The following is a 288,358-nucleotide window of genomic DNA, read 5'->3' on the forward strand; positions in this document are numbered from 1 at the left end:
TCAGCTTCCATTTCTGTGGCCTCTCTACTGGACCACTTCCTTGCCTGTGTCCTATGATCACCACCTTGGCAGTATTTGAAATATGAACACTACTATTTCCTCTCTCTTAAAAAAATATCTAGTTGTTTGTTTAAAAATTCCCCTTTAAAGGCCTATAGCATGGTGAAGAACAGTTAAGCAAAAACAAATAAGTTGCACTTAACCCAGTGTCAAAGAATATATAGAAAACAAAGATATTTGTAAATTTTTATATATTTATACATTTATTTATTACAATTTATTCACTTTGTATCCCTGCAGCTACCTACCTCCTCTCCTCCCAGCCCCACTCACCTTCCCTCTTCTCCCCCATGCCCTTTACCTAGTTCCCTGATAGGGGAGGACCTCCACACTTCTATCTGACCCTAGCCTATTGGATCTCACCAGGTCTGGCTGCAACATCTTCCTCTGTGACCTGGCAAGCCTGCACTCCCCAGGGAGAGGTGATTAAAGAGCCAGCCACTGAGTTCATTTGAAGGACAGCCCCTGTATCTCTTACTAGGAAATTGAACGGCCAAGGAGCTTCCTTTGAACAGGGGGTCTAGGTCCTCTCCATGCTTAGTCCTTGGTTGGAATATCAGCCCCTGCAGGCCCCTCTGGGCCCATGAATTTTGGCTCTGTTGTTCTTGTGGAGTTTCTGACCCCCTCCAGGTCTTTCTATCTCCCTCTTCTTCCATAAAGATTCCTGTACTCTGGCCAGGAATGTTGGGCTATGAGTCTCAGTATCTTCTTTGATATCCCGGTGGGTAGAGTTTTTCAGAAGCCATCTGTGGAAGGTTTGTGTCCTGTTCCTGTCTTCTACTTCTGAGGTCTATCCTGTTTGCCATTCTGAATGAGGTTTAAGCATCTTCCCCAGGGTCCTCGTTTTTTAGCTTCTTTAGGATTATAGATTTTATAATCCTATACAATAAAAGATCTTCTGGAGGTATCTCCACCCCAGATCTCAAGCTGTACTATACAGCAACAGTAATAAAAATGGCATGGTACTGTCATAGAAACAGATGGGTGGATCAATGGAATTGAATTGAAGAAATAAACCCACATACCTATGGAAGCTTAAATTTGACAAAGAAGCCAAAACCATAAAATGGAAAAAAAGACATCTTCAAAAAATTGGTGCTGGCCTACCTGGATTGTCTACATGTAGAAAAATGCAAATAAACCCATATCTATCACCCCGCACAAAGTTAAAGTCCAAGTGAATCAAGACCTCAACATAAAGCCTTCTTCTAACACACTGAATTTGTTAGAAGAAAAAGTGGGGAAGAACCTTGACCTCATTGGCACAGGAAACAACTTCCTGAACAGAACACCAACAGCACAAGCTGTAAGATCAACAATCAATAAATGGGACCTCATGAAACTGAAAATCTTCTGTAAAGCAAAGGACACTGTCATCAGAACAAAACGACAGCCCACAGACTGGGAAAGGATCTTCACCAACCCTATATTTGACAGAGGGCTAATATCCAGACTATATAAAAAAGCTGACCAGACTAAACACCAACAAACCAAGTAATCCACTTTAAAAAATGGGGTACAGAATTAAATGGAGAATTCTCTGTAGAGGAATATTGAATGGCAGAGAAACACTTAAAAGAAATGCTCACCATCCTTAGTCATTGGGGAAATGAAAATAAAAACGACCTGAGATTTCACATTACTTCCATCAGAATGGCTAAGATAAAAAACTCAAGGGATGATTCATTCTGTAGATTTTTAAACACTGAATAAATGTAAAATGTGTGTTTGAATGACTGCTGAGAACTTTAAACCATGAAAGACAATAGGGTTTTCTGTAGCAATTCATGGTGCCCATTTTAGAACCCCTTAACATTTTGCTCTAGTGATTCAATACTGATGTAAAAACAGGATCATTTTATTACTTGCACCCTAAGTTCTCCATGTTAAGTTCTTTTTTCATGAAGAAATTCAAATCAAAGCTGAGCTGTTTTTTTTTTGAAACTTTCAAATTAACATTACAGTATCTTCCCACATTGACCTGTAAAATGTAAAAAGGAATAATCTCTGCTGGGTGAAGGATAAAAGTGAGGAATGGCTTGATGACATATTCATAAGAAGTGCTACACTACTGCCATCTATCACTGCTAATATTTGTCGTTAGATATTATACAACATAGTTTATAACAACAAAAGCAGATGTTGTAACTTCTTTGTAACTTTCAAGTAATTTTATGCAAGTGCATATATCCTGTAATATTTTAATTAAAAATCTTCTATGGTTCTGAATCTTATTAAGAAATACGAGTCTGTTGAATGTCATTCATTAGAATTACCAAATAATATTATTCTTTCTAAAGGTGTTTCTTTAAGTATAAATGTAGGTTCATGTATAAATGGATTTCAGATAAAAATTAATAATTATTAAATGAAATTAAATTATGTTTATCTTTTCAAATTTTACATTTTAAAAATATTTAACTTTATGGCTTATATACAATATTTACTTATCATATTCATTTCTCTAATTTCTCTCTTTTATTCTACCACATACCTTCACTGCCTTCTTCCCAATCAACCCTGCACCTACTTCAGTATCTCTGTGTTGTGTTTGCTCAAGTCATAGAAGGTGTTGTGGTGTCTATGTGTTCATGATTTGCAATGGCCACCATCAAGCTACTCCAGTTCTGCCAGCCTTTTCTTCACTGTCCTCTTAGGTTCAGAGTGGGTGATATAGATATCCAATCAGTAAGTATTAGGTTTCTCTGATACATCTCTGTGTCTATGACATCTGTGGTCATATTTCAGCTGACAAGTCAATATTGCAGTGTACAGCTTCAAAGATGTTAGATTTTTGATGACTTTTGTCCACAATAGCTTGCACATTACTTTCCAGCATTATAAATATGAGCAGTAGAATTCCAGTTTCAGCTGGAAGTTCCAGCTTAATTTCTCTGTGTCTTGTTAAGTTTGTAACTTTGAAGATACATCAGAAAAAAGTTTCAATGCTATTTTTCAATCTGGAATATAGAACATACTGTGTTTCAATAAAAAACATTGATATATTTTTATTGAATTTGATTATACTAATAAAATATGTTATTCTAACAAGTATGAGTTTTAGAAACTGGAATATATTAATGCTTGATTTATTCTTTGTTTCTTCATAATCAAAGAGACAAAACATCATGGTTGGGGAAATGATTCAAGCAGTCAACCTAGAAAGTAAATCAATGAAGAGAAAAATACAAAGAAGGGATAATTGTCTAGATGTACTCATTGCATAAATAAGTAATTATTTATTTATCATTTATTCTTTTCTCACACAATACATCCTGATGAGAGCCTTCTTAGGCTATCATCCTTCCACCCAGCTCCCCAAACAATTTCCCACTCCCTCAAATCCATTGCTCCCCAGTTTGCCTTCAAAAAATATCAGGTCTCCCAGAAATATCAACTGAATTTGGCATAAAAACATGCTTTAAGATTAGGCATATATCCTCTTATCAAAACAGATCAGATGCAACCCAGTAGGAGGTAAGAGTTTCCCCAGGCAAGCTAAAGAGTCTGAGACACTCCCACTCTGCTTGTTAGGAGTCCAACAAAAACCCCAACCTAAGGAAGCAGAGCAAGTGTCCAGGGGGACAGATGTGAGACACAGGAAGGCTCCATGATTGTCAGTTCAGTCTCTGTGAGCCACTATGAGCCCTGCTTAGGTGATGCACTAACCCTGATAGAAAAGAAAGTAGGGAATAGCCTTGAATACATCAGCACAAGAGATAATTTCCTAAACTAAGTGCTGTTTGCGATGATACTAAGATCAACAATTAAGATAAGGGACCTTCTCCTCTGTGGCCTGATAAGGCTGATCCTCTCTCAGGAGGAGGTGGTGAAAGAGCCAGCCACTGAGTTCATGTCAGAGACAGTCCCTGTTCCCCTTACTAGGTCACCCACTTGGATACTGAGCTGCCATGGGCTACATCTGTGCAGGGGTTCTAGGTTATATCCATTCATGGTCCTTGGTTGGAGTATCAGTCTCAGAAAAGACCCCTGTGCCCATATATTTTGGTTCTGTTGCTCTCCCTGTGGAGCTCCTGTCCACTTCAGGTCTTACTATCTCCCCCTTCTTTCATAAGATTCCCTGCACTCTGCCCAAAGTTTGGCTATGAACCTCAGCATCTGCTTTGATACCCTGCTGGGTAGAGTCTCTTAGAGGCCTTGTGTGGTGGGCTCCTGTCCTATTCAATGTCTTCTCCTGCTTCCTATGTCTATCGCAGCGTTTGTCCTTCTGAATGAGGGTTGATAACCTAACCAAGGACAGTGCATGGAGAAGATGTAACACCCAGGCTCAGATGTAGCCCAGAGACTCATTCTCCAAGAGGGGTCCCTAATAAGGGTAGCAGAGACCTTCTCTGGCATGAACTCAGTGACAGGTTCTCTAATTACCTCTCCCTGGGGGGTGCAACCTTACCAGTCCACAGAGGAAGACAATGCAACCAGTCCTGATGAGACCTAATAGGCTAGGGTCAAAAAGAAGGGTAGGAAGATCTTCCTTTTCAGTGGACTAGGGAAGGGGATTAGGGAGAGAAAAGGAGCAAAGGTGGGATTGGGAGGAAATGACTGAGGAGGCCATATCTGGAATACAAGTTAAATAAATTATAGTAAATGATAATAATAAAAAGAAAAGAAATGGGACCTCATGAAACTGAAAAGTTTCATTAAGGCAAAGCAATCAGTGTTTCAATTACAAGTATGTGGTTTTGCCATTTTTCAGAAGGCATTCCAAGTTTTTTCATGCTTACTATCATTCACCTCTATATAAGCAATACAATTCTGAAAATTTAAGATTAAACAACAAAACTTCCCATTAGGATAAATAAACAGATGTAAAATTTTTATATTACATTTTGTTTATTATAAATCTCTTAAGAGGTATGGATTAATTATGGAAGGTCCACTTGGTAATCAGCTTTCTCACTACTACTGTGACCTCTAGAGACCTCAAACATTATGTAGCTCATCTTGTCTCCTTCTGGCTTCCAAACAGCAGCACTTTATGCTACTTACTTCATCACTTATATACACATTAACTTTATAAGATGGGTATACAGCATTTGCTGCCATCTGGAAGCTAAATGAATTACCATAAAATTGAGAAGGAAAGAAAAGAGAAAGGAAGGAAAGAAGGAGGGATGACAGAAGGAAGAAAAGGAAAAAAATAATAAAATTTAAATGTTAGTATTAAAATGTTTTGTATAGTTGAAATTAGAAAAACAATTTATTAATGCATGATAAAAGCAAAACTTTCAAACAGCAAAAGTAAAATTTAAAAATTTGATGATGGAGAGATGGTTTAATAGTTAAGAATGCTTGCTGCTTTTACAAAAGACTTTTTCTTTTCCAGAAACCATATCAGATAGCCATGTAAATGCCTGTGACTCCAGCTCTAGGGGATCCAGTACCTTTTTGGAGCCTCTTCAGGTACTTGCACACAAGTTACCTGTACAGAAACACAGAAACAGATATACACTTAAATAAAAAAAATTTGAAGTAAATTGATTTTGGCAAGTATAACACTAACATTGAATATTCTGATTTTAGTATCTCAAAGCTTTGCACTTTAGTTAACTGTTATTTTTTTTCTTGTTACATGAATAAATCAACATCAAGAAAATTAAGGTTTTACATTAAATACAAAAGCTACTAGTATAACATTGGAACAAGTTAAGTGAAAATGAAAATAAATACCATAGGCCATCATCATCCACCTTTAGAAATAAAGACCATGTGATGTGAACAAAAAGCAGAACAACAAAAGCACACTATTTAGAACTTTACAAGCTTCTGTTGTTTTTGTCATTTTTTTATTTTAAATTCCACACGTGTACATGTATCATGGTCACATCCACTTCCACTTTCTTTCTCCAGATCTTCCTTCCCCCTCAAAATATAGTCTATTTCCTGCCTAACTTAGTGTTTATGTGTGCATGTATTTACATGTATATTTACAGTTTGCAGTATAATTTATTTGTGTGTGTTCTATATATATATTTGTAATTACATGTTAAAATATATGTGTATCCTACTTATTTATAATGTTTAATTGCTATTAGAGCTATATCAAGCATGTATTTCTTTATGTAGACCGGGCATCAAATCCACTAAAAAGAGTGGTTGGTTACCGTAAATAGCACAAGTTGGCACAAATCACCTAGCAATTAATTACAACAACATTCAGAGCCCAGGTCTGTGAGAAGGTCTGTGAGAAGCTGTTAACGCTGCCTCCCAGACTGTGACTCGCACTTCCCAGCACTCTGCTAGGGGACAGAAAGACAGTCCCCTGGTCAGCTCAAGACTGGAGTGCACTCTCTTCAGCAATAGAGACTGAATATCTGGTTATAATGGACAACTACAAATTGGAAATGGAAATAGCCTTTTTTTTTTTTTGGAGGCCTCCCTAACAAATAACTGGTAAGGGAGTAACCTGTACTTATACAGATATTTTCATCTAAAATCTATGTCTTTGGGTATCAGCATTATTCACACATACTTTTTCATTTTTTTCTGTGCAGTCTTGCAGTGGCCTAAATTCACTAAGCATCATCTAATCACAGGTATTTTCAGTTCATATATACAATACAATTTTCTGTTCAATACATAATAAGTTTTCACTTTACCTGACTCTAACAAGGTTTCTGTGCAAAATACTAACAAACGTAAATAACAGTTGATATGTTCTCATGTGTGCTCACTTTTATTCTTGAAAGTAGGTTTTAGTTTTGTTTTGTTTTTAAATTCTGCCAGCTCAAGACTACATCATCTCTCATGATCAACACAACGACACCAACTGTGAGGCTCTGCTGTAGAAATAAAACTTCTTTTTAGAAGGATAAAATAAATACTGTGGTTATACAATAGGACCAAAAGCACAGTCAGTGTGTGGATAGAGTCTTTGTGTGAAGAAAAGTTCACTTTTCTCTGTCTGCAGCCTATATTCCTACATGTTCAGAGTAGATGAAGATAAATTTTACTTTTGATGTGGTTTATCTCCTTCCTTGTGACTCCTTACAGTGTATGGCTCAAATACATGCACTGGAAGGGACTCCACTGCATTAAGGTTATCTGAAACAATAACTCAGAATGATTAAGGAATGTTTCTAATGTGTCATTTCCAAGTGAACATGCTTTCAAACTACAGAGGAGGGGAAGGGGAATATATTGAAGACAGACTTAATTACTGACCTCACTAACCGTACAGAATAGAGCCAAATTTTCAATGACATAAGTTATTCTCTAGTATGCTATTGTTAAACAGGAAATATTTGTCATTTTTTTTAGTACTTTCTACTCAAATATCACCCTTTCTTTGTCTTTCTTACAAAGAATCTATGAGGACTTTTTTTTTTTTTAAACTTTCTCTTCTCTCTCTTTTTTTTTTTTTTTTTCAATGCAGTTTATTCAGGAACATTGAACAATCCTCGGACCCTGGGGAAAGCCAGCACACAGCTTAAATAACCTCTGGGTAGCCAACCCAGGCATGCCACGGGGGCAATGCAGATAGGTCCACATACATGGAAGCAAGCCAGATCCTCGGCCTTAGCCAAATGTGGAGTTGTTCATGACAGAGAGCACTCACCATCGGGAAGGTGGAAGGCAGAAACCAGCTCCATCTTTAAGGCACAGCATTCCGCAGCTCTCTACAGTTCCCCCTTTTTGTTTTAGACGCATCAGGCAAGAGTAGAGGTCTGATCTCTGATATTAGCAATAAATTGGGACTTTGTACAGATGTTCATTTAGGTGTCATCCACCCAAAGAGCATCAGACCCGTCCGACACCTTTTTCTCAGAGTGGACGCAGGACTAGCCACAGGATTATCAACATGGATTGCTGCAGCCATGAATCATCTGAAGGAATTGGGCGGGCATGGGAGCGTTAGCAGGCCTTCTGGTGTTGGTCTCCTTGGTTTACCTGTGGTATATATGCAAGATTAGAGTCTCACAACAGTGTGATGCAGCCATGATCATTCAGGCCTTTACAGCCATTGAAGCAGGACATTCTCCCCAAGCATGGTTGGATACCATAAAAAGCTAAAATGATAAGCTCAGGATGCGAGGCTAAGCACTGCACTCAGGGTCAGCCGCTTTGGACCCAGAGAAGAGCATGTCTGATTGCATGCGGGTTGATGCCCCAGGTCCCGCCTATGAGGACTTTTTAACTATGAGTTAACTGGCTATTTTTGCTCAGCCCACTTTCTGTTCTACTAGGGCAAGTACATTTTTCTGGATGGTTTTTGTCCAATATTTTCCCATGTTTTCTTTTTTTTTTTATTCACACATCAGACAATTTGAAAAAAAGACAGGAAAAACCCAGAAACTTAACAAGGTTTTTAAAAATAGTCCTTAAAAAAAAATAAAAAATAAATAAAAAATAAAAAATAGTCCTTATACAAGAGACACGATATTTGCGCAAAGGTAAATACTGAAACTTGATATACTGTCAGGAAGAAAGAAAATCAGCAAAACTTGGTTGAAGCTAATCAATATGCATACTATATCCCATAAATGGGAATGAGAACACATCTTTCTTCCATGTAAGCATTTGTTTATTTCTAAGAGTATCTGTTACTACTAAGGCACACAGATTTGATTGTAGCAAGGGCCTGTATCAGTTGAACAATAATTTAAGTTTTTAAAGAAAAATTTAAAAAAGTATAAAAGTCAAATATAAAATATTCAAAAAAATATTACTTTAAGACTTCACTTGAAATAAATGAAATGACATGTTTATGACTGACATCATGTAGAATTTTTTTTCTTAAATCTACAATCCCCTCTGTATCTTTCCCTCTGAGAGATAATTACCTGATTAATGTTCCAGAAATTCGAAGTTGTTATTATGTGTGATTAGGGTTATGACAAGAAAATATATAGGCACAATTATAGCTAACATATTAACAACTAATTATCATCTGCTATAATTGAATGCAAGATTAAGAAAACATTATGAAGTTCATGCTAGAATAAATAATTTATTCTTTCTTATAAACAAATTTATGAATAAAATAGCCAGTATACCACATAGTTAATCCACAAGTAATTATTGCAACCGTTTGACCAATACAAAACAAATTTCAGACACCTTGAATTACAAAATTCTAAACGACTAGGTCTTAGCATATCAGAAGATGTTATATAAGCCGTGAAGGCAGTCAGTAGGTAAAGCCAATGAACCCTGACAATTAATGGAAAGCAAGAAAGCTACAACGGAGCAATAGTGGCTTTTTATAGTGCCACCAATAGTCATCTAATCAGACCCACGCAACATGAGGGAAATAACAGTTGGTTCTGTAAGCATAGTCAACTACTTGTGGCTGCACAGACCAGAAAGAACCTCCTATGGACATTTTCCTAAGGCAATATTATTTATAACAGTGTCCTAAACACCTGTCTAAATATAAGCAGGGGCATGTAGCCCTCAGTGCCATCTGGGAGATGACAGTTTTTTAAATATATATATGATAGGGAATCTAGCTCTCAAAAGTAGGGCTACTGAGTAAGATAAGCATAAAGACAACACCAGTTGATACACCATTGTAGACAAGAAAATTTCACATGCTGCCAAAACCTGGATGAAGAGTTAGAGGTTGTCTTCCTCTGATGACAGAGAGAGGCAGTAAGTCTCTTCTGTGAACACTCCCCACATAGGTTGGCCAATTCCAAGTAATCAGCCCTGGATATATTCAGATGAGCAGGGCTGAATGGAGACAGTATTATTTATACGTATCTGCATATACGTACATATTTATTTACATGAAAATAATAAAAAGAAGTCATGAATTAAAGAGGGGGCAATCAATGGAAGTATGAGGAAAGAAAGGCAGGAGGAAAAGTAATGAAGATGCACTGCTCATGAATGATAGTCTCAAAAAATAAACCTATTAAAGAATTCTAATTTTTTGTTTATTACAATAAAATAGTCTTAAAATAATTTATAGATGATTAGATGATTTCCTTTCACATATAATAAATATCTACATAACAATGGTAACTTACAAATTTAGAAATTATCAATTTCATGGGGTAGGTGTGGGATAAAACAGGGTGGAAAACATTGTTAATTTATATAGCAAAAACCACTTAATGATACACTTTCCTCTATTAATCATAAGCATATAATTATAGGTTTGACTTAAAATTTCAGTCTCATAAGTTTAGTGCTACAGAAATAAAATCAAATTATATGAGTAAATATTGAGTTCTTTTGTATAATAATTTTGATTGTTGTTCTTTATATGAAGACTATATTAAAGATATATATTTTGTTTCGAGATATAAATATTATAAGTCTTGATTTTGTCCTTTTTGGAAAGTGTATATTTTCAGAGTGAAGTTCTATAAGTACCTTGATAAGTGTCTTAATTTTTTTTATCAGTTAAAATAATACATTATTTTGTGTTACTGCCGTTGAATTCAGTTTCCCTCCAGTGTTTTGACTCTCTTATGTATTTGATGAACCATACACTGGGTTTTGTTTGGATGGATGATTGCCAGCTAAAAATGTATAATTTAGTTTTTATTATCAAAATAGTTTTATTTCCTGGTAATTTGAGAAATGATAACACAACTTTAAGTCAAAGGCGGATGTGTTAACTGAGTCAAAACGAGTTTTAAATTACTTGGATTCTATAGATTTAAATGTCACAAACTCAAGCTAACTATCTTAACATAAACACTTCCAGAGCCAGCAATTTGTTTACTTTCCGTTTATTCTCTCCTCCTCTCAACACTTGTTTGCTTACTGTCTACAATGATGAAACAAACCAAACCAGTTAGCTTAGAAATTGGAAATACATTAAGCATGAAGACACTGACACCACTCCAATACCAAAGCGTGATGTTCAAATATTCTCCATGTCCTAAGATCTAAAATTAAGCAAAAGATAAGACTGTGGACACTCCAATTAAAGATTATACAGATTATGTCAGTTGACTGAGAAAGATTCACCTTAATTGTAAATGGGACTGTTCAGCCTTTGGGATTCTATAATAAATTAAAGGGACAAGGTAAGCACGAATGAAAGTATCATTCTCCATTCTCCTGCTTCACATGGTGGTACATGTATGTAATCACAGCATTGGCTGAACTAAGCAAGATGATTATAGTATGATGCAAGCTTGGGCTGCATCTTAAATTTAAGGAGAGAAAAAGAGTGTACACATGAACTATGCTAATCTGTAATATATGAGACTTTATCACAAAACTAACAAACAAAATGTAGACCTAACCCTTCACTTGAATATATAAATATTGAAGTTCACTTTTATGTCCTTTGTCTCTAAATTTTCATAAACTTGATCTAATTCTTGCTAAAGAAAGTGCACTATGTGGCCACTACTTGTTTTTCTTTAACAAGATTCCACATAAAAAGAAGTAAAGGTTTATTTTGACTCACATTTTGGAGCTACAGTCTTTCTTAGGGAGGTCAGGAGGAGATTAATTCAGCTGACCACTCTGGACCACAAGACTTAATTTTAATTAACTATTTTATTTAATATTGATAATATGCATAATATATTTGGGGGCAATACAAATCCCATTACCTACCCTCCAATTTATTCTCCACTTTCCACTGTTTGCTCCCAAGTTCATGTGCACACTGAGTCTGTTTAATGTGCATATGTGTGTATGGATGTGGGGCTACATATTGGAGTATGAGTATCCTACAAAAGTTTGAATCACTACACAGAGACTCTCTCCAATTAATAATTAACTTGGAACATACACTCAGGGGAGAAAATTCAAGAGCCCCTCCCACATCTGTGCTGGGATTTTTGCTTGGCTTGATTTTGTGCAAGGCTTTTGCATTCAGTGTCAGCCACTGTGAGCGCCTGCATTCAGCTCTGCTCTTCTGTCTGGCAAACACTGTTTAACTGCATGCATCCTTACACCCTTTGCTCTTAAAAACTTTTTACATTGGCTTCCAATGACAAGCCTGGACACTTGGGTAGTAGTGTGTAATGCAGATATTCCATTTAGAACTGAGTATTCCAGTTTAAAAGGTGCTCTGAAATTCATGAATTGTGGATTTCTGTATCAATCTTTGTGCACTGTAAAAAGAAGTGTCTGTAATGAGAGTTGAAAGATAAATCAATCTATGTGTATAAAGATAAGGACTTAGTAGACAGTTGATTACTATGTCCATTTTGCATATTAATAGTACTAGGTTTCCATATAGTTCCTATGATCCAGCCAGATACATATTTTGGGCCCAGTTATTGTTAGCAGATGTAGAGTTCATCTTGTGAAGTGGTCCATAAATACAAACAGAAAGTAGTTGATTATTCAACTGGCTAGTTTTTTAGCTCAGCTTAACACAAGCTATCTTCATTTTCAAAGGGGGAACTTCAATTGAAAAAAAAAAAAATGTACTTAGCAGATTTGCCCTATGGCCAAGCCTGTAGTATATTTTCTTGACTGAGAATTGTTGTGGGATTAAATGGCATTTTTCTTTTCTTTTCTTCTTTTAAGAAAGAAAAACAACATGAACTAGAGTTGGTATTGAGGAAGGAGACTCTATGAAAAGTTGGGGAATAGAAAATAATGCAGTAAAATATAATGCATTAAATTATCAAAACATGAGATAAATTTTCTGAGAAAGAGCTGGATTGATTTCCACTAGCAATGGAGGAGGGTTCCTCTTTCTCCACATCCTCTCCAGCATGTGTTGTCACTTGAGCTTTTTTTTTATTATTATTATTTAATATTAGTTACAGTTTATTAACTTTGCATCCCAGCTGTATCCCACTCTCTCATTCCTTCCCAATCTCACCCTCCCTCCCTCGTTTCCTCCTTACCCCTCTCTAAGTCCACTTATAGGGGAGGTCCTCCTCCCCTTTCATCTGACCCTAGCTCATCAGGTATCTTCAGGCCTGGTTGCAAATTCCTCCTCTGTGGCCTACCAGGGCTACACCTCCCTTGGGTGTGTGTGTTGGGGGGAGGTCAAAGAGCCAGCCATTGAGTTCATATCAGAAATAGTCCCTGTTTTCCTTACTAGAGTATCCACTTGGTTACTGAGCTACCATGGACTATATACGAGCAGGGGTTCTAGGTTATATCCATACACAGTCTTTGGATAGAGATACAGTCTCACAAAGGCCCCTGTGCCCTTATGGAGGTCTTTACGGAGCTCCTGTCCTCTCCTGGTCATACTAACTCTCCCTTCTTTCATGATTCCCTGTACTCTGCCGAAGGTTTGGTTATGAGTCTCAATATCTGCTTTGATACACTGCTAGGTAGAGACTTTCAGAGGCTCTCTGTGGTAGGCTTCTGTCCTGTTACTTGTTTTCTCCTACATTCAATGTGCATCCCATTTGTCTTTCTAAGTGAAGGTTGATCATATTATTCAGGGTCCTCCTTCTTGTTTATCTTCTTTAGGTGTACAGATTTCAGTATGTTTATCCTATCTTATAGGTCTAGTACCCACTTATAAGTGAGTATATGCCATGTGTGTCTTTCTCCTAGGATACCTCACTCAGAATGATCTTTTCTAGATCCCACCATTTGCCTGCAAAAATCATGATTTATTTGTTTTTAATTACTGAGTAATAGTCTATTGTGTAAAAGTACCACAATTTCTGTATTTATTCCTCTGTTGATGGACATCTAGGTTGTTTCCAGGTTCTGGCTGTTATGAATAAAGGTGCTACAAGATGTTGAGTAGATGTCCTTCTTGAATACTTGAGCCTCTTTTGTATATGTGCCTAGGAGTGGTATAGCTGGGTCTTGAGGAAGCACTATTCCTAATTGTCTGAGTAAGCACCAGATTGATTTTTTTTAATTTTTTTTTCATTTTTTTAATTTTATTATAATTTTTTTTATCAGTTACATTTTATTAACTCTGTATCCCAGCCGTGTCCCCATCGCTCATTCCCTCCCAGTCCCTCCCTCCCTCCCTCCCTCATCTCCACCGTGCCCCTTTCCAAGTCCACTGATAGGAGGGACCTCCTCCCCATTCATCTGATCCTGTTTTATCGGGTATCTTCAGGACTGGCTGCAAAGCCCTCCTCTGTGGCCTAACAGGACTGCTCCTCCCTTCGGGGGTGGGGAGACCAAAGAGCCAGTCATTGAGTTCCTGTTAGAAATAGTCCTTGTTCCCTTCACTTTGGGAAACCAATTGGTTACTGAGCTACCACAGGCTACATCTGAGTGGAGGTTCTAGGTTATATCCATACATGGTCCTTGGTTTGGTGGGATCTAGAAAAGATCATTCTGAGTGAAATATCCCAGAAGGAGAAAGACAAACATGGGATATACTCACTTATATAGACCTATAAGATATGATAAACATAATGAAATCTATACACCTAAAAAAGATAATCAATTGAGCGGACATGGGGTAAGATGATCAATCTTCGTTTAGAAAGACAGATGGGATGTGCATTGAACGTATGACAGGAGTCTACTGAGCGCATCTGAAAGACTCTAACTAGCAGTGTGTTCAAAGCAAAGACTCATGACCAAACCTTTGGCAGAGTACAGGGAATCATAAGAAAGAAGGGGAGTTAGTCTGATGGGGAAAGGATAGGAGCTCCACAAGGACCAAATATATCTGGGCACAGGGTTTTTTCCAGGACTGACATTCAACCAGATTGATTTTTAAAGTGGTTTACAATTTTACGTTCCCACCAGTAATGGGGGAGTGTTCCCCTTTCTTCACAACCTCTTCAGCATGTGTTGTCGCTTGAGTTTTTGATCTTAGCCATTCTGGTGGGTGTAAGGTGAAATCTCAGGGTTGTTTTGATTTGCATCTGTCTGATGGCTAAGGACACTAAACATCTCTTTAAGTGTTTCTCTGCCATTCTATATTCCTCTACAGAAAATTCTCTGTTTAGCTTCCAACCCATTTTTTTTAACTGGATTGCTTGATTTATTGCTTTTTAACTTCTTTAGTTCTTTATATATTCTGGATATCAGCTCTCTGTCAGATACAGGGTTGGTGAAGATCTTTTCCCAGTCTGTACGCTGTAGTTTTGTTCTGACAACAGTGTATTTTACTTTACAGAATCTTTTCAGTTTCATGAGGTCCCATTTATTGATTGTTGCTCTTAGAGCTTGTGCTGTTGGTGTTCTGTTTAGGAAGTTGTCTACTGTGCCAATGAGTTCCACTTTTTCTTCTAACCGATTTATTGTATCTGGTTTTATGTTGAGGTCTTTGTCTACCTGGACTTTAGTTTTGTGCAGGGTGATAAGTATGGATCTATTTTCATTGTTCTGCATGTAGACATCCAGTTGGACCAGCACCATTTGTTTATGATGCTATCTTTTTTCCATTGATGGTTTTGGCTTCTTTGTCAAAATCTTTCTTTTTTTTTTTTGAAAGCAAAATTTTTAATAAAAGACATAAAAATGTCTTTTATTGAAACTGCATTTCCAGAAATGTGTTGAGAAAAGGTCATCCAGGTAGATCATTTTAAAGAGAAACTTTCATTTACAAAAGATATTTTACAAAGACAAACTTTAAGCTGATTACATAAAATTTAAAGAGAATACTTGGTGATTTAATGGTGATTCCGGCTAAAATATTTTGCTAAGAGATGATGTTTACATCAACATTTAAGTAAAATTTTATAGTTTCTTAGAAATTAATTTTATAGTGCCTGCTTACATAAAAATTAATCAATAACTTTTCACCAGAAACCACATGAATTATATTCATAATAAACATCTTTTATGAATTAAATTTGTTTTGAAAGCCTCATATAGGTATATAATGAATTCAGATTACTTTCATACTGTATACTCTTTTATACCATACACTATTATTAATACTCTCCTGTCTATAAATCATGTTTTGAGTTTTTTTTCTTAGCTATTCTGATGGGTGTAAAGAATCTCAGGGTTGTTTTGTTTTGCATTTCGCTGATGACTAAGTACTTTGAGCATTTCTTTAAGTGTTTCTCTGCCATTTGACATTCCTAAGAACTAACTTTCATAATACCAGTATTCCATTGTGTAAATGTACCTACCACAATTTCTGTATCCATTCTTCTGTTTAGGGACACATAGGTTAAATAGCTCACTGGTCACAGGAGGTAATTTCTTTAGGAAAGGTCTTTGTCAGCATCTTTAAATGAGGAAATCAGAAACATCCATTGTAGATATTGTTGAAGGCTCATAAGTGTGAAAACTCCATGCATCATAACTGAAATAATGGAAAGTTATTAAGAAATGTCATCAACTTAAATGAGCTGTCTGAGGCACCTTACTCCTGAGTAAGCAAAAGAAAGGCAACAGAGTTTTATAAAATCTGTCACAACAGTTTATGGTAATTTATGTTACGCAGTGAAAATCATCTAATTTTCAATTAATGCACATTTAGAAACATGGGTTATTTTATCTGACTATAGAATGATGTTCCACCATTTACCTTATAAGATTTTTAGTTATCTTCTTCTAAAATATGAATGAATAATAGGAAATCTAAATTGACAATAACAATGTTTAGATCAAATATATCAAATGCCTCTCTAAGTATTACAAGAGAAATAAAACACAGGATTACTATAAAACCAAAATCCCAACTAGTATATCCTTCTTCTATAAAAAGGAAAGAAAATAAAGAAATGGAGAGAATGAAGGCAATGACTATTTGAGGCTCCAAATCTCAAGGATAATTGCTTACATAATTTCAAATGCTTGCCTTGGTATACATGATGGTCCCATCTGTGGCTAAGAAGCTATTTACAATTGATAGGTTCTGGGAGAGGAAAAATCAGTTTTCTTCAATTAAGTGACAATCAACCACACTCCATGGCTGACCCAAGTGTTATAAAGACAGAAGTGTAAGTGGAGTGGAGAGGCTGAGGGTAAAGAAAGGAGTAGAGGGATGGGTATAAGTAAGAGCAGGTCCTTTGAAGATGTAACATTGGAACCTATCACAGTAAGAAGCATCCTAAAATATGTAGACATTTATACATCTAAAAGAATTTTAATTGAGATACTGTACAATAGAGGGTGAATACTTCCCCTTAAACACTACAGACTATCACACCAAAAGTTTAATTCTAGTTAAGGATTATCTAATTTTATTTTTATACATCTGTATGTGCATACATTCAGAAAGTTTCTATGGTAGTAGGTTATCCTAAAACTTCTTGATCATGTATACCCCTACTAGACACCAGGTGTTAAAAATAAAAAGCCCAGTGGCAGCAATTGGTTTCCTCTTTTAGAATCATTACCAGTGAGGTCCTATAGATTTCCAAACATTGTAGGCTATTGCTAGTACAGTCTCTTTAATTCCCCAAAGATTATAGGCTATTGTGAGTATTCTTAGAGTTGCCCTCTACAACTTGACAATAAGACCCTATTTCAGAAGACACCTCATACCTGAGTTTTATAATATGGAAAAATCAAGCTGATAGTTATACAAAAGCTTCGTACTGACTAACTTCCATCATCCTGGAAACTACTATGTATGCTAGTAGAAAAGAAAAAAATACTTACCAGTTATTACACTGACCCGCCTATCAAGACATGCTTCTTTGTGGTGTTCTGATTCAGCTCCACCCTGGGAAGCATCATGTCAATCACAGCAACAACATCAAAAATAGTTAGCAATTCAAATTGAACATGCAGATATGCACGTTACCTGTTAAAAAACTTTTTTATTTTTTTTCCCTTGAGTAGTTCTTGAGTTTCAGCATCACCTGTAAGACCCTTCCTACCCTCAGAGGGTTTAACTTTATCAGCATTTGTAGAGCCAAGAATATGGACATTCCTGGTGATGTTCCTATAAATTCATGGAGCTCTGCCACAAGGCATAGATAATACTTTGCCTCTTGATTTAGTACAGAGCTGGGGAATAAATAATCATCACCTATGCCTTATTGTAAGAAAAACAAATATTACTTATTTCAGAGAATCAAACTGTTTTAATCTTTTATTCAGAACCCCAATGTTATAATGAATTTAATGTTTGTAATAAATCTGTTTCTGAAATACTGTTTTTCTATTATACTGTTTCACCTGGAAATAGGACACTTTCCCAGTGAAAATACAGTTCCATTGACTTCATTTTCTTAATGAAATATTTTAATTAAGACTATCATTGGCATAGTTTGAAGTTTTTTTAATTATTTTCTACATATTTAAAAGAATAGAGATAAATTTCATCACAGAAATACATCCAACAAAGAACTTACAAACAACCCTATTCTAGGGACACATGTGTCCTCATATACACTCACACACACATACACACAAAGAAACCCAAATTGCTTGGCCTGCTCTTTAATCACCTCCCCCTGAGGGAGAAGCAGCATTTCCAGGCCATAGAAGAAGACAATGCAGCCACCCCTGATTTGTTCTAATTGAGTAGGATCAGAAGGAAGGAAAAGAAGTCCTCCCCTATCAGTGGACTTGGGGAGGGGCATGCATGCAGAGGGTGGAGGAGAGGAGGGATTGGGATGGGAGGAGGGAGGGAACCACAGGGGGGGATACAAAGTGAATAAAGTGTAATTAATAAAGAATTAAAAAAAAGAGTTGTTAGGGTAGAAAAATAATGATGAATACTAATGAAAGCTCGAGTTTTCCTAAATAACTTTTATATATGGAGATTCTAATCATTATTAGTTCATATGGAAAAGAAATATGCTATATATTGAAAATGCAGAGTTGTTATGACAGGAAACATTAAGTAAATATTATATTAAATTCAATTAAGTTGATGTTTCATTTAAGACTCTAAGGTTGCATAGAAGAAAGGGAAAACTTTCAACTTTCTTCAAAAACATTCTTAGTTTTTAAAATATGCAAATCAGTATGATTCCCTAGAATTTAATGGAAAGAGGCACATGTGTTCTACTGCTTCTTGCCCAACAAACTAATGATTTTGTTGGTACAGACAGGCTATCTAAAAGGAAAAATTTAGGCTGAGATACAAGCTTCCTCCCTTAGTGCTTTCATGTTACTTTGCTTCTTTCGATCTGTGGATTGTAGCATGGTTCTTTAGGGTTAATATCCACTTATAAATGAGCATGAATGTCTTTCTGAGTCTGGGTACCTCACTCAGGATATTTTCCAGTTTCATCCATTTGTTTGTAAATTTCACGATGTTTTTGTTTTTAATCCAAGAACTTTCTGTTTACTGTAAACAGGTGATTAAAGTACACACCTTGAATACAAAAGCTTTCTACACACAGGATGTAATAAAATCAACCCTAGGTCAAGAGTCAAAGCAAGAAACCAGCTGACAGGGAGTAAGTAGAAAGGAGGGACTATGAGAGAAGAGTATTTAAGACAGTGTAGGGAAGACTAAGTAGCTCTTTGGCTCTAACAAGCTTTTGGCTTTTTCCTCCTGGGCTGTCAGGTAAGTTAGCAGCTCTTTTCCTCCCAGGCTGTTAGCTGAGCTAGAAAGCATTTTGGGCTTTTAGCTTTTTTTAGCTTTTGAGCTTTTTGGCTTTTAGCTTTTTTGCTTTTTCCTCCTGGGCTTTTGGGTATGCTAGCAAACCTTTTCCAACTTGGATGTGAGCTGAGTAAGAAAGGCTTCTTCCATCTGGGACTAGAGCTGAGTACGAAATTATTTTTCCTCTGTGACTTGAGCTGAGTAGGAAAATAAGCTGGTTGCTTTCCCTCCCTCTTTGAGCTAACAGGCTTTCACCCCAGCATCTAGCGCCTTAGTCTTTATTGATAAAAATCAAACAGTTGGGATTTTATTTCTTTAAAACAACACTAGGTTGTTTCCAGCTATTACAAATAAAACTGCTATGAACACAGTTGAGCAAGTATCCTTGTGGTAGGGTAGAGCATCTTTTGAATACCTGCCCAGGAGTGGTGTAGCTCGGTTTTGAAGTAGAACTATTCCCAGTTTTCAGGGAAACAGCCAGATTGATTTTTCAGTGGGTTGTACAAGATAGCACACCCACCAGCAATGGCGGAGTGTTTCCCTTTCTCCACACCCTTGCCAGAATATGATGTCACTTGAGTTTTTGATTGTAGCCATTTTGATGGGTGTAAGATGGAATCTCAGAGATGGTTTGATTTGCATTTCCCTGATGACTAAGGATGCTGATCGTTTCTTTAAGTGCTTTGGCCATTGGAGATTTCTTTGTTGAAAATTCTCTGTTTAGAACTGCATCTTATATTTTTTAAGAGTCTGTGAGCAACATGATTCTGCATCCCTAGAGCTCAGGACTTATGCCTCCTTCCATCTAGAATTGCCCTTAGTTCTCTATTATTGTTATTACAATTTTTTCACTTTGTATCATGGTTGTAGCCACCTCCCTCATCTCTTTCTGGTCCCATCCTCCCTCCCTCTTCCCCCACTCTCCCCTAGGCCACAGAAACTTGCTTCTCTCAAGTGTTGTTTTGAGAGTATTTCCATTCTTTTTACCATTAACCAACCCTACAAATTAGGAGCCCCCAAAGCTTCTTCCTCACTTCATTAGATTCACTGGAGTATCTTTCATAGTAATACAGAATATTGGCGACTGAGAAATAGGGTTGTTTTGGAGTTCATTGACATTAATGTATTTTTACGCCTTTGAAACTACTTTGTGATAGAAATGCAGAGGAGTTCGGAGCTTTAAGCATGGGAAACCATAACATGCTGTCAGTGTAGCATAATAGGCCATTGTTGTCAGAATTTAAAAAAACAGAAAAACTGTTGAAAGCTTATTTACAAGGTTTGAGAGGAAAATAAAGATGGTTCTAGAGGCCCTTCATGCTGCATTCTAGGGAAAAAAATACATCTGGTATATGTGAATATAATAAAAAAGAGTACATAATAAGTGTCTTGAGTGAAGAGAGCTTGTAGGGTGCTTCTCTAGGAAATGAATTATTTAGCAAATATATTCTGAGGTTCAGGGAAAAAAAGAGAGAAAGAAAACACTTAAGTTAACTAAGCATAGTGACAGAGTGGGAGTCCTGGGCTGGCGGCAGAAATGACATCATTTACATGGTTTAAATGTTGTATATTTATGTTTGATGATTTAGAGTTCTGGCGTGTTATGGGCTTGCAACAGATGTTTCAGGGGAAAATGTGAATGAGATTATACAAGGCATAGCAAGATCAAATTCCTGGCAAGAAGGTGTCTAGAGACCAGTACTTATAGAGGTGAAAGTAGAGCCTGTTTGGAGATGGAGACTGTAAATGTCAATATCAGGATATCTATTTAAGAACGCTGCAGTCACTGAGTAGATCCTTCACAAGAGAAAGGTAATATGAGCTTCAAATACATAGAAGTAGTGTTGCCCACAACTGTTGAAGGTATGATGATGCTATCAACCTAGCTGCTGGATTAGGAGCTATAAACATGGAATGCTTAGTACGCTAGATTTTTCTGTGGCTTCAGCGCAATAATAATTTCTTATTATCCTCCTCCTTCTCCTTTTAGATTGCACATTTTTTTCTCTTTGCTCATGAATAAGGCTTGCCTCTGGGTTTTTTGGGCGTCACAAATGACACTTTGTATTGAGTAGTAGAAGAGAGTTTGGGCTTTTGAACAATGTTGAGACTTAGATAGTGCAAAGTTTTGAAGCTGAACTGAAAGCAACTTGTCTTTGGGGAGTTAGGAGAAAGTGTTTGGTTTAAATCTAAACTATCACCTACTTAACCACATTTGTGAATAGCTAGACACAAAATGATAGCATTTTTAGGAGGTTGATTAACATTTGACATGCATAGCAGCACATGATGATGAAGCACACAGCGAGGCACAGATGTGTGGAGGTTGGATTATTATGATTTCCATGCTTGCATGTTGTTTTGAAAACAAGGTAATAGCACATTCATACTCCTATACTCCCACAGACTCACCCACTCTCTGGCCTGTTTGCCAGGATGGAATAGGACCTTTTCAAATTGTAAACTAAAATCAACTTTTACCACATTTGTTTGCAAACCAGGTAGCCATAATTATCCTTTAGTTTGTTTGATTGCTTTGCTCTTAAAAGTAACATATGAGTCAACTAGTATTACCCTTACTGTTAAATAACATAAAGTCAAAATATGGTTAAACAAGTGATATAATATCATCTAGATGTTGGATATGTCTCCAAGTTGTGTGATTCAAGTTTATTTCAACATTATGCTAAATTAATGCTACTTCAACATAACATATATGTATTTTCATTTCCATACATATGGAATTATCATAAATTTGCATTATAATCTATGGTTTTAGTTGAATCAATTTATGCTCACGATACATATGTTCATAGAAGTAAGAATATGCAGAATTACATAGAATAGAGAATGCAATTGCACATATGCAAGCCATTATTCTGGGAATTATTCAACATTATTGCATTTTGACTTTGTAGATGGCTACTGTAACCTCTTAATTGTATTTTCTATTAAATATACTTCAAAACAGAAAGATTTCACCCCTTTCACTAATGACGAAACTATAAAATTAACATTTATTCCTGAATAATAATTTATACATATTTTCTCTTTGATAAATTGCTTTAAATTTTATTGTTAATTTTACCACTAACACAATTTGAATTTGAAATAAGTAGCTTTTATTATGTGAAAAAATGTTTTAATTTATCTTTCAATATCATTTGTGTATTTTAAATTGAAAACAAATTTTAAATAAAATATAATCTGATTAGAGTTTCCCCTTCCCCAACTTTCTCACACATGTAAGTCCACACCCTTGCTTTTTCTCTCTCATTAGGATTCAAAACATTATCTAAATAATAACAAATAAAATTAGAAAAATAAAAAAACAAATAAAACCAAATAGGAGATAAGAAACAAACAGAAGAAAAAGAACCAAAGAAAAGAGCAAACAAAACAAAACAAAACAAAAATCCCCAACTCATGTGTGTAGTTTTTATTCATATTAATCCCACATCAATAAACATGAAAAAAAGAATAATAAAAATCTACATGCAAATTTTACCAAGTAATCACACATTATTATTTGCTCTTTACATCTCTCTACAATATTGGGAAGGGTTTAGGTATGAAGTCCTACTGGATAACTATGTGATTTAAAACATTTGAAAGTGAATTCTTGATTAGTTTTTATTTCTAAGACAGGAAAATGACTTTTATTATAGGTTGACTATCTTAGCAACTGTATGTCTTCAGGAATACATGGCAACAATGAAGTACATGTAAAAATTCACTAACCATGGACATTTAAGGTTGAAGGTTTATCTGAATCTCTGCTTCTCATTTGTGTCTTCATTTGCATTCTGTGAATATATGTATTTTATGAATAGATTCAAGCAGATGCAATGATTGTAATGTAACCTTATCAGTGTATGTGAGTCTAAACGAATGAATAACACTATATAAGTAATCTGAATAACGAACAAACTGCAGTAAATGGCTTGAAGGCTCTTTTTGTGGTAGGTGGGTTCTTTCTTCCACAAGATCAGTAAAAGTGACAACCTTTGTGTGCCACACTACCCAAAGAAAAGACAAAAATAACTAACATCAGAAACCAAAAATGAAGTCATCATTGCAACTCTTCAAGATATTGACAGTTAATTAGGAGTATATGAAGTATTGTATGTTCCCAAAGTTGGCAGCGTTTATGAAATGAAGCATTTCTTGGTAATTCATAATGTTATAATACTTTTCAGTAGAAAAACTATCTGAAAAGGCCTGTATCCACTAAAAATAAAATCAATAAATAATTCCCTGATAAACACCAAGTCAAGTTGAGTTCAAAGGTACATTGCAACAATTTCTGGGGAAGAAATTGTACATTTTTTTCAGTTATTCTTTCATAAAATAGAAGCAGAGTGTTTAGTAAACCCTAATACATTCTATCATAGCAAACTAGTCCTAATGCCACCATCAGTAAAAGAGAAAAAAAAACAGAGACCACTATTTTTCAGGAACCAGGATAAAATTTATCTGAAAAATAATAATTAACAAGTAAAAGTATATTAATATTTTATTACATTATTAAGAGCATATTGTATTTGATATCTTTAAGGGGATTTTCATTGCAGAAATAAATACCTGTAAATAGAGGGAAATATAAAAAGCCATGTAGAGTTAAATTATAATAAGGATTTCAGATTCCCCACTATGTGTAAACAGTAGAGATGTCCAACTATATACAAATCATAAACATAAACGCAGTATTTTCCCTTGGTATAACTATATGATTATGGAATTACCGATATAAAATTATGTTGTTTAATTTTGTGAAGCAAGGAATGTTGTCTTGCTGTTTTGATTTAGATTTGTTCATTCTAATTGAGTTTTCTTCAACAATCTTTCAGGATCCTCGGTATTGTTATTCACTAATTTCTATCCATAAAAGTAACAAATAAGTGCTAATTAGTAAAAATAAGAATTGCATACTGGTCATGTCCATATCAGACCTTTTCTCTTCTTGGTGAGATCTTAACTTCTCTCAATCAAAGTGTTTTAATCTGGCTCCAAATCTGGCAGAAAAAAAGGAACAAATTATAAAAGTTGTGAGTAATTGTAGTGGTGATCTGGTTATGGCTATGATTGGTTAAAGAAATTATATAACATTGGGTTGGATAACAAAACATTTTCTTACCTTCACAAGTACCTATATTCTGAAATGTCATCAGTTTTAGTAATCATCATATCTTTTGTTAACTCATGAGTTGAGTAGTGTAAAATCTCATTAAATGAAAGTATGCTGGACTTTGAGTCACTAGCATACAACATGAGAATTTTCCCTGTGCTGCAAATCTGTCTAAACAATTGTCGAGCTATATTTTAGGTAATTGGACTGGAGAATTCGATACTACGATGGAGCAGCTGAGAGTGGCCATTGTCACGGTAAATTCTACCAGAGTGGACGCAGGACTAGCCACAGGATTATCATCATGGATTGCTGCAGCCATGAATCATCTGAAGGAATGGGCGGGCATGGGAGCGTTAGCAGGCCTTCTGGGGTTGGTCTCCTTGGTTTGCCTGTGGTATATATGCAAGATTAGAGTCTCACAACAGTGTGATGCAGCCATGACCATTCAGGCTTTACAGCCATTGAAGCAGGACAGTCTCCCCAAGCATGGTTGGCTACCATAAAAAGCTAAAATGCTATGCTCAGGATGCGAGGCTAAGCACTGCACTCAGGGTCAGCCACTTTGGACCCAGAGAAGAGCATGTCTGATTGCATGCGGGTTGATGCCCCAGGTCCTGCCTCTGAGAAAAAGGTATCAGACGGGTCTGATGCTCTTTGGGTGGATGACACCTAAATGAACATCAGTACAAAGTCCCAATTTGTTTCTAATATCAGAGATCAGACCTCTACTCTTGCCTGATGCGTCTAAAACAAAAAGGGGGAACTGTAGAGAGCTGCGTAATGCTGTGCCTTAAAGATGGAGCTGGTTTCTGCCTTCCACCTTCCCGATGGTGAGTGCTCTCTGTCATGAACAACTCCACATTTGGCTAAGGCTGAGGATCTGGCCTGCTTCCATGTATGTGGACCTATCTGCATTGCCCACATGGCATGCTGGGGTTGGCTACCCAGAGGCTATTTAAGCTGTGGGCTGGCTTTCCCCAGGGTCAGATGATTGTTCCTGAGTAAACTGCATTGAAAACAAAAACAAAAACAAAAAAACTGAAGATAGGCAATCTTCAGTTTTCACTATATCTACTTACATACAGCCACAATTGAATATATATCTATCTAAACTCTAAGTAATAATAAATGGCTAATACAACTTAAAAAAAAAAGAATCATTGTATAAGCACTTTACATTTTAAGTTTGACATATACTATTATAAGAATATATTTGGGGGGAAGAAGAAGCTTATAAAGGCCTGAATAAACTGCTTGAGGAAGAGCTGGTGGTTGCGTCTTCCTTGCTGGTTGAGACAGGCACAACAACTGTGGATTTGATATAAATGTCTTATGAGGAAAATAACCAAAAGCTAATTGATAATGAAATCAGTTAACTGCACATTTCACTTTTTTAATAGAATTACTCTCAATTTTAGTTGGAAATTTGCTGTCACAGATTTTTTTTCATATATGTACATAAATAAATTTCATACAGTTCTGCAAAAGACTGTCAACTTCAGTTTAATGAATTATAGGGACCATTTTTTTAAGAGCAGTAAGAATATAGTTATGGTTATTCCAAAGTTGCCATTGTTATTGTCAGATGCTTAATTTTTATCTTAAGTTTAAAACAGAAGTAAATATGACAGACTAGATAATGTATATTATTGCCTTCCAACTGTTCCAGATATCCAGACATGTTTGATTTGATTCCAAACTGACAGATCCCAGAATTCTGTGTCTAGGTTGTTTCCAGATTCTGGATATTGTGAATAAAGCTGATGTGAACATAGTTGAGCAAGTGTCCTTATTGAATGGTAGAGTATCTTTTGGGTCTATACACAGGAGAGGTATAGTTGGGTCTTGAGGTAGAGCTATCCCCTATTTTCTGAAAAAGTGCCAGATTGATTTCCAGAGTGGTTGTACAAGTTTACACTCCCACCAGCAATGGAAGAGTGTTCATTCCCTTTCTTCCACATCCTCACCAGTATATGCTGTCTCTTGAGATTTTAATCTTAGCCATTTTGACTCAATGTGAGATGGAATCTCAGAGTCATTTTCATTTGTGTTTTTCTGATTATTAAGGAAGCTGAGCAATTCTTTAAGTGCTTCTCAGCCATTCAAGATTCCTCTGTTGAGAACTCTTTGTTTAGTTCTGTGCCCCCATTTTTAATTGGGTTATTCTGTTTATTGGCCCAACCAAAAGCCCACCCTATAGAGAGTGCCAACCCCTGACACCACTATGAAAGATATTCTGGTAAACTTGCAGACAGGAGTCTGACAGAGTTGTCCTCTGAGGGGCTCTACCCAGCAGTACCTCAAAACAGATGTTGGGACTCACAGCCAAGCATCATGCTAAGCATGCTAAGCATGGGAGTTTTGTGGAAAAGTGGAAGGAAAGAGAAAAGGACATGGAGGTGACAAGAGCTGCACAAGAAGACCAAGAACCCAGAGGGACTTGATGAGACTGAAGCATCAAGTTCATGCATGAACTAGACCTAGGCCCCCTGCAAAGATGTAGCAGATGGGTGGGCAGCTTAGGCCTCATGTGGGTCCCCTAGGAAGGGAAGTAGAGACTGAATTGGACAAAAGGACTGGCTTGGCAGTTTTTGATCATTTTTCTCTGGCTGGATGGCCAGGCCAGGCCACAGGGGAAGAGGACATGCTCAGTCTTTTTTTTTTTTTTTCAATGCAGTTTATTCAGAAACCTTGAACAATCCTCGGACCCTGGGGAAAGCCAGCCCACAGCTTAAATAGCCTCTGGGTAGCCAACCCAGGCGTGCCACGTGGGCAATGCAGATAGGTCCACATACATGGAAGCAGGCCAGATCCTCAGCCTTAGCCAAATGTGGAATTGTTCATGACAGAGAGCACTCACCATCGGGAAGGTGGAAGGCAGAAACCAGCTCCATCTTTAAGGCATAGCATTCCGCAGCTCTCTACAGTTCCCCCTTTTTGTTTTAGATGCATCAGGCAAGAGTAGAGGTCTGATCTCTGATATTAGAAATAAATTGGGACTTTGTACCGATGTTCGTTTAGGTGTCTTCCACCCACAGAGCATCAGACCCGTGCTCAGTCTTGATGCAACTTGATAACCTGGGCTAGATGGGAAAGGGAGCTTCCCCTTTCTGAGGAAAAAAAAAAAAGGGTGTGTGTGCTGGAGGCAGGCTAGGACTGGGAGGAGAGGAAGGATGGGGATATAACCAGGATGTAAAGTGAATAAAAAAAACAAACAACTACCTCTATTATTCTCTGTTATAAAATATTAGTATATTAGTAGAGGAACATTTCAGAAATAACCACAATAGATCCACTCACAAAAGCAATAAAAGTAGTAATAGCCAAAATCAATGTGTTCAAAGCTGAAGAAATTCAACAAGTGTTTACAAAAATCAAAAGAATATACTTTTTAAAACCACTAAGAACAGCAAGGCTTATAGTATTTACATTTTATATGTTCTAATCCTCACTCCCATACTGCCTTTATTGCACAGCTTTTGACACACAGCAGCATAGATGCAAATTAGGGAGACAGAACAGATTTGCAATTCCTTCCAAAGCACCATGCCCACAGCACTACAGCTATTTGAACTGCCTGATGGCTTCCTGTGTGTTTCCATTGAAGAACTCTGACATTTTTCTCCTTGAAACATTGTTCAGACATTTTTTTTAATTGTAAATATTTGCTTATACTTACTTCTATCCCTATCATTTTGGTACTGCATTCTGCCTGGAAAGCTAAATAAGATATCCAATGGCTTCATTACTTATTTGTTTGCATTTTCAACAGTTCAATATAATTCCATCACCACCAGCATTCTAACATCTGCTTTATCTCTTTACAATAATAAAACAAAAAATCAAAGGCTATCTTTTTATTTTTCAGTTAAGCCATTTTTGCATTTAAATGGAAAGGGCAGCCCCTCCATACTCTACAAGCCTCAATATGGAAATCAACACATTCCTGCATCCTTTTGGTGAAAGCCTATAATGTAACCTCTATTGACAGTTAAAGCAAAACTTTGGTGTCTATATAGTCTGAATAAGAAAGAAAAATATTCTGAAAGACTCTAACTAGCAGTGTTTTCAAAGCAAAGACTCACGACCAAACCTTTGGCAGAGTACAGGGAATCATAAGAAAGAAGGGGAGTTAGTCTGATGGGGAAAGGATAGGAGCTCCACAAGGACCAAATATATCTGGGCACAGGGTCTTTTCTGAGACTGACATTCAACCAAGGACCATGTATGGATATAACCTAGAACCTCCACTCAGATGTAGCCTGTGGTAGCTCAGTAACCAATTGGTTTCCCAAAGTGAGGGGAACAGGGACTATTTCTAACAGGAACTCAATGACTGGCTCTTTGGTCTCCCCACCCCCGAAGGGAGGAGCAGTCCTGTTAGGCCACAGAGGAGGGCTTTGCAGCCAGTCCTGAAGATACCTGATAAAACAGGATCAGATGAATGGGGAGGAGGTCCCCCCTATCAGTGGACTTGGAAAGGGGCACGGTGGAGATGAGGGAGGGAGGGAGGGACTGGGAGGGAATGAGGGATGGGGACACAGCTGGGATACAGAGTTAATAAAATGTAATTGATAAAAAAAATAAAATAAAATAAAAAAACCATTTCATTCAAACATTAAAAAAAAAGAAAGAAAAATAAATCTTGTGTGTAGAATGTCTAAATTGGGTCCTTGATAATGGGCTTTTTAAAAATTTATTTAATAAATATTCAATAAATTATTTATTTATTATTTATTTATTTTGTATCCCTGCTGTAGCCCCTCCCTCATCTCCTCCCAGTCTCACCTACCCTCTGACCTCTCCCCCTATGACCCTTCCCTAGCCCACTGATAGGGATAGTGGGCTTTTTTCTCCCATTTGGTGTCATTTTGTTGTTGACTACAGGTTTTTATAGCTGCTATATGCAGAATATGTTACAGTTTAAGCTGTGTTTCACTTACTGAATTAAATATTCTAAATCAGAAGTTTCAGTAATTGGCATTTAAGGTTAAGAATATAATACTTAGATCGCTTTTAAATGGCCCTGTACTGTGTGTTTTACCTTTCCGGTGGTGTACCTTAGGATGGACTGGTTGTCTCTTTTCTAGTGTAAGACATGGCTAACATTAGGTTCCTTAGAGAAACAGTGTCCATAGAGAGATATTATGTGTCCACAGAGAGACACTGTGTGTTCACTTACGTGGAAAACCAACAGTAGAACAATGAGAACTGCCATTACTTAAAGATTTGAGGAACTAAGTTTTGTGTTCTTAAAGTATGGTGGTTTACAAGATTCTACACATTGCTCATGCAGTTTTTCTTGTCTCTGTCAAAACAAAGTTCATGAACCTCAGGACTAAGCGAGAAAAACCCTTGGTAGCTCTGTGAACAGCCACTTAAACTTGATCAATCCTTCATTTTTCTGGGTTAGCCTATAAATATGTCAATACTTACTTGAGGCTCTCTGAAAGAAAAAAATTTAGAAAGTGAACAGTGTAGAATATCAATTCCATAAAATATATCAAGTATCCATATAACCAGAAAGAAGAGATTATAGGAAGAAAATGGATACAGGAAAAAGAACAAAATCAGTTAAACAGAGGTACAATTTAATAAGTAGGAAATCCAGAACTTAAAGAACTGTGTTCAGCACCTATGCAAACAGACTTGATTAATTTTAACACTTGATGATATAAAATAATTGTAAACCTTTCATGACTATAAGATGGGCATTTGCTATTAAAGTAACCTTAAAAAGTGGGGGATGTCTCTGTCATGGACTGCATTGCCTGCTTTCGGATTACCTCGCCCTAGCAAGGTTATCTTGCTTGGACTGAGTGGAAGAGGATGCACTCAGTCCTCATGTGACTTGATTTGCTGAGGTGGATTGAAACAGGCAGGCTCCACATTCCTGAGGGGGAAAAAAAAAAGGAAAGGGGAAAGAGGGGGTGGGAGGGCTTGATGGGAGGAAAGAAGGGCTGGGGAGAGAGCTGGTGTTTGAGGTATAGAGGAAATAAGTAAATTTTTTGAAAAAGTAACATTGAGCAATATTAACATAAAAACAACCATTTCGCCTCAACACAGAAACATCTATACTGTTCAAATTTCCCTATGGTCACAATATCCATGGCTCACAACCATCATAGTGGGCATAGTTAATTCTTTATAATAGACTGGAATTAAATTAAAACTCTGCACCTTACAAGTTGCAAAATAGAATCTCAAGGATGAATTTCAACATCTCAATTTCCCAGTTAAATGGTAAGTATGGTACAGCGTTAATTTAAATAGGATCCTTAAGAACTGAAACATCTTTTATAAGATCAATTGATTGTCACTAAGTGTGTTTTTCCTAGTAATGCAATTTTGGCCTTTCCTAATTTGAAAAAAAAAAAGTCACATGAAAGGAGACATAATCAATTTTTAAAACTCAGTGTTGTGCTCATTTCACTGGGCTCCATGCATATGATTATACAAATTATTACTCTAGTTCAGAAAAATAAGAACCTTCCAACTATATTGGAAGAGTGTGTTCTGATCATTTATTGTTTCAATATCCTTATACCTGCACTTTTCTCACACCAAATGAGCAAGATATTTTAAGGCCCTTGAAATCAGTCTCAGTCCTTCTTTCAGGCAAGAACTTGATTATCTCAAACTGTCTCCAATAATGAAACTACAAAAATGTATTCAAGGAATATTGAGGATCCTGCAGTCTAGAGTTGCAATCCACCATGTCCTGATTGCTCTCCTAGTTTGCATGAAATGACATTCACCCTCCCCTGAGCAGGGCCTCCTGCTTTCTGCCTGACCTTGTCTGCAGAGCATCTCTAGGCAAAGATGCCTAAAAATATCTTGAGTATAACGTTTGACACAGTTCCCTGTAAATGCTCTCCTCTTGCCACCCACATGATAATTAGGCATTGTGTTCCCATTCATACCACTGAATTGTGCTCTGGACATGAAAATAAAACACACTGTGGGCATCTATTAGGTAATGGTCCAACCACTGCCCTTGTCATATACATTCTCTTCATTTCCCTTGAATAAAGTTAAGCTGCCTCATTGAAGCTGTTCATAGAAGTCATACTGTCATGCTCTTGGCAGTCTTAACCCTTCTTACCACTTCTGCTTCCTTTGTCCTCACAGGTGGTGGCCAAGAAAATCAAGGAAGGGGAGACCCACAAAGGAATTTTCTTTCAGGAAAACTCATTTCACAAGGTCATTTAGAACATGTGGACACTCATTAATGAAGGTTGTTTGAAGCAGAGGTCATTGCTTCATATATAGTGCACCTTCTTACCACCACATTTTTAATTAAATTTTTATCTTTATATTAATTGCAGTTTATTTACTTTGTATCCCAACTGTAGCCCCCTCCCTCATTCCCTCCCAATCTCATCCTCCCTCATTCATCTCCATGCCCCTATCTAAATCCACTTCCATCTGACCCTAGTTTATCAGGTCTCATCAGAACTGGATGCAATGTCCTCCTCTGTGGTCTGGCAAGGCTGCTTCTCCCTCGGGGTGGGGGGGGATGTAAAAGAGCCAGCTACTGAGTTCATTTCAGAGACAGTCCCTGTTCCTCTTACTAGGACACCCACTTGGATTCTGAGCTGCCATGGGCTACATCTGAACAGGAATTCTAGGTTATATCCATGTATGGTCCTTGGTTGGAGAATCAGTCTCAGAAAAGACCCCTGTGCCCAGATATGTTTGGTCCTTGTGGAGCTCCTGTACTCTCCAGGTCTTACTAAAACCACATTTACAACGATAAAATATCCTATCTTTGGGGTTTTGGAGGGCTATGCGTATAAAATACTACTCATTTAAAAATCTTACTAAGAGGAATTTGTGTTATTTATACATTTGGTTACCATTACAACATAAGTGTCTAGAATGTGTCCAAGTTGTACTACAGAAGGCATTCCTATTGCAACAGATATGCATTTATAGTCTTCCTGACGACCTTCAATGTAGAATCCTATAAAATTTGCAACCTTATTCTCTTCTTTCTGGAGAGTCTGGGTCATCTGGGAAGATCTTGAGAAACTAAGCCTTTAGAACCTGTGCTGTATGACCTTAGAGAAGAAATTGCTTGTCATACCCTAGGAATCTGTGGAAAGAAGAGTCCACTAAATCTGTAACTGTTCATTCACAAACATCGAGCTGTTTCTTTTGTTTGTTTGTTTTTTAATTGTAACAGCACTGCATGCACTCAGTACAGCCATTGGGAATTCTACAATGGCTTGGGAAGAAATTGGTAAATGTCATAGGCAGAAGAGTACATGTATCAACAGTTCCTAACAGATGCCTTGGTATGTAGAGAATATAACCCTTCATTCCAATCTACAGGCTGCCTGAGCAGAAACTTCAGACTAATATATGAAGAAAGTAGAAATCTATAACCTTTGTACTTGACATCATTGTTATCCATGATGAAACCAGTTAAGGAATTAACTGCTGGTTTTCACTCTTTAACTCAAACATTTCTGTTTAGCCAAATTTTAGGTAACTCTTGAACTAGATATCCTAAACAAAAACAAACAAGCAAAACAATATAAAACAAAACCAAAAACTTCTCTGTAAAGTCATAAATTTGGGGCCATAAGCCTGTTTTATCATGCTCCTGGCAGTAATTATTTTTTATCTATTATTAGAAACCTGCTTCCTCACAGATTCTCCAAATATAAATAATGGTGAAGCATGTCTATATGGACACAGAGCCTTGTAGGTCAGGGTCTCACCTCCTAACTCACCAGAGACTGCTAAGTAGTAAACTTGTTGGACAAATGAATTGCTTCAAAGAGTTTTTGCTAATTGTGAGTTATCCTATAACACTACCTTCCTCACATTGTCAATCATTTTTTATTACTTTCAACGAACATACTGAATAAAATCACTCAACATTCTAATAAATGTTATAGAACATGAGCTATTGTTACATCCAATGCAAAACCTGACATAGGCAAAAATATTCAGCTTAACTGTTTGAGTGATATAAAATATTAATTAAGAAATGAAATGAAGTTATTGTTAATGACAATTGTGAGACTGTGTGCACATGTGGGCATGTGTATGTCTGTGTGTGTGTGTGTGCCCATAGATACCAGAGAACATCCATAAATGCTATTATTCAGGAAGCCAATGCTGTTTTTGATCAAAGGATATCTCATTGGACTGGAGCTTGGTAAATTATCTTGACTAGCTGACTCCAGAATTTTTCTGTATTTGCCTCCACAACAGTAGAACAATTACTATGTACTACTTTGCCCATATGTTCTATTGTTTATATTAATTTTTTTAAATCTTTTTTATAGTGTGTATTCTAGGAGATGCAACACAGGTCTGCATTGTTGAAAAAAAAGTGATCTTTACTGACTATGCTATCACCAACTCATCTAATCTTTCAATTTTGTGCACCACATAACTTTACTATATTTTAAATCCGCAAAATCAAGAAGCTTAACAAAATTATATTTATCTATGTTTAGTGTGTATTGATAAATGAAAGAACATAGTTTATATTTTAAAGTGTAAAACATATTAGAGATATGTTAGAGTAAATCTGTCATTATGACAACTTTTCTTCATGACATACTGCATATTCAGCAACTAATCATTTTATTTAAATTTGAGATTGTATAATTTAATATATATGCATTAATACTATATATAGTTCACATATGTAAATTTTATGCAAGCAAAAATTCCATTTTTAATAGGTAACTTTAAATTTAAGTGAAAATTTGGAGGTTCATTTACATATACACTGATTTATAGACTTCATCCACAAATGAATCCAAACAGCACTATATATAGACTTAAACATACATTTGTATATATACTAAATGAAGAGAAGGCAGCAGTCCTCTATTACAGATTTCTGTATGTATTTTTATCATTCCTAACCAAGTAAGCAAAATTCTGTAAAAGAAAGTTCATTCTTCTTTGTATTGCAGCTTGATTAAGCATTTCATTTTTAACATATCTAGATGAAACCACAGGTCACCTAAATTATAGTAAGCAAATTAAATTAATTGACGTAGGTAGACTGGGTATTTTGGTACAATTAAGAACCAGACACTGACCCTTTGTTGGATTAACAGACCAGTGTAGGCATTCATAGCTAATACAGTAGCCAGCCGCCCAGGTAACATTTGTGATTACTCCACAGATCAACATCACTAACCCTCAACCAACCAGCAGTAAAGACTAATGACTTCAAAGCCTGAGGACAAGAGCATTATTTTAAAGTTTTGTAAAGTTCTCTGAGAAAGACATTAAGCTTTTGCTGCTTCACAAATATTACACTTTTAAGATGAAGTATATAGTCATAATTTTCCAATCTGCTAATTATTGAAAAAATACTTTTGAAGAAGCAGATTATGAATACATTAATATTCACAAATTTAAGAGTATAATTTTTGTTTTTGTTATTCTTTGTGATGAATTAAGTTCTCTAAATTCTTTTCCAACATAAAATTTGTATTGATTATTTGCGAATTTCACAGCAGTCATCCTGATCATTCTCAGTTCCCAGCCCTCTCAGGTCTGTCTGCTGCTACACTGCCACTGTGATCTTCTCCAGCAAAAGGAGGAGGAAGAAGAGGAGGAGGAGGAGGAGGAGGAGGAAGAGGAGGAGGAAGAAGAGGAAGAGGAGAAAGAGGAAAAGAAGGAGGAGGAGGAGGAGGAGGAGGAGGAGGAGGAGGAGGAGGAGGAGGAGGAGGAGGAGGAGGAGGAAGAATTATAATTAGAAGAAGAAGTAGAAGAAGTGCAATATATGTTGCCCATCTACAACTCCCTCTAGCATGGTCAAACTCCCAGTGGCCAGGCCCTTAAAGAAAACTGAGTGCCCTCCAGGTCTTTTTATCTTCCCCTTCTTTCATAAGATTCCCTGCTCCACAAGGAGAGCAACAGAACCAAAAAATCTGGGCACAGGAGTCTTTTCTGAGACTGATACTCCAAGCAAGGACCATGCATGGAGATAACTTGGGACCCCTGCTCAGACGTAGCCCATGGCAGCTCAGTGTCCAAGTGGATACCCTAGTAAGAGGAACAGGGACTGTCTCTGATATGAACTCAGTGGCTGGCTCTTTGATTACTTTCCCCTGATGGGGAAGCAGCCTTATCACACCACAGAGGAAGACAATGCAGCCAGTCCTGATTAGACCTGATAGGCTAGGGTCAGATGGAAGGGGAGGAGGATCTCCCTGATCAGTGACTTGGGGAGGGGAATGGGATGTGATGTGGGAGGGAGGGTGGAATTGGGAGGGAATGAGGGAGGGGGCTACAGCTGGCATACAAAGTGAATAAACTGTCATATAAAAAATAATAAATTTTAAAAAAGCTGAGTCCTTTCCCATATGCCCCTCCCCCCGACCAGAAACCATCATTTATGTACATTTCAGCATCTTTATCACTGTTTTCATGAGACTCTTCAATGGCTTCCTGTCTTAGCTGGGGTGCATGGGTGGGGTTAGTGTTGTCACAAAATCCATCTATGTCCCTTTTTCTGAATTGTGAGTCTGCAGTCATACTCTTACATTGCTCTATTTAAAAGTATAAAACTTAGACATTACCATTTAAAGACTAAAGAACAGATATTAAGTCTTTTTTAAGTAACAATGATACCAAGTTATTTTTGGCAGTGTGTGTTTGTGGGGGGGGGGTGTAATTACTTCCAAGCAGAAATAATTGCTTCATAATTACTATGGACTTAATGTGTGTATTATGTGTCTTTCTGAAATCTATAAATTATTTGATGGTAGCCAATATGATGGCATTTAAAAGTAAAATCTTTGAGAGGTACTTATGGGTATAGATAATCTCAAATGAGTGAAGTCATCAGGATAGCATATTCTAAACCATGATCATGGTGGGAAATGCTTAAAATCACATCTATTTTTCTGAGACCAATATTCAAAGATATGTCACACTCTGTACTGAAATCTTCATACCCTGAATTGATGTTCCTTTACAAATGGGTCTGTTTCTCATAACAGGGGTAACTTTGATATGTGATAAGAACCACCTAAAATGTACTCAGCAACCATTACTTTGAGCTTTCCCTTTACCCTAAAGCAGTAAATCCCTTTTATTGAGAATAGGGTTTCAAGTAACTGACAGACTGATAGTGATCCAAAGCTGACAGTATTATTCTATAAGGTTACAAAGGGCTAGTACTTTCCAGAAAACCTTATGTTTTCAAGATTTGCCTCATTTCAGATGACATTAATATGACAACTACAAATGTTTATATAATTAAGGTGAAAAAGATTCACATAAAGAAAAGCATTTTGTTTATGTATGAGAGAATAAATGGAAAGGATGCTGCCTCTCTCCACATGACTACAGTTTTGTCAGAATAAAGGAGATCTTAGTAAAGATTTCTTCCTTATTATAAAGCAACTAAAATGCAATTAAAATTTTATCAAAATACAATAAAAAACCTTTTGCTCTGTTCTCTTATAAACTAGTAATCTATCAAAGAATAAATGATTCTGGGCATGGTGGTGAGCGCCTGTAATTTCAGTACTCAGGGATTACAGGAGGCAGATCTTTGTGACTTCAAGGACAGCTTCGTCTACAACTTGAGTCTAGGACAGCTAAGGCTGCAAAGAGAGACCCTGTCTCAGAAAAAACAAACAAACAAAACGACTAAGTGACAAATATAACCAGATATTGCTGCATAATAATTGTTTAATATGCCATGTTTCCTAAAATCATATTTTCTTATCCTAAGATATATATTATCTATAAAGTTCTACCTTTTAAATGTGTTGTTGCCTTTTATATTACACAAATATTAAAATTTGGTTTAAACACACTTATTAATATTGAATATTGTTGCTGTACTACTCAAAAAACAGGACATCTAAAAATGCGCCCTGTCTTTCATCTCCAGTTCTCTTCTGACTTACCTACTGTATTTGAAATGCCAAACTCCACACAGCAGCACCAAATCTTATTTTTCTTTCTTTATATTAATTTATTTTACATCCTGACCGCAGTTTTCATCCTTTTATTTTCCCGGTCCCTCCCTCTACCTCACCTGTCCCCCCTTTCTCCTCAGAAAAGTCTCAGAAAGCGGGGCCCTCCCATGGATATCAAGTTGTAGTAGGAAGAAGAGCATCTTTTCCTTTTGTGACTAGGCAAGGCAGCATGCTTAGAGCACAGGGATCCAAAGGTGGGCAGTAGAGTCAGATGCAGCTCCTTCTTGCTCCAGCTGTTGGACCACATGATGACCCAGCTGCACCTCTATTACAAATGTGCAACAGGCCTATGTCCATCCCAAGCATGTTTTCTGTTTAGTGGTTAAGTCTCTGTGGGCCCCTATGAGTTAGTTGGTTCTAAATATTGTTTGTTTGTTTGTTTGTTTGTTTGTTTGTTTGTTTTGGGGTGGCAGGGAGGTGTCATTGATCTCTCTGGCTCCTTCAGTCCTTATCCCCCTTCAAAGTAATCCTGAGCTCCGCCTGATGTTTGGCGTTGGGTCTCTGAATCCGTTTCCTTCAGTTGTTGTTTGAAACCCCGCAGAAGACAGTTAGGGAGGCACCTGTCTGGATGCAGAGCAGACTCATGGCACAGGTTTCAAGCTGAGCCAGCCACCGGCTGGTCATTTCCTCAGTGTGTGCTCAGTCTTTTTCTCCTGCGTAGCTTCTTGTCAGTAGAAATTGTGGAGCCAAGATTTTGTGAATGGGTTGATGTTCCAGTTCCTCCATTGGAGATATTTTCTGATTACAGGAGAGAGCCATCTCAGGCTATGTACCCCCATTGATAGAAGTCTTAGCTAGGATCACCCTCATAGCTTTCCAGGAGTTTCCATTGTCCTACATCTGTAGCTCGTCCCAGCAATACCACACACACACAACAATTCCAGTTCCCTTTCCCTGGGCACTCTCCCTCCATCCCTCCTTCCCCAACTGGATTTCTCCTGATAACCTCTCCACCCTCTCCCAACACTCAGTTCCCTCCCCCCACTACTTGATGTCTGTTCTATTTCCCCTTCTCAGAGAGATTCAAGCATCCTCTCTTGGACCCTCTTTTTTACTTAGATGCTTTGTGTCTGAGGATTGTACAATGGTTGTCCTATGCTTTATGGCTACAATCCGCTTGTAAGTGAGTACACACCATGTTTATCTTTTTGGGTCTGGGTTACTTCACTCAGATTGATGTCTTCTAGTTCCAGCCATTTGCCTGAAAATTTCATGATGTCATTGTTTTTATTAGTTTTAATATCCCATAGTGTAAATGTATCACATTTTCTTCACCCATTCTTTGGTGGAGAGACATCTAGGTTGTTTGCAGTTTCTAGTTATCACATAGATGCTACTATTAACATAATTGAGCAATTGTACTGTGGTATGGTGGAACATCTTTAAAATTTGAAGATATGCCCAGGAGTCGTAGTATAGCTGGGCCTTGGGGTAGAATAATTCCCAATAATCTGAGAAACCACCAAATTGATTTCCACAGTGGTTTATAAGATCTTTATTTCATAATGGTAAAATTACCTGTGCTTTGATATCAAATAAAAGTCCCAGAGGGCCCATTCTTTATTTTGACTCTATTTTTAATTGAATTAATTTGGTGCTTTATAATTAGATAAACCAACATTTATCTTAAGTCACAATTTCTTTTTTTTTCTTAAGTTACAATTTCTTAATTCTCTAAAATTTGAAGATGTTCTTTAACTTGGGTTATACTAAGATAAAGGCAGTAAAACAGGGAGCTGCAATGAGGCCTGAGAAAAGGTGAGCTTATGTTGTATGTGCTTCGTCACCCTTCCATGCTACATTCTTTATTCATCTTGGTTTGTCATTTTTAAATCTAGACTTATGTTTGTTTACCTACTTATTTTGGAAGCATATTCAAGTGTTTCTTTAAGATGCCACATCTTAAGCTTAGTTCTTTCTCTGACTAGATAATCAGCTATACAGATATTTACTTAACCAAAGATTGTTCTAAGTTGTTCTTTAAGAGTACTTTGAGAAAGTTAACAATAAAAAAAAAAAAAAGAAAGTTTGGGTGGAAGTATTCACCAGATAATTGAAGGCTTAAATAAAACAAAAGGTATGAGGAGGAGGCTAAACTACTGTCAATATGGATTACCAGCCTTTGTTTTCATTTCACCTTAGACAGAAACACATCTTAGTGCCTCCTGGGTCATGACAGTTCACCTTTCAGGTCTCTGTGATCCTTGGCTTCTCTAGCCAAGTAAGCTAATACCTTCTAAAAAGGCATCACTATCTACCTGCTTGTGGATAATGTGTCTATTTTCTATTTGTGTAGCACTTACTAACTCCCTTTAGCCCTTCCGTATGCAATAAAAAAGTGTATGTCACAAAGTATAGAATAACTTGAACTATATCTACAGTCCCACTTTAAAAGAAAGAGCTTTAAATACATCATTATGTTATGGAAATATTGCCCATTAAAATTAGCTTTTTAATTTTGTCCCTGATAATTACATAAATATACATAATACATTTTGGTCAAGCTCATGTTGTAATCTATATTCTTATCCTTCCATCTCCTAAGGATATAGTCCTCTCTTCAAACAAGTCTCCCTCCTACCATAATGTCCTTTAGGGTTTTATGTGATTTCCTGTGGGTAACCCTAGTTAAACTCAGTGAACCACAAAAATTAAAAAAAAAAAGTTTTAATTAAAATTTTTCTAACAATTTTATAGTCCTTAAGCATTCTTCAATGACAATGAATCTGTCATGACTAATGAAAGCCATATTAGAGCAGATGAATTTACAGTCTTCAGACAAAAAGCATGTACTCTTGTAGTATATTGCCTTATAGACTCAAAAGTTTGAGTTGAAGCTTAACATTCTAATACTACATTATTATAAATTTATTTAGAAACATGGCATGTGTATGTGTCTAAAGGCACTAAATCTTGTATGACCATGACTATGGGTTTAGAGAGGGTACATGATGTTAAGGCCAACAAAGGAGTAGATAATTGTGTGTTACTCTAGTATACTGTTAAGAGTGAATTGCTGCAGCTGTCAATAAGGGATGGCTCAGCATTTCCAGCAAACTAACATCAGCTATCAGCAGAGCAGGGAGCACTGACCTGAAGCTTTCCAGGGCAGTATAATACTGAGAGCACATTTGGGCTTGTCGCACCCAGATCTATGAAAGAATATCTGCTACTGAAAACAAAAACAAAAACAAAAAAACCCAGGAAACTAATTATTGCTCAAGGGATAGTTATTCGTTCCACAGTTTTGGTTTTACATCTGAAATTGCTCTCACAAGAAAAAGAATTTGAGACTTATTTTCAAGTGATAGTTTATATTTCAGAATAATGTTTACTAATATGATAAAAACACTTTAAATAAAAGTAAAGGTAATTTAAGGTAAAAATGTCAGTAGAGACTATGTTTGTGGTTTAACACATTCATATCTCCTACTGTTTTAATTCATGCATGCTGTTTTAAAAATTTAGAGGTGAACTTAGTCATCCACTGTTTTGTCTTTTCAGTTAAATTTCCTCTTTATAAATAACATAAGCAAGCCCATAGCTTTTACCTTCATAATGAGTTTCATAAAAAAAGAGAGATATAAATCAATGAGGAATGTCTCATTTTCCCGAATGAAATTTCTAGAAAGAGCTTGAGTATGTACTCTGTGGGTAAGTTCTACATGACTCAATATTGAACAGTACTGTAAATGTTTAAAAAATGGCCTATTTATGACTTAAAACGGCTTATATAGGACACAAAAATGTCCTTATATATGAGGACTCATGTGGAGCAAACACATGTGGAGGGAAAGAAGGAAGGAATTGTATGTTCACACGTGTAAGCAATATTTCCTAAAAAAGTAAAAGGACAATTAATTAATTTGTAGCTGGAGAGGCCTACCACCTCCTCAGGTGCTGGGCATGCATGAGGTTCACTGATGTACATTCAAGCAAAGCACACATACACACAGGATAAAAATAAATCTAAATATATTTTAAAAATTAATTATGATGTTATTCCTCATGCAGGAAAAAAATTGTTCCAAAAGTTTGGGAGGGACTACCATTCATTTCTTTCCTTTATTTTTTCCTTCTCCCTCCCTTTCTTTCTATCTTTCTTTCTTCTTTTTCTTCTTCATTTTCAGGGGGAGATATTTCTCATTTTGATTGCTTTTTGTTTGTCTGTTTATTTGTTTGTTTGTTTTTTCCTTGGTATATTTGAAACAAACTTCACCTCCCAGTTTATCTGGTTGCCTTAGTTATATATATATGTGTGTGTGTGTGTGCAATTCTTCCTCTTTTTCTCTGCAGTCACCTTTCCCAGAGCTATCCGCACCAGCAGTACCTCTCTAAATGTTATGGCACTTAGATTGTGGCAGTCAGTTATACAAGTACGGACTTGTACAGCATAATAGAATTTTCCCTGACTCTTTCATTTTAAAATGCCTGAATCATCAATTTCCAACTCACATTGACCCTCCTCACACTCATATATTTTTCCACGGCCTACATTTTTATGTTGTTTAGCATTTATTTTAATCCATGCTAAATATAAATTTCATAAGGGCAGATTACGATGTTCCATTTACAGATAAACAACAAGTACTTGGAATATATATCTAAATTGTATTTAATTACTATTAAGTGAGTGAACTGTTATAAGCCAAAAGATTACAATTCTGTGTAAATAGGTAACGTTATGAGGTATTTCATTACAGTAGTAGACAAAGGGATGGTATCTTGAAACTTTAATACTTTGAAAATTATCATAGAATGCTTTTGTGTAGGAATATTTAAAACAATAAGTTGAGAAAGAACTTTAATAAAATTGAAGCTATAAAATTCTCACATACAAATAATAATGGTGGAATTCCTGACAGGCGATTAAGTAACTGAAATACATTACTATCCAGAAACAACTAGCAAGCAGTAATTAAACTCCTTTTAAAATTAGCCAATGCTGCTGTAAAATTTGAAAGGATAATTATAACATTGAACCATGGTCTCTGGACCCACATGCTTCTTGAGCAGCCTTAGAGAAAACAGCTTACAATAAAGCAAATTATAGTGTGGACATATCTGTGATAGAAGGTGCCAGAAGAGTTGAAACAAATGCATTAACATGGTTCAAAACTGGAATAAGTCATTATTAAGGGAGTGAAACTTTAAAATGCATCCTGAAAAAATAAAGTCTAAAAGCTTTGACAAAGCAGGCTTGAAGAATTTTCTTAGAATACTGTTTCTTCCATTGTATGAACTCAGGGTCATTCATATCAAAGTTATATTGAACAACTAAGATAGATCATATAAATGTCAGATTTAAGCTAAAGGATTGAAATTAGAGCAAAGCAAACTTTGAAAAATGTATAATTGTAGCTCACCAACTCACAAAACAAAAAAGTGTACTAAAGCAAATTTTACATATCATATGTATATTGTGATCTTGATGCGTCAATGGAAAAAATGCAACATATAACTTTGGATCCACATAACTACATGTTCAACATCTCTATTAGTTTAATTTAGTGATCTTATCATATTTTATGTCTTTTACATTTTGAAAATATATTTGTACTTTTCCATTCTGATCTTAGTTTAGTTTGATGTGTTCGGAGTACATGGGATGCCCCTGAGCTTTTCTGAGCAATCAAAACACTTGATTTATGGTTTTGTATTTACATACAAGTGATCATGGAGAGTCACTTAACCTCTTCTATCGCCCAGTTTTATAAGTTAAATAGCTATATAAAGTTTATACTGAAGAGTTATTCTAAGAAATAAGTACATAAAATCTTCATACTAAAATTTGGTAGAACAATTGGTATTTTGTAAGCATACTGATATTTAAATAAAGATGGAAATGAATAGGCAGCTAAAAAAAATAAAAAGAATCCATAGTCTATACTCTGTCTTCCACACTGGTCAGAATCCTCCTGTGAAAAGGGAGACACTGATAGCTTTCTAAACATAACACCCCAAGAAGACACACTTAAAAGATTCAAACAAAGCACCTAACAATGGAAGAAATTGTGACCCTCAAACTTTTTTTCTGCTCTTTATTTCCTTCCTTCCTTCCTTCCTTCCTTCCTTCCTTCCTTCCTTCCTTCCTTCCTTCCTCCCTCCCTCCCTGCCTTCCTTCTTTCCTTACTTCCTTCTTTTTTTCCTTTTTGACTTAGCAATACACATATCTAGGATAACTTGAAATAGCATGATGTGGGTACAACTTCCAAGAAATCTCAATGTATGTGTTTAAAGGACCAAGAATGAAATCAAAGGGAGAGTGAGAACATTTGAACTTCCAAGTTTCTCCTCACACTTTCCCCCACATTCTGTATGGTAATGGACTCATTTATACACCTTTAATACAGTATCAGTTTTTATCCCCTGCCACCTACTTCATAACACCTTTGTCACTACTTAATATATATTATTTTGGGAAAACCAGGGAGCCAAAGCCAGGAATGCATCTTTCACTAAATACTATTCATTATCCTCCCTCTCCAGTCCCAACAACAAGTGCCTGAGGTGTGTGCAAAGCAGTTTATGATCTTATCTCTGACCAGTTTTGTAGTCCTTCCTAACAAAGTCTCCATTCCTGATTTCCACAGAAGACTGGTGTGTGTGTGCATTTCATGTATGTGTGTTTGTACATGTGATCATGTTCCACAGACACTGACACAGACTTTCATTTCAACTTCCACATATATGTAAACTTTCTCTCAGGTGCTCACCACCTCGGGATCTTTAATAAACTTTCTTCTTGATGTATGCTCTATTCTGGACCCTAGGGTAAGAAGGACTTTAAAAAATGTGATTTAACCCTCTGTTATATGAAGTGTCTAAAGTAGTTTATGATATATAATGACACCTGTAGGATAAAAGTGTAAAGGAGAAACACCCTAACTCAGACTTGACCCAAAGCCCAAGATCAGAAACAAGAATCAGACACCCACCAATCCCTGAACAGGAACCAATTCCTGAGCTAGCTCAAACTCAGCAATTGAAATTCTACCAATCCTCACCCTGGAAAGCTCCAACAACCCAAGAAATCCTATAGAAGCCTTACCTTCTGCTCAGTTCTCTGCTGCTTTTCACCTACCAGAGGCAACCACCCTCCTGGGTTTTTTCACTCCCAATAAATCTCTCAAGTGAGGTTTGTTGTGTGGTGTGACTTTGTGGTTTTCCTTGGCTCTTAACTTCGAGGATACCTCTCTGAGAAGACCTGTATTTTGCTGGATCCTAACATCTGCTGGGGAAAGCCTTTCCATGCTGGAGCAGAGCTATTAACACATAGATGGGAAACTGTCCCCTACTGGAGCACAACTGTTACACTTATGTTGGGGAAACCTTCCCTTCAGCAGCTGGAGCAGAGCTATAACACTTCTGTAGGAGGAATCTTCCCCTTCAGAGCTGTAACATGAATAAATAAGAACAGAATCAGGTATAAGGTTGATTATTGTGTAAGAGTAATTAATAAGAATAAGCTGCAAGATAAATAAAAAAGGAAGAATCAAGTATTGCATTTTATCTTGATTTGATAACTAGATGAAAGTCCTATGAACTTGGAACCTACAACAGAATAAAAACCAGTGCCACTAGGCTGCACATGCCCTGCCTTGGGCCTTTTGGATGGCTGTGACCCATGTTACCTCCAAGGATCATGTGGACGTGCTGCCACCAGAAGCCATGTTGTTATCTACGGAACGTACTGCCACCAAAGACAGTATTGACTGAATATCCTGCCCTGCCATCTGAGGCCATGTCCAGGTCTGAGGTCCTATTGCATCTTCAGTCTGTGCTGTTATCTGTGGCCCATCTTCCCACCAAAGGCCATGTAGATGTCCATGATCTGTGCTTCATTCTGAACCCATGTTGATGCCTGTGGGCTCTGCTACCACGGGGGTCCTATTGAGCTGGGCGGCTGTGCTCTCTGGGAGGGCAGGTTGCTATCTGTAATCCAGACTGCCTTTGGGGACTTTGTCTGGGTCTGTGCTCACACTGTACCCAGGAGTCATGTTCGGGGTCTATGCTGTGCCCATGACTGATGTTCCTGCTGACTATGAAGAATGAAGAGGCTACTTTTGCTGTAATATCAATGACTGCAGCAGATGCACAGTTGAGAAGGAGGACATGGAAGGCATTTATGACAAGCCCTATACCCCCAAAACAGCACTAAAAATAAGAGCCTAAACAGGAAACTAAGAAAGAGAACTATTTTTAAAAAATGTGATAGAGATGCTCTCCACAATTGATGGCTTCTGGATGAGATGCAAGAGAGGAAGGATTCACTTCTATTTGCTGGTCAGGCCACTGAGAGTTGTCCTTGTTCCAGTGAGTACAGGGATAACACAAATTGGAGATTTTTGGCAGGGGTGAAGCAAAAGGATGGAGAAGCTAATATGAAGGGACTAGGAAGTGCGTGTGATCAGGATGCAAGCTGTGAAACTGCTAGAGAAATAATAAAATGTTACGTTGAAAAACTCAAAATAAAATTTGCTGACATAAAAATGTTCTATAAACTCAATGTGTTAACGATTATCTGGAGGGAAGGCCACGTCTTTCTTTCTTTTCTTTCTTTTTTTTTTTCTTAAGTGAATCCTATTATCAAGTTTCTAGTTTTGATGCAACAAATTCTGCTGATATGTACTTGCAGAAATTAGAAAAACTAATTTGTAACACTAATATCTGGCATTCAATATGTACTTTAGATTCTCATAGCTAATGAAAAGAGGATAATGTAAATATTCTATGTAAAAGCTAGTAAAGGGTTTTGTAGAGTACTAATGGAAACAAAAGTGGTTAATTATAAACTGATGGCCACTGCGATGTATATTCATGCCCTTTCATTTTAGGAAATGTGATTGCTGTCATCCTACACATTCTCAAGGGGTAAAGCAATTACAAAATGTTTCTCATTAACTTACTGATTATGAAATTGTCTATTAACACTAGGATATCCACTAACTACACATTTGTTTTCTCAGAGCCATTCTCAAATGACTATCTTCTTGTTTACTGGGCATCTAATAAGACTTTGCTTTTTCTTCTTGTGGATAAACATCCCTCCGTTTTATAAATGTGTGTTCACATATACATGTATGAGAACATGTGTGATGGACACACATGTGTATTGAGGTGTGAGCATTCATGGTTGAATGTGCAAAGAGCAGAGGAGATGCTAGGTGTCCTGGTCTCTCAGCATCTGCCTTATTTCCTTGAAGCATAGTATCTCGATGAACTTAGAGATAGCTTGGAAACCAGCAAGAGCCAGATATCCACGTCTTTTGGTCTTTCACAGTTCTAGAGGAATATGTATGCACGGCTATGGCTTGTTCTTTTTGTTAATTCTGGGGACTGGAACTCAGGTCGTCATTGTATGACAGGTAGTCTAACCCATAGAGTGAACTATCAAGTTTCTCTGTTGTCCACGCTGAGATTTTGGCTTGCTTGATACTCCACATGCTTTATGAATGCAATCATAAATGAGTTTATATTATACTGGACATGCAATTTCCAGAAAATGTTTTTACAGCAGACATCCACTAATTCTGGCTCCTACATTCTTTACTGTTACCTCCTTCATAAGGATCCATAAATTTTATGGAGAGAGGATGAGATATAGATATTAGTTTAGAGCTTAGCAATCCATAGTATCTTATTATCTGTACATGGACCAGATGTGGGTTCTGTATTAATTATCAACTCCAACTTCTGCAAAAAAAAAAAAAAAAAAAAAAAAAAAAAAGGATCTGGATGAGAATTGAGAAAGTCACTAATCTCTGGTTAGAAACATAAATATTCAAGAGGAAGATTAGCATCACCAACCCTTTATCGGACAGAGGACTCATATCCAGTTTATATAAAGAACTAAAAAAGCTGAAAAGCAGCAAACCAAGTAATCCACTTAAAAAATGGGGAACAGAGCTAAACAGAGAATTCTCTGTAGAGGAATACCGAATGGCAGAGAAGCACTTAAAGAAATGCTCAACCTCACTAGCCATTAGGGAAATGCAAATCAAAACAACCCTGAGATTTCACCTTACACCCATGAGAATGGCCAAGATCAAAAACTCAAGTGACAACACATGCTGGAGAGGTTGTGGAGAAAGGGGAACCCTTCTCCACTGCTGGTGGGAATGTAAACTTGTACAACCACTCTGGAAATCAATCTGGCACTTTCTCAGACAACTAGGAATAGCGCTTCCTCAAGATCCAGCCATACCACTACTGGGCATATATCCAAAAGAAGCTCAAGTACACAAAAAGGACATTTGCTCAACCATGTTTGTAGCAGCTTTATTTGTAATAGCCAGAAGCTGGAAACAACCCAGATGCCCCTCAACTGAAGAATGGATGCAGAAATTGTGGTACATCTACACAATGGAATATTACTCAGCAATGAAAAATAAGGAAATCATGAAATTTGCAGGTAAATGGTGGGATCTGGAAAGGATCATCCTGAGTGAGTTGTCCCAGAAGCAAAAAGACACACATGGTATATACTCACTCATATAGACATACAACATAGGACAAACCCACTAAAACCTGTGCATCTAAAGAAACTAAGCAAGAGAGAGGACCCTAACTAAAACGTCCAATCCCCATTCTGAAAGGCAAAGAGGATGGACATCAGAAGAAGAAGAAAACAGGAAACAACCTAGGAATCTACCACAGAGGGCCTCTGAAAGCCTCTGCCCTTCAGACTATCAAAGCAGATGCTGAGCCGGATGGGCAACTGTTGGGCAGGTGAACGGAATTTTAGGTAAGAACTGGGAAATAGTAAGAGCTGGAGAGGACAGGGTCTCCACAAGGAGAGCAACAGAACAAGAAAATTTGAACACAGGGAACTTCCCAGAGACTCATACTCCAACCAAGGACTATTCATGGAGATAACCTAGAACCGCTGCACAGATATAGCCCAGGGCAGTTCAGAGTCCAATTGGATTACATAGTAATGTGAAGAGGGACTGCCTCTGACATAATCTGATTGGCCTGCTCTTTGATCACCTCCCTCTGGGGAGGGAGCAGCCTTACCAGGCCACAGTAGAGGACAATACAGCCACTTTTGATGTGAACTGACAGACTAAGATCAGAAAGGAGAGGAGAACCTCCCCTATTAGTGGACTTGGGGAGTGGCATGCAAGCAGAGGGAGGAGGGAGGGTGGGATTGGGAGGGGAGGGAGGGGCTTATGGGGGGATGCAGAATGAATAAAGTGTAATTGATGAAAAATTTAAGAAAAAAGGGAAAAAATAATTTAAGAACCTTAAATGACTTTCAAAATTGGAGGAAAACATGGAGTTAGTCAATTGGCATGGAGCACGTCTCGCCCCTGGGGGCAATGGTCTCCTGAACCTACTCAGACCTCAGACACCACCACTGCTAGTTCTAGAACTGACGCAGGATGTTCCAACGAGAGATTAAGGCTTCTCATAACATTTCCTATAAGCCCACACCTGTTTGTCTATATCCCCCATTTTTATTCATTATTAGCCAGATAGAGCCAAGTAATTGTGGTAATGATACTTGCTTTTTTGCCCAATGCTGGAATGCTAGTAAATTTAGGTATGCCCTGGTTACTCGCATGCCTCACTGGGTGCCTGTGCCCATTGTTGCCCCTCACGCTATGACTCTCTTCAGACAGAAAAGGGATCTTGGAACTACAGCCACCATTCTTACTACCATCTCATTGACGGCTGTTGGAGCTACCACCAGGGCATTAGCCATGAGTCATACTGGGCAGACTGCTCAGACCCTGAATAATCATTTAGCCAATGTAGCTCATGCCTTAGTTGTACATAAAGGAATTAATGCTCAACTAAAAGGAAGCTTGATGGTGTTCAATCAGAGGATTGACCTCGTGCAGGAGCAAATTGATACCCTATGGCAAATCGCTCAACCTGACTGTCAATGAAAGTATGCTGGACTTTGTGTCACTAGCATACAACATGAGAATTTTTCCTGTGCTGCAAATCTGTCTAAACAATTGTCGAGCTATATTTTAGGTAATTGGACTGGAGAATTCGATACTATGATGGAGCAGCTGAGAGTGGCCATTGTCACAGTAAATTCTACCGGAGTGGACGCAGGACTAGCCACAGGATTATCAACATGGATTGCTGCAGCCATGAATCATCTGAAGGAATGGGTGGGCATGGGAGTGTTAGCAGGCCTTCTGGTGTTGGTCTCCTTGGTTTGCCTGTGGTATATATGCAAGATTAGAGTCTCACAACAGTGTGATGCAGCCATGATCATTCAGGCCTTTACAGCCATTGAAGCAGGACATTCTCCCCAAGCATTGCCCCCATGGCACGCCTGGGTTGGCTACCCAGAGGCTATTTAAGCTGTGGGCTGGCTTTCCCCGGGGTCCGAGGATTGTTCAATGTTCCTGAATAAACTGCATTGAAAAAAAAAAAAAGAAAAACAAGGAAATCATGAAATTTGCAGGTAAATGGTGGGATCTGTAAAAGATCATCCTGAGTGAGCTATCCCAGAAGCAGAAAGATGCACACGGTATATACTCACTCATATAGACATATAATATAGGATAAACCTACTAAAAGCTGTACACCTAAAAAAACTAATGAAGAGGGAGGACTCTGGCTAAAATGTTATATCCCCACTCTGAAAGGCAAAGAGGATGGACACCAGAAGAAGAAGAAAACAGGAAACAAGTTAGGAGCTTCCCACAGAGGGCCTCTGAAAGGTTCTGCCCTGCAGACTATGAAAGCAGATGTTGAGACTTATGGCCAAACTTTGGGCAGAATGCAGGGAATCTTATAAAAGAAGTGGAAAATAATAGTAAGAGCTGGAGAGGACAGGAGGTCCACAAGGAGAGCAACAGAACCAATTTTTTGAGCACAGGGGTCTTTCCTGAGACTCATACTCCAACCAGGTACCATGTATGGAGATAACCTAGAACCCCTGCACAGATGTAGCTCATGGCAGTTCAGTGTCCAAGTGGGTTCCACAGCAATGGGAACAGGGACTATTCTTCTGATCTTGGCACACTTCTGTTAGTTCTTTGCTTAGAGGTATGGCCCCTTTTATTTCCCCCTTCCAGATTATATCTACTGGTGTTCTCTTTGTTCAGACCTTGTTTAGAAAATCTTATTGTTAAATGTATTCTAAATACTTATACACACAGATGAGTGTCACTCCAACTCCAAATCAAAGAATCTCTGTACAAGACAGAGACAATTACAAAAAATTACAACTGTTTAAAATGCAGAGAACAGGTGATCCTAGAGTGCCCAGCTCCAATGCATACATCTACAGGACAACTCCTGTACAAAAGGCTTAGGGAACATTGCAAAACATGGAAGAGAATAATTGTAAAGCCAGAGAGGACCAGGAAATCTGCTGTAGGCTTGTGTGTCCTAGAAATGACAGAAAGGCTTCATTCACAACCCTTAGAGAATTCTTAAATGAAGAAGCACAGATGGCTGATAAATGTTTAAAACAATGTTGAACATCCTTAGCTATCAGGGACATGTCAACTAAAACATGTCAAGATTTCACCATATTCCAATCTCAATGGCTAAGATTTTTAAAAATAAAACATGGGGGGGGGGTGGAGATGATTATCCAATGCCAACCCCATCCCAGAAGCTATTAACAATTGATGGCTGTTGGGAACGAGTTCTTTGGAGAGAGAACCTGTTCTCCAAAGAGATGTAGTCCCAGAAAGGCATCCACTCTACCAAAGAAGATACTACACCCAAATACATAAAAGAAACAGTAGTTAGAATCAATTACTATGACTTAAAATATAAAGAGGCACATGAAGTTGTGGGGAATAGAATTGGAAATAGAGGTGATGGAATATGGCATGGATTTGATCAAAATGTGTTCTATATATGTATAAAATTCTCGAAGAATACTAATGGAAAGTGAATTTTTAATAACACTAATAATATCAACAGTTACATTAGAGTTCTGAGCAAACTTGATGATACTTCAAGTGGAATGATTTTATAATGTGTTTTAAAGACAATGCTAATTATGATCAGTTATGTTTTCTTCCATGCTTTAATGAAAGATAAAGCTGTCTGCAATAAAGCAAGCCATCCTTCCCTGAGATAAGGTAGAATTCTATAGAGAGTTATAAACTATCTTCATACACAAAAAAATCACATCCTTTAAATCTGGACCTTAGTAAATACAGTAGTTTTTTTAATACATAAAACAATTTTAATAACATTTAATTCTTTTTACGTTAAAGAATTTTATTAGTAGTACTAGTATTATTTATTACAATTTATTTTTTGTCATGGAATATACTCGCTTATACAGACCTAAAAGATAGGATAAACATAATGAAATCTATACAGTTAAAGAAGATAATCAAGAAAGCAGACACAGGGTATGATGATCAATCCTCATTTAGAAAGACAAATGGGATATGCATTGAACGTATGACAGGAGTCTACTGCAGAAAGCATCTGAAAGACTTTACCAGCAGTGTTCCAAAGTAGATTCTAATACTCATAACCAAACCTTTGGCAGAGTGCAGGAATTCATATGAAAGAAGGGGAGTTTGATGTAGAAAGGATAGGAGCTCCACAAGGACCAAACATATCTGGGCACAGGGTCTTTTCTGAGATGGACACTCAACCAAAGACTATGAGAGGATAAAACTTAGAACCTCTGCTCAGATGTCACCCGTGATAGCTCAGTAATCAATTGGTTTCCCATAGTAAGGGGAACAAGGACTATTTCTAACAGGAACTCAATGACTGGCTCTTTGACCTCCCCACCTCCCAAGAGAGGAGCAGTCCTGTTGGGCCACAGAGGAGGACTTTGCAGCCTGTCCTGAAAATACCTGACAAAACGGAGTCATATGAAAGGGGAGGAGGTCCTTCCCTATCAGTGGACTTGGAAAAGGGGCATGGAGGAGATGAGGGATGGAGGGTGGGATTGGGGAGGGAATGAGGGATACAGCTGGGATACAGAATTAACAAAATGTAACTAATGAGAAAAATAAAATTAAAAAAAAAAGAAAAAAAAACAATTTATTGTATCTCGGCTGTAACCCCACCCTCATCTCCTCCCTGTCCCACCCTCTACCCTCTTCCCCACCTATGCCCCTTCCCTAGTCCACTGATAGGGGAGGTCCCCTTCCCTTACTATCTGACCCTAGCCTATCAGGTCTCATCAGGACTGGCTGCATCCTCTTCCTCTGTGACCTAGTAAGGCTACCTCTCCAGAAGGACAAGAACAAAGAGCAAACAACCAAGTTCATGCCGGAGACTGCCTGGGCTCCCCTTACTAGGGAACCCATATGGAGACTGAGTTTCCCATGAGCTACATCTGAGCAGGGGGTCTATGTCCTCTCCGTGCATGGTCCTTAGTTGATTTATCAGTATCTGCAGGTTCCACATACACCCCTGGGCCCAGAACTTTTAGGAATTATTTCTGACAGGAACTCAATGGCAGGCTCTTTGACTTCCCCACCTCCCAGGGGAGGAGCAGTCCTAATAGGCCACAGAGGAGGATTTTGCAGCCAGTCGTGAAGATACCTGATAAAACAGAGTCAGATGAAAGGGGAGGAGGTCCTCCCCTATCAGTGGACTTGGAAAGGGACAGGGAGGAAATGAGGGAGGAAGGGTGGGATTGGGAGGGAATAAGGGAGCGGGATACAGCTGAGATACAGAGTTAATAAAATGTAACTAGTAATAAAAATAAAATAAATAAATAAAATACAGTAGTTTGTTTTGAATGATCAGTAAATGAACTTCCATCCAAACAAAACGTTAATATTTATCTTTCAATACTATCACCCAATACAAAACTATTTAAAAAATAAAAACAAAGTTTAATTTAAAGATTAAAAACATTGTATATGAAAATTAAATTTTAAAAAGATTTATTGGAATTCTTTCTCAATATTTAATAATTAGGTTTTGCTACAAAAATGCGTTATATAGAAGTGTACAAAAATTTTCAGAAAATGGGCAATAAAGGATACATTTCCATTTTACAGACTGTATTGCTTAATAGTATCTCTTGAAGATCTAATTTTATAATGATTTATCTAATTATTTAGGTTGTCTGGGTAAAACTGAAGATAAACAAGTTGTATCTTCTATTATAACTTATAGCAAAACATTATTTTGAAAACACATTCGTAAATAAATGCGGAGCACCTCAGTCAAATTAATGTTGCTCTGATAATTTTGACATAATAAAAACATATCAAGAATAAATTTTTAAAAACCACATCTTTAAAAATATTTTAACTAGATCTACCATTTTATTAAAAGCATTAATACACTGTTTTAGCTTCTCACATAAATAGTGATAAAAACAAAATAATTAAAAATAAAATGTTGGTTCCATTATTAAATTCTATTATATGTTTCAAAGTATATGACTCCAAGATCCACAAGAAGTCATAGACAATAATTGAAATTGTATACACATTCACAATTAAATTATTCTTTTTAAAAATTATTTTTATATTAATTATAGTGTATTCATTTTGTATCCCAGCTGTAGCCGCCTCCTTTACTCCCTCCAAATCCCTCCCATTTTCCCTCATCTCCTTCCATGCCCCATCTCAAGTCCACTGATAGGAGAGGTCCTCCTGCCTTTCCATGTGACCCTAGCCTACCAGGTCTCATCAGGACTGGCTGCATTGTCTTCCTCTGTGGCCTGGAAAGGCTGCATCCCCTCAGCAGGAGGTGATCAAAGAGCAGGCCACTGAGTTCATGTCAGAGACAGCCCCTGTTCCCCTTACTAAGCAGTCTATTTGAAGATTGAGCTGCCATGGGTACATCTGTGCAGGAATACAAAATGAATAAATTTTAATAAATTAAAAAAAATTAAAAATATATATTTAAAAAATGAATCCTTGACATTACCAAATAATACGATTTATAAGCAACTGATATCTCACACAAAAACATAAAGAACACTAACTTGGAGTGTGGCACATTCCTTTAGTTACTAGATCTTTGAGGTAGTGGCAAGAGAATATCCATGTGTTAGAGGCTAGCCTGGTCTATAGAGTAAGTTATGGAGAGCCAGGGCTACGTAGAGACAGCTGTTTTGTTTTTATTTAAAAACAAAGTAAGACATGTAGAGATGGCTCAGTGGCAAAGAGCACTACTGGTTCTTCCAAAGGACTGGGATTCAAATCCCAGGACCCACATGGAATCTTGCAACTGTCTCTAACTCTAGTTTCAAGGGATTTGATACCCTCTTCTCACCTCTGAAGGTATTAGGTATGCATATGGCACACAGACATACATATAGACAAAGCACCATGCAAACAAAGTAAAAACTACAATAATGAATGTTTGTTAAGATCTATAAATAGCTTTAAAGGATATAATCATAGCAATCAATTCTCTGTTGTAACAAATGACCATTAAGGATGAAATTTTTTCCAATGCTCTTGATTTTTGGTGTAATGAACTGTCATTTTCAGTTCCTACTATTCCCTAATAGTCTCTATCCAAGTCATATGTCAAACCGATATTACTAGACATCTTCATGTTCATGCTATTGATAGTAGGATTATCACTTTTACAATAGGTCTATCTTTCTGTCATAATTCCTCAAACTACTACATGTTTCTTAATCCCATTTTTTTAATTCTAGTTTTAAAACTGTAATAAATAGATCATGAAAGTTCAACAGAAACTATTTAATGGGAAGAGACAGATTAAAAAATGAAATAAGAAAAAAGTAGGACCCTTTTAATGCCAAAGACAATATCAAGAGGTATGACACACATGGATTTTACTTCACAGGAAAAAAGTGTGGAAAGACAAGGAATGCATCAACTTAAATACTGAAATTCAGTAAAACACAAACAAAATTACAGAGAGATTAATCATAAGGATGCAAACTTTAAAAGTAACATGAACTCTTAAAAACAAATCATCATGTTTTATGAAACAGTAGGAGTAATAGGAATAATCTCATTACATCAATAACCAACAAAAGCAATGAATGACGAGGTTCATTGCTTCTTGCTTTTCCTTTTACTGTAATATGCCCTTACAAAAGAGGATAAAGGGTTTATTTTGGCTCACAGTTCCAAAGAGTAGTTCATCCCAGTGGGTAAGTCAAGGCAGTAGTAGCTTGAAGCATTTGGTCTTATTACATTCACAGCCAGGAAGAGCTTTAACTACAGCAGTACAGCAGCTCAGCTTTCTCTCTCTCCCTCCCTCCCTCTTCCTCTCTCTCACTTTTTTCTTTTACATACACACACATCCTTTTTATTATGCTTAATTGATTTTTTATTTCATATATATGACTATTATATTGATCTCATATCTTGATTTCCTTTCTTCCCTCCAATCCCTCCCATGCCTCCACCCACTGCCCTGTAACCCCTCAGTTCTGTAACCTCTTTTGCTTTGATTATTATTTTTTCTTTGTGAATCAATATATACAACCAGTTATGTTTACCAAATATATATATATTTGTTTAGGGCTGACCATTTGGTATTGAGTGACAAGTTAAGGGGTTAATTTTCCTTTTGTCAGCAGCCATGGATAGGGCCCAGGAAAATTTCCCACATCCATGTTAGTATGTTAACTTGTGTCATTGTTCAAGTCTTGTTTAGGCAGGCACATTGTTGAAATTTCATGAATGCAGCTTCCCTGTCCTATAGATAAGACAGTCTTTCAGAAAGTTCTTTGGCTCCTTTCCATTCTTGGTAATATTCTTGGGGACCGAGATGTCAGGATTATCTTACAAATAAATCACTTGGGGCTGGGAACTTATTGTCAGATTACTTGTATTCTGGATTTAGAGCAGTTTGTGTTTGTGACTGTTGTTGTTGTTAATAGTCTTCTACTGCTAAAATAAGCTTTCTGGATGAGCAATGAGCACTACACTTATTTGCTATGAGAATAAATTTTTAGATCCAAATAAATTCTTGGACCCCAAACAAGGAATGGTGCTGCCCACTATTTGGTGTTTTTCCAACTCTAATTAACCTCTTCACAATAATCCTTTAGAGATATGCTCAAAGCTTGATGTAATTAATACAAGTTCTCATAGGTCATGCTGGAATGCTTTTAAACTATGTAACTCTAGACCTTCTCAAGTTGAAAATTAGCACTACCCATCAAAGACTTGTAAAAATATCTTTGATTAGTGGAGTTTCTTGATTTAATTTATTATTTGTTTCTGGGTTTTGGTAGAAGGCTCCAGTTTTCTATGCACAACAATATCCTTTACAATAAATGACAAGAAAGAATTTTGTATATCCAAAGAAAACTAAATTCTCACTAAAATTACATTGTGAAAATGCCAAAGAAATGACTTCAAAGTCACAAAATAAGAAGATGAAAACCAAGTCTGAGACTTACATAAACCGTAAAATTACTTCAGAAACTTTGTGAATTAAGGTTATATACATTTCCTCCATTCTTATTAGAAGGACTTGAAATTAAAAATTAATATTAACAACAATAGTTTATAAGGCATAATTTATACATGTTTAAATGAATTTAATTATAACCAACTGCATTAATCTAAAATTAATCAGAAGAAAGCAGTTTTTTAGTCCTATTAACATATAGGATAATAAAATATATATTCATGCTTAATACCCACTCTCACATCATCAAGGTAATTTATAACTTTAATGAATTCAATGCTAATTTGAAAACCAATTCATTTTTAAAACAGTCTTTTGTTACTCAGGTTGCATATTAAAAATCTCACACAAAATCTAATACCTGCAAAAGTGGCAACTGTTCTTTGAGAAATGAAGAAAGAATTTATTTTTTTATATTTTTTGTTTTTCTATAAGTATTCAGAGTTTCTTTTCAGAATGACACATCTAATACTACTGGGAAAAGACTGCTAATCATTGTGTAGAAACAAAACATGGTCTATAAGATGCACACTCATGTCTTCTTTGCTTCTGATATAATTTCTGTTTGCACAAATCATTCATTATATATGTTGAATGAGTAGAAATCAATTCGTCAACAAGACATGCAATTACATTGGTAGGTTTTCATCATGTTACCAATGAAATAACAAGAAGGTATATATTTGCCTGGCTGAAACATGTATCCAGTTCCTGCAACATGGTCCTCATGGTGATTTTTACATCTCACACTTCTCTTTACTTATGGTTCACTAAAGCTGTTAGGAAATGTCATTATTCACAGGAACATGGTTCATATTCTCATAAGAAGAATGTTGATGTTACATTATAGAAAAAATTTGTAGGGTCTTTGTCTTTGAAAGTTTGGTAGCTTGTTCCTAAGTTTGAATACCTGAGTTCTCTCCGCAGGACCTACATGGTAGAAGGAGTGAACTTATTCCTCCAGGTTGTCCTCTGACCACCACACAAATGCAGTGGTTTGCATGTCTACACACACACACAAACACACAAGTAAATGAAATTTAACACTTTATTATGTTCAAAATAAAAACATGTTATATGTAAAATACATTTTACATAACGGAGTGGTTGTCTCTCGGGAGAAAACAAAGCATTCTGCCAAAGTAGCCAATAATACTTGCAACCCAGAAAAGCATTGCTAAGATACTTGAAGTAAATTGTTCAACTGGACATAAAGAGACTGTTACTAATGAAACTTTAAAGAAATGTTTATGCCATTGCAAAATATATGGCAAATTAAGCCAGACATGGTAGTGCAAGCCTCTAATTCCAGCACTCAGGGAGTCAGAGGCAGGCAGATCTCTGTGAGTGCAAGGCCAGCCTGTCTAGAAAGCAAGTCCAAGATAGCCAAGGCTACACAAAGAAACCATGTATCATATGAAAAATATATGGCTAATTAAAAAAAGAATGCAGATTATGTATGTGAAGAAGATAATATTGAGAACAATGTATTGTATGAACATTAAGTGTAAACAAGTGTCTAATTCCTCAGTTTGAAAAATCAGCAACAAAACAAGAGAGAAAGATAATTTTATCCAATGAGTTTTATTTGTGTTACATGAATATGGGTGACAGGTTATTTACCAGGACATAGCTAACTATGGGCTACACTCCTGAAGAAAAAATCCTCTTGCTTCCCTACCTAATAACAACTAACTATCTCTGAATCCTTGGAGACACATGGCTTCCTGCCAGGTCTCTCCTTCCTATCTTGCCTTTAAATCTTGAGGAGGCATAAGATCTTCTGACAATCTCAGTTCCTTAGGACACAAAGTTAGTGAACTCAATCTTGTACAGGTCTTTTTCAGGTAATCAAAGCTGCTGACAGTTCCCCGAGGGCAATGGCTTTGGAGGACAGTGTCCTATTTTATACTCAGTTACATAACAATTCAAAGACTATCAGAACTCTGAAATACTGCTTGAGGAAAACAAAACAAGAAGAGATTGTGTCCAACAAAATGCATTGTTTGCCTATGATTTAAGAAGTATCTTTTAGTCTAAAAGAAAGTGTAGGACTTGCAAGCTTATAGAATTAGAATCGAGGCAGTAACAGAAGGTAGTGATTAATATCTAATTTTGACTTGCCTTTACTGTGATGAAGGATATCCTATTAGTCCAAACATTCAACTCCATACAATCTCTCCTTAGCCATGTAACAAACTGTCAGGTTCAGTATTTTAATATACATATGAAATACTTAGGTATATGTACATTTAAATCTTCATAAGAATCAGGCAACTTAAACATAAACTGAAAATAAATCCCTAGGTTTTTATTTTCAATTTATTATTACAAAACAACAAACCCGGGTACTCACTAACATTAGGTATATGTACTATCATGGATCCATAGCCTCATCTAAATCTTGATATCATGACATTTGCAGGTAAATCCATGGATCTAGAAGATTCTCCTGAGTGAGGTAACCCAGACCCAGAAAGATAAGTATGGTATATATTCACTTATAAGCAGATATTAACCATACAATACAGGAGAACCATACTCTAATCCACAGACCTAAAGATGCTAAGTATCAAGGAGGATGCTAGGTAGAATGTTTAATTCTCATTCAGAAGAGCAAATACAATAGCCATGGGAAGTGACTGAAGAAAGGGAATAGAAAAGGAGCCTTTCCTTCTGTAGATGTCCTCTGAAAAATTCCACCCAGCAGGGGATTGAATATAGATGCTGAAACTCATAGCTGAACTTTAGGGAGAGTGCCGGGAGTCTTATGGAAAAGAGTGTGTGTCCGGGTGGGGAGGTATGAGGGAGGAGAATAGAAGGACCCAGAGAGGACAGGAGGAACTCCACAAGAAGATTAACATAGCCAACAAATCTCTGCCTGGAGGAGGGGAGGCCTGCGGAGACTGATGCAACAACCAAGGACCATGCATGGAGAGGACACAGGCCCTCTGCTCCAGATGTAGAAAATAGACAACTCAGTCTCTATGTGGATCACCTAGTAAAGGGACCAGAGGCTGTCTCTAACATAGACTCTGTTGTCAGCTCTTTGATCACTTCCTGAGGAAGGCAGCCTTGCTAGCCCACAGAGGAAGAGCATGCAGGCAGGCAGTTCTGAAGAGAGTTGAGAGTCTGCTGTTGGTTGGGAAGGGAGGTGGGTTCCTGCTTTCCTAGGGGGACAGAGATAGGAGGAAGAGGGAGGGAGGGAAAGACTAAAAGAAAACAAGGAAAGGGGCTGTGATTAAGATGTAAAATTAATGAATTAATTAAAAATAAGAAAAATTAAGTTCAAGAGAAAGTGAAGTCTATTCATTCATTCATTTATTACAATTTATTCACTTTTATACCGGCTGTAGGCCCCTCATTCGTTGCTTCCCAGTTCCACCCCCTTCTCTCTTCTCTCCCTATGCCCCTTCCCTAGTCCAGCAATAGAGGAGGACATCATCCCCCTTTTATCTGACTCTACCCTATCAGGTCTCATGGAGAGATGATCATCTTCTTCTGTGGCCTGGCAAGGCTGCACCCTCCAGAGGGAGGAGATCAAAGAGCTGGCCACTGAGTTCATGTCAGAGTGAAGTCTTTCTTACTGATTAGTGTTTTTCCTGTCTCCAGGCACAAATCTGAATCATCAAGCTATATCCAAAGAATGAGCCTCCTCCTCTCAGTGCATTTTACTGGTGAACTGTTATAGAGGATTATGAAAACCAGTATACCACCACAACTGGCATGGGGGGCACAGGAGCCCCACAAAAAGGCCAACAAAGCTAAAGGATCTGAGCCCAGGGGGTCCTACAGAGACTGAGGCACCAACCTAGGACCATGCATGGAGAGGATGTGTTCAGATGTGGTCCATTGGCAGCTCAGTCTACCCATGGATCTCTGAGTGAGGGGAGAAGGGGCTGCTTCTGTCATGAACTCCATTGCCTGCTGTTTGATCCCTTGCTCCTGGTGAGGTGGCCTTGCTAGCCTACACAAGAAGAGGATCCATGCAGTCCTGATGAGACTTTATAATCTATGGGCAGATGGCAGAGGAAGAGATCTCCCCTTTTTAGTGGACTACAGGAAGCTGATAGGGGAAAGAGGGAGTGAAGGTGGACCAAGGAAGAGTTGAGGGAGGGGGCTTCAATCGGGATATAGAGTGAATACATTGTGAAAAAATAAAAATAATTAATAAAAAATAATAAAAAAGAAAATTAGAATGCACAAGTAGTCAATGATCTTTGCATTTTAACTGTGAAAATATATTTGTAGTATGAAATACAATATCACAGCAATGTGTTTACTCTTTCTGCATCTCTTGTCTTTTTAGTTTTCTGTCTAGTGGTGACATTTGCTGCCTTCTACATCAACCCAGAGAATACTCTTGTGCAATTATTCAGATTTGATGATGGCTGAATCGAGTTTGAATATGCCTATTGTGGCTACCTTCTCCTGTCTATGCACTAGACAATAAAGATTGGCTATATTGTTAAAGTTTGCTGTAAAATTTCACTGTATGGAGCAATTAAACTGAGACATATTGTTCAACCTATAGTATCACAGGTATGTTCATATGCATCATATCCACATGTGTATCGTGTATGGTGTATCATATCCAAGCTATGTATTAGCAAACATATTACTTCACTTTTATTTATACAAGTCTCTACAGCTAGATGACTTTTTAGTAGGGGAGACAGAAGAAATTATAATCCATCGTTTGACACCTGGTTTCTCTGAAACTCAGTGACCTAATTTCTCTCTGGCCTTTATTTCACCATGGCATTTTTGAGCCGCATTTTTCTTTCTGTTAAGCTTCTATTCTCCAGTAATCACTGCCCCAGTTGTTCAACTCTCTTGGGAAGGTCAGTTCAGTTACAGAAGATATGGCTATCTCAATTCACCCTGTAGGTCAAACGTTAGAGCTCTAAATGGGTAAGGGTAAAAAGACATAATTAGCCTGATTATTTCATCAGATGCTAATAAGGCTAAGTGATATAAAGGGATCCTGAAAATTATTTAAGAAAATTCAGCCTGCTGGGAACCCTTATCTTTGAAATCATATAAAGGTTAGAGAACAAATGATTTAAAAGCTTTGCAAAAGAAATGGTTTCTTAAATACAGTGATATTTTTTTTTTACATTTATCTTCTAAATCAACTCAGTCTCTAAATAATTTTAAAGGTTTCATTATCTCATTTTCTTTGAAGGTTGTAGATTTTTGGCACTGTGGCTAAGTTCAGGACCTCCATATTGTAGAAAAGGATACTTATGCTGAGCTATAACACCAGCCCAAGCTATCATCTGGTCTCTGACATGGCTCATATGTTACAGATCTCCAGTGACAACTTTGAATGCACCCACCATATATCCATGATCTTAGTCGCAAAATATTTTCCAAAACATGACAAATTAATAAATCCTTGAATTTCTTAAAATATTGGTTTTGCTGAAATATATTATCCTACTTCCTCAACCACAGGGTGGTTTAATTAATTAACTCATTCATTAATACCCACCTCAAGGTTCTGTTTCTCTATGAAGTCTTTTACTTTGAATATGGGAGAATTTTAGTACAAAGCTTCAGTCTATAGTACTGCCAGGTCTTTGGCAGATAGTTCATACAGTACACCATCAAGAGCTTGAAATTCAACCTTAGAGTTAAATTTTATCTCCCTGTGAGTTTGAACACTTTTTCTAAGAGTCATAGTTTTCTCCACAGGAAACAGTTCCTCTTTCCTGCAAGAGTTATGTGATATAGCATTATCCAGGACAGTGTCTACTGATAGGTAGAAATTCAAGAGGAAGAATAATTGCAGACGCTTGTAATTATCTTGACATGTATTCAGCTCCCTTAATAATTTAGCTAAACGAATGAAAACATAAGGTACTCTTTATTTGTGAAGTGGTGTTACCAATCAAGATTATGATTTCTGTTTTAACACATGTAATGCACTTCATGAAACTGACACAGATTTTTCTAGCTCAAGTAAGAAACACTGAAAATAAAGGAGGTGCTTCTTAAGTCATTCTAACCCATCTTTCTAGTAGCATATAGTTCCTAAGAACTCACAGCTATATCAACTTGTAGCAACACCAAAGCCCAATGCCCAAAGTAAAGTAATTACCTAGTGTTATAAGCAGGTTATGGGTATGTGTTTTTGTTTGTGCAAATAAGTTATTTGCTTACATATCTCCTAATCTACCACTCTTTCGAAGTTAGAAACATTGTAATTCATAAGCAAGCCAATTAAGTGGGTATAATACCCTGGGACTTCTGTCATTTCATTTATTATGATTTAGTAATACACTTGAAGCTACTATAATTTTCTCCTACAATGGTCATTAGTCAGGCAAAATTAAGTTATGTATCATATAAAAGTTTTATTTGCCTTTCAGCAAGGATGGACACATATATGAGATCCTGATAATAGCAAAAACTATACAACCAGAGGAATGGGACATTAAAGAGTTTCTATTTCTTCAGTGACTGTAACTAAATGTCAGGGGAAATATAACAATAGAAGAATAAACAATGACAACTTGGGGAGGAAGGTAAATTGTTTATAAATAAAGGAAGTCAAGAAGGGCCGACTTTTACAGGTCTTCTGGCATTCAAAACAACCAAACTTTGTTCTGTTGGTTTCTAGCAGTGTTCTTTCATAACAGATTATTTAGGATTTTATTTCTGTAATATAACTTCTGTAGAAAAATCTGTAAATCTCTGTATGTTACTTAGAGTGTAAAAGGATTTGGCTACTAAAATATAAACATGCTAAACACTCTTATCAAGGCCATGAGAAATTTTAAAAATATTTCCAGCAATTTGATTAATTTCCTAGATGACTAACATTAATAAGTTACAAGGTTCTTTATACTTAAAAAATTTCAAATAGTATTTCAATTTTCATCATACAATGTATCAATTCCTGAGCATGTACAAATATTTAAAGAGCTAGATCTCCATATCTTGATGAATAATTAAGGCATAGTAGTTAACAGCATTTCTATCTACTAATGATACTAAGTGCTTTTCCAAGGTTAATGAATTCCAATATGAATGTCATTATGTTACTCTCTTTGCTTCTCACTATTAGCTGCACAGAAAAATCCCATCTATTAAAACTCGATGTGAGGCAAAGCCATAATGACCTCCTGGTAATTGCTAGTTGACAATACTGCACAATAGTTGGTCCAAAAGAAATCTGGCTTTGCTGGTACAGCAGAGTATTGTAGTTAAATACAACAGAGGTAACTGAAGAACAGGATTCAGAATCTGAAGAGCAGTAGAAGCCCAAATGTTAGAACCCCAAGGTCATATTGATTAAAGTGGAGCAGTGTAGTCATGGAACCACATGCAGCATTAATTGCAGACAAATTAATTACCTCAGAGTTCTCAAGTGCCTTGTCTCAAAGATGCAAATTACTAGAGAAACAAATTAAATTCAAACTTTCAGGATGATCAATTTGACCAAGTATAAAATAATAGAACACCACATCCCCAAAGCAGCATTCTTTCATGATCTACATACCCACAGTAACGTCTTCTTTTTTCCAGAATTGAAAGAAGGGCACAAGATGTAGATGATTTATAAAATTTAAGATGTTTATGTTTGGAAATGGTGGGTACAGTACAATGCTGAAATTTGTCACTGTGCATGGGGAATGATTTGGATTTCTCTCATAAGTTTCATGTACATGCATAACTATTTCAAAATATATACTTTTAAAAGCAAGAAACCCCCCAAAAAAGCATTTAAGCCTAAAGAGGGAAAATAGTAATAGTATTAATAATTGTCACAAGTAAACCAAAAGAACCTACCATAATTGACATCTTAATTTCATAATCAGAAAGTAGGCAGAAAGATATTGCTGGCCAGTTAATGCCCAGTGAATGCAGTGCCTACTGAACACAAATACCCAAAGTGATCATAGAGTTAGAACATTTATGAAACACACCTTAGGTGGATATGTTAGTAAATACTGAAAACTCTACACTTGGGACTCAGGCAAAATATTATTCATCAGTGGATAATCCAAGCTGCATATCTAGGTTCTGCTTAGAAATACATTAACTAAGTAATAAATTAAAGTATCAATTCATGTCTTAATATGATTTTATTTTAATTGCATGTGTTTCTTGGGTCTGAAGAAATGGCTCAGCTGTTAAGAGCATTAGTTTCTCTTGCTGAAAAGCTGGGTTCAATTACCAATACCCATATGGTGGTTTGTAACTCTAGGTCTAACTTATGTACCCACTTCTGGCCTATACAGGAACCAGGCACATACATAATACATAGACATTAATGCAAGTAAAACATCCAGAAATATTGAAGAAAAAGAAAATAAAAACAAATGATTTTAATTACCTATTTTGTATCTTTAGGACCAAGTAGAACTTAAGGTGACATTTAAGGGTAAAATAGAAATAGCCACAGAGGGACCATCTTCTGAGCTATTTGGAAATGCTCTATAACAACGCATACTCTCCAATCACAGGGAACTTCCAAAACAGACCTAATTTTTTTTAAACTTGGAATTTTCTTCCATAACTACTTCAGAACATTGAACTCTTTATTAAAGAAAAAAGTCTTTCAAATAGGTGGTAAATTCTCATCACCAAGTCTCTTCTCATTATTTTGACTAATTTTATATCTCTGCATTGGCTTCTTCCCTTTGCAAGTAGAAGCTTTTCTGACCAGGGTTGAGAGCATCTCAGAGCTGTGGGTATAAACAAAGGTTTAGAAAGTAATTTACTAGGATGACCATCCTGCAAGACACTAGCAAAAAGCAGGTTTTAATCTAGGTCTAAGGATTCCCCAGTTGGGAGCTTTTGATCCATTTTACAACACCAAGAAAGATGTTTCTCCCTGTGGAGAAGCCTGGAACTGAATCAGAAAATCAGTATTTGCCCTGTAACAGTCATGCTGCTCTTACACCAGTGGTCCATCAGTGAATGTCCAACTGAAGTAAATGATTTCCTCTTCCTCTTATGTATGTATCAATAGCAATTAGTTCAAAGGTTTTCCAAAGACAGTGAAAGTCACTTTGGTCCAGAGTTACCTGATTTTGATGTGGAAAAATATTAATTAAGCTATATGGACATTAAGCCAATAAATAATTTTGAAATATATAATTATATATTTATTATGTAGGTGTGTAATTTTGAAATATGTATATATCATATAATGGAAAAACCAAGTTGGCTAGCATATGCACAAACTTCACGTTTATACTTCCGCATTTAGAACACAAAATCTACTTTCTGAGCACATTTGAAGAAAATGTTATTGAGGTTGGAGAAATGACTTAGTGATTAATAACAGTAGCTGCTCTTCCAGAGAGCCTAGCATGATTATCAGGACACACATGGAGGTTTACTACTCTCTGAAACTCTAGTTCCAGATCATCTGATGCCCTTTTCTTGTCCTCTGTGGGGACAAGGAACACAACATGAATGTATCAGACCGAGCAGGAGTGTGGAGAGATGATACTGGAAAACAAAACAGGCAGTGAAAAGAACTTCAGCTGAATACCCAGGGCTCCAGTTTCCCCCTCAAGACAGAGGTGACAAGAACAGGTCTGCTTTCTAAACAGCTGCTGCTCAGCCTTTCCTTGTTCCCGCTGTGTCCTTTCTTCCCTTGGGTTGGTCATGCTTCTCACTTGAATATCTTTATTTTCTGTAGAGAGCCTTTATGTCATTATTGTTCACAGCATTGCCATAAATTTTAATTCTCATATTAATTAAACAGTCTTATTTAATAAATGTAATTAAGACAACTAAACCCTCCCAAAAGTAATTTTGACAGATCATCTAAAATGCAGATACTAGTTGATAACTAACAATACTCTATGATAATTTGATAAATAATCTAACAAGTTTTAATTATTGCCATTTTAATAAAAATAATTGAGTTCTCATTCCTGAAAAAGCCTTCCTTTTTCCCCTTTGGACAATGTTAAAATGTCTTTCTCATTGTATTGCTACTCTTGTTTGACGTTCCTAAAGTTAAATGCCATTTTTTTTTTATAAGATCCTCAGGAACAGGTATTTCTTAATCTTATAATTAACGTGCTTTGTAATTAAAAAAAAAGCCTGCTCAAGTTTTCTGGATAGTACACGACAACACATTTGCTCTATTGCTTTCTTCTAGAAAGCAAACTAAAAATAGAATTGATTATACTGGTTTATCCCCAGGATTCCTTAATTTTTATTTTCTTTCTTATTTTTTACTTTATGTGTACAGAAGGAATATAATAATCCTACATGTGTTTTCCAGACTGACTAGTTACCTTTTCTGTTGGATAAATAACCTAACAAATATACAATCTGTCATGGGTCATGATTCATATATATTTGGTAGGAATTTCAGTTATACAATTAATAAACCCTACAGGTTCATTTTGATATATCACCTTGATAATGTTTCTTAAGTTTTTGATTAGTTTCTTTATAAAACAAATAGTATTTGTTTTTAAATTTCATGGATACTTGATGTTTTTCTATGTTCTCCTGACTCCTGCTTTGGGGATGAATTTCTTCTGTTTGAAACGTTGGGTGTACTGACAGTCAGGCATATTTTAGAGGATGTTACTAGAAAGAAAGTTTTTCTTGTTCTACTCAACACACTGTAAACCCAATTATTTTACTTAGAATTAATAAATATATGCTTAGAATCTCTCTATATGCTAATAATTCAATAATAAGCATTGCACATCATTTTAACTTAAGATTGTCTCACTTTCTTTAAAGTCAAGCTCTTGTTTATTTATACAAAATGGAAAAGGATTTTGAGTCATTTTGAAGTTTTGTTTAATATATATATATGCAAACAGTTATTGAGCCAAAACTATGTATCATGTATAGTATATAAGTCTTGCATATCGTGTTGACACTTTTTCTTTATACTTCACAGGTATTTTTAGCTGTGTTTATTTACTTTTTGAAAAAAAAATTTACAAAAATAACATATAGAACTCAGTATATACAAAATGATATTCCTTGAATTTACATTAAACATGGTTATGCTGGCTATCAATAATCTAATCATTTTGTTTATGTCAACATTATGAGGCAGCAGTATAGAAAACATGTAATATTTAACTGAATACATTTAGCTAGATCTAACTAGAAGTACAGAAGTTAATATATTTATATATACATATCTTTATTTTAAAGACATATATATATGTATGTATTAATTTTTTAAAGATTATTTTCCTGAAGAATGATTACCTCCCTCCTCTATCAGCCATCAACTGCCGACAACTCTTTAGCTTGGAAGTATTATTTCATACTCTCCCTGTCCATGTTGGAAATTTTTGCTGGTCTGATCTCTTCCAGATCTTGTATATGAACAGCCACTATGGATTCTTGTGTGCAACGAACAACCCACGTCAAGTTAATAACTTTTTCTTCTGTCCTGTAAATCTTTCTTCCATACTTTCTGCCATGCACAAACAGGCAGAATTAAGTTTACTCAGCCATTTGAATGTATATATTACATAAAGTTGTGAGAGAAAGTTGGTCAGGAAAGTAGGGGAAAAAATTGGAAGAGAGAAAAATGCTGTATGGATATGACCTAAACATATGTACGTGGTGCCCTGAAAGTCAGACAATGGTGTGGAATTCCATTGGCTGCCCTTACAGGCAGCTGTAAGCTGACAGGAGTGGGTGCTGAGAAACAAACTCAGGTCCCGTACAAGAGCATCAAGCACCCTAGTAAGCCCAAAGACAAATGGTTGGACACTCATCAGAAACACATATATATGCAGCAGTGAGAAGATGGCTCAATTGGTGAAGTGTTCGCTCTGCTGCATGAAGACCTAAGTTTGGAAACTGAGCACCATGCACAGGATGAGAACACCTGGCTTCTGTGTGTGCTGCAGCACTGGCGGGGTAAATGTGGATGAGAACAGGCATAGCACTGGAGCTCAGTGACTAGCAGGCTAGCCAAATTGTTCAGTTTCAGATTCAGTGTCAGATCTTGTCTCAGAATACAAGTGAAGAAAAAGAATTTACTGTTGGCCTTTGCCTTCAGTATTCATGCCGCCACCCATATCCACATCCACATATGCTTATCTACCTGATCATGAATAGATTGCCAAATCCAATAATGTATACATTGCCAAATCATATGTGTACACACATATACACATACATATGTAAGAACCTGGAAAGATACAAATATGACTTGCATAATTTAAAATGTATCAGTTCTATATAATTAAGCTAAAAGCTGCCTACATGAAATACTAACATTGAAATGTAATCATTAAAGTTTAGCAATTTCACTGTTAATATCCCCTCCAGCTCAAATTTAATTGTATCCTCCTCGATATAAAACTTTTATTTTCAACGAAAAAGAATAGCCTTCTACATCATTTGAACATAATATCTGTGCAAGAATTACTCATTTATGTAGTTTATTCATCCTTAATACAATATTAACAGTTATTATTCGATATATTGACTTCCAAGTACTTCCTTAGTCATATAGTGACATGAATCTGTGTTTTGTTTTAAAACACCAAACACATTTTAGAATTCTCTGAATCCATTAGCCTTCTATCTCGCAACAGGTACACAATTTGCACAAAGTCATGGTTTAAACACAATTTATATGCAATCTAAGTAATGCCCAGAGTGAATCGATTATCCCAGTTAGTTATCTACCTTGATTAAACTCACCTTCAAGTTGCTCTCTCACTCAAAGTATGTGATAAACATGCACAGGTAAAGAACTCAGTTAAAATTATAATTCTAGTCATGCCTAGGTAATGCTTGGCTTCCTTCATGGAAACAACTCACCTGACAGATAACTGAGAATGACGTATAGTATGCCAATCACAAAGAAACTGAGGTTTGAATTTTAGTTTCCATGAGAAACACAGGTAGAGTCTATTTTGAAAGATGATTCTAATATCCCAAATCTGAAAATATTGATCTAACAGAAGAGTAAAGATGCCATTCCTAGAGGAGGTCTTGCATGAAAGCATTTGGAGGATGTGGTCATTTGAATGGGTTGTCTGCTGTAGTCTCAGACATTTGATGCTTGGAGCCTGCTTACAGAGGTGTCACTCGGTGGGTGGGAAGAAGCATATCATTGTAGGTGAGATTCATGGTTCAAAGACTCATGCCTTTCTCACTTTGCTCTATCTGTGTGCTGCTTAAATTTCCAGATGAGAATGCTCAGTTTGCTCTCCAGTTGTCATCTCTGCTTGCTGCCATGCTTTCTTGCTGTAGGGGTGATAGACTCTTATTCCTTTCAAATCATAACCCCAGACTTTTCCTTCCACATGCTGCCTTTTCATGGTGTTTTATCACAGCAATAGAGATGTAACTAATATAGGGTGTACTGAACAGTAGATGAACAGTAGCAGTTATACAGGACGGTATATGCTCATTCATATAGACATGCAATGTAGGACGGACCCACTGGAATTTGTGCATCTAGAGAGGCCGAGCAGGAGAGAGGACCCTGGCTAGAGTTTTCGATCCCCATCCTGAGGGGTGGGGAGGATGGACATCAGAGGAAGAAGAAAATAGGAAACAACCTAGAAACCTGCCACAGAGGGCCTCTGAAAGCCAGAAGAAGAAATCAGGAAACAAACTAGGAACATACCACAGAGGGCCTCTGAAAGCCTCTGCCCTGCAGACTATCAAAGCAGATGCTGAGCCTTCCACCTTCCCGATGGTGAGTGCTCTCTGTCAAGAACAACTCCACATTTGGCTAAGGCAGAGGATCTGGCTTGCTTCCATGTATGTGAACCTATCTGCATTGCCCCCGTGGCATGCCTGGGTTGGCTACCCAGAGGCTATTTAAGCTGTGGGCTGGCTTTCCCCAGGGTCAGATGATTGTTCAAGGTTCCTGAATAAACTGCATTGAAAAAAAAAAAAAAAGGAAACCCAAAGAATGGCATCAGGATGGTTAGTGCTCAATGAATCTTTTTTTCTTTAATATTAAAAAATAAAATTTAATTAAAAAATTAAAAAAACAAAATTAATAATGTGTAATTAATAAAAAATATTAATATAATTTAAAAAACAGATTTCAAATTATACTGAGCATTTCAAACTGAATGGGATACAATATTCTTAATGTTCTCATTATTAACAACTGATAAATATACGAAAAGATGTATATAAGAACCCCCACTCAATATTGTGTAAGGTACAGATGCATTGCTATATCACAATCTCATCTATAATTGTTTTAAAATATTTGCCAATTATTAAAACAGGACCGAGTTCCACTTGTGGTATCCGTCATTCAGAAGATGTAGTACAGGACCTGAAAAATTGTATTCTCTAGTGTCCCCAAGTTAAGCAATGATGCTTTTCTCAGTATCAAACGTAAAGGGTTATTAGCTCAATCTACTATTAAGGATATACTAAAATTTGCAGATAATTACAGAGTAGTTACATAATTTCTACCACTGAAGGCCAAGAGGATGTCTGTGGTCTGGGCTGGTGCCTAAAGCCATGCTAATATCTCTGGGATCCTGGCGCTATGCTGATGTGAGTGGCCTGCCACCTGAGACCATGTTGGAGTCTAATGGTCCTGCTGCAGCTGGGGTCATGTTGATGTCCAGGGTCCATGTTACCACCAAATGCCAAGTTGATGTCTGTGATCTGCACTACAGTCTGAAGCCACGTCCATGCCAATGGAATAGGTTGCTGCCAAAGACTATGTGGATGTTCATGGTTTGCGTTGCTTCTTGAAGGCATGTGATATTCTTGTCCTGTGCTGCCACCAAGGGCTATGATGATGTCCTTGGCTCATGCAGAGCTAGAGGGCCATGTTAATGTCTGTAGTCTGTACTGCCACTGGAGACTATGATGAGGTCCTACATCATGCCCTGATACCAGAAACTGTGTGGATGTAAATAATCAATGCTGTCACCAGAAATCATCTGAAAGCCTGTGACTGGTGCTTTCACTCACCATAAAGGTCAAGGAAGCCACCTTTGAAGTGATAACAATGACTGCAGACACAGAGCTAAGAAAGAGGAGCATAAAAGGCTTCTGTGACAACCCCTAGCCCCAGTCCCCACACCCTCAAAAGTAACAGCCTAGACAGAAAGCCCTCAAAGAGAACTTGTAGAAATTGTGATAAGGAGGCTGGAGTGTAGCTCTCCACAATTGATGGCTTCTGAAGGGGGCAGATGAAGCACTCAGTCTTCTTTAAGTGATTGCCTACTGGGAGTTTGACCATGCTCCAGTGAAAAGAGAGGCAACACAATACGGCCTTTTCTTTTTCATTCTTTTTTTGCTGCTGTTGTTGGGAAGAGGTTGGGGTATCACAGGACTCAGTGGGCAAAGCTGGGAGGACTGGGAAGTACATAAGATCAGGGTGCATGACATGACTTTCTCTAATAATCAATAAAAATAATCAATAAAAATATTATGTTGGGAGAAAGAAATAACTAACTGATTTACATACACGAATTGGTATTTATATATTAAGTGACCAATTCTAATTCTTTCTGTAAAACATATGTGTTATAGATTTAACTTTCACATTTGTGAAATAAAAAGTGACTAAAATATTCACTTGCCTAAAGTTAAGGGCTGTCATTATAAAACGAATGTTTGTGAATATAAATTCACATCCTCAAAACACTCTAAAGAACATGGATTTAAAAAAAAAAACTGATGTCTCAAATACTTACATACTTTTTTAAATAAATTGAAGTAAAACAGACAAAAAGAGAAATGTGATACATTTGTTTGAATACTAGTAATGAAATCTGAAAGCCACATATATCCAGCCAACTTATAAAGAAAGTGAAGAGAAGGTAATGCCATTCATGGAGCCCTTGCCTCTCTGTCTTCATGAGTTACTCTATGGTGCCAGTGATATTGTCCTAGGTGGGTTCATAAATATTCACAGGACAGAACAGAAAGTCAAATGTAAAAATGTCATTGGAAAGACTTAAGGGTCATTCTTACCTATTCTGTAACCTAAGCCATTTGAACGATGTTCTCTACAGATGGTCCGCAATTCAATTTGTAAGTTGACTTTATTGTGCTGTGAAAACTGTTCATTCCTCCACTTGGATGCAGCCCATGGTAGCTCAGTATCCAAGTAGGTACTCTATTAAGGGGAACAGAGACTATTTCTGACAGGAACTCAATGGCAGGCTCTTTGACCCCCCTCCCCCGCAAAGGAGAAGCACCCTGCTAGGCCACAGAGGAGGACTTTGCAGCCATCCTGAAGATACCTGATAAGCCAGGGTCAGATGGAAGGGGAGGAGGTCCTCCTTAATCAGGGGACTTGGAAAGGGGCAGGGAGGAGATGCAGGAGGGAGGGTGGGATTGGGAGGAAATGAGGGAGAGGGATACAGCTGAGATACAAAGTTAATAAACTGTAAAAAAATATTGAAAAAATAAAGAAATAGACAAAAAGGACAACTGTTTGTTCTTGAGATGGTATGCTTTGAATATTTTTCTGGGGCTAGAGATGTATGGTTTAATACTCTGATGCTAAGAGGCAAGAGTGAACCTACCCTAGAGTCATGATGGTGAACAACTATGACCCTAGTGTGGACTGTCACTAAGCTGTGGTGTGTCCAAAGGTTTGGTAGATGAAACACATGTTCAGCTCATAATAGTGTAAACTTGGGTGGATTTTTCAATTTATTTTTATAATTTTTTCACTTTACATCCTGATTGTAGCCATGCTTGGGTAGATTTATCAGAATGTGGCATCATATTAATCAAGACTTATATTGCTTACATTTATTCAGCTGTTATAACCTAAATATTATAGCTTGTGTAACAAAGCAGCAAAGGTGTGGTGTTCAGCATTCTCAATGCTAGGAAGCAAAGGATCTATCTATTTGGAGCTCTAGCAACTGATGGAGTCCTTTTGATTGCGAATGACTGTCTTCTATGACATCTTCCTCACATGGTATAGAAGTGGACAAAAGCAAGCAACTTTCTTCTTCTAAAGCAGTAATTGCACTCAGGGATTTTCACGCATACTTTTAGTACCTTCCAAATGGCCTGCCGCCAGCCTCCATTATACTAAGAGTGATGATTTCAGCAAATGATTCTTTTTGAGGCATGGGGTACTCGGTTTATAACATTTCTTGTACCACTTTTCTTTCTAGACACTGTGTTAAGTTGCTGAATCCTAACACTGAGACTTATGGAAGCAATAGTTGTCTTGTCTATGTTTACAATCACTAGTGTTTCCTTGTTTCAGTAAGAACTGGGAAATAGTAAGAGCTGGAGAGGACAGGGTCTCCACAAGGAGAGCAACAGAACAAGAAAATTTGAACACAGGGAACTTCCCAGAGACTCATACTCCAACCAAGGACTATTCATGGAGATAACCCAGAACCCCTGCACAGATGTAGCCCAGGGCAGTTCAGAGTCCAATTGGGTTACATAGTAATGTGAAGAGGGACTGCCTCTGACATAATCTGATTGGCCTGCTCTTTGATCACCTCCCTCTGGGGGGGAGCAGCCTTACCAGGCCATAGTAGAGGACAATGCAGCCACTTTTGATGTGAACTGATGGACTAAGATCAGAAAGGAGAGGAGAACCTCCCCTATTGGTGGACTTGGGGAGTGGCATGCAAGCAGAGGGAAGAGGGAGGGTGGGACTGGGAGGGGAGGAGGGAGGGGCTTATGGGGGGATGCAGAATGAATAAAGTGTAATTGATGAAAAATTTAAAAAAAAATCTGAAAGGAAGTTATAAAAGTAAAATAAATGGCAAAATAAAGTTCCTTGGTTGGGTTCCTGAAAGAGCTATTTAGAGTATTGTTTCTTTGTTGTACTTTCTTCACCCATACTTTATTTTAAAGCAAGATTAAAAAACTCTAAGTATTTGTAATTAAGCAGGAATAATTAATCAATATTGACTGAGCCATCAATCTTTAATATACTTTCACTGTTTCAATATGCATACACATAGATGTACTCAAAATAATTCCACTATTCACTGAGTTAAAAATCAGTTTCTAGAACATATTTTATAAGGTCTGATGATATACATAAATTTAGAAATGTTTGTTATTAATTTTATGTCCATTTATAAAAATAACTAATTAGTCTTTATTAGTATTGCTTATGAATACTTTTTGAAAAAGCAATTAGGTAACAAGTTACTCCTGAAATAAATAGAGGTCATAAGAGGAGGAGTGCATAGTCTCCACCTACAGTGCTTACTGTGGAAAATATTTTGAGTCTTTTACCTCAGATTGAATGTTATATGACAATACTAGGCTAATATTGAACAAGGTTCTCTTATCTGTGAAGTTTGGGTATTGATCACAGCCATGATAGAAATTATGGTTACTAGAAAAATAAAAAGATTAAATCTAGGAAATTAAGATTTGCCTGGTAGAAATATACATAACAATACATTAGTTCTAATTCATATTTGTCTGAAATAGGAAGTGCATGCTGTAACGTGTAGGGGAGATTACCCTATAATGATATATGCGTGGCAGGATTTCAGTGTGAGTGATCTCCAGGGAAGCAAGAAGGCAGAGGACAGTGAGGTAGAAAAATAAATAATGTATGTTAGCCCCTTGGCCATAACATTTTAATAAGATATCTAAGTTCTACATGTCATATATTATCTAAAGAGAAGATTGACTAATGAGTGTATCTCTAAGCCATCTTATGTCATACAGAAGGGTAAACTGAAAGATTTCTCAGTGGATTGTAGATCTTGTTGGTCATATTTCATTCTCAGGACATGAACTTATGTAATCCAGATGCACAAGACAAAGGCAGAGGTCTCCGCACCCAAGGCATTTAGTCAAATATAGATGGACATAATAGAAGTCCTTAGAAATAAAATTAAGATTATCTTCATTAGAAATAGAATCAGATAAAATAATTTCAATCTTACAAAACGTATTTCAAAACACAAAGCATAAAGAAAATTTAAAACTTCTCTTTTCTCAAAGCTAACATGAAGATTCAGTTGCCTGAAACTCTGAAATTATCATTTCTGTGACTATTTACTGAGACAAACACAAGTACAATCAACTGAAATGATACCGTACTTTTAGTTAGGCTGTCACAAATGCTAAATGTGTTAAGCTGCACTGGCTTTTTCATTTCAAACACGCTGAAAGCTTCTCTCAAGACAACTGCTATATTCATGTTTCACTTTTAGTTTAGTGAGTATTCAGTTAAATAATCAGATTTTGAAAAAAACTTGTACCTATACTTAATAGATGAAATTTTACAGAAGGAATTTACTTTCACTTCAAAATAATTATTGTACTATAAATATTGGCTCATGGATTCAAATGATAACAACAATAACTTTCAATTATTAGAGTCCCACAGTCTCAGAATTTCCAATAGTAAACAGATAAAATACTGAAGAATTTACTACTTAAATATTGACATGTAAAGCTATTTCTCTAGAAATATCACTACATACAGCCAGCATCAGGACCTGAGGGCGTGATAAGTAATTAAAACCATTGTTTTCATTTCATAAGTTGCTTTGTGTTTTCAGGGCTAGTCATAGTGCATGATAATTTGTTTATCTAGTTTTAGATTTAGTTATTTGGACTACACTGTTATCTTTTCATGTTATGTTTTTGACCTTAAAAATTGTTTTTGGTTGATCATTCAGGCCTTTACAGCCATTGAAGCAGGACATTCTCCCCAAGCCTGGTTGGATACCATAAAAAGCTAAAATGATACGCTCAGGATGCGAGGCTAAGCACTGCACTCAGGGTCAGCCGCTTTGGACCCAGAGAAGAGCATGTCTGATTGCATGCGGGTTGATGCCCCAGGTCCCGCCTCTGAGAAAAAGGTATCGGACGGGTCTGATGCTCTTTGGGTGGATGACACCTAAATGAACATCTGTACAAAGTCCCAATTTATTTCTAATATCAGAGATCAGACCTCTACTCTTGCCTGATGCGTCTAAAACAAAAAGGGGGAACTGTAGAGAGCTGCGGAATGCTATGCCTTAAAGATGGAGCTGGTTTCCGCCTTCCACCTTCCCGATGGTGAGTGCTCTCTGTCACGAACAACTCCACATTTGGCTAAGGCCGAGGATCTGGCTTGCTTCCATGTATGTGGACCTATCTGCATTGCCCCCGTGGCACGCCTGGGTTGGCTACCCAGAGGCTATTTAAGCTGTGGGCTGGCTTTCCCCGGGGTCCGAGGATTGTTCAATGTTCCTGAATAAACTGCATTGAAAAAAAAAATTGTTTTTGGATAACAGTTAGCCTTTCTAATTTCAATTTCGTAGAACATTCATTTCTATTTTTTAAATGTGAAATTCATTACTTTATTTTTTTTCAAATATCAATTTGGCTAAAATTCAAAGCCTACAGATAAATTTTTTTGTATAGATACTTTTAATGTGGACATAAGCTAAATTACTATTTTACTAAACATTGGTTTGCAGTTTATATAAATATACAGAGGTTAATATTTTCAGTGGCTTACAGATTTCAAAAACCAGTCCCATGAAGACATATGTAATAATTAAAGATGTGTAGGAAGGGCTACAGCCAGAACACAAAGTGAATACATTTTAATTAATAATAATAATAATGAAAAAGAAAAATATAAATGATTTCATATTAGGGTAAATATATTATGATGTCTGATAATGCGGTAAGGAGGCACAATGACTTTCTTAGGTCAAAAGAGCAGTAAAGTCATGGCTTTAAATCTACCATGTTCATTCTGCGAGATACTGTGATATCAGAATATGTGTGAACATATTCTGTGATACTGCATTTAAATTGGTAGCAAAATACATTTTAAACATTCATGTACATAATTCTTACAATCAATTTCTAATGGCTTAAACTATTACTATTTACATGGCACAAGTGATATTCAATGCTACAATAGAAAATAATAAAAATGTTATATTTCTTTGTAAAACTACTTGATGACAGCATTGTAAAATATGCAAAATAACATTCCATTAACCAAATGAAACCCTAAGAATCATCAAAGACAAAAATGTTAAATTAAAAGAATTGAAAGAAAAATACTATGATGACAGGGTTGTTTATAGTTGATATGGAGAGCTTGTTAACCCTGGCTTTTATTGAAGACCTAGATGTGAGTGTATATACTACTTCAAGTATAGAAAGAACATAATTCATTTTTTTGGAGGTAAAAATTATAAATTGTACAATGTGTACTTTTTGGGTCAATTGAGTTGAAAGCAATAAGGAAGCACTAAATTCAAGAAAGACTCTCTTCTGTCACCTATTCCTGTAGAAGTAAGGTTTAAGTTGTTCTTTACCTTGAGCACTTTGGTTCTTACCCACACAGACAGGGTACCAATGCTTCTGAAGTCAATTCAGATTGAATTTTAATCCTCAAAAAATCTTTGCTTTGAAGTTTCCCACCCATTGAATACAAAGGACTTCTCATTGGTGCTCCATTTTCTCAATTTGCATTCTTTAATAATGATGACAGGCAAGTTGGAATTCTATAACACAGTTTTAAGTTACTTTTTTCTGTGATTTCTCTATGGTGATAAGATATTAATCGAAAACTCTATTGATGCTCAACTCTGCTGTTCCAACAGCACAGGCTCTAAGCACAGGCTCTAAGACAAAAAATCAATACATGAGACCTCATGAAACTGAAAAGCTTCTGTAAAGCAATGGACACTGTCATCATACAAAATGAGAGCCTACAAGCTGGGAAAAGATCTTCACCAATCCTATATTGGACAGAGGACTAATCTCGAGAATATATAAAGAACTAAAGAAGTTAAACACCAACAAACTAAGTAATCCAATTAAAAAATGGCATACAAAGTTAAACAGAGAATTCTTAATAAAGGAATATCGAATGGCAGAGAAACATTTAAAGAAATGTTTAATGTCCTTAGTCATTCTGGAAATGTAAATAAAAACAATCCTGAGATTTCACTTTACACCCATTAGAAAGGCTAAGATCCGAAACTCAAGTGACAACACATTCTAGAGAGGTTGTAGAGAAAGGGAAACCGTCCTCTATTGCTAGTGGGAATGTAATCTTTTACAGTCACTTTGGAAATCAATCTGGCACTATCTCAGAAAATTAGGAATATTTCTACCTCAAGATCTAGTTATACAACTCCTAGGCATATACCCAAAAGATGCCCCATTGTTCAATAAGGACATTTACTCAACTATGTTCATAGTAGCTTTATTCATAATAGCCAGACTGTGGAAACAACCTAGATGTCCCTCAACAGAAGAATGGATACAGAAAGTGTGGCACATTTACACAATAGAATATTACTCAGCAATTAAAAACAAGAAAATCATGAAATTTGCAGGCAAATGGTGGGAACTAGAAAAGAGCAGCCTGAGTGAGCTAACCCAGAAGCAGAAAGACACATATGGCATATACTCACTTATAAGTGGATAGTATTAGCCATATAACTTAGGATAAACATACTAAAATGTATAGTCATAAAGAAGCTAAACAACAACGAGGACCCTAGGGAGATCCTTAATCCTCATTCAAAAGGGCAAACAGGATACATATCGTAAGAGAAGACAGGAAACAGGACAGGAGCATTCCACAGAGGACCGCTGAAAGGCTCTACCCACCAGGGTATCAAAGGAGATACTGAGACACTTAGCCAATCTTTGGGCAGAGTGCTGGAAATCTTATCAGAGAAGAGGGAAATAGAATAACCAGTAGGGAACAGGAGCTGCACAGGAGACCAACAGAGCCAAAAGACCTGGGCCCAGGGTAGCCTGCAAAGACCTATACTGCAACCAAGGAGCTTGCCTGGAGAGGACCTAGACCCCTGCTCAGACGAAGCCCATAGACTGCTTAGTTTCCAAGTGGAATCCCTAGTAAGGGGTACAGGGACTGTCTCTGACATGAACTCAGTGGATGGCTTGTTCATCACCTCCCTCTGGGGAGCAGCTTGCTAGACCCCAGAGGAGGATAATGCAGCCAGCCTTGATGAGACCTGATAGGGTAGGGTCAGATAGAATGGGAGGAAGACTTCCCCTATCAGAGGACTAGGGAAAGGGCATAGGGGGAGAAGAGGGAGGGTGAGTGGGACTGGGAGGTGACGAGGGAGGGGGCTGTAGCTGGATACAAAATGAATAAATTGTAATAAATGAATAAATAAATAAATTTTAAAACATTTTCAAATTTCATTCAACTATGTATTAAAAAGATGTTTTCAATATAAATGAAGAGGCCTATGGAATATTTAAAGAAAATAATTGAACTCAACAAAGACAGCCAGATTTATTCAAATCATGTAAATCTGCTTCAATAATAGAAAATCAAGTAATATAATCCACTATAAGAAATGGAAAAAAATTAATAAAAATAAAAACTCTAATAGATTTTTGTTGTATATCTTTACATTATTATTTACAGTAATCTGTCCTACGAGATAGGATTGGAATTTAAGGAAAACTGTTTTTCTCTCCAAGAATTTTCATAGTTTTTACATTGTATAAGAAAACTAATTAGTTTGATCAGAGTAGGAGAAGTTTGTGAAAAATAAACTATAATGATTAAAGTAATGAAATTCAGATAAAATTATTGGAGACACTTAAGAGAATGTTGTATTATTGTATTGGCTTATATGAATTCAAAGATAGAAATATGAGAAAATGATGTCAGAGATACCGGAATCCTTTTGAAAACATTAACAGAGCATTCATCTGAACGTCCCAAAGAAGCTGAACATCTATGGCAACGCTTTTGTTGTTGTTGATGTTTATTTGTTTTTTGAGCACATGATCTTAAAGGAAAGGAACTGGTGACTTTTTTTTTTTAAAGCAAATCTCCAGACATAATAAGTAAAATCTGGAAATGAAAAACCTGGAAGATGGCCACAGTATTGCCCTGTTGCAGTTGAAGGAAGAGGAAAGTATATGTGTATCAGACAAACCAAAAGACCAGGACTTCAGATAGCTATCTCTGCAAAAGCTGAATTTTCTGTGAATAGTGATATCAACTGGCTAGTTAGAATGAAGTCGTCAGTGAAATACACAGTGTTAGCAAACACTTAAAATCATGGGGTTGTAGTAAGTTTAAACTTTCAATAAACTTTAATGATCATCTGTAAATTGGTATACAAATAAAACTACAGTTATGCATTGAAATACTATGAATCAAAGAAAGCTTTTTATCCTGAATATAGAAACAATTATGTATGATTTGAGTTTATGTAAATTGGAAGCATAATTCAACCTTTAACGATAACATCTTTTGAAAAGTTTAGAGAGAATATGCTGTAAATATATAATTACCATTATAAATTTCTGAGCCTCAAATAAGAGCACGGGATTCATGTGACTACCCTTGTTTTATTTTACAAGTAGCTACAACAGCGTACAACTCCATTTAAGAAAATATAAAGGATATTTTAGAGTTCAACGCCTTTTCCCTGTACTTGTACGTAAAAGAAAAAAAAAATCAATGTTATTTTTTCTCAACAAAGCAATGAAGTCATTGTATTAAGGTAAAGATAGCTTGAATTTGAGTTCTTTCCAAATCAGGAAACTAAGGATTACAAAAGCTAGTTAACTTTCCCTTATTCAACCTTAATACTACAATAAGTAGGTATATGTCCTTGGAAATTCTCTTTCACATATGTCGAGTGGATCCAAAAGTAAATGTAAAATAAAAGTAATCTGAACTTGTCTTAATAATGCAAACTATAATCTCAGGAGCCTTAGAAAATTCAGACCATAGGTGGGAAGCAGACATCAGCCCCACCTGTCAGCCAGAGATACATTCATCGTAACAAAACTGAGAATCCTGATGCTAAAACTTCCAGGAAATTTGCATGCTGGTTACTCCTTCTCACAGCTGTTATCAATCTGGCACAGGCCATCATTAATTTAACGACAAAAAAGGTACCAGATGAGAAAAATCCTAGAGATTATACTCTAAAAGAATGGACAAATTAAATGGCTTGATCTTTATTCATTTTCTTTGGCTTGCTTGCTAAACTTTGCCCTATATCAGCTAATACAATGATACAAATTCAGTCATGACTTCACTGTTTTATTTTTGGAACCTAAGTTGGAAGACAGTGTTTAATTTAATTTTTGAAAAGGCATTACTACCAAAGGCACTTAGAGTTAAGGACCAGTGGCATTGGATGTCCAGGTTTACTTTTGACAGATTTATGGCCACTCTTGAGAGATTAAGTCATTCCTTGGCATGAAAAAATCATGGAGCTTTGAGGGTTGTTTTTTTTTTTTTTTCTCTTTGCCCTGTAGAGGTACACTGTTCTCATTGTATCAAAAGATGATGCCTCTTCCTCTATATTTTTGGACTGTAGTGATGAAAGTTAATTTTAAAATGTATCAAGTTAAAGAAAATATATTGTGGAAACATGAAATGGAAATATAAACACTTCGGTCTATTTTGCCTAAAGGTCCTTGAATGACACATCAAGCCATCAGCATTTTAGAAGTGGCCCTTTAATTGTTAACTGTAGCTTTGTGGGATGGCTGTCTAATATATTTACTTTTGACAGTCTCAATGCTTTTTGAGTTCTGCAATCTGTGATTAAGTAATAAATTATTGTGCATGTGTTAGTAGGGTAATCATAAATAAAATAATATGGCATTAGTTTGTGAAAGTTCAGCAAATGAAGAATGACTAAGCTTTAAAAAAATCATGTTCTGAATAAGATAAAATTAGATTTAGTTTGTGATTTTAAGAAATTCACTTAGTATTCCATGGTCAGAATCTTTATTTATAAAATATGTTTACCAAAATTAAACAGTGTTAACTATTAGATATTCATCATATAAAGCTTTTTGATATATAAACCTCATAAGTCATAAATAAACATATATATGCATATGAATAATTATATGCTGACACATAACTCCTTATGAATACATGGGTATTAAAGTAGGTTTTGCGTAGAACTTACATTACCATATAATATTACTTTATGAAATAACTGATTTCTTAAAAAGACATACACAGTTAATGATGTAAGCACTGTTGTTGGCTAGTATGCAGATGCGCAGGGAAATCATTCTGGATATTTGATTCTTGGCTCACATGTTTCAGAACAGCAGTGTAAGTCTTATCCTGTGGCCTTTTCTGCCTATGCAGTCTCATACCTACAAATCCTCCAATCAGGACAAAATACAGAATTCATTCAGTACAAATTATACAACCACTAAACCACATTTTATTTCTCTCACTGTGGTTTGTTGAACTTTGTTCTAATTGCACTGCCTCAGTTACCAGCAGGGCTTATGATATGGCTGCAAAGAAAAATTTACTCCGTACCTCAGTTTAGTTGACTTGGGATCTGTGCATACCTAAGTGACTGACACACTTTACTATAAAAGCTCCTTTCAATATCCAGGTTCATGGGTTCACCATTCCTGCTGATGCTGGTAGGTCTTCAGACCTATTTTAAGTAAGCATCTACCTTCATCAACAGATAATCTCACAAGGAAGTAACTGTTGATGCAGATCTCTATATGAGTTTGATTTTACTCTAGTTTGAACAATTTTTCTTAGAGGACAGATGCATCTGACCTAAAAATACACTAGGTTGGGGTATCAGACAGGGCTCAATTTCATTGGCTCTGCTGCTCTCCTGTCCCCTCCAGGTATTTCCATCTCCCCCTTTTTTCATAAGATTACCTGCACTCTGCCCAAAGTTTGGCTATGAGCAACTGCTTCGAAACCTTGATCAGCAGAGTCTTTCAGAGGCCCTCTTTGGTAGGCTCCTGTCCTGTTCCCTGTCTTCTCCTGCTTCCAATCTCTATCACATTTGTCCTTCTGAAAGAGGTTTGAGCATCTTCCCTAGGGTCTTCCTTGTTGTTTAGCTTCTTTAGAAGTATAGATTTTAGTATGTTTATCCCATATTATATGGCTAATATCCACTTATGTGTGAATAATAACATGTGCTTCTTTCTGCTTCTGGGATACCTCACTCAAGATGATCTTTTCTAGTTCCCACCATTTGCCTGTAAGTTTCATGATTTCATTTTTAATTGCCTAGTAGTATTTCATTATGTAAATTACCACAATTTTTGTACCCATTCCTCAGCTGAGGGACATCTGCGTTGTTTCCAGGTTCTGGCTATTACAAATAAAGTTGCTACAAACATGCTTGAGCAAATGTCCCTGTTGAATACTTGAGCATATTTTGAATATATGCCTAGGAGTGGTATAGCTAGCACTATTCCCAGTTTTATGAGAAAGCATCAGATTGATTTCCAAAGTGTTGTTGATCTTAGTGCTTTTGATCTTAGCTGTTCTCATGGGTGTAAAGTGAAATTTCGGGGTTGTTTTGGTTTGCATTTGTTTTGGTTTCCTGATGACTGAGGGCATTGAACATTTCTTTAAGTGTTTCTCTGCCATTCGCTATTCCTCTATTGAGAATTTTCTGTTTAGCTCCTGGCTCATAGACTCAGTCTCCAAATGGGTTCCCTAGTAAGGAGAGGAGGGGATTTTTATGCCATAAACTCAGTAACAGGCTCTCTGATCACCTTCCCCTGAAAAGTGCAGCCTTGCCATGCCACAGAAGAAGACAATGCAACCAGTCCTGATGAAACCTGATAAGCTAGGGTCAAATAGAATGGGAGAAAGATCTCACCTATCATTGAACTAGGGGAGTGTCATAGGGGGAGAAGAGGGAGGAAGGGTGGGATTGGGATGAGACAAAGGAGGGGGAGACACAGCCAGGATACAATTTGAATAAATTGTAACAAATGATAATAATAATAATAAATGTCAAAAATAGACAAGGTAAACAGTAGTAATTTGAAAAATTACTTTAGGGAAAAAGTTTAATTAATCATGTCCACATGCAACGTTACTGTCATTTCTGCATGTTAGTGATTTCCAAGGCTGAATGCAGAACAGTCTTTTCTCACTTATGATAGAGAAGTGTAAATTAAAAAGAATATACCACAAGCATTTGAGAATAAGAAATATGCTTTAAGAGTGTTTTTGAAATGGAAACCTTGTTACTATTTTTGTATTTTTTTCCCTCGAGTAAAATTATATGCATTGTGTGAGTATCATGTCTAGTCAGTGGAATCCAGCATTGGGCTCTGAAAGAAAACTACAGTCATTGCAATACTAAATTTTACACCACTGAGGCACAAAGTACAAGGAGGGTTATTTTACCAAATGATACCAGCACAATGCAAAGTTCCACCTTCCCTGCATCAGACTCATCCAGTTTAGATTAATGGATGCTTTATTCTTAAGTAACAGATCTTACCTAATTTTCAAATTTATGAACTTTTAAATTCATACTGGGTTATGTTAACTATAGAGACAGGTGTATTTGTCACACACTTGTTTATTGTAACAAATTATGCAAAATCATTGGCTGTTTAGAAAACAGCCATTGAAGATATGTTTTCTACCAATCTGTGACATGGACATGTTTTCTATGTGGTTTCATACCTGTAGTAGTAAACTTAATGTCACAGCAAGCAATGTAACTGACAGTAACAACATGGGAGAGAGAAGGTTTAGGGAAAGAACTTTCTACCCCTTATGTTGGGGAACCATGGCTACCGAACATAAGTGTAAAGCAGACATATTGGTAGTGGAAGTCTCCAGAAAAGATTCTTCACAGTGTTAGACTAGAACGAGTAGGCTGCAGACAAGATGGGGAAGATCTAGAGTGCAAAGATCTTACCTTAATGACCTACCTTTTCCAGCTAGTGCACCTCTCTCTTTCTCTACGTGTGTGTGTGTGTTTCTCAATATTTTATTCTTATTTTAATTATTCAGTTATTTATTTACTTTACATCCTGATGGTAGGTTCACCCCCCTCCTCTCCTCCCAGTCCCTTTCACTCACTTCCTTGGCCCTTGCCCATCTATCCTTCCTCCCTTTTTTTCCGCAAAAAAGAGGCTTCCACAGGATATTAAACAGCCTTGACATATCAAGCTTCTGTAAGACTAGTTATATCTTCTCCTATTGAGGCTAGACAAAACAGCCCAGTTAGGGGAAAGAGGTACAACAACAGGCAGTGGAGTCATTAACAGCCCTTTGAATTGGAAGTTTTGTCATGTAATGTTTTGCTTCAGGCTGGGCAGGTGATGTTTTACTGGAGGCTGGGCAGGTGATGTTTTGCTGGAGGCTGGCCAGTGAAAGGGCAGTGACTTTTTGCTGTGACCTCTCTTGTGCAAGGGTCATGACTTTGGCCAGTTGAGAACCCCAGTGGGTGAACCTTGAAGAGACGAGATACATAAAAGCCCACTCACAGAGAAACTTTGCTTCTTGGATAGATATCGCTGCACATATCTTCGTGCTTCTAAACTTGACTTCCCAGAGAGAAACATTCCAGAGAACTTCTTAGGGCAATCCAACTGAGTCTTGTGACATTAGCTGACTTTCTGTGCTGATTCATGTTGCTGTTTGGTGTTGGCCTTTGGAATGGACTGCTGGTATCCTGACATCTGAGTAATCTTCTAAAGACCTATTAACACTAATGAGCAAGAAGTAGATAAAAGAGGTCTGCAGCCCTTTTCCCTATTAATCTCCAATCTAAGATCTGGAGTTGGAAGGGAGGTAAAGGTGCTTCAGAAGTCTAAATAAAGTAGGTTTGGTGAAAAATCTAAGCCTACAGTCCTTACTCCTGCCTTTAGGAGTCCCAGATGAAGACCCAGATGCACAAATGTTACTAATGTACAAAGGGCCTAGATCTGTCCCATGCATAGACTCTGGTTGGCAGTTCAGTTTCTGTGACCCACTATTAGCCCTGGATAGTTGATTTTTATAGGGTTTCCTTGCCTCCTTCAATCCGTCCTCCCCTTCTTCCACAGGATTTCCCAAATTCCTCCTAATGTTTAGCTGTGAGTCTCTGTATCTGTTTCCATCAATGCTAGGTGAAGTCTTTCTGATGACTATTATACTAGGCATCTGCCTGCAAGTATAGCAGAATATCATTGATATTGTCAGGGTTGGGCTCCTGCTTATGGCATAGGTCTCAAACTGGGCCAGTCATTGGTTAGCTATTCCTCTATTTTTGCTCCCTCTTTTACCCCTGCACATCTTATAGGTTGCACAAATTATGAGTGAAAGGTTTTGTGGCTGGGTTGGTGTCCTAATCTCTCCATTGGAAATCTTACCTGGTTATAAGCCATGGCCATTTCAGGATCCATATCCACTATTGCTAGGAGTCTTAGCTAGGATCCACCCTCACAGATTTCTGGGAGTTTCCATTGTCTAAGGTTTCTAGCTCATTCCAGAGATGCATCACATGTTTCAAAATAGCACCACAAACTTGACAGAAACATTAGAACTTGAACCCATAAAGGACATTCCATATAAAATTACTATGGTAACTTTAATTTCTTAGAAGACACCAGTCCAAGAAAACATAGTCTGGTTTCACTGTGACATAATTGGGAGACTTCGTTTGGAGACTGGAATTGAGAATTACAAATAAAGTCTAATTTGAAAGTATTTCATGCAATAAATTCTTCCTAAGAAAACCTGTATGTGCCATGAAAAAAAAAAGGAAGGCCACATGTAATATATAATATGGTAATATCAGCAGTTAGAATCATTCTCTTGGACATTTTGTTACTGAGTTCTTCTACCATGTTTTGTGGGGCTTTAGTGTTTCTGACAGAGCCACAAATTCAATATAATAGAATTAATTGTCATTATTTGGTCTAAGGGTTTGTGATTTTTTTCTTGCAAATCAGGTTGTAAGATAATGGTAAAACTGTCTAAAGTTAATGAATAGGCCTAGGATTTAAAAAGAAAAGAGTATTTTGTACATTTGTAACAGTTTACATTTAATGATTTAGAAGTACAAGGGATTAATTTTAATATTAGGTTGCTTATGTATTTTATCTGTGAATGCTTGCATCGTGCCAAAATCCATATGTTGAAAATATGATGCACAGAGAGTACTGGATTGCTGGACCTGGGGACACAACTAAGTAAAAAGTGTGGGGTCCTTGCTAATGGTATTATTGGCCTAGGAAAGTGAACCTTGGGAATTCCCTCTTCCCTGTCTTCCATGTGTGAGTATGCAGCAGGAGTGAAATGTCTCTATGTCTGAAACTAGAAATTAAATGAGATTCGTACCAGTCCATCCCAAATCCTTGACCTTGAACTCTTCAGCCTCCAGAAATAAAAGTCTTTTGTTATTAGTTAGTAATAACTAATAACATTTTATTATAGTAATCTGTATCAGGGATACCATGATTCCTAGAGTTATGGAACCATTCAGCTGCAGCCAAATAACCCAGGGACAGAGGCTGATAAAAAGCAGGTCCCTTGCACCTGCTGGAAGAAAAGTAGAACTTGAAGCTAATGGCACTGATTCTTTTAAGAAGATTTCAACACCAGCTGTCCATCTGCCTCATCTCTCAGAAGGAGTTGACATCTGGACTAGAGAATTTTAACAGAAAAAAAAAATGTGGCAGCTAGAGCATACTGAGTACTTTCATTTATTTTCCTCTGTGACTTGGCATCTAAGAGAAATAATTTATTAACACTGTATCATTGTAAAGAGTTCACAAAGAGTAAATATATTAGTTTCAGTGGGAATGGAGTCAATTTTTCATTAATAATTCCGAAGTAATAGTATGGACCAGAATTGTAACTCAAGCACTGCAAGAATTACCATCTCCCAAAACATATGCACGAATTGGCATGAATTGTTGATGGTAATAATTAGGCAGACTGTTGACAATAGAGGAAGTAATATTAGCAATTCTATCCTGCACCTGAATTATTTCAAGTAAAAACGTCTTACTGGGACTGGGGGAAAGTGTTCATCATTAAGAGAAGTTTCTGCAGAGGACACAGGTTTTGTTCCAAGTATCTACACATCCTTGACAATCTCTCATCACTCAAATTTCAGATAGTATGTTTCCTTCTTCTGATATCCATAGGCATCAGGCAAATTATATGTAGGAGCACAAGTGCAGGTAAAATACTCGTATATGTACAATTAAATAAATAAATCTAAGACAGAGACATATTTATAATCAAAAAGTGAGTTTCATGATGAGAAAAATGATTAGGAACTGTTGAGTTTATTTGTTATTTTGTTGAAGTATAAGTTGGATATACAAAACAGAATAGCAGTTGAAATAATTAACATGACAAGACAAGATGTTACTCCGCTGAAGACTTTGCTAAACTGCAGTCCGCAGGAAAACACTCATTTCTAACTGGCTTTTCAGGTGAAGACAATTATGAGATTGACTTTGTTCCAGCCAGCACTGTGAGAGAATAAATTAGAAGGCTTAACAGTTGCTACCAGGGTCTACTTGACAGTCATTACTACTATAGTGAAATTCCAGAAAAGAATGGATTCTGTCCATGTTTCTAGGGACAAAAACAGCCATTAATATTGCTAAACACTTTAACTGGGGCTACTGGCATTTTCTAATGTTTGTAGATATAAATCCAAGCAGGTAGGACTTAGTGCCTCATTATTGGACAGCTAATTACCCTGTGGCTTTGCTGGTGAAGTGCTAGGGATATCTCAGAACACCATCATCACCAACCAGCACTTATCTTGACCAAATTTGTTCAAATAAGCTTAAAAAGTGAATTAGCTTGATTCCCTGAGGTAATTTTGGAAAGTATTACACCAGTTCAAACAGTGAAAATGACTCTAATGTCCTCTTATGTCAGTATATACGGAGAAGTTAATAAGGATCAAATGATGGCCCTTCAAGTTTATTGTACAAAACCAGTGAATTTTTTTTATGTATCTCTTTTGTATTGTAATGGTAGTTGCTGTCTCAATGTACATACTCTTTCTAAACTATAGAAGCATTCTAAAGATTGACAGATGTTAGATGCTTGTCTGTACACAATTGCTTAATTTTCAAAACAGTTTTAATGGTGCTGGTCATGTTTGTGTAAAGCTTTATAGCTAACCACAATGTATTACATGACAGTTGCCTTCTTGGAAAGACTCATAACTAAATGGCCTATAAAAATTCTGCAGAAATACAACTTTTTACTGTTCGAACTTTTTTGGGGGGACTTTTTTAATTTGGGTTCTTACATCACTGCCTCCCTTCCAACCCTTATTCATTCCAACACCCCAACACTAGGTAGGTACGAAAGAAGGTTAGAGGGAACAGGGACATAGACCTCTTTAAACTACTTGCTGATTAGGGGATGTCAATTTCCTTGGGGGATGGTTAATCTTTGCTGACAGGATATTAAATTTCTTCTACTTTGTCTTTTTCCTTACTACCACTTGACAAATCACTACAGCAGCAACCAGGAGCAGCAGCCAACAGGAACAGCCAGGTCTCCTCTTTTGGGCTCTACTCTTTTTATGCCCTCTACAGTCCCCACAATTAAACTCTCTTCAGCTGGCACAATCAAACTCCTGCCATAGCATGCATGGAGCAAATACTCTGTTGTTGTGGACAATCTGAAACAGCCCCATTAAAGCAGAAGCATGTTACCTAACATAACTGGGATTGAAAGACACCAAAATTCTCACTGGATTTGTCAAAGGAACCTATGCAACATTTGAGATGCTGGGACATTTTTCCACATGATAGGCAAAACAGGCTCACATATGCTTGGCTGAGGAGCTATCTTTCTATATCCTTGCAGCTTAAACTTGTCCTAAAGAATTTATTGGCACTAACTCTTTGACATCTGTCACATACTCCTATAAAGTACTATCAAATGAGACCAACAAAGAATTGTGAAACTACACAGGGCAAATAAATACCCAGCTGATTAATCAGCAACCTCATCAGAAAATACATGTTCAGAAACAGAAGAAAGAGTTGTCAGAAATGAAATAAAGTCACACTGCCCACGGTAATACTGACCTGTATTCCTAACACTTGGGAAATTGAAACAAGAAGATTGTAAATTTAAATACAGCCCAGTATTCATGATGAGACACTGTATCAAACCAGCAATATGAAATGGCTTGTGCCAACCTTCAAAAAGTAACAAAAATCTGGAGATCAGATGAATGGTTCTCAGGTGAGGCTACCTGACACTAAGTGTCCTATAAACTTGGTGGCTATTAACATTCTGTTTACTATGTTTGTTTCAGACACAGACATATTCCACCTCAAGAGCTTTTAAAACAGAAAGTTAAGGATTTGTAAATAAAGAGATCATACATCTGTGTATCTCACTATCAGACTATTAAAACAATAGATGCCCCAAATGGTCCTTTTACCCAAAATCTCATGCTGAGAAAAGAAAAGAACAACAATCAGAGGGAGAGTTTATTCAGGACAGAGATTGTACACAGTTCTACTACGGGAACAGAGTGAACCACAAGGATAAGTTATGGTGGGAGGGTCCACACCTTGGCTGAGGTTGCTGAGTTGTGTGTATTCTTGATTCTCTATTAAACTTTGATCTCACATCAGGGAACAGAAAACAGAATTGAAGCATTTTCTGGATCTTCTGTTCCCTCTTTCCTTTTATTTAAACATTGGCTAAATCTTCTTTTTCTACTTTTCACTGTCTGGGGTGGGAGGTTATATGGAAAAGTGAACTAATTTGAGCGAAGAAGGCCACCCAGGGTGATGTCAGCTGTTCTCAGAGGCTGTGAGCACAGTGTGGCTACTCTAAGGTAGCTTATTCTCTAGTTTTCTCCTACTCCTTGAAGATGTTTGAATTTTGTTCTATCTACCAAACTCTAAATTATACATAGAGCTTACACATACTATTTTGAAATTTCTGATTTGATATTTCATTTAAAATGCTCCAAGATATAATATTGCCAATCAATACAAGAAAAAAAGTGACATTTTCTCTTTGAAGTATTCAGACACTACATATCTGTAAGTATTTGGTAAGGGTACTCTGGTTTCTATTTTCAATAGTATAGCTGATCACTACTGCAAGGAAGGAAAGAAAAGAGAAAAAACGGAGAGGGGAGGGATATTGAAAGGAAGAGGCAGGAAGCCCAGAAGCTGTCTCCCACACCCAAAGTTTCTCTTTCTTTGTCTTCTCTTTCTATTTGTGTTCAATTTAGTTAAAGACAGTTCATCTGAAAGACTTGCCAAGGGAAAGTGCTTTGCGGATAGAGTGCAAATGGACTCTGAGTGAGGAATAGCCACAACCTGGCCTGTATTATTGAGCAGAAAACAATATTTTTTTTAAACAGCCTGAGTAGAAGGTAGCATAAGTACCATTAGTGATTTAGCTTCTACAGTAGAAAGAAAAAAAAAAAAAACCCTCATTATTTTAACAAGTTTTCTCAGCCAAGAAGTCCTCAAGGGTATTATGAAAGGACAATAACTGATGTGTTTTAATATTTAAGAGTACACTCTGCAAGAGAGCTGCCAGGTTTACCACCTGGGCAGAGTACAGAAAAATGAACACAAACTACACAATAGAGGCCAATTTCCTTTACTCTCCGACTTACCAAACCTCTTTTTTTGGGTTCTATTACATACAGATTTCATTTACTAACTTTTATATATAACTAATTAATTTACATCTAAATGCAATTATATACAAATGCATGCCAACGTTAAGCTTATTAACATACAAGCATTCCATACAGAGGAGTCGCTATAATAAATAATAGCATGTTGGTTTTGTTAGTATTCTACTCATATGCAATGTGAATTGTAATAAGGTGAGTTGATAACCAGTAACATTATTATGAGTGGAGGTTTGAATAAAAATGGCCCCCAAATGCTTATATATTTGCATGCTTGGTCATGAGGAAATAAAACTCTAAGTCTGTGAGATGGGACTTTGTTGAAGGAAGCCTGTTTTTGTGGGTGAGCTTTGAAGCTTTATAAGCCCATGCTAGGTCCAGCACTCTCTCTCTCTCTCTCTCTCTCTCTCCTTATAGATCAGGAAGGACCTGGCAGATCCTGCTCTGGTGAGTGCAGCCATGCTCCTCTCCATGATGACAATGGACTAAAGCTATGAAGTTATAAGCGTGCTCCCAATTAAATGCTTCCTTTCATAATATTTGCCATGGTCATGGTGTTCTTTTTCTCCACTGTAATAGAGCAGTGATGTAGATATTATGTAATTATCTTACCATGTACACATACGTTGATGCAACATATTGTATTGTTTAGATATATAAAATATTTATCATTTAAGCTCCAACCAGAAAAAAAATCAAAAGTCCATCATATGTGTATCTGGTTATTAATTTTATTATTATGAGAAATTGTAAGCAATTATTCATGGGCATTATATTTTCATTGCACATAATTAGAACTAATTTATTCAGAGATCTTTTATAAATAATAATGATTAAAACTTTTGTATATAATGATAATTAATACTTAGGTGTGAATATTTCAAATTTACAAATTGTTGTAATATGTAATATTCATTTACACATTATTTCAAACTTAATAACTAGTGTAAAATGATAAATTGTTCAATTTATCTTTTACCAGAATATTGATTTATAGTGTATAATATGAATCACTTACTTCAAGAAATTCATTTTTGAAAACTGTTGCCAAGTAGCTAAACAATTAACCATTATTATAGAGGAATAATAATTTTTAATTTTTTATATTTCAATATTAACCAATACTTTAAAATGTAATCAAAACAAATGATTATGCCTTTCTGTGGTCTACAAACCTGTGTCAAAGTTTAAAGTGTTTAGAAAGTTTCTGGTTGCCAGAAGTTCACAAAAATTGTACCCAGCGGTGGCAATGTATAAGAAGAAACTCTTTAGAACTGAATTTCCTACCACGCACAACTGCTTAGATGTCTTGCAGGAAACTTTTCAAAACAAGTAAACTTTTGGCCAGTGAGATGGCCCAATGAGTCATAGCACTTGCCGCTGAGCATGACAGCCTTTGCGCTGCTCCTCAGACTCATATGATAGAAAGAAAGAACCAATTCCCACAAGTTGTCCTCTGACCTCCACATGAGTGACCTGCTTGCATAACTGCACACATAAAATACACAAGCAAACAAACACAAGCAAACCAAAATATGATAATGTCCAAGTCTACATTTAATTCTATTGTTTCTGCTATATTAGAAATGACACTGCCGTACTGTTAGTCTCACTGGATTTTAAGCTCTGAGATGTTAGGTTACTGTTTGTTGTATAAATCGCAAACTGAGACACACAAAATGCAGTTTGTGTATAAAACCAAGAGGCAAATATGTGTTTATAAAAAGTAACTATAACACTTGGCTTGAACCTGAACACGTCCTTTATCAGCCTCTGTAAGTTCACATGTGCTAGTTCTGATGTGTCTAGAAGGTACTTTCTTCTTGGATTCATCCACCACGTCTGATTTATTTTGTTTGTTTGTTTGTTTTGTTTTGTTTTGTTTTGTTTTGTTTTTTTGGCTCATCTTCATAATAGGTCCTAGACTCCTGAAGGGAGTGTATTAGCAATTCCACATTCAATCGAGGACTATTATCCATAACATGTAGAGACTCAAATATTGAGATACAACAAACCCCACAAATAATCCAGTTAAAAATGGAGTACACTTCTTGTTTTTTAGCTTCTTTAGGATTATACATTTTAGTATGTTTATCCTATATTTTATGGCTAATATCCACTTATAACTGAGTATGTACTGTATGTGTCTTTCTGCTTATAGGTTACCTCACTCAAGATGATAATTTCTAGTTCCCACCAACTGCCTTCAAATTTCATGATTTCCTTGTTTTTAATTGCTGACTAGTATTTCATTGTGTAAATGTACCACAACTTCTGTATTCATTCCTCAGTTGAGGGATGTATAGGCTGTTTCCAGATTTTGGCTATTATGAACAAAGCGTGCTATGAAAAGTGCTGAGCAAATGTCCTTGTTGTATGGTTGAGCATCTTTCTGATATATGCCCAGGAGTGGTATAGCTGGATCTTGAGGTAGCACTATTCTTACTTGTCTGAGAAAGTGCCAGATTGATTTGCAAAGCAGTTGCACAAGATTACATTCATACCACCAATGGAGGAAGGTTCCCCTTTCTCCACAACCTCTCCAGCATGTGTTATCCCTTGAGGTTTTTATTTTTAATTTTTATTTTTCTTTTTAGTTACATTTTGTTAAATCTGTGTCCCAGCTGTATCCTGCTCCCTCATTCCCTCCCCAACCCCACACTCCCTCCCTGGTCTCCTCCCTGCCCCTTTCCAAGTCCACTGATAGGGGAGGACCTCCTCCCCTTTCATTTGACCCTGTTTTATCAGGTATCTTCAAGGCTGGCTGCAAAGTCCTCCTCTGTGGTCTAACAGGACTGCTCCTCCCCTGGGGGGGGGTGAGGTCAAAGAGCCTACCCTTGAGATCCTGTTAGAAATAGTCCTTGTTCCCCTTACTTTGGAAAACTACTTGGTTACTGAGCTACCACGGGCCACATCCGAGCAGAAGTTCTGAATGAAGTATCCCAGAAGGAGAAAGACAAACTTGGTATATATTCGCTTATATAGACCTACAAGATATGATAAACATAATGAAATCTACACACCTAAAGAAGATAATCAAGAAAGTAGACATGGGTGAAGATGATCAATCCTCATTTAGAAAGACAAATGGGATGTGCATTGAACGTATGACAGGAGTCTACCGCAAAAGGCATCTGAAAGACTCTACCTAGCAGTGTTTCAAAGCAGACACTAAGACTCATAACCAAACCCTCGGCAGAGTGCAGGGAATCATATGAAAGAAGGGGAGTTAGTATGATATGGAAAGGATAGGAGCTCTACAAGGACCAAATATATCCAGGCACAGGGTCTTTTCTGAGACTGACACTCAACCAAGGACCATCTATGGATCCCTTGAGTTTTTTTTATCTTAGCCATTGTTATGGGTGTGAGGTGGAATCTCAGGGTCATTTTGATTTGCATATCCCTGATGACTAAGGACTTTAACCATTTCTCTGCCATTTTATATTCCTCTGTTTAGAATTCTCTATTTAGTGCTGTACCCCATTTTTTTTAATTGGATTACTTCGTTTGTTGGTGTTTAACTTCTTAAGTTTTTTATATATTCTGGATATTAGCCCTTTGTCAGATGGAGGGTTGGTGAAGATCTTTTCGCAGTCTGTAGGTTCTCCTTTTGTTCTGTTGACAGTGTCCTTTGCTCTACAGAAGCTTTTCAGTTTCATGAGGTCCCAAACATATCAGTAGACTAAAGGAGGAGCATAGTGGAAGAAGAGGGATGGTGGGTGGGACTGCGAGAAGATGAGAAGGGGCTACAGCAGGGATAGAAAGTGAATAAATTGCAATAAATGAATAAATTACAATAAATAAATAAAAATAAAATATATCCAACTTTGAAGAAAATTTGGGGAATGAATTTAAACATAGAATTCTCAATAGTGGAAACTGCAATGGTCGGTAAACTCATGGAAATGTTCAACTTCCCTAGCCATCAGGGAAATGCAAATCAAAAGTACTTTGAGATTCCATTTTATACCTATCAGGAGGGAAGGCAACACTCCTCCATGCTGGTAGGAGTGAATACTTGTCTAGCCTCTATGAAAATCAGTTTGGCAGTTTCTAGGAAGATGAGAATCAATCTATCTCAAGATCCAATTACACCACTCTTGGGCATGTACCCAAAGGACACTTCATCCTACCACAAGGACATTTACACAACCGTGTTCATTGCTGCTGTATTCATAACAGAAATTAATTGGAAACAAGCTAGATATCCCTAAACAGAGAAATAGATTTTCAAAAATCTGAACGTTTACACAATGGAATATTACTCAGGTCTTAAACAAATGACATCATGAAACTTGCAAACAATGGATGAATCAAACAAACAAAAATATCATCCTGAGTGAGATAACCCAGACCCAGAAAGAAAAATATGGTGTGTATTTGCTAATATATGGGTACTGACCATTAAATAAAGGATAATCAAGTTACAAACTTAAGGGGATGGAATACATGGAGAACAAGGAAAGCTCATAAGAACTCACAGAGACTTAAGCACCGAGCACAGGAGACACACTGGTCTGCAGCAACTCCTGAATGTGTTAACAGGTAGTTTTCTCTAAGAATGTCAGTGATATACTGATCTACGAGATAGACTATGTCAGCCTAAGGAAGGGAAAGTTGAAATAAAGCCTTACCCCTACCCAAGAAGCTATTTGCAATCATTAGCTGCTGTGAAACAGAAAGTCATTTTTTTGTCCCATGGGGTATCACTGAATATATTCACGAATACCCAGGAGTAGTTGACTGACAATGAAATGGACTTCATATTTGTGTGTGTGTGTGTGTGTGTGTGTGTGTTTGCTTGTTTGTGGGTTTCTTGCTGTTCAGTTTGAGAGATATATTGTCTTATTGGGTTTTGTCTACTCATTTGTTTTGATTTGTGGTTCTTTGTGTGTTTATTTGATTTTGTGTATGTGTTTGTGTGTGTGTGTGTGTGTGTGAGTGTGTTTGAAGAAATTATAAAACATAATGTTGGTGGGTAGAAAGAAAGGGAGGACTGAGAAGAAGTTGAGGAAGAAAAAACATAAAAATGATACTTGAAATATTCTTTATAAGTTGTGTATTACCCTAGGTATAGTTATATTACATTCCCAAAGCACTTGTACATACATGCTGTAACTTATGGGCATTGGGTCTTCATTCATTGCCTTTATAATTCTCCATAATTTCCAACTAGGCTCTGTTCTCAAGATATCAAATATAACCCCTGACCAATGTAGGATTTTTTTTTATCTCTTCCACTGGCAAGATCACAAAAGTAGAGCTCTTCTGTTACCAAATAAACATTTTGAAAGAAAATCAAAGGGAGTAAAATGCCACTTATTTCAGTCTAATATTGAGTGACCTTGACCCAATAGCATGAATTCAGTTTGATCAAAATAATATGGAATCACTATAAAAATAGTTGTAATTTTTATATTTACCCAGGGGAAAAACATTAATCAAGTCATGTTTTCTTTAATTTAAATAAATTAGTTGGAACATCCTGAAGGTAGGTTAGAGTTTCTTCAAGCATGCAGCAAATCTAGAAGATTGTGCTTGCTCCAGTGAATGACCATCTTGGCAGCACTAAATGGAAAGGAAGAAAGAAGAAAGAAAGGAAGGAAGGAAGGAAGGAAGAAAGAAAGAAAGAAAGAAAGAAAGAAAGAAAGAAAGAAAGAAAGAAGGAAGAAAGGAGGGCTTTGCAGCCAGTCCTGAAGATACCTGATAAAACAGGATCAGATGAATGGGGAGGAGGTCCCCCCCTATCAGTGGACTTGGAAAGGGGCACGGTGGAGATGAGGGAGGGAGGGAGGGACTGGGAGGGAATGAGGGAGCGGGACACGGCTGGGATACAGAGTTAATAAAATGTAACTGATAAGAAAAAAAATAAAATTAAAAAAATAAAAATAAAAAAAATTATATCCCTGGGAAAAAAAAAGAAAGAAGAAAGGAAGAAGGAAAGAAGGAAGGAGGAAAGGATATTAAAAGGAAGGGAGGGAGGGAGGGAGGGAGGAAAGAAGGAAGGAAAGGTTCATATGGTTGAAAGGAAGAGTTGGAGATAGGGGAGGGATTGGAGAAGAAAAAGTACAGTGGACCCGGGCAAAGTAGACTATATACTTGTATGAAAATTTCAAACAATACATGAAAATACATTTAAGACATAAAAAGAAGTTTCTATTCTTGTACAAAAATCAAGTCAGAAAATTAAAAGAAAAAAAAGATTGCTAGAAAACACGATAAAAGGAAAAGTAATGGAGTTTTCCCACATTTACGGCACTTGAAATAACCACAGTATTCCTGAAAAAAAAAAATGCTAGGAGACAACTGAGAACAGACCTTTCTCTGAGAGCCAGTTTTTCTCTGGGACACAGAAGCTTAATCACTACCAAGTCCTGGTGGATGACCCTTGACCCATGCAAACATGGGCAGCACTAAACAGAGTCAGTTGGTATGAATACGAAGAGCACATGATTTGTTGCTTTTAGTTTCTTGAGTTCTTTCTATGTTCTGGATATTAGCCCTCTGTCAGATATAGGGTTGGTGAAGATCTTTTCCTAGTCTGTGGGCTATGGTTTCCTTCTGATGACAGTGTCCTTTGCCTCACAGAAACTTTTCAGTTTCATGAGGTCCCATTTATTAATTGTTGATCTTAGAGCCTGTGCTGCTGGTGTTCTGTTCAGGACTTGTCTCCTGTGCCAATGAGGTCATGGCTCTTCCCCACTTCTCACAGATTTAGTGTGTCTAGTTTTATGTTGAGGTCTTTGATCCACTAAAAGCAACAAATCATGTAATCCAATTAAAAATGGGGAACAGAGCTAAACAGAGAATTCTCAATGGAGGAATATTGAATGGCAGAAAAACACTTAAAAAAATGCTCAACATCCTTAGTCATAATGGGAATACAAATTAAAACGTTCCTGAGATTTTACCTCATACCCATCAGCATGGCTAAGATCAAAAACTAAAGTGGTAACACATGTTGAAGAGGATGTGGAGAAAAGGGAACCCTCCTCCATTGCTGTTGGGAATGTAAACTTGTACAACCACTTTAGAAATCAATCTGGTGCTTTCTCAGACAATTAGGAATAGTAATAATTCAAGATCCAGCTATACCATTCCTGGGCATAAGTGAATATTAAACATATAATATAGGATAAACACTAAAATCTGTACACCTAAAGAAGCTAAGCAAAAAGGAGGACCCTGGGTAAGATGATCAATCCTCATTCAGAAAGGCAAACAGGATAGACATCTGAAGTACAATAAAAGAGGCAACAGGAAACAAGCCTACCAGAGAAGGCCACTGAAAGAGTCTACCCAGCAGGGTATCAAAACAGATGCTGAGATTCATAGCCAAACTTTGGGCAGAGTGCAGGGAATCTTATGAAAGAAGGGAGAGATAGAAAGATCTGGAGGGGACAGGAGCTGCACAAGGAGAACAACAGATCGAAAAAATCTGGGCACAGGTGTTTCTTCTGAGACATACTCCAACCAAGGACTATGAATGGAGATAACCTAGAACTCCTACATAGATGTAGCCTATGGCATCTCAGTGTCCAAGTGGGATACTGAGTAAGGGGAACAGGGGCTGTCTCTGACATGAACTCAGTGGCTGGCTCTTTGATCACCCTCCCCTGATAGGAGAGCAGGCTTAGTAGGCCACAGAGGAAGATAATGCAGCCAGTCCTGTAAGACCTGATAGGCCAGGGTCAGAGGGAATGGGAGGAGAACAGGGAGGGAGTGTAGGATTAGAAGGGAAGGAATTATGGGGCTACAGCTGGGATACAAAGTGAATAAATTGTAATAAAAATACTTAAGGAAAAAAAAAGATGGGCACATGAAGTTGGTAGGAAAAATGGTAGGAGATAGTAGGAATAGGAGATATTGCTCTTTTTTAATTTTTTATTTAACTTTTATTAATTACACTTTATTCATTTTGAATCCCCCCATAAGCCCCTCCCTCCTCCCCTCCCATTCCCACCCTCAGCCCCTTTCTGCATGCATGTCCCTCCCCAAGTTTACTGATAGGGGAGGTCTTCCTCTCCTTCTTTCTGATCTTAGTCTATCAGTTCTCATCAGAAGTGGCTGCATTGTCAGGGTTCTAGAGGCTCAAGTACACAAAAAGGACATTTGCTCAACCATGTTTGTAGCAGCTTTATTTGTAATAGCCAGAAGCTGGAAACAGCCCAGATGCCCCTCAACTGAAGAATGGATGCAGAAATTGTGGTACATCTATACAATGGAATATTACTCAGCAATGAAAAATAAAGGAAATCATGACATTTGCAGGTAAATGGTGGGAACTGGAAAGGATCATCATGAGTGAGTTGTCCCAGAAGCAAAAAGATACACACGGTATATACCCACTCATATAAACATACAACATAGGATAAACCCACTAAAATCGATACATCTAAACAAACTAAGCAAAAGAGAGGACCCTAACTAAAATGTTCAATCCCCATTCTGAAAGGCAAAGAGGATGGACATCACAAGAAGAAGAAAACAAGAAACAACCTAGGAACCTGCTACAAAGGGCCTCTGAAAGCCAGAAGAAGAAAACAAGAAACAACCTCGGAACCTGCGACAGAGGGCCTCTGAAAGCCTCTGCCATGCAGACTGTCAAAGCAGATGCTGAGCCTGATGGCCAACTGACAGGCAGAGTGAATGGAATTTTATGTAAGAACCGGGAAATAGTAAGAGCTGGAGAGGACAGGAACTCCACAAGGAGAGCAACAGAACAAGAAAATTTGAACACAGGGAACTTTCCAGAGACTCATACTCCAACCAAGGACTATTCATAGAGATATTGCTCTTATACATTCTATTAAAACACTTTACATGATTTAAAAATTATATAAGCCAGACAATAATTATTAAGTAAAAAATTTTAAGGCATATATAAGTGTGTTTCTCATTTAATTTGAAGTGTTAGAATAATAGAGTATACGGAAAGTTGCAGTTCACTGATAGAGTAAAATTAAGTGTGTCATGTTTGCATGCTTCCTTTGGTTTCCTAGATATAGTGATGTAAATTTGAGTGGTCTCACTTCCAGGTGAGCTACTCTGTGCTGTTTTGACCAGGTTGACTGATTCTGTAACAGATTTCCTTTATGTTATTTTTGCTTCCCTTTATAAATAACCCTGGTTCCAGCAGAGAGGAAGGGAATTCAAAGTAAACATTAGACATAAAAGAAATACATTTCTGTTGTCAAAATCCTTCATCATTATAGTTTACTTGTGTTGTTGTATTGAAGGGTCTTATATCAGGAAATTCGATAGTCTAGAAAATAATACAATTTTATGGCAAAAAATATTTATTTTCTAGAAGAACTCACTTTATTTTTTCAATGAAAGAATTGTTTTCCAGCCATGTGTAGGTCACATACATAAAATCATATAATCAAACACAAATCATTTTTCATTGGTATTTCTATGGAAAATACATGAAACAGGGTCAGGCATATAGAATAATGAAAAAGGATGACTGATAATATGCAGGCCTACCTACTCTAAAGTGAAGCATAAAGAAATAATTTAGCTCAGAAAAATATGACCAATGTTCAGATCAAAATGGCAACCACAGAGAAAAAGAATCAACAGCCATTGAAATTTTCAGTGCTTATAAGACAACCCGAGTCTTCAATGAATATTTAAGGTTCTGCTACACCTACTAAATGATGGAACTTCATTGAAAGTTTACGTTAAGCAATTACTTCAAACACAGATTTCACAGTTTTTAATTATACTTAATTGATATTCTGAACTTAGACATGATTTGTCATTTTTTTCAACCTCTTTGGTCACCAGATTTCATTGTCTTAGTTCTGATTTTGTAATATCATTTGATTTTCCTTTAGGAGCTGACCAGGAGTGGACTTATCAGTTTCTTGATATTTTTGTTTCATGAAAATATGTTTCATTAAGTCCAAATCATCTTAAGGAAGAAAAGAATAATAATAAAACTTCCATGTTATCATTATTCTATAATTTATTATTGATACATAGTGAAAATATGTTCTGTAGCATAGTTAAATATTGAAAGTAATAAAAACTGTCAGGATAATAACAATTATGTAATTGAATTTAGCTTAATTATTTTAATTTAAATCATTTTAGTTATGTGTGTTATTGTCTGTTTGTGTGGGAGTATATAACAACCAGACCTGACTGTCCGACGAGGCCAGAAGACAATATTGGGTTTCTCTGAAACTGTAGTTGCAGATGGTTGTGAACCCCACAATGTGTGTTTTTGCAACCCAAACTTGAGTTACAAAAGAAATAATCATTCTTAATTATTGAGGCATCTGTCCACTCCCTTATGTATTGTTTATAATAATACATGAAAAATTTAATTAGTTCTCTGATTTTGATGTGTTTGAGCTAAAGAAAAAAAAATACAGTAATAGCCAGGCCTACTGCAATAGTAGAATGGACAGCAGGCTCCCATATAACAATCCAGCTATGCCCCTAGATAGACATGACCTTTGAAGGCCACAGAGTATATAGGAAGCAGAAGGTTAACTGAAGACAGACACCGTTGTTAACCTTAATGAGTGCATCACACAGATAAGGTGAGACGTCTTGGTGACGCAGCATTTTTACCACTCATATTCCTATTACTCTTCATCTATGATCCTCTAACTAAGCTCAATAAATTGGTTGACCAATTCAGAGTTACATAAAGCTCTTTCCTTAGTCAATCCTTGATGCCCCAACTGGAATGAACAGACATTTGTCCATGACTCCTCACAAAAAGCAAATCCAAGACACTTTAAGTATTTTTTTTTTTGCTTTTTATTTTTTTTAGTTTTTTTTTAATTTTATTTTTTTTATCAGTTACATTTTTAAAGGCAACTAAACCACAATCATTTTAAAACAAAATTAACTACATTTGTAAAACAAATCTGTAACAACACTGAAAATTTTTCTTCAAACCAGAGATGTTCCATCCTCATCAGTCTGCCCTGTACATACTCAGTCACGGGCTTTACCTTCCACATTGTCATTTCTCATTAATAAGACTGCCTATGGCACTGTCACTCCATGACATCTCACTGTCACTTTACTGCAGGAGTACATTATTTATAATTGCTATTTTATGCCACTCTTTGATCCATCAATTTTTAATGTTCCACTTAATTGACTCCTTTGTTTAAATGATGTGAGGAAAACTGTAGATAAATTTATCATTTATCGTATGAGCTCTGATACACGAATATTTAATTCAATTGTACATTTCTGGAGAGAGAAAGTAAGGGAATAATTTGTGCATTGTATTTATATGTCTATCATATCATGCTTTCCTATGACCTTCTGAAGTTATTTTTAAAGGTTTTGGAAAGAGTAAGAGCTGGGTTTGTGTGATGTAAACAGACATGTATAGAGGCACGGTACAGCACTGAATTACTCTACAAAGGACTATATTTGAAATTATACCTGTAGTCTCTGCTATCATTCAATTAATCCAAAAATAAAAATATAAATGATAGGTGTAATAAATCACAGTATGTTCTGTATATATACACACATATATATGTGAACTAAAATTGTTTGTAAACAAATTCACAAAAAAATTAAAAATTTCATTCCCACTATATTTAGTGTAATCTTGTTCATAAATTCAGTTTATAATATTTATTATCAGTATGTTCAATACATTATTATAAATATTAAGCATTTAGAAATATACAAATCAAAGTCAGTGACATCATAAGGCAACCTTTTAGTCAAAAAATTAACATACAATACATTAGAAAAATCCTAAGTACTGTAAAGAAAAAATAAATGAAGGAGAATGTCGAGTAAGAAAATTGCTATACAAAATGATAGGTAAGAAAAAAGTTTTAGAGTATAAACAGAGTTTATGTTGCTAAAATACTTTTAATATGATTAAAACTATACATTCACTTTATGGCAATAATCTAAATCATGACAGATTTAAATGTACTGATTGATCATCATAAAATCCTCAATATCCGTGTTCCTCTTTAGAAGAGACAACAGTTAAGTACACACATTGGACATTTGCTTTTTACTCCAAAGGAAACAAAATTAGCTAAAAAATAAATTTTACATGATAGTATCATGACCAGCAGAAACTTATACATACATACATATGTGTGTTCCATTGTAATAACTGTGAAATAAGTCCATCCATTTTCTGCCTTCCATGTGTTATTTTTTTCCTTCAGGCTGCAATATAACCTCATTGATTGGAGACTTGCAGCTTCACCTCACCTAATAAAGGGAGCCTACTATAAAACAACACCAACCCCTTCAGAAGCCATCTGAGGTAACCAGCTAACCAATGACAATACTAAACACAAGTACACAAAATACAATTATACCAAGATGTTGGAAATTCTGTTCTTAAAATGAAATTTGGATCTCTATTTGGAAGAAAGTCCAGTACTCAGATCATAGCAATATCTCTCAATTTACAGAGTCTGCTTAATTTGTTCCAGCACTAATTTGCACTTTTCACTCTAGATTTCATAACTTTTTGTTTTTCAGGGTGCCCAAAGAGTATATAATGTTTACTATTCCAAAATATCACCCCCCTCAAGCTCTGTATCCCCAGTCCTTAGAGTCATGGTTTATTGGCTGCAAACTCTTCCCCAAGGGTGTCAATGCACTTAAAATAGAAACAAGAATGCTTATAAACAAACTCACTGAATGTTTACCCTCAGGAAAAAATTTCTTTAATAAAGAAAATGTGGTATATTTACACAATGGAATATTACTCAGCTGTTAAAAAAAAAGCATCATGAAATTGTCATGCTAGTTGACTGAACTAGAAGAAAAAATAAAAAAAAAAACTTCCAGTGAGAAAACTCAGACCCAGAACATCAAATGTGGCATGTACTCTCTTATAAGTGGATATTAGCTGAAAAGGATATTCATGCTACAACCCAGAGACCCAAAGAAGCTAAGTAATAAGGAGGAATAAGGAGATCCAAGGACTCGTGGATCTCCCTAGGAAGGGAAATAGAATATATACTGCTTGTGGACTGGGGGTGAATGCGGTTGGAAATTGGAGTAATCAAGTTGAGAGGAGGATGAAGGAAGAAAGTACTGAGAGATGATGAGAGAAAGGACTGAAACGGGGGGGGGTAGTTGATGATAAAGTAAAATCCTAGTGCAGTAACTCCCAGTAATCTACTAGGGTGATCCTAGCTAGGGCTCCTGGTAATGGGGGATGAGAAGCCTGAACTTGCCATTTCCTGTAACTAAGCAAGACTTCCAGTGAAGGAATTGGGACACCAATCCAGCCTCAAAACCCTTGACCTACAATTTGTCCTGCCTACACGTTGTGCAAGGGCAAACGTGGCACAAAAATTGTAGGAGTGGCCGACCAGTGACTAGTCCAGCTTGAGACCCAAACCATAAGAGGGACACTCTCCGACACTGCCTGGAGAGCAAGGACCCAGAAACTGGATATTCCAGAGGCCTAAGATTGGACCAAACACGAATAGGAAAAAAAAAAAAAGTCAAAGAAATTATTCCCACTGGTACTCTGCTATACTCATAGTTTGGAATCTATGTAATAGTCATCAGAGAGTTCATGTCAGAATCAGTCCCTGTTCCCCTTATTTAGGGCACCCACTTGGATACTGAGCTACCAAGGGCTACATCTGAGCAGGGGCTCTAGGTTGCATCCATACATGGTCCTTGTTTGGAGAAATAGTCTCATAAAAGACCCCTGTGCCCAGATATATTTGGTCCTTGTGGAACTCCTATCCTCTCCAGGTCCTATCAACTACCGCCCCCCCCCCCCCATTTTTCGGTTCCCTACATTCTGCTGGAGGTTTGGTTATGAGTCTTAATATCTATTTTGATACACTACTAGGTAGAATCCTTCAGAGGCCCTCTGTAGTAGGCTCCTGTCCTGTTACTTGTTTGCTCCTAAATCCAATGTCCATCCCATTTGTCTTTCTAAGTGAGGACTGATCATTGTACCCTGGGTCCTCTTTCTTGTTTATCTTCTTTAGGTGGATAGATTTCAGTATATTTATCCTATCTTATAGGTCTACATAAGTGAGTATATACCATGTGTGTCTTTCTGCTGGGAAAACTCACTCGGGATGATCGTTTCTAGGTCCCACCATTTGCCTGCAAATTTCATGATTTCCTCGTTTTTAATTGCTGAGTAGTATTCCATTGTGTAAAAGTACCACAATTTCTGTATACATTCCTCAACTTAGGGACATCTTGATTGTTTCCAGGTTCTGGCTATTACGAATAAAGCTACTACAAACATGGTTGAGCAAATGTCCTTTTTGTGTACTTGAGCCTCTTTTGGATATATGCTTAGCAGTGGTATAGCTGGATCTTGAGGAAGTGCTATTCCTAATTGAGAAAGCATCAGATTGATTTCCAAAGTGGTTGTACAAGTTTGCATTCTCACCAGCAATGGGGGAAGGTTCCCCTTTCTCCACAACCTCTCCAGCATGTGTTGTCACTTGAGTTTTTGATCTTAGCCATTCTGGTGGGTGTCAGGTGAAATCTCAGGGTCGTTTTGATTTTTATCTCTCTGATGGCTAAGGATGTTGAGCATTAGTTTCTGACATGAACTCCATGGAGGGCTCTTTGACACCCCCCGCCCCCACTCAGGGAGAAGCAGCCACAGAGGAGGACTTTGCAGCCAGTCCTGAAGACACCTGATAAACCAGTATCAGATGGAAGGGGAGGAGGTTCTCCCTTATCAGTGGACTTGGAAAGGGGCAGGGAGGAGATGAAGATGGGAGGGTGGGATTGGGAGGGAAAGAGGGAGTGGGATACAGCTGGGATACAAAGTTAACAAACTGTAACAATATTAAAAAAATAAAAATTTAAAAATATTAATTAATTAATTAATTTTTAAAAAGTCATCAGAGAGGCTTCATTCAACAGCTGATGGGAGCAGATGGGAGACTCACAGCCAAACATTAGGCAGAGCCTGAGGATTCCTAATGAACAGGGGAAGGAAGGATGGTAGGAGCCAGAGAAAGCAAGCACACCACAAGAAACTCTGCAGGATTAGCTAAGAAGGGCTCAATTGAACCAGCTGACTGAAATGACAACAGGGGAGCCTGCATGGGTCTTACCTAGACCTCTGCACGTATATCATGGTGGTAAAACTTGGTCTTCTTGTGAGTCTCCTAACAATGTGAGCAGGACTGTGTCTGACTCCTTTGCCTGCTCTCGGGAGCCTTTTCCTCCTGCACCATTTCCTTGTCCAGCCTTAATATGAGGGAGGTGCCTGGTCTTAATGTGAACTGATATGTCATGTTTGGTTGATATCCCTGGGAGGCCTGCCCTTTTCTTAAGGGAAATGAATGAGAATCGGGGGGGGGGGGGAGGATCGGGAAGAGAAAATGGTGGGGAGGGGCTAGGAGTGGAGAAGAATGGGAAACTGGTCAGGATGTAATATATGAGAGAATAAAGTTTTAAAACACTGGAAAATAAAAAATAATAATTACTGTGATGAACTAACACATATCCTCTAAGAACTGTGAAAGATTAAAATCATGATTTTAAAAAATAGGAAGAAATAAATTTCATATAATTAAGAGCAAAATATAATCGGCTCTGTTTTTAAAGTCTTATTTTTAGAATAATTACCCTGAAATAATTTCTGTATAGTAATTTGATCATAAAAATAACACATATATAATTATATAAATTTCAGCCCCTTTAACTATCAGAAGAAAAAGAACTGATGAAAACTTTCATCATTTCGGTTTTTCTAAGGCAAGCACATTGTTTTTCCGTAATAAATGTTTAATATTACTTAACTGGTGAATATGGAAATAGAATACAACTTATCCTTACACTACAGACACATTGACTTCACCCAGTGGGATATAAGTGGTAAGTAAGAATAATTAAATCCACATCATTATAATTAACTAGAATTAGAGAAAAATAGCTTCTCAGTAGCAAAGAATTATTCAGCATAAGTCTTACCAAAAGTGTTCTCACACCCTGATCCCCCAATAGACCCAAAGAAAAAACAAAACAATTATCTCAGTATATTCAATGCCAAAGCTGGGATAGAAAAACGACATAAAAATTGTGAAAGCATTGAGAAGAACTGTGCTTTTAATTTAAATTTGTTTCCCACCTTACCTTCTGCAATCCATTTTAGATTATTTTTTAGATGAAATTCTATAATATCTTTCCTGGTATTCTCAATTCCTGATTTTCACACTCCCAAATTGCTTTCCAAACTTCTGCCAATCTAATTTTCACAGGGCCATCTTCCATGACATCATGTCCTCTGACTAAGAATCCAAGACAATTTGATTTCACTGCCACCACTCATTGAAGACCAGTACCTACGTGGATGGGTATTATCCAACTCCATTCCGCATGGCTCTTTCCCTGTCTCCAAAGTGAACCATTAATCCACTTAGGCCAGACTTAATTTGGCAGCCACATGCACTAATCCAATGGCTTATTTGCTCCTTTATGGACTAACCAATAGACACTCCCAATTCTCAGGTATTCTGTTACCAAATAAATACAGATGAAGTCATCTATCCTCTAAATAGACATCAAGATGAAAAGATTCAAGATGAAATGAATAATCTCAGCAGCTTTCCTCGAGAAAAAAATTAGCAAAGGGAAAGCAAAGCCTGCTTTTCTTCCAGTGTTTTCTTTCTTGTGAATATCACTGTCAGCAATCAACACGGTTAATTCATAATTTGCTCTGTCTTTTTCCTTTTCTTTCCACATAAATTTAAGTAGGTCGTATCTGCTTGACTCAATGGTGTCTTCCACCTTTCTCTATGTCCAAATATACATGTTTGCAAAAGCTGTGTTCCTTCCCGTTTAACTCTAAAGTGGGCAATTTGGCTTTCGTCCACAGTATACTCTACAACATTGATAAAACATCTGGTGAGGGTTGTTATTAGACTAATGCTTTTATTTATTTATTTATATGTGCATGAAGTAAGTTAACACTGATTACAATCACATCCTTCTAGAAACATTACTTTTCCTTGTCTTCTATAAAAACTCTCACAGATTTGTTTTGTTTTGTTTTTCAAGACAGGGTTTCTCTGTGTAACCTTGGCTGTCTTGGACTCGCTTTGTAGACAAAGCTAGAGTAGAAATCACAGTGATCCACCTTGTGGAGAGTCATGGGACACAGCTACAGACAAAACCAGCCTGACAGACAGTCCTGGATGCTCCAGGTAACCCGGGAGCCTCCAGCACCTGGACACAAGTGACCTCTTGCTAAAGCAACACACCTGCAGCCAAGCTTGACGAGCTGAGCTGGATCATTAGGACTCATACGGTGGTGTGGAGAGCTGCTTGTTAAGCTGCTTTGTTATGTTTTCACCTGGGGAAGTAGTTTTTGAAAATAACTTAGAGGTTTCCACAACTTTTTCTTTTTATATTGGTGTGACTTGTTTTTGTTTTGCCTATAAATAATGAACCCTGGAGTGAACCCGCTGCTGCTTCAGTCAGACTGACAGCCCTCTCAAGCGGATCCCATGTGTAGTGTGATTTTTCCTCACTCCCCACTCAGGTACTGTTCGACTCTGCCAGCAGGCTCCAGCACCACCTACCTCTGCCTCCCTGAGTCCTGGGATTAAAGGCAGGCACCACCTGGTGCAAGTCACCATAGATTTCTAATTCTCAGATATGCTTTCTCATTTCATTATTTATCTGTTAGCTGTTCATTTAAAATTGGATAATTGCAAGTTGACCCTCCTCCCCAACCCTGGCACCTTCTTCATTTGTTTTTTTTATTTACCCTAATTCATACTGACTACTTAAATATACTACTCTATCATCAAAGCACAACGATAAAAGAGTTAACTGTTTAGGAGGAAAGCATTTCAGAAAAGATAATTAAGAGTCAGAAGTAGTGGGAGACCACAATAAAACTTTGTTTATGAAAGGATAACAAGGTGTACATATGAACACACAGCTGCTATGACTGTGTGCACAAGGCAAACATAAGACGAAGCCTAATAAAATACAAGCATAGATGTGGAATATGGCAGAATCCAATGCCTAGCTGTGTAGTTATTGGCAACTGATGGCGCCTTGGAGAGAATGAGTGACATTTCTTGAAGGATCAAGTTCCAGAAAGTCTACAACACCTGAACACATGTACAGGAAGTGCTGAATGCACGCAGTGGGTATGGAGGGAGAACTATGAACGTGGGAAAGAATGGGCGAAAGGAGTATGCAAAAAGAATTACAGTAGAGAAATGGGAATAAACATAATATTTTAACTTTTCTTTTGATATTATATTACAATGACATTTCTTCGTTTCCCTTTTTTTCCTTCACACCTTCCATGCTCTCCTTCAAATGTATGGCCTCTTTTTTCACTAACTGTTACTGCATATACATGTATATGTTCATATAAGTGTGTGAATGTACATATATATTTCTAAATATAACTTGTTTACTCCAAATGTTACTTATATGTATGATTTTTATTAACTTAAAAACACTAAAAAGCATACATTCATATTTTAGAAAGACATTGAAGTATTGCCCAAGTAAAGTGAATTTTCCTATACCATGGAGATTTCTTTATATTGTTGCTATTTACAAGTTTAATTTGTTTACTGGATTCTTCCACTATTTTCCCCTTTGGTATGCTATGGTTTACATAAAATTTAATTTTAAACTTTTATCTTTAATTTTACTCGTTGTTACTTTTATACACAAAGGTCCTAGAACTGCAATTTTGACATAAGAAATGCTTATTAATATTTGTTGTCAGTAAACATTACATAACACATATATTAAAACATTTAATGTAATTCAGTTATGATTAATGCTTTATTTTATAACTTCTAAAAATTAGATAATGTTGCTATATATATAGCATATATATAATGCAATTATAATTTTAGAAAGATAACAGTATTAATATTATAAGTCATTATTGTTAGTTTACAATGACAATATTGTAAACTGTGACATAATAGAGGTACTTCAAATATGAAAATTAATACACTGCTCATTAAATTAAGACATGAGCCAGTTTTTAAAACATGAGAATTAAATGATCAATTGTGTTGGAATAGAAGTTTTATCATAAATACCTCTCACCATGCAATGACAAATAAAGTCAACTCTAATATAAAATTCTATCATTTGTTTTACAAAGTAGTACTAGTTTTATGCTTATAGAATTATAAGATAAATGATTTTTAGTGGCTTTATTTTCCTAATAGTCGTAGAAATCAATATTAATGCGGGACGACTTACGAAGTACACCAGTCTTTCTGTCAGTACATTCGCTTTCTTCTTAAACTCAGCTCTATATAGCATTTGTTAGATAGTCATTAAAAAGCAAATCTATATTCAGAATTTTCTTTGTAAAAAACTGCTTTAAACAGAAAGTCATCTATGAAAATATTAATGATACAATACAATAACTATCTTGTATATTGCCCTCTGCAGAGTCACCTATTTAAAAGAAGATCGGCTTGAATTGCTGTTTTCCAAATACAGCAATTTTGTTTTCTCTAAGATCCTAATTTCTGCTTCTTACATTTATATTTACCAATATTCCAACCAAGGACTATGCATGTAGATAACCTAAAGCCCCTGCACAGATGTAGCCCATGGCAGCTCAGCCTCCAAGTGGGTTCTCTAGTAAGAGGAACAGGAGCTGTCTCTGACATGAACTCAGTGGCTGGCTCTTTGATCACCTCCCCCTGGGGCAAGTGCAGCTTTGCCAGGTCACAGAGGAAGATGATGCAGCCAGTCCTGATGAAACCTCATAGACTAGGATCAGATGGAAGAGGAGGAGGACCTCCACTATCAGTGGAATAGGGGAGGATCGTGGAAGGAGGGAGAAGAGGGAGAGGGGGGAATTGGGAGGGGACAAGGGATGGAGCTATAGTTGGGATACAAAGTGAATAAATTGAAATAATTAAAAAAATAAATAGAAGAAAAAAAGAAAAACAGTGAAAAAATAAAAAGATCTCTTGCTTTCAAAATATTACCATGTTAGTTCTGCATATTATTGGATTCTGTATATTATTCTAATAATTGCAGATCAGATGCTTTGATTAGCTTGTGTGATATGGTTGAGGTAGTCCAACATGGTTGTCTCACCCTGGAGAGGAGGAAAGTCTGGACATTGCTCAGGCAGTACGCAAAACTGGGTCTCAGGATTCACGTTTGGCTAAGTTGTATGATAATGAAAACAAGGATAATAGTAAAGACCCTCTGCATTCCCACCAGATCAGTCCCTTCCAGGTAGTTACTATCTACACCCTGCTGGCCAATAGTGGTCAGTGGCCACCCGTACTTGCCCTCCTTTAAAATAAAGGTCTGTTGGAAACTCTCACATTTGCCTGTTTCCCTAGGCACACCTCTACTTCTCTAATATCATTGCATAGCATTGATTTTTGTGGGTCTTGTTATATTTTCATTAAAGGCCGTGGAAGTAGATGTTGGCTCGTTTAGCTTTGTATCTTAAAGATTAATTTCTTTAGTGCAGTGATTTCCCCAGTAGCACAGGTATTGATAAATTGCTTATGATAATGCAAGGGCATTTTTTTCTTGAATTGTCATATATAATTATCTTTGAAGTTAACACACAGTAATTAGAACCCAACCTTCCTTGTTATTGTGATAACTGAAGATCAATTTGCTAATCATTAAATGACACAAGAGCATGACAGGGTTATTACAGATTATCTCAGCCTGATAGGTTCCAGGCCTGGAAGCCTGCCAGAACTTCTGGACTTAAATCAAGGTTAAAGCAATGAATGGTCCAATTGACAAAAGACCTACAGAGCATCCAAGCATCTGAGCCTCTGACGGAAGCAGGAATGGCTTTCCTAAGCATCACAGCTTATTCCATAGCCTGCTTTTGACCAAAGAGCACACAATGCTTTGGTGCAGATTTTGAGAACATAAAAGACTGTGAATTCTAGAAGTTAATTCAATGTTTATTTAGAAAAATTTAAATTTCAGGATGGCAATGCAACAATTAGAAAGTACATTTCTGGGAAGGAAGAGAGGAATTGGGAGGGGAGGAGGGAGCTACAGGGGGATACAAAGTGAATAAAGTGTAATTAATAAAAAAGTAAAAATAAAAAAGAAAGTAAATTTCAAAAGAAGCATCCATGAAAACAATACCAGGTAAAGGTATACTCATCCCTGCGAACAAAAATCACAAGACAGCTCAGTTTTATTCATCCTTTGATGTTTTTGTCATACATCTGGCACTATTACCATCAAACTATGAAAATAAATATACTATTAAATATTTGAATTTAAGTAAGAGCAGTAAGAAGTAGCAGACCAAGAAATTAGAATATAAAAATATTTATTAATGCTTATTAAATATTAAGCAGTTATAAGGATTTATCTCCAAAAATTATTTAAAATAATATCATCCATAAACTCTCTCTTCTATGTGATTTTTCTTATAATAAATTCATGATGTTTAAAATATGTTGTATGTTAATTTATTTTCATTCGTGTCTCCCAAAATTGTTATAATTTTATTTTTCAAATATAGCATATTTGGACTATTTCTTTCTTAAACGTCATGGGACCCAAGAAAAATATATGAATTTAATACACTATCATTACCTTTGCATTAGTGTTATGAAGTTACAATTAATAAGGATTCAAAAACATAGTTTTATAGTATTATGATAGACATGCTGAGAAATCTGGAAATATCACTGGGAATTAAAGAGGAAATATAAAATAGGAAAATGCAAGAAACCTTTAAGGACTGGTGAGTTGGCTCAGTCTGTAAAGTGTTTATGATGCAAATATGAAGACCTAAATTTATATGCTCAGGACGCATTTAAACAGCCAGCCATCGCAATACAGACATGGAGGCCCTGAACTAAGGAACTGAAGAGATCCCAGGAGCCAGCTGAATGGCTGGTCTATCCAAATTTGGGTAATACCAATTCCCTGAAAAATCCTGTCTAAAATATCAGGTGGAGAGAAATTCAGGAATACAAGAGGCATTATCTTCTGTCCTGCTTACACACACACACACACACACACACACACACACACACACCTGTGCATAATATATATAAAAACGAAAAATAAACAAGCCTCCTTCCCCTCAGTCTGGGGAGCTCAACAATTCTTTCATGGAAGCCTGAAGGAGACGGGAGTAAACAAGAAAGTTCTATCAGTCTTTGCTGTATTCACTGAGCAATCATGCACATAGAAGCCAGACACCTCTGTCCTGAAACAGCAACACAGGAGTTTAAACTTATGGAAGAATTAAAACTACTGCAGGCGCAAACTAATTTTAGGACAATCTGTGAAAGAAACAGATCCAAGCTCTACCTGTGCTACAGACCTAAAAGGTTTGTAATCACTGAAAATCCTGTGTGTGTGGTTGACAGTCCTTGGGTCTAACAGTAAATGCAAGCTAGTCGTGAGTGTTGTTGGGTGTGGGACCTGATGAATGGGGTGGGTGGGAAACTACAGCATTCCTTCAATTAGCATTCTGTAAGGAGCCAGTTGCTGCCAAGCTCACTTTGTTTGGGGAAGATTGCAAGGCTGTACTCCGCTTAATTATTGCTGCAGCCTTTACCTCAGCTGCTGGGTTTGGCATAGATTCTGTGGATTTTCAGTGTGATCTGCCAAAACTGCTTCGCTGTGATGGTGCACTGAAAACTCTCCTGGAAAGAGCCCAAGGACAAGGGCATGCCTCATCACAGCGGTGCCAAATGAGTATTCGTGCTGTTTCTTGGGCATCTACCTTGTTATAGGATGCACTCAGTAATGACTTCTTCATCTTGTGATGGTGTCCACTGAATTTGGAGAAACAGTTTCTAATCCCTGGCGCTGGTTCAGTTCATTGACAGACTTCTGCACTTAACTTTTGGATTCTAATCGTTCCTCCTCATGTATATTCAACCACCATGACCACTTTCTAGACTTAAACTTATATTATCTTACACAGCAGTTACAACTGACATGACCAGGATATTTATAGCAAGTAAATAAATAAGTAAATAGATTCTAAGAAACAAATCTTGTTTATCTCCTAGATTTTAGACAAGACTCCACAAATACTCTTTTCAATTTTGTTTTGTTTTGTTTTTTGTTGTTAAGACCCGGTTTCTCTGTGTAGCCTTGGCTGTCCTGGACCTGCTTTGTAAAACAGGCTGGCCTTGAACTCACAGTGATCTGCTTACTTCTGCCTCCCTGAGTACTGAGATCATTGCATATACATAGGCATTTCAACATTCAAAAGGAAAGAGATACAAACACATTTAATGTACGTTTTCAAATCTGAAAATCAAATCTATTGAAAAAAATACATATTTTATTTGAAATTCTAACGAAATATTTAACTGTAATATTACAGTCTGATTTTTTCTATTCTATTTAAATGGCAATTAATGACAAATTAGGTAGTTACACTAAATCACTTACAACATAAGTATAGTGGGGTACTTATTAAATTACACGAAAAAAGGTCTTATCAGAATTAATTGCTACCCTATTTTCATTGATAGAAGACCTGCAAAGGGCTCTCTCTGTTCCCCTAGATCCAACATCTCATTCCTTTCCCTATTACTGGAACAGATTACCAACTGCAACCTCCTTCCCCCTGCCCATATTTTAGTGGATTCCACAGCCCATCCCCTCAAAGGTGATATATGATGACAAGGTATTAGAGCAAATAGTATAAGCCCATAAACAAAAATGATGTTACATTCTACCTCTTATGGCTTAACAATACTTACATATTCACTACTAACTTGAAAGTTCGATATATCTTATGGGGAGCTGGTAGGAAGCAAAAACACATTTGTGTGAAAGAGGCTAAGAGATTCTTCACCAAAGCCTCCTCAGTAATTTTTCAGCCCTAAACTAAAAATGCTACTGTTTGCAATTTTTCTGTTTGTAATTAACAATTTATGACTATAAGTTATCTGGAAATTATGGAAGATTTCTGTCAACTTGCAACTTGAGATATTTTTTACACCTCTCAGTACATTGCATTTATTACATTTATATACAACATATTTATTTACATGCAAAATCGACAAGGTCGATTTTCAATAATGTAGCTCTATTTTGAAATGTTGCATTCCGATTCTGAGAAAGCAGATATTTTGAAATCAAGAAAGTTGTTTCATCATGATGATGTCTCTAAATTGCTCTTTGCTTTTGATAGACATGGCTAAAATTCTCTAGAGCTAAAAGTAGTTATGATGGAGATGCTGTGGTGAAAGATACAATGAACTAATATACATGTATGAAGTTCTCAAATGATACATAAGATTGTATGAACAATATCAGAAAGTCTTACTTAATAAAATCACAAATCTTTGAAGCTTTGTTCTCAACATGCAGTGCTCTACAGGCTCAACTCATCTGTTTAGCTCAAAATTTTCTGGCCTTACAGTTTCCATCACACCTTTCAAACTGTCTTGTTAATCTCACTGTGAGTGAGTGACTTCACATTAATATGTCTGTAGCTTCATGGTTTTTATTATCTGTTTTAGACAATCCAAATGCTATTGAAACATTAAAAATAGCTAAAATTATTATTTGTATTATGTCATCAAGGAAAATCATGTCAAGCAATTAGAACCATTAAATGGTGTAACATCTAGAACACTGAACACTAATTCCCACTTTTGTTGCATGAAAATAATGCCAATTCCTTCATAGCTCTAGAAAGTTTGGATCTTCTTATGACAGGAAAAATGCTATCATGCAATGTAATATTTTCGGTGCTTAAAATGGTGATTTGGCAGCTGTAATAGTTCACTTGATAAAATATCTTCTTAGCAGGCATGGGCATGTGAGTTCTGTCTCCCAGTACACACAATTCTTATGAAATGGTAATACCCATGGTCATCCCTGAAAACATACATCCTTGTAGCATTATACAGACTGAACAGGCTATATTAGGAAACATGTATGTATGTAGATGTACCTACATGGATACAATGGTAATTAGTGAAAAAGAGATCATAAATATGAAAGAGAGTGGGAAGGGCTATATAAAAATGTTTGAAGAGAGGAACAAGAGGAGTAAATGTTACAGTTGAATTAAAATCTCAAAAATAATAAAAAAAATTGTCAGACATAATGACACATTCTTCTGCTACTAGCAATGGGGTATAGAGGCAGGTGTGACAAAGGACACTGACTCTTTAAAAAAAAACATCAGATTCACAATTTTTTTATTTTGCTTATTTTCCACAGTTCTCTAAATTATATGAATAATTTGCTTTCCTTGGTTCTATAGAAAATATGAGCTACAAAAGAAAAGTAATTGATAATAAAGTTAATGAAAACAGTTACCTATTTTTAGATCAGTTTTGTCATGCATGATGAGTCTGTGTTTTCCTCAATCTCATTCAATTCATATTTTCCCCCAATTGGATATAAATGTATATGAGAGGTTTTTACTGGAGAGGTTTTTGACTTCCCAAGTTTGACATCAGTTCTTGCTTTTTATTCAGAATGGGTGGGTTTGCAAAACTCAGAAGGAACTGGCTGCTCTTATGTAGAATCACAGCAGTTACTTGACTCCACATATTCCTCCACACTATACAGACAATGAGACTTTGTCTTAACCTGACTAACCTAAGAATTTAGTGTGGCCATTTCCGACTTTTTTGCAGTTTTGAGCAGAAAAACAGTAATATCTTGTGAAGGTATGTAAATAAGAATTCATGTATATCAACAACGATGAATAAGTACTTTCTTTATACTGGTTTCTTTGCTACATGCATACTTTGAAAATGTTCCTAAAACATAATCTCTGGACATCTTAGATGCCAGGACACTAATATGCTATGCCCATTTTAATTCCAAATACCTCTGAGTAACAGTTTTGAATTAGAAGAGGAAAAATAACACTAGTTAGGATTGCAGTTTTCTCACTTTTCTTTAAAAGAGTAGAAAACAATGGAAAAATGTTCATTGCAAAAATGCAGTAAATCTACTGAGAAAAACACACTGCTTCTTCATTGAGAGGTGTGCACATGCTCAGCGAGGTGACTGTGTAATGTGTAGGCAAAACTGTTGTATATCTTAATCCAGAGGGAAACTTGTCTGCAGATATCCAGGATTGTTATGAATATTATGCTCCACTGGAAAAAATTATGTTCTGTATAATTGCCATAGCTATGTATATAGGTAATAAGACAATAAGGTAATACGCTTATTATACAGGTAATGAGACAAGTACTGAAAAATTTTCTTCCTGTAAAATGTTAACATGAATTAAATGAGAAATCAAATTAAATAGTCTGGCAAGGGTTGAAATTCCACATTCCACACACAAGCTCACATTGACTCATTTTCACCTTCTTCAGAGACTTTACTGCCATTAGTGACCCACTTAGATGTACTAACACTTCTGGTCAGAGGAGGACGTGTTTTTGACTCCAGGATTAAAAGTTTTATGATCACATTCTCACCTTCTCATAACCATTAATCTTGTTCTTCTGAGGCCATTCTGATACTATCACCCTCAGGTGTCTTCCAACATCAAAGATTACTGATGGCTTTCCTATCACTTTCTTCAAGAATGTGGGACCCTGTCCTTTGCTGAGAACTCCAGTACAGTCTTTGTAGAAGAAATGATTTTGCCTTCACCTGTACTGCACAGATATCAGTCACATGTTTGCTAAAGTGCCTTCCAGTTAGACTATACTCCTGACTTTTCTACTACTAGTGAACTTGATATTAAAATAATTCTTGGCTCGTCATTGATAACTGAATAATTATTCATAGTGGCCATTTCAACTCAACATATTAGATTATTATGCCATTTTCCTCAAACTGGAAAAATAAATGCTTCAATCAATATTTTTTAATTTTTTAAATTCACTTTATATCCTTGTTGTAGTCCCATCCTTGACGCCCTCCCAGCCCACCCTCCCTCTTTCTCCTTTCTCCCTCATTTGTAAAAGTGAAATGAATAGCTAACATTATCTCTCATATAGTAAATATTGATTAAAATATTCAGCCATAAACTCATCAAGAGATTTTGTTCAATTTGGCTAACCATTCTAAGTGATAGTCCTCAAAGCTGAACAATGCAATATAGTGATTAAAGCAAGTTTGAGTATCAGATCATCTTAATAGTATCAAATAATTTCAGTCCTTGCTGCCGCAAATATATTACGATAGTTAATGTTCATTAGCAGCTTCTTTCGGTGTACATTTGCTTAGTGGGTGTGTGAGGCATACTTGTGGCATGTTGGTATGTCATTTCCAGAAGGTATTCACTGAAAAGAGAAGAACCACTGTGGATACCTGTATCATAATGCCAGGCGCTGAGATTCCAAGCTAAATAAAAAGAGCAAAAAGGTTGTTTCCTGTTTTCTTCTTCTTCTTATATCCATCCTCTTTGCTTTTTGGGATCAGAATTGAGTGTTTTAGTCAGGGTCTGCTCTCTTGATTAGTTTCTTTAGATGTACAGATTTTAGTACGTTTGTCCTATGTTATATGTCTATGTGAGTGAGGATATACCTTGTGTGTCTTTCTGCTTCTGGGACAGCTCACTCAGGATGATCCTTTCCAGGTCCCACCATTTACCTGCAAATTTCATGATTTCCTTATTTTTCATTGCAGAGTAATACTCCATTGTGTAGATACACCACAATTTCTGCATCCATTCTTCAGTTGAGGGGCATCTGGGTTGTTTCCAGCCTCTGGCTATTACAAATAAAGCTGCTACAAACATGGTTGAACAAATGTCCTTATTGTGTACTTGAGCCCCCTTCAGATATATGCCTAGGAGTGGTATGGCTGGATCTTGAGGAAGCGCTATTCCTAGTTGTCTGAGAAAGCGCCAGATTGATTTTCAGAGTGGTTGTACAAGTTTACATTCCCACCAGCAATGGAGGAGGGTTCCCCTTTCTCCACAACCTCTCCAGCATGTGTTGTCACTTGAGTTTTTGATCTTGTCCATTCTGATGGGTGTAAGGTGAAATCTCAGGGTCATTTTGATTTGCATTTCCCTAATGGCTAATGAGGTTGAGCATTTCTTTAAGTGTTTCTCTGCCAATCGATATTCCTCTACAGAAAGTTCTCTGTTTAGCTCTGTTCCCCATTTTTTAATTGGATTACTTGGTTTGCTGCCTTTCAGATTCTTTAGTTCTTTATTTATACTGGATATTAGCCCTCTGTCAGATAAAGGACTGGTGAAGATTCTTTCCTAATCTATAGGCACTCGTTTTGTTTTGATGACGGTGTCCTTTGCAGGAAACAACCTAGGAGCCTGCCACAAAGGGCCTCTGAAAGGCTCTGCCCTGCAGACTATCAAAGCAGGCACTGAGACTTATGGCCAACTGTTGGGCAGAGTGCATGGAATCTTATGTAAGAAGTGTATTTCCCACTTCTTAAGATCTGGAGAGGACAGGAACCCCACAAGGAGAGCAACAGAACAAGAAATTTTGAACACAGGGATCTCCCCAGGGACTCATATTCCAACCAAGGACTATGCATGGAGATAACCTAGAACCCCTGCACAGATGTAGTACATGATAGTTCAGTGTCCAAGTGGATTACATGGTAATGGGAAGAGGGACTGCCTCTGACATAATCTGATTGGCCTGCTCTTTGATCACTTCCCCCTGAGTGGGGAGCAGCCTTACCAGGCCACAGAAGATGACAATGTAGCCACTCCTGATATTATCTGATAGACTAAGGTCAGAAGGAAGGAGAGAAGGACCTCCCCTATCAGTGGACTTGAGGAGGGGCATGCGAGAAGAAGGGGGAAGGAGGGTGGGACCGGGAGGGGACGAGGGAGAGACTTATGGGGGGATACAAAGTGAATAAAGTGTAATTAATATAATAAAATCGAATTAAAAAAAGAATAAAAAAAAGAGCAATAAGAAGGAAAGCAGCTAAGTGCTGGTATTCCCATATTTTCCTGTTTCTGGTAGATCATGACAAGAAGTGCTCCACTGTCAGGCCTTATCCACCATGTTGGGCTCTGGAAATCTGTTCTTCTAAGGTATTATGACCTCTACAACATAAAAACCGCTAATATAGACATGCTATCTGAGCATTCAATCTTTAATTCCATAACTTAACCTCTGATTTCTTTCCATTTCAGGTAAAATTATAACTTAAACAATGTTTTTAAAAACAAATTAAAACTTTAAAATATTACCAGGTTTCTTTGTACTAAAGGTTTATTTATGTCCTTCTAATATTACCCTTCAAGTTATTCTAATACTTTTTAATTTTTTTTATTTATTCATTCCATAGCAGAGAAAAAATTCTATTTTTACATTTTAATTACTTTTTATGTTGCCAAGTTGGCAAAGTGTTCTTAAGCAGTCTGGCATGTTTTTACTTATAATTTCAAATGATCTGTCAAAATGACAAGAATTTTGATGGCATTTTCATAAATAGTAGTGAAACACATTATACTTGATGTTTCAGCTTTCATCTAGAATTAATAATGTGCATTAGGGCTCATGTTTTATCTTTAAACTAATTCGTGTTTGCATTAGTGTTTTTTTTTTCTGTTATTAATTCATTTGTACTTGAACTTCATTTTCACCTTTAAGATATTTTCATGCATGACATGAGAAGTGATAATTTTTTACCTGATGTATTTAACTGGGTTGCCATCACTAGAATTTCTCAGTATTACAGCTTTTCGCTTGCTCATTTTTTGTTTGTTTGACGCAGAATCATATGGTACATATTGGTCTTTAGCAGGCCATATAATCAACTCTGCCCCTTGGGCTCCTGATTCTCTTCTTTTAACATATGTTGGCATCTAATAATTTCATCTTTGTGTTTTCATGCGTGCTTTCATGTTTTTATTAATGAATCCTAATTTATGATTATTTACTCAAATATTCTGTATCATTAATTTTGTGCTCATAATCCAGTGGTGTATTGTTTTGTATTTTATTGTATTGCTTCCTAGTCCAAGTAAAAGATTTGGCAATGCAAAATATTTAGTGAGCACTAGAGAAATTTTAATTCTTACCCACATTTTAAGTCTAAAATTTAACAATTTTGTCTTAGACTCTATCTTGTTAACTGGTTGTTGGGCAGCCTTGCCCAATAATCTTAGCATTATTGTATTTCAGGAAACATTTTATACTTTATCTGTCATTTCAGAAATAATGCAAATAATGTATTTTTCTTATTTTATATATAAAGTGAGTCTCTGATTTCTGTACTCTTACCTTTCAAATATTTGAGTACATGTCATACAAAATACCCAAAGTAACCAGTTCAAATATATGGCCTTATGTAGTGGTTGCAAAACTACAGGTCTCTACTCCTTTGGGGGTCATATATCAAATATCCTAAATATAAAATATTTACATTATGATTATAATAGTAGAAAAATTGCAGTTAAGAAGTAACAATGAAATAATTATTTGATGGTCAGCACAACATGAGGAACATCATTAAAGCGTCACAGCATGAGGAAGGTTGAAAACCACTGCCTTAATGTATTCTATGAGAATAATAATAGTGTAGTTTTACTATAAGGGTATGGAGTTGAAGTTTTGAGCAATTTGATAGTTGCACTAAGGTTCTACCACTCTGTATGAACTCTGGGATATAAACCCAGTTCTCTGAGACTCTAGAATATGATCAAGTGACCACTATGAACTACTATCCTTCTTAAATACACAAACATAATTCTGGTTTCCTTACCAGAAGTTATGGTTCATTTTTATTGTCTCAATAAAATTTTTCATCATTTTCATGACTGCTCATAAGAATTCTAGCTTGAATGATAAATTATATGCGCAGTATATTCATAATAGTTATTGAATAATAATATTAATAATGAAATGCTGAAACCTACGAAGACATGATATTCAAAATTACATTAGTGCCATTTACATATAATTCAGTAAGTTTGTCCCTTTAACTTTTAAGGAAAAATAGCATAGTGGTGACAGTAATATAGATTTGTTAAAAATCACCAACTACTTATTATTAATTCTAATTCTGATAGTATGGATCCAATGAAAGACAGAAACAAGGGTTAAATTGAAACAGTAAAACTTGCAAAATATTTGACATCCCATCGTCGTTACCTCAACCTTGTCTGAGATGATAATAGAATAATAAAATATTTAGTAAGAATCCACAATCCAATGGCTTGTTGAAGATAGAAATAAGTAAAAGAAAAGAGAAAAAGAGATAACATGAATAGAATTAATGTAAAATGAAAAAGAATGACCAAGAGCTTTAATCACATTAGAACTCTACATTTTAAAAAGTTTTAGAAATGTAAATAATGCATTTATTTATTCCACTCTTTTTTGAATAAATATGATGGAATTTTTAGTGGTTTTAGTTTACTTCACAAATGTCAAAAAGTGGGTGTACTCAAAGTGGACAATGCTACATGAAAAAAAGATATAGTGTCCTCAAAGTTTCAGTGTTTAATTTTGTTTTTGTTTTTATCCTGTGTGTATTTATGTGTGCATCTTTTTTATATTTTTGAAATTATAAGTATATCATTTCCTACATCCCTTCCCCCCTTCAAAACCTTCCATGTACATAACCTTGCTTCCTCTCAAATTCGTGGCCTTTAAAAAATTTTTATTAAGTGTGTGTGTGTGTGTGTGTTTTCATGTTTGTGTGGATGTATATGTGTACACCTTTGCCTGTGCACATGTATTGATATGGTTAAAGAGGCCAGAGGTCAACCTCAAGAGTTGTTCCCCAGAAGCCAACTGCCTTCTCTAGTGAGACATGGTCTATCTATCATTGGCCTAGGCATCCACAGAGGTCTACCTGTCTTTGCCTCCCCGGCACCCCATTATAAGCATTTGTCAGTACACCCAACCTTCAGTGTCAACAGATTGCGGAAGTTATTTTAAACACAAAATAAAATACACAAACACACACACATTTAGGGCTTTCAAACAATAAAAACAGTAAAAGCAGCAGTCAATAGTATTCTAGTTATAATTATGTATTTTAGAAACATTGAACTGTATTTGTATTGAATAAATTATTTGTATTGAGTAAATTAAATAAAATTTCCAGCTCTGATGGCTTTTTTTCCCATTATCGATACCTTCATTTACCTTAATCACAAATTGTTAATCTCTTATTTAACACAGTGGCTCACAGACACACATATTCTTTCACTTATGTTAACACACAGACACAGTTACTAAAAAATTCTCTGTTTATATGTCCTCACTTTGAATTCATTAGTGTTTAACATACTTAATGAAATGGTAATGTGTCTTTTACCTTTTAGTTGGTTATATGATGGACTACATTTATCAGTTTAGATATGTTGGACCATCTCTACATCTCTGGGATGAAGCCTGCTTGATAATTATGGATAATCTTTTGATGTGTTCTTGGATTTGATTTTTAACCATTTTATTGAGAATTTTTACATCTGCATTCATAATATAAACTGGTGTATAATTTTTTATAACTTTGTTAGATCTTTCTGTGGTTTTGGTTTCATTTAATTCTAGAAATTTTTAATTTCTTTTAAAAGTTATTATTGTTATTATTATTTATTACAATTTATTTACTTTGTATCCTGTCTGTAGCCCTCCTGGTGCTACCTTTCCTTCCTCTTCCCATTTTATGCCCCTCCCCTAGTCCACTGATAGGAGAGGTCCTCCTCCCCTACTATCTGACCCAAGCTTATTTGCTCTCATCAGGACTGTCTGGGTCCTCTTTCTCTAAGGCCACCTCCCAGGGGAAGGTGATCAAAGAGAGTCAACTGAGTTCATGCCAGTTCCTTTACTAGGGAACCCCCAAAGAGACTGAGCTACCCATGGGCTACATCTGAGAAGAGGGTCAAGGTCCTCTCCGTGCATGTACCTTGGTTGTTTCATCAGTCTCTGCAGGCCCCTCATGGCCCAGACTTTTTGATTCTGTTGGTCTCCTTGTGGAACTCCTGAGGAAATCTTTCAGAAGAATGGGGAGATAGAAATTACCTGGAGGGGACAGGAGCACCACAAGGAGACCAATAAAACCAAAACATCTGGGCCCAGGGCATCCTGCAGAGGCCTACAGTCTAAACAAGGACCATGCATGGAGAAGACCTAGATGATCTGTTCAGATGATGCCCATAGGCTGCTCCATTTCCAAGTGGGTTCACTAGTAAAGAGAACAGGGGCTGTCTCTGACATGAACTCAGTTGCTAGCTCTTTGATCACCTCCCCCAGGTGCAGCCTTGCCAGGACACAGAGGAGGAAGAAGATGCAAACAGTCCTGCTGAGACCTGATAGGCTAGGGTCAGATTGAAGGGGAGGAGGTCTTCTCTTATCAGTGGACTAGGAGATGGACATCAGGGGAGAAGAGGAAGGATGAGTGAGACTGGGAAGAGATGAGGGAGGGAGTTTCAGTGATAATACAAACTGAGTAAATAATTGTAATAAATAAAAAATAAAAAGACCATTCTACAGTTATTAAAAAAAAATTCCCTGCACTCTGCCCAAAATTTGACTCTGAGTCTCAGCATCTGCCTCACTACCCTGCTGGGTAGGAGTCTTTGAGAAGCCCTCTGTGGTAGGCTCCTGACCTGTTCCCTGTCTTCTCCCATTTCTTATGTATATCCTGTTTGCTCTTCTGAATCAGGATTAAGGATCTTCTCTTTAATTTCTTTTTTAATTTCTGTCTTGTCACTTTTTTTGTTCTAGTGAGTTGTTCAGTATTCATGTGATCATAAGCTTTCTATTGTTTCTCTTGTGGATATATAGCTTTGATCCATGTGGGTCAGATAATATGCAGGGTGTTCTTTAAATTTTCTTGTTTCTGTCGAGATTTGCTTTGTCGCCTTGAATGAATTTGTAGCTAATTAGGAAACACACATTTGTACTTATATGTGTGGATGTTTGACAGTTCAACTGACAAGGAAGTTTTTCATTGAGAATGGGCAGTAACACCGAATGGGCTTGAGCGCAGCACTGAATCAGAGCAATAAAAAGGAAAGGATCTGAGTACCAGTGTTGTTTCCCAGTGCTCCCTAAAACCAGAAGCAAAATGGCAAGCTTTCTCAGCTGTGATTGACTGTATCCCTTGCATCCTGACCTCAAATAAACCCTTCTTCTCACAATTGGCTTTTCTCAAGTATTTTGTCACAGTAATAAAACAATGGCCAATATAATTTTTTTCTGTTGCTAATTTGATACTGGGTAGGTCTTTGAATACCTGTGGCACAAACACATAATGAATGAAAATTTGTTCTATTTTAGTTGAAATTGTTAGCAAAATCATGAGAGTAAATTGAGGATTGGCAAAGTGGAATCATCATATAGAATACTACCTTTCCATTTTATACCTTCACAAGTAAGTGGCTGTTTAGACAATGACTGGAGCATTCTTGAAATGTGTGGACGGGCAATTGACAAATGTAATTTTAAGAAGCTCTCAGACTGGACAAAAGGGTGTTTTGCTCCCTTATTACTGTAAAAATGTGGTTATTGAGCAAAGGTGTGAAGGTATATCCAAAGTCTATAACATAAGCTACCTTGTTTTTGGTAGTGCTGCATATTCTGTAATATCAAAATGAAAAATGTCTTCTCTATTAAATGCTGGATGTTATTAGTAGTTTGTGTTGCTTATCAGATGCAACTTAGAAAATGCTTTATTTTCCAAATGATAGGAGTAAAACATAAAAGCTTGGAACACTAAAGAAGGTAAATCAGGAAGCTTGCAGATAGGCATGCCATAACAAAGCTGACTAGGTAAGAGGAAGGACAAGATCTGGACAAACCAAGAGAGCTAGTTGCCAAGGGCACTGTACCTCTACCAAGAAAACCTCCCCAGTGAACGTATGAACGCCACTGTTGTCCGTTCACACATTTCTCCATCTAATTGAAGCAGATAAAATTGCGGGTAATGACAGCTTCTAAAAAGCTCCAATCTATTCCAGAGACCACCCTATATACCACAAGCTAATTTGAGAAGATCAGCAAAGCGTGAAGCTGTACCTTCATAGCAATGACAAAAAATAGCTCCTCTTAGGTAATTAAGAGAGGGGTCATGGTAAACCATAAGCAGTTCACCTAACCTGGGAATGAAGCAAGCATGCTTTAGTTAAGTACTGGCATACCTAGCCAAGGCTAAACAGACAAACAAAAAACTAAGATAAAAAATGAATAAACAGTGTTTATTCATCCGCCAGACTGGACAAACAGCATTTAACTGCTTCTGTGGTTGGGCCAGAAGGACATGCCCAGAGCTTATGAGCCTTCATTTACTCAACCCATAATATACACAAATAATTAACAACTCTTAATAAAATGTGATACTAGAAAAGTATAGAACAAATATTTACACATAAAAATATTAACACATAGAACATTTTATGTGCTGCTTGGTAATATGGATACCTCGGAAAAGAGACATTGGCAGTACAAAATAGAAAGACAGCAGAAGTGCTTAATGGTTTTTTATTCTTCAAATATTTTGAAGCCATAATTTATCTTTAGAGTTTTTTGCTTGTTGAAATTTAACCTCAGACATATTTGGTCCTTGTGGAGCTCCTATCCTTTCCACATCATACTAACTCCCCTTCTTTCACATGATTCCCTGCACTCTGCCGAAGGTTTGGTTATGAGTCTTAGTATCTGCTTTGATACACTGCTAGGTAGAGTCTTTCAAAGGCCCTCTGACGTAGGCTCCTGTCCTGTTGTTTTCTCCCATGTCCAATGCACATCCCATTTGTCTTTCTAAATGAGGAATGATCCTCTTACCCTGTGTCCGCTTTCTTGTTTATCTTCTTTAGGTGTAAAGATTTCATTATGTTTATCATATCTTATCGGACTATGATAAGTATATACTGAGACTGACACTCCACCAAGGACCATGTATATATAACTGAGAAGCTATGCTCAGATGAAGCCCATGGTAGCTCAGTAACCAATTGGTTTCCCATAGTAAGGGGAACAGGGCCTATTTCTGACAGGAACTCAATGGCAGGCTCTTTGACCTCCCCACCCCCCAAGGGAGGAGCAGTCCTGCTAGGCCACAGAGGAGGACTTTGCAGCCAGTTGTGATGATATCTGATAAAATAGGGTCAGATGAAAGGGGTGGAGGTCCTACCTGATCAGTGGACTTGGAAGGAGGGAGGAGATGAGGTAGGGAGGGTGGAATTGAAAGGGAATGAGGGAGGGAGATACAGCTGGGATACAGAGTCAATAAAATGTAACTAATAATAAAATAAAAAAATAAAATTAAAAAAAGAAATTTAACCTCAGTGAGGAAGATAAAAAAATAATTTGGGCACAATAATGCAGCTTATATTAGCAAAGACCTATATATGCCATTTTGTCAAATCTGTGTGCTTCAAAAACTGCCAATTCACTTGAAACTGTAGAATGCTAGATTTTCAGGCACACATAAAAGAACATCTGAACAAATCTTTTAAACCAGTAGCTTTTAATCTTTGCATAACAACATTATTATCCTGAAAAGATACTTTACATCATTATTTTATGAGAGATTAAAAATATGAAAGAGGAAATAATCATGAAGTATGTAGCCTTTAGTAAAGAAAAGAGTGGTGGAAGGGGTGGGGGAACTCAAGCCAGGGATACACTACCTACACAAATGTAATTGATAATTGTCTTAGTTAGAGTTTCAATTGTTGTGAGAAAGCACCATGACTACAGTCAACCTGGAGAGGAAAGGGTTTATTTCTTCTTACAGTTTGTAGTCACTTATCCAGTGATGTCAGAGCAGTAATGAAGGGTGGAGATTGAAGCAATAACAAGTACAGAGGTTGTGGAGGAATGATGCTTCCTGGCTTCTTCTTGATGGCCATTTTCTTGCGTATTCTAAGTTTACATGCACAGATTGGCATTACCCATCAATCAACGTATTTGGTCAGAGTCTGCAGGTTGACACAAAGGTATGTTAGGTGTACTAGAAGTGAAGGCTAAGAGGGTCTCTAAATAAGAACCAGTGGGAATGCAGCCACTCCTGATGAGACCTGATAGAGTAGGATCAGAAGGGAAGAGAGGAAGACCTCCCCTATCAGTGGACTTGGGGAGGGCCATGCATGGAGAAGGGGGTGAGAGGACGGGGTTGGGAGGTGAGGAGGGAAGGGGCTATGGAGGGATACAAAGTGAATAAAGTGTAATTAATAAAATGAAAAATACAAAATATATTTTTTAAAAAAAGAACTAGTTGACCTGGTTTTCACCGAGAGGCAGTGTTCACAAGCAGAGGGGATAAAGGTGGGGGAGGACTGGCCTTGAAGACAGGCTGCAGCAGAACTAAAAGGAAGCAGGGGAGACTGAAATGAAAGGTACAAAGAAGTGCTTCTTATTTTTAAAATGAAAGGAATGATATGTTCAACATTTTTACTTAGAAAAGTAAATACTGCATGGACTTTTTTAAAAAAAGTATCTTATTTTAGATATTATCTATTATGTCCAGGCTGTTCCTGTTGTTTCCCTAAGACAAAGACAAAAAGTGTTTATTGAGTAAGAACAAGGATAGAGACCTTATACTCTTGATACTTTGACAAAGAACAAAAAGCAGTTTTTTACAATAAAGCTATTTTAATAGCTATATTCAGGTCATAAGATGAGCATTTACATTCCACTGTGTTGGAAAAAAGATTGTCTATAAATTGCTATACATCTTGAAACTAAATAAGTTCATCCTATTTTAACACAAAACATCTTCACTTAAACTATTTTTTTCAGTCAAGTAAGTAGTCTTGGAAAATAATATTCTGGCTGTATATGAATATACTTACAAAACAAAGTTGTCTCACAAGCCTTGAATTTATTACTAGCATGCTAGTATAAAGACTTTGTCTACATTGCTACCAATTTCTAATACAATTACCAATGTCTAATACAATGTCTAATACAAAAAATATACACTTTGTTGGGGGGGGTATTTTTAGGATATAATAACATTTCTCCTTTCCTTCTCCTCCCTCCAAATTCTCTCTTATACACCATCATTCTTTCTTTCAAACTAATGGTCTTTTTTTCATTAATTGCATGCATGTGGGCATATGTATTAATTTTGAACTATGAATGAAGAAATATAAATTAAAAAAGATTAATTAATTAGTGTCATATAAATCAAATTAAGTGCATGATTAGCACTTATTGAATTTAAGAGTTAGGCTAGTCATCAGAAATCATTATTTGTGCTAATACTGCATTATGTTTAAAGTATAGACGAATATACTTCATCTATAAGATAATGAAGATAAAATAATAAAGAATTAAAAATAAAATAATGAAGATAAAATAATGAAGAATTAAAAAATAAAATACATGTGCATATACTCAATTTCTAATTATTATATAAAGTAATAAAATGATATTTTCAGGCTTTGTGAAAACTGAAAAACCCTGGAGAACATCTAATTAATAAAACTTATTTTATAAAGGCCAGATATATGGAACTTAATATTTTACAACTGAACATAAATATATAGTAATTAGTTTAATTTGAAGATGATAGAACTTTTACCTTTTAGTTAGAAAATAAATCACACATTAAATTTGAAATCTAATTTTTGTTGCCATTTTAAAATTTGTTAAATTAAAAATTTTAATTGTAATATGATCACATTGTTTTCTCTTTTCTTTTTTCCAAATCAATATGCATCCATGTCCCTTGATCCCAATTCCATGACCGTCTAGTTCTTTGTTATTGTTTTTTTTTGTTTGTTTGTTTTTGTTTATAGTACATATTTTATTGGTTAATCATTTAGCTTATAATATTTGTTTCACAACAAAATACAGTTTTGTTTAATCTTAGCAATCTCATCATTTTGAAAATATTTCTATCAAATTTAAAAGTAATAATGACCAGAGTCTCTGATACATGAAAAACAGCAACGACAAAAATTATACTGTGCAGGAGCAAAAACAAACTTTCAAAGAACTAAGAAGGAAAGGGCTACAGGAGAAAGTACACACAAGTATTTGATGCTTGAACCAATTAGAGAAGACATGTATAAATCTAGTCATAGACTTCCACTGTTTTTTTCTTTATTTCAACAATGCATTTTATGTTTTCCATACATAACTTTCATTCACTTTCTTTCTCTCTATATGGTTAAATACTGGAGAAAATATGGTAGAAAACTGGAAGGCCTATCAATTTTCTTTGAAGAAAAGATTAATATATGTATATAAAATATAAATGATGAAGCAAGGGAGCAAATATATGTTCATGTTTCTGCTAAGCTATTAAGGATTTTTTTGAAGAAATATTTAAAGAAAACTATAGGTGAGTAGAGGTGAAAACTATAGAGGTCATCTACACTGGAAAAAAAGATTAATCTACTTTACAAAATAGTATTTAACATTATTTTTTCTAATAATGCTTCCAAGTACATAGGACTAAATACAGAAATAAAAAGCATGGAATGATTACGTTTCTGAGTTGACAAACCAATTATTTTCAATTAAAGACTAAGTTTGTCAAAGAGAAATTGGGGGGAGGGTGATTTTTCAAAGAATGGATTTACAAAAACTTGGATTCCCAATATTGAGTCATGAAAAACTGATTGCTAAGCTCTTCATAAAACTTTGCCTCAAATCTTTGTTATATTCTTTATCTCCACAAATAAATAATCCAAGGAGTAATAACAAACTTGTTGGTAGATAAATGTTCTAAGTACAATATGTGTTGTTTAGAAATAAATTACAATGTGAATCCCAACAAAGTAAGGTTTCCATAAAACATCTTCAGCATTCAAGTTCAGTGTGATAATGATGTGTATTAAAAGAAAGTTCTTGATAGATTTTGTAGTAGAAGAACCAATCTCAACAATTCTTTTTTTTTTAAATTGTATTAGAACTTTATTTTGTGCAGGATTGTGCTTTTGATTCTCTCATTTTTTCCATAATTTTATTTTTCTCATTAGTTACATTTTGTAATTCTGTATCCCAGCTGTATCCCTCATTCCCTCCCCAATCCCACCCTCCCTCCCTCATCTCCTCCCTGCCCCTTTCCAAGTCCACTAGTAGGGGAGGACCTACTCCCCTTTCATATGACTCCCTTTTGTCAGGTATTTTCAAGACTGGCTGCAAAGTCCTCCTCTGTGGCCTAACAGGACTGCTCCTCCCTTGGGAGGTGGGGAGGTCAAAGAGCCAGTCATTGAGTTCCTGTTAGAAATAGTCCCTGTTCCCCTTACTATGGGAAACCAATTGATTACTGAGCTATCACGGGTAACATCTGAGCTGAGGTTCTAGGTTTTATCCTCTCATGGACTTTGGTTGAGTGTCCGTCTCAGAAAAGACCCTGTGCCCAGATACGTTTGGTCCTTGTGGAGCTCCTATCCTTTCCACATCAAACTCCCCTTCTTTCATATGATTCCCTGCACTCTGCCGAAGGTTTGGTTGTGAGTCTTAGTATCTATTTTGGAGCACTGCTAGGTAGAGTCTTTCAGATGTTTTCTGTGGTAGACTCCTGTCATACGTTCAATGCATATCCCATTTGTCTTTCTAAATGAGGATAGATCATCATACCCCGTTTCCGCTTTCTTGATTATCTTCTTCAGGTATATAGGTTTCATTATGTTTATCCTATCTTTTAGGTCTATATAAGCGATTATATTCCATGTTTGTCTTTCTCCTTCTGGGATATTTCACTCAGAATGATCTTTTCTAGATCCCACCATTTGCCTGCAAATTTCATGATTTCCTCCTTTTTGATTGCTGAGTAGTATTCCATTGTGTAAAAACACCACAGTTTCTGTATCCAGTCCTCCGTTGATGGACATCTGGGTTGTTTCCAGGTTCTGGCTATTACAAATAAAGCTGCTACAAACATGGTTGAGCAAATGTCCTTATTGTGTACTTGAGCAAATTTTGGGTATATGCCTAGCAGTGGTATAGCTGGGTCTTGAGGAAGCGCTATTCCTAATTGTCTGAGAAAGCGCCAGATTGACTTCCAAAGTGGTTGTACCAGTTTACATTCCCACCAGCAATGGAGGAGGGTTCCCATTTCTCCACAACCTCTCCAACATGTGTTGTCATTTGTGTTTTTCATCTTGGCCATTCTGATGGGTGTAAGGTGAAATCTTAGGGTCGTTTTGATTTGCATTTCCCTAATGGCTAATGACGTTGAGCATTTCTTTAAGTGTTTCTCTGCCATTCTATATTCCCCTACAGAGAATTCTCTGTTTACCTCCGTTCCCCATTTTTTAATTGGATTACTTGTTTTGCTGCTGTTCAGCTTCTTTAGTTCTTTATATATACTGGATATTAGCCCTCTGTCAGATAGAGGGTTGGTGAAGATTCTTTCCCAATCTGTAGGCAGTCGTTTTGTTTTGATGATGGTGTCCTTTGCTTTACAGAAGCTTTTCAATTTCATGAGGTCCCATTTGTTGATTGTTGTCTTAAAGCCTGTGCTGTTGGAGTTCTGTTCAGGAAGTTGTCTCCTGTGCCAATGAGTTCTAGGCTGTTCCCTACTTTTTCTTCTAACAGATTTAGCGTGTCTGGTTTTATGTTGAGGTCTTTGATCCATTTGGACTTTAGTTTTGTGCAGGGTGATAAATGTGGATCTATTTTCATTTTTCTGCATGTAGACATCCAATTAGACCAGCACCATCTGTTGAAGATGCTATCTTTTTTCCATTGAATGGTTTTGGCTGCTTTGTCAAAAATTGAGTATTCATAGGTACATGGGTTTATTTCTGGGTCTTCAATTCGGTTCCATTGATCCTCCTTTCTGTTTCTATGCCAATGTCATGCAGTTTTTATTACTATTGCTCTGTAGTACAGCTTGAGATCGGGAATGGAGATACCTCCAGATGATCTGTTGTTGTATAGGGTTGTTTTGGAGATTCTAGGTTTTTTGTTTCTCCATATGAAGCTGAGAATCTTTTTTTCAAGGTCTGAAAAGAATTGAGTTGGTATTTTGATGGGAATTGCATTGAATCTGTAGATTGCTTTTGGCAGGATGGCCATTTTTACTATGTTAATCCTACCAATCCATGAGCACAGGAGATTGTTATTGTTTTACAAATACACACAGAAACACACATCCTACACACAAGAATATAGAAACGCAACCTGTTGCATCATTTTAGCAAAGTTTAAATGCATGTACTTTCAGGAATGATCTCTTGATATTGGATTACCAATTAGGAGGTTCATCCCTGTGAAAGACTTATTTTTTTACGCTCATTATTTCTTGTCTAAGATTGTGTTCACCTGAGATTTCTCTTTCCGCATTAGCATGTTTATAGGTGTTGTCAGCCTTCAGGTCCTGTTTAGGCATCCATATTTCTGAGATTTGTCGGTGAAAGAGACTCTCATGTCACTTCTAGGAGACACAGTCTCACAACAAACTTCCCAGTCCTCTGGCTCTTAAATGGTTTCTATACCCTCTTCTAGAATGTTCCCTAAGCTCTAGAAATGGGAGTTTTGTTGTAGATGCATCCTTTAGGGGACAACCGTCCTATCATCAGTGTACTCTGCACCTGTCCAGTGGTGTATTTTTGTAACAGTCTTTTTTTTAAATATTTTTTAAATAATTTTATACATTCACTTGTATTCCAGCTGTGGCCCCCTACCTCTTTCCCTCCCAGTCCTCCCCTCCCTCATCTCCTCCCTGCCCCCTTCCGAGTCCACTGAGAGGGGGTGTCCTCCTCTCTTCCCTCTGGCCCTAGCTTATCAGGTATCTTCAGGATGGTTGCAATGTCCTTATCTGTGGCCTAGCAAGGCTGCTCTTCCCTTGGGGGGAGAGGGGAAACTCATGAGTTCATGTCAGAAACAATTCCTGTCCGCCTTACTAAGGAGCCCACTTAGATAATGAGCTACCATGGGCTATATCTGAGCAGGGGTTGTAGGTTATATCCATGATTGGTCCTTGGTTGGATAAACAGTCTCATAGAAGACCCCTGTGCTCAGATATATTTGGACCTTGTGGGGCTCCCTGTCCCCTCTAGGATATTCTAATTCCTCCTTCCTTCATATGATTCCCTACATTCTGCCGAAGGCTTGGTTATGGGTCTCATCATCTGCTTTGATACAATGCTAGGTAGAGTACTTCAAGTGCCTTCTGTGGTAGGCTACTGCCCTGTTACTTGTTTTCTCCTATTTCTATAATGTCCATCCTCTTTGTCTTGATCATCTTACCTCTGAACCACTTTCTTGTTGAAAGTGGAACCCTTCTCCATTGCTGGTGGGAATGTCAACTGGTACAAGCACTATGGAAATCAACCTGGGGCTTTCTCAGACAATTAGGAATACTGCTACCTCAAGATCCAGCTATATCACTCCTAGGCATATGTCCAAAAGATGCTCAAGTACACAACAAAGACATTTGCTCAACGATGTTTGTAGCAGCTTTATTATTAATAACCAGAACCTGGAAACAACCCAGATGTTCATCAACGGAGGAATGGATACAGAAATTGTGGTACTTTTACACAATGGAATACTACTTAGCAATTAAAAACAAGGAAATCATGCATTTTGCAGGCAAATGGTGGGGTCTAGAAAAAAATTAGGGTATCCCAAAAGTATAAATACACACTTGGTTTTTACTCATATATATAGACCTATAAGATAGGATAAACATACTAAAATATGTACATCTGTAACAGTCTTTAACTGCTGCAAAAAGAAGTTTATTCGATGAGAGGTGAGTCCTCCAATAACCTCTGGGTATATGAGTAAGTTTTAGATGTCATTGGGGATTATACTAGTCTAATGAAGTGAAGGCAATAGGTTCTCTTTAAAGATCCATGAATTCACTGGTCCTGGGTAGTGGACTAGGCTTCCTAAACCAGTCATGATTTCCTCTTTTGAGTAAGTCCACTAGGATCTGAGTGGTACTCTTACACCCTAAAGGGTATTGTGACATTAGTCATTTTCCTGGTTCATAAATGTCAAAGCTTGTTAGGACGACAGTTATTTCATTCTCTTAGCGACTCCCATCACTATAGAAAGTAGTCCTTAAGGATGAGACTTTCAGAATAGAAATCAGTTCAGATCTTTTCAGTTCCATGTCAACAGTATCAGGTGCCATCAACAATAAAGTTACCTTCTGCCTTTCAGAGAAATTAAGTTTAACAAAAAATAAGTTATAATGTTTGGGGAATGTTTGGACTCTCTTTGTCATCAACTTAAGTGGGAGGTCCTCATGCTTGGTAACAAGATTTTTAATAATCTATTATCTTTTTTTGAATTCTATAAGCATTTTTGAATGGTTTATTCACATCAGTAGACAAAAATGTAGAAATATACAAACAATACTAAGAAGCGACTTGAAAATACTCATAGTACACTAAATAGAACTGTTTCCCTTTGAAAAGATAAAGTTTGTGGTGCTGTGACTGATTTTAATTATGACACAGCTTACAATTTTTAGGATATATGTTTATTATGTTTATATGTTTATCCTTTGTTGTTAATTAGATAATTTTGAAATTAAAAAAGATTAATTCACTTAAATTTTTCTTAGAAATAAAAGTAAAACAAATAATGAGAATATGAAAATACTGGAGCAAACTATAAATCTCATGTTTTCATAGATTCATTTCTATGTGTGTAAATGTGTGTTTTCTATAGTATAGGTAACTTTGATACTGGTATTCTTTTTTTTTTTTTCAATGCAGTTTATTCAGGAACCTTGAACAATCTTCTGACCCTGGGGAAAGCCAGCCCACAGCTTAAATAGCCTCTGGGTAGCCAACCCTGGTATGCCACTTGGGCAATGCAGATAGGTCCACATACATGGAAGCAAGCCAGATCCTCAGCCTTAGCCAAATGTGGAGTTGTTCGTGACAGAGAGCACTCACCATCGGGAAGGTGGAAGGCAGAAACCAGCTCCATGGACACCTGATATTTGACAAAGACGCCAAAACCATACAATGGAAAAAAGATAGCATCTTCAACAAATGGTGCTGGTCCAACTGGATGTCTACATGTAGAAAAATGAAAATAGATCCATACTTATCACCCTGCACAAAACTGAAGTCCAAGTGGATCAAAGACCTCAACATAAAACCAGACACATTATATCGGCTTGAAAAAAAAGTGGGGAATACCCTAGAACTCATTGGTACAGGGGAAAACTTCCTGAACAGAACACCAACAGCACAGGCTCTAAGAGCAACAATCAATAAATGGGACCTCATGAAACTGAAAAGCTTCTGCAAAGCAAAGGACACCGTCATCAAAACAAAGCGACCGCCTACAGATTGGGAAAGAATCTTCACCAACCCTTTAATCTATTATCTTTAGAGAGATCATTATCTCCCTGTGTGAAAAGAGCACCATTTAAACTATATATAAACACACACACACACACACAATACTTAAATATGTTCATAAAATATGTCTCTTTTTTATTATATTATTTTTAATACATATTGATTTGTGATGCTTTACAATTTATTACAGAAAATTTATTTTCTGAAAAATAATTACTTATTTTTTTCCAGGTTCATAGCAGCTTTATTTGTAATAGCCAGAATCTGGAAACAACCCAGATGTTTCTCAGTAGAGGAATTGATTCACAAATCATGGTACATTTTTTTAATTTTATTTTTTTCTTATCAGTTACATTTTATTAACTCTGTATCCCAGCCGTGTCCCGTTACCTCATTCCCTCCCAATCCCACCCTCCCTCCTCATCTCCACTGTGCCCCTTTCCAAGTCCACTGATGGGGGGGTACCTCCTCCCTATTCATCTGACCCTGTTTTATCAGATATCTTCAGGACTGGTTGCAAAGTCCTCCTCTGTGGCCTAACAGGACTGCTCCTCCCTTGCGGGGTGGGGAGGTCTCTTATGACATTTACAAACATTCTAAATGTTGCTTTACCCTCTTGCCCCCATGATTTAGTGAAAATTCCTTTGTTTACTATAACTATATAGAAGCTATAATTTGATGAAGGAGCAAAAAACTGTTTCAGATAAAACATTAAAGCCAGATAGCATGTTTATATGAGATTATTTTATATCCTAGATGTGTAATCTTGACTAAATAGAGTAAGTCTGAGCCGAATATCTTCTCATTAATAAAGTAAAATAATTAATGTTCCCAATGCAGTGCAATGAAAATTTTCTGGCCTTGTAGGGATGCTATATGATCCAAAAGTCAAGTTATGTGGATAAAAAATAAATAAACTGAAACATGAGAATTGATATCATATATCAAATGATGTTAACAGATATCCACAGAATATCTATTGGTGTTTGCTCTATCCATACACCAAAACAAACAAACAAACAAAAAACATTATACTCAGAAGCACATGGAACCATTTTTTAAAATAAACCACATCCTGGTACACAAAATAATTCTCTACCAATTTAAAAATAATAGAAATTATTCTTTGCATTCTACCTAAGCACAAAGAAATAAGAGTTAAAACTGACAGCAAAATAAAAACAAAAAAACAAACAAAAAGCCCTCCAATAAATATACAAACTCAGGTAGATTAAACAATTCACTACTAAATGATTATGAGTTAAATAAGAAATCATCGTACTGGGTGAGGTATCTCAGGAGCAGAAAGACACACATGGTATATACTCACTTATAAATGGATACTAGAACTACAAGATAGGAAAAACATACTGAAATCTGTACATCTAAAGAAGATAAACAAGAAAAAGGACCTGAGGTAATATGATCAATCCTTACTTAGAAAGACAAATGGGGTGGACATTGGAAGAAGGAGAGAACAAGTAACAGGATAGGAGCCTACCACGGAGGGCCTCTGAAAGACTCTACCTAGCAGTGTATCAAAGCAGATGCTGAGACTCATAACCAAACCTTTGGCAGAGTGCAGGGAATCATATGAAAGAAGGGGGAGTTAGTATGATCTGGAGAGGACAGGAGCTCCATAAAGACCAAATATATCAGGATACAGGGGTCTTGTGAGACTGTTTCTCCAACCAAGGACCATGTATGGATATAACCTAGAAACCTTGCTTGGATATAGCCCATGGTAGCTCAGTATCCAAATGGATTTCCCTAGGAAGAGAAACCAGGGACTATTTCTGACATGACCTCAATGGCTGGCTCTTTGACACCCCCCCCCAACACACACACACACACACCAAGGGAGGAGCAACCTTGCTAGGCCACAGAGGAGGACATTGCAGTCAATCCTGAAGATACCTGATAAGCTAGGGTCACATGGAAGGGGAGGAGGATCTCTCCTATCAGTGGGCTTGGAAAGGGGCAGGGAGGAGATGAGGAAGGGAGGGTGGGATTGGGAAGGAATGAGGGAAGGGGCTGTGGCTGGGACACAAAGTAAATAACCTGTGATTAATATAAAAAATAAAAATTATTAATAAAAAATTAAAATAAAAAAAAGAAATCATTATAATTTATAAGTACTAAGTAACTAAACTGTTTTGGATAAATGCATGGTATAAAAAGGTTTTTGAAAGTTGGCTGCTCTGAATCCCCTCTATGCTGCCATTATTGAGATAATTGCCAATTGTTATTGCACTCCTAATAGGTAACAGGTTGACTCCTGTCCATATAATCATCAGGAATGTTTTCTTGCCATGCTATGGCACATTAACCACTGCAAATGTTGATTACTTAGTATCTACATCTGTATAGAGAGCCTTAAATAGTTTATATCCATTACCAGATAGTATCTTGGTTTAGGGATAGACCTAATTCTTTGTGACAGTCACTAATGTCTCACTAGGCTTAGTGCTTTGATGTTGCTTTTCTTTTCTCCCAGAGTTATGCAAATATTGCATATGGTTGTTTCTCAATTAAACTCAACTCTATTAAAGTCTGATGTGACTTTGTGTATAAGCTCACCATATTTTTCCAAGTATCTGAGCATAGGTGTGCTGTCAGCTTTATAACATGAATGTGGCAGAAGTAGAACTCCTCTAGCAGATATTTTCTACAATTACATAATTTCCTTATACTTTAAATCCTCCGGCTATCTCAAGAAGAATAAAAGACTGTGACACTTAACTGTTATGCCTTCTACTCTGCTTTATATTCACATCTTTGTGAATCTTGGTTTAGGCTAAATTCACCATTAATCTTTAACGTATCAACCCAAGAACATAATTAGAGTGAAAAAGAATAACGAGTAGTATTAAATGAACACAAATGAACATGCCCAAGAACACATTTGTCTACTGCATATGTTGCCTGATTACACAGAGCCACTAATTCACTCAGATACCGAACTTACAACACTTTGGAAAAAATCAAGGATTATAGCAAACCATGTATGTTACAGCTAAGATTAAAATATGTAAAGAAGTTTTATGGGTAAAATACTTTCTGTGACAACTACTCCAATTTCCAGTGCGAACCGAGAAATGACCTCAGGGTGATACATAAAGGAGCATGACTGTTTCTATCAGAGTAAAGCTTACGGGCACTGAATTTGATTTAGATTTTAGATATAATTGTGAGGGTCCATTATATTATTCTTTAATATTTTATCAGAAATTAAAAGTGCACAAACAAAAGCAAGTGGCAGGTTGAATTGACTCACAAGATAGAGGTTCATAAACATCTCATGTATTGAAATCAGAAAATTTTGAAAAACAAGTATTAAGACCTCAGTGATGAGGAATTATCAATTACTAACATAAAATATCTCAAGGGATGCATTATAACAGCAGTTTATTATAATAATTTGTTTGTACTGGATCTCTACTTTAACAGAAATTGTGGTACATCTACACAATGGAATATTACTCTGCAATGAGAAATAAGGAAATCATGACATTTGCAGGTAAATGGTGGGACCTGGAAAGGATCATCCTGAGTGAGTTGTCCCAGAAGCAAAAAGACACACACGGTATAAACTCACTCATATAGACATACAACATAGGATAAGCCCACTAAAATCTGTACATCTAAAGAAACTAAGCAAGAGAGAGGACCCTAACTAAAACACTCAATCCCCATCCTGAAAGGCAAAGAGGATAGACATCAGAAGAAGAAGAAAGCAAGAAACAACCTAGGAACCTGCTACAGAGGGCCTCTGAAAGCCAGAAGAAGAAAACAGGAAACAACCTAGGCACCTGCCACAGAGGGCCTGTGAAAGACTCTGCCCTGCAGACTATCAAAGCAGATGCTGAGCCTGATGGCCAACTTGTTGGGCAGAGTGAATGGAATTTTATGTAAGAAGTGGGAAATAGTAAGAGCTGGAGAGGACAGGAACTCCACAAGGAGAGCAACAGAACAAGAAAATTTGAACACAGGGAACTTCCCAGAGACTCATACTCCAACCAAGGACTATTCATGGAGATAACCTAGAACCCCTGCACAGATATAGCCCATGGCAGTTCAGTGTTCAAGTGGGTTATATAGTAATGGGAAGAGGGACTGCCTCTGACATAATCTGATTGGCCTGCTCTTTGACCACCTCCCCCTGAGTGGGGAGCAGCCTTACCAGGCCACAGAAGATGGCAATGCAGCCACTTCTGATGAGAACTGATAAACTAAGATCAGAAAGGAGAGGAGGACCTCCCCTATCAGTGGACTTGGGGAGGGGCATGTGTGAAGAAGGGGGAGGGAGGGTGAGATGGGGAGGGAAGGAGAAAGGGGCTTATGGTGGATACAAAATGAATAAAGTGTAATTAATAAAAGTTAAATAAAAAATTTTAAAAAAAGAAAAAGAAAAAAAGACAATGTTACATTAACTACTAATGCAGGAAAACATTTCGGGAAGAAATGAAGAATGTGAAGAGAATCCTACATCAGCACACACGGGTGTAACCGTTTCCTTCTCTAAGACTATCTGTAAACATTGATGAGACATCAGTAGACCTCCCAACAAGGACCATTTCAGGGCATCGATATACCTCCTGGTGCTGAGGGGCTTAGCTTGGGCTGCGCAATTGGATGCACTGGATGCAGCTGTTGCCAGCTGCCTCTCTGCAGTTCTCAGCTCTGCTGTGCTATGGAAAGATTCTTCTCTGAGCCAGTCTTCAAGTCCCTGCCATTGTGTGGGGAGGGTGTGCTGTATAAAGAAGGTGATTGCTGAAGCACAACTTAAGTTAAAATAACGATCTAGCCTGCAATTCATGGATTTAATCTTGAAACTTAGCTGCATTTTGATGTGGGACTATTAAGAAAGACACAAGTGTAGAAGAAGGATGAGCAGTCATGGAAAATAGGAAGAAATCATGATGTATACAGCAAGCTCAATTATGGTTTCTCTGTGATTTCTGAGATTAATTCTCAGTTACTTACATTTTAGTGCACTCTGTTAGACTGTAAATCTCTGTAGAGATGATTAAAGTAGCTTTGAAAACTAAGTTAACTAGAGGTTAAAAACAAAGCTAGAGTTATAGGATATATCTCTGTGCCAAACATTCTAAATTTATTTGAAAACAGTAAGTGAATCATGAATGTTATTTGTCTCATAGCCCCATTTCTCAGATGAGACCAATAAAGGAAATAAACTAACTTTAAAAAAAAAATCTTCCTCTAGGCTGCCTGTGTATTTTGTCTTGTTGATATTCAATCCTCACCACCTCAGCCAACATTTATGACAATTCCCTGAAAGTGAGTCTCCCAATGCTTGTCATTCTGTTCTCCAATTGACACACATAATTGACACACAGAAGAGTAACAGTTAAGAGACTTCATTCCTCAAACCCACAACTAGTCATTAGTGACCATCTGGTGATGTACTGGTAATGAGAAAATGTTGTTTGGTATCAGTTGTTATTTTAATGATTCTCTACCATTCCACAAGAATGGTGTAAAACAGTAATAATTGACAGTGTATAAAATAAAACCCTCTAGCCACATATATAATATGCAAAATGATTATCAAATATGATTATCAAATATGATTATCAAATACTGTACTTTAAAAGTAATGAGAAAAATAACAGAACAAGTACTAAGCCTGAAATGGGACATCTTTTACAACCTCCTCCCCCGACATCACCGCTATTATTACCAACGTTCAAGGAACATCAAGAAAGAGAGAGTCAAAGGACTTCAAAATCCCTACGATGGCCATTACATGGTTGCTACACTCATGAACTTGGAGCAGCTGCAAATACCTGAAGAGACTCTGCACAGGATCAAGTCAGCCAATATCCTCGAATAGTTTCAGGAGGTGATCTTGCTCCAGGAGGAAGAATCAGTTTTGGTTTGTTCTGTGTTAATGTGTGATCACTAGTACGTTTCCCAGGCTTCAGTGATGGCCCCACACACATGACCATGTGTGGAACACTAATTGGACACAGTGGGTTAGAAAACATGAAGACTTGAATTTGAAAAGTTGACATTTGGGGTGGAGGGATTTGAGGAATGTTGGAATGAAAAATGAAAGGTGGATGTGGTCATATTTCATCGACCTCATTGTGGCTGACTCTTTGATCACTTCCCCTGAGAGAGGAGCAGCCTTAACAGGCCACAGAGGAGGACAATGCAGCCAGTCTTGATAAGACCTAATAAGCTATGGTCAGATAGAAGGGGAGGAGGACCTCCCCTATCAGTGGATTAAGGGAGGGGCATAGGGTGTGAAGAGGGAGAGTGGGTGGGATTGGGAGGAGACCAGGGAGAGGACTACAGCTGGGATAAAAATTAAATAAATTGTAATAAATGAAATTCTCAAAGAAATATTAATATTAAAAGAAGCAAAAAATTAGATTTTAAATATTCTTACTACAAAAGATGTTAAGTCTTAATCAGATGGCTTGATTTGTTCGTTGTAAAATAAATATATACATTTTTAATGCATAAGTACATGTACTAATGCACAAAATAACTTAAAATTTAAAAATGAAGATGTTATGTGTTGAGAAAACAGAAACAAACTAAATGAAAATGCTTACATATATTCATTCTACTCTCATAAAATGTTTAAACAAGATGCTATCTCCAAGTACTTTTTTCTGAGTTTTTTTTATGTGCATGAAAAATCAATTACAAAAATTACCTATTACAGATGACTTGTTTCCAAATATGATGTGATAGGGATATTGATTGTCTTACTTTGCAAGAGTCTTTTGCTATTTGAGTCCAAACGAAACAAAGCATGAATTTATTAATAACAATATTCTGCTATCAATACAAGCTACACAGAAAACAGAAAAATGGTGTGTGGTTGTTTTCTGTTTGTTTGTTTGTTTGTTTGTTTTGTTGTTGTTGCTTTGTCTGTTTTTTGCTTTTTTATTTTTCTTGATCTTTTATAGAATGTACAAACATATACTTGTAAACATATGTAATAAATATATATTAATAAAATATATAAACAAGCTTTTACATATTATAGCAGGTATCAGTTCAGAACAAAATAATCAATAAGCCCAAAACATCTTGATTTTATAGTCATCAAAAAAAATTGATAGCATTGGAATCTCTATAGTTTTTGGAAGTTTTATTGATATTTTTTCAGGTTAAGAATTTGTATGTTTTTCCTGTTATTCCTAAAGATAGATGATAACATTATCAAATAAGCTGCAAAATTTTGAAACACACAAAATGTATTTCTGCACAAGAGTTTGGAAACCTCATGTTGAGAACTTGAAATAAAAAAGTGAGAGTCATGACAACATAAGCTCAAGACAGCTGGTCACACCATGTCTATATGCAAGAAGCAGAGAACACATAAGAAGTGGTTATGAAATTTCGATCCTGATCCTAGTAAACCATTTCCAGCATAAAGTCTTTATCTCCAGCCTGAATGTTCCACAAAATTTTAAAGTATCACCTCCATCTTAGGTTCAGGTGTTTAAGTTCATAGGTGTGTATGAGAAACATTTCACATTAAACCACAGCATCGAGTAATGGAAGAGATATTGATAGCAGGATTTAAAGTGTTAGGAGTGGATATTTGTGATGAAAAATAATAAGATTTTTATGGAAAATATGTCTGGCCTTTGAACAATAACATACATATCTAGTAAACAAACAGAAAACTTTCTAATCAGGCAATATGGACATTTATGATTTTAGAAGAGGTACAATTCTGCTAGGATAAGTCCATTTATGCAACCAAATTGCAGGATATAAGACTTTTTCACCAATGATCCTCTTGAGATTAAGTCACAGCATGAAGAGCTTCCCCAGATCACGCAGGTACCATTAATTAGATGATTTATTAATAAGATAAACTCAGTACTGGGAGTAACTAAAGCCTTAACTACATTGTATAATCACTGGTCATGTTAACTTCTCAAGGAAAAGGAGTATCACAGATATAGTGAAGAAAATATAGGTGTGGGAATTTCCAAAGAAGCTGAAAACTGGTACAGGAATGAATAGAATTAAACTTTTTATTTATCTTGTAATGATCATAAATGTTTAATTCATTTATAGATTGGAAGGAGTGGGGTGAGTACATTATTTAGTTGAATTACATCTTAGGTGTATCCTGAATATATTTATGCTTCCCTTTGAAAACTTTATGTTTTCTTAGATATTAAACAGTAAGAAAATAAATATAATCAACAAGATGTAGTTTACTCCGTGTGTAAACCTGGCAATGTTAAGGATTCAGATAATCATCCTTTGATAATCCAGACAGATCATTGGTGCTACCAGGAAATGCACAGAAAAATGGCTATGTGAAGTACATTGAAACATGTGGAACACAGTTCTTTAAGGGATCTAGAAAAGATCATTCTGAGTGAAATATCCCAGAAGGAGAAAGACAAATATGGTATATACTCACTTATATAGACCTATAAGATATGATAAACATAATGAAATCTATACACCTAAAAAAAGATAATCAAGAGAGTGGACATGGGGTAAGATGATCAATCCTCGTTTAGAAAGACAGATGGGATGTGCATTGAACGTATGACAGGAGTCTACTGAGCGCATCTGAAAGACTCTAACTAGCAGTGTTTTCAAAGCAAAGACTCATGACCAAACCTTTGGCAGAGTACAGGGAATCATAAGAAAGAAGGGGAGTTAGTCTGATGGGGAAAGGATAGGAGCTCCACAAGGACCAAATATATCTGGGCACAGGGTCTTTTCTGAGACTGACATTCAACCAAGGACCATGTATGGATATAACCTAGAACCTCCACTCAGATGTAGCCTGTGGTAGCTCAGTAACCAATTGGTTTCCCAAAGTGAGGGGAACAGGGACTATTTCTAACAGGAACTCGATGACTGGCTCTTTGGTCTCCCCACCCCCGAAGGGAGGAGCAGTCCTGTTAGGCCACAGAGGAGGGCTTTGCAGCCAGTCCTGAAGATACCTGATAAAACAGGATCAGATGAATGGGGAGGAGGTCCTCCCTATCAGTGGACTTGGAAAGGGTCACGGTGGAGATGAAGGAGGGAGGGAGGGACTGGGAGGGAATGAGGGATCGGGACACGGCTGGGATACAGAGTTAATAAAATGTAACTGATAAAAAAATGTATCAATGCATATGTCCTATCAATGTTTCAAATACATATTTTTTATATTTCTATGTATGTGATTCTCAAATAAGATGATAAACTTATTACATGGAATGTACAAGTTAAGAGGATCTTTTCTTCTGGGTTTTCAATAGTGTTTCTAACCTGTCTTCTAGTTATACATTTAGAGGGTGTTTTCTCACAATTTTCAATGAACCAATCTTCCAAGGAGTCTTGAAGTAGACATATAGATGCTATTAAGTCAGTGTCAAGAATATATAGATACCTGGTCAAAAAAATACACGTTTTGTACATACTATGATTATATTTGTAGAGTAGCTGCCTATTCTTTTTTTTTTTTTTTCAATGCAGTTTATTCAGGAACCTTGAACAATCATCTGACCCTGGGGCCCACAGCTTTAGTAGCCTCTGGGTAGCCAACCCCAGCGTGCCACGTGGGCGATGCAGACAGGTCCACATACATGGAAGCAAGCCAGATCCTCGGCCTTAGCCCAATGTGGAGTTGTTCGTGACAGAGAGCACTCACCATCGGGAAGGTGGAAGGCGGAAACCAGCTCCATCTTTAAGGCACAGCATTCCGCAGCTCTCTACAGTTCCCCCTTTTTGTTTTAGACGCATCAGGCAAGAGTAGAGGTCTATTCTTAAATCATAATAGCAGATGTAAAATCTCCAGGGAGGATAAAAGGTCTCTTAATGATAAGGACTGAAGAGAATTTTAGACAGAGCATTATCAGATAACGCAGGAACTCAATTCATTTATTTATTTTTTTTAAAGGATGAGGAACTTATAATTCACACACATACACACAAAAGATACTGAGCATCTTCCCTAGGATCTTTCTTTTTTTTTAAAAGCTTTTTTAGGACTACAGATTTTAGTATGTTTATCCTATATTATATGCCCAATAACTACTTATGCATAATTGTACACCATGTGCGTCTTTCTGCTTCTGGGTTACCTCACTCAGAAGGATCTTTCCTAGTCCCCACCATTTATGTGCAAATTTCATGATTTGCTTGTTTTAATAGCTGAGTAGTATTCCATTGTATAAATGTACCACAATTTCTGTATCCATTCCTCTGCTGATACCCCAACCAAGGACCTAAAAACCACCTGCTCAGATGTAGCCCATAGACTCAGTTTCCAAGCGATTCCCTAGTAAGGGGAGCAGCGACTTTCTCTGACATGAACTCAGTGACACACTCTCTGATTACTTCCCCATCGGGGGTTCAGCCTTACCAGGCCACAGAGGAAGGCAGTGCAGCCAGTCCTGTTGAGACCTGATAGGCTAGGGTCAGATAGAAGGAAAGGACTACCTCCCCTATCAGTGAACTAGGGAGGGGCATAGGAGGAGAAAAGATAGGGAGGGAGGGATTGGAAGGAGATGAGGGAGGGCATCATAGCCAGGATGAAAAGTGAAGAAACTGTAATAAATAATTAACTTAAAAAACTCAAAAAATATGAACTCAGTGCTAGGCTCTTTGACCACCTCACCCCCCAGAGGGCAGTAGCCTTGCCAGGCCACAGAGGAGTACAGTGCAGTCAGTCCTGATGAGACCTGATAAGCAAGGGTCAAATGGAAGAGGAGGAGGACCTCTCCTATCAGTGGACTTGGAAAAGGGGCATAGGAGGAGATGAAGGAGGGAGGGTGGAATTGAGAGGGAATGAGAGAGGGTGCTACAGCTGGGATAGAAAGTGAATAAACTGTAATTAATATAAAAATAAAAATTTAATTTAAAAAATGATACTGAAACCATTGAAAATTCCCAAGTTTCCTCTGAAAATTGCATGAAATTCCATATTATGAATTTGGTAGCAAACAAAATTGAGACAGTTGGCTCCCTCCATAGACTTTATTCTGGCTTAACTAAAGTTAAGACCTACAAACCCAATGTCTCCTTTTTAAAATCTATATTGATCTTGATCAAGGAGCTCCCCTACCATGGTATTCCAAAGTGGATGGAGACAGAGCATCACTCCACTATAAGGTGATCGATGGCTTGTCTGGATCTTTCCATGCTATTTGTCCACTGGTGTTTTCTTCCGACAGAGGCGTGTTATAATTCTGATAATGAGTCTACTTCTCATTTTAATATTTTTTTGAAATTTGCATGTCTTATTTTCTTTAAGAACACAGCGGCAAATTCACAAATATTTCAACTGATCGTCCTTTCTTTACCTATATAAAATGGTCAATTACAGTCTGCTTTCATATAGGGAAGGTACTGTAGACAGTCTCTAAATAGATTCACCTTTTCTAAATTCTTCTGGGAGTTGAGAGAGTGAGTGTTTTACAGTGGAATGAGGTTTTTTCATAACTCTCTCAGAGACTTCTCACTTTCCCTTCACTGCTAACGAAGGAATTCGTTTTTTTAGATGCTTGACCCAAATTTGGTATGTGTTCATTAAATATTATGCCTTGGCATAGCAATAATCTACTGCATAAAGTACAGCTGAAATACACTCTGTATTCATTTTTTCCTATTAATGATAGATGATTAATGCTATATGGGGTTTTGAAGAAGTAATCAAAATAAGCCTATCATTAAAATAACAAGAAAAATTCTTTTTCATTGGAATTCTGACCCTGATTTTATAAACATTAATTATAAAATTCAAAAATGGCAAAATTGACCGTGTCTGTGTCTAACTTATACCCCAGTAAGCTTGAATTTAAATGGCACTGTATAAACAGTTAATAGGTGTGTGTTGCACTTACTCGGGTGGAGAAATAAACATTTTAACACTATTCTCTCTTCAGCAGTCTGCTGAACGGGATCTTCTCTTTTGCGATGGCACTCAGGACACCCTTTCATTCTCAAGTCTGTCAGCTGGTTCATGTCTTCCTTCCTTCATTGACCCATGCTTATATTCTTGAGTGTGCAGTGTGAGAAATTTGACTGAAGTTGTGTTTTTTCAATCAATACTACCATTTGTTCTGAGACATATACAGACTATCCCATTTCTCTTACATTATTTATAATCCTATTGCCTCATGAAGCTTGCTCTCTGCCTCCAGTGATTCCCTGTGCATTCCTTCTTCACATTGAGCTTTGTAATTTTACAGTACTATATTTAGATCAAATATCTTGTGTTTGTATATGTAATACTTCTTAATTTTTTATTTATTATTTATTACAATTTATTCACATTGTATCTAGCTTTAGCCCCCCTCCCTCATATTCTCCCAATCCCACCCTCCTTCCTTCTCCTCCTATGGCTCTCTCCTAGTCCACTGATAGGGATGTACTCCTCCCTTCTATCTGACTCTAGCCTATCAGGTCTCATCAGGAGTGGCTTCATTGCCCTCCTCTGTGGCCTGGCAAGGCTGCTCCTCCCTCAGGGTTGAGGGTGGTCAAAGAGCCAGCCACTGAGTTCATATCAAAGACAGCCCATGTTCCCCTTCTTAGGGTACCCACGTGGAGACTGAGTCTATGTGCTACATCCAAGCAGGGGTTTTAGGTCCTCTCCATGAATGGTCCTTGGTTGGGGTATCAGTCTCTGCAGGGACCTCAGGGCCAATGTTTGTAATACTTAATACGTATATCTTGGCTCTTTTTAAAAACATATAGGTGAGTCTGGAATCATCTCACCTTGGTAAGTTGAGAGCTAAATATACGCCAGTTTTATTTTTGTAAACTTTTCCATGATGTTTCCCACCCAGCCATCACAAAACTGGGTGAGGCCTCACTACTTTAACATGGTTTAAATCCAAGTAGTTCCTCATTTCCTGCATTCTATTGCTTTCAATATTAACTATCAGCTCTTAAGTCAAGTCAATCCATACCAAGATAATACATTTACATTACAATGCTCTTTACATGCACCCATGTGCTGTTTGCTCTAATCATCCCTGAAATATAAAAAAGTCCATAAGTTCATGAGTCCATTATCATTGTTTTTATAAATGAGATAAAGGCTCAAGATTAAAGCCACCAAAGGCCGGTGAGTGTAAATACTAGACCCTGTGAGCTCAGTTTAAGGTTTTTCCTTAAATCATTCTGACCCATGAAGCTGGATAAAGAAACAAGTTCGACCTATGTCTCTGTATTTTTTGTTATACAAAATTCTATTATCTTCCTTTGTATTGTTAAATAAGCAGATTTGCTATACTTTCAGTAAAAAAATCACTAATTTTTTTAAACGTTTTATAAGACAATGTAAAAACTCCAATTTGAGCAATTACACCATGAGTTCTCAAATACAAACAGGAAAGAAAATTACACCCATGCTGAAATCAAGCACAACTTTAGACCTAATGAGTTGAAATTAGTGTAAATATAATAAATCACTGATGGAGATTAATTATCAACCTTCCCTTTCAGACAATATCAGATTCTGCAAAGTCAATTTAAATATAAAGGCAGGTTATGTTTACGAGAATACATTTAGATACAAGTGATAATGGAAACAAAAGTAAAATATTAAATTATCTTTTAACAACATTATATTACCAAATGTAATACTGTGTAAAAGCTCAAGATCTGTAAGGAAATTACATATGTTTGACTTTGGAAAAATAAATATGGGTTAAATCAGACTAAATTTTATAAAACTGCAATAAAATAAAATTATGTTGATGAAGGATTTATTGAAAAATAAATCATGTGGACAGCTAAGTTTTTATGAATCACCAAGAACTATAATACAGAAAAAAAAAAAACAAATTAAACTTAACTTAAAAAAGAAAAATATTTAAATCATGTTTTATTCTTATAACAGTATTTAATTTAAGATGTTAAAACAATATTACAGACATATATATGGCTTATGTTATAAAGTGTGGGGAGCTTGTATATGCACACGAAAATTCTAAGTAGAAATTTAATGTTGATATTATTGAGTGTTGATTAATAATGTTTTATGTGCCAGTAGCTAATATTTGGGTTGGTGTTATAAGCACAGTTACTGAAAATAAGAAAAACATTGATCTAAAGTTTTTCTAATTAGGCTTATCTTAAATAGGTATAAATATGTGATAATTACCTATGATCATATTTGTATACATGTATTGAATTTTCTCACTTTGGGATACACCACTCTATCAAAGTTGTTCTAACAGAGGGCAATAATGCCTTCAATTACTCACCTCAAAGATATTTGTTTTATTTTTCCTGTTGCTGTAACAAAATACCTAAGAAATGAAGCTACTTATATTGGCTTATGATTGATTCTAGAGGGTGAGAAGTCAAAGTACATGCCGCTGGCATCTACTTGGTTTCTGGCCAAAGTCTTCAGATACTATGACAAAAGATAATCAACCCCAGCAGATGATTATGAAAATATAAAATTAATTGTTGCTTTAACCATTTAATTTGTTTTCAAATTTTTATTTTTGTTTTATGTGTATGGATATTGCGCCTGCTTGTATGTCTCCGTGTGCATTTATTGTCCATGGAGACTGGAAGAGGCCATATAGGATCCCCTTGGATGTGAGTTACAGAGTGTTGTTAGCCCTCTTGAGGATTCTGACTTTGGACCTGGATCTTCTGCAAGAGGAGACAAAAATCTCTTAAATGTCATCTCTCCAGCCCGTAAGCACTTAGTTTTAAGAGTGGCTTACAGGGTAATATCTAGCTATTTAGTGACAATATGATTTCAAAGAAAAAAAAAAAAAGATGATTTGGTAGCAGCTGCCTCTGGAAGACAAAATAAGCATTCTTTGAAGATGTTTATATTAGTTTCTACACCTCACAGAATTGAAATAAAAGTAATCACTCTACATATACAAAAACTCACCTTGTCAGTTTTTAAAATTTGTACTACATACTGTTATTTTTCTCACATTCCTTTCAGGATATACATACTATACCAACCAGCATGTACATACATTTTCTCATAAATAAATGCCTTTTCATGGAGAAAAATCAAAGCCAAAGTTTCTCAACACTGGTATATTTTCCTGGTCCAGATCAGCCTCAGCATATTAGCAAGATTTTAAGAGAGATAAATTCTGGGAATACAGGTGATAATGGCACACACAGGCAACATCATCTCAAAGCTGAACAGAGGAGAAAGTTACTCTTCCTGAGATTACACTACTTGACTACCCAGCACAGGACACTTCTCTAAGCCACTCTGAGCTCGTTTTCAAATGAGATTGACATTCCCTCTGAATTCCATTGTCATCCCAACCTCCCGCCAAGCCCAAGCCTCCAGTGCTGAGTGCTTTATGCCGAAAAGAGTACAATCCACTGCTGTAGACAAACATAGTACTCAGTGAGGTCTCTCAGTGTTAAAACACCTGCTTCCCTAATGTCTTTAATTGTTGAGGAAACTTCATCGATTTTCTATCAGAAACTCTGAATCACATCTAGGAAGTGCTAAATCAAATTTGCTTTTGTATAGTCTGTAATCAGAACAAATGGTCCCTGAAATTTTCTCCTACTCATAAAACTAAACCTTTGGGTGACAGGAAGTTATCAAACCAAAGAAACAAATTGATCAAAGCATTAGAAGAAATAAAAAAAATTATATAATTCCAAAAGCTATGTAAATGTTTCTAATTATAAAAGCTAGAGGACTAGGACATTGGCTGTAGGAAAGAATCTTCTTCATATGACAGAGAAGCAGCACACACGAACTTATAACAGTATGAGCACCTAAACAAGGCATGCACAGTGACAGTGGCAGGGGAGCATGGCTAGAGGAATCTCACAATGGTCCTTCCAAGATGAAAAGCTAAGACAATTACTTCTGAGAGAGGGAGAATCAGTCTTTTCAAGGAATAGCCCTGATAGTGTATTATTCAACTTTAAACACACAAACAAGTAACACTAAATGGATTCAACAGGCTTTATTCGTATTTACATGTGTATGTGTGTGGGTGCACGTGTGTGATTGTAACTATTTATGTAAATAATAAATAAGAAGCCAGGAATTTGAGAGGAAATGAGAGGACAAGGGAAGAATTAATGGAGAGGTGGCAGGAAATGCAATACTCATGTATGACATTCTAAAAACAAAATTAATAAAAAGCCCTATGTAAGTAACCTTTTCTTTATAATTTTTATTTGTAAATAAACATTTTATATTGTAAATTACAATATTATAAATAGTAAAGAGATATTTATTTTTTTTTTAAAGAGAACTTGAATTTGAAAAAATGTAAGGAGGAATTTATGGGAAGGTTTTCAGAAAATGGAGGGATAAATGGTACCTGTGAGGCTTAATGAGAGCATGAGACCGCCAAATCTATACTCAGGCTGAAAGACAAAGCTTTATTCTGAGGCATGGATGGATAGCCTAACTCCAAAAAAAGGAAGAATAGCCTGTGCAAAGGGAAACTTTCAGGTTTTATAGGTAAGTGGTTTCAGTTGGGTGGGAGAGTAGCAGAAGTGCATTAAAGAAAAAGAAATTATTGCAAGCAAAAATAACTTCTGTAAGCAAAATCTTTTTAGGGGACTTCTGGTCATCAGCTATAAGGATGCTCTGTTCCTGTTTCCCTCCAACCCTTGCCATCATGTAAGACTTCTAGTACTCTCTCAAACTCATAGCTATGTTTTTAATTTATTTGTTAGTCTATTATATGTATATACAGAAATACATAAATATTTATGTGCCTATACATGTGCTAATAGATAAATAAATAATAGATATATAATAGATAATTTAGGTAGATGAAAAAGATGGATAGATAGATAGATAGACAGACAGACAGATAGATAGAGTGAGTAAGACATACAGACAGGTAGATATAATACTCTTAGTCTGTATGATTTGCACATGTTTATATTTTTAGGGATGATAATTTAGTATTGGTAAACTAATCATCTTTTCTTCCCTAGGGAAGACTATTTTTCCCATTCTCAGCATACATAATTATCGGTAGTTCATTATCTAGGGTTGAGGCATTGATATTTGCTTTTTCTGTGTTAGCAAGTCTATTGTTATCATCAGTCTCAGGTTTTGTTTAGAAATGCAAGTTAGTGAGACATCATGGGTGAGCCATCTGACATTTCAAGGAGACAAAATCTCGTAGCTAACTTCCTATTCTTCTGGTTCTTAATTTTTTTTTCCTCCCCTTCTATCACAACAGCCCTGATCCTAAAATACAGGAATTGTGTTGTAGATGCAGCATTTAAGACTGTGCTCCACAAATCTGCGTTTGGATCAGTGATGGTCTTTGGGTGCTTCAAAGAAAAGGTTTCATGATGAGGCTTGAGGACTACCCTACCTCTGGGTGAAAGGAAAAAAAAAAAAAAACAACTATATTTAGAATGTGGTGAAAGATTTAGCAAGTGATAGGTGTAGGTTCTCATAAAAAAAAAATGATTTCACTAGCCCTAGGTATTTGTCTAGGTTTTCAGCCCCAGCATATTTCTTTCTTACTGACTGGGCCTTATGTCTCATTAGAAATATGTTGATTCAGCCAATGTACATATGACACACTACTGCAAACTATTCCATACAGATTGTTTTAGTTTATGTGTATAGCTGGGTGGGACTTCTGATGGCTTATCTTTCTTGGAAACTTGCATCATGTCTTCTGTTACCATGGAAGCTAGTCCTCAGAGACAAGACTTTCAAGTCATCTGTCTTTGGGATCTTCTTTTTTCTCTTGTCTGAAATAAAAGGTGTTTCTCTTCTCCTCTGAGAGGCAAATGACACTGCTGTGGTCTATAATACTTTGGGATTCTCTTGAACATCCCTGACCAGCAATTCAAGGAGAAATTATCATTCTTGTTGTTGGGATTTTTGCGCTTAGGAGAATCATTGCCGGCTTAAGATGTGAAGAATTTATATAGCCTATGCATTTGTATAATTTATACAGAGGTTTAGATTTATCATACTTATTATTAGTAAATACATTAAAATGCTGTTCGTTGTAAACTTGTACAACCACTTTTGAAATCACTCTGGTGCTTTCTCAGACAGTTAGGAATAACACTTCTTCAATATCCAGCTATACCACTCCTATGCATATATCCAAAAGGTGCTCAAGTACACAAGAACATTTGCTCAACCATGTTTATAGCATCTTTATTCGTAATAGCCAGAACCTGGAAAAAAACCTAGATGTCCATCAATGGAGGAATGAATACAGAAATTGTAGTACTTTTACAAAATGGAATACTACTCAGTAATTAAAAACAAGGAAATCATGAAATTTGCAGGCAACTGGTAGGATCTAGAAAAGATCATTCTGAGTGAGGTATCCCAGAAGGAGAAAGACACGCATGGTATATTCTCACTTATAAGTGGGTACTAGACCTAGAAGATAAGATAAACATAGTGAAATCTGTACACCTAAAGAAGATAAACAAGAAAGAGGACCCTGGGTAAGATGATCAACCCTCACTTAGAAAGACAAAAGGGATGGACATTGGATGTAAGAGAAAACAAGTAACAGGACAGGAGTCTACCACTGAGGTCCTCTGAAAGTCTCTACCTCGCAGAGTGTCAAAGCAGATACTAAGAGTCATAACCAAATCTTTGGCAGAGTACAGGGAATCATATGAAAAAAGGGAGAGTTAGTATGACCTGGAGAGGACAAGAGCTCCACAAGGACCAAATATACCAGGGCACAGGGGTCTTTTGTGAGACTGTATCTCCAACCAAGGATCATATATGGATATAACCTAGAACCCCTGCTCAGATATAGCCCATGGTAGATCAATATCCAAGTGGGTACCCTAATAAGGGGAACAGGCCTATTTCTGACACGAACTCAATGGCTGGCTCTTTTACCCCCCTCCCCCGAGGGAGGAGCAGCCTTGCTAGGCCACAGAGGTGGACATGGCAGCCAGTGCTGAAGAAACCTGATAAGCTAGAGTAGATGGAAGTGGAGGAGACCTCCCCAACAAAAGATTATGAGTAAAGTAACCTCCATGGAGAAAGATAGAAGTTGCATGCTCTCTCTTATCTGAGCTTTCTAGCTCCACAGACTTTTTTTTTAATTTTTTATTAATTACACTTTATTCATTTTGTATGCCCCCATAAGCCCCTCCCTCCACCCTCCCAATCCCACCCTACCTCCCCTTTCTGCATGCATGCCACTCCCAAAGTCCACTGATAGGGGAGGTTCTTCTCTCCTTTCTGATCTTAGTCTATCAGTTCTCATCAAAAGTTGCTGCATTGTCTACTGTGGCCTGGTAAGTCTGCTCCCCCCTCAGGGGGAGGTGGTCAAAGAGCAGGCCAATCAGATTATGTCAGAGGCAGTCCCTCTTCCCATTACTATGTAACCCACTTGAACACTGAACTGCCATGGGCTACATCTGTGCAGGGGTTCTAGGTTATCTCCATGAATAGTCCTTCGGTGGAGTATGAGTCTCTGGAAAATTCCCTGTGTTCAAATTTTCTTGTCCTGTTGCTCTCCTTGTGGAGACCCTGTCCTCTCCAGCTCTTAATATTTCCCACTTCTTATGTAAAATTCCATTCACTCTGCCCAACAGTTGGCCATCAGGCTCAGCATCTGCTTTGATAGTCTGCAGGGCAGAGGTTTTCAGAGGCCCTCAGTGGCAGGTTCCTAGTTTGTTTCCTGTTTTCTTCTTCTGGCTTTCAGAAGCCCTCTGTAGAAGGTTCCTAGGTTGTTTCTTGTTTTCTTCTTCTTCTGATGTCCATCCTCTTTGCCTTTCCGGATGGGGATTGGACATTTTAGTTAGGGTCCTCTCTCTTGCTTAGTTTCTTTAGATGCACACATTTTAGTGGGTTTGTCCTATGTTGTATGTCTATATGAGTGAGTATATAGCATGTGTGTCTTTTTGCTTCTGGGACAACTCACTCAGGATGATCCTTTCCAGGTCCCACCATTTACCTGCAAATTTCATGATTTCCTTATTTTTCATTGCTGAGTAATACTCCATTTGTAGATGTACCACAATTTCTGCATCCATTCTTCAGTTGAGGGGCATCTGGGTTGTTTCCAGCTTCTGGCTATTACAAATAAAGCTGCTACAAACATGGTTGTGCAAATGTCCTTTTTGTGTACTTGAGCCTCTTTTGGATATATGCCTAGGAGTGGTATGGCTGGGTCTTGAGGAAGCACTATTCCTAGTTGTCTGAGAAAGCACCAGATTGATTTCCAGAGTCGTTGTACAAGTTTACATTCCCACCTGCAGTGGAGAAGGGTTCCCCTTTCTCCACAACCTCTCCAGCATGTGTTGTCACTTGAGTTTTTGATCTTGGCCATTCTGACGGGTATAAGGTGAAATCTCAGGGTTGTTTTGATTTGCATTTCCCTAATGGCTAATGAGGTTGAGCATTTCAAGTGTTTTCCACAAATCCTAAAACCAACATACATATTTCACCAAACCCTTTGGACAGCACTCATATGTGTTTTATTACATTAAACTTATTTGGCATCTGAGTGATGATCATACTGCATACTTAGAATATTTTGTATTACGATCAATCATGAAGAACTCCTGTTAACTAGAAAGAGAAACTAGATGATTCCAGATGTCACCCAAAGGACTTTGAACTTCTTTTGAAGTTGATTTTCACATCCTTATCTTTTTCCAATGAAAACATTAAGTATGCTCTTTAGATTTGAGATTTTCTACCTGGCTGTTGAGACAAGAGCCATGAAAGTATCCCTAAATGCTTTCCTTTCTCAGTCATCCAGAATGTTCCAGTTTCATTAATTGACAATTAAGTCACAATGTGTCATAAAACATCCCTTCATTGAAATGTGCTTCTGAGATGTACTGTGCTTTTCATATTCAAATATCAGAGAGAGGAATAAAACCTAAGTTTATTTATGTCAAACTATACTCTGAAGATCAGCTTTCTTTTGTTTTGTAAGCTCAACATGGTGGTGGTGGTGGTAGTGATGTGTGTGTCTGTGTTTGTGTGTGTGTGTGTGTGTATGTGTGTGTGTGAAATAAACAAAACAAACCCCCACAAACTCAAAGGCATTGAATATTTCTTCAGTAAAATCATAGAATAAAATTTCCAAATCTACGGAAAGATATGCCCATCAGATAAAAGAGAGACATAGAGCACAAAAAAAGCAGACAAAAAAGAAATACCCCATGCCACACTTTAGTTAAACACACTAAGTACATAGAACAAAGAAAGGGCATGGAAAGCTGCAAGAGAAAAGACACAATTCACATCTAAAAGCAAGCCCATCAGAATAATAGCTGACCTCTGAATGAAAACTTTAAAAGCTGGAAGAGCTTGAGCAATGTGTTTCAAGTTTTGAAAGAAAATAGATACCAACTTGGACTGCTTTTACTTGGCAAAACTATGAATTGAAGGAGAAAGAAAAGCTTCCCAATGCAAAAAAGTATGACTAACAAGAAAATCTTACAAAATCAAAATGACAACAGCTTACTTTTATATAGTGGGAAATGTCATGAATACATATGTCAGTATGTCAGTCTACAGATTGACTCAACCAAATTCAAAGCAACAACTCAAGAACAAAGCGTCAACCCAAAATTTTGGCAGGATGCAACTAGCTCAAAAATTTTTGTAAGATAAATGTCAACAAGTGCTAAAACATACTGGCAAGGTACTGAGGCAAAAACAATTGCCATGCAATGGAAGCTGAGAAACGCAACAGCTGGGATACTGGGATTTATTTTCATAGTAGAGAGGTGAGATGAACGTGGAACATAAATATTGATTTATATGTCATGCTGAATAGTTATGAATTCATTCCACACCCCTTAAAGAAAAAAAATGAGGTACAAGCAGTTGCATCACTTATTTATTTATTTATTTATCTATTTATTTATAGTATGCAATTCAGCAGTTTTTTGTTTATTTTTTATTTAATTAATTAATTTTTAATAAATTATAGTTTATTCTCTTTGTATGCCAGGTGTAGCCCTGTCCATCAGCCCCTCCCAATCCTACCCTCCCTCTCTCATCTTCTCCCATGCCCCTCCCCAAGCCCACTGATAGGGTAGGTCCTCCTTTCCTTCCCTCTGACCCTAGCCTATCAGGTCTCATCAGGACTGGCTGCATTGTCTTCCTCTGTGGCCTGGTAAGACTGCTCCCCCATCAGGGGTAGGTGATAAAAGAGCCAGCCACTGAGCAAACTGAATCCATGAACACATAAAAGTTATCATCCACCATGGCCAGGTAGGCTTCATCCCAGGCATGCAGGGATGGTTCAGTATATGAAAATTATCAGTGTAATCCACCATACAAAAAAAAAAACTGAATGAGAAAAACCACATGATCATCTCCTTAGATTCTGAAAAAGCATTTGACAAAAATCCAACAGCCATTCATGTTTAAAGTCTTGGAGAGATCAGGAATAAAAAGCACATACTTAAACATAGTAAAGGCAATGTAGAGAAAGCCTATACCCAACATAAAAGTAAACAGAAAGAAACTTAAATCAATCCCACAAATAAGGGACAAGGCAAGGCTGCCCACTCTCTCCATGTCTCTTCAACATAGTACTTGAAGTCCTAGCCAGAGCAATAAGACAACTAAAGGAGATCAAGGGGATACAAATCGGAAAGGAAGAGGTCAAAGTGTCACTATTTGCAGATGATATAATAGTATACATGAACAACTCCAAAAATTCAACCAGAGAACTCCTTCAGCTGATAAACACCTTCAGCAAAGTGGCAGGATACAAAATCAACTCAAAAAAATCAGAAGCCCTCCTGTATACAAAAGACAAAAAGGCTGAGAAAGAAATTAGGGAAACAAGACCCTTCACAATAGCCACAAATAACATAAAGTACCTTGGTGTAACTCTAACCAATAAAGTAAAAGATCTGTTTGAAACTAGTTGCATCTTTAAAGATGACTTTGCTCTATGGATAGCCGACTAAGGGAGCAAAAATAGGAGAAAATGTCAAGACACAATATTGTTATAAATTAGATGCAAAGATTAGAAAATCACTAGTAAGTGACTTGTAATCTTTCTTTAAAAGATATCACCAATTGTTGAAGATGCTGTCTTTTTTCCATTGAAAGGTTTTGGCTTCTTTGTCGAAAATCAAGTATTCATAGGTGTTTAGGTTTATTTCTGGGTCTTCTATTCAGTTCCACTGATCCACCTTTCTGTTTCTGTGCCAATACCATGGTGTTTTAATTACTCTTGCTCTGTAGTACAGCTTGAGATCAGGGATGGAGATACCTCCAGATGATCTGTTGTTGTACAGGATCTCTTTGGAAATTCTGGGGTTTTTGTTTTTCCATATGAAGTTGAGAATTTTTCTTTCAAGGTCTGTAAAGAATTGTATTAGTATTTTGATGGGAATTGCCTTTAATCTGTAGATTGCTTTTGGCAGGATGGCCATTTTCCCTAGGTTAATCCTACCAATCCATGAGCATGGGAGATCTTTCCATTTTCTGATATCTTCTTCTATTTCTTTCTTCAGAGACGTGAAGTTTATTTCAAACAGGTCTTTCACTTGCTTGGTTAGAGTCACACTAAGGTACTTTATGTTATTAGTGGCTATTGTGGAGGGTGTTGTTTCCCTAATTTCTTTCTCAGCCCTTTTGTCTTGGGTTTACAAAAGGGCTTCTGATTTTTTTTTTTTTTAGTTAACTTTGTATCCAGCCACATTGCTGAAGGTGTTTATTAACTGAAGGAGTTCTCTGGTTGAATTTTTGGGGTCATTCATGTATACTATCAAATCATCTACAAATAGTGAAACTTTGACCTCTTCCTTTCTGATTTGTATCCCCTTGATCTCCTTTACTTGTCTTATTGCTCTAGCTAGGACTGCAAGTACTATGTTGAAGAGATATGGGGACAATGGGCAGCCTTGCCTTGTCCGTGATTTCAGTGGGATTAATTTAAGTTTCTCTCCATTGAGTTTGATGTTGGCTATAGGCTTGCTTTTACTATGTTTAGGTATGTGCTATGTGTTCCTGATCTCTCCAAGACTTTAAACATGAATGGGTGTTGGACTTTGTCAAATGCTTTTTCGGCATCTAAGGAGATGATCATGTGGTTTTTCTCCTTCAGTTTGTTAATGTGTTGGATTGCATTGATGGATTTCTGTATATTGAACCATCCTTGCATGCCTGGGATGAAGCCTATTTGGTCATGGTGAAATGATATCTTTTATGTGTTCTTGGATTTGGTTTACAATTATTTTATTGAGTATTCTTGTATCAATGTTCATAAGAGAGATAGGTCTGAAGTTCTCTTTTTTGTTGGGTCTTTGTGTGGTTTCGGTATCAAGGAGACTGTGGCTTCATAGAATGAGTTTGGTAAAGTTCCTTCTGTTTCTATTTTGTGGAATAATTTGAGGAGAATTGGTTTTAGCACTTTTTTGAAGGTCTGGTAGAATTCTGCACTGAAACCTTCACCCTGCACAAAACTAAAGTCCAATGTATATATGTGTACCACATGTGCAGAAGGGTCTGAAGATGTCAGAAAATGACATCAGGTTCCCTAAATGTGGAGTTACAGACAGTTGTGAAATGTTGGGAACTAAACCCAGGCCCTCTGCAAGTGTTCTTATGTGCTGAGCTGACTCTGCAGCCAATGATATTGTTAATTGCTGTTTTTTTTTTTGTTTTGTTTTAACATTTACCTACTTGCCATTGCATCAAAATTCACATTACTGCCCAATATATTGTACTAGTCAGTCTCTGTGTATCATAAATGGCAGGGCTATTTAAAATGGATAAAAAGCTAATTTATCCAATGTAAAATTCAAATGTTTACATCTGATGCTAAAGTCTCACAAAAATAAAAGTTTGAGTGAGGAGAAAAGGGAAGAGAAACAGATTAAACTAATGATACCAATATTTTAATTAAATAAATTTTTAGATTTAAGGCACACATTGGTTGTAGTCTGTTTGTGACAAAGCATTGTGCATAGAAACCAAATTTTTAAAATTAATCCAGGACTTATGGGATTACTATTTTTCCAGAGTAGGAAATGGTCATAGTATTAAATAGAGAATAAATATATGATTCTTGTAATGCAATGATGCAAATCTAAGTTAAGTATATACCAACCAAACTATTAGAAATGATCCTCATTTATCTTTTTTGTTTAACGTTAATGTCTTTCCATTTTTATTTTGTATAAGAAAATAGGAGCCAGGTACAGTGGCACAAGCCTGTAAACTTGGGGAGGCAGAGGCAGGCATATCTGTATGAGTTTGCCAACAGCCTGGTCTACAAAGTAAGTCGATGATAGCCAAGGCTACACAGAGAAACCCTGTGTTGAAAATAATAATAATAATAATTAATAATTAATAATAATAATTAGGAAGCCGCAATTATGTGAAAACAGAGTCAAAACACAGTAACAACAGTATGCATGGGTCAGAAAATTACATCAGAGCATGAGATCTAAAAGTAGAGTGGTTCCAAGAAATGTCCAGTACATATCATTAGTAATATCTGTTTCCTCACATTTCATCAAATTACTTAGAACCTCATTTAACCACTGTATCTCCCTTTGTTGACACTGTATTTTGCGTTTGGATATAAAACTTTATAGTTACTCTAAGTTTACCCCTGTATGGACTTATAGCTACATGTACCAAATATATATAGAAAGAGACAAATGAATGAAATATGTCTACTGATGCCCACACATCTACGTATTGAGAACTGCTTTGACATATTTTTGGTGTTTCATTTAGTAAAACTAACAAGAAAAAAGTAGGCCCTAGTACATGCAAATTAGAAAAAAAAATTAAGAAGCAATGGAGACCAGAAATTGCACTCTAGGAAGAAGATAAACTAGTCAAAACCCCCAGGTTATTGAAGAAGCAAAAACTTCAGAGAGAAGTTTGGGCTTCAGAGTCTCAAATGTCACATGCTATTAAAACTGTAAAGATTGCTCTGTGAAACTGTTTATTCCTGAAAGCGAGTGGGGAAATCTTATGGCCAAAAGGAAACAGCACGGAATGAGTTTTCAAGGTGTCTTGGGATTTGAGGTTTGCTTTTCACCTTATTTTCTCACAGTAGAAGATGAAAATAGGGAGAGAAAATACCAGTGTTTGGCTCTGAGATTCAAAAGGGAGAAAGAGGTGGCAAATTTAGTTAGAAAGGTCGAAGTCCTGCCGGAAGAAGTTTGTTTTCATCTTCACTGGAGTTGAGTTGGTTGTTTTGATGTGTGAAATCTTTTCAACTTTCAAAATCGTCGGGAGTGGAGGAAAAGTTTCTAACAAAAAAAGCTTCATTTTGCACAGATCCTTCTGAAGTCAGAAGCTTTCCAAACACAGCTTTAGTGTTAAGCTGCTTTGTACAGAAATACAAAGAAAATATGGCATGAGTGGTCTAAATTTCTTACAGGTATTGATTTTTATTGGATTTGACAATAAGAATTTTTAAAAGAATCATTAAAATTATTGTGATATAGCTGGAAGTTATTGATGCTCTTCTATTCCCCTTGTCCACATGTCTTGACAACACTTCTCTTGACAACATATTCTCAGAACTCTCTGTATTGTCTCTCTTGTGAACATATTTCTTTATAGGTTATTGACCCTCGAGATATCTACCGATTCAGTTGCCAAGTAGAAATCAAAAAGCTGAATGAAAGGATCCAAGGTGTACCCAGTTCTCTCATTATTCTGTAAATTGAATCACAGGGCAGCCAGCAAGGCAGACCACTCCAGATAAGAGTAACTTGCAGAGGTGGCAACATAGAGAATTTTGAAAATAGAGAAAATTAAAATTTCCTTTTTTATAGTGAAAAATAGCAATCAAAATTCCAGGCACTCACTCAGTAAAAATGAAGTTGGAATGAGCCATAACCACCCTGCAATGGCTGCAGCTCAGCATCTAAAGCAAAGGTGCTGACAAAACATGAGAACATTTCTCCCCTACTTAAGAAAACTGGTTCCTCTGACTGAAAAAATAAATTGTAAGAACCACAACTAAGACACAGTATATTTCCAATTTTCTTGTACATTTACTGTAGTATTATTTCTTGAGCTCCACATATTTGTTCTGTGCATGGTAGCGCTTGAGCTCTGTTTCTCAGGGATTTTATTGTTGTCCTTCTTTCCTTGGTGAAGACTTTTCTGCTCAAATAAATCTGAAATGTGCACTTCTTCAAAAAGATCTCTCACCAATGCTTATTTTCAGTCAAAACTTTATATTATTTCCAATTATAAAAATTTGCTTTTACTATGTTTAGATATGTGCCTTGTATCCCTGATCTCTCCAATACTTTAAACATGAATGGATGCCGGATTTTGTCAAATGCTTTTTCAGCATCTAGAGAGATTATCATGTGTTTTTTTTTTCTTTCAGTTTGTTAATATGGTGGATCACATTGATGGATTTCCATATATTGAACAACCCCTGCATGCCTGGGATGAAGCCTACTTGGTCAAAGTGGATGATATCTTTGATGTGTTCTTGTATTCTGTTTGCAAGTATTTTGTTGAGTATTTTTGCATCAATGTTCATAAGGGAGATTGACCTAAAATTCTGCTTCTTTGTTGGGTCTTTGTGAGGTTTAGGTACCAAGGTGACTGTGGCTTCATAGAATGAGTTTGGTAGTGTTCCTTCTGTTTCTATTTTGTGAAATAGTTTGGAAAGAATTGGAGTTAGCTCTTATTTGAAGGTCTGGTTCTAAACATAGTAAAAGCAATATACAGCAAACCTACACCCAAGGTCAAACAAAACATAGAGAAACTTAAAGCAATCCCACTGAATCAGGGACAAGTCAAGGCCGCCCACTCTCTCCATATCTCTTCAACATAATACTTGAAGTCCTTGCTAGAGCAATAAGAGAGTTGAAGGAGATCAAGGGGATACAAAGTGGAAAGAAAGAAGTCAACTTATCACTATTTGCAGATGATATGATAGTATACATGAGTGAACCCAAAAACTCTACCAGGGAACTCCTTCAGCTGATAAACACCTTCAGCAAAGTGGCCGGATACAAAATTAACTCAAAAAAATCAGTAGCCCTCCTGTATACAAAAGACATAAGGGCTGAGAAAGAAATTAGGGAAATAATACCCTTCACAATAACGACAAATGACATGAAGTACCTTGGAGTAACCCTAACCAAGGAAGTCAAAGACTTGGATGAAAAAAATTTCAAGTCTCTGAAGAAAGAAATAGAAGAAGATATCAGAAGATGGAAAGATCTCCCATGCTCATGGCTGGGCAGGATTAACATAGAAAAAATGGCCATCTTACCAAAAGCAATCTACAGATTCAATGCAATTCCCATCAAATTACCAACACAATTCTTTACAGACCAGGAAAGAAAAATTCTCAACTTCATCTGGAATAACAAGAAACCTAAAATTGCTAAAACAATCCTCTACAATAAAAGATCTTCTGGAGGTATCTCCAGCCCTGATCTTAAGTTGTACTATAGAGCAACAGTTTTAAAATCTGCATGGTACTGGTATAGAAACAGAATGGCGGATCAATGGAACCGAACAGAGGACCCAGAAATAAACCCACACATCTATGGACACGTGATCTTTGACAAATATGCCAAAACCGTACAATGGGAAAAAGATAGCATCTTCACCAAATGGTGCTGGTCCAACTGGATGTGTACATGTAGAAAAATGCTAATAGATCCATACTTATCACCATGCACAAAGCTGAAGTCCAAGTGGATCAAAGACCTCAACATAAAACCGGACACACTAAATTGGTTAGAAGAAAAAGTGGGGGATACCCTTGAACTCATTGGCACAAGAGACAACTTCCTGAACAGAACACCAACAGCACAGGCTCTAAGAGCAACAATCAAAAAATGGGACCTCATGAAACTGAAAAGCTTCTGTAAAGCAAAGGACACCATCATCAAAACAAAATGACTGCCTACAGACTGGGAAAGAATCTTCACTAACCCTTTATCTGACAGAGAGCTCATATTCAGTATATATAAAGAACTAAAGAAGCTGAAAGGCAGCAAACCAAGTAATCTACTTAAAAAATGGGGAACAGAGCTAAACAGAGAATTCTCTGTAGAGGAATATCGAATGGCAGAGAAACACTTAAAGAAATGTTCAACCTCATTAGCCATTCAGGAAATGCAAATCAAAAGGACCCTAAGATTTCACCTTACACCCATCAGAATGGCCAAGATGAAAAACTCAAGTGACAACACATGCTGGAGAGGCTGTGGAGAAAGGGGAACCCTCCTCCACTGCTGGTGGGAATGTAAACTCATACATCCACTCTGGAAATCAATCTGGCGCTTTCTCAAACAACTAGGAATAGCAATTCCTCAAGATCCAGCCATACCACTCCTAGGCATATATCCAAAAGGCTCAAGTACACAATAAAGACATTTGCTCAACCATGTTTGTAGCAGCTTTATTTGTAATAGCCAGAAGTTGGAAACAACCCAGATGCCTCTCAACTGAAGAATGAATGCAGAAATTGTGGTACATCTACACAATGGAGTATTACTCTGCAATGAAAAAATAAGGAAATCATGAAATTTGCAGGTAAATGGTGGGACCTGGAAAGGATCATCCTGAGTGAGCTGTCCCAGAAGCAGAAAGACACACAAGGTATATACTCACTCACATAGATATATAACATAGGATAAACCTACTAAAACCCTGAACATCTAAAGAAACTAATCAAGAGAGTGGACCCTGACTAAAACACTCAATCCCCATCCCGAAAGGCAAAGAGGATAGACATCAGAAGAAGAAGAAAACAGGAAGCAAGCTATGAACCTGACACAGAGGGCCTCTGAAAGACTCTGCCCTGCAGACTATCAAAGCAGACACTGAGACTTAAGGCCAACTGATGGACAAAGTGCATGGAATCTTAAGTAAGAAGTGGGAAATAGTAAGATCTGGAGAGGACAGGAACCCCACAAGGAGAGCAACAGAACAAGAAATTTTGAACACAGGGGTCTCCCGAGGGACTCATATTCCAACCAAGCAACATGCATGGATATAGCCTAGAACCCCTGCACAGATGTAGTCCATTACAGCATACTATCCAAGTGGGTTCCATAGTAATGGGGGAAGAGGGACCTCCTCTGACATAATCTGATAGGCCTGTTCTTTGATCACCTCCCCCTGAGGGGAGACCAGCCCTACCAGGCCACAAAAGATGACAACACAGCCATTCCTGATGGGATCTGATAGAGTAAGATCAGAAGGAAGGAGAGGAGGACCTCCCCTATCAGTGGACTTGGGAGCAGCAAGCAAGAAGAAGGGGGAGAGAGGGTGGTTCTGGGAGGGGAGGAAGGAGGGACTTATGGGGGGATACAAAGTGAATAAACTGTAATTAATAAAAAATAAAAAAGATTAAAAAATGCTTCAAAAATATTTTAAGACATGTTTACCTAAATCATGAATTTTCTCCTGGTTTTCAAATAAAGCTGACAGAATAATTCAGCCAGATTTAAAAGCTTATCATAGAAAAGGGGCATAATTCTTTGTTTGCATGTTAAGTTAGTGATAAATGTAGCATCATGAAGAGTTTTCACACAACTGTGACTCTGAAATGATATTAAGGTCATTAATTAATGCACTTATTTCTGGTTTAAACAGAAGTGGTGTAAAAGGGAGGTTGTTGGAGAAGAGGAGAGAGAGTAGAAAGAGAATAACTTTTTATCTTTGTGTTCATATAGAACAAACGGTGTGTTTTGGAAAAAGAAATTTCATTTTTTTGTGTGTTGACTTTAAAAATGTTGACTGGGTTCATCTTATGCTGGTCATATTCAGACAACTGCAGCTCTTACACATGATGAAAATACGTTGGTAAAAGCACTAGACAAATAACTCAAAAGAATGATTATAAGTATTTTCAAACAATTAGAAAAAAACAGAAATAGGCTTCGAGAGATCAAAAACAAAGAGATGTATAAAATAAAATAAATTTAGGATATACAGAAAGAGAAGAAATTGTGAAATGAAACCAAATGATATGTTGTTGTTAATGAAAACCTCAATAAGCCAAATAGAAATATCAGCAGAAGATCTCAACAATAAAATAGAACATGGAATAAGCAGAAAATAAGTGATGGAAGACAGAGCAGAGAATTTGACTCAAAAAATTAAAAATTATAGTTAAAAAAGTATAGTTAAAAAATTAAAGGCACAGAAAAATGAAAGCATTTCATACTAAATAAAAGAAAGGTCAGGTCGTTTATAAGGGCAGGCTGATCAGAATAACACATGAATATTCAACACAAATTTTAACACCAGAAGGAGATGAAAGGTCTATTCCAAGTTATGAAAGACAATAACTTTCAAGGTGGAATATAAAGCCAGTACACCCTTACATCAAAATTGAAGAAGAAATGATCACTTTCATGACAAAAAACAGATACATGGAATTCATTACTTGTAAGCTACCCTACAGAAGAATATTGAGACATGAAAAGGAGTTTAAATACACACAATATGTCACAGGGAAAAACTGAACAATCCCAAAACAGGTAGTCAAGAGAGGTCTAAGAAAATACTAACAAAACAAAATAGAAGGACAGAAGTTAACGTTAACATGATGTTGAATAACTCAATTTTCAAATAAAGTGACATATGCTAGCAAATTGTATACCCTTGAATTTTTTAATATATGCCTAAACTTTACCCAAAAATGTTCTCATAGGATTTTAATATTCATTGTATTCAAGATTCTAATTTGCAATCCATTTTTTCATGATGAGTGATTTGCCAAAAAAAGAGCTGTTTTATGTATCAAATTTTAGACCCCTAATAAATCCATTTAAATAAAATTACTTTTTAAGAAAATTATTGTTGTTATATAATTATATTTAGCATACATTTATTTGACAACTGTTACAGACTACAAAATACATACATAAGATGAAATAAACTGGTAATTTATCAGGTTTCTATATGTACACATGTTTGGTAGTATGGCAAAATAATATAAAAATGTATTGGGACAAATAGCTATCGATGTACTAATAAGGTTTTTACTTTATTTTATATTATTGTGTGTAGGTGTTTTGCTTGCATGTTTGACTGTATGCTACTTGTATATATGGTTCCTGAAGGCTAAAAGAAAGCATCAGATCCCTTGAAACTGGAGTTTCACACAGGTGTGAGCTACCATGTGGGTGCTAGGACTCAAACCCACTTCTAGAAGAGCCAATGCTCTAAACTGTCTAGCTATCTCTCTAGCGCAGTGTGCTGATATTTTCAAAATTAATTTTTGTTAATAATATTTAGCTAATAGGGGAAGTCCTACTTCCCTACTATCTGACCATAGCCTACCAGGTCCCATCAGGACTGCCTGGATCCTCTTCCTCTGTGGACTGTCTATGTCAATCAAGGAGCAGGCATTGGAGTTCATGTCAAAGACTGTCTTTTCTCCCATGAATAAGGGGCCCAGATGGAGACTGAACTGTCTATTACCTACATCTGAGCAGGGGGTTTAAGTCTTTGACCAGGCTGATCTCGAACTCACAGTGATCTGCCTGCTTCTGCCTCCTTAAATGCTAGGATTAAAGGTGTGTACCAGCACATCCAGCTTAACAAATGTTTCTTATGCCTTGCTGTCGTACTTTTCTTAGAGAGTCTATGGATCTTGTAGAGGCTATTGCCAACCTACGTGGCAAATTTTCATATATGAAATATTATACTATATATTCACAATACATGTATTGTGTGTTATTTTAGGCAGATGTAAAATAATATGTTTTCTTGAGGCTTTAAGAAACTTACTTGGTGTTATTTTTCCTTCTTGTTCCTTCTGTACTAATATTCCTATTCCTCACCAACTAGAAATCATCTCTCATTTTGACATTCCCCCTTCATATTGTCCGTATCAATCTATTCACTTACATACCTCCACCATAATCTCTTTTTACTTTCCTGGCTTTTGAGGATATAACAGGTTATATACTCACATTGGAAGTTTTGGAGCTAGGAATCACAGATGAAATATGGGGATTTTGTTCTGGATCTTGGTTACCTCACTCAATAGAATCTTTTCTGATTCCATTCATTTACCTACAAATTCCATTAATTTATTTTATTTGTAAATGAATAGTATTTCATTATATTTTCTTCATTTCATTACCAGATTGTCAGTTGAAGAACAGCTTATTCGTTTCCATTTCCTAGGTATTGCAAATGGAGATGTAATGAATATGATTGAGCAACTTTCTATGTAGTAGGTTATTGAGTCCTTTGGGCATGTGCTAAAGACTGTTATATCCAGGTCATATTACTTATATAGATTGAGTCTAGTAAGGTGTGGTGCTTTGATAAGACTAAAGCAGTAAAGTAATGAAAAAGGGCAAACACTAAAGAAAAATGTGCAAATGTTCCTTAAAAAGCTTGGGTCCATCCATTTGCCTGCACATTTCATGATTTCCTTATTTTAAAAGCTGAGTAGTATTCCATTGTGTATATGTACCACATTTTCTTTATCCATTCTTCAGTTCATTGGCATCTGGGTTGTTTCCAGTTTCTGGGTATTTCAGATAAAGCTGCTGTGAACATAGTTGAGCGAATGTTCTTTTTGCATGGTGTGGCATCTTTTGGTACTTGAAAGGATCATCCTAAGTGAGGTAACCCCAAACCAGAAAGAGATACATGGTATGTACTCAATTATAAGTAGATATTAGCCATATAGTACAGGATAATCATAATAAAATTCACAGACCCAAAGAAGCTGAGTAACAAGGGCTGAAGAGAGGATGCTTGAATCTCATTGAAAAGGGGAAACAAAATAGAGGAAGTCCTTAAAGAGAGGGAACAGGATAGAAGAGGGATGGATGTGGGGAGAAAGTGGGGCAGGGGAAGGACAGAGGGCTTACAGGGAAAAGAGACAAGCTGGAGACCTACAACAGGGTGGGCTCCTGAGAGGATTTTGAGTGACACTAGCTGAGACCCCTAGTAGCAGAGAACATGGAGTCTGAAGAGGCCACTCTACAACCAGACAGGACTTATACTGGAGGGAGGGAAACACCAACCCATCCACAAAAACTTTAGCCCAAAATTTACCCTGCCTAAAAGATGTGCAGAGATAAAGACAGAGCAGAGATTAAGAGAATTTCCAACCAATCCCTGGCCACACCAAGAGAAAGCCAACCCCTCACACATTTTTTAAGTCATTAGATGAATTAAATTAGCAAATGATTGTTTAATGATTAGTTGTCACTTCTACTCAGGGCAATTGTACAGATGGGTTAATAAGGATGTTGTTAAATCCCAGGTAGAAATTCTTCTTTTTTTAATTTTTTTTATTATTTTCATTTATTACAATTTATTCAGTTTGTACCCCGGCTGTGGCCCCCTCCCTCGTCTCCTCCAGATCCCATCCTCCTTCCCTCTTCTTCCCCGATGCCCCTCCCCTAGTCCACCGATAGGTGAGCTCTTCCCCTCACTATTAATGACACTCTGCTATCGCTGTAGATGCAGACTGGAGCCTAACATAGTTGTCCACTGAGAGTCTCCATCCAGCAACAGATCGAAACAGATGCTGAATACCAGAGCCATACAATGGGCAGAGTGCAGGAAGTCATGTGGAAGAGTCGGGACAAGGAGGGGGAGTTGATGTAAGTGTAGAAGGGCCCAACAGGAGCTCCGCAAGCAAACCAAAAGAGCCAACTAACCTGGGACTAGGGGGCATGAGGAAACTGAAGTACCAACCAAGTACCATGTATGGAGTGGACCTAGACCCTCTACAAATTTGTGTCAGATGGGACAAATTTGTGTCAGATGGGTATCTTGGTCATCACGTAGGTGCCCTAGAAATGGGAGCTGAGGCTGTCTCTGACAAGGACTCTGTTGCAAGCTTTTCAATCACTTTCCCCTGGAGGGTCTGCTGTGCCAGGCAACCGTAAAGGAGGATGTGCTCAGTTATGATTCGACTTGATGTGCTGGGATGGGTAGGAGGGAGTACCAGGGGTTTTGGGGCTCACTTTTTCTGAGGAGTAAGGGAGGGGGGATGGGGGAAAAGGAGGGACAATGGGGCTGAAGGAGAGGAAGAAGGGGCAAAGATTGGGATGTAAAGTGAATTAATTAATTAATTAATTAATCATTAAAACCTTGGGTCAGGAAGACTGCAAACAATTTAATGGGTAGTACCAACTGTCACCAAATAACCTGGACCTCATCATTTTATTATATACAGCATAGGGGAAGGAGTTAGCTACTCTTTGTAGGTCTTTGTAGGCAAGCAATCTCAGACTGTAAACATAGAGGAGGCGGGAGCTGCAGTTACTAGGTTTTCCATACGCTGCCGACATTTGCACTCAGACCTTCACTTTTGGAAAAAGGCTTTGTCATTCCCATGGATCTGAAAAATTATTCCTTGACATGCAAGCACCCATGTGAACCCATATTAACTGTTCTCTGCATCATATGGTACATTTATTTGATCTTATAGTAGATATATTACCACTAAATTTTTTAATTTTTTTTTTATTAACTACACTTTATTCACTTTGTATCCCCCCGTAGCTCTCTCCCTCCTCTCCGGCCAATTCCTCCCTCCCTTCCCCCTCTCCATGCATGCCCCTCCCCAAGTCCACTGATAGGGGAGATCTTTCTTTCCTTCCTTCTGATCCTAGTCTGTTAGGTCTCATCAGGAGTGGCTGCATTGTCATCTTCTGTGGCCTGGTAAGGCTGCTCCTCCCTCAGGGGGAGGTGATCAAAGATCAGGCCAATCAGTTAATGTCAGATACAGTCCCTGTTCCCATTACTATGGAACCCACTTGGACACTGAACTGCCATGGGCTCCATCTGTGCAGGGGTTCTAGTTTATCTCCATGCTTTTTTTTAACTTTTATTAATTACACTTTATTCACTTTGTATCCCTTCATAAACCCCTCCCTCCTCCCCTCCTAATCCCACCTTCTCTCCCCCTTCTTCACTCTTTTTTAGCCAAAATGTTTCCTAACTGTACTCTAAAAAGTATTTTCATTTCCAAATTGTAGCTCTTATCATCATCAAAGATTTGCTTTCTTTTATAGCAAATGAAGACCCTTCCAGACAACCACAACCACTCATAATGATCAACAGACTGTGAGGAAATCAGCCCCAGGAAACACATCTCCTGCCCCTATGATTCAGGGATCACCATGGAAGAAGGGCCAAAACTATGCAGAAGACCAGGAAGCCTGCTGTGAGACTGTCTCTTAGAAACAGCAAGTAGTCCACTCCAACCCACTTTAGCCAGCCAGACTTCCTTCATCCTCCTCCATGGTCTAGCCTAGTAAGTCCCCTTGATGTCTTCATGCTTTTCAGCAAACCAGCAGATTTAACCTGGATCCAGTATCCTAGTCTAGACCGACCATCACAGCCTGCCCAGCAGCCAGTCTCTAGACTTCTACCAGGACTTCTCTATCTGAAACCACCCTTAAGTACTCTCTGAGATATCTCAAACATCCCAGCCTGCCAGGCATCCATTTTCCTTCTCCAGAGTCATTGCTGTGATTCTCCTTGATCACCTTCTCCAGAACCCACAAGATCTAGCTAGGGTTCCAGATACATTGCCCCCACTTAGTCTGGCCTCCAATTCCTTCACTGCAGACAACTAGTAAGCTTCATCCAGTGTCCTCCTTCCCTATCCCCCAAACCTCTGACCCTCCTATGGCAAATCCAAAATTTGTTCCATGAACATCTACCTTCAGGTTCAATACTGAAACCAGAAAGCACATCCTAAACAAGAGCTTCATCTACCCAAACCATTTCCAACCTCTACTTCTAATCCTTCCACACATCTTCTCTATACTGAAACCTGCTCTACCTATATCAGATACAGAACCAACAAAAGATGTCCACATGTTCATATATTATCACAAAATTACCAATGATATGAAATATCAAGACAGCATCTTTACCTATGAATCCTGTAGAAATGTTTGCCAATGAGAAATGCCTAGATGAAACACAGAACACAGAATTAAAGGAAAAAAAAATCAACTTTACCAAAGGATTCAAAACATTTGAAGAAGACATGATAAACTGCTCAGTAAAATCAAAGAGAAATAACTAAGTATGATACATGCCTAATTGATATGTGTCCCTAAGAAACCCTACAAATATAAGGCTGATGGGAATGATAAAGACAATCCAGGAATTGAAAATGGATTTCAATTAGAAGATAGATACTTTGAAGGGGACTCAAGCTCAAACGAAGGACATAACAAACCCAAAGGTACAACTAGAAAGCTCAGAAGAAAATCTTACAAGTAAAATGAATCATAAAAATTGAAAAAATGTAATATGAATAAAGCAAAAGATAGAATATCAGCAACATCTTAGAGTAAAAAGGCAGATTGGAGTATTACCATCACATGAGTCTAGGAAGCAAGCAAGAGTCAATATTCTAATATATGACAAAATAGAGTTCAAATTAAAATTAACCAGAAGAGATAATGAGTAGCACATTGCTCTAATCAAGAGAATAGTTAACAGAGACAATATTATCCTCAATATATTTGCACCAAACTCTGGAACACTCAATTCTACTAAAATGTACTGATATATATATAATATATATATTATGTAATATATACATATTTAAAGACACAGGTTAATATCAATCCAATAATAGTGCAGAAAACTACAAAAATCAGAATGGAGAGTTGGGAAGCTCAGTCTCAATGGATACATCTACAAAGCATCCTGTACCTAAGGCTGAGAAAACATTGCAGAACAGTGGGTAGAAAAATTTAGAGACAGATGATAAGGGAATTTTCTGTGAGACTGTGTCTCCTAGTAATGTCGGAGCTACCCCCATAAAATCTAACTAACATGACTGCCCAAAAGTGGGCTTACCATGCATGGCAAAAGTCGACATGCCAAAGTGGATGATGGTAAACCCACAAAGCCTCAACCTTGCACACAGAACCACAGGCAACTAAGGAGAGTGAAAGAAACAGTCTCATCCAGGGAAGAGTGCACTAATTGGTTGTCCTACATAAAATGACTTCCCTGAAATCAGGCACGGGTGTAACATGATACAAACTGAACAAGTTGTATTTCGGAATATATATGAATATATGTATATGCATGTAGTAACAATGAAAAAGGAGGCTTTAGGTTTTAAGGAGAACAAGGGTGGTCTATGGGGAGGTTTGAAAGGAGGAAAAGGAAAGGAGAAACTACGTTATTATATAATCCCAGCACAGCAATCTGCATCCTGCAGCAAACTGCATTTGCAGTTGTTCAACACGGTTGTTTCCACAAACTTGGACAAAACCACGCATATGGTTTTGATCTTTAAGACAAAAAAGATGAGACATCTGCTGTTCTTAGAAGCACCTGAGTGTGTAATCCCCATCTGCTCCTCAGTGTGGCCAAGCTCTGTAAATTCTGCATGGAAACCTCATTTCCCTTTATATGGACACATACTCTGAGCATCTTGTAATGTGACTTTAGCAGAACTTTTCTGGTTTCTCACATTTAATCTTGATTAATTATTTCTGTTTAAATGTGACCATTCTGTGCAAATGTACTTTGTCTCCTATTTGACATCCAAATCTTTGCAAATGTTTTAAAAATGTTTGTAGTTAATTATTTCTTGCAACTCACTATTTAGGTTTCAATACCTGCTAGAGCTTTTTCTATCTTTACACGTTTATTGTATTTACTATGATAAATTTAGTGTCATAGCCATGAACACTTTATAGCATATCTGCAAGGAATTATGATTGGTTGGTTGTGAAGCAAAATTTTTTCATGGCTATTCAGTTGTTCAGTATATAGTATTTTGTATATTCATTATGTATTAATTCTTAGCATAACATGGATTGCCTAGATCCACAGTCAACTGTCCATATTTATAGCAATAGATTCCCTGGGCTTTTCCTTCTAGTAATAAGTTGTTAGTTGTAACGGTGGACTTAATATTAGCACTCACAGTCATATTTATTTTCTAAAATTTTTTCTCTGACAGAGGTTTGTTATATCGGGCTGCAAATTCCTCAATTTAATTGCTTTGCAAAATGTGCAATTATACAGCTGATCAAAACTGTCAGGTACTGAAATTCTTGGGCTCTGACTCATTTTTCTCATCAAGCTTCCTAGTTCGTTGCGTAATGAAAACTGCAATTTGACTATGCACTTGGAATACACAGGAATCAGAAGTTGGGTAAATGCACAGTGTCTGGCCACTCTGCTCCAGGCACAAAGCCATTTGCTTTGCATTTTTATGGAATCTTTGGAGCACTTTCTTTAAGTAGCGTTTTATTAGCATAATATAATTCACAACGCCAGTCTTCAGAAGTCAAAATCACACCTCATCATGTACATTGCTGTTTCAAGAAAGTAAAATCTGCTGTCTCATTGTCAGCAGGAGAAGATGCATATATCTATGTTTTTTTTTCTTTACCAACAATAATATCATTAAAATAGTTACAATGAACTCCTGAGTTGTTAAATATTTTAGTTTCTTTTTTTTTTAATTTTCCAAGGCTTTTTTGTCAACTCTCTGACTTAATATCTGCATTGTTCTATAAATATAAATTAACCTGATTATTTTATAGGTAAAGAGAGTAATATCCAGAATGTTCTTTTAAAATATAAATAGGAAAAAAATGGACATCATCATGAGGATGTAAAACAAGGACTTTTATATTAAAGTATCATCTCTTTCTGTGAGGCTTGGTGAACATCTTACGGTATCTTTTCTAGAACATCCATGATTTTGCAAAGGCTTTCAGATAAGATCAGAAGGCAAAAGCACGGATGTGAAGTGATGATACCCACAGGCAAAGCTAACTTGTGTTTGCAGCAACAACTTTTTTTTCCTCTTCCTACACTCACAGTGCACAGGGATCATAAAAGTGGGAGAAATCGATGGTTTCTGGCTACTCTGCTTCAGGCACTGTACCATCTGCTTTGCATTTTTATGGAATCTTTGCAGCATTTTCTTGAGTATTAGTAGTAATGTAATTCACAACACCCTTCCAGTTGCTGAGTACTCAGAAAAATGTACTGTACATACCACCTGAAAACTTTTTGGGGAATATGCTGCTGTGACAAATTACCCACGATGAAAAAATATACAAAAAATAAAGTCTTGTTTTTCCTCATGGTGGCATTAGTACAGGTTTACTTGGCTATGTCCATTTGTCCCATTGGATTACAAAGAAGGCATATCACTTGAAGGCTGGAATACATAGATAGAAACTACGTGACCATATTCTCAAGATTGCCTTCAAGTATGAACCTGTGATCTGACATTTTTCCATTGGCCTCACTGCAGAAGGATACGTAAGTTGTTAACTAATTCTGGCTATTACAAATGAAGGTGCAATTAACATAGTTGAGCAAATGTCCTTGTTATATGGTTGGAGCACCTGTTGGGTATATAGTTTGTTCTTAAGGTAAAGCTATTCCCAACTTTCTGAGAAAGTATCAGATTGATTTCCAAAGTAGTTATATAACTTTATATTTCCATCAGCAATGGGGGAGTATTCCCCTTTCCCCACAACCTCTTCAGCATATGTTGCCACTTGAGATTTTGATCTTACACCAATGTATTTCATATTATTTGGGGCTATTGTGAAGGGTATAGTTCCCCTAATTTCTTCCTCAATGCATTTGTTGTTTGTGTACAGGAGGACTATTGATTTTTTTAATTAATCTGGTATCCAACCACTTTACTAAAGCTATTTATCAGCTGCAGGAATGTTTGGGATCGCTTACTTACACTATCATATCATCTGCAAATAGCTCTACTTTGACTTCTTCTGTTCCAATTTGCATCCTATTTATCTGCTTTAGTTGTCTTGTTGTTCTATCCAAAACTTCAAATACAACATTGAAGAGGTATGGAGAAAGTAGACAGCCTTGTCTTGTCCCTAATTTTAATGGAATTGCTTTGAGTTTCTTCTAATTTAATTTTCTGTTGGCAATCTACTTGCTGTATATAGCCTTTATTATGTTTAGGTGTGAGCCTTGTACCCCTGATCTCTCCAAGACTTTCATCATGAAGGGGTGTTAGATTTTGGCAAAGGCTTTTTCTGCAGCTAATAAAATGATTATGTAATTTTTTTATTTCAGTTTGTTTATATGGTTTATATGTTTTATGTTGATGTATTTTCATATGTTGAATTATCTCTGCATCTCTGGGATGAAGCTCACTTGATCATATTTTATGATGTATTTGATGTGTTCTTCAATTTGGTTTGCGAGTATTTTACTGTATTGTATTTTTCAGTGATGCTCGTGAGTGAAATTGTTCTGAAATTTTTTTTTCTTTGCTGAGTTTTTGTGTAGTTTAGGTATCAGGATGACTGTGGCTTCATAGAATGAGTTTGGCAAGTTCTTAAGTTCCTGTTTTATGGAATAGTTTGAGGAATACTGGTGTTAGCTCTTCGTTCAGTATTGACAAAGTTCTGTGCTAAAACCATCTGGCCCTTGGATTTTTTTGGTTGGGGGACTTTTGATGACTACTTCAATTTTCTTGAAGGTTAGAGGAATATTTAAACCATTTATCTGATCTTGATTAACTTTGGTAATTGAAATTTATCAGGAAATGGTCCATTTCCTTTAGATTTTCCAGTTTTGTGGAATTCAGGCTTTTGAAATAAGACCTAATAGATTTTTTAATTTCTTCAATGTCTGTGGTTATGTCTCCCTTTTTTTCCGATTTTATTGATTTGAGTACTCTCCTTTTGACTTTTTGTTAGTTTGGCATAGAATTTGTCTATCTTACTGATTTTCCCAAAGAACCAGCTGTTGGTTTCATTGATCCTTTTTATAGTTTTCTTTGTTTCCTATTTATTTATCATTTATTTATTATGGGAATATTTAAAAATATAATATTATTATCATAGTAAAGACAGATTTCCTAAAAGTAACGGAAATTCCCTTTCTTGATTTTATACCTGAGTTTAATTATTTCCTCTCATCTATTCCTCATTGGTGTATTTGCTTCCTTCTGTTCTAGAGCATTCTGGTGTGCTGTCAAGTTACTGCTATGGGATTTCTCTAATTCCGTTATGAAGGTGCTTAGTGTTATGATATTTCCTCTTAATACTGTTTTTTTTTAATTTTATTTTTTTTCTTATCAGTTACATTTTATTAACTCTGTATTCCAGCCGTGTCCTGATCTTAATACTGTTTTTATTGTGTCTAATAATTTGGAGTATGTTGTGCCTTCACTTTCATTGAATAGTAGAAAGTATTTAATTTCTTCCATGGCCGAGTTATCATTGAGTAGGGAGTTGTATAATTTCCATGAGTTTGTAGGCTTTCTGTTATTTCTGTTGTTATTGAGTTCTAACTTTACTCCATGTTGGTGTGATAAGACGCAGGGGTTGTTTCAATCTTCTTATATCTGCTGAAGCTTGCTTCGTGATGAAGTATATGGTTAGTTTTGGAGAAGGTTCCATGAGACACTGAGAAGATACATTCTCTTGTATTTATGTGAAATGTTCTGTAGTCATGCTTTAGGTCCATTTGATTCCTGAGGTTCGTGGTTTCTTTATTTCTCCATAGTTTCTGTCTTGATAACTTTCCATTGGAGTGAGAGGGTTGTTGAAGTCTCCCACTGTTAATGGGTGAACTTTGGTGTGTAATTTATGACTTAGCGATGCTTCTTTTATGACTGAGGATGCCCTTTCATGAGGGGTATAGATATACAGAATTAAGACATCATATTAGTGGATTTTCCTTTGATGATTAGAAAGTGTACTTTTTCATCTCTTTTGATTAATTTTTGTTGAAAGTCTATTTTATTAGATACTGGAATTCCTACTTCAGCTTTCTTCATGGGTCCCTTTGCTTGAAAAACTGTTTTCAAGTCCTTTACTCTGAGGTAAAGTATCTCTTTATTGGTGAGGTGTGTTTCTTTTATGCAGCAGAAAGACGTGTCTAGTTTCATATCCATTTTGTTAACCTGTGTGTTATTATTGGGGAGTTGATGTCATTGATGTTGAGACCAGTTGTTAATGACCAGTTATTGTTACTTCCTGTTATTTTGGTGATGGTGGTAGTGGTAGGGTGTGTATGTATATGATTCTCTACTTTTGGCTTTGCTGATGTGGAATTATTTATTACCTGTGTTTTCCTGTGTTTAGTTGGTCTTTTGGGGATGGAGTTTTCCTTTTATTATCTTCTGTGGGGCTGAATTTGTGGACTGTTACTATGTAAATTTGGTTGTCTCAAAATATCTTCTTTTCTCTTTCTATGGTGGTGATTACAAGTTTTGGTTGGTATAGTAGTCAGACCAGACATCTATGGTCTCTTAATCTCTGTGAGATATTTGTGCAGGCGTTTCTGGCTTTTAGAAGTTTCCAATGACATATCAGGTATAATTCAGATAGATTTGCCTTTATATGTAACTTTGCCCTTTTCCCTTGCAGTTTTTACTATTCTCCCTTTGTTCTGTACATTTAGTGTTTTGATTATTATGTGGTGGGATGATTTTCTTCTCTGGTCCAATCTATTTGGTGTTCTGTAAGCTTAAATGCTTCAGTCCTACAGAGAACCTGAAGACTTATAAGAGGAACTATTACTTTGATGTATCAAGGTCAAAGAGAATAACATGAAATGAGTTTTCAGATGAAAGCAATCACTTTGTGGCTAAGACAGAAGTGAGTAAAAGTATTTGAAAGGTTTACAATATGCCCCCCCCACACACACACTCTTCTACAAGATTCTCTGTCCGTTGCCCAGTATTTGGTTGTGATTCTCAGCATCTACTTCCAACTGCTACTGGGGAGAACCTATCAGAGGACATCTATGCTAACCTCCAATATGCAAGCATAGAAGAGTATCATTAGCAGTGTCAGGGACTGACTCTCTCTCATTGGGTAGGTCTCATGTTGGGCAAAGCATTAGTTGGACATTCCCTCCATCTCTGCCTTATTTTTATCTCTGCACATCCTGTAGGCAGGGTAAATTTTGGGTCAAAGTTTTTGTGGGTGGGTTGGTGTTTAGGAGCTCTACAAGACCAACAAAACCAACGAAACAGGGCTGAGGGGGCTGGCTTGTGGAAACTGAAGCATCAACTAAGGACCATGCATGGACTGGTCCCAGACCCCCAGCACAGTTAACCAATGGGCAGTTCTGTCTTCATGTGGGTTCTCTAGTAAGGTCAGTGAGGATGTCTCTGACATGGACTCTGTTGCCTGCTTTTATATCATTACCCCCTAGCAGGACTGCCTCACCATGTCACGGGGGAAGAGTATGCATTCCATCCTGATGTGACTTGATGTGCTGGGGTGGGTTGGTAGAGTGGGATCCTCTTTTCTGAGGAGTAGAAGAAGAGGAAGTAAAAAAAGAGGAAGGGAGGGTAGGACCAGAAGGAGAGGAGGAAAGCAAATATGATCAGGAGGTAAAGTGAATAAACAAATTAATAAATTTAAAAAGAAAAGAACCATTTACAATAACAGATATCTTTTTTCACAATGTCATAATAACTTTTTGCATTAGAAATGATTATGTGAATATGTCTGAAGCATAGTGGATCATTATATGTGAAAAGAGTGGATATGAGGGATGTGAAATTAAACTATACCTGTCATGCATGCAAAGCACAAAGAGATGAGATTGAAATTATTAAGTCATTATTAAAATGGTTTAGAGATTACCTTTGTTAATTTTCATTGTCAACTTAAGTTCACTGGAAAACAGCTCCAGGATCAACAAAACACATTTCTCATTGAAACTTTGAGGGTATTTCCAAGAGACAATTGTTATGTAAGATCTAATATACCTAATGGGGAAGGCTTTCCAAAACTGTGGGAAAACCAAACTACTAGCTAGGATCTACACGAAAAATAGGTGTCAAGCTATATGACAGCTCCACTCATCCCAAGTAGGTATTGCTTTTGCTGCTGCATCCTTCATGGATACCAAACTACAGCTTCTTCAGCCTTTCTTTATATGCTCGATTAATGGAGATGCCTACCTTTCTACCTTGGCTTGAGGTTGCATTATTTCTTCCTCTTGTTCTGAGGAGTCCAGAGTCTTGGATTGAGCACCTAGTTGTTATTCTGTTTTTCAGGCATTCAGATGACGACCTTTGGGATATACAGAATCCAATAAATTAAATCTGTCCATTAAATCTTCAATAATCTTAAAATACTAATACATAATCATATATATATATAGAGAGAGAGAGAGAATACATGGAACATTTCAGTATACACAGTGATGTTGAATTTCTAATATGCAAATTTATGGAGACAACAATATCATTTTGCATGGTAGAAGATAATATTTACTGTACAAAATTAAAGAGAAGTTTGAGTATGTCAAATACAAGAATGTTTAGAGAAGACCAAGAAATAGCTCTACACAGTTAATTATAAATGTAGAAGAATGAAAGAAATAGGCAAGGGTAATAAAGTGAATTATATACAGAAAATACAATTATTTTAACTTGGAAATCAAAATTACCTTAAATCTTTCCATTGTCAGTTTTTGTGGACTTAGGGCATATACGTTTAGAAAATGGTATAACTTTATTTTAGTTAAGTGCATCCAACTAGTAAGCATCTCCTAGTGTGAAAGTAAGACATACCATTGAGATAATTTGTTTATTTAACTTTGAAACATCCACAATATAATAAATATATTATGTAACATTTAATGTGAAATATCAATATTTTAAATATTCTATAAATTTTAAAAGAACTTAATGTTTATTGGAAAATTATTGGCATTTAGTATATCATAATCCCCTTTACAACACAATATACAATATTAACCCAAGAAGTAAAAAAGGAGACCCATACCACATTATTATATTTGACCTCTTACAGTGCTTATTAATTTTCTTCTAGTAACATTTTTAAAATTTATTACGATTAAAGTAGAAAAACATTGAAAAATCTAACCATCTTTTCATGTGAAATATGTATGGTATTTATTACAGCAACTTACAATATGCTTTCAGAAAGTCCAACAATGGTTATCTCACACTGGAGACACAAAAATTTATTATTACTTTAGTCCACAAGCCTGAATGTCTCAGCAGGCCCAATCTGACACTGAAGGAGAGGAGGATTCCCAGAAAGTTGATGGTCTATTATTGCTGAAGGAATGCCATAGTAATAAGAAAGAGAAACTTACCTTTTTCTATTGTGACATGTATAACCAATGCTCAGCATGTCGCTGGTCAAAATATATCAAATACATGCACAGAACTGTCAAAGACAAGTAGTTACTGAAGAACAATTTTTTTTTACTATCTTTTTTTTCCTATGAGGTAGCCCTAATGTATTCTATTTTATTGATAAGGAACAGGTGACAAATACAGCAAGTAACTCACCCAATGTTACATAAACAGGAACTAGGAAAATCAGTCCTAGAAACTCTAACTTCTTCACTAGACTGAGTCTTCAGCTCACTGTGTTTTTATTTTATTTTTTCTCATTCATCAATTTCCCAAAGAAGAATATAACTGTCATGGGACCCAGTGACACTCCTGGGGTGGATGAACTTCCCTTCCCAGTGGACTCTTGCCTTGGCCTCATAACATATTTGGCTTAATAGAAAAACAGACTTTCTTGAGGCTCAGGAAATGATACCTCAAAGCACAGTGCTTTGAAATATGAAGAACATTGAATTTAAGAAAACTGGCCAGCTTTAAAAGCACTTAAAAAAAGGAGAGAAAGAAAAAGAAAAATCAAAGTCTTTCTGAAGTTTGATTTAACATGCAACTTCCAGTTCTTCTAAAAGTGGTGAAACTAATTATCTTAAACTCCCTCAGTGAGAATTTCATTTAAAAAGGGGTATAAAAGTGACCAGAGCCATTGGGTCATTCTGATTGGTTATCTGAAAACCTGGCAATGTGTTCACAGTGAGCAAGAATCTTAAGCTGGACCAAGGACTATCATCTGGCTAGTTCCACAGCACTAACCTTTATTAGCTCTTACTAGTGCCTGCCTTTCTCTAAATCCCTATAATGTTCAGGAAGGATTATACAAGCATGAAAGCATTATTACATCCTGGAAGTCAGAGAGGTAGTTCAGTGATTAAGAGCATGTCCCTACATTAGGCAACACACAAACAACTGTGACACCAGATCAAGTAGAACCAATTTTCTCTTTTGGTCTCCTTGAATATCCATCATTCACGCAGACACAAGACTTTTTTTTTTTAAAGACAACAACAAAAATATTTAACACACTGAAGCTAACACTATACCATCATAAATTTTTTTTGTCCTTGAAAGTACACACTATTTCATATTTTACATCTTCTCAATATTATAAAAGGGTCCATAAACTACTAAGAAATTCTGATCATTTTAACAATGTGTAATGTAAATTTCAGTCAGCATTCCAAGCTTTAATGCATTTAACATTACAAAATAGTTTATGTACTCTTAGAAAAATCTAAAGATTTGGAGCAGAAGACATTTGACTTTTAATATATAATTTTATTATATTTTTATTATTATTAATTACAATTACTCACCAGCTGTAAGTCCCTCCCTCATCCCCTTCCAATCTCACCCTCTCTCCCTCTTCTCCTCCCTTGCCCCAACCCTAGTCCTCCTCCCTTTCCCTCTGATCAGGACTGGCTGCAATGTCTTCCTCTGTGGCCTGGTAAGGTTGTACTTCTTTCCCCCTCAGGGGGAGGTGAGCAAAGAGCCAACTACTGAGTTCATGTCAGAGAAACTTCCAGTTCCCCCTACTAGAGTACACACTTGGACACTGAGCTGCCGTGAGCTACATCTGTGCAAGGGTTCTAGGTTATATCCCTGAATGGCCTTGGTTAGAGTATCAATCTCAAAATGACCTGTGCCCAGATTTTTTGGTTCTGTTGCTCTCCTTGTGGAGCTCCTGTCCCCTCCAGGTCTTTCTATCTCCCCCTTCTTTCATAAGATTCCTTGCACTCTGCCCAAAGTTTAGCTATGGGTGTCAGCATCTGCTTCGATATCCTGCTGCTTATAGTCTTCCAGGGGCCCTCTGTAGTAGGCTCCTGTCCTGTTCCCTGTTTTAAAACAAATACAAATATTTAAGCAAAATTATAAATTTCATCTTCTTCATGGTATGTAGAAATTATGCAGTTCAGATATTGAATGCTCCTGTAACATCCATATGTGGCCTCTAAGATGGAGTCATTGGGTGACTAAAAGCTGTGAAAGGTGAAACCTTATGCTCACTCTTTTAGTCATTGGAAGTGTACCTTGAAAAAAATTATGGAGTTTCAGCTATCCTTTCTTCCTTTTTTCCTAGTTTGTAAGCTAACAGTTTATTCTGACAGGTAAAGATTTACACCACAGAGCAACACTGGGAAGAAAAAATAGAAGAGTTCAGATATATCCAGGTCTGTCTTCAAGGAACTTTGAGATTTCACAAAAAGAAATGAATGAATCAGTTGTGGTATCTAGAGATGACAACAGGAAATCTTGGCCAGGCCTGTGTCTTTTGATCATTACTTCAGCTCTGGTTCTGCAAGAGGCTCTGGAACAGTCTTGATCGCTATCATCAGTTGAGAACACAGTGGACTGTGAACGAATGGAGGAGCTAGTCCCATTGTACCTATATTTTGGAAGGGATGAATAGCTACAACTTGAAAAAGGTGCTCAGATCATGAGCGCCCAGTTTTATGAAGACATTGATATTGTTGCCATGAAAGTGGCCTTTGTTTTTAATAATACTGAGATCTTCCTCTTCCATAGCTGTGTTCTCTCATTCTCATCTGCCCCTGACATACTCACTTGCCCATCTGTCCTTTCCTACTGTGATAGAACTGGAAAGATTTCTCCAGACACATTCCTCCAGTCTTGGAATCTACAGCTTTTAGAAAAGTGAGAAATAAGGCTCATTTTTTTTTACTTGTTTTTGAGAATTTCTTTTTTTTTTCCCAGAATTTTTATTATTATTTTTATTCATTACAATTTATTCACTTTGTTTTGTTTTTTTTTTCAATGCAGTTTATTCAGGAACCTTGAACAATCCTCGGACCCTGGGGAAAGCCAGCCCACAGCTTAAGTAGCCTCTGGGTAGCCAACCCAGGCGTGCCACGTGGGCAATGCAGATAGGTCCACATACATGGAAGCAAGCCAGATCCTCGGCCTTAGCCAAATGTGGAGTTGTTCCTGACAGAGAGCACTCACCATCGAGAATTTCTTATGTAAGTTTGAAAAATAAGACTTTTTAAAACTCTGGACAGAATGTTCATTCAATAGAGTTTTTGCCAGAGCAGCAAAAAACAAAGTATGATATGAATTTGCTATCAGTAAGTAAAATTGCTTTAACAAATATTTGAAAATGTGAAATCAGCCTTATAGCTATATATTGAGGATATGCTATAGGACTTTGCGGGAACAAGCTTTAAACACCATAAATCCATCATGAACACACCACTGAGGGCAAATCTTGTCTGGTCAACAAAGTCTAAATGTCCTTAGTGATGGCTGAAGTGGTCACAGAGTTGGTGGAAATGGAAGTAGTAAAGAGAATTCGGGTAAGGGGCAATTCCAGATGGAAATGAGAAGTCTCTAGAAACTGTAGTAAAAGCTATTCTTGTTATAAAATGTGATTTAATGCAAGAGTTATGCCATAAGGTTTTATGAAACATGGAATTTAAAGTGAAGAACTAGAAGATCCAGCAGGAAAAAAATAATACCTTAGCCATCAAGCATTCAGGCTGTATTATAGTTACATTTAATGGTATATGGTGAAAGACAAGTGCAAAAAGAGGATGTAAATGGAATTTTACATAAAATGGAACCAGAGTGGAAAGATTTTGAAATCTTTTTGTCTGGTCACACAAAGAGTAAAAATAAAAAATGTGTACACTATTTTAAAAATGCTATCTGCTATGGATTCCACATCTCACACTTGGGATTACAACAAAAACATATTTACACAACATAATCAAGACTTCTACTATAGAAGAGACAATAAATATGGAAATTAAAATAAACAAGTGTACATTTGATAAAGGGATTCAGTGAATTAAAGAAGTCAAGTGGTACTCATTAAAGACTATGAGAAGGAGGACCATGTATGAATTTCAGATGTCAGAGAGGTTGATAAATCACCATAGGCTCAGAGCTGAAGGGAAACCCAAGAGTATTCTCAATGGCTTACCTCAAGGACCTTGAATATCTGATTCCCTAATTCTAGGATGTTCTCAAAGTTACAAATCATAAGACTTGCTGATGCTCATAAAGTGTTAAAAATTGGGGCTTATGGGGGGATACAAAAGGAATAAAGTATAATTAATAAAAGTTAAATAAAAAATTTAAAAAAATACAGGGCTTCAGAATGTGAGTTCTTGTGCAATAATTTTCTCAGCTACAACTTCAAGAATGTTCTAGACTAGCAAGACCTCCTCCTTTAAAAAGTTCCAGAGTGGATCAAAAATATCCCGTTAGAAAAATGTCTGCTGGAACTTCAAGAATGACCCTCACCCAGAACCACAGAAACAGTAGAGTGTTAGCATAAATCACAGTCTGGGGAGAATTTCTGACTTCATTGCTTGGAAACCGCTGGGCCTATAAAGGCTTTAGGAGTGCCCCCTCACCTTTTCATAGGAATGTTCTCCCACTCCCACCTCACTATAGGAGTCCCCCATACTCCACTATAGGAGTGTCCCCATACTTTGGGACCTTTTTGCCTGACTGTCACTGTGTTGTGCTCAGGATATGGACAATAAAAAAATATATTTTATTTCGGATTTGAGCTACATTGTGTGTTAGGTTGAATGTTGGAGCTGTGAATGTACAATTTCTCCTTTCTTCTTACTTTCTTTTCATTGTTGAAAGTACAAACTCTATCCAGTGTCTATTTCACAAGAACCATGTATGGATATAACCTAGAACCCCTGCTCGGATGTAGCCCATGGTAGCTCAGTTTCCAAGTGGGTACCCTAGTAAGGGGAACAGGGACTATTTTTGACATGAACTCAATTGCTGGCTCTTTGACCTCCCCATCTCCCAAGGGAAGAGCAGCCCTGCTAAGTCACAGAGGAGGACTTTGCAGCCAGTCCTGAAGATACCTGATAAAACAAGGTTAGATGAAAAGGGAGGAGGTCTTCTCCTATCAGTGGACTTGGAAAGGGGCAGGGAGGAAATGAGGGAGGGAGGGTGGGATTGGGAGGGAATGAGGGAAAGGGATACAGCTGGGATACAAAGTTAATAAACTGTAACTAATATTAAAAATAAAAATAAATAAAAATAAAAATAATAAATAAAAAAATGAAGAATTACGCTTCATACTCATCAAAGTAAAAGTTCACTAAGATGATGCCTTAATTCTGTGTATCTATTCCCCACATGCAAGGGCATGCTCATTCATAAAAGAAACATTGCTAAAGCTTAATGCACACATCAGACCTCACGCACTGATAGTGGGAGACTTCAACACCCCACTCACTCCAATGGACATATTATCAAGACAGAAACTCAATGGAAAAATAAAGAAACTAACAGAAATCATGAGTCAAATGGACCTAACAGATACCTTCAGAACATTTCACCCAAACACAAGAAAATGTACCTTCTTCTCAGCACCTCATGGAACCTTCTCCAAAATTGACCATAAACTCAGCCACAAAGCAAGCCTCAACGGATATAAGAATATTGAAATAACTCCCTGTGTCTCATCAAACCACCATGGATGAAAGCTGGAACTCAACAACAGCAGAAACAACAGAAAGTGTGCAAACTAATGGAAATTGAACTACTCCATGTTCAAAGACCACTGGGTCAGGGAAGAAATTAAATACTTTCTAGTATTCAATGAAGAATGAAGGCACAACATACCCAAACTTATGGGGCACAATGAAAACAGTACTAATTACTAAGCACTGAAGACCTTCATAAGGAAATTGGAAAGCTACCATACTAGTAACTTAGCAGCACCCTTGAAAACTCTAGAACAGAAGGAAGCAAACACACCAACGAGGAGCAGACTACAGGAAACGATCAAACTCAGGTCTGTGAGGCCTCACAGCTCTGCAGCGGTAGCGGCAGGGTGGCAGCTAGCCTTAACAGGAGCCTCCATGCTCCAGGACTGAGACAACAGAAGTGGCTACCCCAAGTGAGGGTCTTCTTGCCCAGTGGCAAAACAGTGGACACCACTGAGGTGACGGATCTCCTACACTCTCATTTGCCCCTGAAGGCCCAAATCTGAGAGTGGAGAACATGGGGAAACCCTGTGCTTTCCAATTAGGCCTGCTGGTGAGTGAGTGCTGCTACAAGTGAGTGCATTCAGAACCTCAGATCCAGGATCCTTCTTCACTAGCAGCCAGACATCTGATCCCTCTCTCCCACACACCCACTGTGGGCAACATAGGAATTCTTGGGACAGCATTCCCAACATTGAAGCCCCTGTTCTGGGGGTCTATCAAACTCAGGTCTGAAGTCAAGAAAAGTAACTTTCATTCCCTTTAGGATAGTTTTGTCTTTACCAAAAGATGTAATATTTTATTTTAAAGATAATAATATTTTATTTTTAAATATTCCCATAAAAAGAACCAGTCAAAGAAATAAATATTCCCATAAAACTATAAAAAAATAGATAAATAAATAAATAAATAGGAAACAAAGACAACTATACAAAGAATCAATGAAAACAAGAGCTAGTTCTTTGAGAAAACCAACAAGATAGAAAAACCATTAGCCAAACTAAGAAAAAAGTAAAGGGAGAGTATTCAAATTAACAAAATCAGAAACAAAAAGGGAGACATAACCACAGACACTGAGGAAATTCAAAAATTCATTAGGTCTTACTTCAAAAGCCAGTATCTAAAGGAAATGGACAATTTTCTGATAAAATTCACTTACCAAACTTAAATCAAGATCAGATATATAGTTTAAACAATCCTATACACCTCAAGGAAAGAGAAGCAGTCATCAAAAGTCTCAAAACCAAAAAAAGCCCAAGGCCAGGTGTTTTTAGCATTGAAAGAAAAGCTAATATGAATACTCCTCAAACTATTCTACAAAATAGAAATTGAAGGAATATTGCCAATCTCATTCTTCGAAGCCATAGTCACCCTGATACTTAAACTACTTAAACCACACAAAAATTCAATAAGGAAAGAGAATTTCAGAACAACTTTACTCATGAACATCACTGAAAAAAAAATTCAATAAAATACTCACAAACCAAATCCAAGATCACAACAAATATCCAATATGATATCCCAGAGTTTCAGGGATAGTTCAACGTAGGAAAATCCATCAACATAATCCACCATATAAACAAACTGAAAGAAAAAAAATCAAATGATAATCTCATTAGATGCATAAAAAGCCTTTTTCCATATCCTCCAGCTTCGTGGAACCAGATTGTAGTAGGAAATTATTTCATCATGATTGACTGTCTTCTTTGACCAATTGGAGAACTCATGCCTTTCATTAAAAATTAAAAATAAAAAAAAAAACAAAAACAAACAAACAAACAAAAAAAGCCTTTTTCAAAATCCGACACCAATGTATAAAAGCAGATGCTGAGACTCATAACCAAACTTTGGGCAGAGTGCAGGGAATCTTATGAAAGAAGGGGGAGATAGAAAGACCTGGAGGGGACAGGAGCTCCACAAGGAGAGCAACAGAACTAAAAAATCTGGGCACAGGAGTTTTTTCTGAGACTGATACTACAACTACGGACCATTCATGGATATAAACTAGAACCCCTGCTCAGATGTAGCCCATGGCAGCTCAGTATCTAAATGGGTACCATAGTAAGAGGAACAGGGACTGCTTCTGACATGAACTCAGTGGCTGACTCTTTCATCACCTACCCCAGAGTGAGGAGCAGCCTTGCCAGGCCACAGAGGAAGACAATACAGCCAGTCCTGATGAGACCTGAGAAATTAGAGTCAGATGGAAGGGGAGGAGGACCTTCCTTATCAGTGGACTTGGAGAGGTTCATGGGAGGAGATGAGGAAGGGAGGGTGGGATTGGCAGGGAATTATGGAGGGGGCTACAGCTGGGACACGAAGTAAATAAACTGTAACTAATATTAAAAATAAATATTTAATTTAAAAATGCAACACCTTTTCATGATGACAGACTTGGAGAGATCAGGGATACAAGGCTCATACCTAAACATAATAAAGCCTGTATACAGAAAGCAGATTGCCAACAGCAAATTAAATGGAGAGAAACTCAAAGCAATTTCACTAAAATCAGAGAAAAGACAAGGCTGTCCACTTTTTCCTACCTCTTCTATATAGTACTTGAAGTTCTAGCTAGAACAATAAGAAAACTAAAGGAGATCAGGAGATACAAAATTGAAGTTATAGCTAGAAAAATAAGAAAACTAAAGGAGATCAGGAGATACAAAATGGAAAGGAAGAAGTCAAAATATAGCTATTTGCAGGTGAAATGACAGTGTAATTAAGCGACCCCAAACATTCCACCAATGAACTCCTGCAGCTGATAAATAGCTTTAGCAAAAAGGCTGGATACCAGATTAATTAAAAATAATTATTTGCCCTCCTGTACACAAATGATAAATAGATTGAGAAAGAAATTAGGGGAACTACACCCTTCACAATAGCCACAAATAATATGAAGTATCTTGGATTAACTCTAACCAAGCAAGTGAAAGATTTGTATGATAAGAACTTCAAGTCTCTGACGAAAGAACTTGAAGACTATATCAGAAAATTGAAAGATGTCCCATCCTCATGGATCAGTAGGATTAACGTGGTAAAAATTGGCATCTTACCAAAAGCAATCTATAGATTCAAACAATTCCTATCAAAATGCCAATACAAATTTTTACAGACTAAGAAAGAACAATTCTAAACTTCATATGGAAAAACAAAACAAAACAAAAAAACAAGAATATCTAAAACACTACTATACAATAAAAGAACTTCTGAATGTATTTCCATATCTGACTTCAAGCAATACTAATAAAAACTGCATGGTACTGGGATAGAAATAGACTGGTTGCTCAAAACTCAAGTCCGAGAAGATCAAAGGCCTCAGTATAACACCAGATGCACTAAATATATTGGAATAGAAAGTGGGGAAAAGCCTGGATCTCATTGGCACAGGAGACAACTTTCTGAACAGAACTCCATCAGCTCAGGCTCTAAGATCAACAATTAATGGGGCCTCATGAAACTGGAAAAGCTTCTGTAAAGCAAAGGACAATGTCAATAGAACAAAATGACAGTCTACAGATTGGGAAAAAAAAAAACAAACTTCACCAATCCTATATCTGATAATAAGCTAATCTCCAAAATTTAAAATGAACTCAAGAAATCAAACATGAATAAACAAAATAACCCAATTAAAAATTAGGGTACAGAACAGGGAGTTCTCAACAGAGGAATCTCACACTGCTGAGAAGCACTTAAGAAATGCTCAACATATTCAGTCAACAGGGAAATGTAAATCAAAAGGACTCCGGTTCCATCTCACCCTAGTCAGAATGGCTATGATCAAAATCCGAGGAAAATGGGCAGTGGGGCCTGAAGGAGGGTGGGGAATTGGAAGGAATGAGGAGCAGAGCTACAACAAGGATGTAACTTGAATAAAAATAAAGTTAAAAAAAGAAAAGAATAAAAAGTGTGAACTACAGCAGCAGAGATACCTTGGTGTGTAAAGTGCAGTGCCCCCTGTCATCTCAGACTCTGCAGCTAACACAGGGGACCTCAGAAGCTAGCTCGGTAATGAAGCTAGCCACATTGCCAAGGTCTGGGTTTGATCGAGAGACCCTGTCTTCATGATTCAGATGAAAGTACGATCCAAGTTGATTCTCAACATAAACTTCAGGCCTTAAATACAGGCTTGTACTGTGCCTGCAGACATCTCCCCGACGTACATATTCCCATGCATTCAACATACACCGGAAAATGGATCATGAAAGCAAGAACTATCTCTGCTATAAAAACAAACTAACACATACTCAAAACAATGCAACTCACCAATTAAATGGAACTAGAGAAAGATAATTGGAAAAGAAAAAAAAGTATGTTTTGTTTTTTAAAATGTCCCTCTGTTTTTACTTTCTAGTAAAAATACATTGGCAAGAACTTTTAAATTATAAGACTTTCACGCTAAAGATTTAAATGATAGATTCTGCAGTTTTTGCATCTTTTCTAGAATCATCAGTAGTCTTCTACTTCCTAAGTACGAATGAGCAAGTTATTAATTATCATCAACTGTGGGTTATACTGCAAATCAACAAGCTTCCAATATACAATCAGAGTGAGGCATATATGTAGAGTAAAACCTGTAATCAAGACAGGACTATGGTGTGTAATAGGTCATGGATAAGTATAGCACAAATATGTCAGGCTACAATAATCTAAGATTTTGAAGCATAGACTATAGCTTTTTACAAAAGCCAATACAGGTACAGCAACAAAGATGAATTTGCTTTTCTATATTATTTAAGCAATGACCCAGCTGTAGAAAAGGGTGGGCACAAACCACTCCACCATGTCCAAAGACATCACTACATCTTTCAAAATGCTCCAGGGTCTGCCATGGCAGCAGGGAAAATAGTCTTCCTGCACGGCAGCTCTCAGCGTTATAAAGCACTACTTCAGACTGTCAGTGTCCCCTCTTAAGCCCCCCTCTTTCCTCAATTTGATTTTCACCTACATGGTAGATTTGATTTATATTGGAAAGGATCTAGGAAATTATAGGGAACAAAAAGTGTTTGGTATATTAACTATCCTGCAGAAACTTCTCCTTGCTTCTTTTGAATAATAATCACATCACCACTGACATGTGAATACCAAACACCAGTGCCTTACATACCCAAAATAACTATAATATATGATGTGATACGGTATACGATATGACACTATTTTGACAAACAAAAAAAATCTCTTCATAATGCTTTTTACATTTTTCCCTACACAGAGCAAAAATATACTATATATAATAGCTCCCTAGACTTGTATAACTAGTATACTATTGTTTTAGAATTCCAGCTATGGATATCAACTATTAGAAGATAATTTGTTGCAGGGAATGACTCTTCCTCTACAGCTCCTGACTTTGGCCACTCACTAACACATGCAGCACACTATAGGACAGGGCTTCTGGTCCTCAAGGTGCGGCACTGCGTGGGACCAGTGTTGAAGCTGACATCAGTTTGCATAGGCGAATACAAGCTTTCCGACTGTTTTCAAAGCTAGAAAACAGTCATGGTCTTTATGAACTCTTACATCTCTAGTGCAATTCCATCTATAATGTGTTAGAAATTTCAGTGCAGAAGGTGTACTTTATGAGGCAGAATTCTTTTTTTTTATTTCCCCAGGATGATCTTATAACTAACTTCTGATTTTATTAAATCCCATTGTGATATTTTTCCTGCAACAGAGAGTATGAAAAGTACAGTTCTTCAGAATTTCATTAAGAACAGCCCATGAACTGCCTTATTCCTGCATGAACTGCTCAGCTCTGAGCCTACCTCCTTATTGACATTCACACCCTTTTATATCCAAAGCAAAGAATCAGAGTTGCCGCTTGCTGGCCTCTAAAGGGAAAACTTCTCTTTTTATAAGTCTAAAATCATAAACATCAATTAGGAATATAGAACAGTTGGAAGCATGCTTGCCTAGTGTGTATAAGACCCTGGATATGCTCAGCTCAGAAAGGCATGTAAAATCCACCTTTTTTTTTAGAAAAATCATTAATTAATCCCTGATAAGGATTTAAAAACTTTTGAATTGAGACCACTTATTTATAAACAATTTTCTGTTTTCTAATAGGGTTAATAAATAGTGGTGGATGATTCATCTTAAGTAAAATTGGAAAATTAAGAATATAGTCATTATCTGGGGAATATGATAGGTTGGAAAACTGTTGATGAATTTCTTTGGCAGAAAGTAATACTGTCTAATTTATGTCATGATTTAAGATCAATGCCACTTTAAATCTAAGTCTAGGCTACCTCAATGTCTTGCTTTTTCTCCTGATGTAACTCCTAAGAAGTAAAATCTAATTCTCCATGGTCTTTTAAACCATTTAAATTTCACATAATTTTGGGGAGTTGGTCCCTAAAATATACCACCTACCTAATTATGTAACCTCAATCTTCAATAATTTCTGTCCATGTTTAAAGTTTCCACCTCAGGCCATCTCTCTGGCTTGTTTTGTTTTCTATAATCTTATTTCTCTGATTTTTTAAGATGCCCTCCCAGCAGCTGGGTAAGTTCCTCCATCATTCTAGAGGTACTAGTTGAACCTTGACATCTCAGAGTGGCCACTGGAATCCTGAAATGTGAATCCGTACTCATGCCATAAACTTCAATAGCTTCGTACTACTCCTATTTTATTTTAGACTGAGTGTCTTACTCTCTTTATTTGTTTGTCCTTTTATTTGTTTATTTGTTTGCCTGTTTGATTGCTTTCTAAAGAGAGAGAGAGAAAGAGTATTGAGTGGTTTGCAAGGTGGGAAAGCCTAGGAGGAGTTGCAAGCAAGGAAATTATGATCAGAAAATATTGTATGAAAACTTACTTTAATTAAAAAAAAAAACCCTACTGTAACATCACCATATCTGACTTCAACTTATACTTCAGAGCCATAGTAATAAAAGCCAATGGTAGTAGAATAACAAAACACTTTGATTAAGAAAACTGAGAACCTAGATGTAATGTGAACCCATGCTCCTACAAATGCCTGATTTTTAGCACACACACAAACACACACACACACACATTTCACAAAAGACAACATTTTCAACAAATGGTGCTATTAAAACTGGCTCCATGAGAAGAATAAAACTATATCTTTATCTCTAACACAAACAAAACTCTACTTCAGATGGATCAATATCTTGGACATAGGACCATATACCCAGAGTCTGATATATGCATATGAAAGATCTTTCTGAACAAGACTTTGGTACCATAGGAAATGAGAACAACAATTAAAAAATAGGAACTTATAAAACTAAAACACTTTTGTACAGTAAGAAAATGGTCAATTGAGTGAAGAGAAAGCTTACTCTTTCTGTGAGGGATCATCCTTATAAGTATACATTTGACAAAAATATACAAAGAACTCAAAAAAGAAAAGAAACAACTTATTTCAAATAATGGGACATGGAACTAAATCAAGAGATCAAAAATAACAAAATAGAAATTGTTAAATATTTCTAGAAATATTCAACACCTATAACTATCAGGAAAAGACAAAAACCTATTTTGACATATTAATACACATTACTCAGAAGAAAGTAAATATTAAAGCTAACAGGAATGACAATTGCTAGAGTGGATTTGGGGAAGGGAAATGTTTGTATACTGTTGGCAGGAGGGCAGTCTGATATGTCCACTATAGAAATCTGACCATGGGCACTCGAAAAGTTTAGAAATAGATCTACCCTACAATCTATTTATACCATTTCTCGCTATATTTCCAAAGGACTCTTGTCTTACTATAAAAATACTTTCATCTTTATAGTATGATTGTCAGATTTCACCGCCAAAATGTTCTTGAACCTGCATCAAACAGATACATCATTTGGCTGAAAGTCACAGGAATATTGTACCACATTAACTATGTACTCAAATACTCAGAAGGGCAGTAGAATTTCCAAGCCCAGTCATTTATGCTCCAACAATGCAGGAGTGGCTTTTAGTTCTACCCACTATTTGCATTATATATTTAAAATTGAAGATTATTTACATTTAGCTTTCATGGCTATAAAATCTGCTCAGTCAAATATCTGATGTCCCCACTATGGTTGAATCAGGAGAACAATGTTTCTTAGGCTTGTATTTATAAGGTTGCCATTTTCACAGGAAAAGATTCAATTTAAACAACCCATTTATTTTGTGTCCGAGTTTTTGTAAAAACAAAAGGAGTTTTAAGGAGAACTATTAATAACTTGCCACACATACTCCAACATCAGTCATCATTGTCCACATTGTGTTGGTGACCCTTTGCAACTATGACCCAGATCCAAGGAGACATCAGGAAGAGAGGAGACTGCAGAATTTGGGGGGGGGGGGGCGTCTCCTGCAAATTCATCACATACATGACAGCATCAGGCTTTGTGCTTAACAAACTTAGGCCTTTGCTTCAACAGTCTACTCTGACTGCTTTGCAAGCGTAGATAGGAGATAGGAAATGAGGATCCCAGTAAAACAGATTGTACAAAGAAACAGAGAATCAAAGAAGACATTAAATAGTCAGACATAGAACAGTTATTTGATAGAGAAGAGGTTATGGGGGAATTTAAGGGTAGAACATAAAGGAATAGCAGATACATTGGCTGTGGAGGGTGAAGAAAAGGGATGTGTCAGGAGCTAATGCCAAGAATCTAGACTGAGCTGCTGAGTAGATGACAGGCTATTAACTGACAGAAGAGATACGGAATGGAAAGTCAGCATCCAAAGCTGCTGTCTATAACCGAAGTTTAGATTCTTATTCTTCTTGCACATTTGAAGCTAGCAATGTTCTGAGTACAGTAACTAAGAGTATGTGCCAAGAAAATGAGAAACAACATACCTATAAAATTAACAAGTTGCTTCTACCTTTGCAATATCCCTTCCTACCTGGTTCCTAAACTACATAATGACAACTGTTCACACTTGTTCTCCTGCCCCACCACCTCCTGTGACCATGTTTTTGTTCCCTGTTTCTTTTGTATATCTGAACTTTTTGCCAAAGCGGTGTCTACCTTTTCAGGTTAATTGATTGATTTTTTTTTTTTTGAGACAGGGTTTCTCTGTGTAGTCTGAACTCACTTTGTAGACCAGGCAGGCCTTGAACTCACTGTGATCTGCCAGCCTCTGCCTCCCTGAGTGATGGGATTAAAGGCACCACAACACCCAGATTTATTTTTTACAATTTAACATCACTAAAAACTCTCACTAGTCTGTTCCTCCTCCCAGGCATAGTCTTGAGCAATATGTGACCACATCAAGTGCTATATGCCTTAAATTTTAAAATTATTGTAGCCAACTCTTATTAAGCAAAGTCTGAGTCAAACATACAGGTGACCATGAGTGGAAGAGTTCTCCATTACAACCAACCTCATTCCTCATTCTTCTTTCATGTAAAGCATGAAAAGGACCACTTAGCAAAATAATAATAATAATAATAATAATAATAAATTAGCTGCAACTTAAGCCTATCATTAGGCAATATTTGCCTACTATAGTAGTTTTCTTTTCTTATGCATCACTCCATTTGAAAATTTGTTTCCAAACAGAAAAGATTCTTCCTTGGGTGGTTGTCTCTACTCCTTTACAATCATAGTTAGCTATTTTACAGTGGAGGCTACATACCTGTGGTGTGTCCTTCATGCATTTTACACACACTAGGAAGGTTCTTACCAGTTTCCAGGCCAAAGTGTTTCTTCCTGAACAACCCTTACTGAATTCACATTATGTGTTCTTAAATTTAATCATCTTGCAAAGATGCTGATTCTCATTTTCAGCCTGGGAATTTTCAGACTCCAGTGATGCTTGCTCAGTTTGAAGACTCTTTGTAAGTGCTAGATTCCTTTGATGTTCTGAAAAATATTATCTGGATGCACCTTGTTTTCCCCTGCAAGCACTTTAAAGATTGCATTTGTATTAGCTGTATCAGTGAGACCCTTCAGATCCACTTCTCTTTGAAAGATTGTATGACTTCCGCATCCTCTTCCCCTCCCCTTGTTTAAGTTTCCAAGTTTCCATCAACCAAGTTCTCTCTATGGAGACCAGGAAAACCCATAAACTTCTATAATTTCACCGAGACATTAGCTACCTATGTCATCCCCTGTCATTGTTATTCCCTGGGTAGGAGTCCTTCATTTCTTGTGTTCTTTTCTTCCATTTCATCCCTAAGTTGCAATAAGTATTGTCATTCAAAGTGTCTATTATTTTCTGCTGAATTTGTTTTCCATTGTTCTGTCATATTTTAAATATGCCTTTTGTCAGTAACTTGACAAAGGTTGGAAATCTGCTATTCTGAACTTGTTCAAAAACATCTACCATATCTTGAAGTGATGATATGGTCAGATTTTTAAATGTCACCAAACATAGTATTTCTAACATATAGACCAAGCCTAGGTCACATAAAACCTAACTTGCTAAACTTAAGAAAGGAACCTACATTTCCACCCTACAAAAGGCCAATGTCAAACCAAAAAGATAAATTAAGGAAGGAGTGAAATCATACAGGTTCAGACTCAGTGAATTATTAAAAAGCAAAAGGAAAATAATGACGGAATCTGACAAGGAGATAGGGTGTCCAAGAAGAATAAGAGGCAGCAATGAGGTAGGACTATGACTAAAACATTAAATTAATATATAAAATTTTCCAAGAATCAATATTTTTAGAGATTATGTGTGAAAGAGAGCATTTTTCAGAAAGTTCAGAAGATATTAGTTTATGATCATTGAATACAATGAGTCGATGGTCTATGGTGAGTTTTAAAAATAGCAAATTTTCCTGAAAGTACAATACTTTTCTGAAAAGAGAAAATCATTGATTTGAATATTGTTGCTAAGAATAATTTTCTAAAACAGTTGTACTATTTACTCATCTATAGTCAAAGGTCATGAGAAAGAACTTCTATGCAGCAGTTATTTTAAGACAAGGATCAGAGTCTTCATTCTGCCTCTGTTCTTGCTTAGGTGCTTAAATAACATGAATTGAAACTAGTCTCATTCTGTTGCTTTGGGAAACTCAAGCATTGTTTCATTCACAAAAATTCATCCAATGTTCATGGACTTATTTCCAGTTTCCTGAATCATTTCTTCCAAGTATATAACAGATTTCCTTTGATAAACACCTCAAATAAAACAATTGTATATCTGAGATACATACATACACATTTATTCTTTTTTAATTGAAAACAGATTTTTCACTCATATAATACATCAGGACCACAGTTTCCCCTGTCTCCTTCCACCAAGTTCTCTCCCACCTTTTCTCTCCCCAGATACATTCTCCTTCCATTTCCTTTTGTAATGGAGACACAAAAAACAGCACAAAACAAGATACAATAAGAGAAGGGGAAAGTCCTCATATTGAGGCTGGAGAAAACAAAGGTAGGAGGAAAAGAGTCTCAAATGCAGGCAAAGGAGTCATAGGAACACCCACTACCATTGTTAGGAGACCAAAAAGAACATCAAGCTAACAGCCGTAACATACACAGAGGAACTGATATAGACCCTTGAAGGTTTCATATTTACTATTTTAGTCTGTGAACCCAAGTGAACTAGGCTTAGTTGATTCAGTGGGCCATGTTTGATTCAGTGGGCCACGTTCTCCTGTTCGTCTCCATCCACTCTAACTCCTACATTCCTTCCAACCTCTCTTCCTGATATCCAGATGGGGGTACCCAATGGAGACCTGCAATTTAAACTCTTTCTCTGCACTGTGTCTTACAGTAGGTCTCAGCACTTCCTCCCATCTGCTGCGAATGAATCCTCTTTGTTTATTATAGGACAATCTGAATCAAAGAATGAAGAAAATATGATACATTTACTCAATGGAATATTATTCAGCATCAACAAATGATATTCTGCTACACTTATATTTGTTCTTATAAACAGTAGTATGGAAAATTTTATTGTCTCCCACTCTATTACTCTGTCATGTTGTCATTATAAAATAAAAAAGTATGTTTGTTAATAGACTTCTGGAACACACATATGAGTTCAGTTACATACATGTACATGAATGTATTTTTAGCTCCCATTGAAGTATTTAATTTTATCAACTCAAAAGAATTGCAACTTTATAACATGACATTTTATAATTTACTATTTGACTTGTTTGAAATAATGCATTTTATCAGAAAGAGACTGTGATTGGATATGCCAAGAGGAAGCCCATGTACATTTTAAAATCCAGCATGGAATGACATATCATATATATTTGTGTGGATACTGTATCCTACTTCAGAAAGAATGTTAAATTTATCTTCTCCTTCAATTCAAGTAATTTTCTTTTTGGGACCCTGCCATTGTAAAAAGAAGTGAGTAAAAGAAAAGCATAGCTGATGAAGGCAGGCTATGATGCAGTTTGGAAAGCACTGAGTAAAATCTAATTTTGAAATATAAAATCAGAGAAGAAGCCAAGAAAGAAAATCATTTTCATTTTTCTACATGTCCATCAAGTGTATGATTATGACTTTACCAAATATGTAATCCATCAACCTGACTATTCACCATTGGACACTTGAAAGTAGGAAAAGCATCTTAAATTATGCAGCTCTAGCATATTTTATGCTAAGAAAATCTAAATCCCTTATAAGCATGGGAGAGGACTCCTGGTTATGTTTTCTTCTAACTAGCCTATTCTCACACTTCAGGTATTTCCTGGCTAACTAAGGATTATTAAGAATTATTTTTAATTAATAAGCAAATTGATATTCCTATAGATTGAAAAAATATTTCAATTACAAAATATTTTATAGTTTTCCCATTTTAGATTTACTTTACTTTCCATTAGCAAAGATTCTATACATTAAACCTCTTATCATACACTTGCCATGAAATTGTATTAAAGTTATTTCATGCTGAAAACAGATACTTTCTATAATAAGGAAAATCAGCAAAAGTTACCGTCATGTATTCCATTAGCCATTTTTCCCTGACAGAATATTATCTACCCATAACAAGTCATGACCTAACATAGTCTTTAATGAAATGTTGGATATGAAGGTTTGTGGGTTTTATTATCTTATATTTTATTTTTTACTAATATATATATATATATATATATATATTTACTGATTCCAATTTATTCACTTTGTAACCCAGCCCTCCCTCATTCCCTCCCAATCCCACTCTTCTTCTGTCATATCCTCCCTGCTCCTTTCTAAGTCCACTCACTCATAGGGGAGGACCTCATCCCCTTCCATCTAAACTTAGTTTATCAGGTATCTTCAGGATTAGCTGTAATGTCCTCTGTGGCCTAGCAAGGCTGCTCCTCCCTTGGGGGGGGGGGGGAGGGTGTCAAAGAGCCAGACATTGCATTCATGTCAGAAATAGTCCCTGTTCCCCTTATTAGGACACGCACTTGGATACTGAGTTACCATGGGCTACATCTGAGCAGGGGTTCTAGGTTATATCCATACATGATCCTTGGTTGAAGAAACAGTCTCATAGAGGACCCCTGTGCCCAGACTCCAGGACTTCCCAGCAGGCACCTAGACACTCCAGTTCCGCAGCCTAGTTCTCACCATTTAAAGAAATGGTCAACATCCTTAGTCATCAGGGAAATGCAAATCAAACCAACCCTGAAATTTCACCTTATACCCATCGGAATGGCTAAGATCAAAAACTCAAGTGAAAATACATGGTAGAGAGGATGTGGAGATAGAGGAATCATCCTCCTCCATTGCTGGTGGGAATGTAAACTTGTACAACCACTTTGGAAATCAATCTGGCACTTTCTCAGGCAGTTAGAAATACTGCTACCTCAAGATACAGCTATACCACTCCTAGGTATATATCCAAAAGATGCTCAAGTATACAACAAGGACATTTACTCAACCATGTTTGTAGCAGCTTTATTCAGAGTAGCCAGAACCTAGAAACAACTCAGATGTCCCTCAACTAAGGAGTGGATACAAAAATTGTGGTGCGTTTACACAATGGAATACTCCTCAGCTATTAGAAACAAGTAAATCATGAAATTTGAAAGCAAATGGTGGTTTGTGTTTATAATAGCAGCCAGCACAGAGGAGGCAAAGACAGTCAGAATTCTGGACTGCAGTACTAAAAACTGTGATGATGACGAATCAAATTCTATGTTATTGAGATCACACACTGTATGATTGAATGCCTGTCTCTCCCAAATTCATACACTGAGATTCAAATCCCCAAAGATAAGAAATTTGGAAATAGAGTGTCAAGGACATATCAAGTTAGACATGACAATGGAGCCGACATGATAAAATTAGTATCTTTATGAGAAGAGACTGATTGTTTAAATTCACTTTTTGAAATCTGAATCTACCATACACATTAGTCTTTAATGATACATCAATATATTTTTATTAGTCTAAAATAAAAAGTTTGAAAGGATAATGTAAATATGTAAATTTTATTGAAAAAAAAAAACTGAAGCCATAAAGCTATGGGTAGGACAGCAATGTTCTTTTTTTTTTAATTTTTTGAGAGTATAATATAATTTCATAATTTTCTCCTCTTTCCTCCCTCCAAAATCTCCAGTATGGCCCTTTCTGCCTTCTTCATGATTCGTGGCCTCTTTTTTTCTTAACTGTTGTTATACGCATACACATATTGCTAAATGCATAAACTCAAATTTCTCAGTGTTTAAAGTGTTACCTGTATGCATAATTTTAGAGCTGACTGCTGTAGTAAATATGTGCAGCTGAGTGTGTATGCTAAGGGTTATTATTATTATTATTAGCCCTAAGATTATCAGAGCATATTATTTAACCCACTATCACAAATTATAAGACACGAACACCTATTAGATTTATAATTGCCTTTTTATCGTGGGTCCAACAGATATTTTACTTACATTTTCTAAGTCACCTCACTGTCCGTGTCCCAGCCCCCATCCAATGCCATCCACCTTAATCTTTCCTTTATGGACCACCTTCCAGCCATAATCCCACAGTACTTGCTTGTGTTCTTCCTCTGGGCTCTTTCACCCCATTATTGGAGTCGTTCCTCTCTTTTCACATGTTTTTTGTTTGTTTGTTTGTTTGTTTCTCCACGCTAATCCATTGTGGCATCCTCCTTCCTCCTCTCTTCCCGTCTGTTTCCTATTATTCTCTGTGAACCCAAAAGCCCAGGGAACCCTAGCCATGCCTATTCCATTTTGCCCTCCCCAGGTATAAAAGACTGCTTAATGAACCAATCTGTTAGGTTTTCACAGTACAGATCAACGTACCCAGATCTTGAGGACTGGTAACATTCATCTGACCAACCTCCAACACTGACTATTTGGTATTGACCGGTGTGTGTAGTGGGCTTTTCCCTGAAGAAAACAATTTTTTTCCACTCTCAGCATTCTTTACATGACTCTTGTCCTTTGTACATGGTTGAGAGACTTCTTGTACAACCCCCTTTGTGTTCATGTATACTCCACTCACTTTAGAATGTCTATTGTTGTCTTTCATTATTCAAGTAAGATTGTTGGTGAAACTTTACTGCACTGCACCTGACATTACGGAGAAACATAATCTCACAGCAAACACCTGATCCTCTGGACTTTACCATCATTCTGTAACCTCTTTAAAAATGATCCCTGAGTCTTTTTTTTATTATTAATTAAACTTTATTCACTTTGTGTCTGCTCCCCCGTAGCTCCCTCCCTCCTCCCCTCCCAACCCTTCCCTTTCTCCCCCTTTTCGAAGCATGCCCCTCCCCAAGTCCACTGATAGGGGAGCTCTTCTTTTCTTTCCTTCTGATCCTAGTCTATTAGGTCTCATCAGGAGTGGCTGCATTGTCTTCCTCTGTGGTCTGGTAAGGCTGCTCCCCACTCAAGGGGAGGTGGTCCAAGAGCAGGCCAATCAGTTCATGTCAGAGACAGTCCCTGTTCCCATTACTATGGAACCCACTTGGATACTAAACTGCCATGGGCTACATCTGTGCAGGGGTCCTAGGTTATCTCCATGCATGGTCCTTGGTTGTAGTATCAGTCTCAGGAAAGACTCCTATGCTCAGATATTTTGATTCTTTTGCTCTTCTTGTGGAGCTCCTGTCCTCTCCAGATCTTACTAGTTCCCACTTCTTTCATAAGATTCCCTGCACTCTGCCCAAATTGGCCATACAGAAGTTGTGATGTAGTGACTTTCTACATTTGTAGTGACAGTTTTACATTTGGATTGATTTTAGTTTTCTGTAAAGACTTTCACCTGTTGCAAAGAGACATTTCCATGTCATTAACTTTGAATGCAGAGCTATGTTACCACAGAAAGGTTTTTTATTTTACTTTCTGGAGCTTTAATCAGACTTCTTAATGATCATTCTTTGGGTTTATTTGAGCAATTAACTCTTTTTGTTTTTTTGTTTGTTTGTTTTTGTTTTTTGTTTTCCAAGACAGGGTTACTCTGTGTAGCCTTGGTTGTCTTGGACTTATTTGTATACCAGGCTGGCCTTGAACTCACAGAGACCCATCGGCTTTTGCTGCCCTGAGTCCTGGGATTACAGGCATGTGCCACCATACCCAGCTTGAGCAATTACTTTTAAAATCAAGACTCCTTCATACATACTCATTTTCTGACAATCACTCCAGTTGTGTCTCTCATGGCCTGTGGTATGATAAGTGAATGTGATAACCATATTCTGACCTTACCAAGCATCCTTCTTGAATGGTTCAGCCAGATTTGTTCTTATCCAGATGTTACTTCATGGTAATATCTCATTTCCCTGATTTACAGTCACAGTTTTCCCAGTTTCTCATGCTCTATGTGAAGTTGTGAACAGTGTCTCTCCATTATTGTATGAATCTCATTGCATTGGTCCCTGTGATTACTATAATGTGATTACTATAATGATCCTGATTTTTTTTCACTATATTTGCTTAAAACATATGTTAGTGACTAATTTTAGTAATATTTATGAAACTTTACAAAAATATCAGTTATCAATTTTGTTACCTAAAATACATCTTTAAACTTGACTGTATTAACTAAACCCATATTTATGTAAAAGTCTAATACAATACTAAAATTTTTCAGACTCCTTAAGCATCTTAAGCACATACTGGCATTTATTGCTATAGGAATCTTTTGATTAACCATTGATATTATTTTGATTCCTCTCCTTTGGCAAATGTTCTCTTTTCTCTCCTATATAATTTTTGTCATTTTCTTCACATATCTTACTAAACCTTGAAAGTCAGATGCCCAAAGTGGAGTAGTTACTGGTGAATGGAATGTAAATGTAAAGAGATTTATCTAAGATCACATATATTGTTACTTCATGGGAAAACATATGCAGCAGATACCTTAACATTAAATGTTCATCATATAAACAATATAAAATGTAGTGCTGAAAATATACAGTGTCAGCCAGACACAGAATATAATTCTAGTTTTACATCAGTCAGTGAGCATAATTTCAACTTCACTAGTAAAGGCGTTTAATTTTCTATGAATGCTGGATAAGTATGATCCTTTTCTTAGATACCCTAACAGCCACCACAAATCTCTGAGATTCAGTGTTTTCAAAGGACATGTGTCTCCTTAGAAGATTTAAACTGGAAAGATTCCTTAGAAATTTGCAAATAAAAATTGGATACAGATATGCTCAGAAAATGATTTCCCACTAGGGCTGATGAGGCCGAGGTGGAAGCAGCCAAATATATGCGCTTTGGAAGGTACGATAAAGATTGGCATGTTGCTTAAATCAGAAAATTATTTGGGAACACTGAGTTCTAAAAAGAATTCTATAGCCACACTTCTTTGAAGGACTGTTTATCTCTCAGCTCCATCTAACTTACTCACTTGTTTTAGTATTCAGACAAATTTAGCTTCACTCTCCACTTAGGTATAGGTCTTTTTTTGTTTTTTTGTTTTGTTTTGTTTTGTTTTGTTTTCTGCTCTATTAAGAACTGAATATTAAGATCTATCTGTTCAGTACTCTGCCTTTTTCTAGGTCTCTTTTCCTAAGTCAGAGGTACAGCTATATCTTAGGACTTTCTGATGTTCATTTATTGCTTCATTTTAGATTCCAAGAGAAGGAGAAAGATGGAGGAGGGGACAAGAAACCAAGTGCCACACCATTCACCACTGTATGGAACAGTATGCAGGAGTAACTTTTAATTTGAATTATTTGTATTGAAAATGAAGCATAAACATAACAATGAGAAACAATGAACTGTTCAGATGCATTAAAACATTAATTTGAATTAATAATCAGCTATTATCTGGCATTTTAATTTAAGAAAACAAAGAGTAATGAAAAGCAAACATTCACTGATAGAATTGCTAATGATGACATAATAAATAAATAAATAAATAAATGCCCCAACCTTCTAAACAGAAATCATTTATTGTTTAGTATCTATGGCTTCGCCTGGAAGTTTCTGAAAAATGATCTTCTGATACATAATAAGCAAAAATGCTATTGTTAGCTGATTATGGGAACAATACTAATTACTAGAACTACGAGAAATTTACTCTCCTTTCACTGATGTTAACTGAGCACAAATGAATCCTTTCATGTAAAGATTCAGAATCCTCGATTGATTCTATTGTGTGACACTGCCAAACATTAGAGCCTGTCCAACATCTGCATTTGGAACTAGATGAAAAAAAACAGATTTCTGAGATTATGTGAACATTCTCAGCAGACACTGGACATGGCCTACATCGTTTCCATACAAATTGCATTCACTAGCATTTATTCAGGCAGTTACATGTGATTTCAAAAGTGAATAAAAATATGTATAATGGCTTGGTGTCAGAGAGAAAAATGAGATGTCTAGCTCTACCAAATGGTGACTAGCTGTATGTTATGGGTGTCAATGGAATAAAAACTTGAGTGTTAAATAGTGTGCTGACAACCACACTTCTTTACATTTTTACAGGCAATGTTACTGTAGAGTTCACCATTACAATATTGAATATAATCGTTTGTCTCTGTACATAAACATAATGTACTCATACTTAAGCAGTATAAATAAAACTTATTTATCTTTATATTACAGTTAGGTAAACCACCAAAAGGTGGTGGAGAATGTTTTGCCATGTGCTATTTTCTCAATGAGCTCTTTTAAGCAAAAACAGAGCATGAGATTTTATTTTCAATTACAATCACAACCATAATAAGCCGTGAAAGAATACTTTTCTATTACTGCCCAAGTGAAACAGTTTATTCTTATAGTGCTTCTGGAAACACAAATAAAGTTTGTCCTCATTAATTATGGATTGTCTTAATTAGTTTAATTGGAAATAATTAAATGAATTCCTTTGCTAAAGAAGGATTGAAAAACCAAAGTTTTGTAAAGTTCAAAATTAGTAATGAATGATTTCTCATGCATTCTCGTGTTTCTTGCTTAAATTCCCTGCATAAACCAACACTAAGTTCAATTAAGTCATTTTCTTGCAGCCATGTAATCAATGTCTAGCAGCTCTCTAAGTTAAGCTCATGCTACTCATTGATGACAGAGTGCTTAACATGACAGCTAAAGACTAGCAATGCACTAAGATGCATGAGCCTTTAGTTCATGCTTCTTCTAGTCCTGTATCATTAGCATTCCTGTCATGCAGCATTAGCATTATTGCCCACATTTTATAGTAAGACCATTTAGACAGAGATGGCTTGAGTAAGCTCCCCAAGAGTCTTGTTTTTGGAATCTAGGCATCAAGTACTGTGTCTACTACATGTAACCAGACCTGAACTGTTCGGTGTAAGCTCTTCGCAAAGCTGAGTATTTAGTACTAGACTATTTTTCAGTAATAGTTTACTTTCTCTTATTTAAAATTTATGCTTTGTATTATAAAGTTCAAAACTTTGTATGCCGTTACATATGTACTCTCACTTTCAGATTCTAATAATACCATGGTTTCCTAGCAGGAAAATATTGCTTTTTTAATTTTTTTTTTAAAGAGAGTGATTGTTTGCTGGCTTTTCAAAGTGTGTAAACAGTGCCATCTTCTGTCGGTGTGCTCACAGAACTTGAAAATAAAGACTTGACAGATGGAGTAAATTCAGAACCTTGATGGGACGAAAGGAATCTGGAGAGTTTATAATCTTGGCACAAATGCACAACGTCACTGAACACTTGCAAAGGACTAATTGTTCAAAGGCCTCACTGGGCAGGGCCATGTGAAAACCATTGTGGTATGATTAATTATCTGAACAGCCATTCTAACAACACAGTGAAGAGTGAAGAGACAGGATAGAAGCAGGTGCCAAGGGCCTATAATGACACTGGGTCAACGTAATCCAACGTGTAAAATAAGCAGATTAGCTGTCAGCCTTGCCATTCGTGCACGAGCAGACCTCAGTCATCACCTCTGAGAATCCCATTGGGTCTTAACAACAAGCACCTGTGTCAAATAAAAGAATAGAAAGACAGAAAAGAAATAAGACATTAAGCTCCAAAGTCTCAAGGTTAGAAATCATTTCCCTCAGCATGTGAAGCCTAGTTATCAAAACTGAGGAGTGTTCAATGGCATAGATCAAATTTTGTATAATTAAACCATCAGCCAAAAATTCATATTCTCTCTGTGACTCTGATTCTGACTCTGTTTCTATTTTGCTCTCTCTTTCTCTCTGTGTTTATGTGTGAGTGTGTGTGTGTGTGTGTGTGTGTGTGTGTGTGTTTCTCTCTGGCTCTGGCTCTCTCCATATATATATATAAATATAGAGAGATATCTCTAGATAGATGATGGATACATAGATAGATAGATAGTTTAAAATTAAGTTATTACCAAGACATGTAAACTAATTTAAATATTTTTATGTTCTAGTACCCATCCTTTACATATCTAGATTTTCTTAGTAGTATTTTTTAATATATCTTTATATAATTCATATTAAATGCCTAGGATTTAATTTTCTTCTAAGGAATTCTGTGATATGTGAGAAACTTTACAGGAGAAGACAGGCAACAGAAGTTATTTTAGTCAAGAATCCTTGAACAGGATGCGAGGCTAAGCACTGCACTCAGGGTCAGCCGCTTTGGACCCAGAGAAGAGCATGTCTGATTGCATGCGGGTTGATGCCCCAGGTCCCGCCTCTGAGAAAAAGGTACCGGACGGTCTGATGCTCTTTGGGTGGATGACACCTAAATGAACATCTGTACAAAGTCCCAATTTATTTCTAATATCAGAGATCAGACCTCTACTCTTGCCTGATGCGTCTAAAACAAAAAGGGGGAACTGTAGAGAGCTGCGGAATGCTATGCCTTAAAGATGGAGCTGGTTTCCGCCTTCCACCTTCCCGATGGTGAGTGCTCTCTGTCACGAACAACTCCACATTTGGCTAAGGCCGAGGATCTGGCTTGCTTCCATGTATGTGGACCTATCTGCATTGCCCCCGTGGCACGCCTGGGTTGGCTACCCAGAGGCTATTTAAGCTGTGGGCTGGCTTTCCCCGGGGTCCGAGGATTGTTCAATGTTCCTGAATAAACTGCATTGAAAAAAAAAAAAAAAAAGAATCCCTGAACAATTACAAAGCAATTATATGCATGAAAGAAAGCTGCCACCAATGTATTTAAAAGTACATCAATTTATAGACAAATAGCATGTTTTCTTGCTTCTACGTAGGAGCAAAATATGGATACCCAAATGTTGATCATTTTGTATTGTTCATGCACCATCCAAATGGAGACCATTAATCTCTGATCACCAATGACCAGAGAATTGGTGGGGGGTGGCTTTTGTGTGTGACATTGAGTGTAACTGCTAAGACATGTTTAGAAAAGAGAAAGAAGCTGTAATGTATAATTGTATTTTAAAAAAAAGCATCTATGTTTTAAATCTCAGAATACTTTTAAAATTAAAGATTTCAAATGTTTCTGCCATGAATAAATAATAAATTTGAGCATATAACATTTGCCCTTACTTGAATACAGCACAACGTGTAAATGTAAAAGGGAGTGTGTGGCACCCCATAGTGTGTGTGATTTACGCCACACACGAAAAGACAAGTAAATCAGAAGATGACCTCCTGAGAAGGGTACACAAATGCAGGGACAAGGCGAGAGATCAAAATAATGTACGAAACAAACAAAATGTATTATATTAATCAATTAAACCGTCAAGCAATGCAAATATTAAAAATACATACAGTTATGGCTTTGTAAGGATCTATTTACACAATCTTTTTTGCGTACTGGATTACAAAGTAGAAATAGCAACCACTTGTGTATAAAATACAATGTGCAGGTGAATTTTTTTCAAGACTACTTGAAGACATTCATGAACTGACAGACTAAGATCAGAAAGGAGAGGAGAACCTCCCCTATTAGTGGACTTGGGGAGTGGCATGCAAGCAGAGGGAGGAGGGAGGGTGGGATTGGGATGGGAGGAGGGAGGGGCTTATGGGGGGATGCAGAATGAATAAAGTGTAATTGATGAAAAATTAAAAAAAAAAAAAAAAGAACCTTAAACACTTTACTAAAATTCATAGAAGCAAGATATCTATAAAATGAACTATGACAAAGAATAAGAAGGAAAAAGTATACTTATCAAGGAAATTTCTACACAGGTCATGTTTTTAACCACAATGGACGAGGTGGTGAAATTTGGTTTGGGTTCATTTGACTCTCAGAATCATGTTCAATTCAAAGTATTAAGACCATGCCATTTTTTCCTGACAGTTGTATTTTGGGTGTAGATTTCTGCATAGATTCCATTTTCAAGTCTTTTACACTCTGAGTCCCTTTTGAAAAGTCCAGGGACTGAGACAGATGTATTCAGCAAGTTGTGGCAAGTCGTATCTGCTGCCATCAGTGAGCTAGATCAGTACCTGCGTCACCTGGGGAAAATTTGTGAAACAGAAGAGGCATTGACCCATAGTGAGAAGATCTGATGCTCTCAGCAGGGACTGGGGCACCTTGCTTGTCTAGAGGAGTATCTGTTGAGGCCCTAGCATGTCTAATCAGTGAATTTTCCAAAATGCAAATTTCAAGCCATACCCTAGCAACATCTGGTGATTTGCTTTGAAGAAGGACTTTTGTCATTCTTTTTTTTTTTTTTTTTCACCTTTCCAATCCATGAGTGCATCAAGACACAGACCACTCATTTAAGAATTCTTAACCCAGACATCCTTCTTTGGAATTGATGGTCACCTGCTTTTATTTTACAGCCCTCACAGCTTTGATCTGCTTTGTTTCTAGTGATGAAGTAGAAGCTCCTTATTTTGGATTCCTATCTACAAAAATATCATCATTTTCAATCATTGTTTCATCCATTCTGTGAAACATAGACTTTAGTATTTTGAGTGTTGTGTTTATTAGTATTTACCAAAAAGCATTTCAAAGCTTCCAAACACTTACATCTAAAAATGAACCCAGCAGTTTTACCTAAAGATTGTACATTAGCATCACAGGGTACTATTTCCAATCCTCCTTAAAGCTCATCCCCAGGCTAACATTCCATGAGACCTCATTCACTTAGGCTATACACTCATCCGTTAGGATTCCCAGATTTGCACATGTAATTTCCACTCACTGTTATCCGCTCCTTAGCACTTGACATAGTCCCTGACCCACAGTAACTTCTCTATTAACTTAATATAGTATCTGACCCATGGTTTCCCATTAATATTAGGTAAATTACTCTGACCAAAAAACAACCAAAATTAAGTGCATGGAGGATGATAGAAAATTAACTGACTATTTCGCTGTTGTTGATCTAGGAGTCAAAGGAGAAAAACTAGGAAATGAATAAAATACAAAAAGAATCATGCATAAGGGACAGGACACAGACTCATTGTATTGCTCTTCTCTTTGTGCTAACAGAGTAAAGTTTGGATTAGATGTGGAATGTAAACTTGGCCCTGGACCTATGTATTGTTGCCTGAGATCTATATTTTATTGACAACGATACATAGTTGTTGCTGTTGTTGTTTTAATTTTACTTTTATTTTTGGCAAGTATGTGAAGGCTGAAAAATAGAAATAATAAATATGCTTTCAGGATTGAAAAAAAAAATTTTTTGATGATTTAAAATCCACATTTTTGCACCTTTACTCCCTTTAGGGGCCTTTCTGAAATAATAGAGTCTTCTAAAAATTTATCAAAATAAATTTTATTCTATAAAAATTGCCTTCCAAAACTCCCAGATCTTCTAAAACATTTGCCATTTGTGCATGCACGGACCTCAGTCATCACCTCTGAGAATCCCATTGGGTCTTAACAAGTACGTTTGTCACACAAAAGAATGATTATTGATGGGTTTATGGGAGTGGCCAGTGCTGGGTGGGTAGTTGGAATTGAAATTAACCAGACAACCTGCCATTGTTTCTCTAAGAAGGCTGCCTACAGCCTGACTGGCTGTAGGTTTTCAAGGGAATCCTACAACCTGCGCTTTCCATGAGGACCCCTGACCCACTTTCTGTTCTATTCCACATCATCAAGAGGTTTCAAGTTCTATTTTACATTAAACACCTATTTTAAAACTTAGAATTTCTTATTAATTAGCTGATTAACTCAAAAAAGTATCTTTTGTAGCTTAGAACCCTGGGTGTATTTTAGAAAGTTATTAAATACCACTGTGACATCATTTCTGATGATAGAACAGTCCATACGGGTTGCCAAATGCATGGTGTGCTAACATAGAAAGTGACTACCCTCATCTGAGAAATGCATACAGTCTTTGCTATTGCTTAAAGCTAAAATTCCCTGACATCTTTCATCAAGTTATTCCCTGTGGATACATGATGTTACTCATTAAGGGCTCTTCCATTTGTGATTTTTCTCTGGGACTGTAGATGTGTTAAAGTCTACTGGACAGCAGGAAGATGGACTTTCAGAAGGCTATGAATTGTTAACAACTTTTGTGACTACTTCAAGCCTCCTTACACCAATCCTCAGAATAAATTTGTTCTACCATGCTCATATTCATGCATTCCTCCTAGACTATGATTCCAGAAGATGGAGGAAACCAAAGTACAGTGAAACACTAGTGATCCATTAAGGACGAGAGTACAACTCACTGGGAAATATAGACCTTGTTTTGTGCCCCAGTTCCTCAGAATAAGCTTTGTTTTGTTTACTACTCATATTGTTGCTTCTGAATGAATAACATGAATCAGTCTTCAGTCCTTTCTACAAAGGGTAACCTGTTAGGTCACTTGTAGTGTCTGTTCTTCATATGCCTGTGTCACACACACACACACACACACACACACACACACACACACACACACCATCATCTTAAGGCAAATCACCAGAACCAGGGGAATAAAGAGTGGTGTTGATACAGCCCCAGTCTTTAGTTGAACACATTATAATGTACACAGACTTAAACCACATATAAATTGTTACTATTTCTTAGCTAATTCATGGTTACTATGTGTCTGTAGACTTCCTTCTAATCTTTACGTAGCCATAGATATTTTCTTAGGGCGTTCTCATTCCATTTACTTAGCGTTCTCAATGTGATGTTGGTATCTCTATCACTAAACATATTCATGTCTAGCATACAAAGGACCTTATTACCTGATAATCTATGCATGCAATCCAAAAAAAGTTAAAATGAAGATTTCGCTTCATGTAAAAAAGTATTTTTGTTTATTATAATACATGCCAAAGTCTGTTCTTTTCCAAGGAAGGTCTCACAGAATATTACAGAGTTGAGATTCAAAGCCAAACATAATAGCTTATTAGGCTAACTTTCACGTTCCTTCATGGGGGATGAAAATGATCCACAGAGAAGGAATTAATTCCCCTTTCCAACAATCTTTTTCTTTAATCTATGCTTCTTTTTCAATAAACATAACTAATCTAATAGTGCTTTCAATCCTTCTACAGAAATCAATAGTTTATATTTTCCATTAATCCTTCAATTGACTAGGGTTTTAAAAGTAATGAATTTAGAATTTATTTGAATTACATAGTTACCATACAAGTATCAGTAGAATCTTGGTGGCTCTAAGTAAAAAAAAAAAAAAAAAGTTCAGGTTTAACAATCTAATATCATGTATTTTGTTTTCTCCAAATGCATTTGAATTCAATTATTTGGCATAGTTATTTTGAACTATTATCTCACATACTTTTTTTAGCAAATGTATATATCAGTGTATTTGTTTTTAGAATACTTAAAAAAAACTCCATAGCTTCGATTGATTAAACAGAAGAAAACAATTTTTCTTTTCTGTGGACCACAAAATGAAGGGTAAAACTAAACAGGGTTGGAACTGGACCGATACCCCAGAGTTTAGGACTATCTGTTCTTGCAGAAGATCAATGTTTGGTTCCCAATATCTACTTGGTAACTCACAGAAAAATCTGTAACTCCTGTTCCAAGGGGTCTTATGTCCTCTTCAGGAAGAAGACTACAACCTAAGCTGTTTAATTTCTCTTTGTGTGAAAAAGAAGGTGCCACTGGAGACTTTGAAGTTGTTTCAAAAGAAAGTAAATTTGATCTTTATTTTAAACAGTTCTTCAAGTTTGATGTAGACAAAGAAATGATGAAATATTCTCTTATGTCAGAGAATATTTTGACTACTTGAGTGACATAAATTGAGTATAAAAAGCACTGGTGCTGTGTCAATGAGCAAAAGGATGTGCTATAGCTAGAAAGCAGGAATTATGGATGTCAAGAAGGAGGCATTAGCAATTATATGTCCATCAAGTGATGAACTTAATACCTTAGATTCTGAGTCAAGGAAGAACTGCTAGAGTTAGCAAATAATTCAGTAGAATTTAAGGTCTGAAAGAAATACAGCTCACAAAAGTGACAGTCTTTGTAAGAACTAAGAGGTCTTATACTTAAAAGGCAGGTTGAAAACAAGTCAATAAAGCTGAACAATAACAGTAATGAAAAGAATTGAAAGTGCCTATGAGAATCTATAAATATTAGCCCTTATAATATTTAAGAAATTGACTTTTTTTTTTTTCAATGCAGTTTATTCAGGAACCTTGAACAATCATCTGACCCTGGGGAAAGCCAACCCACAGCTTAAATAGCCTCTGGGTAGCCAACCCCAGCATGCCACGTGGGCAATCCAGATAGGTCCACATACATGGAAGCAAGCCAGATCCTCAGCCTTAGCCAAATGTGGAGTTGTTCGTGACAGAGAGCACTCACCATCGGGAAGGTAGAAGGCGGAAACCAGCTCCATCTTTAAGGCGCGGCTTTACGCAGCTCTCTACAGTTCCAGATCAGACCTCTACTCTTGCCTGATGCGTCTAAAACAAAAAGGGGGAACATTTTAGCTTTTTATGGTAGCCAACCATGCTTGGGGAGACTGTCCTGCTTCAATGGCTGTAAAGGCCTGAATGATCATGGCTGCATTACGCTGTTGTGAAACTCTTATCTTGCATATATACCACAGGCAAACCAAGGAGATAACCACCAGAAGGCCTGCTAACGCTCCCATGCCCGCCCATTCCTTCAGATGATTCATGGCTGCAGCAATCCATGATGATAATCCTGTGGCTAGTCCTGCGTCCACTCTGGTAGAATTTACCGTGACAATGGCCACTCACAGCTGCTCCATCGTAGTATCGAATTCTCCAGTCCAATTACCTAAAATATAGCTAGACAATTGTTTAGACAGATTTGCAGCACAGGAAAAATTCTCATATTGTATGCTAGTGACACAAAGTCCAGCATACTTCCATTGACAGCCAAGTTGAGCGATTTGCCATAGGGTATCAATTTGCTCCTGCACGAGGTCTGAGCCTGATGGGCAACTGTTGGGCAGAGTGAATAGAATTTTAGGTAAGAACTGGGAAATAGTAAGAGCTGGAGAGGACAGGGTCTCCACAAGTAGAGCAACAGAACAAGAAAATTTGAACACAGGGAAATTCCCAGAGACTCATACTCCAACCAAGGACGATTCATAGAGATAACCCAGAACCCCTGCACAGATGTAGCCCAGGGCAGTTCAGAGTCAAATTGGGTTACATAGTAATGTGAAGAGGGACTGCCTCTGACATAATCTGATTGGCCTGCTCTTTGATCACCTCCCCCTGGAGGGGAGCAGCCTTACCAGGCCATAGTAGAGGACAATGCAGCCACTTTTGATGTGAACTGATAGACTAAGATCAGAAAGGAGAGGAGAACCTCCCCTATCAGTGGACTTGGGGAGTGGCATGCAAGCAGAGGGAGGAGGGAGGGTGTGATTGGAAGGAGAGGAGGGAGGGGCTTATGGGGGGATGCAGAATGAATAAAGTGTAATTGATGAAAAATTTTAAAAAAAAAGGGAAAAAAATAATTTAAGAACCTTAAAGGTCTTTCAAAAGTGGAGGAAAACATGGAGTTAGTCAATTTACATGGAGCACATCTCGCCCCTGGGGGCAATGGTCTCCTGAACCTACTCAGACCTCGGACTCCACCACTGCTAGTTCTAGAACTGATGCAGGATGTTCCAACGAGGGGGTTAAGGCTTCTCGTAATATTTCCTATAAACCCACACCTGTTTGTTTATATCCCCCATTTTTATTCATTATTAGCCAGATAGAACCAAGTAATTGTGGTAATGATACTTGCTTTTTTGCCCAATGCTGGAATGCTAGTGAATTTAGGTATGCCCTAGTTACTCGCATGCCTCGCTGGGTGCCTGTGCCCGTTGATGCCCCTCACGCTATGACTCTCTTCAGACAGAAAAGGGATCTTGGAACTACAGCCACCATTGTTACTGCCATCTCATTGGCGGCTGTTGGAGCTACCACCGGGGCATTAGCCATGAGTCATACTGGGCAGACTGCTCAGACCCTGAATAATCTTATAGCCAATGTAGCTCATGCCTTAGATGTACAAAAAGGAATTAATGCTCAACTAAAAAGAGGCTTGATATTGTTCAATCAGAAGAAATTGACTTTTTAAACCAGAGGCATTACATTTTCTGTGAGGTAATATTTCTCTATAATAAAAAATTTTAAACTAATGAAATGCTCACAAGTGTAAAAAGAAGAGTGACAGATCTTCAGTGTTTAAACATTGTATATATACATATATATGTTTGTGTATATATATGTAAGTACATATTTGAGAACTATGAAAGAAAACTTATATTCAGATTTATGTTAAATATTTAAGTAAGATTAGAGATTTTTTTGGCTTTAAGTGTGAAAGTAATATATAATAAAGTTTATATTAATAAAGATGTCACCTTACCAATAACAGTGAAGTTAAAAATGATCTGGCAAATGGTGTGGACTTTATGGACAGGAGGCTAAAATCCTAGATTAGACAACGAATCCATGAGTAATGATTCATTTTTCTTCTTCATTTTTTAGAAAAAAAGGCAAGTTGCAATAAATGTCATTTGGGAATGAAAAATACACCTAGCAAGGATCAACTAGAATGGTTAAATAATTCACAAATAGTGGCCCTTAAAGATAGAATCTACATAGTAAGAGCCTTGTAGAAATGTAAATTGGAAATCATCAGTCTTAGAGAATTGTGCAATCTTTAATCAATAAGAGAAAGTATATTCAACTGTTAGGCTACAGAATTCAAGTAACCCCTAGTTTGTCACTTCAGTAGTTTGATTGTACATATTATATTACAGTATTGAAATAAAGTCCTCACAGCAGTGACAGATGGAGAAAAAGCCCATAGGCAGAAATGATGTTCCAGCAAATGTAGTGAAGTATGTATGATGCCCAAAATGGAAAGCTGGCAGACTCAACGTAGTGGGAGCAATGGTTTTATCTAGCCTCCAGAGACTTGATACTAACTTATAAATGATGTAGAGCAAGTACCAGAAGGACTGTGTGTGCTCTATGATTTCTGTGATGTCAAGCAAATGACCATGCTATTCACCTAAGAAAGAAGGACAGGAACAGAAATACAAGTCAAGACAGACTAAAGAATAAGGAATTTAAGCAAAGTTTTGTACAAAGTTATTACAAAATTCTAGCTGAAAGGGAGAAAAAAAACCTATGGCTGACCTTTAAAAAGAATATGTTGGCCCTAGAATTCCTATTCACAATTGTCATAGCTTGTGCTCAGCACCATTTAGACCTTTATCTCTCCTGAACTTGGCCTTGAATGTTGGAAATCTATATGTGCAATCTTATCTGAACACTAAACTCATCTTGTCTTCTCTGTCTTTCCCGTCAATACAAATAATCATAAAAATAAATACAGATTTTTAGTAGGGAATTTGTTGCCAGGTTAGAATAATAAGACTTGCTTGTATTGGCCCACTGAAATAACTATAATTTTAAATTTGAACGATTTAAGCATTTATTCATAGCAATGTGTCTCACAATGCTAAAGGTGGACAAGAAACCAAATAACAAGAAAACAGAAAGAATCTAGACTACTAGTAACTTTTTAAAATAAAAGTCAGCCTGCATAATTTTTTTTTCATTTTAGAACACCAGTGGATGTAAACGGTGTTAGCTTATCAGTTAAGAAAAGTTAATTTAAAACAAATTTGATTATAAACAATTCATCTGCAATATCTCTGAAAAGCATTCAATAAGTCAGCAGCTTTCTAATTTTGTCAGCAACAACAACAATACACTTTTGGCTGCCTACAAAGTTACTTTGTGTTCTGACAAAGTCCTTTTTCTGGGGCTGAGGAATCAGTCTTAAATCCCAATGGGATATTTCCTACTCACATGAAGGAGCAAAAGTGGAATTGCTGAGACTTACTTGCTTTACTTACAGAAAGCAATGTTCAGAAATATGCATTTGATGTTTTATGAAGTATGACCTCAAAGAGCTTCAGGGCACTCACTTTGCACTTGCAACAGTATTTTGAGCAGAAAGAAGAGAAAAATAGCACCAGTCATCTTGGTCCATTAGATATTATTCAGTAGCCCATACGACTGATTAACTTGCTGTCAAATTCTATTGGAAGTAGGACCAGACTTGCCTGCTTCAAAAGGAAAATCACAAGGTCTGTCAGATGAGATAAACAAGTTCATGAGACAAGTAGAATTGATTGCATTGTTTCTGGCAAATATAATACTGGTAAATGTCCTGCTTCAACAACAACAACAAAATTCTGACATTTTTTCTCTTCCATTTCTATTGCAGTCAGTATTCTAACAACCCTGTATTATAAACTTAAAAGAAATACATTGACACTCAGCTCCTTCTTTGGGGTTGCATAACATTAAAAAAAATCAGAATTTCTTGTACTGAAAATCATGAAATAAGAGCCAAGGCAATTTTTTGTTTTCCTGCCCAAGTTACACCAACCTAACATTTGAGGGTTTTGTCTTGTGAAATGCATAATTTCATCAGATGGATCATGTCTACAAAGCCGAAAACTGTTGCTAGGTACTTCTAATTAGCAAAAAGATGACTTTGGTGGTGCACACCTTTAAGTCTGGCACTAAGGGAGGCAGAGGCAGATAGGTAGGTCGCTGTGAGTTCCAGGTCAGCCTGGCCTACAAGTGAATCCAGGACAGCCAAGGCTACACAGAGAAACTGTGTCTCAAAAGACAAACAAACAAACAAACAAAAAAGAAAACATGCAGATTTTCTGAATGATACTTTTTCTATATGAATTAAATTTAAGATGATATAGATTTATAATTCAGGGAATTATAAAGTCTCATTGATTTCATTATCTTTTTAGAAAAATACTCAAGTGTTGAATATTTATGTTTAATAATCAAGTGTTTTGAAAAAGCTGGAGCTAAAATAGGAGATTTCTGCAGCTGTGGAAATATGGACATCTGTAATGTTTAAAAGAATTCTGACTCAAGATTTCATACTGAAAACTGTATTAATAATGTTCATATTTTTCTGCAGTATCTAACAAGGTAGTTGTTAATAAGGTATTAGTAATGAAAATGGAAAAAGACTCTGCTAAGATTTGAAGCAGGCAAACATCATTTGCCTCTGAATTAAAAATAAATGATGGGCCACATAGAAAGTATTCAATTCGAGGAAAACAAGGAAACATTGACAGAGTAAGCAAACTGAAATCATCTTAAAATATTTAATTTTGTGGATATAAACATGTTTTTGTTGGGTCCAATGTGTGGGATGTGGGACTGATTCAGATGCTCTACAGCAGCAGACTATTTGCCTCTTGAAGGCTCTGAGAGGAACTCTTTGCTAGCTGCAGATAATTTAAAACTGAGGACTTGAAAGAGAGAATAAATGTCAGAATCCAGGAGTGAGGAGCTCCAAGAAAGGCTACAGCTGGGATACAAAGTGAATAAACTGTAATTAATATAAAAATTAAAATTAAAAAAGCTAAAAAAAATAAGAAAAAAAGAGAACAAAGCTGTTTCTGCTTCCCCCTTGCTGCTCCTGGTTGCTGCTGTGAGACAAGAAGTTGGAGATATCCTAAAATGAGCATTGGACTAGTTCCAAGGAACAAGATGATCCTAACCAGCAGAAAGCAGCTAAGAGAACTGTGCCCACTCTCCCACTAACCCTTTCTCTTTCCTGGTATTGGGAAGTTGGAAGGGGTTGAGGTGGAGTAGGGAAAAAAAGATAAAAGAAATGCAAATGAGAGAGTTTTGAAACTAACATCAACATTTAATTAGCTTCTTCCTTAAATCACATACTTGGTAAGCACTTCTCAGCTAGCATCCTATTTCTATAAGAATCAGGGTTGTGTCAGTTGTCTCCTCTTCCCAACTTACCAATGATTCCACAAATCATTCAAACTTAAATTCTATATCCCTCCCTGTGCCATTCTTCCTTGCATAGTAGAATGTGTTTGGATGGAATTCCATTGTCCATCATTCTGTTAATTCCAGTGAGTCACACAAACTTCATATTTCATTTCTCTGAGAATTTAATACTTTGTGCTCATTCCTAACACAATTTTGTGACTCTCCCTACTCTAATGATATACCTTCTGGTTTCACTTCTATCGAACAAGGTAGGTATGGGTGTGTGATTTTACATCTTCAACACAACCAGTCTCATTTATCTTGCTCCCAAAATTTGCTTTTACTTGTTTCTATTTCTTTTTTTTAATTTAAACTTATTTTTTTAAATAATTTATTACTTTGCATCCCAATTGTAGCCTCTTTCCTCCAAGAGGATATTAGAGGGAATACAGGATAACCATACTACAATCCACAGACCTAAAGTAGCTAAAAAACAAGGAGGCCCCTAGGGAAGATGCTTAGTTCTCATTCAGAAGGGCAAATAGAACAGACACCTATAGTGGTTAAAGAAAGGGAACAAGAGAGGAGCCTGCCATAAATGTCCTCCAAAAGACTCCACCCAGCAGGAGATCAAAGCAGATGCTAAGATTCACAGCCAAATTTTGTGCAGAACACAGGGAGTCATAGGAAAGAGTAGGAGAAAAGAAGGACCCAGAGCAAACATGAGCTCCATAAAAAGGACAACAGAGTCAACAAATCTGGGCCCACGGTGGCCTGCAGAGACTGATGCACCAACTTGTTTCTATTTCTAAAATTCATCAAACTCTTTTCTAGCCAAGATTATATTGTTTTTATTTTTATTTATTTACTCACTTTACCTTCTGGCCTTAGCCCCCTCCCTCTTTTCCTCCTCTGGGCCCCACTTTCCCTCCCTGTTCTCCCTATTCTCCCTCCTCTACCCGTCGGAGGAGCCACCCCCTCAGCCCATTCTCTGGATCAGGCATTGTTTAGACTTTCCCTCGATCCCAGTACACCCACTAGCAATAAAAGAGTATTCCCCTTCCTTCACATCCTCGCCATCATGTGTTCTCACTAGTGCTTTTGATCTTAGCCATTCTGATGGGTGTAAGATGAACTCTTAGAGTCACTTTGGTTTGCATTTCCCTGATAACTAAGGACATTGGCATGTAGAGGTGGTTTAATACACACGAACATGTATCAACTTAATCCTTAAAACTAAAAGAATGAAAAACACATGATCATCACATTAGATGCTGAAAAAACTTTTAACAAAATCCAACACTCCTTCATGATAAAAGCCTTGAAAAGATCAGGGATACAAGGCACATACCTAAACAAATAAACACAATATACAGCAAGCCCATAGCAAAATTAAATTAAATGGAGAGAAACTTAAATCAATCCCAGTGAAACCAGGAATAAGGTTGTCCACTCTCTCCGTATCTCTTCACTACAGTACTTAAAGTCCTAGCTAGAGCAATAAGACAAATAAAAGAGATCAAGAGGATACAAATTGGATAGGAAAAAGTCAAAGTATCACTATTCACAGATGATATGATGTGATAGTATATATAAATGTGTATAAATTTGCCCACAATGTTTTTCACTCTTCTCGTACAGCTAACCATCATTTTGTTTTAACCTTTAGTTTCTTCTGGCTGGGTCTCATTAGTAGACTTGGCTGGCCTCCAACTCTCCAGGTCCCCGTCTTCTTGCTTCAGTTGTCTAAGTTCTGTGGTTACATGCATCTACAATCACAATTAGCTTTAAGTTCACTTTATATGAGAAAAAAGAAAAAAAGTCTCATGAATCAGAACTCGAAATTAAATGCTACCCCTTATAACATCTACTCATAAATGTTTTGGGGAACAGGCTATGGCATCCTTATGTCCTCAGTACTTCCTAGACATGCAAAAAATATTTAAAGCTTTGTATCAAGAATCAGCAGTCTTTCTGGGCATGTTGGTACAGGCTTTTAATCCCAGGACTAAGGAGGCAGAGGCAGGTGTTCCGCAGTGAGGTCTAGAACAAAATGGACAAGAAAGTGAGTCCAGCAGTGCTGCCAAAACCAAACAAACAAACAAGCAAAAAAAGCCAATGAAAACCAAATTTAAAAACAACTACAAAAAGAGTCAGTGATCTTCCATGGCTTTTATTTTTAAGGAATTTTGTTTCTAATGATGATTATAAACATTATAATAATAAAAACAATGAATTACACTAAGTAATAGGATATTTATAGAGTTCCTTCTGACCCATACCTGCTGTAAAACCCAAAGTGGAATTTAAAGGATAAATGTGAATCAACTAAGAAGAAAAAAGGTTTAGAAAGCTAAGAAGAAAAGGGGTTTAGGCCAATGCAAATAGATGAATCCAGAGCCAATGGGAAGTCAACAACACCCCTCAAAAAGGGAAAAGAAAAACAAGGAAATTTTGTTCATATATTATATTATTTATAATATCCTTTGGGAAACCAATGACAATAAAAAAATTAAAAGGGATTATAAATCACCAAGACAAATAAAATATATGATATGTAAAAATATCGATAGAGAGGGTCACAAAAGTAAAAAAATAAAGACTACATTAAGGTGGACTAGGAACTTTGCCTAAAATTATACATCAAAAAAAAAAATAGGGAGAAGAAATGAAACTTAATACATATTTATACATAAATGAGGTAGATGACAAAAAATAAAAAAGTGAATAAGATGATTTATTATTATTATTATTAAAATCAATAAATTTACAAAGCATTAACTAAAATCAGAGAGTGAAGAAGCCAAGCATTCAGGGGCAAAAGAAGAGAAAAAGCGAGATAAGAAGGTGACTGGAAGGTAGGAGTGGAAGAAGAAAGGAAGGAAGGAGGAAGGAAGGAAGGAAGGAAGGAAGGAAGGAAGGAAGGAAGGAAGGAAGGAAGGAAAAAGGAAAAGAAAAGAAAAGGGAAGGGAGCGAGGAATAAAAGGAGGGAACAGGGGCGAAAGAGTAAGAAAAGAAAAGATGGAAGGAGATAGGGAGAGAAAGAGGGAAGAAGAGAAAAAGTCATGTAAAATTGTAACTGCAAATGAAATACAACTAAAATCACAGAAATACAAGGATAATAAGGGACTACAGTTAGTAATTATATAACAACATAAAATAGGGTAGAACCAATTGCATCTTTCTATAGAAAAATAAATAAACAAAAACCTTCCAAGTTGAATCATGAAACAAAGTATCTACATTGACTTGCTCTTAGAAAGGGATAAGCATAGTATAAAACGTGCTTTACTTAATATCTGTTTTTAAGATGTATTTAAAACATACATGCGCTTTTAAAATTCTTGTTATCTTTTCTGTAGTATTTAATAAACAATGAAAAAGTTTTTTAATAGACAAGCTGTTATGGATTCTTTCATCTAAAGACTGTGGCAGAGTTGTGTTCAGGCTGAAGCAATGGCTTTCAGGGTGAAGGCTCCTGCTACCAAGCCTGAGTACCTCAGTTCACTCCATGGCATCTACATGGTGGAGGCAGAGAACTGACTCCTGCAAGATGCCCTCTGACCTCCGGGTTTATGTAGAGATATGTGTGCGGGACACACACAAATAAATAAAATGCAATTCCTGTGAAATTTTGAAGGATTGTCGTTCATGCATAGGACTTTTATCTACAGGTAAAAACCCTTGGAATATTTTTACATTTTGCTTCCTCAGATGGCAACATAGTCTAGGAAACTTATTTTCTCTAGATGTACCTGACATCTCCTGGTGATTTTCTGACCAATCAGAGAAGTCAGAGTAGTTTAAGCAATGAAGTACATTTTATTTTTTACATTGTGCCTCCTTATCTATTTTTTGAAAAGCAAATTACCCATTTCTTTGTATTCTCAGATTGTGGAGAATTTGTATAAATACCAGAATGATTAGAGACATGCATTTCTTCATCAAGTTATAGGAAAGTTAGAACTCAAATGACACTCAGTTGTCATTTCATTCCCCAGCAAATAGTATTGGAAATCAGATATCACTGCAGAAAAATAGCATCACAGCTAACACTATAAGAGATTAAAATATGATTTTTTAAAATTCTCTGTTGCTTTTTTTCTCTTTAACATGTTTAATATCATAAGGTAATAAACAAGTATATTCCATTCATGGTAGCTCCAAAAGAAAAGTATATGCATTTACTGCCATTCCTACAATAAAAAACTGAAAGGAAAACACACAATTATTTTATTGACATTTTATTGGCAAAATTGATAGCCAACTAATGAGACAAGTAAATACATTAATACATTAAATAAAATTTAAAAGTGAACACACGAAAAAATTTTTTTTCATTTTTCCTAATATTAGCATGGAAGTGTCCAAGCTCTGCTTCCACAGTACCAAAATATGTGTGTGCTCCTTCTCCTGGCTCTGTTTCTCTCTGTCTGTGGAATAAGCGTCACATTTCTTAACAGATCACATGTATCTGTCTTCAGAAGGTCCTAGATAATATCAGAGTTCTGTAAAATTCCCTTGGGCTTAGTTTTAGTTTTTCTGACCTAATGGTAATCAAGTCAATAGATCAGTCATTGTAATAGTTCATGAATTTATTAAGGGACAAACAATCTCCCTAATGACTACAAGGTAGTATATATCTAAGATCAAGATAGAATACATCTAAGATATATATATTTAAAACATAAGTAAAATATAATAAGTTGGAATATGGCTTTTACCACAGGTATTCTTTCTTTTTCTATATTTCTGAACCATCTGTATACATAAAATAATTTAATGTATTTGAAATGGGACAAATGGTTTTGGCTTATATTGATAGACATAAGACACATTTAAGGTTTTATTAAATGTTTATAATCTCGTTTTGCAAATATATTGGATCAATATGACAAATGCTGACATTTTTCAAGTAAATTGTATAATAATGAACACTTACTGGATATGCAGCCTTCCATAGTCCATACAATGACGTTTGTTTTAATTTTTGTTAATTATTTTTTTATTATTAAAGTTTATTTATTTTGTATCCCAGTGGTAGCCTCCTCCCTGGTCCTCTCCCAATCCCTCCCTTCCTCCTACTTCTCTTCCCATTTTAATTCAACTTTTTTCTTCCCCCGCCCCCCCTTCCCCTCTCCCCTGCACAGGCTGGGAGGAGGGTGGCCTGAGAGGGATGGCAAAATTTAAAACAAACAATTGAAAAGAACTAATAAAACAAAACAAATTAACTAACTAAAAACAAAATACAATAAACTGTAAAAGGGGCAAACACACAGAGACATACACAAAGACAGAGGGCAGTGGGGGTGCGGGGAGAGCAATCCATTTATAGAGGTCAACTACTAGCTATAGAGCCTTTTCTGAAGTGTTGCCAAAACAAACAGTTATACTCCCCTGGAGAAAACTTATGTTCCCTTTGTCAGCAGGTATCAACTACTTCTTGGTAGGGGTTTTATGTACCTTACTCGTTTTCGTACAGGAATTTATTTTTAATTTAATTTTATTTATATATTTATTTATTACAATTTATTCACTTTGTATCCCCACTGCAGGCCCGTCCCTGTCTCCCCCCCAGTTCTATTCACCCTCCCCTTCTTCCCCTAATTCCCTGATAGAGAAGGACCTCCTCCGCTTCTATCTGACCCTAGCTTATCAGGATTCATCAAGGCTGGTTGTATCATCTTCTTCTGTGGCCTGGCAAGGATCAAAGAACTGGCCACTGAATTCATGTTAGAGACAGCCCCTGAACCACTTACTAGGGGACCCATTTGGAGACTGAGCAGCCAGTGGGCTTCTTCTGAACAAAGGGTCTAGGTCCTCTCCATGAATGGTCCTTACTTGGAGTATTAGTCTCTGCAAGGCCCCTGGGCCCAGGTATTTTGATTCTGTTGTTCTCCTTGTGGAGTTCGTGTCCCCTCTAGGTCTTTCTAACTCCCTCTTCTTCCATAAGTATTCCAGCACTGTGACCAAAGTCTATTGATGAGTCTTAATGTCTCCTTTGGTACCCTGGTAGGTGGAGTCTTTGAGGAACTTATTCTTGTTTAAACACTTTTTAAGTGTTAATATATGGATTTCATTTTGCACACATGGCCTTAAATCCAATCAAAAAGTGGTTGGTTCCTTTCAGAACATTTGTGACATTATTGCACTAGTATATCTAGCAGTCAGGTCTCAGTTATACTTTATAGGTTTATGGCTGGGTGATTATATATATATATATATAGTCAGTAGGTGTGAAACTTCTAGTTGAGAATTCTAGTTGAGTATTTCTTAGAAAGTTTTTCCAAAAAGTACTGTTGTGACCTGGGGAAATTTGGGGGCAGTTATATCAAAGATACATCCTGATATTTCTCACATCAACTTCTTGCCTTGCTAAGAAAGCCTCTGTAGACACACATTTTGCCACACATTTACAGCTAAATGATAACCTCTTGTTTTTCCTCTTTTGAAACAAGAGATTATACTTTTTTACATTCTTGTGTGGTGACTGAAGTGGGGAAATGGTTATATCACATGCTTTATTAGTTTTGTGCATTTTAATAACTGAGTAAAACTCAGAATTTTATTTTCAATGAGAGATAAAATATTTTCCTCCTTTGTTAATATATATGTTCAACCCTTGTTTCCAAGGTACCAGATGATTTACAAAATATTCTCTCAGCCTTCCAGATATAAAATTCAATTATTTACCTTATGTTTAATTATATTTTGTAATCTGTGTAATCATTTTATTTCTATACTATATTTCTAGTATGCATGAACTGAAAGAGAAGCAAATTCTAGAGTTGCTAGTTCAAGATGTTCAAGGAAAGTAATCCCATTAGAATAAACTAAAACTCATTTACATAAGGGCCAAGGGACTGGGCAGACAATTAGAGTCATTCATATTATTTCACTGAAGGGAAAAATCACTGTATTGAAAAAGAAGTTATAAACTAGACTGTGGAAGGCAATTATAAAATGATATTTTAATTTGAGATGACTTGTTTATAAAGTATGTCCTAAAGCTGGTTTCATCTGTCACAGCTTGTTACAAGTTTACACTTTTGCTTCTCAAGAAACATCAAATTGCTAAATAATGAAGGGAAAATTCTGTAGACTTTTATACTAGACAAAGATTACATGTATTTTCTAGGTAGGTAGGTTAAGAAAGACCATTTTCTAAAAATATCACCCAACTGAATATTTATAAGATGAAAGTTGTACTTTAGTAAATATGGTCCTGGGCTTAAGTCTTAAGAGGACCCTGGGTAAGATGCTCAACCTTCATTCAGAAAGGCAAACTGGACAGGCACAGGTAGAGGGAGAAAACAGGGAACAGGACAGGAGCCCACCACAGAGGGCCGCTGAAAGACTCTACACAACAGGGTATCAAAACATATGCTGAGACACATAGCCAAACTTGGGGCAGAGTGCAGGGAATCTTATGAAAGAAGGGGGAGATAGAAACATGGAGGGGACAGGAACTTCACAAGGAGAACAACAGAACCAAAAAATCTGGGCATAGAGATCTTTTGTGAGATTGATACTCCAAACAAGGACCATGCATGGAGCTAACCTAGAACCCCTGCACAGATGTAGGCCATGGCAGCTCAATATACAAGAGGGTATGCTAGTAAGGTGAACAGTGACTGTCTCTGTCATGAACTCATGGGCTGGCTCTTTGATCACTTCCACCTGATGGGAGAGCAGCCTTACCAGTTCACAGAGGAAGACAATGAAGCCAGTCCTGATTAGACCTAATAGACTAGGATCAGATGGAAGGGGAGGAGAACCTCCCCTATCAGTGGACTAGGGGAGGGTGGGATTGGGAGGGGAGGGGGAAGGGGCTATAGCTGGAATACAAAGTGAATAAATTGTAATTAAAAAATAAAATTAAAAAGGAAAAACTAGCAATATGTTATCATAGAGCCTCCATTAACAATGGATTTCTATTGTTTTACAAGTAAATTTATATTTATTAAAGTGCCTTTAAAATTAGTTGAAAGGGGGATTAAATAATAAAAAATACTAAGGCATCTGGAGATCACAGGTAGAGTGATTCATATTTACAACTGAAGATTGTTTTCTTGGTTTTTGTTGGGGAGACTTCCAACTTAGCAAAAACTAGAGGAAGAAAGATTTAACTGTATAATACCCTAGGAAGGGCTGTATAAATTTGGAACCTGATTTTTGAGTTAATTTTGCATCCAACCACTTTGCTGAAGGTGTTTGTTGGCTGAAAGGGTTCTCTGGTTGAATTTTTGGGGTCACTCATGTATACTATCATATCATTTGCAAATAGTTATATTTTTGATTTTTCCCTTTCTGATTTGTATCCCCTTGATCTCCTTTAGTTGTCTTATTGTTCTACTTAGGACTTCAAGAACTGTGTTGAAGAAATAGGGAGAGAGTGGGCAGCCTTGCCTTTTCCCTGATTTCAGAGGGACTCATTTAACTTTCTCTCCATGCAGTTTGATGTGGGCTATAGGCTTGCTGTATATTGCCTTTACTATGTTTAGGAATATGCCTTGTGGGAGGAGGTCCTCCCCTACTAGTGGACTTGGAAAGGGGCAGGGAGGAGATGAGGGAGGGAGGGTGGGATTGGGGAGGGAATGAGGGATACAGCTGGGATACAGAATTACAAAATGTAAGTAATGAGAAAAATAAAACTATGGAAAAAAAAAGAGACAAAAAAAAAAAAGGAATATGCCTTGTATCCCTGATCTCTCCACAACTGTAAATATGAATGGGTGTTGGATTTTATCAAATGCTTTTCTGATAAAATCAATCATTAGGTCCTACTACAAATGCCTATATGCCACAAAATTTGAAAATCTAAATAAAATAAACAATTTTCTTGATAGAGTCCATTTACCAAGATTAAATCAAGATCAGGTAAATAGACTAAATAGTCCTGTATCCCCCAAGGAAATAGAAGCAGTCATCAACAGTCCCCCCTCCAAAAAAAGCCCTGGGCCAGATGGTTTCAGCACAGAATTCTACCAGACCTTCAAAAAAGTGCTAACACCAATACGCCTCAAAATATTCCACAAAATAGAAACAGAAGGAACATTACCAAACTCATTCTATGAAGCCACAGTCACCTTGATCCCAAAACCACACAAAGACCCAACAAAAAAAAAGAGAACTTCAGCCCTATCTCTCTTAGAGAACATTGATGCAAAAATACTCAATAAAATACTGGCAAACTGAATCCAAGACCACATTAAAGATATCATCCACCATGACCAAGAAGGCTTCATCCCAAGCATGCAAGGGTGGTTCAACATACAGAAATCCACCAATGTAATCCACCACATAAACAAACTGAAGGAGAAAAAAACCACATGATCATCTCTTTTGGCATCTTAAATGCCAAAAAAAGCATTTGGATATATTACAAATGAATGAGAACAAGAATAGTGGATAGATCAGAGAAGAACAGACAGCATCTTCATCACTACGGTGACGGTAACAGAGGAAGAGAAGTGAACACATAATGCATTGAGGCTAAAGTTATTAAATTATGTTGATATAATGATGAAATGAAGAAAATGGACTTTTAAGACTGGAAATGATTTATTTTGAATGTATCTAAAGCTTGGCATCTTCCTGAAATGTTTGCAGCAACCAAAGCCTGTGGGGTTTTGTCTTAATCTCTTCACTGCTTTTGGGCTTTTATGGTCTTTACTTTCTTCTTACTCTCTTTTTTATAAAAATCCTCCTGGCTCCTTTGGCTCCTCATAGTCTGAGTTATTCTAGAAATATTTTAATTGGTTTGTTCCTGTTGCCACTACTGCCACTGTTGATATTCCTGTTGTCACTGTAATGACAGTGAGAAATGTGCTAGCCATGAAGCCACTAATGTTACCATTCCTTTTACTTTTGCCAACTGAACTACTCTACCTATGATAAAGACCACAAAAAGGCAAGGAAAAACAATTGAGAAGTTGGATTTTAATATATCAGCATTTTCAACACAGAGGAGAAATGCTCCTCAATGGCTTTAAAAGGTGTGTGCTGTAAGTACCCAGATTTGACAGGTTAGGAATAGGATGTAATATGGCGTACAATTATAGAGTTTTAATTTGTAGATATCACCTCATGTCTTCCATTTCAACTAAGTATAATAACAGGATCACAAACCAGCCCTTGCTTTAATCAAGTTATAAAGGGAAGATTTACATGGTATTATTCATACAAGTTAATTAGTTTGAGGGAATATAATGACATTCAGGACAAGAAACTTATCATTGTATTATGCCCTAGCCATGACAGCTTACTCCTGAAATTTTAAAAGATGTGTTTTGGGTGCTTTCAAAGATATTGAGCAGAAAAGAAAAATCATTAAGACAGGTAGGAAAAGTTACATGAAAGGCAGATTGCTGTTTTCCTTGATTCAAAACTCTGCATTAAAACTTAGGCATACTATCACTTGCTATGGGAATCACAATTCAAGGTTGCCTGTTCTGCAGAATGAGCTGCTCCTTTTAGATATCTGAACAAATGACATGAGATATTGCCTTGTGCTACCAAAATAAAAAAAAAAAAACATTACAAATTAGTATGAAGAAAAGTTGGTGTTATTAAGAAAGAGTTGCAATATAGTCTTTAAAATGGCAGAAGAAATGGGACTTAAGAAAAGGAGGGTACTGTTTGGTTTTATGCTGAGTAGTGTATTATCAACATGACAGGATATAAAATTATTATGAAAACAAATCTTAGCACATGTCTCTGAAGGATTTTCTAGATTAAGTTTAATGAGGGGATAAGACCCGTACTTCACATCATTTCCTAGGTTAAAATCCTGAACTATATATAAATAATAATAGTTAACCAAACAAGACCATTCTTCCCTAACTGATTTTTTCTTTGTCTGCAGATAGAGTATAAACATCCAGCTTCCCATTTCTGCAGCAATGTTTTCTTTGACATGAAAGGTTATACACCTTTATGTATGAGCAAACTCTTCTTTCATTAAATTGCTTCATGTCAGATATTTGGCCACAGCAGTGGGAAAAGTAACCAATTATAATATACAAAGATGAGTCTAGCATTTTCAAAGGAAAGATGACTTAGTTTAAACAGAGGAAAGTCCATTATGGTACAAATAGAATTCAGAGAATTATTCAGTAGTCAAGTCAAAGATCAGGCAGAATACTTGAGAATAGGCACTTTTTCAGATTAGGACTTTTTCTCCCTTTCTGAACTCACTTGCACCTTTTTAAATGTGTGGAGGCATCAGATGCAAGGTGTGGGAAAGAAGGTTTTCACGATTTGCGGATACCATTAGAATGAAGGAAAGGGTAGATGCAGTCTTCTTGATCAGCTATGTTCTTCTCAACTGATTTTGAGTGATTATGTCCCTTATTGGTCTTACTTAATATGTTAATGAAATGGATCTCTGCAGTGCCATTACTCTCTAGTATTTTGTGGCTTGTTTTGTTCCTTTTGTCTGTCTAGCATGCTCAATATATTCAACATTTATAAAGAAAGTCAAACTGTGTGTGAAACAACACTGATTTAAAAATTCACTAGCTTGAGAGTTATAAAGAGCCAATTTCAAATAAAGTTTGTATGTTTTTACCAATCCCAATATCTAGATTAGTATCTTTATCTATATAAAGTTTATAAAAGAATGTGTTAAATAAAAACTGCCTAAACAAGTTTGTCACAAGAATCACCATAGATCTTAAGATTTGATGGAGGGGAAGATTATTTGGGCACAACCCTAATGTTCTGAAATAAGTATTATTTATATTATGGCTAAATCAAGCAAATTAACATATAAATTACATCACATATCTTTCATCACAAGGATATACCATACATTCTTAGTAACTTTCACTAGAATAATGCATTCTTGTTTGCTATAATTATATAATAAATATTATTACATATATGTATGTGTATGTGTGTGTTGCCCATACTGGAAAAAGAGAAAGGATTTGCCTGGCATGGCAAGCTTGTGGAAGCCAGGCAACAACTTTCAGGAGATGGTCCTGGAACTTCAACTAAGTTTTGCAGGCTTAGAAACAAGAAGATTTACACAATATGTCACCACTCTGGCCAAAATATCTTAAATTTATTCCCTTATTGTACGTAAAATTTTGAATGATTTGACAAATATCTGTCCGAGTACATTCCATTATTCTATGCACTGGTGACCATCACACATTCTACTGTCCACTTTTAGGAATTTAACTTCAACTTTGCATTAGATTCCCACATGAGTGAGATCATGCTTATCTTTTTCTTTTAATACAGTGCTGTTCAGGTTTAGCTATGATTTACTAACAAAAAAAAATTCTTTGTTTTTAACAACTCTGTATTATTTGCTTATGCATAGACCACATTTTCTTCATTCGTTAATCCACTGAAGGGCAATTTAGTTGTTTTCATCACTGGGATGTTTTTGATAATGTTGCAAGCTAAATAACAACCTGGATATCTTTGTAACACTCAGTTGATGGCTAGCTCAAATGTAGTTCTACTTTTAGCTTCTTGAATAATGATATACTACTTTGTAGAATAATTATGTGCTCAGAAAATCTGAGCAGATAATGCAGAGGTTTTCCATGGCCCCACATATGGATAATTTCTTCTTCATTATCTACATGTGTTAATTGTTTTAAATAAAAAGTCAAGAAGCCACAGTCATATTCAGTAGTTCATAATAAAAGATTTGTCTTTATTTTACATTGAACAACGCTCATGTGAAAAAATACACAATGATGTACATAGTCATTCAAAATAAATCTTAGAGAGGAAAAAAGATTCGTAGTGCATCCCATCACAATTCCTTTGCAAGAAGTAACTTTTTAAAAGCATATATTTGAAAGAAAAAGATATAGCATCAACTGTGTACTTAACTAAATGGCTAAATCTCAGTTTTATCATAAGCAACTCCAGGCTTAAAATTTAGGGAAAGTATAAAGAATCCAAAAGTACAGTTTATAAACTATTCAAAGAGAAACATTTCTTTTTTTATTTATTCTTCAAAACTTAACTCAGGCTACTGGCTACATTAAGTGCTGAGAAAAACCAAGCTTTGCTATGCTCACAGTTAAAATACTCAGCTTGCCTTCAACCTTCAGCTTGCCAAAGATAGCATCAAATAATCACAATTCACAGAGTGCTTGTTTCTGCTGAGTGCAATGACAGACAAATGCGTGGTGATGGTGCTCAGTGGCACAGTACAAGAATGAATCATTTTCAATAAGCCCTTTACAGTAGTCCAGCCTGAGAATGATGGCAAATTTCTATTGCTAACAGGTTTTATATGCCATTTCCAACAAAATGTACATCACAGAACACAAGAATGCTGGGAATGTTCCTAGAAAAATACAATGATTTAGTACCAACTCCTTCCATACAGAATATCTAAACACAATTTTAGGTTATATTCTTGAAATTCATACAAAAACCCTACGTATTTAATTGATATTTGAAAAATATTATTGTTTATCTTTGATACTAAAATAAGCCAACACAACAATTCCAAAAATGATAATTCTTACACAGATTAGTATGAAAATTTAGTGAATCATCTTTGGGAAGTATATTTATAACTCAAGCTTTTATAAATTTAATTTCTAAAATGTAAAGCTATACACATGGCTTTAAAAGGCTGTCATTTTCCCCACCCCATCCAGCCACACAGTATGTATGCTGCAAAGATAAACAGCTCTGTAAAGTGCTGCATAAACACGTGAAAGAGCTGCTGGGTGTAGAGGGGGAGTTGGGATCTGTGACAATGGCAGAAGGACAATGTACTTGCCAAATTCTAAAGTAGAATTCTCATCTACATTTAGAGAGCCTGGCAGAGGAGCAAAGGCTGATGAGAGTTAAGAAAACTGTGGCCTCAGTCATGCAAACATGCCAGGGTTGTTTTGGCAAGAGGAGCCTCCATGCTTGAATACCATGAAGTTGGAGGAACAAGAGTGTCTTGTTCATGGGATTTAGTTAAAGACTGCATGCTGAAAACATATTACCTCAAAAAAAAACATCATTCTCAGTATGAAATTATTTGACTACTACGACTTTGGAAGACACTATGATTGGCTGTGGATAGAATTTTTAGACTGGTACTACTTTCATACTGTTTTTCCGTTTGAGTTACTCCCTTGGATGCAAACAAAGAATGCTCTGTCATACACTGGGACACTGGGATGGGTTCTGAAATGTCTCTGTATATAATTCCAGTACCTGACAGAGGATAACTCTAATAGCATAATGTTCCCTTTCTGTATCCAGTCATTTCATGTAATTAGTGAGTGTTCCTAAATAAACTGCTGTCCTTATATTAAATATATGTGACCGTTAAGTATGTCTAGTCAAAAAACTTCTGCTCCCAACCAACTCCACAAAAAGTACAAGATGAAGATGTCAGAACTGCACCATGGAGAACTTTCACACACAGGTTTAAAACTACGCTGAACTGAAAAACATCATGAAAATACATTCAGTTAGGGCACCAGTAGTAGAATTTTTCAGAAGGGATAATAGAGCACCCTGTTACAAAATAACAGTTTCTCACAAAAGAAACCAGAGTCCAAGGGTGTCTATGCACTTGCTAGAATTATCTTAATGACTTTTGGAACATTATTCAAACTTTTTTTTTCTATTTTTACTAGCCCATTTATAAGTGGAATAAATAATAATACAAAAATAAAATTTAAAGTTTGTAAAATTTCTTTTCTTTTATGTTCATTGGTGTTTTTCCTACATGAGCACACAGTGTGGGGTGGCAGAAGCCCTGGAATTGAAGTTCCAGACAGGTGTGAGGGGTCATGTGAGGGCTGGGAACTGAACCTAGTCCTCTCAAAAAGCAGCCAGTGCTCTGAACCATTGAGACATCTTTCCAGCCTCTAAAATTTAAGTATTATGTAGACACCATAAATCCATGCTACTTAGAAAAGCATTTAGCTATAAAAAAACAAATGGTTTATTAAATATTGTTAGTAGATTACTTCCTCATTATTATATCATGAATTTGGTCTTAAAGCAAATGTGCAAAGTAAAAAAAAAAAAAAACTACCTTAGAATAAAGAGATTTTACAAAGTATGATATATGTGAATTGAAAAACATTTTAGGATTGAATAGTATCATGTTGGAGTCTTAAGATTATAATACATCACACATAAGTCTCTCAGTAGAGCTGTGAAACAGGATGCTATCGATGAGTTTTACCTTAGGCAGCGTTTGTAGGAATTCAGCAGTAAGGATAAGAATATTGACAATAATATAAAAAAATAATTAAGACTAAAGTAAGTTCTTTTACAACCCAATAATAACAGAATAACAGCACATTAAACTGGAAATAATAAATAATACAGGGATGTAGCCTTACAAATTAATATAAAATACAGTAACATATGTTCTAAGGTACAAATTTTGAAGTAATTTTTTAGTAGGTAAATGAACTTGACCTTGTATTTGTGTATATGCATACTACAGAAGAAGCGATCATTCTAAGAATGTGCATAAATATTATAAGTACTTTTATTTAAACAAAAAATCACTCACATATTATAAGGCATTTTTTTATTTTAGATAGTCTCTAATTATAACATTATTCAGGTGAGAAGAAAGGTTTCTTTCCTAAAATTTTTCCATGGAAACTAGTAGGAAATATAATCAAGTGAAGGAAAACAATCAAGACATATCCGAAAGTCAAATAAACTTGGCATAACAGAGACAATATCTCATGTTGTATCACACTTGCAGGCCACCAAGATAGCTTATCACATTTTTCTGGAATCTGGCAAATAGACAAAAGGTTTCTGGGTCAGTTGATTGCTCATTGCTATCACAGAAGCAGAGTAACAGCTTGTCCTTGTTTCTTGAAACCAGATTCCCAAGGGTCTACAGGATGAGACTCAGGTGCTTCTTACCAGCATGATGGGATGGGCTACAAAATGTTGAGAATATAAATCCCATGGTCTTATGCAGGCATTGCCGGTAAAAGGGCCCAAACACCTCTCCAGAATGAGAGATATTGCTTTTATAACCTTGAAATTTAAATGCACCACCAGGAGGGGAATATCTCTGCCTTCCAAGGGTCCTTGATTATAGAAGCATCATGGGAAGAAAAATCCTAGGAAATTGGCTGATGGTGTCTTTATTCATAAATTAAAATCTGTACAAATGCTAGATATCATTGGAGAACTGTTACTGGAGAAAACCATCTCCAATAATTTAAACAATCTATAAATCAAGTCCATTTTAATATGTAAAATAAAAGTAACTGTATAGACTGAAGCTTGCTTGCCCAATCCTGTTTGAATCTGTCCAAAAATATATAGAGCTCCATTTGACCTACTTTTTTTTTCTCCAACTTATCTATTGGAGAAATCCATTAAAATGTTGGTTTGTTAGCCTTGCTTTGAATTGGATCTTGATACTGATCAAATCTTTTCAAATAAAATCTGTGATTTTTTATTTTTATATTAATTACAGTTTATTCACTTTGTGTCCCAGGTGTAGCCCCCTCCCTCATTCCCTCCCAAACCCTCCCTCCTTCGCTCCCTCCCTCATCTCCTCCCTGCCCCTTTCCAAGTCCCTTGATTGGGGAGGATCTCCTCCCCTTTTATCTAACCCTGATTTATCAGGTATCTTCAGGACTGGCTGCAAAGTCCTCCTCTGTGCCCTAACAGGACTGCTCCTTCCTTGGGAGTTGGGGAGGTCAAAGAGCCTGCCATTGAGTTCCTGTCAGAAATAGTCCCTGTTCCCGTTACTATGGGAAACCAATTGGTTACTGAGCTACCATGGGCTTCATCCAAGCAGAGGTTCTAGGTTATATCCATACATGGTCCTTGGTGGAGTGTCAGTCTCAGAAAAGACCCCTGTACCCAGGTATATTTGGTCCTTGTGGAGCTCCTATCCTTTCCACATCATACAAACTCCCTCTTCGTTCATATGATTCCCTGCACTCTGCCAAAGGTTTGGTTATGACTCTTATTATCTGCTTTGATACACTGCTAGGTAGAGTCTTTCAGGGGCCCTCTGCGGTAGGCTCCTGTCCTGTTACTTGTTTTCTCCTACGTCCAATGCCCCTCCCATTTGTCTTTCTAAGTGAGGATTGATCGTCTTACCTGGTGTCCTCTTTCTTGTTTATCTTCTTTAGGTGTATAGATTTCATTATGTTTGTCATATCTTATAGGACTATATGAATGAGTATATACCATGTGTGTCTTTCTCCTTCTGGGATACTTCACTCAGGCTGCTCTTTTCTAGATCCTACCATTTCCTGCAAATTTCATGATTTCCTCGTTTTTGATCACTGAGTAGTATTCCATTGTGTAAAAATACCACAATTTCTGTATCCATTCCTCCATTGAGACATCTGGGTTTTTTCCAGATTCTGGCTATTACAAATAAAGCTGCTACAAACATGGTTGAGCAAATGCCTTTGTTGTGTACTTCCCCAGAAAAAATATATTTAGCATATGCAAGTTCAAACATTTTACATCTAGTATACATAAATTTATATGTGTTTTTAAAATATTTAACAGTACATTTCAATTGTTCTAATTCTAAGATATTGTTGTTTTGATGAACATGGTTGGTGCAGATAGTTTTCGGGGCCTCTGCAATGTATATCTTTTTTTCATTTTGCCCAGCTTCCTAGTCTTCCATGTTATTTTACTGTATCACTTTCTCTTTTGAATTGCTATGAAATAATATTTCTGCCTTTCTTCACAAATATATTATTTATGTCAAGTATATATGTATGTAATATATATATATATATATCACCTTTGCCATTCTTCCTGTGTTTATTTGTCTATTGGCCTGTAAGCCTTCAATGATGTAACTTGCAGGCACAGACAAAGGCAAAGGCAACAGCTCAGACCTCTGACCTCAATGGCATACTTATATAGTACCTACATGAACATGGCATTCTGTAATTAGTTATAAGATATTATATCATCCTTTAATTTTGTTTTCCCTTAGACATCTGGTGTCAGTCATTTGCATGAACTCACAGCATACTAGATGTCTAGCATTAGTCAACTCATAATAGGCCAGTTAACTATATCAATATCATGTTGATAATTTATGTCTACATTTATGTCTAGAACTTCCCTGTGTGGAGCTCACATGTGCCAGCATGTGCCTGGGTATCTATAGGCAGCGGCCCATCTAGAATTCTGTATGGAAGCTTTTTCCCATGGTAAATAAAGTATCTCTTGTTGAGCCTCCTTGCATTCTCTTTTACCTCCTGACTTCCCATGACCCTCATCCTTTCCTGGCTTTGTTGCTTGGACTTCATAATAACTCAGGACAAAGCTAAAATATTTATTCCCTAAATAAGAAATATGAGCTAATTTTTGTGAGCCCAAAGAAGTTTCCTCCTAATCAGTTGGAGAGAAAGAGAAAAAAAATGAAACAATACCTCAGGAAGGAAACTCTTGTGTTGCTTGCACCAGAGCTGATGTTAGAATTGAGGAAAAGCAGCATGATGCTCTAGGGGCTATAATGTACAGCATTAATCTGAGGCTCCATAAAGCCAGAAAGCCAACAGTGTTGATATCAGTCAGTTCTGGAAATAAGGAAAGCAGAAAAAATCATGATGTTAACTTTCGAGTTGAAAAGAATTTATTTCTCCAGGAACCATTATGCAGCTTGATAAGCAATCAAGAGTTCCGGAGTTTGGACAGCATTCTCAGAAGGCAGGAGCACCTGGGCAAATTATCCTTTTCACTTGTTCTCTGTAACTTCACATTGAGAGCACATTAGAAAGGACATAAGAAATCCAGTGTGTATTTTCTGAGCTGTTTTCATCACAGTTAAGCATTTTAACATTCCTTTTTGCATACTATTAGCTTGAAATTATAGGACACAAGCATTAACAGCTCTTTTTAATTTCAAGTAAGATGTCTACCAAATACAGTGCATAGACAGACCCAAATAATCTACCTACTCTCAGAATTTCACTCTAGCTCTTCTTCACCTTCATTTCTTACTATCTGTTCTTATCTTTGAGATTCTTCTTTCAAACCTGCATCCATCCCACAACTATAAAAATTCTTGGTGGGAGACACTTTTGTTTATTGTGTTGGAATTTACCCCAGTGCTTAGGTTTGCTCGTTTGGATTTGCATTCTCTTTAATCTGGCCTCCAGATTTTGCTAGTTGATTGTATTCATTTATTCTTGATTACTCATTTCAATTTTGTCATTCTGAGGCTGGCTAGGCTACACTATTGGAAACCACCTGTCCAGATACTATCATCAGGATAGCCAACTCCATCATCATTTCCCAGGCTTGGTCAAATATAGTATTTTTGCTCCTGATATGCTTTGATTATTCTACTCACAAAGCATATCAACTCAGATTTTTCTTCTTATCAACAAAACAAAAACATCTATAGGTCTAGATTATTTACAAAAAAGAAAGATAATTCTTCACTAAGGTGTCATTCACCCAGTGAATAATCAAGGCGTATTAATTTTAATTGAGCTTATATATTACTAAATCCAATCCTGTCTTCAAAAAAAAGCATAGATCCAGAGGAGTAGGTAAACACCAAATCTAGGTTTTAAGAAAAGGACCTTTCCTTCCACTTAAAGAAATTTTAATAAACCTATTTCTGGAGTAATATGTTCTTGTTGACAGTCAGTTTAACTTTCTCAAGTGATAACTGCTGTGAATTTCTGGGAATTCTCAAGCAAGATACTGATTGTCAGAATCATCTCCCTGTGTCTCAAGGATTAAGGTGGGCAGTTATCTTCACTGTCCATATGTCAGTTCTGGTCCTAGTGTCAGGACACTAGCAGCTGAGCAAATCTGCTATGACAGTGCAATTTCTAGGTAGTAATTGTCAATTCAATGCTGAGAAATTTCTTGTTCTCTGATTTATATTTTATTAAAAATGATTTCCACAGAAGTATTTATGTTTTGTCTTAGTCACCTTTAAATAAAATCATCAGTTTATGACAATACATACCCCCATCTAGTCTATGTGAGAGTTTGTAAGTAACTGAAGAATCAAGTAACCCAGTTAGTTCATGACAATAATGTAGTTCTCAACAATAATGATGTAGATTATTTATCTCTAAAACAATTTTATAAACTCTTTTTTTTATCGCTATATAAAAATTTTTGAGACATAAAATCATTTTAGTTTCTTCTTAATTAGTAATCATAGTTATTGGTCTGTTCTACTAAAATATTAGCCTGGTATAACTGATAAAAAATACTGTTTATTTTTTATAATATGACATTCCTAAAAATGTGTGTTTATTTTTAAGCATCAATTAATAACAACACAGAGATTCCATCTTACACTGATCAGAAGGGCTAAAACAAAAAACTCAAGTTGACAACATATGCTGGAGAGGATGTGGAGAAAGGGGATCCCTCCTCAATTGCTGGTGGGAATGTAACCTTGTACAACCACTTTGGAAATCAATGTTGTACTTTCTCAAAAAGTTGGTAAAAGCACCACTTCAAGATCCAGTTATACCAGTCCTGGGCATATACCCAAAAGATTCTCCACTCAACAAGGGCATTTGTTCATCTATGTTTATAGCAGCTTTATTTGTAATAACCAGAATCTGGAAACAACCTAGATGTTCCTGAACAGAGGAATGGATATGGAAATTATGGCACATTTACATGATGGAATACTACTCAGCAATTAAAAATCTTGTGTTTATGGTTGTGAGCCTAGCCGTTAACAGCTGAGCCATCTTTCCAGCTCAGTATCCAAGTGGGTTCCCTAGTAAGGGAAACAGGGACTGTCTCTGACATGAACTCAGTGGCTGGCTCTTTGATCACCATTCCCTGAGGGAGGAGCAGCCTTGCCAGGCCACAGAGGAAGACACTGCAGCCAATCCTGATGAGACATGATAGGCTAGGGTGGAAGGGCAAGGAGGACCTCCCCTATCAGTGGACTTAGAGAGGGTCATGGGAGGAAATAAAGGAAGGAATGATGGGATTGGGAGGTAAAAAGGGAGGGAACTGCAGCTGGGATACAAAGTGAATAAACTGTTAATTAATATAAAAAAGTAAAAAAACAAGGAAATCATGAAATCTGCAGGCAAATGGATGGAACTAGAAAAGATCATCCCGAGTGAGCTTACCCAGAAACAAAAAGACAGGCATGGTGTACACTAACTTATAAGCAGATATTAGCCATATAATATAGAATAACCATAGTAAAATCTTCAGGCTAAACAAACTAAACACTAAGGAGGTCCCTAGAGAGGATGTTTAAATCTCATTCAAAATGGCAACCAGGATAGACACTAGAAGTGGTGGAAGAGAGGAAACAGTATGGGAGCCTACTACAGAGGGTCCTCTGAAAGGATTCCCCAATGAGGGATCAATGCAGAAGCTGAGACTCACCTCCAAACTTTGGGCAGAGTGCACGGAGTCTTAGGGAAAAAGAGGGGGAAGGGGTTGATAGAAGGACATGGAGGAGACAGGAGCCCCAAAAGGAGACCAAAAAAAGCTAAAAATATGTGATCCCAGGAGGTACGTCACAGACTGATGCACCAACCAAGATACATGTAGAGGACATAGACCCCAATCTCAGATGTAGCAGACTGACAGCTCAGTTTCCATGTGTATTCCAAGTAAGGGGAGCAGGGCCTACCTCTGTCATGAATTCAGTTGCCTGCTCTTTGATCGCTTACCCCTGATGATGCAGCCTTACCAGGAAACAGAAGAAGAAGATCCAGGTAATTCTGATAAGACTTGATAAGTTATGGGCAGGTAACAAAGTAGAACTTCCCTTTTCAATGGATTAGGGGAAGGGGATGGGGGAGAGAGAGAGGGAGGGTGTGACTGGGAAGAGATGGGGGAGAGGGCTTCAATTAAGATATAATATGAATAAATTGTGAAAAATAATTAAAATTAAAAAAGACAACAGTCAGTGATCTCTATTTAAGTAATGGTTGATTACTAGCATTTGAACTTATACAAAACATTATATGTACTCTTGGGTTTAAGTGTTCTTCTGTAAAACTAGAAGGAACTTGAAGACATGTTAAAAGATTACAGCATATACTCAGAAATGCCAAATATACTGACAAATTAATGCAGCTCAGGAAAACCCAATGTACTTTTCCTTCCATATATATTTTTAAAATGAAGTACCTTCTAAAGACAGCATGGTTGTCTTTGTCCACGTTTAACTTAACAGGAATGAAGTCATATAATAATTGCCTCTGTTTTTAGTAGTTATTGCTACTGCCTTGTGTTATTAATCCTAGGGCAATTAAACATTGCTTGGTCATATTTAATTCCCCTTTGTTTGGCTGCTTCTATGTAAAAGTACACAGGATTCTAAAATTCATGACAAATTATGAAAAATAAGAGATTAGAAATCCACAGAAGTCATCAATAAGCAAATACACATGAGCTCTGTGACAGGGATTCTAACATTTACATAGCATTTTGAAATGCATCAGTAAAATGTGCACAAGAATCCCAATATCTTGTCACTGATCTTTCTGTGGATGAAAAGACTAACTGTTCAGAATGTTGCTTTTTTTCTCATATTTTTATAGGCCAGTAGAAGAAAATAATTTCTTTCTATTCTTTCTTATTTCTTAAAATAATAACAATAGATTAACAATAAAAATAAAAATATACAAACTTTTATGCTTCATAGAACATGGAAAGAGAAACAGAAATTAGTCAATCTCAAAGATGTAGCTTTGAATTTAGACTTAGATCCTTTGATGGTTTGAGTAATGTTACCTCTGTAGCCTACAATGGTTGAACACTTAGTCCTTAAGTGATGGCATCATTTAGGAAGGTTTCAGAGGTGTAGCCTTGTGGGAGGAAGTAAGGCACCAGAGGCAGGCTCTGAGAATTTAAAGGCCTGTGCTATTCCACATTCAGTCTCTTGGCTTCAGTCTGTGGTTGAAGATGTGAGCGCTCAGCTTGCAGTTTTACACTACCATGCCTCCCAGCCATGATGGATGCTTATCTCTCTGGAACCAGAAGACCAAGAAAACAAAAACAAAAGAAACAAAACAAAGCAAAAACAAACAAAAACCTCTACCTCCTTTTTTTAATGTTTTATTTTATTTTTATTAATTACAGCTTATTCACTTTGTATCCAAGATGTACCCCCTCCCCCATTCTTTCTCAATTTCACCCTCAATCCCTCTTCTTCTCCTATACCCCTCCCCCAGTACAATGATAGGGGAGGTCTTCCTCCCCCTCCATCTGACCCTAGTCTATCAGGTTTCATCTTTGTCTTCCTCTCTGAACAGGTAAGGTTGCTCCCCCCTCAGGTGGAGGTGAAACTCTTCCTTCTATAAGTAGGTTCAATTCAATCTATAGTGTTTTAGTGTTTTCTCACAGTAATAAAAAAGTAAATAAGACAGATTCTGTTACTAAGATGCTGGTTAAAACAACAATGAAATGAATTATGCAGTAATAGGTGGCTGCATGGAAATACTGAGAAGAGAAGGACAAGAACACCAAGTTGTGCTATATTGATTTGCATCTAGTGTTGTTTCCAACATGACTCTTTGAATTTAGCCACACTTCTGTTAATAATATGGAGAGGAGACACCCCATTGTGTTAAAAAAGTTTGCCCTGTAGACATCAACTCCTTTAGAAGAGGGTATCTTCTACTGCTGGCAGACCATCTCCTGTTGCTACATTTCTTCAATACAATCCGCTTAAAATAACATGCTAAAGAGAAATATTTTGAATAGCATATTTGGAAATCTTAAAATGACAGAGTGAGCATTTTGAGCATTTTTATATTTTTAGTGTCTGAACTAAGAACCTCGGATGGATGGATAGATAGATAGATAGATAGATAGATAGATAGATAGGAAAGAGAGAGCTACATCTTTTTCACAAAGGTTGCGTGAGATGTGTGAGAAAATGTTTTGGTATGTTTACTGAACACTATCTACACATCTATTAAGACACACATTCCCTTTGATCCTCAATGCTATACCTGTAAGAGGTATTATTGCCTATTTTAGAAACTGAATGACTAAAGACCTGATAAAATGTTTTCTATTTTTATTTTTATTAATTACAGTTTATTCGCTTAGTATCCCAGCTATAGGCCCCTCCTCCTTCCCCTCCCTATTCCACCCTTCTTCCCTCTTCTCCTATGCCCCTCCTCTAGTCCAATGATAGGGTAGGTCCTCCTCCCCTTCCATCTGACCTTAGTCTATCAGATCTCTGATAAAATGTTTTAAAGAGATGGCTTACAAATTATTTATATTACCTGATTCTTAAAAATAATTAATTGAATTGGTTGTAAGGAATGCATTCCCTGAATTCAAAGATAAAGACAACAATCCAACAGCATAAACTGATGAAATTAGAAGGTATCCTTATTACAGGTTGCTGTGTAGCAGTTTCCTTGGAGACTAAAATATTCTATCATGCTGGGAATAATTATTAGACAGAAGGTAAACAGCTCAAAATAGCTCCAGGAAGTCCCTGAAATTCACAAGTTTCACTAATGAGAGTAACTCTCAGACAGGCCAAGCTTAAAAAAAAAAAAAAAAAACTTTGAGACCAGAACCAGATGCCTGGAAGAAAGCGAAACCATCATGTATCCCAGGAAGAGGTTCAGGTCCACACAGTCACTTGGAGAAGGACGGACGCTCTACAATTTGTTAAGCTGCCTTCAAGCTTCAAGTGTGCTCCACATTCCCAGCTTATGCCATCTGCACCCATACAGTGGTGGACTTTGGAGAGTCCTTCCTGCTCCTACACGTAACTGCTTACACATATTCCTGTAAATAACTGCATTAAAACTCATTGAACTCCATGGGAATTCATACTTTTGTCTGCTGTGTTGCCTCTCTAGGATGATTACATGTGTGTGATTTGCATCTCCCCAAGAAAAGTCTTTTCCCACAGCACAGGTATAAAGCATTGCTAAGGGAGCACCTATGTTCTATCATTGCTAAGGGAGCACCTATGTTCTATCATTCATTGCTAAGGGAGCACCTATGTTCTATCATTCATTGCCCAGACTGCAGCATAAATAAAAGCTTTTTTGTGATTGCTCTACTGTATTTTAGGTTATTTAATTATTATTATTATTATCATTTTTACGATTTATTAAATTTGTATCCCAGCTGTGGCCCCCTCTTTCATCTCCTCCTAATCCTGCCGTATCTCCCTCTTCTTCCTCTATGCCCTTTTCTTAGTCCATTGATAGGGGAAGTCCTTCTAAGTTTTTTAAAAAGCACATGTTATTTTCCACAATCTCTGTGTTGTTGACATAAGAGGTGTCCAGGCTGCGCTACGAAAGGGTAAGAGTTTGTGGGACAAAATCGAGTTGCCATAGGCATTTCTGGAAAAGCCATTCCACTCATCATCACTTGTAGAATTATTAAAAATGTGAATGACTCAATCCAAGCCCAAAAGGTGCAACCTGACTAATCAACATACAATAATTAGATATCTGTACTCTAATGGAATTTTGTTATTATATATGACAGTAGATGATCTATTCAGTCTCCTGCTACAGTGGCTGGTATAAGACTTCCTTTATTTAATTTCAAGTATTGCAAACTAACCTGTCATCAAATATTCTTCAGCTAATTCACCATTCCCAACAATACCTTTCTAACTCAACCCCCCACCACCACCACCACCAATACTGGAGTTTCATCTTGTCTTTCAAATTACTAATGAGTTGTTCCCTTTCAAAAATTTGAGTAATCTGTTGTTTCTCAAATCCAAATACCTTACTCAGTAAGTTTCCTGAGAGCAAGTCTCGAGGCATATATGTGGCATTTCTTCAAATCAGAAGGTCTTCTTCAGCACTTTTGCATTCTCTATGGAGGAATAGAAATTCCTACTTCTTTTTAGTTAACAAATCAGAGTGATTTGTTTCTTTTCTGATCTCACCTGTAACTTTCTTAAAGAAAAGCTGATGACTCTAGCCATATATCAACTATAAAATAAATAATGTAAAAATAAATAAATAATGTATATCCAAGTATTCTGGGCTATACCTGACCCTTCCCCAGTTGCCTTTCCTAAGACTCCTTTCTATGTCTTATTATAACAACTATTCCACTTCCCCCATGACTTCAAGATCCCCAGATCTCAGATTAAAAACATTGTGGTACTTGGTGTCAGCATCTTGAGAAATACAATCTTGCCCTAATTTTAAAGTTAGGAATATTGTTTTATAAATAAATCATACAAGACTAAAACAAAGCAAAAGACCTAAGTGTATGTCATTTATTTTATGCACTTGGGAGTAATGTGGCTATGTGATTTCTCAGTTTAGAAATGCACAATATTGAAGCAGATAGTTTTCTGAGTAGCATAAAAAAATAAGCAAAGCTCTCTGAGGATGATTGTTTTATTACACAGTGTCAAAATCACGATTGCCTTCTTAGTTATATGAAACTTGTTTCAATATACAGATGCTGTCATGTTTTCCCCTTTGCAAATAAATATTAATTGTCTATATAGGGAGGTACACATGTCTGTGTGTCATTCCAGCACATTTAACATTGTATCCATATAGTATAGAAGACAGAATTTGACACTCAAGAACCTGGGTATATTTGAGATATATCTCTTTTATGCATATGACCTCAACAAACAAATTAACTATTTCATCCCTTAGCCCTGTCAAACTTAAAATGTGGAAATATTTGTATTAATCCATACTGTCCTGTTCAGTAAACTCTTAAGGTAGCGGCTGGAAAAAAATGTCTCAACAGCTAAAGAATTGCTTTTCTTATTCATGTATTATGTTCCCATCACCCACTTGGTGGTTTCCAGATGCTGTAATTCCAGTTCTAGGGGTTCCAAAACTCTCGTGTGGCCACCTCAGGGTACATGCATGAATACAGACAAAATGCTCAGCAGGATTACAGCTGAAGCTGTACAGAAATCATCCTCATAAAATGCTACATATATAACATTTCTTGTTTCTATTGTAAATTTGTATTTTAATTTAGTCATGGACACTTTTCAGTTTATTTAGTAGCCAAGAAAATAAATAATCTGATATGGAAACTACAACACATTCTTCTATATATTAATATGTTTAAGATATTCATATATTCATCTATTCTAAGCTAAGTTTCCCAGGAGCAGTTTCCATTCACTCAATTGTGAATAAGCCTATATTAAATGGAAATAAAACAGGACATTTAAACCCACTCAAATACTTGATTGAACAGTTTATTTTTCTCTGAAGCCTCTAGAAAGGGATATATTATCTCTTTATAACATCATGAGCAAATATTTCAAATATTTAATCATGTAACTGAAACAGCTGAGAAACTTTATATCACCCAGACTATGGGCTAAATGTTGTACTTTTTCTATAAAGAATATTCTTTCCAGGAAAGAAATCTAGGTTTCAGATAGAGATTCCATTTTAGACAGCTGCCTAATAACTTTTATACAGGTCAAGAAGACCACATAATAAAGTCTGTAACTTCTTTTCCACCAAGAATATTTATTAAAATATAAATTACATGGAGGGCCCAAATGACCAAAGAATACTCTGTACATAATACTGTTTTGTGCACACACTACAGGGTGTTAGTGTGTTTTCATTTACTAATTTGCGAGACCGAATTAAAAAATTGGACAGCTACTTCTTCTGGATTGAATTCTCAGCTGTTGGGAGGAGAGAAAAAGATAAGACTCAGTAAGCAGACACTTACAGGACTCAGGAAGTTCACAAAATTACAAGACCATGAGAGTATGAGCGATTGCTGGGAAGGAGACTTTCTTCTTCAGGGAGCTGCTATCAAGTTGTTCAGGAGCAAGGCCACGTAGAGGTGGGCTTTTGAGATATGCATATGCTTTGCCTTGTCCCTGTTTTGGGTTCTCCAGAGTAAAATTGGTGGGATCATTTCTTGAATAGAACAGATACCCATTCACATCTTCCTAGGAATAACATACAGAAAGTATGCATATTTGTCTGACTGAAAGCCTTACAAACCAAAGTGACATATGTTTAGATAAATTCTAAAATCATTCTAAGGTAAAATGCATTAAACTAGTGTTCATGTGTGCCTGTATGTTACATATACCGGGCTCCATGCTTTTTCTTGTTCTTAAAATAAGTAAAATAAATAAATAAATAAATAAAAATAATTCTTTTCACAAACTCATTCCTCATTTCCTTTTCAATCCAACCTTCTTTTACTCACTAGCCTATTGAATATTGTTTGCGTAACAAAAGATCTGTTCATGCCTGTCTCTCCAGAAACTTGAATACAACAATACCCAAAGGCTGTAAAATGAGATTTTTCTAAATGTGAGTAAACGGTTTGTAAGCTTGTGAATTTTTCTTTTTTCCCTTTAATATTTTTTATTTTTAAAAATTATTTTAACCAGAAGCTTCAATTTTAAGTGTTCAGTTCATTGTATTTGACACTTACAGGTACTTACGATTTTTAAAATAAGCAAACAATATAAGATACATCACTTTGGTTTTACAACAGAAACTTTCTTGGTGTCTCTCTTGGTTTTGATTTCCAAAGACAGTGACCCTCTGACCGTGCTGGATGAAAATCCTCTGTTTTGATTATTTGTCTTCTTGCTAACACGGTCTGCGAGACTTACTGACATGCTTGTCTCAGGATTGGGCTGGATCGGTGACATTCGGTATTTAGGTTTACCATAATGTGTTTATCAGTAGGGTTTATTTCATTTTTTTTTTTTTTTACTGTGTTGGGTATCAAAGCCAGAACCCTGCCATGCTAGACAAGTGTATTACCTCCAGACATGTCTCCAGCCTTTTGTTCTCCTATGGATTAGCTTTCGGTTTGTTCCTGCGTACAGGTTACCATAACTTATAGTTATCATGACACATTGATTTTTAGTGTTGTGTGTGCACAAATGTGGTTTATACACATATAACCCATTTAAGATATATTCTAACAATCATAAACTGTAAGACAATGCTCCATTTTCTTAATGGTATTTTTCTTTTTTTTTCTTTTTTTTTAATTTTTTTATTTTTTATTTTTTTATCAGTTACATTTTATTAACTCTGTATCCCAGCCCTATCCCGATCCCTCATTCCCTCCCAGTCCCTCCCTCCCTCCCTCATCTTATTCTTATGCAATTTACCAATTACCATCATATTGAGGGCTGATTTTTTTTTTTTTTTGTCTTGTCTGAATATGGTTTTCCTGGTCCTGTGGTCACAGTTATCCTCCTACATAATTTTTTATAAACATGACTTTAGAATATGTTCTTAAAATCTGTGATGCTTAGAGTAAGTTTTGTTCATTGAATTTGTTGAAATTCACAAAAATTGTTTTTTGCAGTTTTAATATGTTTATATATTTAATTCAGTACTATTAGGCTTAGTGTCCCCGAAACTAACTTGGCTTTTACATGAGCTGGAGGACTTCTACACTTGCTGTCTCACTGTTTATTCATTTAAAAATTACACAAAATCAGAGAGGAAAATTTTGGACATTATATTCAACAAGGATTCTTGAACTAAGAGCCAAAACAGAGGGACCCAAACCAAAAATAAATAAATGGGATTCTAACATGCTAAAAAACAGAGAAAGAGAAACAATGACAGGCAAAGAACAGAAGAAAAAATTCACAGACAAGACACAGTGACATTACCCAAAACACATTAAAAAAAAAAACTTTAGGAAATAAATAAATAAATAAAAACAATTTTAAAAAATTGGGGTGATGTTTGTGGGGATACAGCCAGCAGTGGTGAGCTGCACTCTGTCCCTTATCTCCAGAGTCCAGGGCACAGACCTACCTGCCTTTCCTAGCAGGCCTGCTGCTCCCAGGGACATCAGGTTGGACCCCTACACTTCAATCCCCTGCCTAAAGAGTACCTCTGGGGCACAACTAGCATCAGAGAGCTGTGCTCTGTCTCCTGAGCTACATTGTTCAGGCCATGGATCTTTCTGCCTTCCCAAAAATGCTTGTCAGTCCCAGGAGCATCAAGGTGGCTAGCCAACACTTAGAGCAGGGGCAATATGGCACAACCAGAGCTCAACCATCCTACAGTAAACTCCAGATATGCAAGCACAAGACAATAACCTTAAACCCAACCTCATAAACATGATAAGGGCTTTAAAGAAGAAATGAATAAATTCCTTAAAGAAATACAGGAAAATAAAATAGGTAAAAGAAATGAGCAAAATTTTTCAAGACTTAAACATGAAAATAGAAGAAATAAAGAAAACATAAACTGAGAGAACCCTGGGAAATAAAAAGCTTAGGGGAGAAGACAGGAACTACAGACACAAGCATCACCAACAGAATACGAGACAGAAGAAATAATCTCAGATATAGAAGATACAATTGATAAAACCTATCCATAGAGCAAAGAAAATATTAAATCTAAAACATTCCTGATAAGATACAACCAAAAAATCTGGAATACTATAAAAAGACAAAACATAAGAACATCAAGAATAAAAGAAGGAGAATATTCCCAACTCCAAGACCCAGAAAATATTTTCAATATAAATCACAGAAGAAAAGTTCTACAATCTAAAGATATGCCTATAAACATATAAGAAGATTACAGACCACAAATTAGTTGGACCACAAAAGAAAATTCTTCCACCACATAATAATCAAAACACTAAATGTACAGGGAAAAGAAAGAATATTAAAAGCTTCAAAATAAAAAGATCAAGTAACATATAAACACAGGCCTATCAGAATTACACCCAACTTCTCAACAGAGACTCTAAAAGCCAGAAGGGACTGAGCACATACCCTGAAGACTCTAAGAGACCAGAGATAGTAATCCAAACTAATATATCCAGCAAGACTTTCAATCAAGAAAAAACAAGATATTCCATGACAGCTCATTATACAAGTGGGTAATGGGAACAGGGACTCTCTCTGACATGAACTCAGTGGCTGGCTCTTTGATCACCTCCCCCTGAGGGGAGTGCAGCCTTACCAGGCCACAGAGGAAGACAATGCAACCAGCCCTGATAAGACCTGCTAGAGTAGGATCAGATGGAAGGGAAAGAAGATCTCTCCGATCAGTGGACTGGGGATGGGGCATAGGTGGAGAAGAAGGAGGAAAGGTGAGGTTTGAAGGGGATGAGAGAGGGAGCTACAACTGGGATACAAAAAAAAACTGTATTAAATAATTTTTTTAAAAGATATTCCACGACAAAACCAAATTTAAACAATATCTATCCATAAATATACCTCTAGAGAAGACACTAGAAGAAAAACTTCAACCAAAGGTGGCTAACTACAACCCCCTCCCCAAATCCCACAGGAAATAAACCTCTCACTATCAAAACCAAAGAAGGGAAACACACACACACATCCCTAGTACAAGGGAAATTCTCAGAAATCTATAGGGTTATTCTAGCTAAGATTCCTATCAACAAAGGATATAGAAGCTGAAATGGCCACCTCCAATAACCAGGTAAGATTTCCAATGGAAAGATGGGACATCAACCCACCCACAAAACCTTCAAGTCAAAATTCACACCCTCTACAAGATGTGAAGGGATAAAGATAGGACAGAAATTGAGGGGATGGCCAAACAATGATTGGCCCAACTTCAGAACCATACTATGAGAGAGAGCCAACCCCCCACCCATCATATTCTACTACACTTGCAGACAGAAGCTTTGCAAAACTGTCCTCTGAGAGGTTTCACTGAAATTGATGGAAACTGATGTACAGACCTACAGTCAAACATTTGGCAGAGTTTGGGGAATCTTGTGGAAGAGGGAGATGAAGGATTGAAGGACACAGCTTCAAGAAAACCTACAGAATCAACTAACCTGGACCCATAGCAGTTCACAGAGATTGAACCACCAAAGAGCATGCATAGGACAGATCAAGGCCTCCTACACATATGTAAGAGATGTTCAGCTTAGTCTTAATTTGGATCCCCCAATAACAAAAGCATGGGACTGTCTCTGAACGTTGTGACCTTTTGATCCATTTGTCCTGACTAGGATTCCATGTTTAGCCTCAATAAGAGAAAATGAGCCTAGTCCAATTGCACTTTGATATGCCAAGGCTGGTTTATATATATATGAGGTCTCTTCTTCTCTGAGGAGTAAATGTGGGGAGAATGAAAGGAGGAGACAGGAGAAAGAGGGACTTGGAGGAGAGGGAGCAGAACCTGCAATCATGATGTAAAGTGAATAAATTAATTAATCAAAATGATTGGGGTGTCAGTAAACACATTTTTTCAGAAGACGACCAGCATAGGTCAAACATGAACATACTATGTTGAGCAACTTGCCACAAAAAATGAGAATCTAGGTTACAACAAGACATTATTTTATCTCCATTAAAACAAGATACTCACCAGCAATGGAGGAGGGTTCTCCACAACCTCTCAAGCATGTGTTGTCACTTGAGTTTTGGAAATCAATCTGGCGCTTTTTCAGACAATTAGAAATAGTGCTTCTTCAAGATCCAGCTATACCACTTCTAGGCATATATCCAAAAGATGTTCAAGTACACAGTAAGGACATTTGCTCAACCATCTTTGTAGCACCCTTATTTGTAATAGCCAGAAGCTGGAAACAACCCAGATGTCTCTCAACAGAGGAATGGATACAGAAATTGTGTTACTTTTACACAAGGGATTACTAATCAGCAATTAAAAACAAAGAAATCATGAAATTTGCAGGGAGCTAGAAAAGATCATTCTGAGTGAGGTATCTCAGAAGGAGAAAGACACACATGGTATATATTCACTTATAAAGACCTATAAGATATAAACATACTGAAATCTATCCACCTAAAGAAGATAAACAAGAAACAGGACCTGGAGTATGATGATCAATGCTCACTTAGAAAGACAAATGGGTTCTTTATATATACTGGATATGAGTCCTCTGTCAGATAAAGGGTTGGTGAAGATTCTTTCCCAATCTGTAGGCAGTTGCTTTGTTTTGATGACAGTATCCTTTGCTTTACAGAAGCTTTTCAGTTTCAGGAGGTCCCATTTATTGATTGTTGCTCTTAGAGCCTGTGCTGTTGGTGTTCTGTTCAGGAAGTTGTCTCCTGTACCAATGAGTTCTAGGGTATTCCCCACTTTTTTTTCTAGCCGATTTAATGTGTCTGGTTTTATGTTGAGGTCTTTGATCCACTTGGACTTCAGTTTTGTGAAGGCTGATAAGTATGGATCTATTTTCATTTTTCTACATGTAGACATCCAGTTAGACCAGCACCATTTGTTGAAGATGCTATCTTTTTTCCATTGCAAAGTTTTGGCATCTTTGTCAAAACTCAGGTGTTCATAAGTGTGTGGGTTTATTTCTGGGTCCTCTGTTCAGTTCCATTGATCCACCATTCTGTTTCTATGCCAGTACCATGCAGTTTTTATAACTGTTGCTCTATAGTACAGCTTGAGATCAGGGATGGAGATTCCTCCAGAAGATCTTTTATTGTAGAGGATTGTTTTATCAATTCTGGGTTTCTTGTTATTCCATATGAAGTTGAGAATTTTTCTTTCCAGGTCTGTAAGAATTGTGTTGGCAATTTGATGGGAATTGCATTAAATCTGTAGATTACTTTTGGTAAGATGGCCATTTTTAATATGTTAATCCTACCCAGCCATGAGCATGGGAGATTTTTCCATCTTCTCATATCTTCTTCTAATTCTTTCTTCAGAGACTTGAAATTTTTTCATACAAGTCTTTGACTTCCTTGGTTAGGGTTACTCCAAGGTACCTTATGTCATTTGTGGCTATTGTGAAGGGTGTTGTTTCCCTAATTTCTTTCTCAGCCCTTTTGTCTTTTGTATACAGGAGGGCTACTGATTTTTTTTTTTTTAGTTAATTTTGTATCCGGCCACTTTGCTGAAGGTGGTTTTCAGCTGTAGGAGTTCCCTGGTAAAGTTTTTGGGGTCACTCATGTATACTATCATATCATCTGCAAATAGTGATAATTTGACTTCTTCCTTTCCACTTTGTATCCCCTTGATCTCCTTCAACTGTCTTATTGCTCTAGCAAGGACTTCCAGCACTATGTTGAAGAGATATGGAGAGAGTGGGCAGCCTTGTCTTGTCCCTGATTTTAGTGGGATTGCTTTAAGTTTCTCTCTGTTTAGTTTGATGTTGGCTATAGGCTTGCTGTATATCGCCTTTACTACGCTGAGATAGGTGCCTTGTATCCCTGATCTCTCCAATACTTTAAACATGAATGGATGTTGGATTTTGTCAAACATGTTGCTTTTTCAGCATCTAGGGAGATTATCATGTGTTTTTTTTTTCTTTCAGTTTGTTAATATGGTGGACCACATTGATGGATTTTCATATACTGAACCACCCCTGCATACCTGGGATGAAGCCTACTTGGTCATAGTGGATAATATCTTTGATGTGTTCTTGGATTCAGTTTGCAAGTATTTTGTTAAGTATTTTTGCATCTATGTTCATAAGAAAGATTGGCCTGAAATTCTCTTTCTTTGTTGAGTCTTTGTGAGGTTTAGGTACCAAGGTGACTGTGGCTTCATAAGCATTTAAAGAAATGCTTAACATCATTAGCCATTAGGGAAATGCAAATCAAAATAATGCTGAGATTTCACCTTACACCCATCAGAATGGCCAAGATCAAAAACTCAAGTGACAACACATGCTGGAGAGGTTGTGGAGAAAGGGGAACCTTTCTCCACTGCTGGTGGGAATGTAAACTTGTACAACCACTCTGGAAAGCAATCTGGTGCTTTCTCAGACAACTAGGAATAGTGCTTCCTCAAGATCCAGCCATACCACTTCTAGGCATATATCCAAAAGAGGCTCAAGTACCCAAAAAGGACATTTGCTCAACCATGTTTGTAGCAGCTTTATTTGTAATAGCCAGAAGCTGGAAACAGCCCAGATGCCCCTCAACTGAAGAATGGATGCAGAAATTGTGGTATATCTATACAATGTAATATTACTCAGCAATGAAAAATAAGAAAATCATGAAATTTCCAGGTAAATGGTGGGACCTGGAAAGGATCATCCTGAGTGAGTTGTCCCAGAAGCAAAAAGACACACATGGTATATAGTCACTCATATAAACATACAACATAGGATAAACCCACTAAAATCTGTACATCTAAACAAACTAAGCAAAAGAGAGGACCCTAACTAAAACACTCAATCCCCATCCTGAAAGGCAAAGAGGATGGACATCAGAAGATGAAGAAAACAAGAAACAACCTAGGAACCTGCTACTAAGGGCCTCTGAAAGCCAGAAGAAGAAAACAGGAAACAACCTAGGAACCTGCCACAGAGGGCCTCTGAGAGCCTCTGCCCTACAGACTACCAAAGCAGATGCTGAGCCTGATGGCCAACTGACGGGCAGAGTGAATGGAATTTTATGTACGAAGTAGGAAATAGCAAGATCTGGAGAGGACAGGAACTCCACAAGGAGAGCAACCAAACAAGAAAATTTGAATACAGGGAACTTCCCAGAGACTCATACTCCAACCAAGGACTATTCAAGAAGATAGCCTAGAACCCCTGCACAGATGTAGCCCATGGCAGTTTAGTGTCCAAGTGGGTTACATAGTGATGGGAAGAGGGACTGCCTCTGACATAAACTGATTGGCCTGCTCTTTGATCACCTCCCCCTGAGTGGGGAGCAGCCTTACCAGGCCACTGAAGAAGACAATGCAGCCATTCCTGATGTGATCTGATAGACTAAGATCAGAAGGAAGGAGAGGAGGACCTCCCCTATCAGTGGACTTGGGGAGGAGCATGCATACAGAAAGGGGAGGAAGGGTGAAATCTGGAGGGGAGGAGGGAGGGGCTTATGGGGGGATACAAAATGAACAAAGTGTAATTAATAATAATAATAAAATTTTTAAGAAAGAAAGAAAGAAAGAAAGAAAGAAAGAAAGAAAGAAAGAAAGAAAGAAAGAAAGAAAGAAAGAAAGAAAATGGGATGGACATTGGATGTAGGAGAAAACAAGTAACAGGACAGGAGCCTACCATAGAGGGCCTCTGAAAGACTCTACCTAGCAGTGTATCAAAGCAGATGCTGAGACTCATAACCAAGCTTTCGGGAGGGTGCAGGGAATTATATGAAAGAAGGGGGAGTTAGTAAGACCTGGAGAGGACAGGAGCTTCACAAAGACCAAATATATCTGTGCACAGGGGTCTTGTGAGACTGTTTCTCCAACCAAGGACCATATATGGATATAACCTAGAACTCCTGCTCAGATGTAGCCCATGGTAATTCAGTATCCAAGTGGGTACCCTAGTAAGAGGAACAGGGATTATTTCTGACATGAACTCAGTGTCTGGCTCTTTGACACCCCTCACCCCCCGAGGGAGAAGCAGCCCTGCCATGTCACAGAAGAGGACTTTGCAGCCAGTACTGAAGATACCTGATAAACCAGGGTCACATGAAAGCGGAGAAGGTGCTCCCCTATCAATGGACTTGGAAAGGGGCAGGTAGGAGATGAGGCAGGGAGGGTGAGATTGGGAGGGAATGAGGGAGTGGGATACAGCTGGGATACAAAGTTAATAAACTGTAACTAATATTAAAAAAAAAGAAAAAAACCTGCACATACCTGAAAAAAAAAAAAGATTCTCCAAAGATTCCTAAAACAGAATGTACTGTCAAGGAGGTAAGGAGGTAAGAAAATATGTTAGTAGAATACAAATTGGAAAGCTATCATGGTAAGCATTATTGAACTTCCTCAAAAGTTAAAAACAGAAAATATAATGCAGCATTTCCACTACTAAGAATGTATCTAGTGTGAATGAAGTCAGTATATCAATGGGCCATCTTCATTCACATATTCAGTCACATCTTCATTCACAACATAAAAGGAAACAACCCATATTTCTATTGACTAATAAGAGGCTAACAAAATGTGATATATATATATATATATATAATATATATATAATATTGAATACTACTCAGACATAAAAATTAAAAAAATCTTGTCATTATGACAGCACAGACAGAGACAGAAGCTATGGTAATCGTAATAGTACAGGCTCATGAAGTCAAGTATAAAATTATATTACTTGCATGCATACTCTACAACAGAGATACAGAAGTTGAGGGTAAAGCAGTGGGGATAAATAAAAAAAAAAGGCATTGCAATGGGTACCAAGTTACAATTAAAATTCTCCAGGGTTAATAATGAGTGAGATATCTACTGATAACAATTATGTGCTGTATGTATGGCATGCTTTAACCATAGAGAAATTACAAATGTTTGTGGAGATGAATCTTTTTTTAACCTGTTTAGATTTAAACATTAAACTAAATGTACATCACCTTACGTTATTAATATGTATAGGAAACCATGAGTGTGTGAAATCTTGAGTGAATGTGTATTGTTGGACCATAGGAAACTGGCAAAGCTATCTACCTATGAGTCAGACTCTAAGTTGCTTGTTTTTGCTGGCCCAAACTGAGCCTCTATGAATGACTGATTAATGCATTCAAAACTAGCAACTGAGGAAATAAAGTAGACATCTGAAGGAGAAGGAGGGAGGAAACTGAGTAGGAGAGCAGATAGGGAAGGACACATGGGTGAGGATCAGGTGTGTGGAGAACAGGGAGGAGAGGAGGGCCAGGAGAGAGAATTGAAATTGGTGGGGGGGAGGGCATCTCTGGGACAGGGGAGGCTCATGGTTATCTATGTCTAGCTGAGACTCCTATTGGGGAGTGGCATGCAAGCAGAGGGAGGAGGGAGGGTGGGATTGGGATGGGAGGAGGGAGGGGCTTATGGGGGGATGCAGAATGAATAAAGTGTAATTGATGAAAAAAAAAAAAAAAAAAAAAAAAAAAAGAGCCTGAAGTAGCTACTCCATGAGGCCCAGCATATCTTCCAGTGGAGGGAGTGAGACAACAGCCCACCCATAAAACCTTCAACACAAAATTTGTCTTGCCTACAAGAAATGAAGGTATGAAAATGGAGCAGAGATTGAGGGAACAGCAAACCAATGCCTGGGTCAACTTGAGACCCACCTCATGGGATAGATCCAACCCCCAACACTATTAATTATACTCTGCTATGCTTGTGGAAAGGAGCTCAGCATTACTGTGATGTGAAAGGCTTTATCCAGCAACTAATGGAAACAGATCCAGAGACCCACAGATCCACTACCCACTATGGGTCTCCCCTTCTCTGAGAAGAAGGAGAGAAGAGAATGAGGGGCATAGAGGAAGGACTGGGAGGAGAAGAGGAGGGGGCTGAGATCAGGCTGTAAAGTGATTTAAAAAAATTCTTTATTTCTTCTCTGACCTAGCTGTCATTTAGAAGCAAGTTGTTCAGTTTCCATGTGTGTGTAGGCCTTCTGCTATTTTTGTCATTGAAGTCCAGTTTTAGTTCATGGTGATCAGATGGGATACAGGGGATTATTTCAATATTCTTGTATCTGTTTAGGCTTGCTTTGTGACCAAGTATGTGGTCTATTTTAGGGGAGGTTCCATGAGGTGCTGAGAAGAAGGTAAATTCTTTTGAGTTTGGGTGAAAGGTTCTGTAGATGTCTGTGAGGTCCATTTGATTCATGACCTCTGTCAGAGTTATTGTTTCTTTGTTTAATTTCTGTTTTGTTGACCTGTCCTTTGTTGAGAGTGGGGTGTTGAAGTCTCCCACTATTAATATGTGGAGGTCTATGTGTGGTTTAAGTTTTATTAAAGTTTCTTTTACAAATGTGGGTGCTCTTGTACTTGGGGCATAGATGTTCAGGATTGTGATATCTTCCTGGTGGATTTTTCCCTTGATGAGTATGAAGTGTCCTTCTCTATCTCTTTTGATTGATTTTGGTTGAAAATCAATCAATTTTGGTTTATTAGATATTAGGATGGCTACTCCTGCATGCTTCTTGGGTCCATTTGCTTGGAAAACTGTCTTCCAGCCCTTTACTCTCAGGGAATGTCTATCTTTGTGATTTGTTTCTTGTATGCAACAGATTGTTGGGTCTTGTTTATGCATCCATTCTGTTAGTCTGTGATTTTATTGGAGAATTGAGTCCATTGATGTTGAGAGAGATTAATGACCAGTGGCTGTTAGATCCTTTGATATTGATGTTGGTCATGATAGTGTGTTTGTGTGTTTGGCTACTTTTGTTTTGCTGTAGTGAGGTTATTTATTTCCTATGATTTTTTGAAATTAGTTAGTTTTCTTGGGTTGTATTTTTCCTTCTACTATCTTCTGTAACGCTGGATTTGTGTGTAGGTATTGTTGAAATTTCTTTTTTGTCATTGAATGTCTTGTTTTCTCTGTCTATAAGGACTGAGAGTTTTGCTGGGTACAGTAGTCTAGACTGACATCTTTGTTCTCTTAGGGTCTGCATGATATCAGTCCAGGCCCTTTTGGCTTTCATAGTTTCTGTTGAGAAGTCAGGTGTGATTCTGATGGGTTTGCCATTATATGTTACTTGGCCTTTTTCCCTTGCAGCTTTTAGTATTTTCTCTTTGTTCTATATACTTACTTTTTTGATTATTATGTATCGGGAGGATTTTCTTTTCTGGTCTAATTTATTAGGTGTTCTGTAGGCCTCTTGTATTCGTATAGGCTTCCCCTTTAAGTTGGGGAAATTTTCTTCAATGATTGTGTTGAAAATATTTTCTGGGCCTTGGAGGAGGGAATCTTCTTTTTCTTCTATTCCTATTATTTTTAGGTTTTGTCTTTTTATGTTGTCTTGGATTTCTTGGATGGTTTTTGTCAGGAATTTTTTAGAATTTTTATTTTTTTATTTTATTTATTTATTTATTTTCTTTTTTTGTTTTTGTTTTTTATTTATTTATTTATTTATTTATTTATTTTTAATCAGTTACATTTTATTAACTCTGTATCCCAGCCATGTCCCGATCCCTCATTCCCTCCCAGTCCCTCCCTCCCTCCCTCATCTCCACAGTGCCCCTTTCCAAGTCCACTGATAGGGGAGACCTCCTCCCCATTCATCTGATCCTGTTTTATCAGGTATCTTCAGGACTGGCTGCAAAGCAATCCTCTGTGGCCTAACAGGACTGCTCCTCCCTTCAGCAATCAAAACGGAGGAAATCATGAAATTTGCAGGCAAATGGTGGGATCTAGAAAAGATCATTCTGAGTGAAATATCCCAGAAGGAGAAAGACAAACATGGGATATACTCACTTATATAGACCTATAAGATATGATAAACATAATGAAATCTATACACGTAAAAAAGATAATCAATTGAGCGGACATGGGGTAAGATGATCAATCCTCATTTAGAATTTTTATTTTCTTTGACGAATACATCGATTTTTTTTCATTGTATTTTCCACACCTGAGATTGTTTCTTCCTTCTCTTGTAGTCTGTTGGTTATGCTTACCTCTGTAATTCCTGTTTTCTTTCCTAGGTTCTCCCTCTCCGTGATTTTCTTCATTTGTGTTTTCTTTAATTCTTCTAATTCTATCTTCAGATCTTACCAAAAGCAATCTACAGATTAAATGCAATTCCCATCAAATTACCAACACAATTCTTTACAGACCTTGAAAGAAAAATTCTCACCTTCAAATGGAACAACAAAAAACCCAGAATTGCTAAAGCAATTCTCTACAGTAAAAGATTTTTCAGGAGGTATCTCCATCCCTGATCTCAAGCTGTACTATAAAGCAACAATACTAAAAACTGCATGTTACTGGCATAGAAACAGACTGGTGGATCTTGGAATCAAATAGAAGATCCTGACATAAATCTACACACTTGTGGACACCTGATTTTTGACAAAGATGCCAAATCCATTCAATGTAAAAAAGACAGCATTTTCAACAAATGGTGCTGGTCTAACTAGAAGTCTACATGTAGAAAAATGCAAATAGATTCATACTTATCACCCTTCACAAAACTAAAGTCCAAGTGGATCAAAGACCTCAACATAAAACCAGACACACTAAACCACTTAGAAGAAAAAGTGGGGAAGAGCCTTGAACTCATTGGCACAGGAGACAACTTCCTGAACAGAATACCAACAGCACAGGCTCTAAGAGCAACAATCAATAACTGGGACCTCATGAAACTGAAAAGCTTCTGTAAAGCAAAGGATACTGTCCTCAGAACAAAACGACAGTCTACAGATTGGGAAAAGATCTTCACCAACCCTATACCTGATAGAGGGCTAATATCCAGTATATATAAAGAACTAAAAAAGTTAAACAGCAAAAGATCAAGTAATCCAATTAAAAAATGGCACTGCTAGGTATATACCCAAAGTTCGTTCAAGTACACAAAAGGGATACTTGCTCAACCATGTTTGTAGCAGCTTTATTTGTAATAGCCAGAACCTGGAAACAACCCAGATGTCCATCAACATAGGAATGGGTACAGAAATTGTGATATTTTTACATAATGGAATACTACTCAGCAATCAAAAAGGAGGAAATCATGAAATTTGCAGGCAAATGGTGGGATCTAGAAAAGATCGTTCTGAGTGAAATATCCCAGAAGGAGAAAGACAAACATGGGATATACTCACTTATATAGACCTATAAGATATGATAAACATAATGAAATCTATACACCTAAAAAAAGATAATCAATTGAGCAGACAAGGGGTAAGATGATCAATCCTCGTTTAGAAAGACAGATGGGATGTGCATTGAACGTATGACAGAAGTCTACTGAGCGCATCTGAAAGACTCTAACTAGCAGTGTTTTCAAAGCAAAGACTCATGACCAAACCTTTGGCAGAGTACAGGGAATCATAAGAAAGAAGGGGAGTTAGTCTGATGGGGAAAGGATAGGAGCTCCACAAGGACCAAATATATCTGGGCACAGGGTCTTTTCTGAGACTGACATTCAACCAAGGACCATGTATGGATATAACCTAGAACCTCCACTCAGATATAGCCTGTGGTAGCTCAGTAACCAATTGGTTTCCCAAAGTGAGGGGAACAAGGACTATTTCTAACAGGAACTCAATGACTGGCTCTTTGGTCTCCCCACCCCCGAAGGGAGGAGCAGTCCTGTTAGGCCACAGAGGAGGGCTTTGCAGCCAGTCCTGAAGATACCTGATAAAACAGGATCAGATGAATGGGGAGGAGGTCCTCCCTATCAGTGGACTTGGAAAGGGGCAGGGTGGAGATGAGGGAGGGAGGGAGGGACTGGGAGGGAATGAGGGATCGGGCCACGGCTGGGATACAGAGTTAATAAAATGTAACTGATAAAAAAAAATAATAAAAAATAATAAAAATAAAATAAAAAATAAAATTGTTTTAATACAAAAAAATGGGGTACAGAGCTAAACAGAGAATTCTCAATAGAGGAATATCGAATGGCAGAGAAACACTTAAAGAAATGCTCAACTTCATTAGCCATCAGGAAAATGCAAATCAAAACAACCCTAAGATTTCACCATACACCCATCAGAATGGCTAAGATAAAAAACTCAAGAGACAACACATGCTGGAGAGGTTGTGGAGAAAGGGGAACCCTCCTCCACTGCTGGTGGGAATGTAAACTTGTACAACCACTCTGGAAAGCAATCTGGTGCTTTCTCAGACAATTAGGAATAGTGCTTCCTCAAGATCAAGCTATACCACTCCTAGGCATATATCCAAAAGATTCTCAAGTACACAATAAGGACATTTGCTCAACCATGTTTGTAGCAGCCTTATTTGTAATAGTCAGAAGCTGGAAACAGCCCAGATGCCTCTTAGTGGAGGAACAAATTGTGGATGCACAAATTGTGGTTTATCTACACAGTGGAATATTACTCAGCAATAAAAAAACAAGGAAATCATGAAATTTGCAGGTAAATGGTGGGATCTGGAAAAGATCATCCTGAGTGAGCTATCCCAGAAGCAGAGGGATGCACACGGTATATACTTACTCACATAGACATATAATATAGGATAAACCTAGTAAAATCTGTACACCTAAAGAAACTAATCAAGAGGGAGAACTCTTGCTAAAATGCTCAATTCCTATCCAGAAAGACAAAGAGGCTGGACATCAGAAGAAGGAGAAAAGAGGGAACAAGTCAGGAGCCTGACACAGAGGGCCTCTGAAAAGCTCTGCCCTGCAGACTATCAATGTAAATACTGAGACTTATGGGCAACCTTTGGGCAGAGTGCAGGGAATCTTAGGAAAGAAGTGGGAAACAGTAAGATCTGGAGATGACAAGAACTCCATAAGGAGAGCAACAGAACCAAAAAATTTGAGCGCAGGGGTCTTTCTTGAGACTGCTATTCCAACCAAGGGTTATGCATGGAGATAACCTAAGACCCCTGCACAGATGTAGCCCATGGCAGTTCAGTATCCAAGTGGGTTCCATTGTGATAGGAACAGGGACTGTCTCTGACATGAACTGATTGGCCTGATCTTTAATTACCTCCCCCTGAGGGGGAAGCAGCATTACCAGGCCACAGAAGAGGACAAGGCAGCCACTCCTGATGAGACCTAATAGACTAGGATCAGAAGGAAGGAAAAGGGATCCTCCCCTATCAGTGGACTCGGGGAGGGGCATACATGCAGAGGGTGGAGGAAGGGAGGGATTGGGATGAGAGAAGGGAGGGAACCATGGGGGGGATACAAAGTGAGTAAAGAGTAATTAATAATAATAATTAAAAAAGCCCTAGCAATTGCTGCTTCGTCCTGTTCCCAGATGATTGTATCCTGAGACTGCACACCTATAGAGAATTCCAACTAACACAAATGGTCACCACCTACTCTTGTCTACATTATAAACACCCTGATGTTCTAGGGTGTAGAAATAATAAATGAAGACATTCTCCACATCAAGATGCTCTTGAGAAAGTAAAGGAATAAACAGGAAAATAACTGACAATATGACTGGCTATGAATTCTAAAGTTAATACCTATAAAAACTCAAAAAATATAAATTATTCATTGTTTAATTTAATATTTACAAGCAAAAAGGTTTCATCACAATAATTTGAGATAAACATACTGTAGGCATAAAAGTTCATTAAAACTTTTAGTAAATATATGCCATCTCCTTGTACTTGTTTGATAACATTTGGCATACTATTCTCAAATATCGATTATAATAAATCTGTTGGTTTGGATTTATCAGAATTATTGATGGTTGTAGACTTTACACATGCACATATACACACACATATGGGGGTAAGCTGTGTATTTATAAACTTTTCATAGAGTATGTCAGAGAAACTGCATATTAACTTTGCTTAACAAAAAAAAATCCATTACATTACATTATTAAAAACTCAAGAAGTATGAGTTCATCTAACAAATCTACTTTAGGCTTCTAGTTTTGACAATTTCATAAACATAACAAAGAAGTCTCAAGTATGCCCTTTTGGCTACATTGAAATGCTTGAGAAAGTAAAAAGTAATGGGGTTAATTGTAGGCTTACTGTTTCAGAGGTTCTAGTCCGCATTTATTTAACAATCCTAATCTCTGGATCTATTACAAGGCAGCACCTTAGTATGAATACTTGTGGTGATACAAATATCTTCATCTCTTCAGCCACTAAACAGAGGTCAAAGAAAGTGCAGTAATCCTACACTCCCCTCCAGGGTACACAAACAAGACCAGAGGACCACCCACAATATCCCATCCATGAATATTTCTCTCACTTTCTAGAATGCCAGTTGTCCTGAGAATGCTTAGGCGTTTATTTCATTTGGTGTCTAACCCTCCTTCATCCCAATCTCCAGTGGAACAGTAAGGATGTGTGACACTAATTTCTCATTTAAAAAAGACATTTGTTTACCATTTTGTATAGCATGATATTTATTGTTAAAAAAAATATTCTAAAAAATCCATTCCAGAAATTGTTATAAATTTTAGAAAATATTGTCACAGATTCTTTAACAAGTTAAGTTTTCTTTTGATTCTTTAAAAGTAATGTGACTTTCAACATACTTCTTTTTATATATTATTTGAATATATGCATACATAATACATATATCTTATTTTATAATGATCATGACATTTATTATTAAATACAAATTAAAATATAATTCAACTTGAGCAATCATATATAATTACAATTTTTAAAGAAAAGCAGTTCAGTTCATATGGCATTTCAATTATTTTTATTTAAACAAAAACAAATACTAAGGATCTTTACTTCATCTGGTTACAAAAAAATTTAAGCTAGATACAAGTATTTATTTAATCTTTATTTTCAGTATTGGAGAAAAAGGGACACCAATTCTACGGGGACACAACATGCTTTAAAATGTGATGTTTTCATGTGACAAGCACAGTGAGTCTGTCCTGTTTGAAAGTCAAAATTTCCATCTCACTTGACATGGGGCCTCTAGTCTTGTTTATCTAATCTCATAAGATATTTTAAGGTTGCTTGATTTAATGTTTTTGTAATGAAAAATAACTGGTTTGTAGTTTGGCGACCTACCTATTACATATTATATATTCATGGGTTTCTTCAGGTTCTATCTACAGATATTAGACTAGAAATAGAAAATAAAAACTATGTTAAGAAAAACAAAGAAAATATATCAACATACACCTAACTAGGTACATTGATTGAGCATTAAATTTAGTTCTTGGCATCCTGGCAAGATAAAAGTGGAAACATGACAGATTATCCACTTGTCATGATCTGATAAGAGCCATATATCAATTTTTCAAGTGAGATCATTTTTTCCTTGTACTAAGTCATGCAACCAATACATCAATTTAATGGACAATATATTATTAACTAGAACTCTAGAGTCATATCATTATGACTTACTGAGCAGATCTATCATGGTGGAACAGAGGTCACATTGAAGTGGGCTTGTGCCTATTGACTTACCTTTTTGTGGGGTAAAATTTTGAGAAAATCCATTTGTGAGTGGCTATGTGGAAGTGAACACATTCATAACAGAAATGAGATTTGATGTTTAAAATATATTCTGGAATTCAAAATTATTTACAATAATTCCTTCACATTTCCACTTTTTTCCTTTCTGGAACTATTTAGTCTGTAGTCCACATAACTTTTCACACTTTGATGAAATTAAATTCAGCAAATGAGGAGGAGTACCCGTGCTTGCTGTGCTCTGTGCTTGGGTGGAGAGTGACTGGACACTGCCTTTCCAGTGGCACAGCTTGCTAATGAACCCCGTGGTATGCACACTCCCACCGCAGTAGGGCTGTCTATGTGAGTGTTAACAGACCGCTCTTCAGCAATTAATGGATACCTTCTCTAGACAACAGTGTCTCTGTTCAGTCAGGGTGGTTCAAACTTAGATAGGCAAAACAAAAATGTGAGAAATAGGCAGTCAACTTATATAAAGTTTTGATGACTGTCTTTGCTCAAATTCAGTTGGAATAGTTGATCAAGCCAAAACTTGGGGGGGAGCATTATGGTGATGATGAACAATGTTTATTTCACTCACAGTTCTAGATACTAAGAATAAGGTCTACTCCCTGATAGAATCAATACCAATTTCTTCACAGACATCATCTTCTAATTGTGTTATTACATAGAAGAAAGGGCTAGGTATATCTTATATAAGAGGAATCTTATTCCTCATGACCCAACCTGGTGTACCAATTACAAGGTCAATCTTTTTTAAAGTTATAATTTCAACACATCAACTCTTGGAAAACTCAAATATTCATAGCATCCTGTTCAAACTGGTAAAATTTTAGTCCTAAGCAGAGTGAGAAGGAAGAAGAGGAAGAGGAGGAGGAGGAGGAGAAAAAAAAAGTTGATTTGACACACCAAATGTCACCTTTGCTAAAGAATTTACGTATTTCTCTATCCTTCATGATCAATACATGTATGTTTATTAATACATGTATATATACATATATGTGTGTCTTAACATGTACATATATTGTTGATACAGATTTGATAGATATAAAATCATCTCTGGTAAGAAACAATTGTAGCAGAACTTTCATGAGTACTTTGTAGGGTTCACCTACACAGCCGAATGCATCTGTCAGCTCTCTCTCTTAAGATTACCTGCTATAAACTGGTTCTTTGAGTGTATCAGCTTCAGTCACCCTTAATCCTCCAAGATAACATTCAGAGAATGAAATAAAATGGGAAAACTAATCCCTCTTTCTTCCTATCACTCTTTTTGTGAGCAGGGAGATCAGCCTTGATAGCAGATTAGTAAGTGGCACATGCTCTCACTGAGACATCACAGATTGGATTTAGCACAAAAATATTTCTTTTTCTAATCTGTAAACAACATTTGCCGAATCCTTATTTCTCACAAATGTCCTGCCATAGGGCTGTGTTTTCTTCATCACCCGTCCAGCTTATTATTGTAAGTCCCTGTTGGTCCAACTTCTAAGTATTTGCATCTGTCACTTGGAACTGTGTATCACAGAGGTTCACCACCATTTCTGGAAAAAGGAATTTGATTGTAGTGCTGCATTTCCTGATTTAGATGCCAAGGAGCTGTGTTTAAATGGCTTTAAGCTACTTTGTGTTGGCTCACATAGAGGTATAGAGTTCTAAAACCTTACCTTAAGTTTGTTGTTTTGTTCTGTTTTAACCTTAAGTTTTAAATTGTCATCTTCGAGCAGAGTAAGTAATGATGACCCAGTATTTCAGGGTTAGAAATTGAAAATGTTCCATCTTAGTTAGCTGGGAAAAAAGTGGCTAAGAGTATGAATTTTCTCAAATTTCATGTGATTTGGTGAGCCAAAGGATAACTGCTTGTCGTAAATATGAGCTGATTTATGCCTATGGAAGAAGAGCCTACTGCATTTTATCATTTTGTATAATCATGCAAATTGGAATTGAACTTCCAAGGGTCTTCTGTGTCACAGTGTTTTTCTGGCTAAGTACTTTGAGAAAAGACATTCTAAAATTTCAGCTGAATTTATTAAAAATAAACATAGATTATAATTTGGCTATCTACTTAAAAATGTGGATCATCTTATAAAAGTTGAATCAAGGATTTAAAAACAAAAAGCCGGAAGAGTAAACCAATATGCCAGTCAGTGTTTCTGCTGAAAGTTGTACTGGTTGACTGCCATGTCCAAACTTCAGAGAAGAATCAAAGTCTGTCAGTAATTTCTTTAAAAGAAATAGGAGCCAGAAGCCATTGGCAGGTACAGGCATTTCTGAATTCATAGAGCACAAAGCATTCTTAAAGAAGACATGGCTGGATCATGCATTGGCTCATTTTGTGCCAAACGTTTCCTATTCTTTCATAGCCTTCTCTAAAGGATAAGGTTTAGTTGTCTCCTCAGAAACAAAAGAGGCTACTCATTTATTTAATTCTTTATCTGATAAGATGATTCCTCTAGCCAACTTATGTTCAAGTTTAGTCTAAGTAGTTGTTCTTGTCACCAAGAAAAGAAATAACTGAAAATCCTAAGATATATATATAATATATATATATTATATATATATATATGGTGTGAGAACTATGCTGTCTTATAAGCAAGGAATAGATCGCCCTTTAATAGAAAAGACTGAGCTATTTCTTCAGGAATGCATAGTTATGGGAATCTGTGAGTTCAAAATGTTTAATGAATCAACTGAAATGTCCCCAACACATGACTAACTTATTTTTTTTTATTTCTCAGGCTGTGTCTTGATTCATGGAATACCTTTTTTTTATTCTATTTAATCTTTGGAGCTCTGGTTCTTTAACCATTAAACCTTTGGCTTGTTCTCCGATTGTATGCTTTCTAGAAACTGTTAAGTTCCTACACTACCAAGAAAGCCTTATAATGCACACAAATTTAAATGTCCATTCAGTACTGACTTTTGATTACCTTTTGTCAAAGCATCAACTGTTTTCAGCAGCAGCTCCTTGGCTTCCCTGTTTTTGGTATCGAATATTACCTGTATGTCTCCACATGGAGATTTGTCTCTTGTATTTAATCCCAATGATGTATCAAACCACTTTACCACCTTTGGCTGTTTTATGGTATTGCTCTCTAGATCAATACTCATTTTAGGATTCTCTGTGGTCATCTGTTGTTGGTTACAGGTCTCAAATGTGAGATAGAATGTTAAACTCTGAATTCTACCTATCTTTTCTGTAACTGCGAATAGTGACAATAATTGAAGGTTGGTTTCCCTGGGAAACAGATCTGAGAAAAATAATATGCAAGGACTTTACTGTAGAGTGCTTTTCAACTTTTTTTTTTTACCAGTTTTTTTCCCTTTATTTTTTTTATTTTTTTTTAAATTTTTCATCAATTACACTTTATTCATTCTGCATCCCCCATAAGCCCCTCCCTCCTCCCCTCCCAATCCCACCCTCCCTCCTCCCTCTGCTTGCATGCCACTCCCCAAGTCCACTAATAGGGGAGGTTCTCCTCTCCTTTCTGATCTTAGTCTGTCAGTTCACATCAAAAGTGGCTGTATTGTCCTCTACTATGGCCTGGTAAGGCTGCTCCCCCCCAGAGGGAGGTGATCAAAGAGCAGGCCAATCAGATTATGTCAGAGGCAGTCCCTCTTCACATTACTATGTAACCCAATTGGACTCTGAACTGCCCTGGGCTACATCTGTGCAGGGGTTCTGGGTTATCTCCATGAATAGTCCTTGGTTGGAGTATGAGTCTCTGGGAAGTTCCCTGTGTTCAAATTTTCTTGTTCTGTTGCTCTCCTTGTGGAGACCCTGTCCTCTCCAACTCTTACTATTTCCCAGTTCTTACCTAAAATTCCGTTCACCTGCCCAACAGTTGCCCATCAGGCTCAGCATCTGCTTTGATAGTCTGAAGGGCAGAGGCTTTCAGAGGCCCTCTGTGGTAGGTTCCTAGGTTGTTTCCTGTTTTCTTCTTCTTCTGATGTCCATCCTCTTTGCCTTTCCGGATGGGGATTGGACATTTTAGTTAGGGTCCTCTCTCTTGCTTAGTTTCTTTAGATGCACAGGTTTTAGTGGGTTTGTCCTATGTTGTATGTCTATATGAGTGAGTATATACCATGTGTGTCTTTTTGCTTCTGGGACAACTCACTCAGGATGATCCTTTAAAGGTCCCACCAATTACCTGCAAATTTCATGATTTCCTTATTTTTCATTGCTGAGTAATATTCCATTGTGTAGATGTACCACAATTTCTGCATCCATTCTTCAGTTGAGGGGCATCTGGGTTGTTTCCAGCTTCTGGCTATTACAAATAAAGCTGCTACAAACATGGTTGAGCAAGTGTCCTTTTTGTGTATTTGAGCCTCTTTTGGATATATGCCCAGTAGTGGTATGGCTGGATCTTGAGGAAGCACTATTCCTAGTTGTCTGAGAAAGCGCCAGATTGATTTCCAGAGTGGTTGTACAAGTTTACATTCCCACCAGCAGTGGAGAAAAGTACTGAAATGAAGCATATCAGAAAGGGAAGTAGACGTTATTCTTAACCCAAATGAAGGAATGTGCATATATACAAGAGCCTCTGAACCTGTGGAGGGCTTCGTCATTGTCCTGACTATCAGGCAGGAGGCTGGTCTTCATATTCTTTTTCATTGTCATGGAATTCAAGTTGTCAGTGGGAGGGAGAAATTACCTGGAGCTGAGCAGATGTTCCCAGTATGGAGGAATACACAAAAAGAACTGTTATCTGAGGAAACTTAGCCAATCCTATTCTGAGAAGCTAGAGGATGTTAACATCTTTTATTCTTGAGGAAGAGGCTAGGTGATGCACATCACCAAATCCAATTAGGAAATTTAGAAAGTGGTTAGTATCTTCTAGTACATGCATCCACATTCAAAGGCACGTGGAATAAGGGCATGCCAAGCTCTGGCAGGTGGACATGAGAGCCTCGGGCAGTTTTCCAGACTTTCTATAATTTGGGGGGGGGGATTTGGAATCTCTTCTACATTCCAGAAAAGACCACATTCATTCTACAAAGAATGGTACATTCTACAAAGCTTCACTATATATTTAACAGCACAGGAAATGCCTTCCAGTACCACTTATCCACAAAAAGGCCTAACTTCTTTGGCTAAGGACACAGTTCTATGCATAACTATCCTCTCTTAAGAGGCTAGCCATACACTCAAATCTCATAGAGTCACCCTTAACTCTACCAAATTGGATGCAAATTTCAGGATTCTTATTATACTGTTAGCTTGGTAATTAATTCCGATGACTCAGACTTCAGGAGCATACTATATTTATAATATTGGTTTTATTATAACACAGAGGATGCACTTTCAAAACAGTCACAACAAATACGTATAAGGATCCATGTATTACAGTCTAGGATCCTCTACCTGTTGAGTCCAAAATTTCACCTTCCTGGTACATAGATGTTCGATGACGCAAAGAGTACTACCAACAAGACCTCTGAAATACTGGGCCTAATTTTATATTTAACTTAGACCTATACTATCTGATATAGATCTGTACTATGCTTTATATGTACTATGAATACAGCTAGCACAAAATATAAAGCATTACATGTGGTATAGCAAAACAAAATGATAAGGACTACCAAATACTTGAAGAGACAAAGCACCAAATAGAATTATTTTGCCAAATAAAACCCCCAGTTCGAGGAATAGGTTACAATTAATCAAGTTGTTGGCCAAGAGGGGGATCTCATAGGAACCTCAAATTACTCAGACTTTTGCCAAGCCTTTTGGTTGTTCCCGGTAAACCAATGATAAGGCGCTATTGCTAAAGAAAACACCTGCATAATTAACTTGATATGCAAAAGTTGAACTATTGCCTGCCTAGGGTTTTCATTCCTATTGACCATTATTCATGGAACTAGAAGGTACTTTGCACAGTCCCAGAGAAGGGTGAACTCTAACACAGCTGCAATCCCTTTGATCTACAGTGGTGACCTGCCTGCAAGATATGGTGCTACAATGAAGCACAAATTTCTGAGAACAACCAACCAATATCTGATTGAGTTTAAGGCTCACTGAATGAAATGGAACCTTAACCCAGAAATAGATGGCCAACAAAGCAAACTTACTGGTGTATTTGGATGTATTTTTGTCTCATATTTTGTCTGGGCATTACTTTTTCCATTATAGGTCTTTTTTTTTATAGATTATGGTTTTCAATTTTGTTTCTCTATGAGATTTCTGTATGTGTAAATGTATGTATTTCTTTTTGTTTTCTTTTTCTTCTTCTTTTTTGAGGGGGTGCTTTTTATTTTTTGTTTGTATGTTTTTTATCCTATTCTGATTTTATTTTATTTTATATGCCTGTTTGTTTTCTAATGAGAAAGAGGAAAGAAACAAAGGTTGTGGATTTAGGTGGGTAAAGAGGTGGGAAAGAGCTGGATAGTAGGAGTACGGAAGGGGAAACCTTAATCAGAATATATTGTTTGAAAACATTTATCTTTCAATTATAAAAAAAAATAAGTGTTAAAAGTCAAACAAACAAAAAAATTTTTTTTCAGTACCACAATCAATAGTGCTCTGGTGACATAGTAATCAGTGATGCATGCCATTTAAATCATAGTCCACAAACTGCAGACATAGTTTCTCACCTTGAAATGTTCAAGCCATGTGCCTGACTCAATGAATCTCAAATTCACCTTTTGAATAATCTGATAGAACAAAACTATGGGAGTATGGAGATATTTCTCCATGAGACGCTGAGTGTAATCACGGTGGTGTAGCTGTAATTTAGAGAAGTGCAGCACCTAGTAAAGTATGCTAAGCCACACAGAGTGCAACTAAGGACAAATGCAAGGTAGGCAAAGCACAACAGATGCTATTTATAGAATCATCACAAAGATCAGACAAAGTCTCTTTCAGAAAAACAAAAAGGAAAGAAATATTGGTCAGGGCTATGGAACTTAATACAAAAGCTGTATTATATAGAAACCGTAACCTTATGTGTACTCAATAGAACCAAAAAAGAAAATATCATTTGCAAAGTTTATCCACACAAAGCAAGTACTTTAATGTGAGTCTTTCTAAGAAAGAAAAAAAGGGGCTAGTTCTACTTTGGAATTTATAATACCTGAGTTTAATGGTCATAGCAAAGCCAAGAAAGATGTTGGAACAAACTTTGATAAACTGATTACTAAGTAAGCTGATTGTCCAGGTAGGCAGGCCATGTCCTGATCATGTTACTATTTACCTAGATATGAAAATTCAAATAAATTATTTTATAAAAACTCTTTGAAACACAAATTTTTGCTTAGGTATTTTTACTGTTTGTCCTGAGAATTTTTAAAGAACATAACAACCTTTTGAATGCATGCTATATTTTTGACCATTTCCAAGGTCAAATGTAGATAATGTAACATTTTTAGTTAGCATTCACCAAATACACAGGAGCTGGTTTTGAAATTTGGTTTCAATATTGAATGTAGGAGGTCACACAGACACACTAAAAAGATAGCATATTTAATTATTTGAATTCAGTCTATTCGGAGGACTGAAAGGATAATAGCTAATATTCTTTAATGTGTATAAAAACATGACTGGACATAAACTGCAGTAGAGAACAAAGAACATAAAAATTAAGCCATTATTGACCAAGATTTGAGGAGCATGCCATAGAAAGAAATCGTTTCTCTTTACAACACCACTGGCAAAACTGGAGACAGACAAACAGAATGAGGAAACTAGATTCCTGCTTTGTACCAAGCACAAAGTAACTCAAAGTGGATTGCACACCTCAATACCAAACAGAAACTATGAAATTACTACAAGAAAATATAAATAGAACCTTTTAACAAGTTGGTGTAGACTGTGATTTTTCAGGTGGGACTCCAAAGCCAAAGGCAACAAAAGTAAAATAGAGAAATAACAGTGTGTCAAGCTGAGTACCTTGTGAACAGCAATGGAAATAAGAGAATTAGGGGGCAATTTAGAGGCTCATCTCACGGAGCTTCAAAATCCAGAATACAGACAAAAGCTAGTGAGCTGAACACCAAAACTATCCAGTTAAAATAACTGAATAATCAAACTCACAGTACAAAACCACGATATGACACTATCTTATCTCAGTTACACTGAGCATCCTCCAAAAGACAAAAACTACGGAGAAGAAAACAGTTCAAATAGTAACAATTCAAGCCTGACAATGGGAGTACAGTTCCTGGAACCTGCCGTAGGAGGAGAGAACCACCTCCTGAAAGTTACCCTGTGACCCCTGTCAGGCAAAATTGCTTGTGGACATTCACAGTGCTACATGCACACTACATACGCACACATGCACACACACACATGTGCGCACACACACATAAATAATATTAACATAAACGATAAAAATATAAACATACTGCACAATAGTAAAGAAAATCCAACTCTTGTACCTTAGTAGCGGATTCTAAATTGGTACAGCTAATATTGTAAACAATAATAACAATAGTATATAAATAAAATGTAAATTCACACAGTATAAAAATTTATCAGCAGCTGAATATTGAATTACTATATTGTCTAGCAAGTCCATTACTGGGTACACATCTGAAAAAGCCAATATCACTATTGCAAACTATATTGCATCCATGTTTATTTCAGCACAATTTGAATACCCAAATTTGGAATTAAACCACCTTCCCTATAGCTGGTGAATAGATAGAAAAACTACTGAGAATATCAAACAAGCCTAATTATTATCCCAGACCTTCATCTTAAAATATAAGCAATTTTTATAACTTTTTGGCAGATCATTTATTCAGGAAATCCGAAGAGCTTAACATCAAGACAAAATATACCTTAAAATAATTTTTAAAGGCCTTATCGGAAGTCAACAAGAGAAGAATTTAAGCAAACGCACTAGGTACTTAAGTAAAGAACTGTTAACAATGAAATTTAAAAAAAAAGATTGCTGGAAAGGTTTAGCTTTTTTTCAGAAGAATAAACTATCTTGTTTTAAATAATTGACAACTATGTCAAAAGTGCAGAGAATAGAGAAACTATAGAAAAAATTAAAATGCTAAAACTATTCTTGACACCTGTATTGATTTAGAAGAAAGTATATAAAGCTATCTGGTTGCAATTAATCAATGACTGATACTTATATTCAAACTATTTTAATTATTTTGGTAATAAAAATCGCAACAGTTTAAAATTAAGACCTGGTATTCTGATAATCTGCAAAGAAGACTGATTTAAACAATTTACTTAAAAAAATTCTGAAAGGCAGAATTAAATTGAGTATAAATTAAAAGACATTTTAAAAGAAAAATATTGTTACTTTTATAGTTTTGTTTTAAATAGTGGTTACCTTTCAAGGTTCCTAATCAACAAATTTTCTAAGGTGTTTTCTTATTTTGTCAATTTATTTAACCTGCATAGCTGCCAAAATTCCACAGACCCATGATATTTAAAGAGAGCAAAGAAGTATGTGTTATCTAATGTATATGGAAATGCAAATTTTGGTTCATGGAGACAGCACAGCAGAAAACATTTGTCATAAGCCTGAGGATCTGAGGTTGAGGCCAAGAAACAACAAGGTGAAAGAACACAACCCACTCTGGTGCATTGTCCTCACACTGTGGCCCATGAGTCTATACAAAATGAACCAACAATTTTTTAAAAATATAAACATCGATTAAAAGAAAAGATAAAGAATAGTCAACATAGGCAGCTGATTCATAATCAACATTTAAATCTTGTCTTCTCATTGTTGGTGCTCCAAAATTAATAAATTGACTGGGACATCGAAAGCTCTACATGGCCCTCATATAAGCATCCTCACTGTTCTTCAATAAATCTGCACACTTTCAACTAGTATACAGTCATCCATTTATCAAATACTCTTTGCCCTCTCACTTTCATTAGTTATGAGGGAGGAGACATCCTGCAGACATAGAAAGAACTATCCTAATATAAGCTTTCTGAATTGGAGCAAGAGAATGCACAGAGGCTATAGAGGCAGCCAATATCCTCTGAAGATATATACAAGTAAGAGTCTTGGAGAGTGGCTGCATTGTCTGATAGACTAAGATCAGAAGGAAGGAGAGGAGGACTTCCCCTATCAGCGGACTTGGGGAGGGGCATGCTTGAAGAAGGGAGAGGGAGGGTGGGACCGGGAGTGGAGGAGGGAGGGGCTTATGGGGGGAATACAAAATGAATAAAGTGTAATTAATAAAAATAAAAATAAAGAGTCTTGGAGAAAACAACAGAACTGGGCCATCGAGAATAAGAATTCTGCAAAAGAAAAGGGCACAACAGACACCAATAGGAATAAAAAGGACGCTGGAACGCCACAGGGACATATGAGGTTTGACATATGCCTAAAGTGCAATTTAGTTCTTCTTAGTTAGCCAAGGATTCATTCTAGGGACTTAATTGGATATGGAACTACAAGGAAATGCAAACATACCAGTGAAAGGAACAAGGGCACATGTGTATCTAAAGCTTCCTGCACACAGTCCTGAACAATCTGATGTTTTGCAATGGCTTAGCATAATTACTGTTACTCCACACCAGCCTGCTAAAGACACAAACCTTAAGGAAGCTAGAAAATGCTTTTTAACAACAACAACAACAAAAGTTTCAAAAGGAAGAAACATAAAAAATGAAAAGGCACATATTATGCTGGAAGATGTCATGTTACCCTAACCAAAATCTCATTTTTCAAGTACCAGAAATGATATGCAAAAAGACTCAAGAGGTGGAACAATAAAGTCATGCTGAACTTCTCTCACACAATTACTTTTGTTATGTTCAAAGCAACTGTGTTTGCTGTCCGTGGAAAGAAAATAGGCGACCACTGAAGAGTGAAAAAAAGATAAAATGTGTTCCTAAGAATTACAACATAAGCTGTATGCAAAATAGCCCTGCCAGCTCTAAAGATCCCTCTTCTTTCACTTGGGACTGCTGACACTTCAATATAAATGTGTAGAGTCTTTTTTCCTTCTTTAGAAGATGAATCAGAATCTTACCTACTGGTTTTTTCATATAAAGCAACCTACTGTCTGGGAGGAATTACCACTGCTATACACAATAAAAAAGTTTTCCTTCTAAAAGTGAAACTCTTATTTTAAAATTAAATCAAAACATATAAACAATTGTCTTTAGAAAGTTAACATTTGGAATTGGGCTTTAGAAATATGATGCATATAGTCATCTGAGTCACAAAAATCAATGAATCTCAAAGACTTGCACATATGCAAATGTTGTTAAATATTCAAGGGGATCATCTATTTCATTGCTTTCACTATTGTTCTGCTCTGGCTACAACTGTAACTGTTTAATTGTCAACAGTCTTATGATGGTCCAAAGATATACCCTTCTTTTTTTAATAATTTATTTAACTTTATTTTATTTGCATTAGTGTAAAGGCATCAGATCCCTTGGAATTCGTGTTACAGACAGTTGTGAGCTGCCATGTGGGTGCTGGGAATTGAACCCAGGTCCTTTGGAAGAGCAGACAGTGCTCTCAACCACTGAGCCATCTCTCCAGCCCTGATATACCCTTCTTAAAAGTTAGAAAACAACAATGTATGTGTAAAGAATGACAGTTTGGTTACAGTAATATGTTCACACAATGGAAATCCTTCTAAGTGCATTGGTCCCCTACAGAGCTGTAAGGGAAAAAGTGTTCTAAGCAAAACAGTTCCCATCCCTGTTATCATTATGCAAGTCTTACGGAGCCAACGATCCTGTTGAGTTTTTATGGGAATAGCTTTCCTGTCATGTCTAGAAGACACCATCTCACAGTGGATACCCTGGTCTTCTGGCTCTTACATGCTTTCTGCCACAATTTTTCTGAGCCCTCAGGGTATATTTTGCATTATAGAGATACCAACTGGGCTAGACACCACACAATCACTTATTGTCTGTTTTTTGATGAGTTTTAAATATCTGCAATAACCTGTCTGCTGCAATAAAGAATCTCCTTTGATGAAAGGTGAGAAGTATACTATGTATGTGTATAAAATAGATATTTATAGTAAAGTTGAAAACTGTATTGATTTAGAAAAATGTTAGTAGCCGGTTCTCCTCTAAGGTCTGTGAGCTCTCCAGCCATGGGAAGATGGCTAGGCTTGCAGTACCAGGCATGAATTCCTACTATGCATACATTAAGTCCAAATATACAGTTGATAGTTGTCCTCCAGATAATAATAACATGTTTTCACCACTGAGAATACCCTGTCTGGCTGACCATTCTTGTGATGCATAAATTATTATTGATTGCTTTTCCACCTTGGCAGTTTACATAACACTTTCTAATACAATGTGTCTTGTTGGCATAAACATGGCTACATTAAAAACCTCAATGACTCAGACCCGTGGTAATGTCAAGGCCTTCCTCAGGTCAGGATGGTCTTGCATTCCTCTGGTCTGAGTATGGATGTTGAGAGCGAGTGGGGAAAGTGTCAAACTCAGCTTTCTTTTTCTTGATGATTGCATCCTAAGATGATTCCCCTACGCTGCAGACCCACAGAGAACCTACTTGCACAGATCAGGTAACTGCCGCCTCATTCCTCTCTATATAATAAAACTAGTGCCCTGTCTTGCTGTATATAATAAATAATACACTAAGATTTGGGGGCATGTTCACCCTGTCTTAGCTCTCTTGTATGTCTCTGGCCACAGCAAGTAATAATTTAAAAAAAAATCACTGAATGATTTTTAATAAATGTATAAATTAAATTAATGAAAGTAATATTATAATATTGTAATATAGTATAATAAACCTGGAGTGGTATTATGGGTAAGTATACTTGGAATGATTATAAATAAAAGTTATAAACTCAACTGTAACTGCAAAATAATTTTAAAATATAGTGTTTATGTAGTAAAATGAGGTAAAATTGAATCATATAAAATATTGAATTAAAATTAAAGCAGTTCAGAGCATTTTCACTAAGCCTGAAAAAAAATTAATTTTTAGGTTCAAAAAATTCAAATATGTCAATTAAAGGACAGATATTAACTTTGAAAAATCAATTTCTAACTTAATTTCATTCATAAGAAATTCATCCTAGAAGCACAAACCCATGATTAGGGAAAGAAACTGTGTAAATACTAATAAAAAGAAAGCTTGAACAGCTCCATTAAGTTCAGGCAGAACAGGCTTCAGAATAAGAAAATTAAAATGTATAGAAGAAATGGATAATTTTAAAAGAGTTAGTTCTGTAATGAGTCATACAATTGTTGCTATGCACCCACCAACAGATCATGAAAGTTTATGAGGCAAAATGATAGATGTGAAATGGTTTCCATTATGACTTATAGAATGTTGTATTCTTCAGGAGTTTACACATATTTCTGAAAAATACAATCAACAAAATAAAAACCAAATTCTGGGTCAAGGTATACTTTAAAGTCTATAGACCTACAGAGAACAGGACAGGAGCCTACCACAGAGGGCCTCTGAAAGACTCTACCCAGCAGGGTATCGAAGCAGATACTGAGACTCATAGCCTAACTTTGGGCAGAGTACAGGGAATCTTATGAAAGAAGGTGGAGATAGTAAGACCTGGAGAGGACAGGCGCTCCACAAGGAGAGCAACAGAAGCAAAAATTATTATATCTGGGCACAGGGGTCTTTTCTGAGACTGATACTCCAACCAAGGACCATGCATGGAAATAACCTAGAACCCCTGCAGAGATGTAGCCCATGGCAGCTCAGTCCCCAAGTGTTTTTCCTAGTAAGGGAAACAGGGACTGTCTCTGACATGAACTCAGTGCCTGGCTCTTTGATCACCTCTCCCTGAGGGAGGAGCAGCCTTAGCAGCCCCTGAGGAAGACAATGCAACCAGTCCTAAGGAGACCTGATAGGTTAGGGTCAGAAGGAAGGGGGAAGAGGACCTCCTCTATCAGTGGACTTGGGGAAGAGCATATAGGGAGAAGAGGGAAGGAGGGCAAGATTATGAGGGCCTGAGGAAGGGGACTACAGCTGGGATACAAAGTGACTAAATTGTAATAATTAAAAAATAAATTAAAAAATGAAGTATAAAAAGTAAAAAAATAAAAAAGAGTATACAAAAAAACAGATATTGCTAACACTGATGTAATATGGTAATAAGATTACAAGTGCTAGTATTTATTTGTTAGTCAGTATTTAATATATTTTCTATGAGAATAAATTTATGATATAACAAAAAATCAAAACAGCATTTATTTATTTACAACTTGAGAACACAAGGTCGTGAAATCAGTAAAAATCTAATTGGATGGAAGCAATTCTACCTCACAGTTACACACACATCTACAAATTGCAAACACACATAAACAATGGCATTGTAAGGATAAAGACATTAAAACAATTCTTTTGATTATAAAAAAAAATCTGCACACCTTAAGAAGATAAACTACAAAGAAGACCCTAGGAAGATGTTTAATTCTCATTCAGAAGGGGGAAAAAAAGATAAACAGCGGAAGCAGTAGAAGAGAGGAAACAGGATAGTAGCCTACCACCACAGATGTCCTTTAAAAGACTCCATCCAGCAGGAGATCAAAATAGATGCAGAGACTCACAGCCAAACTTTGGACTGGGTATAGGGAATCTTACTGAAAAGTGGGGAGATAAAAAGACTCGAAGGGGCAGGAGTTCCACATGGATACCAACAAAGCAAAACAAAAACAAACAACAACAACAAAAAACCTGGATCCAAGAGGGACTGCATAAACCACTGGATTCAAGAGGGACTGCAGAAACCAATGCATCCACCAAGTACCATGCATAGAGAGGACCTAGACACCCCTGCTTGCATGTATCCCATGGTGGCTCACTCTCTATGTTGGTACCCTAGTAAGGGGAGCAGGGGCAGTCATGCACATGAACTCAGTTGCCTGCTCTTTGGTCATTCCCCCCTTGTGGGTGACCTGCCAACCCACAGAGGAAAGAGGAACCAGGCAGTCCTGATGAGACCTGATAGGCTAGGGTCAGATAGTAGGGGAGAAGAATTCCCATTATCAGTTGACTAGAGAGAAGGATAAGAGGAAAGAAGGAAGGAAGGTGGGACTGGGAGGAGATGAGGGAGGGAGCTACAACCAGCATACAAAGTGAATAAATTATAAAATAATAAATTGTAAAATAATAATATTGATGATGATGATAATAATAAGGAAAATCATTGCACATCTGTTCTCAGAGAAGAATAAAGTCAAATTATAAGGCAATGAAAGAAAGACATTTGAAATATGTAACATATTTGGAAGTTAAAGCCATACTATTTCCAAATGATGTGAAATGTCACTTCTATCTTGAGATAACCAGTAGCTGACCAACTGAAATCAGATCTTCTCAGTAGGAAAGAATTTGTGTCTGATATGCAAAATGTAGCCAAAAACCCATTGCTGGAGAGATTATAGATCCAAGAGGTGAACCTATTACTGCCATCTTCTTAAGTCTATAAATATTAATCCTTATTCCCAGAAATAAGTGTATCTCTTTCTTCTCATCAAAAGAGATTTGGTTATTTTTGTTTGCAATGTGTGGCAATTATTACAGATATCCACAACTGGTCATAATGAAGAACATAAGGACTGTGGGTGACCAATCACAATTTATACATCTTTATCAAAAGTCCAATACCTAAGTCTCAGGGAAAATCACACCCACGGAAGAGTAAAAATTGTGGGAGCTAGACACTCAGCCTGCTGATAAACAATGTCTCTTAGTCATAATGTGGGAAGTACACTCATAAAAGCTCTACAATGTGGTTGCCTGAATAAGGCTAGCATAATGGCAATACTGATTGACATGCCAACCTAGACAGGGAAAATTCTACATGATCCCACCCCTAGAGGAAAAGCTACATAGACCATTGACTGTTGAGAGAAGAAAAGTTAGTTCTCTCTAGTGATGGGCCTAAAAAAAATAAATAAATAAAATCATACCATTAAGTAACATGTGGTATAGACTTGATGACGAAACAGTATGGTGGTGGAGAGGTATGGGTGGATAGTGAACAAATTCTCCCTTTGGAATTGAACAGGGAGACTAATTTACTACAGAACCTGCAAGGTGGCTCTGGGATAGGCAACAGCAGGAGAACTTCCTGAAACGTAGGGCAACAGCCTGCTGCTTTCCTAATTTAAAAGAAACAATTTTGGGGGTTGGATAAGTATCTCAAGAAAAAATTAATATTATTTTATGTAGAGTATTAGTATTACAGTGCAGTATCTCAAATAGCTATGAATTTAAGGTTGTGCTTGGAAATATTTAAAACAGTGAATATATTAGAAAAATCTAACATCAATGATCTGCAGCTTTACGTCAAAAAAAAAGGGCAGGAAAAAGAAAGTTAAGTCTAAAGAAGCAAAATTAAATCTACAAAAATCAATAAGAGCAGTAGTCGACTCTAAATTCATCAATGAATTGATATGCTAATCAAGAAAGAGGATACAAGTTGTACACAGTGACCTTTGTTACACTGAAAGGATAGCAATAACAATGTATATCAACAAATTTAAAAAAAAAAACATGACAAAAATGGACCAGTACCTTTAAAAATACAATCTCCCAAAATGTACACAAGAATAGATAATCTAGGACTCGATGACTGGCTCTTTGGTCTCCCCACCCCCGAAGGGAGGAGCAGTCCTGTTAGGCCACAGAGGAGGGCTTTGCAGCCAGTCCTGAAGATACCTGATTAAACAGGATCAGATGAATGGGGAGGAGGTCCCCCTATCAGTGGACTTGGAAAGGGGCATGGTGGAGATGAGGGAGGGAGGGAGGGACTGGGAGGGAATGAGGGATCGGGACACGGCTGGGATACAGAGTTAATAAAATGTAACTGATAAGAAAAAAATAAAATAAAAAAGAATAGATAATCTAAATAGAAATACACCCATTACAAATATAATTAATAATAAATGAGCTTACAAAAATTAAACACCAATTACATATTAGTTGACTGATTCATTTTACCAGGTAGTAAAAGGAGAAATAACAGCACGATCCATAATTGCTCCTAAAAATAACACATAGAAAAACACATTCTTTAGGACAGCAACATGCTAGAAACACAAGCTCGATTTCTGTTACAGTATCAAAGCCAAATTATTCTTTGGGAAATTCGAGGTTTTACATTGTTAAGGTTTTCAACTGATCAGATAAGGCCCACCTAAAGTATAGAATCAAATCTGTTTCACTTTAAGTCAACTGAGTCAGCAAATATTATGAATGGCAAAGTTTTCTGGATGTCAGGTCTGGACCCTCCTCAAACAAGAGAGCTCTATATGCTAGCCAACTACCACCAATTGCACATGACTTATGTTCTTATTCTCCATTCAAGGAAGGAGAACATATTTCCACATTTGATGTATCTGAGCTGTTCATCCTGACTTTGTTTCAAAGAGGAAAAGAGGGAGTAACTGGGCAAAAGGAACCCCTGACAAACACCAGGTTACCTAGGTTAACATCAACAATGATGAGTCACAGGAAGCAGCAGTGGAAACGGCACGTAATCTTACCTCCTGAACGCAAAAGCATGAGTGTGTAGATCGGAGAACAACATGTATGAGTGTCCTGCTAATATCTGAGTCTGAGGATTGAACTCAGTTTGACAGAGGAATGAAGAAAACATTCAGTGATTAAAGTGCATGTGTCCCTCTTCTAGAGTACCTGAATTCAGAATTCAGTTCCCAGCACACAGCCAGGTGAATCACAAGCACCTGCTACTCTAGGTCCGGGTGATCTAATGATATGACAGCCTCTCCTTACCTTCACAGGAAGCTACATACTGGTTCAATTAATGCATGCACACGCGCGCTCACACACACATATGAGAGAGAGAGAGAGAGAGACAAAGACAGAGAGACAGAGCTCTCATAAAGCAACAATATTAAAATATCTCTTTGAGTCCTTAGTTCTTTTTTTTTTTTTTTTTTTTTGACCCTTTAAAGCAATTTTTAATGGATATGCACTGTACATGGTTCTGGGTTTTATAAGAACAAAATTACTTTGACCATGTTCTTTTTTTTTTTTTCAATGCAGTTTATTCAGGAACATTGAACAATCCTCGGACCCCGGGGAAAGCCAGCCCACAGCTTAAATAGCCTCTGGGTAGCCAACCCAGGCGTGCCACGGGGGCAATGCAGATAGGTCCACATACATGGAAGCAAGCCAGATCCTCGGCCTTAGCCAAATGTGGAGTTGTTCGTGACAGAGAGCGAGTCCTCAGTTCTTTTAAGTACAAACACAACACATGGACACACTTTCAGTTAAACTGAATTTAAACTACATGAAAAGTCAGAGGAAAAGTTTTAAGAATAGCCTGAGGGGGAAAATGATGTATGGATCTCTAGGAAACACCAAATGATCAATGGTGGCTTTTCATCAGGAGTAGTTAAAAAGACAAGGGAAAGCCATTTTATAAATTATGAAGCAAAGGAGACAACTTACAACACTGTATCCTAGAAAAGCAGAACTCTAAAAAGTAAAGGGAAATTAAACACATTCATGGAAAAGCAAAAGTAGATTGAATTGCTGGGGAAAAGGTCAATTCCTCCTGTTAAATTAAAACAACATGTAGAATGGCAGAGAAATAAAGAGATACTCAATATCCTTGGTCATCAGGACAATTCAAATAAAAAAGACCCTGAGATTTCACTTTACACCCATCATAATGGCTAAGATTAAAAACTCAAGTGACAGCACATGCTGGAGAGGATGTGGAGAAGGGGAACCCTCCTTTCTTGCGGGTAGGAATGTAAGCTTGTACAACCACTTTGGAAATCAATCTGGTGCTTTCTCAGACAATTAGGAATAGCACTTCCTCAAGATCCAGTTATCCCAATCCTAGGCATATATCCAAAATATGCTCAAGTATACAACAAGGACATTTGCTCAAACATGTTTGTAGCAGCTTTATTTGTAATAGCCAGAACGTGGAAACAACCCAGATGTCCCTAAACTGAGGAGATGATATAGAAATTATGGTACATTTACACAATGTAATATTACTCAGCAATTAAAAACAAGGAAACCATGAAATTTGCAGGCAAATGGTGGGATCTAGAAAAGATCAGCCTGAGTGAGGTATCCCAGAAGCAGAAAGACACATACAGTATATACTCACTCATATAGACATATAATATAGGATAAACCTACTAAAATCTGTACACCTAAAGAAGTTAATCAAGAAGGAGGACCCTGGATAAAATGATCAATCCTCACCCAGAAAGAAAAACGGGATGGACATTGGAAGAAGGAAAAAAACGGGAAATGGACAGGAAGCTCCCACAGAGGGCCTCTGAAAGACTCTAGCCTGGAGAGTACCAAAGCAGATGCTGAGGCTCATAACCAATATTTGGGCAGAGTACAGGGAATCTTAAGCAAGAAGGGGAGGGGACAGAAGCCCCACAAGGAGAGCAACAGAACCAATAAATCTGGGCACAGGGTCTTTTCTGAGACTGATACTCCAACCAAGGACCATTCATAGATATAACCTAGAACCCCTGCACAGATGTAGACCATGGCAGCTCAGTCTCCAAGTGGGTTCCCTGTTAAGGGGAATAGAGGCTTTCTCTGACATGTACTCAGTGACTAGCTCTTTGATCACCTCCCCCTTAGAGGGAAACAGCCTTACCAGGCCACAGAGGAAGACAATCCAGCCAGTCCTGATGAGACCTGATATGCTAGGGACAGAGGAAAGGGGAGGAGGACCTCTCCTATCCCTATGCATAGACTTGCAGAGGGACATGAGGGAGAGATGAGGGAGAGAGGGTGAGATTGGAAGGGAATGAGGGAAGGAGCCACAACTGGGGTACAAAGTGAATAAACTGTAGTTAATATAAAAAATAAAAATTTAAAAAAGGATAACAACAGCAGATGCTTGCTTGAAAGTCCTTTGAAAATTAAAAATATGTAGAAATACTGAATAGGTGTTAATTTTTCTCTGGTTTCCTTAAAAAGATAAATTAATTCAAAATAACAAATATATTATTGATTTTTAGGTTTTGTAGAGCAAGCATTATGATATACAATAGCTACTGTACAAAAGATAGAACATTTAGAAAGACAGAAGTTGTATTTTCTATAAAATGCTTTGCCATTAATTCCAAGTAGAAAATCATTGCTTAAGGGGATGTAGTTTAAGTTCTAAAATGCCCTTTAAAATAAAAGAAAGAGATATAACTTGTTGGCATATAGCCAGGATTTACACATAATTTGATTTAAATTAGAAGTATAGAGTCTAATAAGCGTGGCTTAAAATTTCCCTATCCAGTCATTTATCAGTAATGTGACTTTTGTCAAGTAAGTTAACCTCCTTTGAAAGCAATTTTATCAGGTATAAAAAAGAGTTCCGTGGTTATTTTTATAAGGTCAGAAGCCAAAAAAAAACTTTAGTTTAAACAAGTTTAGTTTCTGTAATTCAATAAAAAAGATGTGTCATTTCCAATTTTCCTCTCTTTCCCACAAATAAGCATATCATTTCAATACAAATACTGACAACTCACATAAAACTTCTTTTATGAGTATAAGAATATAATAGAAAAGTAATGATACTGAAAGAAGCATATGGGATTTCATGTAGGTTATTGATTGATATATCAGATGAAAGGACATAAAACAGCACATGAACATATAATTTAAACAGGTTTCAAAATAACATGTAAACAGCCTAAAGGGGTAAAAAAAGAGAGAGGGTTCTCTTAAGGAAAAATGGAGAGAAATTGAGCAAGAAAAACCCAAGGGAAGTAAGATGTAGATCCATGGGCTGTGGGTAGCTCAGAAAACAAGGGTTCACACCTCAAAGCAGATGCATGGAGGAAAACACCAAATCTTTATCTTTCAGACTTACTGATAAATCACTAATCTGAAACTTCCAGGTGTAGCCTCATTCCTAACTTCCTAGTTCTATTAAATATTAAACCCTACCCTTCAGTGACAAATGTGAATGTGACAGATCTACAACAACAACACTGGAAGTATTCTTAATATAGTTAGATCAAAAATTGTCTACAAATTCATAATTAAAATTATAAGGGGAAACAATACTGAAATTTTAATCAAGCTCTAAGAAAAATCATGGGGAGTTAAAGAGAAGAGTTATCTGTGAGCTCTATGTATTATGACTTGAATGTTGGAAGCGAAATCCACTTACAATTTTTCTTAATATATAATCACCCTTTACACTATGAGGAAGCCCAAAATATAGTGTGAAAATGTTAATTTTAATGTAATATACAATATTTAGCTCATACTATTTTATTTATTATTATTACAGTTTGCTATCCTATTCAATAACTCATAGGTAAATAGTGAAAGTATTCTAAGGTCAATGAGTTGAATCTGTTTCTCTAGGTGTGTGACACATGCCCTGAAGCTCTCCAGTAAATGGTCATAAAGTTGAAAAGCTTTCTAAGTTAAACTTCTAAGAGTTGTGGAATGTATATCTTGCTGATTGCTCCATGAGAAAAGCTGTACTTTTTCTACCGAGTAATATGATTTCCTAAGAGATAAATTGTATTTGTGAATAGGAACAAAACAACAATAAAAAAGATGGAAGACATGAATAG

The sequence above is a fragment of the Meriones unguiculatus genome, chromosome 17 (genome assembly GCF_030254825.1).
Source record: "Meriones unguiculatus strain TT.TT164.6M chromosome 17, Bangor_MerUng_6.1, whole genome shotgun sequence".
NCBI lineage: Eukaryota > Metazoa > Chordata > Mammalia > Rodentia > Muridae > Meriones > Meriones unguiculatus.